This window comes from Bos indicus x Bos taurus, chromosome 24 (genome assembly GCF_003369695.1).
Source record: "Bos indicus x Bos taurus breed Angus x Brahman F1 hybrid chromosome 24, Bos_hybrid_MaternalHap_v2.0, whole genome shotgun sequence".
NCBI lineage: Eukaryota > Metazoa > Chordata > Mammalia > Artiodactyla > Bovidae > Bos > Bos indicus x Bos taurus.
In genome coordinates this window covers 58,510,280-58,798,637 of record NC_040099.1, presented here as the reverse complement: position 1 = coordinate 58,798,637, position 288,358 = coordinate 58,510,280, and the positions used below count along the sequence as shown (strand labels likewise).

At 47.0% G+C, this 288,358-nt stretch overlaps 1 protein-coding gene across 1 annotated transcript; it reads left to right on the top strand.

The window, feature by feature from the left end:
• Positions 1–45,608: 45,608 nt before the first annotated feature.
• Positions 45,609–273,451, top strand: CCBE1 (collagen and calcium binding EGF domains 1). Its single transcript, XM_027525909.1, has 11 exons — positions 45,609–45,755; positions 46,195–46,275; positions 234,431–234,483; positions 244,535–244,669; positions 247,027–247,179; positions 258,223–258,329; positions 266,574–266,694; positions 271,199–271,338; positions 271,419–271,454; positions 272,186–272,221; positions 273,122–273,451. The coding sequence occupies exons 1-11, from the start codon at positions 45,625–45,627 to the stop codon at positions 273,353–273,355; spliced, it is 1,227 nt and encodes a 408-aa protein (XP_027381710.1). The 5' UTR covers positions 45,609–45,624; the 3' UTR covers positions 273,356–273,451.
• Positions 273,452–288,358: the final 14,907 nt, after the last annotated feature.

Sequence of the window (288,358 nt, the reverse complement as noted above, 5' to 3'; positions counted from 1 at the left end):
CACTACTGGCCCTGGCACTCTCTCCACCTCTGGCGGGAGATACCACTTACTGACACCATGTGGTGTTGCACTTGCTGGTACCACCTCCTCATACCATCTAACCCTGGATCGTTGCCTGTCTTGCTCCCTCACTTCATTCAGGTACATTTAGCCACAAACTGAGTGGTAATCTCAGATTCCAATCCACAGCCTCCTTTCATTGTTTGGAGCCTCCCTTCCTGCCAGACTTCTGAAAGCCTGCCTCTTCCTGTCTCCTAACCCTAGGATGTATCAATACATGTGTATACAATACTGATTCCTAATTGCTCTTGGAAAGGAACCTGGGGTCTCTTCAGTGTCAATTTTGTAGGTGAAGCTTGTATTTAGAGCACTATTCATTTAGGTGAGGGTGACATCTAGTGGGCCAGTGATGACAATCTTTGAGCTAAAAGGTCTTGATTAACCCCAGAGATCCTGGGAGGAGCATACCAAAAGGTATAAATATAAACATGAAACTAGTGTACTCTGTCACCAAGTGGTGGTAATGATTCACTATTTGTGAATGAAGTGTTTTCACCTTCATGCTTTCCAGCTGCTTAATTGTCCCAATATCATTCATTCAGTAATGTACTTTTCCCCCAGTGATTTAAAACAACACTTTTACTATATACCAACTTCCTTTGTGTTTTTGAGTAACAGTATATTTTTGTTATCTGTCCATGTTGATATATAGAGATGGGAAGATTTAAAAAGATGTTTTGTTTTCTCTCTCTAAGATGTGGTGACTCTGGCCCCACTTTCCACTCCTACTACTATTTTTTTTTTTTTTAATAAAACCCCCTCTTGACGTGTGCCTTGTTTTCACTTTCTCTTATTCCATTTCCCCCTGAGCCCCATCAGTCAGGCCTTTGCACCCAACAGGTCACCAGAACTGTCCTAGTCAAGGTCACCAATGATGTGGGTTCTGGTTTGTCCAGGATTGTCCAGGTTCTTACCTGTTGACCTGGCTTCAGATCAGATCAGATCAGATCAGTCGCTCAGTCGTGTCCGACTCTTTGCGACCGCATGACCTGGCTTAGTGATTATGAATTGGGTTCCTTTTCACTCTCAAAAGTGTTCTGGTTTGAGTGATAAATTATCATCTTCCTACTGGTGACAACTAATACAGTCCACTCTGCCCTGACTCACCCTTGGTTAACACTTTCCCTCATGGCCTGTGTTATCTGTGCTTTCTCTGTCTTTCCTAAGGGCAGGAAGAGTCTCTCATGAGGCCACAGCTCAGTGATTAATTTCATAAACTTTCCCGAAGCAATACTTTTATCTCATCTACTGTCCCTATTGCAGTTTTGTCTGTTGACCTAATAATTTCCCATATAGCATTCCTGTCTTCCCAGTCACACCCCTGTAACCATCACCCATATGTCAAGTATAGCGTCCGGCCTGAGGCCAGGCACTGAATTAACTTGTTGTAACCTAGAATTTACTTGTCTAACCTAGAATTATTTCTTTGTCTTTTACAGCATTGACACTTTCAGTCTTCCTACTGACTTAGGAAGTCTTCCTTCCCTACTTTTTTATCCTAGAACATTCTGCCTCTCCTGTGGCTCACAGTCACCCTTTGATCACAGAGCTCACTGCCTCGGCGGGGGCTGAAGAGAAACTGATGGCCACCCTCCCTCCTTAGTCTTCCCAGAGAACCGGGGTCCAGGGTCCCTGCAGGAATCCAGGCAGCAAGGCGAGGGACAGAGAAGGCTGGGCGCTCCTGATGCGCTGACTGTGAGGCCCTACTCTTTCCCTGCCCATGTCGCCTTGCTTTGTTCTAGAAAGCCTTGGCATAGCCCCGGGCTGACCCCGAGTCTTGGCCAGACAGATAGATGCGGTGGGTTCCGGGGATCAGAGGGGAGCCTCCTCAAAACCATGGCGTCAGAAAAGCCGTCATGGCGTCAGAAAAGCCGTCATGGCGTCAGAAAAGCCGTCATGGCGTCAGAAAAGCCGTCATGGCGTCAGAAAAGCCGTCATGGCGTCAGAAAAGCCGTCATGGCGTCAGAAAAGCCGTCATGGCGTCAGAAAAGCCGTCATGGTGCCTCGCTCCATCAGCCGTCCCTTCCTCCCTCCCTCCGGCCCTTCCCCAGCCGCCCAGACTCCTCCGGTCACCGTCTTCCTCCGCATCACCTAAAGTCATTCCGGGGGCCTCTGGGAACACAGGGACCGACCACCTGTTGAGAAACATGGCTCTTAGGAGCTGCCGGCTCCTCTCTCATCAAGGCCTCCCTAGACTGCTGTTTCCCAAGTCACTCAGGAACCTTGGAGCAAATGGCACAATGCTGTTTCCTCAACTTCAGTCTCACACCAGGGCCCCCAGATATCCGTGCCCCATTCAGATAAGAGAAACACCGCCTCCCTCCCCAACTGGGCTTCCCAGGGAGCCCAGGGAGCCCACGTCAGTCGCTGGTAAGTCCCTCCCTGATAAGTTCCATACTGCTGTACTTGGCCTCATGGAAGAAACATTGGCAAGGGTCTCCATCTGTGAACTGCTCCCATTGTGGCTCCCACTCGGCTTGGCTTGTTTGGAGCAAGGCTTATGGGGTCTGCTTGAGCTTCTGCCTATCCGACTGTCCCCAGGAGACCCCATCTGTACTCCTGAGCTATCCCCACAACCTGTATTTGCCTCCCATTGACTCTCTTCTGGCTTGACCCCTGCCTTCCTAGATAAACGCTTGCTGATTACCCACTCACCACAGCCCACAAGACCTCCGGACCCCGGACCAACCCACCCACTTGTTTTTCATTTTGCGGGGCTGCACCCACGCAGCTGGTGGGAGTTTAGTCCTCCTACCAGAAGTCGTTCCCAGGGCATTTGACAGTGAGTGCGGAGTCCTAACCACTGGACTGCCAGGGAATTCCTGCACTTCTTTTCTCAATATTAATTGAGAAGAGATGGACACAGCTAAAACCCCTTCAGCTCAGCAGGGAGAGGCCTCTGTCTTGCCCTGACGAGTGCCCGTTGGAGCCCTGACTCAGCAGAAGGTTGAGAACCGGGAAAGACTGAACGAAGATGTTTCCTGGAAACATCCTCTCTTTGTCAAAACCCTAAGGCTCTGCCGAGACCAGGAAACCTTTGTCTTCTGCGAGAGCACATGCTTTGGCCATGGCTTTGTTCTGCGGAACACTAAAACTAAGCTAAGGAAAACACCAGGCTTCCCGTCCCACGGGGTCCCTCCATCACGAGCAAACGATTTGCTGCTCACCAGATGAAACATGGACTTTCTCTTTTGAAGGTTTGAGAAAAATCAAAGGAAGAGAAAAATTAGTGGCTCAGAGAGCTTGGACAACAAACTGAACAAAGACCTTCACTTTCCAAAAGCATGTTTAAACATTTTATCTTAAAAAAAAAAAAAAAAAAATCTTCCCAAAATTTATAAATAGCGCCCAGCTATCAGATCCTGCTTTAACCTGGGAGAAGTACTTCCAGCCTTGTGACTGAGTTTGTGTGCCTGTGGTCAAATGGATTTGGAGGGGAAACTTTTTTTTTTTTGTCATCTGGCTTATTGTTGTTCCTTTCCAAGGCCACACTATTTGTCTAGGCCATGGGATTACTCAATCAATCAAATATTTATTGAGTAACTAGACAACCATTGGAAAACTTGGACCATATTGTGTTTCCTACTATCTACTTTCAAGTCTTAAAGCAATTGAGATTGCCAGTGTGGGTCTTTTGGAGCTTAGAAAAGAGTCACTTGGTCAAAAAAGGAGGGACACATATACACAGAAGGAAATACACTCCTGTGACATTTGGCAAATAAAATATCCACACATTCAGTTGCCCTATTCCTGTATCTGTTTATGAATGTTTCTCTCCGTTTTAGCTGTTTTCTCTGTGCTATGTTAACCGTGCCAATGACATCCACTTGAAACTGGGTATTAAATTTTGGTCTCCTTAATTTACCACAGGAGCAGGTCCCTAGAGACTATTCAGTCAGTTCAGTCACTCAGTCGTATCCGACTCTTTGTGATCCCATGGACTGTAGCATGCCAGGCTTCCCTGTCCATTACCAGCTCCTGGAACTTGCTCAAACTCTTGTCCATCGAGTTGGTGATGCCATCCAACCGTCTCATCCTCTGTTGTCCCCTTCTCCTCCCGCCTTCAATCTTTCCCAGCATCAGGGTCTTTTCCAGTGAGTCAGTTCTTTGCATCACATGACCAAAGTATTGGAGCTTCAGCTTTGTCATCAGCCCTTCCAATGAATATTCAGGACTAATTTCCTTTAGGATTGACTGGTTTGATCTCCTTGCAGTTCGAGGGACTCAAGAGTTTTCTCCAACACCACAGTTCAAAAGCATCAATTCTTCGGCACTCAGCTTTCTTTATGGTCCAACTCTCACATCTATATATAAATAATAATATATGTGTGTTGGGAGAAGAGGATATACACACATATCTCTACTAGATGGGTGTGGAGAGAGTCACTCAGGCTATTTACCAATCTTTCTGGGGACATGCAGAGATTTCACTTCTCTGCCCACTTGAAGTTAGGGTTAGCCATCAGAGTGGCCAATGAAACACAAAAATTGGTCCATAGAAGTGGGCTGCTACTATAGCAAAATCTAAAACAAATGATGTAAGGGCCAGGAGGTGGGTGGCAAGGGCACTGGGCCTGCAGTGAACTGGAATGTAGATTTCACTCCTGTTTGGTTTTTTTTTTTAATTAAAAAAATTTAAATATAATTTTAAAGATTACTCTCCATTTACAGTTATTACAAAATGTTGACTGGGTTCTCCACGCTGTACACTATATCCCGGAGCCTATCATATGCCCAGTAATCACCTCCTTACGGGATACCATAGATGCCTCATGCTCTCAGTCTGGTAACATCTTTTTCTTACCTTCTTGACACTTGTACTATACCAATATTCAACAATATATTCAATTTTGTTTAAAACTCACCTAAGATAGTATACAATATTTTTAACATATGAGAGAAGACTTGTTTTTTTAATAGGAAAAAGAGAGCTGTGCTGAAGTATTTGGTGTGAATTAAATTACTGCTATTGAACACTGCATCACCTCCTGGAATGGGTTATGCAGTTACTGTTGCTTGATAACAACCAGTTACACACTTATCTAGGGAAAAAGTCTTTTTCAGACTCTTTAGGGATGAGTAACGTGGTCCACAGTATGTGTGTGGATTTTACAAAAGATAAGAAAACATTCTTCAAATCAGTGCTGGACTCCTCTTCTGTGAAGTCCAAGGACATAATATTTATTTTAATTCTGTGAGAGTTAATCAGTGTGAAGTGAAGATAAATGAGTCAAAAGCAAAGTTGTTGCTTTCTGATGATCTAATTTGCTTTGGGAATAGGACTTACACGTTGTAGAGAAATGGAGAATGAACAGATTCCCTTCTGATACCAGATGTGCAAGGCAAACTTGGCAAGCATTGAACTGCAACTGGGTAGGGACGGGATTCCTCAACAAAGGCCTGAAACGGTGCGACCTCACCGTCTTCTCTTTTGTTAATATTGTCTCTTCAACTTGGAACGTTCTCTTTTTCTCCAACCGCCAAAAATCCCTCTTGTTTCTCCAGGTCCAGTTAAAATGCTAATCCTTCCTGAAACATTTGATAGAGGCAATAATGAAACTAGATTACATTTTTAGTTAGAAGTACTTGTTACAAAATATTTAGGTTCCCTTTTGCCAGACACTGGGTTAATTAATGCTTTGGGTGATTATCTCACTTACTGCTTATTGTATGCTTATGTTTTGAAACTATTCTCTGAATTAGTCATTCATTGGCTTAGAATTCTGTAATTACAGAAATGCTCCATCTTGTCTTTGCAGCATTTATACCTGGGTTTGATTCCCAACTCAAAAACTTACTAGACTAACCGTGTGATCTTGAACAAGTTCTTTAACTTTTCTAACCCTCCATGTTAAGGATTAAAAGCACTGAAATGTTACGAGCATAGCTGTGGTCCTGGGGTGGTCCCTCATTTACAAGCCAGGACACCCTTTGCCTCCCTCTTGTGCTAAAGCCCGTGTCATCTTGGGTCTTGGCTTACTCTTTTATTTTGGTAGAATACATCATCCAGATGCTCTTCGAGAAAGTAAACATGAGCCAGAAGGCTGAGTTTGTGAGGCCTCACGTGTCTGCAGTTTTATTTGACTGCTTCTTTGAGGTGCCTGGAGCCTCTTCTTCCTGACCTCTTCCAGGTTCATTTGTATTAATCAGCTTGTTTCTAGGTTTTCCCCTCTGCCAGATTAGGTCCTAATGGTCTTTGGTTTCCCAAGTCAGTTCCTATTTAGTTCTAGCACAGTTGCCTGGGCTTTCCCGCCTTCTGAGATTGTGTAGTCTTCTCTTCACAGTCCCTTTGCTTTTGTGAGGTTATGCTTCTTTTAAATCCATCTATTGTAAAGCAGTTCTGTTGGGGTTTTAGCAGGAACACAGATGCCCACAAGCATTCAGTCCACCACGTTTGATCTGAAGTGGGAGCTTGTTATTTTAGTATGAGGCTTTAGAAGGACAATTAGAGCTCGAGGAGGTTATACTTCTTTTACAGAAAAGTTGGAATATAGAAAGAGAAATTGGGGAGGGGAATCAGGACTTCTCATTCGGTACAAATTGATGTTGAAGTGCCTCAAGGACATTGAAATAGCGATTTCTTGGAGACTTTTGGATAGAAGAACCTGGAGCTTAGGAGATAAGTCTGGGTTAGATAAGGATATTTGTAAGCTATCAGTAGGGAGGAGACAGAGGGCAAAGTGTGAAGAGAGCAAAGAATGGAGGGCAGAGAATCAGTAAAATAGCAGATAAAAGAGAGCATTTTGTAAAGAATAGATAATTACCCAGGATTTTGTTTTGCTACTTTCCAGTTTCTGGGATTAAAAACATATATTTTAAAGCAGAGTTTCAAACTCTCCTCATTTTTCAAATAGACTTTTTTTTTTGGGAGCAATTTTGGGTTCACAGCAAAATTGAGCAAAAAAGTACAGAGAGTTCTTCCCATAATCCCCTGCCCCCACACCACACCCAACTTCGCCATGTCAACGTCCCCTCCTGGAGAGCAACGTTGATTAGAACCAACGAACTTCACTGGCTCATCAGTATCATTCATTTCCAACCAAAGTCCCATTGTTGGTTTTATTTAGTGTTCACTCTTGGTGTTGTACATTCTAGATACACACTATGGGTCTTGACAAATATATAATGATGTGGACCTGCCATTATACTGTCAAACAGAATAGCTTCACTGCCCTGAAATTCCTCTGGGTTCCATTCTTTATAGGGAGTTATGCAACTTACCCTGAACTCCGGCACTGCTTTCTGAGTCTTAGCCTCCATGAGACCGGAACAGTGAGATAAGGAGGATAAAAAAAGGCCAAAAGAGACGGAGGGTTGCTCCCCAAACTGTGCATTATCTTAAAAGGCCTGAATGATTTATAGCCCTTCACTAAGAGCTGTTTTCCTCCTTAAACACCCACAGACTGCAGACAGGCCAGAACCAGCCACCCCGCCATAGAAATGGGTCTTCCTAGCTCGTGGTCCAGTAAAGGCTGACGGGAAGCCAAACGCACTTGACTACATTAGCGCATCAGTTACCAGGAAAGACACACATACGTGTACTACCTTCGAATGTAGTCTGTGAAACATCCTTCAAATGTAGTCTGTGAAACGTCCTTCGAGGGAAGAAATAAAAGCTAATCACTTAAAGGGGAAGGATTTGCTTTTAACTGTCACAACAATGTTTCCACAAACCATTGCCATGGCATGGCCCCTTTGAAAGGAATAAGAATACAACTCTCAGCTGATCACGGGCATTTTCCTGTGTGCTGTGTGAAGTAACTGCAGTCGTGTCTGACTCTGAGATCCTGTGGACTGTAGCCCACAAGGTTCCTCTGTCCATGGGATTCTCCAGGCAAGAATACTGGAGTGGGTTGCTGTGCTCTCCTCTAGGGGATCTCTCTGACCCAGGGATCTAACTCACATTTCTTATGTCTCCCGCCTTGGTAGGCAGGTTCTTTACCACTACCGCCACCTGGGAAGCCCTAGATTGGGTTGAAACAACCCTCAAGAAAGAGTTTTGCATCTGCTCAGGTGTGCATGCAGGTATTTGGTTAAGAGCTCAGTGTTCTGTGCCATGAAACAAGACAGAGACACGCTTGGCCTGAAAACATTTAAGGGCAAGTGTTAAGGATCATTCACGGAGATGATGAAGAGATCGCGGTGGGGCCTTGTAGACTGATTTTGAGTGAAATTACACCTAATGTATCTTTTGGTTCTGCTAGAACAATGGTTCGGAGAAGGCAATGGCACCCCATTCCAGTACTGCTGCCTGGAAAATCCCATGGACGGAGGAGCCTGGTAGGCTGCAGTCCATGGGGTCGCTAAGAGTCAGACACGACTGAGCGACTTCACTTTCACTTTTCACTTTCATGCACTGGAGAAGGAAATGGCAACCCACTCCAGTGTTCTTGCCTGGAGAATCCCAGGGATGGGGGAGCCTGGTGGGCTGCCGTCTATGGGGTCGCACAGAGTCGGACATGACTGACGCGACTTAGCAGCAGCAGCAGCAGCAGGACAATGGTTTGCCATCTTGGCTGCTCATTAGAGTCACCTGGGGAACGTCTACCATGCGTGATTCCCAGGTGTCATGGGTGAAGTTCTGTTTTAATTGGAACGACTGGGGCTGGTCATCTGTCTATCTGCCTATCCAGGCATCTGTCTGTCTATTCCCCCAAAGAGAGGTTCCTCTTGGGGAATCTACATGCTCACTGCGTTGAGACCTCGTGTATGAGTTAGCTTTGCCTGTGCCCCCAAGAGCTTAAGGAAACCCATTCAGATGTCAGTCTTCCCTGGTCACAGGCACCCAGTAAGTAATAGGCCCACAGTAACACAATTTCTGTTGAATGAGTTTGTAGAGCCAAGGTGGTGATGGCCAGGCACTCTCGCCCCACAGCCGCTTGCTGTCACCCTGCGTTTTGTGAATACATGGTCATCTAACAGCGACGATCATTTAAGCACTGCGTGTGTGTGATGTCCTGCAAGAAGCGCCGCCGGGAAAGCTCTTGCAGTCGAGCTGCGCAGAGCTGAGCTGCATCATCGTCGCTGCCGTGTCAGCCGTTAGAGAGTGCACCATGCCTGCAGCCTTACTGCTGTGCCAGTCAAGGGAGAGTAAGCATGCTTGCAGTTCCTGTGGCTCCTCTCATCTTCTTCCCTCTTCCGCGCTGTGCCTCACCTACCCTGGGTGCAGTAAACAGCAAGGCAGAGTGTAAAGTGGGCATCCGCACATCACAGATAAGGGACCGACACTGAGGGTGGCAAGGGCCCTCGCTCAGGGTCACGAAGCCAGAACAGAACCAGCTCTAGAATCAAGTTCTCCTCCAGGGATCAGACTTCATTTTTTTGCTTCTTTGTCATGCTGCGTTCTAGTCCACAAATCGGCTCACCTGGCGTGTTTCAAAAAGCCCTAGTGTGTTAGCCCTGAGAGGGGGCTCTGCCTGGTTTCCTGACTGTGTCTTCGGGGTTCGTTTCATGCAGAGGTGACAAGTAGGGGACAGAGGTGGAGGGAAGGGGGAGAATGGAGCAGGATTGCAAGTCCTGTCCCTGTTGCCCTCAGAGCAACTCATAGTATATTTTGGTCTTCCAAAGAAAAAAAAAATTTGTGAAGGCAAGTGTCCAATACTAAGAAACAGAAAAGTAATATTAAAAGTAACGATTGAGTCCAATTAATCCTCTAGTGTTACATCAGAGAAAAGAAAGCCAAGAAGTTAAGACGTTTCCAAGCCTCAAGAGATGATGGCCCAGTCATAGCCGCTCACTCTGTATCCATATTTTCAGGGTTATAACCATGAACCATGAAATGATCGAAACCTCCAGAATGACATCAAGTAATGATGATACTGACATTATTGCTGATTTTATTAAAAAACACAGTATTTGAGTGTGAAGCCTCACTGTTGTCTGAGTGCATGTGTGCTCAATCGATTCAGCCCTGTCCGACTCTCTGTGACCCCATGAACTGTACCCCACGAGGCTTCTCTATCCATGTGATTTTCCCAGCAAGAATACTGGAGCAGATAGCCATTTCCTTCTCCAGGGGAATCTCCAGGGATCGAAACTGGGACTCCTGCATTTCAGGCGGATTCTTTATGGTTGAGCCTCATTGCTGTCTAGATGGATCTTTTTGGTAATGTGAATAAACAACTCTATTAGAGGCAAGTCCATTAGAGTTAACCAGGGCATTGTATCAGCAGCCGCAAAGGTCACGTGATTTCTCTCCTGTTTCAGCGACAGGTGTGAAATAGTAACCGACGTCCACACATCACCCGCTTTGTGTTTCTGGTTAAACACTTCCTGGTCCCCGTGGTGTACTTTTTCAATCTTCTTGTTTTAACTTTTCATTTTGAAATAATTACAAAATCGTGGGAAGTTGCAAAGATAGTACAGAGTGGTCCCAAATTCCTTTCACCCAGTTTCTTCAGGTGGTTGCAGTGTATATCACTATAGAACAACATCAAAATCAGAAAAACCAACCTTGTTACAGTATGCAGTGAGTGGTATTCGCTCTCTCTTCTGTTACTTTGATAATCTTTTGGGGTGATTTTTTATTGTGGTAAAATATAAACTAACAAAAATTACCTATGATGAATTCTACAATTCAGTGGCGTTAAGTACATTCACAGTGTTGCAAAACCATCACTACTATCCATTTCCCATACTTTTTCATCATCCCAAGTGCAAGCTCTGTACCCACGAAAGAATAACTCCTATATCTCCCTCTCTGTTGACCCTGGTAACCATTATTCTACTTTTTGACTCAAGAAATTTGCCTGGTATAGGTCTTTTAATGTGTTCTTGATTCAATTTACGGTTTTGCCTGAATGTCCCTCTTTCTGTAGTTTGACCATTTTGGTGCTTTCCCAGCCCCTGAGAGCATCACAGACACAGAGACTGGGGAAAGGGAGATGTTGGTCAAAGGTACAAACTTCCAGTTATAAATCTGAAAAACATCCTGAGAACCTACTGTGCAGCATGGTGACTATAATTAGCAATAAGTAATGAACAGAGGATGAGGTGGTTGGATGGCATCACTGACTCAATAGACATGAATTTGAGTAAGCTCTGGGAGTTGGTGATGGACAGGGAAGCCTGGCATGCTGCAGTCCATGGGGTTGCAAAGAGTCAGACACGACTGAGCAATGGAACGGAACTGAATTCAATGAACGTTAAATTGTATACTTGGAATTGCTAAGATAACAGATTTTAAATGTTCTTACCACCACGCAACATAATGGTAATTTTGTGAGGTGATGGTTATGTTAATCTTATTGTGATAATCATTTCACAACAGAAATGTGTATCAAGTCACCACATTCACATCTGAAAGTTATACGATGTTATACGTCAATTATATTTCAATAAATCTAGGGAAAGAAAAGAGAAGTTGAAGACCCAAACCAAGCAACTGACTTTTGTTTCCTCTCCCTTGAAAGACACAGACTCCTTCCTTCTCATTCCGGAAGCCCGATTACACTGATCGATGGTAGACCTTTCTACAGCAGGCAAAAGGAAGAAATGTCACATTCCCTTTTTATAGACTTGGAATCAAATGTAAGGCTGCTTAGCTTTACAGAGGAAGTGACTGTTATCCTAGCCAGCCCTGGTAATGGTTTAAAGATGAGGCATTACATTAAACACAAACAAACAGTATACAATAAAGGAGAGTTTATTTAATTGACTCTGTTATCTTTATCAGGGATCATTAGTACCTTGACTGTTTAGTAGATTTCATAAAATAATTTGGGCTTTTCTTTATTCTTTGCTTAAGGCAATATTCTTTTTAGCCTTTTTATGACCCCTAACGAGGATAGTAAGTTACAACATGAGACTAGATTTTCCAAAACATGTTCCAATAGATGTTGCAGGGGGAAAAAAGAAATTTTCTGTGGCCAAATGCATTTGGGAAACATTGGATTAAACTGATTTAAACAGGTTTCTTTGCTACACTGTTTCTCAAACATTTAATATCCTGAGTGTAGTGTAAATCTTCAGGGCATGTAGCCTGTAATGTAGCCTGTAATTTTTACAGGCTACATTACAGGGCATGTAGCCTGTAATTTTTCTGTAGAATTCCTTTCTGAGGGGCCAGCTTATAAGCAAGGTGTCACAGAACACACTTTAAGAAAATCAAAATTAGGCTAAGAAGAAAAGAAGCAACAAAGGCATATAATGTAATTTGTTGAGCATCAGTGGGCATGAGTAAGTTGACGAGTGTAACGTATTTAAATCGGGTATATTAAAGAATGTGTTGGTTTTCAAAATACAGTAGATTATGGCATACTGCAGCAGAGAGTTGGCAGTTCTGCCTGTGATTAGTAATGAAGTAAAGAATGAACCTTTGCATTTGTCGTACAGATGCATAACCATTGTGAGTTTTCTTAAGAGTATAGTAAAGCTGCATTGTTACATAGAACTTGTGAAAAGATTTAAGACAGAAGAAATTGTCTTGGACCGCAATAAAAGGACTCGAGGAACAATGTCATCAATAACTGAGGTAAAAATTTTTGTATTGAGAGTAACTGTTTAAAAAAAAAAAGAAGAATTGTGCTGTCATCCTACAAAAACCAGTCTACAAACACACAGACACACACATCCTCCATGTAGGAATTGTCCATGGCTGTTTTGCACTATTCTGTTAAAGTTGGATCATGGCTACAAAGATCATACGGCCCCCAAGGCCTAAAGTGTTTACCGTTTGACCTTTTACAGAAAAGCCTGTTAACCCCTGATATAAACAAACAATTGATAGAAAGAAATGTTAATACATTCCTGGGTTGAATTGGCATCCTATTGCCCCTGAAGAAGACGTGTGGAAGATAAGTAGGTGTGATGGGTTATTTGCAACAGCACAGGATGGGCTCCTTTCTGTAGAACAGTTGAGCCGCAGATGCTGCTTTAATGATGTGGAGTCTGCGCGGCTCCTCTGGGTGGAGCTGGAGAGCGTCTCCCTTCGTTAGCAGCTGCTGTGCTGCTACATTTCCTCGGCCCATCCTCTGTGTTGGTGGGCCCTTAGATTGTTCCCATGCCTTGACCGTTGTGAATACTGCTGCAGTTTTCACAGGAGTGAAGATATCTCTTTCATATCCTGTTTTCATTTCCTTTGTTAATAAACCAACCTTCTTGGGCACCTGAGATAGTGCTCAGTTGCTCCGCCATGTCTGACTCTTTGTGACCCTATGGGCTGTAGCCCACCAGGCTCCTCTGTCCATGGGATTTCCCAGGCAAGAATAATGTAGTGGGTTGGCATTTCCTTCTCCAGGAGATCATCCCGACTCAGGGATGGAACCTGCATCTCTTGCGTCTCCTGTGTTGGCAGGCAGATTTCTTTACCGCTGAGCCACCTGGGAAGCCCCATCTGTGATAGCAGTTACCTCCCGAATCAAGCAAAACCCTCTCTCGGGTTGGGTCTCCTAGACTCAGAGTCACAAGTCTATCAGATTTCCAGTCACTGGAGTGGCTCGGTCACCCTAACTCAAGTCTTTCTGGAGTTGAAACACACGGTTACTTGACTTTCTGGGTCACTTATAAGTGCCAGGTGGAATGCATTTCTTAAAGTGAATTCATAGTTATTTTGCTTTGAGCAATTTGGGACCATTGAGATAATTTGGAATTCTAACACTTAGAATCCCTTTCTAGAAATTTTATGTGTTTGTATACTCCAGAAAGAATGATTTCCTTATCATATCTCTTGGAGCTAACAATGAAACATTTGAATGGGTCATAGTTGAAGATTTAAATAAATGTGAACGTCTTTCCGATTCCAGCCTCCGTTGCTTCCTTATGGCAATGCAGCTGCTGCTTAGTCGCTCAGTTGTGTCCGACTCTGTGTCCCTGTGGACTGTACCCGGCTGGGCTCCTCTGACCGTGGAATTTTCCAGGCAAGAATACTGGATCGGGTTGCCATTACCTATTCCAGGGGATCTTCCCGACCCAGGGATTGAACCCTCATCTCTTGCGTCTCCTGCATTAGTAGGCAGATTCTTTACCACTACTGCCACCTGGGAAGCCCTTCTGATGGCAATAGCTGGTATCTGATCAGGCCATTCTGGAGGGATCTGAGTCACAGACAAGCTGCCTCACAGACAGATGACTAACAAACACACCAGGCGTTGGTTCCCACAAAGATGGGGCTGGGGAGGCGGTTAGCAGAGTTGAGAGGGTGGAGCGGAGGGAGGAAGTGCGTTCAGAGCCGGAGCAGGGGACTTGAAGATTACTGCCTCGGGTTGACTAACCAGCTGACATTTCCAGGAAGTCTTTAGGCTCAGTCCCTTTGCTACCATTTTACCGGACCTGGAAACCAGCAGGATCCCAGGCTGTCCCTACTTCAGTGTTAAAACGGGTCTCTGGGCAGACAGTGGCCAGGATGATGACGGGGATGGAAATCCGTATGTATCTGAGGAAAGAGGCACAGGCAACCTGGATAAACAGGCTTATTTCTTTTCCCCAAACGACACTTTGGAGGCAAGACAATTGTCTTTATTCCAAGAACCCTTATGTGGAAAAGATAATAAGTTCTAACACTTGGGCCAAGGGGTATAAATGACAGGATTCATATCAAGGAAAACTTTTCTGATAGAGGTATTTTTTTAAATGGTATGCTCTGCTTGTGTGATGGTGAATTTCCTTTTACTAGGTAAAGCTTAATAGGGGATAAATGCCCACTTACAAGTGCATTTGGACTTCAAAGGGGAGAAGCCACTGGAACACAATAAGGTTAGAAACTTTAATTCTCTACAGCTCTCCTGACTATTTTATTTTCAAAAAATGAACTGACATACAAGAGAAAAGCTTGAAAAGACTTAGATTTGTGGATGTCAGGGATGTCACAGACACAATGATGACAACGGAGTAGCAGGAGAGCCTTTCAACCCCCACGTTCCTGTACAGCACAGCCAAAGGCGAGTGGCTAGAAGTGCACTCAGTGCAGTGGCAGGAGGAGAGTGAAAGCTTTTAACACCAGAAGGAAATGGTTTCAACTCTTTATTGCTCTTCTACCCAACTGTATCTGATGGATTGTTTGGAGAAAAAAAAATGGATTAAGATGGGATTAGGAAAAGGTTCGATCCCTGAGTTGGGAAGATCCCTGGGGGAGAGCATGGCAACCCACTCCAGTGTTCTTGCCTGGAGAAGCCCCATGGACAGAGGGGCCCAATGGGCTGTAGTCCATACGGTTGCAAAGAGTTGGACACGACTGAAGTGACTTAGCACACGTAGAGAGGGGACCCGTGGCTCTCGTCTTTGTCTTCTTGCCCCGTGGTGAGCAGTCCTGGGACTCACCGATATGTCCCAGGGAGGGTGACAGCAAATGGTGTCTGCATGACGGGGCAGAAAGCTGCAGACCCCCCATGTCCAAGCAACTCACACGGAGAGTTTCCTGCTCAGTGTCAATGAAACGGCGACCAAGACGGCATCCTACAGAAAGCTCAGTGCATGCGGTTCTTGGACTACATTACCTCTTGATACAGCCATGCACATGTGAGTTTTCAAGTAAATGTCACACATTTTACACACAGAGTATAGAATATTGGCACACACTTTTGTGCTGGAAGCATTTTTATTTTATTTATTTATTTCAAGTTTCTTTATTGACAGCACCAAGCCTTAGCTCCCCCACCAAGGGTTTAACTCAGGCCCCCTACAATCGAGAGTTCAGTCTTAGCCTCCGGACCACCAGGGAACTTCTTGGAAGCATTTTGTTTTTAAACCAGATTTATTCAGCCTTAAGTAATCTATGTGTCACCAACCTCATCCTGCAAACAGTTCCCATTTACCAAGAATGATGAGTACACCGATTGACTCAACTGGGGGCATTCTTGAGGAAACTGACATCTCACTTATAGTAAGTCTAATTTTTATTCTAACTTCACAGTTCCGACTGTCCCTCCTCAATGGTCCACAGGGTACGTGCACTTACCCTGGAAGACTGTATCTTTCTTGGCGAGGCACCCAGGGTTGGTGGTGGCCTCCATTAACTCTTCAATGGGTTTTTAATCCTCATGATGACTAAGAGTGTGCCCTAGCATCCTGTCTGACCACTTAACTCTTACATATGATTTCTGAGGACTCCTTAGAGGCAACAGCTTTGAAGAGAGTCTCTGAGGAAAGGGGCCTCAGAGACTTATTACAAACTCTGTTCTGCTCAGAAAAGAATGACCACCAGCTGCAGAAATTCAAGGAAAAGCCTCTGGATCGAACCAGAGATGAAAAAAAGAGCTGATAATAAGGCAAAGGGTTACGTAGGCTTCATTAGTATTTTCCAAATGAGGAAATATGTGGGTAGGAAGTGGTTTAAGGCTGTTCAAGAAGCCAAATTATGAAAAACCAGAGTGAGGAAATAGGGAACAGTCATTTAAAAGGTAGTAAATCATGAAAAGAGAATTCCAGCCCCTCTCCTCTGTGACCACATGGAATCCTCCCCCCGCAAGTGGATAGAAATACTACATTATCCTACAGAGGGTCTGAGGGAAGGGGAAGCAGATGAGGAAAGAAAAGGCACTGTGAAGGGCTTTCCAGGGATGTGGAGACATTCTTTATCATCTACTCGTGTTGGGGGGCTTCCCAGGGGGAGCGAGTGGTAAAGAGCCCGCCTGCCAATGCAGGAGACCTAAGAGACTCGGGTTTGACCCCTGGGTTGGGAAGATCCCCTGGAGGAGGGCATGGCAACCCACTCCAGTATTCTTGCATGGAGAATCCCAAGGACAGAGGAGCCTGGTGAGTCAGTCCATGGGGTCACAAAGAGTCAGTCATGAAGCGACTTAGCACCATGCCTGTGAGAGGGGGAAGGATTACGTGAGACATGGGGGTATAGATCTGACATCAGCCCCCAAACAGTGTGCCTGTGCCATGGGTCAGCCTGGAAGCCTTTAGCTCCCATTTGGTCTCCCAATGGAAACAGCTCCCAGAGGCCACCTAAGGAGGACGCTCTGGAAACTGCCCTAAGCCACAGGCCACCACTCCAGTTCCCCCCTGGAGGAGCAGCTCGCCCTGTAACTCCCCCCTTCCCCAGGAAGAAAAGAAATGCCAGCTCTCCAAGCTGAAGTTAGGACACGGTGAGTAATAAAGAGATGGGCTGCGAATGAGTGAAATCTCGTAGAAATTTTCTCTGTCTCAAGACTTCTCCTGTGAGCTGGAGAAGCAATCCTGTGATGTCAGGACCACCAACACCCAGCATCTGACACTCCAGAAGTGACGCAAAGGGCTAGGCGGGGGCGTGGAAACCAAGGGTTCAGCCAGAACACCCCAAAGTGAGAAGACTCCCCGGATGCCCTGGGCCATGCTGAGGAGCCGGTGGGAAGCCGGGGCAGCTTCCATCCCAGATATCCTGGCACTTATCTTGGTGAATCCAGGGCGAGTCACTGGTTATTCAGAGTGCTCGCTCCAAGCTGCTGAGGGAGGCAGTGCAGAAACACACAGCTGTGACAAATGGCCTCTCAAGACGGTAAGTGTTAGGGAAGAAGGATGACATGGAGCTCTGTGAGTTTTCAGGGTGGGAGGCAAGCAGTGGCAGACTCGTGAGCATCTGTCCTTCCGCAGCAGCCTAAGTGGGTGCTTCAGTGGCCTCCGGCTTTGGCCTTGTCCCAAAGGCCTATGGTAGAGATACAAGCCCAGTCAGCCTCTGTTATGGAAGCCAAGCCTGTGTGCTCGCTGAAGAACCAGTCACGCAAGGGCTGCTGTTAGCGGAGGGAGGCAGCCTTCCAGCAAAGACAATGACTAATTGAAGGGGAAGGGATTCAGCCAAGCGAGCACATTCTGTTTACTGATTCTTAAATGGGTCACCTACCATTTCTTTCTATGAATCTATTCATGTTTTCGGGACCATAGCACCAATTTAGCGATGGAAAACGCGGTTGTAATTTATTACCTAACTCTGCCTAAGTTCCATGGCTAGGATGAGGGAAAAGAAAATGCAGGTCTTTGGGGGTAAATTTATGATCTAATTTGGAACTGATGATCAAGTTTGGAACATCAGATGGACAACTAGATGAAGGAGACTAGGGGGGATGTGCCAGTGTCAGAGGCTGATGTAGTAAGATGGGTTAGGGAGCCTGCCATGAGGAGAAGGGCTGGGGTTAGACACGCAAGGTCGGGCTGTATTTGGGGTCTGGGGATCTGTCAAGGGCAAAGGCAGAGAATCTTTGGTGTGGAGCATAGAATGACCCACCTAACAAGAACAGGAGATCGGGTGGTGAGGAGCGATTAGAAAGAGGTGGGGAGTACAGCAGTAAGGGCATGGTGGCGGAGTCAGACCTGAATCCCTGCCCGGCTTCCTTGCAGCTGTGTGACCTTGAAGAAGCCAGTTAACCTCGGCATCTCAGTGTCCTTTGTAAGATGGAGCTGTGTGCTTCATCAGGCTGTGAGGATCAAAAGAGACAACACCACAGCCGGACTTGGAAGCTTGCAACAAACACTAGCTTTTTTAAAATTTGACTAGAGTTCCGTTACACTATTGTGCTAGTTTCTGCTGCACAACAAAGGGAAGCAGCTCTGGGTCTACACATATCCCCTCCCTCCCGGCCTCCCTCCCGCTACCCCCCAGTCCCTCCAGGCATCACAGAGCACCGGGCTGAGCTCCCTGCGCCACACAACTGCTTCCTACGAGCTCTCTATTATACACACGGTCAAACACCAGCTCTTCTGTGTTTTTAGTCTCCTCTTTAGGGACTATCTGTCTTATCCGTCATTGTTTTCTAACGCTGCCAGTGCATGGTTTTGAGTAAGCAAACGAGTGAACGAACAGAAGTCATGAAAGAGCAAAGTAACCCAAGTGAGCATACCCATAAGGTCATCATGAAGAGTACCAAATTTCTTCAACCTCGTTGCCACCTTTATTTAGACAGAATTTCCTCCTTAGGAGTACTTCCACCTTGGGTCATGGGAAAAGCAAACACACGAAACACCAAGAACCTGATGCCTTGTTGATGGCATTACAGGTAAGAAGAGGATTATCCAAAGGAATTATGTATGGTAACATTATCATGTTCAAATAAATCCAATTATTTATTTGTAAAAGTTCAACGAGTGTTAGGTTTCTCTGTAACAAAATGACAAACATCTCTGTCCGTTGTATAAAACCCTGGCTACTTGTTCAGGTCACAGTAGTGAGAACTCTGGTACAATTTGAAGAACAGTATTTTTTCAACACAAATGATGCTGTATCCAATTACAGTTAGTCACAATAGCCAGAAAAATCAGATATTCAATTCAGTAGGTTAGTTTATTGTAACATAAATTAATTGGAACTTGAAATCTGAGCCTGGGCCTGTAACCTGGAGTGTCATCTATGGTGTCTGATTGAAAGAAATAAACAGAGTTGGCTGGAAGGCCAAGAGAAGGAAGGTTAACATCGGGCTGGCCAAAAAGTTTGCTCAGGTGCTTCAGTGCCAGCTCGCAGATAAACCCAAACGAACTTTTTGGCCAGCCCAGTCATATTACTGTCGCACCCACGGAGGGCTTCCCCCGTGTGGTCACTGCATCGTCCTCGCGGTTCCAGGGGTCGGAGGCCCAGCCTGTAGCTCCGTCTCCCACGAGCCCTCAGTGTCAGCCTCGCGTCTCATTCGCCTCTCCCCCTCTGCTTTCGTGTCTCGTGGCACCTTTTACGAGAGGTCCCTTCTAGTTCTCCTTGCTGGTGTTGCTCAGACAATTGCTCAGCTCAATCCCCTTCTTTATTTGGCCTGCACACACATAGCGGAAGTCTCTTTAACCCAAGTGAATCTTTAAAATACGTCCCGACCCCGTGTTAAGAGAACTGAAATCACAGTAACATGGCCCATTCTTGCAGTTTTACCTAATCTCGTCACTGATTACAGAGTTATGCGGCGTGAGTCTCTGAACTTACCATGATGTCAGCTTCCATCTCATCCACTGCTGTTCCGTAAGCCCAAAAGCTTTCAATAGATAATAATTGGAGTTGGAATTGGAAAAACTTTTGGCCAATGTGTAGCAGGTTTTCCAGAGAAGTATTTTTTCACTGATACTGTGGAAACCTAAACAAACTTCTCCCTTAGGATCATAGTAAGTCTGGAAATATCAGTCAGCACCCTAAACACAGTCCAAGATTTTATGTTTTCTGTTTTTTTTTCTTTTTTACAAACTGTCGGTTTTTATTCTTATTGGGCAACAAGCAGTTTCATTGTTTATTGGAACAAACAGGGCAAGTACCAATTCTTTCTTCCAAATGCTGGGTCTTTCCATTCGTTTAAACAATAACAACAAGTATATTTCTGGTATGCCCATAGCAGGAAAGAATGTAGAGCTGCAGAGCACGCCTTAGAAAGGATTTGCAATGCCTCCCTTGGGTCATTTTCCCGTGATCAGACTATTTGCATTTTGTTCTCTTTTGAAATCTTTGCAAACGCAAATTGGATACAAACTCTAATTCTCTTGTGGTAGAACTGGAAGATACTTTTAAAAAAATGAATTAGGAATTGACATTCCTTGACTGCATCTTCATTTTAAAGCAAAGGAGCGGAGCTTAGTGTCTCTGAGCAAAGAGCTTACAGTGAGCCTGGATCCCCTGCCGGGGAGCATGAGGCTTGGCTGGGGTGGGGCACTGTGAGTAGGGGCTGCTTTGAGGGCAGAGGGCTGCAGCAGAGAGCCAGCTGCTGACACTCGGGATGGGGTGAGCCCTGCCGGGGCCATAACGTAGGTCTTTTTCTCATCTGATTGAAGGGCACATCTTATCCCCTTCTGTCGAGAGAACCATGTTTTAAAGGCTCCACTGAGGCTCCCTTGCTCTTAGCTCTGTGATTACAGAGGAAGGAATTTTTGTTTTCATCTATTTTTTAATTTTCCCTTTCTCTCTTTTCCTTTCTCCCAGGAGGCTCTCTTTCCAGCATAACCTAGAACCAATAAGGAATGTCTGTGAGTAGAAATATGTTTTTTCCCAGTATTTTTCCGTGTGGTGGGAATTCTTCCTTTAGCCTGATCACAGATTTTCACATCCAGTATATTCGATTGATGGGTTGCTGGTTTTAGAATTTGGTCCTGATCACTCATCACAGTTCCCCAGGGTTCCTTTCTCAGTTTATTTAGTGACTTAGGGACATTACTATGTGAAGTCCTCTTCTTCTCTATCTTAAAAGCCCAGTCTTCTTGTGGCATGATTTTCTTAAATTTGTTGTTTCCAGTGACAAACCCATGAATCCTTTTCTCCCTACTCCCTTATTGATCGAAACCAAGCTCCTGATCGGCCTCCAGGGAGAACAGGAGGATTCACAGGAGGATTCACTCCACTGGCTCTCAGCATGGTTTGTTGTCTTGTGTGAAAAAATCTTTGTGGACAGATTTCCTGAAGCTGCTGCTAAGTGCTGCTAAGTCACCTCAGTCGTGTCTGACTCTGTGCGACCCCATAGACGGCAGCCAACCAGGCTCCCCTGTCCCTGGGATTCTCCAGGCAAGAACACTGGAGTGGGTTGCCATTTCCTTCTCCAATGCATGAAAGTGAAAAGTGAAAGTGAAGTCGCTCAGTCATGTCCGACTCCTAGTGACCCCATGGACTGCAGCCCACCAGGCTCCTCCATCCATGGGATTTTCCAGGCAAGAGTACTGGAGTAGAGTGCCATTGCCTTCTCCACTTGAAGCATGAGTCAAGTCTTATTATAAGAAACTCCCCAACACAGCCCAATTCCTTTGTTGTGAGACACGAACCATTATAGAGCTTAAAGAATGTTGTAGCAGAAAGGGGTCACAGACCCTGTTGAGTCCAACCTTCTCGTTCTGCAGACAAGGAAACTGAGATTTAGTCAGTTTTAATGAATGAGCCCAAAGGGAAATTGCATGGAGAGTTTGAAGATCTGGTACCCAATGTTAAAAGTTCCTAGTGTTAAAGGAGAGTTCAATCCCATCTGAGTTCCCCTGAAAAGAGTATAATCGTGAATATGAGCTCTGTTTTGATCTTAATTTTAACCACATGTCCCAGAGTCAGGTTCAGCACTTTAACTGGCTCTTGCCCACATTCCTGCTGAAGCATATAAACTGCCAGGAAATTAAATTTTGCTTCATCTTTTGTCTGATAGAAATGGAATCTTTGAGTAAGGTGGTGTTCGAAATTCCTCATTTATAGTTAGAATTCCACTCTTCCCTGTTCATTTTTATGAAGTGTTAAGTTGGTCATGGTGCCAGTGCCATAGCCTAAAGTACAATGCCTGGGGTACTGCGGGTCCCATCAAGCTGCCTGCCAGTGTGTGCAGTGGGGAAATTTTAGCCTGACTTTGGAGAAGGTGCAGATGGCTTCAGAAAATCTACCTGTCAGGCCATTAACACGTCTTCGGTTTTCCTCCCACTCATCAGTAACAGCATGCTTATGATGACCATAAGAATCAGAAGTTCCAGAGCTTTGGATTGTTTTTAAGACCTTGTTTTATTTTTATCACTGTCTGAATTATTACTACCTTAGTTAAAAATGGCTAGTGGTTTCTGCCATTTGACTTAGCCAAACTGAATCCTAATTTTCTTTAAAACTGCTGCTGCTGCTGCTAAGTCGCTTTAGTCATGTCTGACTCTGTGCGACCCCATAGATGGCAGCCCACCAGGCTCCCCCATCCCTGGGATTCTCCAGGCAAGAACACTAGAGCGGGTTGCCATTTCCTTCTCCAATGCATGAAAATGAAAAGTGAAAGTGAAGTCACTCAGTGGTGTCCGACCCTTAGCAACCCCACTGACTGCAGCCTACCAGGCTCCTCCATCCATGGGATTTTCCAGGCAGGAGTACTGGAGTGGGGTGCCATCACCTTCTCCCTTCTTTAAAACAGTGGTTCTCAATTAAGGGTGACTTTCCCACCCCTTCGGGACATTCAGGAAGCTCTGGGATGTTTATGGCCGTCCCACCGGGGGGTGTGGGGGGCGGTGTGCATGCTACTGCCATTCAGTGGGTAGACCCCAGGGATGTTGCTGAACATCTCACAATGCGCTGGACGACACCCCGAAACAAAGAGTTATCTGGCTCAGAAAGCCAACAGTGCACAGACATAGAGAACAGATGTGCGGTTGTCAAGTGGGAGGAGACAGAGGGCGGGGCAGACTGGAGTTTGGGGTTAGCAGATGCAAACTATTACACACACAATGGCTAAAGAACAAGGCGCTGCTCGACAGCACAGGGAGCTGTGTTCACCGGCCTAGGACTAGCCGTATGGAGAAGAGTATATATACATATTGATATATATGTATATGTGTGTGTATAACTGGATCGCTTTGCTATACAGCAGGATAACAGCATTCTAAATCAACTATACTTCAATGAAAAAAAAACTGTTTTGGCCTGACCCTTTTTATAAAAACAATATTGATGTACTTATTTTGGACTGTGCTGGGTCCTCATTGCTGCACGCAGGCTCTCTCCACTCGAGGTGAGCGGGGCTTCTCGCTGCGGGGGCTCCTCCCGTCGTGGAGCTCGGGGGCCCCGGGGGGTTCGGGGGCTTCAGTAGTCGCAGCACGTGGGCCCCAGAGCTCGGGCTCCGTAGTCGTGGTGACCAGCTTAGCTGCCCCGTAGCCTCTGGATCTTCCTGGACCAGGGATTGAACCTGTGTCCCCTGCACTGGCAGGTGGATTTAAATCCCACCCCCACCTATTTTCTTTTAAAAAGCAAATAGTGTCAAGGTTGAGAAAACTTTCTCCAAAAAGAAGAATAATTCCAATCTGCCTACCAAAGACAAGTGCAGTATGATTAACAGTCTTGGAATTTTTAAGTTGGTAAATAAACATTAAGGATTATAACTCCAAATACCATTCTTCAATGGAAACCAGAATATGTCAGAGTGAAAAATGTATATTTAATGGGTTTAACTAAAAACGAGAGAAGACAACTAAACGTGAACACAGTGGTATATCATCACTTCAGTCGCTCAGTCGTGTCCAGCTCTTTGCGACCCCGTGCACTGCAGCATGCCAGGCCTCCCTGTCTATCACCAACTCCCGGAGCAGGTATATTATTGCATTCAGGAATTTTACTATATATACGTACACATGTACATATAGACATACATTAGAAACCTTTATACATACACACAAAATCTACCTTAACAAGATTCAGGGCCATTCCTATTTTTAAACTACAATAAAAGGGACTTGTATCATACTGGGTCAATACTTTGTCAGTCCTCATACTGAGGCATTGTTCATTCAAGTCAATATCATATGTTCATCCATGAGATTTCTGGTATTTTTGTCCATGAGGTTTTATCAGTTAGTCTTTGCTGCATACAGCATTCCAAAATTCAGAGGCATTTGCTTTCATACTCTTGAGTCTATGGGCTTCTGTGGTGATTCAGATTATAAAGAATCTGTCTGCAATGCAGAAGACCTGAATTCAATTCCTGGGTCAGGAAGATCCCCTGGAGGAGGGCGTGGCAACCCACTCCAGTATTCTTGTCTGGAGAATTCCATGGACAGAGGAGCCTGGCGGACTACAGTCCATGGGGTCACAAAGAGTCGGACACGACTGAGTGACTAACACTCTCACTTGAGTCTCAGGTTGATAGACTTGCTGATTTAAGTTTGGCCCAGCCGGGTGGTTCTTCCTGGGCGGTGGGTCTTGCTTAACTTAGCTGTGCTTCGGACTTGGATTTGCTCCACGTGTGTTCTTTTACTTGGGCTGAAGGAGCAGCAGCTCCTCTGCGGAGCATCTTCTCACAATGATGACAGATGAGCAAGATAGAGAGCAGACATGTGATGCCCCTTAGGATCGGGGCTCGAAACTGGCTCGAAACTATAATTTCTGCCTGCAACCCACTGGCCAAAGCGAGTCACAAGGCTTGGGCTGGTGACAGTGGGGTGGAAGTATATTCTCTGTCCTCAGTGGGAGGAACTGCAAAGTCCAGAGATAAACAGTAGGGAAGTTGGGAACCACAATTTAATCTACAACAGGCGTTATGGTAGCTCCCTATGACACCGTCTCAGTGGTTCAGTAGTTTCATGGGTCATTTTAAAGTAGCTCTGACACCTTGTGGACACCCATTCTGGCTAGATCATCAATAAACATATAATTTTTGTTTAATTTTTTTCATTGTGAATTTATTTGAGAATATATGAAAAGTACAAAAGATGAGAATAAAGAAAAAATCATCCACAATATTATAATCCACAGAAAATAATGTTTTGGTGCATTTTTTAGCATAAAATTGCATTGGGATAAGAGAAGTAATTTTTGCCTATGTTGAGAATTTGGAAAGTAGTAAAAAGAATAAAAATCACTTGAAATCCCACCCCACAATTGTCTCTGGTAACACTTTTCTATGCACAGAATTCACATAATTGGTATCAAGCTGTATCTGAATTTCTCATCCTGACTTTTTTCACCAAAATATATGTTAAGTATTTCCCATGTCATTAAATATGTTTTGCAGACAGAACGTTGATAGCAGTCAAATATTCCAGCACATAGCAATTCTCTACCCAATCACTTATTTAAACTATTTTTTCTTCATCTGTCAATACTCTTAAGATGGTGTTTTCCGCACTAGTTATAATGCACATCTTTGAAAAACAGATGCAAAAGGAGTGTATCCCTGATATTGGTCAAATTCTGGTTTTACACAACTTTCACCAGCTGACACAGTGATTGAAACAACTCAGCTATTTCTAGCAAGGCTAATGGCAGGAGCCAAACTTCACGTGCACCAACAACACTCAAAATGATTCCTTGGAAGTTCATTCCTGGCTTGTTTATTATCCTGGACTAATATTAACATATGCTTCCTGCTGGCACTGTCTGGTGAGTTTCTTCTAACGACGGATGGTAGGATATATGTTTCATCTGGTGATTGTGTACCTGGCAAAGAGGTGTATTAAGGCTTTAAATTGCAGAAGGAGTTCTGAGGAGCCATGTTGACCACTTCAGTTCAGTTCAGTCGCTCAGTCGTGTCCGACTCTTTGCGACCCCATGAACTGCATCATGCCAGGCCTCCCCGTCCATCACCAACTCCCAGAGTCCACCCAAACCCATGTCCATTGAGTTGGTGATGCCATCTAACCATTTCATCTTCTGTCATTCCCTTCTCCTCCTGCTCTCAATCTTTCCCAGCATCAGGGTCTTTTCAAATGAGTCAGCTCTTCGCATCAGGTGGCCAGAGTATTGGAGTTTCAGCTTCAACATCAGTCCTTCCAGTGAATATTCAGGACTGATCTCCTTTAAAATGGACTGGCTGGATCTCCTTGTAGTCCAAGGGACTCTCAAGAGTCTTCTCCAACACCACAGTTCAAAAGCATCAATTCTTCGGCTCTCAGCTTTCTTAGGGTGTGGCAATACTAGCATATGGATGAGGCTTGAAGTATTAGCCAATATAAATGCTTTAAGGATTAAGTTCCAAATGTTTAACCTAACTATCCCTTTATATAGGGCTTTCCCGATGGCTTAGTGGGTAAAGAACATGCCTGCGATGCAGGAAATACAGGATACTCAAGTTTGATCCCTGGGTGGGGAGGATCCACTTTGTAGTATATAAAGGGATCAATTTGTGGTATATAAAGATTGACATCAAATATTGTTGATATCAAAAAGGTTGACATCAAATACTACAAGTTGACATAAAATGTTGTTAAAGGAGACATACAGACTAGGTGTCTTCAATTTCTAGGGCTGCCTGAAGAAAGTACTACCAACTAGGTGTCTTAAAACGACAGAAATTTATTGTGTCGTAGTTCTGGGGGCTGGAAATCCAAAATCAAATTGTTGGCAGGGCCATGTTCCCTGTGAAACCAGAAGCAGAGGATCCTTGCCTCTCTGGCTTCTGGCGTTTCCCAGCAATCTTTGGCATTCCTTGGCTTGTAGATGAATCGCTACGGTTACCGCCTCCGTCACATGTCACACAGCCGTCGTTTCTTGTATGTCTTAGGGCTTCCCTGGTGGCTCAGATGGTAAAGAATCTTCCTGCAATGCGGGAGACCTAAGTTCGATCCCTGGGTTGGGAAGATCCCCTGGAGGAGGGAAAGGCTACGCACTCCAGTACTCTTGCCTGGAGAATTCCTTGGACAGAGAAGCCTGGCAGGCTACTGGGGGTGGGGGTGGGGGTCACAAAGAGTCAGACAACTGAGACACCAACACTTTCATTTCACTTTTATCCTCCTTATAAGGACAGCAGTCATACTGGTTTAAGGGCCCATGTTACTCTGGTATGACTACATCTTAATTAATTACATCTGCAATGACCCTGTTTCCAAGGAAGGTCACATCTGAGGTGCTGGGGTTAGTATTTCAATATTTTTTTTTCACTGTACCACGTGGCATGTGGGATCTTAGTTCTGTGACCACAGATGGAACTCACGAGTCTTAACGCCTGGACCGCCAGGGAAGTCCCCTCAGCGTATTTTTTTGAGGATACAATTCAACCCATACCACCAGGGAATGGAAAATTAAACCCTGAGTAATTGAAATACCCCACGTGAGTATTTGTTCCCATTGCTTAGCTGGGAACAGTGAATACATAATAAAAACATCTTTCTGCACTTGTGGGATGGCATTAATGAATAGAGTAACGGGAACTTCCCCTTTGATCACGTCCCAACATATATTCTGTTTAGATTCCAGACTTTAAAGAGTACCACGTGAGCATTCTCGAGGCACAGCATGTCTACGTACAGCTCTCATAACTTTAGCAAGGACACCTCCTGAGTTAACTACTGTTTTCTGGGAATTTCCCAGATTTCTCTGGATTTCAACACGAGTGATATGACCCAGGAACAGTACTGTATGATACAGGACGATATGGCTGGAAAGGACAAATTTTTCTAATTCCACACATGGTCCGCATCTTGGCTAATCGAGTGCATCTCAGTTGCAGAGGAGCCAAAGTAGAAGATAGTTCCCAGAATGTGCCTTGATTAGAAAAGTCTGCCCAGTGTATTCCAGCTGGAAGCCAACTGGCAATGACTTGCCTCACTAAGGAGAGCAGTGCAATGTGGTTTCCTTCATATTTGCTCTCCTCATCACTCTTGATAAGTCATCATTGGCCACTAGGCTCTTTCAGAAAGCACTTATGTAAACCCCAGAGCTCACTGATTTATTGGTTGTCATGTAATAAATCAGTTACACACAGACGTTGTCTGTAACCAACATGCTTTCTTCAACCAACTGCGCTTATAAAGTATCCGTAGCGGTATGAAGAGCTTGTAGCACGTAGAACAAGCCCACTGGTGGGATGACTGATGGAATGCTCCTAGAGCAACGTCAGCCAAGACGCTTAAACAGGTTGAGATCGTTTATCTTTACATTAGGACCGATGAGGATAGCAGAATGACATTGTGTATCGGCAGCATTTAAAGCACTATCTAAATGTCACTCATTGCCCCTGTCCTTGGCGTAGGCACATCGTTTTACGGGAGGGAAATCTGAGACAGATTACTAAGTGCTTTCTTCTGATCCTGAGGGTCAGATGAAACGAGAATGTTTGTTTATGACTTTTACAGTCACTATGGGCATACTCACAGGATCGTGTGCACAGTATGTTTGTTGCGTCCAGCACTCTGTCTTGCGTGGGACTTTTATGCATTGGCTTCCCTGGTGGCTCAGACATTAAAGAATCTGCCTGCAGTGCAGGAGTCCCAGGTTTGATCCCTGGGTTGGGAAGATCTCCTGGAGAAGGGAATGGCAACCCACTCCAGTGTTCTTGCCTGAAGAAACCCGAGGACAGAGGGGCCCAGAGAGCCTCTGTCCATGGGGTCGCAGAGTCGGAAACAACTGAGCAACTAACACTTTCACTTTTAACCTCACATTACACTTTGTAATGAGCATTGCCATCGTTTCTATTTTAAAGATAAGGAAGCTGAGGACTAGAAAGGTTAAGTAACTTGACTCTGATCCCAGTTCATAAGGTACAATGTGGCTAGGAACCCAGGGGGTGCTTCCAAAACCTGTCCTCTTCCTAAGTTTGGTTTATTCTGATTCTTTTAAGTAACATCCTTAAGTTGTCTCCTCTGCCTCTTTTGAAGACATCCTGCGGCTGTGTTTCCAGCTGATGCCTATTCCAGAATATATCATTGATTCAAGAGGTAGCTCAGAGGGTGAAGAATCTGCCTGCAGTGCAGGAGACCCAGGTTCGATCCCTGAGTTGAGAAGATTCCCTGGAGGAGGGCATGGCAACCCAGTCCAGTATTCTTGCCTGGAGAATCTCATGGACAGGGGAGCCAGGTGGGCTACAGTCCATAGTGTCATAAAGGGTCAGACATGACTGAGCAACCAATGCTTTCACTTTCCACTTTAGTCCCAGGAGCAGTAAAGTCAGGGATCCAAGATGGAACAAACAGGACCACATCTGGTCAGACCCTCAACCTTGTCATCGTCTTGGGCAGACTGCCCCTGATGTCCCCGCTCAAGGCCCAGACAAGTCTGAGTCAGGGGCGGTGGGTTCTCAGCCCCAGGAGGCCAAGACTCTTCTAAATTGGACGCAGGTTGGAGGTGTCAAGAGTTCCAAGTGCCTCCCTCGCATTCTTTCCAACTCGCATGAGCTGTTATTCTTCCCATGGAAAGCTCCACTGGATGCTTTTGTGTGAGAAGGAGGATTATGTGAGATTATAAATAACACTCCCCCACCCCCACCCCCAGGAGCATATTCCAGGAAAACATTTTGGGAGCCTAGAGGAAGATGAGTAAGTAGGAACAACCTTGGCCAGCTGCGAGTGTGTCCAGAACACGCCTCCTGAGTTTAGAGCATGGTGACCTCACCCCGCAGCCGTGTTAGCTGCGAGGACCACCGCCTCTCCCCCTGACTTGCTCCTAAAGGACACTTCCCCCCAAAACAAAACAAACCCAAACAAAATACAACCAAACAGCTGCCTCCCGTGACTGAATTATATGAGGTGTCAGAAAACCATTAGGATGGCGTTCCCCGATGGGGAACGGAAGGGATGGGGAAGCATGGCTTCCTAACTCCGCTCGCCCTTGCATTTTTTTCTTTACAAGGGTTTTTGCTAATGTTTCATGGGGGGAAATGACAAAGCCGTTTCCACTCTGTCTCCCTGGTTTGTTGGCCCTGGAGGACAGGGGAAGTCGCTGTTCCCTTTTGAGACTCGTAAAACGTTTGTTGCTTTCATCCTGAGACGTGAGGCCCCCGCCCCCCGCATGCCTGCACAGGGAGGACTCCACGCAAGGCCACAGGGTCCCGTCCTGCCCCAGCCCTCCGACGGCTCATCATCGCCTCTGGCAGACCTCCCTGTGGTTACAGTAACCTCTCAGCAGGGGCCAGGCCACCTCCAACAATCACAACATCTCTTTAAACAAGAACTTCCGACCTCCTCTCCCCCTCTGCCTCCCAGCCCCACGGGGCCCATCGGGAAGGCTTCTGATGGAACGTTCCTTCTGTTTCCTTGCCCAGGCGGTGACCGTGTGGGGCAGTGGCTAGGCAGAGAAGAACTTCAGGGGGAACTGGGATCTGATTTCCCAGTTTCTTCAATTGACTCATCTACTGGGCTGTGCCAGGGCTTTGCGGCAGCACGCAGGACCTTTCAGTTGTGACATTCGAACGCGTACTAGCAGCGTGTGGGGTCCAGTTCCCTGACCAGGAAGGGAACCCAGGCCCCCTGCCTTGGGATCGAGGAGCCTCAGCCCCTGGACAGCACCCAGGGAGGCCCAGAACCATCATCTAAAGGGTCTAGAAGCCCACATCATCCGCTAACAGAGGCCTGGGCTCCAGCCCTTGGCCCACCGCGCTCAGCCCTGCTGGGGTGGGGCCAGCTTTCCGTCTCCAGCCCAGTTCTCTCTCTGGGGCTCTGCTGAGGCCTTTGTCTTAGGCTCCAACACATTCAGTCGTTCCTTTGCTGTTGTGCTTCTGCTCAGGAAAGCCAGAGACGGCTGGAAATCCTCAGAAGCTAGGTTGACAGAAAAGAGGTGTTGGTCGCTCAATCATGTCCGACTCTTTGTGACTCCATGGATAGTACCCTGCCAGGCTCCTCTGTCCATGGGATTCTCCAGACAAGAATACTGGAGTGGGTTGCCATGCCCTCCACCAGGGGATCTTCCCGACCCAGGGATCGAACCTCTGTCTCTTGCGTCTCCCTTATGGGCAGGCGGGTTCTTCACCTCTAGCGCCTCCTGATAGAAAAGAACTGGAAAGTCAAATGACGGTGGGCCCTGCTGATCTACCCAGTAGCCTCCAGCCCAGCGGAGGAGGCAGCGAACGTGGTCGGGGTGGGCAGGCTGAGCTGGACACTGGACACCAGCTCTCAGGTTTTGAACCCAGAGCCCTGATCTTCCTCACTACTATGGTGCTGATGATAAAACTTTGCAAACGGCGCCATAGCGACATGTGAAATGAAGACACTCAAATCCCTTCCTTCATACGGCAGAATTCTTTAATAAATAGGAGAAGTTCATTCTATGTGAAGAATGCAATGATAAATCTTTTCTTATTCAACAACCGTTAGGAACATATCATGTATGAGGCTGTGATTTACAAGTTTCCTTGTCTTCAATCCCGACACTTGGGCTCGAGGCTCTAGCCAAATCCTAAGTGGCCCTGAGTTCTTTTCCTGCAAATAATGCAGTAAAACGTCCTCCTTTTGTTTGCACGTCCATTTGTTCCTATCCCTGCCTCCCCGGGGTGCCTGAGGTTTCTCTGATTGTGCTAACCATTTGCTTGCTAAGGTCCCCGTTGACTCGTTATGAATTTGCAGGTGGCTGCCGGGAATTACGCACGATCTGTGGCCGCAGAGCCCAGCAGAACTTTTGGCTCACGCGGGGACCGCTCTTGGAAACGTGCTTCCATAAATCACCCACTTGTCCAACTAATCATACATGACAAGAACTTATCGCAGGACAGCATGGAATGAAGTTTACATTCACTTCCTCTTTCTTTAAGGGAACCGCAGACCTTGTCTTCAGGCAAAGCCCAAGCTCTCTGGCCGGGTGACTCAGGCCATTAAGGGAGACCAGCCCCGTCAGTGAACCGATGGTAACAGACTCAAATGAGCTTTCTGTAGGGAGGGTGGCCTGGGTAGTGACTCCCTGTGCAAAACAATCTTTTTAGATAAGAGCCGAGCCAATCCCTCGTGGCTAAGTGTGTGGTCCCCCAGACCAGACAGCCTGCGTCAGATTCCAGGCCCCATGGCGTACTAGCCAGGGACCTTGGTTGCACGATCAGCCTGTCCACGCCTCGGTTTTCCTCATCTATAAAATGGGGATAATCATGTTTACCTGGCAGGCTTGCTGGGGGACTGGATGACATCACCTCAAAAAATCACTTAGAACAGTGCTTGGGACAGAAGGAATAGCTGATAAAGGATGGTCAGGACTGTTATTGAAACAGGATGGGGTGCAAGCTTCACCTTGAGAGGGACGCCCGGAAGCCGTGTTCTCACCAGGAGCACATGAATTGCACAGAGTCGTGAAGACTGTGCATATAATCCCTAGTCTGGCACCGGCACTCCAGCCTGGCAACGGACAGTGATGTCACACAAACAGGATTATGGCCCTTTCAGGGACATCCCCACCCCACCCCAGCCCCAGCCAAGGGGAAGAAGCCTGTCTCGTGGGAAAATATAAGGTGACGCTTCTCAGGGAAGGGGCTTTGAATTGCTTTAGTCTCAGTTTAATCTCAAGGGGAAAAAAAAAAAAAAAACCTCTTCCTTGACACCCAAGTTTTCTATACCAAAGTCCCGCTCGCCCAGGAATGATAGCATTTTGAAGGCTTATGCTCAAACTGTTTTCCTTCAATCCCCCAAACTTCTGCTCTGTTTTCTTAACCTTGACCTTAGATTTCAGGGAATTCAGGGCAGAAGAAAAATAAAGCCAGCCTCAAAAATCGCTACCACAGGCTGCAAATTTCCTCATGTTGTGGAGGCCACCTATTGTTGAGCTGCAGCCCCTTTCCAACTTTTCAGAAATGTCCTGATTTCCAGAGATGAGGCCTAAAACCTTCTGAAGGGTAAAGAGCTTCCTAGTCAAGGACACAGCTCAGTCTGCTCCAGTTCATTCACTGTGTGAAGAACAGTTTGGCCTGAAGAGAAAGACACCAGTTTTTGCAGAAAGGGGCTGTCAGGTGGAAGCAGTTGAAACCACCTGCCTCCTGGCCCTTCCCTTTGAGACAGAACTGGATGTGGATTCTGTTTCTGCAATAAATGAGAAATAAGTAAATACAGAGGCACGGCACTGTCAGCCCACACTATGGGAGCTCCTGAAAGAGTCACGGGTGTTTTGTACGCTGGGGTCAAACGTCCGAGTCTGCGGTTAACAGTGGAGACTGGGCTTTGGTGCTGGGGGTAGGGAGAGGGCGCTATGTGGCTTCCCTGCCTTTCTGTGGCGATTCCACTGAGCTATTAATACGTTGGGGTCCACGAGGCTGGACCCCAGCCGCTTCACGGATCGCCCGTCTGTAAAGGAGGGATCTTAGGTTTGAGGATCGCTGGCAACAAGCTGGAAATCAGCGGCCTCTGAGTCCTCAGTCCTGGCTTTGCTGCGCTCTCTCCGAGAGGGCTGCCTAGCAGTCCTGTCTCTTCCGGCTGTCTTGGGTCTTCGCTGTGTCATGTAGCCTTCTCGAGTGTGGTGCGCCAGATTCTTTGCGCCCTGGCATGTGGGATCTTAGTTTCCTGACCAGGGGTCGAACCCCCGCCCCCTCCACTGGAGGCAGATTCTTCACGAGTGGACCACCAGGGAAGTCCCACCAGGCCCACCGTTCCTTCACCAGTGTTGGTTCCAGCAAGCGTTTAATCAACACGCTCTACGCTGGAGTCTTAGGAGAGAGTGAAGCCCTAGCAATCCTGCTCCCAGGTCCTGCAGAAGAAACGAAGCTCTGCTGACACTGTGGTTTCAGTGCAATGAGACCGGCGTGGGGCTTCTGATGCCTAGGACTACAGGATAATACCTTTCTGTGGTTTTAAGCCACTAAGCTGGGATCACTTCTCATCACACCCACAGGAAACTCCTATGAGCTTCTCTCTCTCTGCCCTGGTCGCCCCTTGCCTCCGAGTGCAGCGCCCACCTGAGCTGTGGTCGGCCGTCTTGCTCCCCTCCCGGGCGGAGCTGGAGCCCCCTGGGAACAGTGGTGGTCATCTTTGTTTTAGTTGCCCACACACCCAGCGCTGTAATTGTACGTATCGCCTTGGTGGCTTAGTCACCACGTCGTGTCCTTTGTGATCGCCTGGACTGCAGCCCGCCAGGCTCCTCCGTCCATGGGATTCTCCAGGCAAGAAGACTAGAGTGGGTTGCCATTTCCTTCTCCAGGGGATCTTCCTGACCCAGGGATCGAACCTGGGTCTCCTGCATTGCAGGCAGATTCTTTACTGACTGAGCCACCAAGGAAGCCCCTGTCAAACAGCAAATACAGAAAAAAAAAAAAAAAAGAATAATTTTTTTTTCACGCAAGAAGGTAGGGAAGGTATTTCTCCCTTCTCTTACAGCAGAGCAGGAGAAGAGCAGCTACAATCAGGCCACGCCACGCCAATATAAGCACCACATAAACATCACTTTAGGAAAGAAAGGCCCAGAACAGCATCTGCGGCCACAGCAGGTGAGCTGAGGGAGGCAGGCAGGGAGGGGGGAGTCAGAGAGGCCGGCTGATACATTCGAGAGACTCGAAACCAGAACCTTCAGGGCTGCAGGGTTTGGGAAAACTGGGAAGATAAACAGATTTCTAAGAAAAATATTTTTACAGTTCGTCTCGTCACCGCAGGACAGCTCAGAGATAAGGCAACTGCCGCACTAAGATAGGAACACGAGGAGGAGACAGGGCGTCTAAGCGGCGAGGCCTGACCACATCTAAGGCATAAAGGAGACGCAGCCAAGGGGACGGCTGCGGCCTCAGGGAAGAAGCGATGAGCGGGCGGGAGCTGGACTCAGGGCAGGCTGGGGGCAGGAGAGGGGCAGCACCTGGGCTTAGAGTCAGGACATAAACAGCATGAGAGTGGGAGGCGGGTGCAGGCCTGTTTAGGGCAGGATTTCCCAGCCTTGACACCGCTGACATCTTGAGCCAGATAATTCTTTGCTGTGTGGTGGGAGGAGGGGGCTGCCCTGTGCATTGTAGGACCTGGAGCAGCATCCTGGTGTCTGCCAGAGCACCTGGGTCTCCCGCTGAGACACCTAAAGTGTCCCCTAAAACATCAGATTTCTGCTCACTGACAAAACTGACCCCCACTCCCACCCCAGTTGAGAAACAATGACTTTGTGGAAGAAATAGGACTGGGGAGGGAAGATATTTTAAACGTGTATACTTGGGGGAGGACACACTTGAAGCAAGAGAAAAGGGACTTCCCTGGTGCTTCAGTGGTTCATCGGACGGTACATTCGCCTTCCAACGTAGAGCGTGTGGGTTTGATCTCTAGTTGGGAGCTAAGATTCCACACACCTCATGGCCAAAAACCCAAAATGTAGAATAGAAGCAATATTGTAACGAACTCAATAAAAAGACTTTAGCATGGTCCACATAAAAAAATCTTAAAAAAAAAAAAAAAAAAAAACCCACGGATGACCAGAGGAGCAGAAGGAGAATAACAGAGAAAATCAAGCAGGGGACAGAAAGAGAAGGCTGGTGGGTGAGAGGATGGAATCTGACCAAGAGAGGAATTGCAGTAACATGATTGATGGAAGAGAAAACTGAAGTAGAAGGCAGAAAGCAGAGACAGAGAGAAAAGGACCCCAAGGAGACTAGGGACGACCGGCCGAGGAGGAAGAACGCAGCCAGAGAGGCAGTCGGCTTCAAAGCAGGTTTCGAGGGACTTTAACGGTGGGTTACTGATGTGCGGGGTCAGGCCCATGAGTCTCGTATCAGGATGAGAGGACTCGAGAGCCAGACACACGGCCGGCTGCATACACCTAACTTTCAGGCTCATTATAATTATCCTGCAGATAAATGCTGGAGCTGAAAGATGCTCTGAAAGCTCTGAACTCCCTTCCTGATGAACTGTCAGGGCGGTCATCAGCGATCACACCAAAGGAACGACAGTAGACATTCACTCAGGCCCAAACATCAGCCATCAGGCAGAAGGAAGACAAACAATTGCCCTGCTAACCCCAGACCCAAAGGGATGCATGTGGATTCCATGAACTGAAACCAAAGCAGCTCATTTTATCTGACATTCCTTCAGGATTCCGCGTTGTTGGTAAAGATTAGGGTGGAAGAATGCAAGCCTGTGCTAATCTCAAATATCTACAAGCCAACAACCTCTGAGGACTGTGTGTGTGTGGAGGGGGTGGTGGGGAGGGTAAGGGGTGGGGAGAGGGAGAGAGGCTGAAAGATCCAAAATTCTCCCAACGTTCATGAGCAAACCTTGGTCGCCACTGTTTACCTTCCACTATTCTTTCTGAATCTCAAAGAGTCAGTTTCCAGGTGGAAGGTGTTCCCATGGGACTGTGCCAGACTCGGAGGTCTGCAAGACATCTTGGCTAGGTATTTCTCTGTGGTGACTACAAAAATAAGCTTCCCCCAGCCCCTGCATGTTTTCCTGATAGCTGAGTGCCATGAGAGTTCTAGGTTTGATAAAGATCTTTCTCATGTCCAGGGCTAGAATGGGAAGGATGGTTTGCAAACAAGCCAGAGCTCTAAGGGTTTTGAAACCGGATCTCAGTCTTCTCAGGTCAGCATTCCCATCCCCATGTGAATCAGCGGACTATCCGGCTCCACAGGGATGGGTAGGTCTGGTGGATAAAGCCCAGGACTCCGGGGGTCAGCTGGCTGGCACAGCTGTGGAGGAAGGATCGTGCCGGAACACAAGCCATGCTAGTCGCAGGGTCACCGATCATCACAGTGGACTTCGGGCCTTCTGTGGCTTTAATGCCATCCCTGAGCAAACATCCCAGATGCACTCTGTCTCTTAGGAGAAAACTGCCCAGATCCTTGCTTTTCCAAAGGGCAGTTTGGTGTAGTGTTAAGAGCATGGACCCTGGGGCTAAAAATGCCCCAATTCAAACCTAGCTCATTGCTCATAACTCGGTCCTTTAGGCCAGCGAATTAAAATCTCTCTCTCAGGGACTTTCCTGGGGGTCCAGTGGCTAAGCTGCCGTGCCCCCAGTGCAGGGGGGCCTGGGTTCGATTCCTGGCCAGGGAAGTGGATCCCACATGCTGCAATTAGAGATCCCACGTGCCACAACCAAGACCCAGAATCAGTTCAGTTCAGTTCAGTCACTCAGTCGTGTCCGACTCTTTGCAACCCCATGAATCACAGCATGCCAGGCCTCCCTGTCCATCACCAACTCCCAGAGTTCACCCAGACTCACGTCCATCGAGTCAGTGATGCCATCCAGCCATCTCATCCTCTGTCGTCCCCTTCTCCTCCTGCCCCCAATCCCTCCCAGCATCAGAGTCTTTTCCAATAAGTCGACTCTTCGCATGAGGTGGCCAAAGTACTGGAGTTTCAGCTTTAGCATCATTCCTTCCAAAGAAGACCCAGCATAGCCAGATAAATAAATAAATATTAACCAAAAAAGTATCTCAGCTTCTCACCTGTAAAAAGCAGATGATAATAGAATCAGTGACAGACGATCACAATAAGGATTAGATGAGATGATACTTGCAGACTTTATCTCTTTATTCCTTTTTTTTTCTGGCCATACTGTGCAGCATGCAAGCATCTTAGTTCCCCACCAGGGGTCAAACCTGTGGCCCCTGCAATGGAAGCCTGGAGTCCTAACCACTGGATAATACTTGTAAAGTGCTTTTAAAAAATATCTGGAGGTACCAAGTGCTCAGTAAGTATTTGTCGTTACTCTTTGTGCCAAATTATTGGAAAATGATCATTGTCCATTAAAAGCTTGCAGGAATGTGTCTTCCTTGGTATTATATCATGAAGAGGCCTCCATCTTGGTTAATAGATGTATCCCATGTTCTGTTAGAATCTAACAACCTCTAACAGGAATGCTAAGATTTTAGGCACCATATGGACCGCCTCATTTTCTTTAAACAAAACTGCCCACCCAGAAGACTGCTGTCTCCTTAGGCAGGGGCCCTTTACTTTGTTGCAAATGCTCCCAGCCTGACCCAGTTAGAAAAGCTCTGCAGAAAACGAAGCAGTTACACCGACGCACAGAGCTGAGGAGACTCTTCACACCACTCTAGAACCGACCACAGCTGGGCTTCAACTAGCCATTTCCTGGCACACATTTACACCACGATTTGCCTTAATATATGTAAACATCAGACAGGCGCAATATTCAGAAACACAAGTATTTTCTAAGGGGAAGTATGTACATTCTAATTTCTAGCAACTGTTAATGGGCTTGACTTACCCAGGGCCTGACTCACCTCCTAAGGTTTACTTAAAGCCCAACGGTAATGACAGCAGCATGAATCCTCCTGCTCAGTTTAGTCTGTGCTATGAAAGGATGTCTCTCCTGTTAGCCATCCATCTTTTCTTTTATGGAAAGTAAGTTAAATGTGACCGGGCGGATGACCCATCATAGATGCCCTCAAATTTTCAAAGATAATTAAAGGAATGTTTGCTTTATTATCTCCAGTGCAGCAGGCATGTTATAGATCTCATTTACTCTTTTCAATGATCTTCTGACTTCGAGTTTGTTTCTAATTATTTATGGATAAACTGAATCCCAGAAAATTGTTCAGGATCATGAAGGTTCAGATCTAGGTAAATCTGATTTTTAAGTCTAGTTTCTTCCTCCTTCCAGTGCTATTTCTCTACGTGTATTTTGCGGGGGGAGTGTTGCTGCAAGGCATGAAGGATTTTAGTTCTCTGACCAGGAATCGAACCGGTGCCCCTGCAGTGGAAGCAGAGTTTTAACCACTGGTGAGCACGTCAGTCGTGTCTAACTCTTTGTGATCCCATGACTGTAGCCTGCCAGCCTCCTCTGTCCGTGAGATTTCCCAGGCAAGAATACTGGAGTGAGTTGGCATTTCCTTATCCAGGGGATCTTCCCGAACCAGGGTTTGAACCTGAGGCTCTTGCATCTCCTGGATTGATAGGCAGATTCTTAACCACTGAGCCATCTGGGAAGCCTTAACCACTGGACTGTCAAGGAATTTCCTCTAAGTCCATTCTTTAAAAGAAGGGAGGTAAAGTCAACCTCATACCTGGAGGAAAAAAAATATTTTTAATTATAGTAACTACCATGCTTTGCTAGCATGGGTAATGCAGTTATATTTACTCCAACATAAAAGATAACCTTGGCTCAAATCAGAAAACTTCTATTAAAGCCAACATGGTTATTATCTGTCAAATTGAATTGATATCATATTACTGAGCTATCTTCCAGTTCTTAATACTAAACAAGTACGCTTACTCCTACAGTGGTGCAGGATATAAAGAGAATATAAAGAGAGTTAGCACTATGAAAATAAAGCAGAGAAGTCTGCAGGGATGGTTGCTACTCCAAGGAGTCGGTTCACAAATCCCGGGTCTGTTCTAATGCCGTGTTCTCCAGCAGAGACCTCGTAGCGAGGGGCTCTGGCTGTTCCTCTAACGCTGGACCCTTCCTCCTTCTTCATGCCTGTGGGACCACAAGAGATGGGGTCCTCCTGGCTGCGCGTCCCGCCTTCCCCGTTTTTCCCACCAGGAGTTGCAGAATCGAACGGAGCTAGAACATTCTTCTCCTCCTAGAAACCCCAGGTGTGATCCTGCAGCTGTGACTGGCCAAGGAGATGGCCAACTCCTATAGTCTAGACAAACTTCTTTGGAAGAAATCCCAGGCAGAGACTCAGAGGGAGGGAGGGAGAGTGAGTGAGTGAGTGAGTGAGTGTGTGTGTGTGTGTGTGTGTATGTATCAGAACTTTCATGAACATGACACCCAAATCACACAAACAATTTTTCTGGATCTTTTTGAGACATTCGACCAAGTAACAAGAAGTTTCTCTCCCTTTAAAAAGATATTGCCCATTTTTCTTTTAGCCACCTATAGGCATATAAGGCTACCCAATCTTTTAACATTACCTTTATTTCAGAGTTTGGCAAAAATTGTGCGATTCTCCCACGGACGTAGGAATCAGATGTTTCTTCCTGTCTTAGGAGGAAATTCCAGAGACCCACGGCTTATAATAATACTTTCAGAATTTGGACAAGTTAAAACGAAGGCAGACTAGGTACAAAGATGGTGTACACACCCCAAAACCAGGGCTTGAAAGCCCTTTGACTCTGTGAACATGTTTGAGGCTTCTTGCCTCGAGCATGTCCTCACAATGGCTCAGAGCCCAGGGTGCTTTAATACTCCTCAGGGGGTAACCCAATTTCCCTAAGCGGACCTGGCTGTACGTCAGTCAAAACGGAAATGGAAGGAGGGGTCCCGGGGCAGCCTGTCTATTCTAGGGGTACAGTTATACGTGTGTCACTCACAGTTCTGAATGCACGCTACCCAGTGCTTGCTGGGTCTTGCTTCTCTGAAAATACCTTTAGAGGACTATTGCTATGTTCCAGGGAGACCAACAGGAAAAGTCTGTGAATCTTTGTTTAGGCCATTTATAGGTTTTTCCGTGATGGCTACCTGGAATCTTGTAACTGATCAAGTAATTATCCTGGATTGAAATTTGAGACTCTAGAGAACTGATGTGTGAATTGCTCTATTTTTTTTAATATTTGTTTACTTTTGGCTGCATTGGGTCTTAGTTTTGGCACGTGGGCTTCTCTTGGTTGTGGTCTCCATAGACGGCGGCATGCTCTCTCTAGTTGAGGCTTGCAGGCTCTCAGATCCCCAACCAGGGGTGGAACCTGTGTCTCCGGCATCGCGAGGAGGATTATTAAGCGCTGGATCATCACTGAAGTCCTGCTTTAAACACAGCGTAGAAATTACACAATCCTGCAAACGAATGTCCTTCAGCTCCAATTTATTTCGCGCCCTGATCGTCCCCTTTGCCCCAATTGCTTTATCTACTCTGCTCCACACCATTCGTTGTTGCTTAGTCAGTAAGTTATGTCCGACTCTTTTGCAGCTCCATGGACTGTAGTCCGCCAGGCTCCTCTGTCCATGGGGTTTCCCAGGCAAGAATACTGGAGTGGGTTACCACGCCCATTTGATAGCTAGATTAAATGCAGAAGATCTTAAAAGTTCTCATCACAAGAAAAAAAAAATGGTACCTTTGTGTGATGATGGATGTTAACCAGACTTTTTGCGGTTATCATTTTGCTATAAATAACATACTGAATCATACTGTATACCTGAAACTAACGTATTATACATCCATCTGCCTCAGTTGAAAAAATAAAAGTTAAAAATGTTTTAAAATGAGTGGAAGAAGCCATGGTTCTTATCTCAAAGGGTACCCTGTGACCAGTGGCCTAGTTTTTTTCCTTTCTTGCTTCACGTTGCTTGTGTACGCTGGCCCCTGTATTTTCCAGCCAGTCAGCCCTCCCCTGGACAATGCTCAGAAGCCCTTAACAATAGCTGGTCCCCCCGGGAGTGGAACTTACAGCACAGCCTCGCATCCCTAGGACACGGTAAATTGTATAACTATCCATTCTCTGCTGTGTTTCAGGGAAGCTGACAGGTCTATATGGAAAACATTACGGAGAGCGGTATGCTGAAAAGTTAACAGTTGTGCAGAGCCTCCCTCCAGGAGCACCGAGGGCCGCATCATTAATCTTTATAACACTCCCATGAGAGAGGCAGGAGGTGCGTCCTCTCAGCCCATGTTTCATAAGTGAGGGAGTGGGGCACATCAGTTGGGGAGATGAGTTAGGGTATCAGGAGAGAAAAGCCCAAGCCTCTGGAGGTCCCTGCCACACTCAGCTGCAGTCTGACGTCTCCCATGCAGGCTGCAGCCTGAGCTAACGCAGGTTTTGTCTTTAACAGGCGTGTTTAACTTTCCAGGGGACCAGAATGCGTCCAGGACATCCACATCGCTTTCCACTCTGCTGTGCTTTCCAGCCCAGCCCCCCAAGAAATGTCTTGTGCAGTCCGTAGCTGCCAGTGGGTTTAAATACCGGGTCTCGAGGCAGAGGTTTTCAAAAGGTCTCTGCCCCAGCTTTGCTCTTCCAGACACGCCCTCTGGCCAGCCAGCCTCAGGGTGTCCTCCCCAGGCAAACCTGGCCCGTGTGCCGGACCCCAGCACGTCTTTGGAAACCTCGTTCGCATCCGGGCTCGTTGGCGGGGCTGAAAATAAAGAGGCCTTAAAGTCAGCTCCTTGACTCCCAGATCGACTCCTCCCAAATCAACAGATTTGATTTTGCTTTTATCATCTACAGCTTGAATTACTGTCTCGGGAAAGCTTCCTGTCCCCATATATGGCTTATTAACTATTTAATGAGATAACCGATGACGTGTAGAACATCCACAATTACAACAGTAGAAAAGCAAAATGAGTAACTTCAGTTCAGTTCAGTTCAGTCACTCAGTCATGTCCAACTCTTTGCGACCCCATGAATCACAGCATGCCAGGCCTCCCTGTCCATCACCAACTCCCGGAGTTCACCCAGACTCCCATCCATCGAGTCAGTGATGCCATCCAGCCATCTCATCCTCTGTCGTCCCCTTCTCCTCCTGCCCCCAATCCCTCCCAGCATCAGAGTCTTTTCCAACGAGTCAGCTCTTCTTCGCATGAGGTGGCCAAAGTACTGGAGTTTCAGCTTCAGCATCATTCCCTCCAAAGAAATCCCAGGGCTGATCTCCTTCAGAATGGACTGGTTGGATCTCCTTACAGTCCAAGGGACTCTCAAGAGTCTTCCCCAACACCACAGTTCAAAAGCATCAATTCTTCAGCACTCAGCTTTCTTCACAGTCCAACTCTCACATCCACACATGACCACAGGAAAAACCATAGCCTTGACTAGACAGACCTTTGTTGGCAAAGTAATATCTCTGCTTTTGAATATGCTATCTAGGTTGGTCATAACTTTCCTTCCAAGGAGTAAGCGTCTTTTAATTTCATGGCTGCAGTCACCATCTGCGGTGATTTTGGAGCCCCCCAAAATAAAGTCTGACACTGTTTCCACTGTTTCCCCATCTATTTCCCATGAAGTGATGGGACCGGATGCCATGATCTTAGTTCCCAAAGAAAGGCAATGCCAAAGAATGCTCAAACTACCGCACAATTGCACTCATCTCACACGCTAGTAAAGTAATGCTCAAAATTCTCCAAGCCAGGCTTCAGCAATACGTGAACCGTGAACTTCCTGATGTTCAAGCTGGTTTTAGAAAAGGCAGAGGAACCAGAGATCAAATTGCCAACATCTGCTGGATCATGGAAAAAGCAAGAGAGTTCCAGAAAAACATCTATTTCTGCTTTATTGACTATGCCAAAGCCTTTGACTGTGTGGATCACAATAAACTGTGGAAAATTCTTCAAGAGATGGCAATACCAGACCACCTGATCTGCCTCTTGAGAAATTTGTATTCAGGTCAGGAAGCAACAGTTAGAACTGGACATGGAACAACAGGCTGGTTCCAAATAGGAAAAGGAGTTCGTCAAGGCTGTATATTGTCACCCTGCTTATTTAACTTATATGCAGAGTACATCATGAGAAACGCTGGGCTGGAAGAAACACAAGCTGGAATCAAGATTGCCACGAGAAATCTCAATAACCTCAGATATGCAGATGACACCACCTTATGGCAGAAAGTGAAGAGGAACTCAAAAGCCTCTTGATGAAAGTGAAAGTGGAGAGTGAAAAAGTTGGCCTAAAGCTCAACATTCAGAAAATGAGTAAAGAGGAGAAAAAAGACAGCCGGATGTAAAAATAGAGTAACAGGTAAGAAAATAAAAATAGACCCCCCTAAGAATGGCCTCTAAAGTGACACAAATTTTACAGCCTCTAAGATGGGTTTCTTTTTCACGTGCTTAGAGGGGTATCTCTTTAGGAACTCAAATAGCTATTGTGAAATAAACTCCTATTTATCTAAAAGCAGAAAGTTAAAAAGTTGAAACTGAAAATCCTGTGTAATACAATCATTTAGGTTCAAAATGATAACAGTTAATGTCTACTGAGCACTCGATATATATACACCAGCCACTGTAAAAATGTGTCATATGCATTACCTTATTCATTACTCTTAAACACTTATAGGAAGTTTTCTCCATTTCACAGATGAGAAAGCTAAGTTTCAGAAAGGTCACTTGCCCAAATCATTGACCTTGGAAGCCAGGCATCCTGGGTTTGAATCCAGTTTTTTTCTTTCTTTCTGACTTTTGATGGTCACTGTCAGGTTTTACAAGTTTCTGAAGTGTCTCCTGACCATGTGAAAATTCACTTCTTTTGTTTGATTTCAAATCAAGTCTGATTTGTACTCTGCCATGCCTGTGTAAGTTTCGCAGGAAAAAAAAAAAAACCCACCTTGCTGAAGTCGAACTCCTAGTTTCAAGGGATATGGTATCAAATAAAGTCATAAATGTGAAAAGCCTTTGGAAAATATAAAAACATTCTACAGAACAACGAGGGTACCACTGCTTTAAAAAATGTCAGACACATAGGGTGATTCTCAGTGGCCCAGAATGTTTTGAATCAAAACGCCTGCTCACCTAACCCATGAGAACCCTAGTAACCTGTGATCAAGCTGTCTTTTCTCCTCCTCAGGAAAGCTGCAGAAACCACGGGTTTGTTAGAGGCTGGGCATTACAACCTGGTTTCTAGGCCGCCACGACTGCGGCTGGCTCAGCGGGGCACGTTTATGTCAGGAGTTACTCTTTAACAGGCAGGCACGGAAACGCCGAATGGGCAACCAAGTGTGAAGATGCAGAGGCCTACGAGCTACACGTGGGCACACCAGCGGAGCCCGTTAGCGGCCCGCAGCCCGGGGGTCTCAGGAGACCTCTTAACAGCCTTGAGTTAACCAGCCCGCCCTTCAGTGTCTCACCTCATCTTCCAGGAGTTTCCAGCTCTCGCCTGTGTGCATGGTGTGAAACAGCATTAAAGCAAGAGGGCTTTTTAAATTAATTTAATTGGAGGCTAATCACTTTACATTGTTGCGGTGGTTTTGCCGTACATCGACATGAACCAGCCACGGTGTACATGTGTCCCCCATCCTGAGCCCCCTCCCACCACACCCCATCCCCCTGGGTTGTCCCAGAGCACCGGCTTTGAGTGCCCTGCTTTATGCATCGAACTTGGGCTGGTCATCTGTTTCACAGTCCTCGGAAAGGGCTGACCAGAGCTCATTACTTGTCTGACCGGAGGGCTAAGGGACTGGAAACAGACACGCTCTAGTTTCAGGTCTGGGGCCGCCTTCACCTCCTGAGTCCTCCCTTCTAAGAAGGAGATGGGGCGGGGTGGGGTGGGGTGGGGTGGGGGGCGGGCAGTGTAGACGCTCGAGGGGCGGGAGGCAAAACACGGGCCTGACCCGCTCCTTGGAAGCCAGCCCACCACGGGAAGGAGGCGTGTTAAGCCCTCTGCCCACCGCCTCCTCCCCCGCCCCGGCTCTGCGACCCTGGGGTAAAATGCCAGCGGCCGCCCGCGCTCCGCACGCCGCGCGCGGCGCCCAGCGGAGGAAGGGGCCGGCGGGGAGGGCGCCGCCCAGAGCCGAGCGGAGCGCATCCGTCTGTCCGGCGTGAGCCTCGGAAGCGACACTGCCCGGACCCCGCGGGCCCCGCGTCCCAGCCCCGCGGCCCGGCTGGAGCCCCTGCGCCCCAGCCCCGAGCCCGACCTCCCAGCCGTCCGGAGCTCCGCAGCGCGCAGGTGGCTCCGACTCCCCCGGCCTCGGGCGCCCCCCGCCGGGGACAGGCAGGCGGCGGCGCGCGCGGAGGAGCCGGGCGCAGGGCTGGAGAGGCGGCCAGCGCCGCCAAGAAGACGCGAGCGTCCCCGATGGTGCCGCCGCCTCCGAACCGGGCAGGGGCGGCGAGGGACCGGCTGGGCAGGAGCCTGGGTCTGCTGCTGCTACTCCTGGCGCTGGGACACGCGTGGAGCTACCGCGAGGAGCCGGGGGACGGCGACAGGTTCGTGCTGCGGGTCCCTGCTGCGTGCGCTCCCGGCTCTCGGGGCGCAGGCGGTACCCTCTCCCCATCCCATCCTGCCGGTGCTCCGCGCGCTCTCGGTTTCCCCCGGCGCTCACCCCTCCTGGGTGAAGGAAAGCTTCGTAAACTCCGGGGTAGGCGGCTCCTCCGCGCGCACACCCCGGGCTCCGGTGGGGCTCGGGGCTCGGTGACACCGCGCGCCGCCCTTCTGCCGCCGTCAGTGTCCCGCTTCTGCACCTCTTCTTTTTCTTGCGGGCCGGGTTCGCTGCGTGGGACCCTCGCCGGGCCCGGACTTCGGGGTCCTCCCCGCGTCCGCGCTCGGGGACCGGAGCCGCCTCGGCGCGCGGGACGCGGATGCCCGGCGCGTATTGCCGGCCGCTCTCGCGCGGAGCGGCCAACCAAGTTCCCCTAACTTTTTCAGAGAAGTCTGCTCGGAAAACAACATCGCCACGACCAAGTATCCGTGTCTGAAGCCTTCGGGGGAGCTCACCACGTGCTTCAGGTAAGCCCCGGGGCTCGGCTGACCCGGCTGGCGCGCGCCCGGGCTGGTCGGGGAGGCGGCGCCCGCAGGAGGGGCCTGGAGGCGCGCTCGGTCACCGCGCGGCCACCGGTGGGGTGCTCCGTCCTCTCTGGTGCAAACTTTTTTTTTCTTGTGTGTGTGGTTTCTGAGCCAGAGCAACCACGGGCAACTGAGTGTCCGCACCTGGAGTTTCTGCTCTCAGAAGCCGAGGGCGGTGGTTTTCCGCTCCCCTGCATGCTGGCGTGGTGGTTGGAGAAAAGGTTGCCAGTTTCATGAAGAAAGGGGATGGGACTGTGGGGTAAGCGGTGCCGCATAGCGAGGCATAGCCAAGATGAGTGGTTGCGCTTGTGTTTTGTTTTGAACATATAAAGTCAACAAGGAAATCCTTAGTCCTTGGCTCTCTGTTGACCTTCTGCCGGGACAGAGTGTAACTTTATCACGGCCTCTGGGCGGGCGGTGGATAAGGTTGTTCCGTACAAGCCAAAAGCGTCAAGATCGTTGAGTCACGGAAGAGGATCCTCTTCCTGAAAATTCGGTCCGCAGATCACCTGGGTGCTTGTTAAAAGCAAATGTGATGAGAGCCAGGGCGTCTGATAGGAAAACTGCCCCAGGCCGTTGTGAGGTAAATCAGTGTTCCCTGCGTACCGCTCTCTGAACGTGAGGGGCGGTTCGTTGTCACCATAGGTGACCACGGGCACTGTCCCTGTGCCTTTACCAGGAGGAGGCACGCACCCATAAAGACTTGTGAGTTGCCTGCGTTTTAAAGGCATAGTGTTCGAGGTCCAGGGATCACACACTCCCAGCAGACTCCATCTCCGGGAATCCTGCACTGTCTAGGTGCCAGAATCAATCCTGGGCAGTACAGGATAACAAGGTAATCCTCAAAAGTGAACTTGAAAGAGACAGACGTCGCCCTAATGATGTGGTAGCAGATGACTCCTCATGGTCTCAGCTGCAAAAAGCTGCATATGCTTTAAGGCCCAGGTGTGGGTGGTGTCAGGGCTGGTCAGTTTAGAGGTACAAAAGCACCACCGGCCACATCACAGACCACACTTTAGAAATCTGTTGGCAACAGCTTGACAGTGATCACTTCAGGGAGGCAACAGTCCTGTGAATCCCTGGGAAGGGATTCTCTGAGCCATGGGCGGTAAACACTGAACAGAAATGAGTTAGTAGGGAGGACTGGAGTGTGGTTCAGTTGGCAGGTAAAGTCTTGGAGAAGTTAACAGGGTAAGCGAGGTCTGCCCAGCCAGGGACCTGAGCTGTTGGCGGCGGCTTCAGGATTCTGCCTGGCTCCAGCCCTGTGTTTCATCCACACTGTTTCTTAGGATGCATTTCCTCCCTATCACCACAGCATAAAACCTTGATTTAACATGGACCGTGTCCCTGAGATGGTTTGCTCATTATTTGGTCCCTGAAAGTCAGACTGCCCATAAGTCAATGACAGTTACAGAATGCATGTCCAATTTTCAGAAACCATGAGTGCCTGATTAGCCTTCTAAGCTGATTTCATTCGTTACGCTGTTACTATCACTTCCACACTGCTCCCCTCGCCAAACTTTGAAAAACAGTGCAGTGTTTTTTCCTACACTGAGACTCTTACAGCAGACATGAGCAGTGTCTTGATGTGTTTTCATTAATGGCTACTCAAACGGCTTATAAGAGCTAACAAAAAGGATATCTTCCTAGGAGAAAAGAGCTTGGAGGGATGGGAGGATGTTTTCAGCTGGAGAAAAAGGTCCCTGTGAATATTGTCTCTCTGGTTTTCCTCTCAGAGTTCTAAGTGTACTTCACTGACTTCACACAACTTCCATCGTTCAGTAACTCCCTGGAGACAGTCAGTGGAAGCTGCTGTCCCTGTTTTGAACCCCGAGGACGGAGGGATGCTGTGTACTGATTGGTTTGTGAATCCTGTCGTCTTGGCCCTGGAGACCCTTGCTCCTCCCGGTGTGGTCTGGAAATTGGCACAGGCGTCATCTGGGAGCTCGTATTGTCTTGGGGCCCTGCCCAGCCCTCCTGCTCCAGAACTTGCATGTTAATGAGATGTGCATTAAGGCTTGAGGGGCTGCCATGGACACTAGTGTCTCAATGGGAGTCACGGTGCAGTCCCATTTGGACAGGTCCTCAGGAGCCCAGAGGCCTCCACAGTTGAGTGGGTAGTTGGTCCTTCTACCACAATGACATAAAACCAGAGAAAGAGCCAGCCTTCCAGGAAGCTGGACTCATTAACTGTTGGATGACCCTTAATTAAGCTGAGGGAAGCGTGTCTGACTGCATAGAACCCCAGTTTTAACAGAAGTCTCTTGTGAAAGGATTTTTGCACAAGAGAATGAGTCCCAGAAGTCACTCCTAAATTGTAGAAAGTGATTATTTTTTAAACACTGACTTTTGAAAAATCATTGGCATGGAGGATGAGTTTAATATTAAATAAGTAAACGAATTTGGTAGATGTGAGTTATAAATCTGATCTACCATTATTCCTGAAAGTATATGGAGACTTAAGTATCATAATATGGGAAAGAGAATGATGGGAAGGGAATGTTTGTCCCGGACCCTACCACTACCTGTGAACAGCTGTTTTCCATGGTTTTACCTAAGCGGCATCTTTCCACTTTAACCTTATATTAGATGACAGCTGGAGGATTTACTGTATGTTCAGCACAGTCCTATGCACTTTATGTACATATAGCTCTGATGCTCAAAGCCACTCTGTAGCATGTGGGTGTCTGTTGTACAGAGGGAACTGAAGCTCTGGGCTTTAGTCCACTTGCCCAGAGTCGCAAAGTTAACACACGTGAGAGCCCAGGTTTGTCTGACTTCAAAGCCTGGGCCCTTTCATCATCCTGGAGGTGTCTACAGAGGAGCCTGAAATTCCAGATCTGGGATCTAAGTAAGGGAGACTATAAATTTAAATAGATACAAACTCAAGCAGTTGGTAATGCCAGCATCCACTGTGACCACGGTGGTTTTCTGAGTTACCATTGCCCTTGATCTGTCTCAAACAATTGACTTTATATTATCATTATACACAGAATTGGTTCATGCATGGAGAGCTTTCCTTCCTTGTAGGATTTCTTTCATCTTAATCACAGTTTCTGTCTCTAGAGACTCTACCCCATTGTGCTTTGAGCCAAGTCCCTGAAGTTGATGAAATTCTGAATGAATGCCTTTGGCAGCTTAAAGGACACATTCACTCAGTGTTATAGTCTGACATACGGCAGAGCATATCTTTTACCAGCAGTTAAGATTTCACAGTTCGTGTGACTTATCTAGGCTCTAAATTTATTCTACCCAAGCACATAAAGTTATCATGGTATTTACCCCCTTGTGGCTATTAGTTTTTTCCTGCTCCCAAACCATGTAATTTTTAAACAAAATGTTTGGGTTTACTTTTTGTTATTTAATTGCTAAGTCATGTCTGACTCTTCACTCCATAGCCCTTCAGGCTCTCTGTCCACAGGATTTACCAGGCAAGAATACCGGAGTGGGTTGCCTTCACCTTCTCTAGGGGATCTTCCTGGAACAGGGCTCAAACCTGGGTCTCCTGCATTGGCAGGTGGATTATTTTTACAGCTGAACCATTGGGTCTCATCAGTAAAATGACATGTTAAAGGCTTTTTTAAAACCAGAAAATACATTTGAGTGTGGGAAACATTAAGACATCAACCTGAGTCTGTATCCAATAAGCATGCTAGTTAACACTTTGGATACATGAGCCGATTAAGGATTTGAGCATCTAATATGTGCTTAAAATAGTCCTAGAAAACACATAAGCAGTCTCTGCTCAAGTTTTCCAGAATTGATTTTTCGACCAAGGGTTCTAACTGTAACCAATATACAGCATATGTGACTGAGTTCAAAGTTGCGTAGTTTAGATTATCAGTGATGGGGGAAGAGATTAGAAGCAGCTAGGAATGGCTTTATGGACTTGGTTGTTTTTAAGTGATTTTTTTTAAACAGAAGGGTTTCTGTTTAAGTTGCATTAGCTCTGATCCTCAGCTTTGTGGCTCACAGACCTCCAGTGGGGGCCCTCAGCTCTATTAGTCCCGTCAGTGGTGTCTCATTAGGGTCACGTTCCCGTGGGAAATAATGACACTGGGATGCAAAAACTCCCACTTCAAGATAATGCAGTAGCATTGCCAAATCCTGTTAGATTATGGAAGTTAACGTGACATTTCTGCAAATGTGTTTACTTGGAAATTGGAGAGCAAGAAGGTCGCTTAATTAGAGCAGCAGTACCAGACAGAGAGCCCAGGACTCTAGCTAAGTCTCCATTGGAGGCAAGGCTGGAGAATATCCTCTCTGCCAAGTCCCTGAGTTCCTACATAGGGCTTTGATTGTGTCAAACATGCATAGGATAAAAACCCTATGCCCCGGTTTGAATTCAGGCTCTACCGCTTGTTCTATAACCTTGAACATTCCTCAGTCTCTGTTTTCGTGTTCTCCTTGGAATACGTGAGGACCGTGTTAGTACTGGAGTGACAGGGTTACAGGGAAGATGAACTGGTGCACGCAGGAAGCCCTCGATGGACACCGCCCCTCGGGCTCACTGCTTGTGTCTCCCCTCATCCTGCGTCCTGAGCGCATGTACTTTGTGCTCCATGGACATCTGCTGAGTTTTGAACTTGACAGTCGAAATTTTTGAAAAAGCAAATTCAGACCGTAGCCAGGAACCCTGAGAGTGTTTATACAGCAGTCACACGTCAGCTGTTTTTAGATGCTTTTCCAAATGTAGGCTAGCCCAGAAATCTAGCGCCTTGGGAAAATTATAAAAAGGGTGTCTTTTGCTTCCTCCCTCCTACCTGACTGCACGATGTCCTCAATTCGTGTAACTATAAAAGCAGGCGGCAGGCGTAGCTACCCCCGTTTTAGAGGCGCGTAGAGGGTTGCTGTCTGTCCAGGGTCATGAAGGGACTTACTGGCAGAGACTGGCAGTCAGGTCCTCAGCCCATTTCTGGTCTCTGCCTTCTGCCTCCCATCCTGTGGCCAGCATAGCTCAGGACCGGCTCCGAGGGTGGCCCTGAGTAACTGTTGGAAAGAGCATTGTATCTTTCTGATGACCATCCGTATTCTTACCATGAGGAGGAGGCGGTCCCAGTGTCTCGGAGGACAGAGCAGGGGACAGCTGGGCGTGGCTTCGTGCCAAGCTGCCCAAATCGCGGATGTGTTGGAGGGAGCCTCTTGTTCCCGCTGGATGGTTAGCTTGTGAAGCCCCTGAATCATCTGTCCTCTCATCCACGACTGTGGCCTCAGATGCTAGTCCTCTGCCTGGACGGAGTCCACGCGCATTGTCTGCATGCGCACGAGTGGACGAATGTTAATGTTACCAGTAAGCAAAGAAATGTGATCTGTCTTTTAGGTCTTCCCAGAACTTCTGTTGCTATCAGAGTATGTCTCCTTTTCTAGCTTTTTTTTTTTTTTTCCTTCTAGAAACCAGATTACTTGCCCCTCTGAGATGCTGCTGTTGTTTGCATGAGTTCCCACCTTGACCTGCTTCACTTGAGTTGCAGATGTGTTATGGGAGCTGACTCGGGCAGGCCTAGCTCACTCCGTGAGCTTGTTACTTTAAATAATAGCTGAAGAGGACGTGCGCAGTTCCACTTGGTATGATGCCCCGTGGACGCTGGCTTGGAAGCGGTGCTGGGTCACAGCTTTAAAGGGGATCTCCCTCCCTCCCACACCCTGTTATTTAGCTTGAGCAGGTGTCCGGGGCAGGGAGGAGGCATGGTGGGGGATGTTGGCCCAGGCAAGGTTCTCTCACTTTTCACTCATTCTGTATGGATCAAGACAAAACGATAGGAAACAATGGACCAGTGAACTGACCACGAAAGGCCTTGCAGTCACCGGTGTCCTTTGGGACCAGGTCCAGGTGCTACTCATTGTCCCCAGAGTTGTCGATGCCTGACTTTCTACATTCACTTCACTTCCTCTTGTCTAAGTGAAGCTGGGAGGTGGGTGCACCTGGAAAAAGCAAGTACTCTTTCTTCTAGAGCACCCTGTCTTCTCGGGTGGTACTTTGCCTTTCAGTCAGCGGTTTAAGTGTCAGCCATGCAGCTTCTGCAAATTTCACTACCCTCCTGCGTGATGGGACCTGCGCCACTTTGGAGCATTAGAGGAGCTGCGGATTCAGGCCACAGCGGAGTAGCTGAAGAACCAAGGTCTCTGCAGTCTGTTTGCTTTTGTTTGTTTGTTTATTGCTTTTTATTTGGAGGATGAAAGATAATCAGCTGTACCACCTGCAGCTTCTCTCCTGCCAAGCCAGGTTCTTTTCCTTAAAGTCATTTACCAGTTTCAAAGTTTTACCAACAATTTCGTTCACTTATTCAGAGGTTACTATGTGCCAAGCACTTCAAATATGTATGTGGTATATAAACAGGAGTTGTTTTTACTCTGAAAAAAAAAAATATGTGAATAAGGCAGGAAAAAATACCCCAAAATCTCTGCCCTCATGGAATGCATGGATTTTCATTCCATTTATTTTTCAGTAAAGGGATTTCGAGCCAAAGATGTCCTTGGGGACGTTTATAAGATGATTATCTTTGGCACACAACCGATGTCACATTTGGGGAGCTAAAAGCTTAATTTCCTGTGGCCCAGCTGTATCCTTTCAGCAAGAGAAGCCCCGCAGCTCCAGGCCAGGGACCCGAGAAGCTGGGGATAGTAGTAACTAATGCGTTTTTTTTTCCTGCTAGCAGGACGCTAGCACGTGCCACAAGCCCCTTGCTTCTAAGAATTGCTGGAATGTAAAGCATTACGAAGAGAAAGTGAATTCTCTGGCCGTGTCCTGCGAGGCAGCATAGAACTGACCACCTAGGAACAGATAGCTCGTAGGGACCCAGTTCACCTCAGCAGGGTCGCCCCACGCTTCCTGGCAGTGACTTTAAGCAGAGTGTCACGAGAAGGCAAACCCCTCCTGCTTCCCTGACTCTCCAAATAATACAGCCCAGGTCTGTGTTCATAAATGTTTCTAAACCTTCTGGACAGTCTGTTTTCAGCCTATAGAGGACAGAGCCATGTTACGTCTACATATTTAATTTCAAGCAAAGGACAGGCTTCCCTGGTGGCTCATGGTAAAGAATCCACCTGCAATGCAGGAGTCGCAGGTTCGATCCCTGGGTGGGGAAGATCCCCTGGAGAAGGAGATGGCAACCCACCCGAGTATTCTTGCCTGGAGAATCCAATGGACAGAGGAGCCTGGCAGGCTGCAGTTCACGGGGTTGAAGAGAGTTGGACACGACTTAGCGACTGAACCACACCACCAAGCAGAGGACATCTTTCCAGCTTCAGGGTGTGATCCGTGTGAGTCAAAAGCAGGCGTCAAGAGTCTGGAAGGGCGGATATGCTGCCTCCTTGTTCGGGGTGCTAGAATGTGAACTAGGTCATCTTTCTGTGCCCTTTGTGATTTCAGAGACTTGAACCACATCCATTCTAGGCTTATCAGTTCTCCGCCTTTACACCACGTGCCCACTACTCTGGGAGTTTCCCTGGCATTCGCCCCTGCTGGAGTGAGGCCCTCATTCATAGTCTTCTGGGAATGGCAGGGGCATCTGCTAGCCCAGTGGCTGCTTCTGCTGCTGCTGCACAGAACTGGCGGGAAGCCGGAGGGCCCTCGGCACTGGGATCTGGCTCTGGAAATTTGGTATAAAGCAGGGATTGGTCTTTATGCAACCCACGATCTAAGAATATTTTTTACCTTTTTTTAAAGAATAAATTCTGGCCGTGCTGGATCCTCACTGCCGCGAGGGCTTCCTCTAGTTGCGGTGAGCGGGGCTCCTCTCTGGTTGAGATGGGCGGGCTTCCCCCGCGGCGGCTTCTCTGGTTGCCGAGTGCGGGCTCTGGGCACGTGGGCTCAGCAGTGGCCGTGCGGACTCGGTAGTTGCCGGGCAGCAGCTTAGTGTCATCCTGGCAGGGAGTCTTCCCGGACCAGGGTTTGAACCCATGTCCCCTGCGTTGGCAGGCGGAGGATTCTTAACCAGTGGACCACTCAGGAAATCCCTTATGTTTTTGAAAGGGTTAAAGTAAGCAACAGACCTTACTTAGCCACCAATCTCAGTTATTTACCATCTGGCCCTTCTCCAGGAAAAGTCTGCCAACTTCTGAAGAGCCATCTTAACGTGAAGATGGGAGTGGGCTTTTCCATTCGAATGTGACCTCGTCCACGGGTCTGAGTCCTCAAGAAGGTCATATTGGGGACGTTGAGTCAGCTTCATCTTTGGGGCCTGCACTTTTGTGTGGCTGTATTTTATTGTATCTGGTCTCTGGCCCGAGCGGTTTCGATTGTGACTTGGTTTCCTGATCTTGAGGAATCATAGCTGTTGTTGAGCTGGAACTTTATTTCCAGTCATCTTCCCTTAAATGATTCTCCGAGTGAATGTGACTTGTCAGAAGCTGGTTTTACTGCAAGTAGTTAAGCTAACTTACTGCTGCTTGTCTACGTGTTCCCAAGCCTGGCCTTCCTCTGCCAACTGAGTAATCCCAGGGTTGCCTTGGCGGATGGCCCACCATTCCTAATTCCATACTTTGCTGATTCCCAACTTGCATATTCATCATCACATGCTTTGACTCAGACCCAGCTCTCCATAAACTTGTGAGCTTTGAATTTCTACTGTGGAAAATTGCACATTCAAAAATCAAATGATAGTGTGTATATTTGGGTGAGGGACACACATCTAGAGGAACCTGGAGGAGGAGTCATTTTCACCGATGAGTACCCTCAGTCACAGTTGAAACATCCCACTTTTCCTTTTATGGCTGAAAAGTATCATGGCATGGCTCAGTTGCACTGTGCACATTGGTAATTAAACTGTTGAACTTAAACTCTGAACTGCCTTTTAATAGTGCCACGCCTTTGATTCCATAAAGATCACGGAGACGCCTAGAGTGTGATGCCTTTGGACGCTGAGTGTGGGGGAAGAAGGAAAGAACTATTGAAAGGGAACATTCTGAGGAGAGGGGAGCAGGCCGCATGGTGTTTTGGAGAAAGGGAAGGAGGAAGATGTTGGCATGCGCCACCTGATGTGTTAGGAAAGTAAAAAGTGCTGTGGGCGGAGGAAAGGAGAGAGATCCAGGCACAAATGCTTGATAAGGGGAGCATCCTGTGGAGACCACGCCAGGTGAGAAAAAGCTGTTTCTAAGACGCCGCACGCAGTGGTGCAGAGGGCTCAGGGCACTTTCCAGTGTGATAAAAACAGTGTGTCCTGATTGTGCTGGTGGTTACACAGCTGCATACGTTTGTCAGAACTCCTCAAATTTGCACTTAAAATAGATGAATCTAATCTGATATAATTATGCCTCAATAAGGGCTTCCCAGCTGGCTCAGTGGTGATGAGTCCACCTGCCAATGCAGGAGACCTGGTTCCATCCCTGGGTTGGGAAGATCCCCTGGAGGAAGGCATGGCAACCCACTCCAGTATTCTTGCCTGGAGAATCCCATGGACAGAGGAGCCTGACGGACTACCAGTTCATGGGGTCGCAAAAAGAGTTGGACACGACTTGGTGACTAAACAACAATTTCTCAAAACGAATTTTTATGTGTTTACTTGAAAGGTTAGTTTCCATGACATTGGGTTTTTCCTATACACCAAATAGCTAAATAAGTTATATTTTTTAGTCACTGAAAAAGTTTCGGTCAAAGTCATGTGGGAGCCTGTGACCTTGGTAACCAGCCGTTTTAACTGACTCAGCTGAACAGAGGTTAAATGAAAGGCAAGCTAAGTTTGTGAGGGTCGACAGATTGACGAATGCAGTTTCCATAGCGTCCTGCTTGTGTTCAGCAAGATTCGTTCTGAGGCTGGAGCCTGTCTAAGAGGCGGCGTGGGGACCAGGCCACGACTTTCCTTCCAGCTGTCCCTTTTCTCTGCTTCCACTTGGCATCACTTGCGGTAACGTGTCCATGTTTCACTTTGGAATTTCCCTCTAGTGAAATGGCTCACAGCTTTTGTGGTGAAAAATTGCAAGGCAGAGAGGAGGTTGGCTTCCTGGGAGGCCAGAAAGACCACAAGACTGCTCATTGGAGGCAAGGTCATTGCAAAAAAAAAAAAAAAAGGCACTGGAATTTACTTCTGGAAGATTCTGAAAGGTTAGAGGAATCTATCGGAGAAGGCGATGACACCCCACTCCAGTACTCTTGCCTGGAAAACCCCATGGATGGAGGAGCCTGGTGGGCTGCAGTCCATGGGGTCGCTAAGAGTCGGACATAACTGAGTGACTTCACTTTCACTTTTCACTTTCATCCATTGGAGAAGGAAATGGCAGCCCACTCCACTGTTCTTGCCTGGAGAATCCCAGGGATGGCGGAGCCTGGTGGACTGCCCTCTACGGGGTCTCACAGAGTCGGACACGACTGAAGTGACTTAGCAGCAGCAACAGAGGAATCTAGAATGCAACATCCATGAGGTTTTATCTCTGAGAAAGTTTGGCTGAAAGATTTTAATTCTGTAAAAAGCAATGTTAATATTCTGTCAGTTTTCTGGAAAATCACTCTTGCCCATCGGCTGGGAGGACATAGGGAGAGAGAAGTATGGAGCTGTGTATAAAATCTACGTGGGGGTCACTTAATCAGGCGACCTTTTCTATCTGCCTGGAATCCAGCTGAGAGGAGGGGAGAGGAAGCAGAGGGTGGGTCTGGGGGAGATTTGGATAGAAAACCAGAGATCAGAGAAACGACAGCCTGTTTCTCACCAAAGGCTCACTGTCAGAAACTAGCTTGTTGTCCTGTGAACCCTCTCTCAAGTCCCAGGGCAGGTGCGTGGCAGAGCCGGGGTTCTAAACCAGACAGTCTGACTCCACTGGACACTTCTGGAAGGCCTGACAGTTACGGTTACCTTGCCTTCTGCCAGCCTCGATTTAAGAGGCACGTAGACCAGGGAAGAGGAAGCTAGAGGTAAGAAAGTCAGTCCTGCTGGTGACACCGTAAGTCGGACGCATCGTCAAAAGTAGACGCGTGAACCAGCACCCGTCTCCCCTCTCCCCTGACCGTGTTAGTTTGCCAGGAACGTCTAGGCAAACTGCCATAGACGGGGAGGCTTCCACAAGAGGTTCTCTTGCAGCTCTGGAGGTGGGAGGGCTGGGATGGGTCTGGTGGCAGGGCTGATCCCTCCCAAGCCCTCTCCCTGGCTTGCAGATGGCTCTCCGGTGTGTTCACACGGCTCCCTCTGATCTTGTCTGTCCTGGTCTTTGTCTTATAGGGACACTAGGTCCCACTGCATCACGGCCCGTTCTCACGTCTCATTTTAACTCAGTGGCCTGTTTAAAGCTGAAGCTCTGGTCTCTAAACAGTCATGTTCTCTGGTACTGGAGTTAGGACTCCAAGGTCTAAGTTTGGAAGGACACAGTTCAGCCCTTCACATCCCAGGGCCAGGTAATGAAGGGGATGCTTTCATGCACACTGATTTCCATGGGCATGACTGTCCACCATGGTGGTCCTGAGTTATCCAGTGAAGTTAAAGTGCCTTCAGCGATGCCATTCAGGAAGGAAAAGGACTAAGCTGTAACACCGTTAGAGGTGACCTCTCTCGTGGTACCTCTTTCTCTAGCCAAATGTTGGAGGCTCTGATCTGTTCTAACTCCCCGCATCGAGACATCATTATTATAATGGTGAGGCCCTACCCCAAGGCCTACTGAATCCAAATCTGTCTTTTAACAGGTCCCTTGGTGTTTCCTGGACTTTCTGGGCGGCACAATGGTAAAGAACCTACCTGCTAAGGCAAAAGACGCCAGAGCCTCCAGTTTGATCCCTGGGTTGGGAAGATCTCCTGGAGGAGGAGGGCGTGGCAACCCACTGCAGTATGCTTGCCTGGGGAATCCGTGGACAGAGGAGCCTGGGGGGCTACAGTCCCTGGCGTCGAAATAGAGTTGGACGGGACTTGGCGACTAAACAGCCATCACAGGTGTTTCTGACGCACGTTAGACTGAGAAGTGCGTCCTGAGGGTCACCGTGCTGCTCCAGGGCCCCCTTCCTCTCACTGTCTGTCCTTTGCTTCCTACATGCAAAGCGCTGCCTGTGGCTGAACAGCCTAGACTGCACGTGGAAATCACCTCATGAGCTTAAAAAGTAATCCCGCTGTCCAGATAGCACCCTAGACCAGTTGCTTCAAACTCCAGAGATGGGTGTCAGGCACTGGGAATTTTTTTAAAATTTACTTTTAGTTGAAGGATAATTGCTTTACAATGTCCTGTTGGTTTCTGCCATACATGAATCAGCCCTAGGTGTACATGTGTCCCCTCCCTCTGGGCCCGCCACCCCATCCCACCCCCTGGGTTCTCACAGGGCCCGGTCTGAGCTCCCTGAGTCATTCAGCAGACTCCTACTGACTGACTGTTCCACGTATGGCGGGTACCTGTTTCCAGGCCGCGCTCTCCATTCGTCCCGTCCTCTCCTCCCCCCTCCCCTCCCGTGTCGGTAAGTCTGTTCTCCGTGCCTGCGTCTCCACTGCTGCCCTGCGAATCGGTTCATCGTACCATCTTTCTAGAGTCCATATATGGCTCCAGACGTTTCTGAAGCTCTTCGTATGAGTCCATCGTGCAGCCAAGGTTGAAAACCTGGGGCGACAGAGAGCCAAAGGGCACGGGCTGCCTGGCTCTCTGCCCCGGGAGAAGCGGCCCCGCCCCCCCTTCTGTGGCCTCTGGGCCCGATCCTTTCGTCCTGCACGGTCACGGCAGGCCCGTGTCCCTCAGCGGGGACGTTTGCCCCTAAAGCTGGTGTCGGTGCCTGGCACCCCCTGTCTCTTCTGCACGTCTCGCTTTCACCTCCTGCCGTTGCCTGTCTCCTCTGAGTCGGTGGTTTCCAGGGGCGTTCAGGCAAGCGATGACGTGGCTGGGGTGGATCAAGAAGGGTGGCCCGTTCCTTGTAAGCTTGGTGTTTCGTAAGCTGATCAGCCCTAAATCCAGGAATTCCATCGTTCCTCATTTCCTCTCGCGGCCTCTCAGCTTGGTGTCTGCACCTACTTAGTAACCTTTGTCGCATTTTGTTAAAAAAAAAAAATTTTTTTGTGGCTCTATATGAACCTTCTCCCAAGATACGAACATAGCTCTTCATATTATACATGAACACTTCTCACTATTGAGCTGTGCTTTTCTTTCCTTGTAAGAAACGCTGTTTTTTTCCACGTCGTGTGATAGGGAGTCTGTGTGCTGGCAGGTTCTTTTCCCGTTCCCTTTTTGTGTTGCTCTTCAACTCCTCAGGCCTCCCCCCCGAAAACTGAAGGCGCTTCTCAACCGCCAGCTGACACAAGCTTTTTATAGCTTTGCATTAACTCTAGCAAAACAAAACTATGAGCTTTGCGGTTTGGTTGTGTAGTTATCACCTAAGCCCTGTTTTTACCTTATGGCCTTAAACCAGGCAGTCCCCAAACAGGTCCACGTGGAATGCAGCGTTACATACAGTTACATCTTTTTTGGGTAGCATGGCAATCCTGCTGTTAAATCATAGAAATAGAAGTTACTATACATTAAGAAAGGAAAGGTAATTGCATATCCTGGGTAGATGTGCTCTTGAGGTTCCTAATAATGGATTTCTTTGAATTGGAGGCTGGCGAGACATAAAGCGTTCATAAATGACCTGAGTCCTTAACCACTGTCCCGAGTCTGACAGTGTGATGAGTGTGGCACTCTGTTAGAAAGGATACGATCGGGGTGGAGACGGAAAACCTTAGGAGGAAGTGTGAAAGGAGCCTAACAATTTATGAGCCACTCCTGCCGTCCCCGCTGTCTTCAGGTCCTTTCCCAGAGACCCCTGGGTTTGGGAAACACATTTCCAGGTGTTCGCACGCATGAACGTCACCATCTGTGAAGGGCATCTTGAGGTCTGGGACAATGGATGTTCAAGGCTGGATGCTCTGGTCTGATGGCCCTGGCAGTCCGGCTGCCCTCCTGCTGACCACACCCTGCTGCCCTGGGGCAGGGGAAGATTGAGGTCTCGGCACACCTGGAGCCCTTTCTGGACCGTGGGGGTGTGTGTGTATCTGTCTGTCTGTGTGTACGTATGTATATGGGGATGCTCCAGTGTAGACCACTCCCCTTACAGCTCTTGGCCATCAACCTCTGTTTGTTCCTCCGAATCCTGCCTCTCCAGTGAATCCTTCCTTGGCTTTTTAAAAATTTTATGTATTTTTTAATTGAGGGATGATTGCTTTACAGAATTTTGTTGTTTTCTGACAAGCTCAGCAGGACTCAGCCGTAGGTGTACATGTGTCCCTCCCTCTGGAACCTCCCTCCCCATCCCACCGCTCTAGGTTGGTCCGGAGCCCCTGTTTGAGCCTTGGCTGTCTTTAACAGCAGTTTCTGCTGTCTGTCCTTTAAAACAGTGACTTGCATCATCTGAGGACATTTATTCACCCCTTAGCTTACGCACAGCTTGACTCTGGATCGTCCTGACACACTCGGTTATGTGCTCATGTGGGTACCATCGATGTGGTGGAAGTCTTCGTTTGGTGCAGCCCAGGGTGCTGTGGGGACCACATTAAACTCCTTGTACCTGAAGAGATGAAGGTTTCATCCATGCTCCTTAGGACTTTCCACCTGAGGGGCTTGACTCCCAGGGGAAATTGACATCATGATGATGAGCGGAATACACCTTTTTAAGACTTGTGTAAAGGAAGAATAGTTACCACAAAGGGGCACAAGAAAGAGGTAATTGTCTTTTTCTTTTAACTTTACCTTTTGATATGATAGCAATACTTGCTCTTGACGTGTTTTACATCATGAATGACTTGGAACGGGAGATCCTGAATAATCTTGCCACTTCAGGGACTGGAGTGTGTTTTCCTGGTCTTTTCTGTGCCTTTACTAACGAACATACTCATAGTTGTTACTCATAGAAATGGGTTGGTTCTGCGATTGCTTTTTTCAAGTAACAATAGGTAAAGAACACTTATCATAACATGGGATGGTGATTCATTTTTACAGCGTGATGTTCCATTGTATGGATGCATCACAATTCATCTCTGCACTGGAGAGCTCTTTATAAAGCAGTTAGCAGAAGCTGAGGGTTTCGGTGGGTTCATTTAAGATGCAGATGTCAAATATATCACGTTTTACCTAAACTAATCAGCAGAGAAGAATCTAGAGTCAGCAGATAGAGTTTTGGTCTGGAACCTGCAGGATGTAGCCTCTAGTGAATGGCCCTGGCACTGTCATCCTGGGGCGTGTGGCCGGGGGTCCCCGTAACCCCCTGACTCTGGTCCTTACTGTGGGAGGGTGGGGCTCTGATCTGGTTCCTTCCAGGTCTGGGGTCTGTGACTGATTACTCCCTGCCCCGCAGGGAGCAGAGCGAACAGAAGCCAGCTTCGTTTACAGAGCAGGGGGTTTGCTTGACACGAGGAAGGCCATCGTGAAGTGTAGCTACTGTGGGGCAGTCTGGATTCTTATCTCTCACCAGCCTGAGAAGCAGGATAGCCATCTATGAGCTGTCGGTTCTAAAACGCCTTGGGTAGTTTTTCTTACTCTCTGTATGTGTGTGCGCTCAGTCGTGTCCGACTCTTTGTGACCCCATGGACTATAGCCCACCAGGCTCCTCTGTCCATGGCATTTCCCAGGCCAGAATCCTGGAGTGCGTTGCTATTTCCTTCTCCAGGGGATCTTCCGGATCCAAGGATCAAACTCGCATCTCTTGGTATCACCTGCATTGGCAGGTAGATTCTTGACCACTGGCGCCACCTGAGAAGCTCTAGTTATTTATTTAAAGAGAAAAGAAATATTTTTTTACTTGCCAAGCATATACTGTTGAAAGCGCCCTTCTCTTTGCTGCAAGCACATGCTGCGTGAGCCGGGGGGACCGTCACAGTGTTAAGTTCTCCCTAGCCCCGTCCTGTTTGCTTTTGTTTTTCTTCCAGGTGTGCTGTCCCGCAGAAAAGGGAATGAGGCTGAAGATCAGTTTCTTCTCTTAAGGAAGAGCCATGCTCCCGTGATGAACCTCCCCTCTTCTAGAGAGGAGAAATTGTTTGACTCGGGGAGAAGGAAGTGGCAACCCACTCCAGTATTCTTGCCTGGAGAATCCCATGGACAGAGGAGCCTGGAGGGCTACAGTCCGTGGGGTTGCAGAGAGTCAGACACGACTGAGCGGCTAAACAGCAGCAGGGGAGACGTAATAAAGATGGGAAGGGAGGGTGACATCAGATGAGAAAGCTTTCTCATAACATCTCCTTTGCGTCTTTTAACCCACTGTCCTGGGCTTCCAGTTATACAAGCATTCTATTACAAGCGTGTTTCAGCACGTGGATGTCCTCTGAGTGTGTTTCCTTCAGGGCTCTTGTGAAGACTGCATGTGCTCACTGGCCTGCTGCCCCTGACTTGCCGGGACAGTCGGCTTGCTGCCCTGGTTCTGGCTCCGTATTTGGCTCTTTCTGGCCAAGGGGGGAAGAGCGATGATGCAGCCAGGCCGTAGGTACATAATGTAGATGAAGGGCTTGTTTTGGGTTTGTGTGTTTCAACTAGATTCATGCTCATGAAAGGATGAGGCTTCTCAGGAATTACTCAGGTAATTATCAGATTTTTAATACTCTCTTCCATGTTTAGGTGGTCTAGTTTAACAAAATGCTATCACACTTGAGTTTTGGGCTAAATCAACAGGCTCCTCAGGCTTCCCTGGTGGCTCAGATGGTAAAGAATCTGCCTGGAATGCGGGAGACCTGGGTTCAATCCCTGGGTTGGGAAGATCCCCTGGAGGGGAGGGCACGGCAACCCACTCCAGTATTCTTGCCTGGAGGATCCCATGGACAGAGGAGCCTGGTGGGCTGCAGTCCATGGGGTCGCAAGGAGGCAGACATGACTGAGCAGCTAAGCACAGCACAAAGAGGCTCCTCGTTAACTTGAAGCTTGATTGTTTCTGTTCACTTACCCTAGCTTGCCTTGTCCACATACTTTTGCAAGAGTTTTCACTGGGGCGAGGTTGTAATTTGGATGGAAATAAATCTCCATGGCAGCCTTTGCTTTTCAGTGTGCTTACTTGCATTGTAATCTTAAAGAAAAAATGTACAAACTTCTCTTCTTTGGAAGATGAAAATCTGACCATATTTTCCTTCCGTGTGTTTTTTTTAATTAGGAAAACTTCAAATAATGCTGCAGGGGAATCAATTTCCATATGCTCACCCATCATTAAGATTTTGCATTATTTGCTGTATCTCTTATTTTCTAACGTATGTGAAAGCAAACCCCAGACATGTCATTTTACCACAATATATTTTAGTGTTCATCCCTAAGAAATGTAACGTATTTTCGTACTGCCAAAATGTCATCACACCAAAACATTTTTAAACATCTCCCCCTTCCCCAAATAAAATTTGGGTTTTGTGGAGTTATTTCTCTTGCACTAAGTCGTATGGGTGAGCGGGTACTTCTGTCGCCGCTAGTGAGTGCTCTTGCTTTTGAACAGGTGTGTGTGGCTCTGAGCGTTTCTGGAATGGAAACACCACGAGGGCACCAGATCAGCACGTTGTCGTGCCCTTTGTAACAGGGAGGAGCTCTGTACGAGGCCACGGCCCAGTAAAAAGACTATTTTCACAAGTGAAAATAGTACTTCACCTTAAAGGTAGTTCCATATGTTTGAGCCCCAGGATACCATCATATGAATGAGGTATGTTCTTAGCAGATGAAAACATAGGTTCAACGGGAAAGCTAACATTTCTTTTTATGTTTATCTGTATTTATATTTCACTTATATTTCATATTTCACATGAAGTGTTTAATAAACAGGCCTTTAAAAATTTCTTCTTTTTTTTTTTTTTTTTGCACAATTTTTAAAGGTCACTTTTCATTTCGTTACTACAAAATGTTGTCTGTATTCCCCATGTTATATAATAACATCTGCAAGCCTGCCCTACATGGAAACAATAGTTGTACCTCCCCACTGAGTGCACACACACACACAATGACTAGTTTCTTCTCTATTTCTGTTAGTTACCCTTTTTTGAACCAGTCTTTCTGGTAGCAAAACTATTCATTGACACTCAATACATTCACTTCACTAATAGCAAAATCAGAAAAGCAACTTAGATTTTCTGAAATGAAGGGAAGCCATAATTGTCCTTCTGTCTTTATATTCTGATGTCATCTGTTTATGTGCCCTTTCAGTGTTTTACATATTTAAAATCAGTGGTATAATTTACCCTGCGTAGTTCACGTCTTACATACATGTTAGCTTCAAACGTTTAAATTACACCACAGCTGGTAAGACAAACAGCCGACCCTCAACCCCTCCCAGACCTTCCCTTCCTGTCCCATGGCAATTATTCCAATTTTTCAACCTTATTCTTCTGAATTTTGTGTCCATGGCCCTAAATAACTTACAGCGTAATTTATTTTCAGTGTTCGGTCCTGTCTCTCGACTTCCTTCTCGGGAAGAAGAGAGTTTGGCTGTCCACCACCATGCACACGCTTATTCCCCTTCGCTCGTCCCAGAGTAGTTCTGGATTGACTGGTTTCCACTGTCTTCACTGTGGCTGCAGAGCTGCTTCGGTGTCAGCCCTGCTGGGCGATGCGAGTCCTTTTTCCTACTGTGTCTTGCCCTCCTTGTAAGTCATTTTTGCCCCATCTTCCGCCTTTTTTTTAAGAACAGAGAAATGAATCCACTGCCCAAGCTACCCTCGTTTGTATGAAGTTCCTCTCAATATATTCAGACTTGACTTTACTGTCATCTCAACCGTCTTGAAGAAATTCCTCCCAGGACCTTGAGGCCTGCCATGATCCGGACTGGTTTCTAAGTCCTTTGAGGCCTAGGATTTCTCTTATTGTCTGTGAGCCAGGGAAATCTGTCTGGTGTTGGATTCCAGGTTTTTTGGAGCCCATTTTTCCCCTTTCTGATTTTACTTCTTCTGGTGGAGTGCATAGGCTTCCCTGGTGGCTCAAGGCGGTGAAGAATCCACCTGCCAATGTGGGTGACCAGGGTTTGATCCCTGGGTCGGGAAGATCCCCTGGAGAAGGGAGTGGCAACCCACTCCAGTATTCTCTCCTGGAGAATCCCATGGACAGAGGAGCCTTGGAGGGCTACAGCCCATGGGGTCGCAAAGAGTCGGACAAGACAGAGTGACTGACACTTTTTTCATAGTCTAGTATTTCCCTGAGAAAGGGTCTTGGGAGGGGTATTTGTTGTTTGAAGTTTAGCAGTTCACACATCCCGCTCTCTAGATCTCTGCTGGTTGCTTTCACCACATTTCAAGGGTCGCGCGTCCAGACTGAGCTTTGACTCTGCTTCACTCCCAGCACGCAGCCTGCGGCCTTCGCTTGTGGTGCTAACGCCTCGTGAGTTGCTCGAGAGAGAGATGCGGAAGCAGCTGCAGAGCATCCTTTTCTGCGTGTCCTGTGCGCCAGCCTTTCATCACGTATCTGCCGTCTGGGCTCTGACTCCCCTGCCACCGTTACCTTTGGCCTGACCACTGCAGCGTCTCTTTTCTTCCCATCCTGTCTCTTACAGTCGGTTCCTGTGCAGCAGAAAGTGAGATCCCGAACCTTATAACAGATGGTGTCCAACCCAGGATTTTTTTTAAATTAATTTATTTTTTGCTGAAGGATAGTTGCTTTACAGAATTTTGCTGTTTTCTGTCAAACCTCAGCATGAATCAGCCATAGGTATACATACATCCCCTCCCTTTTGAGCCTCCCTCCCATCTCACTTCCCATCCCACCCCTGGAGGTTGATACAGAGCCCCTGTTTGAGTTTCCTGAGCCATACAGCAAATTCCTGTTGGCTGTCTATTTTACACACGGTAATTTAAGTGTCCATGTTACTCTTTCCATACATCTTACCCTCTCCTCCCCTCTCAACCCGGGTTTAAAACCCTTCAGGGCTTTCTCATTAGCCGTGAGACAGACTCTCTACTCCTAACCCTAGCCTGTAAGATCCTGATTGATCTGTCCACACTAGGATGTGTTCCTTCCTCAGTTCGGCTCAATCTCCCCGTGTCTTTAAATGCTTATCTCCAGTTGTTGCTCATTCTGTTCCCTCTGCCTGGATTAAAGGTCTTCCCCTGCTTAAGAAAAAACAAACAAATAAACTACTAATCCCAGCTCCCCGTCCTTCAGAACTGAGTCCACCTCCTTTGTGAGATGTTCCCCAAACCCTTTACTTACAAGTACCTCCCTCTGTCTCTGTGGTTCTGCAGTGCAGGTCCTTGTTTCTTTCTAACACTTTAAACCACGCGTAGCTTGTTTTCTGCCTCTTCCTGACGACAGGAGGAACGGGGCCGTTGTGTGTATTTTTTGTGTGCCAGTGCCTAGCACAGAGTTTGCTCTGTCTTCCCTGCCAGGCACGATCTGTGATGTGGAACGTGCGTATGCGTGGTTGCTGTCTGGTAAGGTCGCCCTCTGAAACAGAGCCATGTGTATTAGCCATGCACTTAAATTTATCCTTGGATCTAGTCCAGGCATATAAGGCAGTTTATAATGCATACAATATGAAGGGAGCATAAATTAAAAGGACAACAAGGGCTGGAAGCGTAAGAAATGGAGCCAGCACCGGGGGCGAGAATGCGCACCGTGAGGACGCTGATTTGCTGCGGATGGGCCACCGGGCTCTGAGCCCTCTAGCAGCCAGTGAGAAAAGATGGTTTACACAAGTCCGCACCGTGAAAGCCGAGCATTGCAGGGAAGAACTTCAACTGTCCTTTATGTTTAGACTAAAGAGAAGTTTCATCCAGGGGTCACTATAAAAAGAATAGATAACATGAAAATCGTCCCTGTAATGGACATGGTAAGTTTCATAGGGGTGGGGGTGGGTTTCCCAGGTGGCTCAGTGGTAACGACTTCACCTGCAGTGCAGGAGATGCAAGAGACACGGGTCCGAACCCTGGGTCGGGAAGATCCCCTGGAGGAGGAAACGGCAACCCACTCCAGTATTTTTGCCTGGGAAATCCCACGGACAGAGGAGTCTGGCGGGCTACAGTCCAAGTTGGTTGCAAAGAGTGGAATATGCCTTAGCAACCAAACAGCAAGTTTCACAGGAATAGTTCTTAGTGTGGCCCTCCAATATGGGCCGCTGCTGTCCTGCCAAATGCAGCTGGTTTAGGGCCCATGCCTGGGGCCCCTGTGAGGCTGTCCTGGCTCTGTGTGCCGAATGGAACAGCCACATGTGCTGTGTGGTGATTGCTCGTGCTGCTTTGGTTTATGATGCTGCTGTTGCAGGAGATGACCTAGTGTTGGGCTGGAGTGGGAGGGCGGATACCCTTTTTTTTTGTTTGTTTTTATTTATGGCAGTCCACTCCAGGACTATTGCCTGGAAAATCCCATGGACAGAGGAGCCTGGTAGGCTACAGTCCATGGGGTCGCAAAGAGTCAGACACGACTGAGCGACTTCACTTTCACTTTCTTTGTCCTAACTAAATGCTGCTGGCCATTACCACTGCATTTTCTTTGCACTTGCTCCTGTTGAAACACCTTCAGAGATCCCCTTCTGTCCTTCTAGACTCTTCTGGAATCTTCTATCCCATCAACAGGTCTATTTACATACTTCCTCCAGCAGCATCTTCTAGCTTCAACAGTGCTCGTCTCACAGACTGCGTTTTGAGGGTGTCCTAAACCTTCTTTTATCTTTATCTTTGATAACTGTCTCTTCACTCTGGATGGATTTGGCTTTCTCCTCCATCTTCTGAATGCTGTGGGGCTTGTCTTTAAGGGCTTAAACATGTTCACAGTCAGTGGGATTCTAAAGAGTGGAGATGAAAAGGCGGAGGAAGTTATTTTCCTTAGTTTTGTAACGTCGGTCTTTGGTTGTGGGAGCTGTCCACTTAGCATGAGTCTGTGCAGAGCAAACCTGTACTGTAAGGAACAGAAACCTTCGTGAGTTTCATAACCTGTGTGTGTGTGTGTGCACGTGCGTGCGTGTGCACACAAACATGTCTGTGTGGGTGGCAGGTGATGTGGCTATAGATTTTAGTTAAGACTGCTTGATTCCCCCCACCCCCATAAAGAGCCCAAAGTAGTCATTGAACTTACCAATCATAGAATGAGCAGAATTAAATTTTATTTAGCACCATGGGTAGTATAGAAAGCAGAAATTTCTTCTGTAGGATCAGCTTTAAACCAGATACAGTGCAGCAGATTAGAGAGCTCCACTGATGTCACGAGCAATCACTGTCTTAAGAAAGCTTTCTTCCCGGGAACTAGAACTGCTCATGGCAACAGTGTTGTTGGGATGCTTGGCTTGGGCAGCTGAGTTGGTTTGGGCTTTGGCAGAGACGTCTTTCCTTCAGTGGTCTTCAAGGATCTAAGTTACGGCTGATCTTAACTTTGGATGCTTTATTAACCCTCCTGTTTCCATTTGATGCTTTATGAGAATTCATTGGTGATAAAGATGTCTTTAAGAAAGTACAAATGATCATCTTGAAGATATAAAAGGAAAGGCCTTTTGAGCAGAACCTGGATATGATAAAATGCTGGGTTTGCTCAGGGATGTTTAGGTTTTACAGCTGCAGGCCATTGTTATTTATCAAATTCCTATAGAAAATAACTTTTATTGTATTCCTGAAACTTGAGATCCTAAATCCATTTCCCCCCCGGGAGCAGTTATTTTTTTAATACAGTTGTTGATTATACCAGATTTCTTAGAAATGCAAATATTGTGAAATGGCAGAAGAGATTGTATTAAGTTTTTCTGGATAGTGCCAAATACGCACTTAGAAACATAAATTTTGGTTGTGTTCAGAAATATGGACTTCGCTTGTAATAGTAATTGTAAGTATATGTATTGAGCACTCACTGTGTCCCAAGCGCTGTGTTAAGCGGTATGATTTTCTTTACCCCTCTGGGGTATCTTACAAGTAACTTCAGTTGACCTTTGAACAATGTGTGGTTAGAGGCACTGGCCCTCCATAGTCAAAAATCCAGGATAACTTACAGTAGGGGCCTTCTGCACCCCTACCTATATTTACTACTGAAAAAATATCCACATATAAGTGGACACGTGTAGTTCAAACCCATGTTGTTCAGGGGTCAACTGTTTATATTCCTCATTTGACAGATGAAATAAATTAAGGCTTACCCTTGTCAAGCAACTTCCTCAGCATCGTATGGCTTGTTCAGTGGGGGAGCCATGGCATCGTGTGTCCAGTTTTGCTAGTCTATTCTTTATTCATTCCTCAATCAGAACTTTTCTTTCTTCTAGTCATCTCTTGCTGCTTTGGGCTTCTTGTGGGCTTCTTTACCCCTGAGCCACCAGGGAAACCCCTCATTGTGTCTGCAGCTCTCCTCAAAGCAGCATCCTGCCAACCTTCTCCTTATTATCGGTGGGGCCAAAATTTCCCTGGCTCATTGAACCTGCTTTCCGGGAGTGAATGTTGGTCTTCCTTGCCTTCCGTCCATCCTTTCCTCTGTCGAAGCCAACCCTTAATAAGAGCCTCGGAACGTGCCTCTTTTCTTCCCCTTCAGCACTTGTGTTCAGGCCTGTATCCCCTCATCCCTCCCTGAACAGTGTTCAGCGCAGTCACCCTTCTTGCCCTATCTCCTCCTCCTCCATGCCTCTTCCTGCAGCTGCTAGTCTTTAGAAATACTACTAGTGAAACCATGTTCTTGTCACTTACCTCCTCTTCCTCCCAGTCCTTATTGCTGGGTGCTTGAACTGCTTTCTTAGTGTTCAGGACCTGTCAGCTGCTTGCCTTCCCCAACTCAGTCACGTTTAAGTGAGAGTTCTCCCCTGGTGGCATTCAGCTACTCTCTGCAGAGCTCTGCTCTAAGCCAAATTGTGGCAAAGCTTTGAGTGTCAGCCTTGGGCTTAGATTTTATCTTGAAAGGTTCTGAAGTGCTTGGTTCAAAGGAGTGATGAGATGGAACATTGCTTGGGAAGACTGAGGTAGGGTGGCGGGATGCCTGGCAGTAAATAGAATGTTTGTCTCAGGAACAGACGGGCTCATCTGCTTTGAAGTACTGGCCCCAGGCGGTGTTTACACAGTTGGATTGTATAGACTGTAAGCCATCCCGTAGCTGTGAACATACATGCGTGATTTTAGGCAAGTCTGAATTATGAAAGAGGCTGATAACATCTCCAGCCTCGTATATCTTCCCTTAGAGTCAGCCTTTCCATCCTAAGCCCATGTTTCATCATCTCAGATGTGGGTTGATATTTCACTTATTTTTTGCTCCACTTGAAAGAATATTATCATTTATAAACTGATTTAAAATTGCAGTGGATGGAATACTTTTATCTCCCCCAGATTCATATTTTGAGACCTAATCTGCAGTGTGATGATATTTGGAGGTTTTGCCTTTTGGGAGGCGATGAGGTTGGGAGGGTGGAGCCCTCATGAATGGGATTCCAGCTTCTATAAAAGAGGCCAGAGAGCCCTTTGTGCCATGTGAGGCTGCAGCAAGAAAGACAGCTGTCCGTGAACAGGAAGATCTTTCACCGGACACCGAATCTGCTGTCACCCTGATTGTGGACTTTCCAGTCTCCAGAACTTTGAGAAATAAGTGTGTGTTGTTCAAGCCACTCAGTCTATGGTATTGTGGAGTCTATGGTATTGTGGAGTCTATGGTATTGAACTCTGCTGCTGCTGCTAAGTCACTTCAGTTGTGTCCGACTCTGTGCGACCCCACGGACTGCAGCCTACCAGGATCCTCCATCCATGGGATTTTCCGGGCAACAGTACTGGAGTGGGGTGCCGTTGCCTTCTCCCATGGTATTGAACTCTAAAGGAGTTCAAATAGACTAAGAAAAAGTTTTTTTTATGAAAGTGTTCATTTCTTTAACTGTGGGAAAAAATCAACAGGAATGAATTGTAACCATAATCAAAAACATAACACTTCAGGTCTTCCCTTTAAAAAAAAAAAAGGCATACCCTTCTCTTAGCCGTGTCCTGTTGCCTGGAACGCAGACGTGGTGTAGGAACTAAAATAGAAGCACACGTTGGAGATGGGACAGCAAGAAGCATCAGCTCATCAATGCCTCAGCCTGGGCTGTCCATGCGCATCACACAAGCAAGAGGAGGAGACATGTGCCTGTGAAGCCAGTTGTCTGACCCTGTAGCAGCCAGCTAGACGTGCAGGCTGATGCAGCATCTGTAAAGGCGATGATCACGGCTCCCTTTTGTTGAGCACCCATTCCGCGCTGCACGCTGTGGGCTCATTTTAGTGACCCCTCAAGGCGGGTACATCTTTCAGCTAAGGAAGCAAGCTGGATGTGGTTAATAAGCTTGACCGTGGTCCCACACCCCAGAGGTGCCCCTGAAGCCTGGGTTCCATCCGGGTCTGCCTGACGGACTTGAATTTTTATCTAGTCTTAGAAATTTAAGTGACTGTGTAGGTAATGGCCAGTCTTCTGGGAAAGGTTGTTTTTCATCCCAGTTGTTGGGGGCAGGTTTACTCTCTGTCCCCCCAGCCCCTGCTGTCCACCCTTTTCCATCCTGCTTTGTTCCTGTGTTCCAGAGCCTGACTCTTATTTAATCACACACCTTCTGGCTTTCTGTAGGGTTTAGCCAATGACTGCCCTGGCAGCAGGGCAGAGGCTGGGAAGAGAGAGCCTGTTTCTTGCCCGCTCTCTCCTTCCGCTCCTGTGGACTCGGCTGTTGGCTGAGTACATCCGTGAAAGCCCACAGTCCCGCCTACAGCTTTAGCCTCCATCTCTCTGGATTCCTGCCACTGCCTTCTTCTCTTTGCCGTCAAGCCAGTGGGGGTGACAGTTTCCTCCTGCTGTTACCCGCTCCGCGCTTCGCATCCTGGGTTGGTCTCCCTGAACCCCATGCGTGTCTTTGTAAATAACTCCATCACAGAACTTCCCTCGGACCCCAGAGGACCGCATCGATAGTTTCTAATTTCTATAGTCAGCGCGCACAGGAAGTAGAAAAGTGAGCCTTGTAGATCTGTCGTAGCTTTTATGATACCAGCAAACCTGGCCCGCGTTTGGGCAGTTTCCACACGCCCTGCCGGCTTCTCCTGAGTGACCCCTTTCTGGCTGCTGAGTGCTCCCTGCTTCAGCAAAGCTAGGGGAGCTTCCCCAGCAGGCCTTTAAAATGCTGATGCTTTTTCTCTCTGAAGAGATTGTAATCAGGAAACGCTAACCCTTAGCCCCTGCCCCCAAAGGACAGTCTCTCAGAGGGCAGTCCTCATCGTCGCTCCCACTCCTGTGAAATCACCAGTAGCTTTATTTACCACAGTGTTTGCACGTTACGTATCCTTCACATGTCGGTGACCTTGATGGATTAACTTCAGCCCCCAGTGTTTCTGCTCAGTTAAAGCCATGCTCCACAGCTGACAGTAATAGCCACACAGCAAATGGATGTTCAGTGACCCATTTGCTCTGTCCTGGTTAGCAAGGTGCTTTTTCAGTGAGAGGCACTTAACTAGGAAGAAGCTGGCCCAGAGGGTAGACATGAACTCACTTCATTTATATGAAATGTATGTGTAATGTGGCTGCTCTTGAGTGTACTGCTTCTTGACATCCAGAGATTAGCTTTTATTTTCACCTTCAGAAGAAAATCGTGTATTTTCCTGTTGCCTACATAGTGAAGTGATACCCAGATATTTCCACAAGATTGAGGCGTTTGCTATTGGATCTATAGGATATGAGAATTTCCACATAAATTAGTGCTTAAAGCAATATAGTACAACTTTAATTTTTGAATGTTCATATTAGATTGCTTTATCTGATAAGCTTAACAGCTATCCAGAACTTACTTGGAAGGGGATAAAAATGCCCGTGGATTCCTCTCTCTCCTGTAATTGCCCGGCTTGTTAGTTGTGTTCTGCCTCTCCCACAGAGGGTCTCACCACCATCCCCCCAGTAATCATGGGGTCCATGTCAGCACATTTTACCCTCCTTTTTTGGGTCCCTAACACCGTGCGTGGTGCCAGTCATGTGGGAACTGCTCAGTAAATCTTTAAAGTCATTCATTCATCTTCTAAACCTAAGCACCTTTAACTTGGAGCCATTCTCTAGGCTCATTCTGTTGTGTACTTTTTACTGTATGTGACTTGATTTAATCACACCCCAGTAGGAAATGGCAATCCACTCCAGTATTCTTGCCTGGAGAATCCCAGGGACAGAGGAGCCTGGTGGGCTGCCATCTATGGGGTCACACGGAGTCGGACATGACTGAAGCGACTTAGCAGCAGCAGCTTGCCTTTGGGCTCTTGCATTCTGCCTGCCAGCTCTTCCTCCCCTCACCTGGCCAACTCCAAGCTGTGCTTTGGTACTGAACTCAACTGTTACCCTCCTCTTGAACCTGCTATTGCATTATGACCCTTTCCCACCCCGCTCCCCATACATTCCCAGGTCTTTTACATCATGCAGTTACCACATTTTGTAACTTACGTATTTGGGGGACTAATTACCTCCACCCCACTAGACTGTTATACAGTGAGGAAGGAACCTGTCCATTCTGGCCACTTTCCTGCCATAGTGGTAGCATTGAGGAAGCTCTCAGTATTTAGGGAATGAATAGAGTTGACTCTCATTGTTTGCCAACCACATATTTGCAACTTTACCTGCTCAGTAGCATTCATCTGCAACCTAAAATCAGTACGTGTGGGACTTCTGTGGTCATTTAGACGCCTGCAGAATAGTGAAAAGTTTGAGTGTCCTGATGTGTGTTTCCAGCTGAGGTTGAACAGGTAATGCTGTTCCTCTCCCTGCACCACTCATACTTTAAGCAAGAGTCCTTTTATAGTGATGTATGTAGGGTCAAATGTTTAAGTTTTGTGGGTTTTTTTGTGTGTGATTTTACTGTTTAAAATACCCCTAAACATCATGAAGAAGTGCTATCTAGTATCCCTAAGCATAAAAAGGCTGGGATGTGCCTTTCAGAGACAATATGTGCATTAGATAAACTTCGTTCAGGCATGAGTTATAGTGCTGTTGGTTGTGACATCAGTGTTAGTAAACGGATATTTATTAAATGTCTTCAAACAGAAACACACATAAGCAAGGTCATGTGTTGGTCAGTTGATAAACATGCTGTCACCAGAAGTTTGCAGGAACCTCAGCCTCCTCTAGGAGCCATGGTTCAGTGTTTGTGAATTTCATGTTTGTTGCAATTACAGTTGTGACAGCTATAGAAAAACATAATTATTGTGAATAATGAGGATCAGTTGTACAGGATTCATTTCTTGAACTGTGGAGACTAAAGCTCCAGGAACTTCAGTGTCTCGTACCAAGGCAGACAGCTAGTGAGCACAAGACTTGAAGCTTTCATTCATTCAACAAATATTTATTGAGCCCCTACTCTGAGTCAGACCCTGTGTACATTTGACGCTCATATCCTTAACCCTCAAACCAAATGGATGTGAATGCGAGTCCTGACTTCTTCAGTAAATTATTGTAAACAAGGTCAGTCACAATGGACATGAGTTTGAGCAAACTCCGGGAGTCGGTGCTGGACAGGGAAGCCTGTGTGCTGCAGTCCATGGGGTCGCAAAGAGTTGGACACGATTTAGCAACTGAACAACAGCAATAAGCTCCATCACACACATCACCCACTCCTTTAGAGCTAAACCAAAAATATTTACTTGGTGGGTTTTTTTTTTTTTTTTTTTGGTCTCCAGTCTGTAGGTCCGTAGAGACACTGGTTAGATGGCTGAGATGTTTTCTTAAGTTGCAAAATTTTCCAGCTGAATTCCACAATGGGAGTATGTTAGCAGTATATTGTTGGAATATCTCCAGGGAAAATAGCTTTGGTCGGGGGGGAAATACATATTAAAAAAAATTATCAGTACATGATCATCAAGTAGTCATAGGAGGAAATTGTTTACAAAGATGTATTTATTTATACGTTTCCCTTCAGTCCCAGAGTCTGCCAGGTACTGGGATGTCAAGGCAAAAAAAGGGCATTTGTAAATCTGTGGTTGACTGCCATTTTGGCCATGGAATTACGGAGTTATTCCAATGAGAGAATAGTTTCAGCTGAGTACTTCCGTGAATCTAATTTTTTTTAGCCTCTCAGGAGTAATTTGGGAATTACTTTATACCTTTGCAAAACAAATTGGGCTGGGTTTTCATTTATTGTAGAGACAGAACCACGTCTTTGACTTAGGTGGACATGGCTTTTATAAACTCCCCACAACGGACGGGGTAAAGAACACACAGACATGTCAAAGTTGAACTTGAGTAGTATTTATATAGTGCGGTTCAAATAGTTTATATTCACCAAATGCTTAATTGCAGCCTCAAAAAGGCTTTGTCCTCTGCATAAACATACCCAGAATATCACAAGGGGAATATTCCGAAAAGAGCAACTGAAGTTGATGTTTAGGAATCAGCGCAGTTGCTGAGAATGAAATATTAAACTATTTTCCTTAGTACACAAGACTGTGTAAAATGTAAGGACCCGGGCTCTCTGTAAGAAGTCAGTTTCTCTTTCAAGGACACTTGCATTTCTTTACTCATCTTAAACAATTCCATGGGAATGTTTGTTGGTTCTGTGGACAGAAGCCATTCTGAGTAGTTCCATGGATCCTGCCATATTTCGCATCACGTCTGTGACCCCTGAAACTGGGCTAACCAGGCAGAGGAGGAAGAGGGGCTCTGGGACATGGCTCCCCAACTAAGTAACCCTGGCTCTCACCCCTTCCCAAACTGGTACCAAAACAAGTGGAAAAATCTGGCCAAGCCCCCTCCCTCCTTTCCCATGTAGCCCTCAGAGCAGCCTTTCGTAGCTCCTTCCTTCTCTGGGGACTCTGTTCTCTGAGCTCCTTGACAGTGGCCTTGGCTTAGCTACTCTTGGAGCTCCCACACCTGGACCGGAGTTCCCTAATGCACGGGACCCTGGTGTACGCTTTTTTCTTCTGTGAGAAAGGAATAGAGCCGTGTTTGTTTTGTGAAAACCCAGCAGTAGCTGAGGTGGTTGAAAGGACACATGCTTTAGACTTGGGAGCTGTGATCGAGGGCAGATCTGCCCCTAGGCAGTCACAAGGCGGTGGGGCCCTCTCCTTGACCTGCAGAGGCCCAGTTGCCCCATCAGTGAAATGACTCTTTGAGGGTGAAATGAGCTACTGCATGTGTTAAGTCCATGGTCAGTTACTACTGAGTTTTGTGCTTTTGTGAGAAGGTTCATGTTTCCAGGAAGGACTGCGGCTAGGAGGCAAGATGCTTCTGTTGGAACTGAGATAAGGCGTCCCTTCCTCTAGGCTGATACACAGCGGAGTGCAGGCTGGATTTCAGCCCCCAGTGGCTCTCGCAATGGGATGCCCATGTTCAGGGCAAAGCTGGACAGCCGTGTAGAAGTCCTGAGTCCTGGAGAGGCTACTGAAGTAGATGTCTGGAGACTTGTGCATGGGATCCAATAAACTCGGGCATTGTGTATCATCTGGCTTATGGACACTTCTAAAGAGAGAAGAGGAAAATGCTCTGGTGGAGGTGCTAGGGGTAAAGGGACTCCGTGTCACAGACACAGAACTGGGAGGGACCCCTGAGCTCTGTTATGTCTGTGCCTCCATCTCGCTGCTGCTGTTCAGTCGCTCAGTCATGTCCGACTCTTTGCGACCCCATGGACTGCAGCCCACCAGGCTCCTCTGTCCATGGGATTTCAGCAAAGAATACTGAAGTGGGTTGTCATGCCCTTCTCCAGAGGATCTTCCCAACTCCAGGATCAAACCTGCGTCTCCTGCATTGGCCGGAGGATTCTTAACCGCTGAGCCACCAGCGAAGCCCCGTCTCATTGTGCAGACGAGCTGATTGTGGTCCAGGAAGCGCTGGTCCGCACAGCTCCCTGCTGACAGTGGGGAAAGCTTCTACCTTCCCACACTCCCAACAGGCTCTCTATTTGCTCTGTATGCGTCAGGACAGTGCGGCCGAGCCCAGCCATGTTTCTTGGGCCCCTGGCTCTTTAGAAACCCTGATGATGTGGTCAGGCACATCCAGACCCTGGTTAACCTTTCTGGCTACACTCTGGATGAGACTCGATGGGTTTTTGTTCCATGTCATGTTTTTCCTCTCATTTTGGCATGCAGTGAATATTAATTGCTAAAAGAGCAGCCAAATCACTTATAAACTCCTTTTCTTTTTTTAATTTTATTTTTGGCTGCTGGGGTCTTCATTGCTGTGCACGGGCCTTCTTAGCTGCGGAGAGCAGGGTTGCTCGCCCCTGCGGTGCCCGGCTTCTCCCTGCAGGGGCTTCTGCTGCTGTGCAGCACCAACTCGAGGGCACTCGGGCTTCTGTAGTTGTGGTACCTGGGCTTGGCTGCCCTGCTGCGTGTGGAATCTTTCCGGACCAGGGATCGAACCCATGTTCCCTGCACTGGCAGGCAGATTCTTAAGCCCTGGACCACCAGGGAAGTCCCTGTGAACGCTTAATAGAAATGCTGAGAGTAAGTTTCTGCCTGTTCACCTCCCCACTTTTTGGTGCCTGGGAGAAAGTCAAAAGCAGACCTTTTATGACTGACTTGGTCAGTCCAAAGCCGTGTAAGCAGTCTGTTGGATTTAATGGTGTCTGCACTGGCTTCTCTTATTCAAGATTGGCTCCTGTTTAAAAAGAAAAAAAGATCATGTCTGTTCTTTTAATTCAGCATATCAACAAGCATTTATGGAATGTGTGGGCAGCTCCATTTCTTCATAAAGTTTCTGTAACACAGTCCTCAATATTTACACGGAATTTCTCTCCAAGGAGATGAGAATACTTACGGTCATTATTTCTCAACCCTGACAGCTCTGAGATGTGTGCGGAAGGCGCGCACAGGAACGTGTGACAAGAACGGGCCTGAGTTGCTTTCCGTTTCCAGTTTTAAACATTATTGCTCGGGGGCTGTCAGAACTGTAATGGTGCTGATGGAAATATAAACTGCTCGGGCCTTTCTGATTATATAGCCCTGAGCACCCCATTTCATGGAACACACTCACTCACAATAAAGGGTCAATGAGATCCAGTAACGTTTATTGAGCACTTATTACTATGTGCCAGGTGCCCCTGTATGCGCTCTGTGTGTCTTAGTTCACTGAATCCCACAGTAGCCGCAGGAGGTAAGCAGCATTGCTGTCTGTATTTTACAGATGAGTGAACCTTGGCACGGAAGTTAGGTGCCCTGGCCAAGGTCGCACAGCTCACACGCTTGGCTCAGCAGGAAAGAGTCCGCCTGCAGCGCAGGAGACGCAGGTGCAGTCCTTAGGGCTGGGAAGGTTCCCTGGAGAAGGAAATGGCCACCCACTCCAGTATTCTTGCCTGCAAAATGCCATGGACAGAGGAACCTGGCGGGCTACAGTCCATGGGGTCGCGAAGAGTTGCGTACAGCTTAGCGATGTTTGAAACAATGTTTGAAAATTGGGGTCTGCCTTCATGGCCCACAGCTGGCTTCTCTTCTGATATCCTGCTTCCGAGAGCAGGACATTGTAATGTGCCCTCCTTACAGCCAAGTTGTGTGGGGCTTTAAGTATCTATTATTTCTTCATCAGACTGTTTTTTTTTTTTTTTTTGTGGGACTCTTCCTGGTGGTCTTGGAGAAAGTAATGGCAACCCACTCCAGTGTTGTTGCTTGGAGAATTCCATGGACAGAGGAGCCTGGTGGGCTACAGTCCAGGAGGTCACAAAAAGTTGGACACGACTGAGCTGGTGGTTAAGACTCTGTGCTTCCACTGTAGGGGGCACAGGTCTATCCCCGGGTCAGGGAGTTAGGATCCTGTATGCTGCACAGCCAAAAAGAAATTTCTAATCATACAAGAGACTGTGTTCTTAAGCCTAAATATTGGTGGTGTCAACAATCTTGGTACTCAGGTAACCCCAAGAATCAATGAAAAAAGTCCTGGTTAAGGAGGATTCTGAGAGTTGGGTGCGCTTTGGGAATGTAGACGGCGGCTGGCTGTGTCGTGAGTGCCCTGCCCGATCAGATAGGAGGCACGTGGAGAGGACATTTGTCTTGGGGTTTCTAGTCTCCCCTCTCCCATCCCCCTTTTCAGAGCTGCTCAGTTCAGCCACCTTCTTGGGGTTCCCTGGTTCTCCAGCATCCCTCACTGTAGATCGGCCTCAAAGCTTCAACTCTCGCCCTTCTGTTCACATACGACCCAGCTGAGGTCTTGTCCTCTGGGTGCTTGGCTGGGTAGCTTGGCTAAATCTGAATTGCTTTCTGCTGCAACACAGGTATGTGACTGTAGATTTGGAAAGAACTGCGTTTCTATCCCAGACTGCTAGAAATCATGGGACCACGGAAATGCAAAGCCCAAGGTGGACTCTCAGGCTATGGGGGACAAGGAATAGGAATATTCTGCGAACGCGGGCCTGCCCTTCCATCATCCCAGACAATGATCTATGAAGCCGGTAAATTGTGTGAGACCTTAGGTTCATTTTCCCAGTTGTAATAGTTTCTTTCTTGCCTTTTTGGATCTCTGGGCTTAGTTTTTCGCAGATTACAGTGGTGGCCTCTGGGTGCTTCAGCAACCAGACGTAGATACTTTTGGCCCTCCCTTCCCTCTAACCAAAAGTTACCATTACTTGAGTAGAAAGTAATACTAACCAGAGAAGTTTCTGTAGTAGAGGAGGAAGCCTGTGAAATTGGTATTTGGTATGTAAGAATCTTTGTTCTTAAGGCAAATAATAAGCCTTGTGTTTACAACTGCATCACTTAAAAAAAAAAAAAATGCTGACCTCTTAAAATATATTAGTTAACCAAACAGTGGCCCTCTAGATACACATGTGAATGATTAGGCCCAGATGCTATTCCTGACCATCAGGAACTAAAAACTAATGACCTGGAATTCATGTCCTCAGAGTGGGGGTCCTTAAAGATTCTTCTCTTGTGAAGACCAATTTAAAGCAGTGGCTCTCTGGAAGGTAAATAACTTCCACCCTCCTTCCCTGTATTGCAAACTGGCAATTAGTGAACATGCAATAAGTCTTAGTGTTCAAGTAGTTAGTTGCTCTCCTAAGATTCAATATAACTTAAAATGCTCCTTCAAATGTTCTGCAGTCATATGTGCCACAACCAGGAATGCTTTGTAGGTTTTCAGATTTTTTCTCTACTGTTTAAAAATAGTACGAAATAATCGGCTTTCTTTTTTCATTAGGTATGAGAATTTCTATTCACTGTTGTGTCCCATCCCCCAAACCTACCCCCACCCTCTTGAACCCTCTTCTTTCTGATTCACTTGAAATGGACCTGCATGTTGAAAATCTAATTACAGTGTGCAAGCTCCGTTCCTTGGGAGCGGTCCTCGGTCTTTTGGAAAGAGTCCAGAGTAGAGAGTGTATTTTAGGGCACCTCATCGTCCCTGCCCTGCCCTCCCACCGCCCCCACACATTCTGTAATTGTGGCTGACACATTCAAAGCAGAGTCAACATTAAAGCTAAACGGCCAGACTGGAATGCTTACAGGTTTGTGAAAACATGCCAGGCTTGTTATCAGGCTTCCTAAGAAAAGTGAGTGTGGTCGTCCTTCTTGCTTTCTGAGTGCTGTGTTTATTTCAGATGGGGCTTTGACGTCTGATGGATGAGTGGCAGTCCTTAGGAGCCAGGTGCGGGGTTCTCATGTGGAGACGGGCAGGTTTTGGCCACCAGCTGTGACCTGTTGGCTCTCTGAAGCTCCACCAGCCTCTTGGGGGATGTTTTGGCCCAGAAGAATCCTTTTTCTCGGGGTTGGCAGAAGGCGCATGCGCAGAGCCCGACGGCTCCGTGATCAAGTTTGATTGTCACGCCCCCGCCCCGCCCCATTTTCTTCCCTGTTGTTCGCAGCAGGTTTCCTGCTACTGAGGCACAACTGAGTAGTTGCAACAGACTGGTCCATAAAGCCGAGAAAATTTTACTATCTGGTCCTTTCCTGGAAAATGGCCAAGAGATACCGTGTCCAGTTTGTTTTTTAACACGTCTTTGAATCCTGCCTCATCATGGCCCTCGCCCTTCTGCTCAGTGGCTTGGCCTTCATCCACTTGATTTTCATCGTGTCGCTCCCGAAAGGTGGCCAGTCTCAGGGAGCTGTGCTTGGGGACGGGGCCTCCCGACCCATGTTTGCAGACTTTGTCCTGGGATTTCTGTGTTGAATGATCTCATCAGTATTGGTCACAAGAGAAAAAAAGAAAGGGGACTCGCTCAGTTGTGTCCGTGGTCACGTGGACTGTGGCCCGCCAGGCTCCTCAGTCCATGGGATTCTCCAGGCAAGAGTACTGCAGTGGGTTTCCATTTCCTTCTCCAGGGGATCTTTCCAACCCAGGGACTGACCCTGGGTCTTGTGCACTGTAGGTAGATTCTTTACCATCTGAGCCGACCAGGGAAGCCCCAAAATAACAAGGTGGTCATCAAGTGTAATCCACTTCTGATATGACTTTCTATTTCCTGCTCCTCACTGGGCTCAATGTTAAATTGGATTGTAATTAATATTTGATTTTGACTTATAATAAAAGATTATAAGTGGAAACGGTACTATACCTACTCACCAGTTTTGTTTTTTCCCCTCTCTTTATTGTCAGCCTGGGATTTCTTACTCTGTTGGGAACACAGAGCAGCTGCATGTTGAGAGTGAATCTGGGGGCTTATTGGGTGACCTTGAGGAATTATTTTTAACATCTCTGAGCTTTAGGTTCCTTATCTATAAAGTAGAACTAATGGTACTAATCTCATAAAATTATTGCAAGACTAAAGCTGGTAGAATGAGTGAAAAGCATGTAAAGTTCTGTGTTTAGCATGCTGTGAAGTCTCCAGATAGAGGCCTCTAAGCCATGTGATTTTTCTTATTACTTCATTAATTAAAAAATTTCTTTTGGAGTATGGTTGATTTACAGTATTTTAGTTTCTACTGTACAGTTATATATACACATACCAACTCTTTTTAGATTCTGTTCCCATAGAGGTCTTTACAGAGAATTGCACAGAGCTCCACGTGCAATTCAGTAGGTTCTGCAGTCCAGTCACTCAGTCGTGTCCAACTCTTTGTGACCCCATGAATCACAGCACACCAGGCCTCCCTGTCCATCACCAACTCCCAGAGTTCACTCAAACTCACATCCATCGAGTCGGTGAAGCCATCCAGCCATCTCATCCTCTGTCCCCTTTTCCTCCTGCCCCAATCCCTCCCAGCATCAGAGTCTTTTCCAATGAGTCAAGTCTTCACATGAGGTGGCCAAAGTACTGGAGTTTCAGCTTTAGCATCAGTTCTTCCCAGGGAGAACACCCAGGGCTGATCTCCTTCAGAATGGACTGGTTGGATCTCCTTGCAGTCCAAGGGACTCTCAAGAGTCTTCTCCAACACCACAGTTCAAAAGCATCAATTCTTTGGCACTCAGCTTTCTTCACAGTCCAACTCTCACATCCATACATGACCACTGGAAAAACCATAGCCTTGACTAGACGGACTTTTGTTGGTAAAGTAATGTCTCTACTTTTCAATATGCTATCTAGGTTTGTCATAACTTGTCTTCCAAGGAGTAAGCGTCTTTTAATTTCATGGCTGCAGTCACCATCTGCAGTGATTTTGGAGCCCCCAAAACTAGTTATCTATTCTAAATATAGTAGTGAGTGTGTGATTTGTTAAACGATTTTCTACTTAAAATGGGCTTCCCTGGTGAGTCAGAGAGTAAAGAAACCACCTGAAGTGTAGGAGACCCAGGTTCAATTCACAGGTCAGGAAGATCCCCTGGAGAAGGGAATGGCAACCCACTCCAGTATTCTTGCCTGAAGACTCCCATGGACAGAGGAGCCTGGAGGGCTTCAGTCGCTGAGGTTGCAAAGAGTCGGATACAACTGACTAATACTTTCGCTTTTACTTTCCTACTGAAAGTGATGAGCCCTCAAATACACTGATTTTATTAAGCAGGTGGACTTAAAAAAAAATGACCAGGTTAACTTTGCCCTTAATTGGGTGTGAAGAGTTTTGAGATCTTGCACCATCTTTGAAGGAGTGACCCTCAGCTGAGTTCAGGGTGTCTATCAGAGGTGTAGTCTGGTCTCCCCAGGCCCCTGGGGAGCAGGAGGGATGTTTGCCAGCTCTGTGTGGCTGGGACAAGAAGAGCATGAATCTTTGAGAGAGCTGGAGGAGATGGTGTGACGTTGGACAGGTCGTTTCATCCAGGCTGATGCTGCATCTGTGTGATCTTTTTTTTTTTTTTTGGAACATGGCAAGAGGGGGTTCCGGAAAGTGAAATGGTTAGAACAGTCTGATTCTGCTGCCTTTGCAAAATTTTATATAAAAGCACAGTGGGGTGGACATCAGACTTCACTAGAACTGGAATTCCCTTTTTCCCAGCGGGAGAAATGTTTTTCTTAGTTCTGAGTCCAGTTGGGATGACAGTGGAAGCTTCTCTTCCTCTTTACACTATTGTCACCGAATATTATTCTTGTAGACTCAGGCTCAATCAAGGGCTATAGCATGGATTTCACATTTTAGAGAAAGTCAAGCGGGAGTCGGTGTGTCGTGTTACCTTTACTGACCATAGAAACCAAGGGCGTAGAAAGAGCCCAATTGTCCCAGTATCTGCTGGGCTCAGTCTTGACCTCTGCCTACAGGAGAGGAGTCATGGCTGATGATGAAAGGCAGAGAGATTCAGCGGGGGCCCTTGTACCTAACATCCCATCTGTGATGGAAGTGCTCAGTCAGTCCAACTCTTTGTGACCCTATGGACAGCCCACCAGGCTGCCCTGTCCGTGGGGTTCTCCAGGCAAGAATACCAGAGGGGGTTGCCATTTCCTACTCCAGGGGATCTTGACGCAGGGATCGGACCTGCGTCTCTTGTGTCTCCTGCATTGACAAGTGGGTTCTTTACCACCGTTGCTCAGTCACTCAGTCGTGTCCAACTCTTTGCGACCCCACGGACCGCAGCACGCCAGGCCTCCCTGTCCTTCACCATCTCCTGGAGTTTATTCAAACTTGTGTCCATTGAGTCAGTGATGCCATCCAACCATCTCATCCTCTGTCGTCCCCTTCTCCACTAGCGCCACCTGGAAAGCCCTCAGTGATGGAAGAGAGCTGAATTTTCCTGTCTTTGATTCCAAGTCTGAAGCTCCTGGGAAAGGTGTTTTATATAAATGACGACACCCCTCTTCACCTTGTGTCCCCACAGCTGAAACTTACACGCTGTGGTCACTGGTCCTCAAGGCGCAAGGTGATGTCACTAGGCTACAACCTATGAACTGTGCATTGACTAAACCCTCTTCTGGACGTCTTGGTTTGAAAAATGCCGTCCTTGGAGACTGGATTAATCTGCAGTTCTGTCGATTGCTTTCCATCTCAGAAAAGATCCTTCCTACGGGTATACTGACCCCAGGAAACACATTCTTTGATTCTTAGAAAAAAAATTCAGCAGTACAGAGAGATCTTGACTTAGTTCTGTGGATGACTGTCAGCCTAATCACTTAACAAACCTGATAAAGTCAGTCTAAAGGGAAGAACCAGCGTTTGGCAGGCACTCTTGGCAGAGCCTGTCCTGGAAAGATGGTGGCGGTTTTTCCCTTAGCGATGGCTGGTTTTGTTTCTAGCAAGGCAGGCTGTGTCCTTCCTTCGGGGACCGGTGGCAGCTCCCAGGGCCTGCCCCTCTTCCCTTAGGTCTGCTTCATTGTCTAGAGGAAAGCCATCTAAGCTGCCTGAATATTTGCCCGGGAACACACTGGAGCTCGTGGGATCCCGGGGCTTTTTCCTTCTGTATCCTGGGCTCCGCTGCTTCTGTTCACGCCTTTGGTGAAAGGGAAGCAGGTGAGACACCCTCACCATCTGAAGGGAGGTTAGGAAATGCCACCCAATATGCAGATTCATTAGCTGGCCATGACCTGGAAGCAATCCGTCCTTAATAAACTCTTGGAACATTCACTTTGACCCCTTCATGCTATAGTTTTTCAAGCTACACTCGAGCTTCTTTCTCAGGTTCTGTGGCTGCTCCTCGTGCACAAAAGAGAATCTGCTTCCTTCTCATTCATTTGTTACCTGCTGTTGCTTGACCACCCACGCCTCCCGCACCATGGTTAACCCTGTTGCCAGTTTGAGTCACCTTCCCAGGTATGGTTTGGCTGCAGAAAATGGGTGTATGTTTTCAGGTGAGACTGCAAGGCACTCAGAGTGGAGGAACTAATAATAAAGATGCTCAGCAGCTAAAAGGGGGAAAGAGGCTGTAAGATCAAGCAGAGAGTGGTTACAGGGAGAGGTGTGGGCCTGGCATGTCTGGGGAGCTTTCCTGGGATGTTAGAATGCATGAACATCCAGATGCCAGCTGGGATAAATCCTTCAGAGCAAGGTGCACTTAGAGTAAGCCTGTGCTGAAGTGTGCTCTGAAACCATCGTCTCTCACACTGAAAGGATTAGGTGCCTTTTTTGCTTGCTTGTTTTGACCATTTCAGCCACTTTTATTTTGTAATTAATTTTAAATTGAAGTATAGTTGATTTACAATATTTCTGCTCTGCAGCAAAGTGATTCGGTTAGACATGTATAACATTCTTTTTTTAGTCTTTTTCCATTACGGTTTATCATAGTATACTGAATATAGATCTCTGAGCTGTACACTAGGACCTTGTTTATTCATTCCATATAGATTAATAATAGCTTACATCTAGTGGCCCCAGCCTCTGCTCCAGGCTTCCCCTCAGCCCTCCGCCTTGACAGCCATAGGTCTGTCTTTGGCATGTCTGAGGCTTCCTGAACTCAATCACGTTAGGAGATTTCCCAGGGAGTGATAACAGCTGATGGGAACAGAGGTTGCATGTCATTCGCATGCAGGCCCCTGGGGACGCAGGGGCCACTTGGAAGAGGGTTGCAGCAGAAGTAAAGCGGCTTCTGCTCTGTGGGCAGCTAGGCTTGGTCCCTCCGCATCCAGTTAGTGTGTTATCCAGGCCGAGGTGGATCAGGGGAAGCAGCCTCTACTGTTCTGTCTGTGTTCTTTTTTTAAAAAACAGGTCTCCTTACATCATGTTGTTGTTCTGCGGGCAGAAGCCGTGCTGAGTAGTCCATGGATCCTGCCATATTTCACATCACCTCTGTGGCCCTCAAGCTGACTTACCGCGCAGGGGAGGAATAAGGGGCTCCCTGGCTGGGCAACCCCAGCTCTCACCCCCTCCCACACTGGCACCAAAACGGGTGGGCAAAGCCAGGCAGGCCCCCTCCCCCCTTCCCAGGTGCCCCTCCAAGCAGCCCTTTCCTGGTTCCTTCCTTCTGCTGGGGACTCTGGGCTCCTCAACAGTGGCCTCAGCTCTTGGAGCTCCCACACCTGGACTGGAGCTGCCTGCCCCAGCCCCCCTTGCATGGCCCTTCCCCACAGGCCACATGGAAGGATGTTTGCCCCATTAAAATCCCACAGTAGCTGAGCTGGGAGCTGGTTGAAAGAGCACGTGCTTTAGACTCGGCAAGCTGTGGACCGAATGCAGGTCTGCTGCTAGGCAGTCACGGGGGCAGCGGGGCCCTTTCATTGACCTCTCAGAGGCCCAGTTTCCCCACCTGTGACGTGACTCCTCAGAGGGCGAAATAAGCTCATGCATGTAACATGCCTGTCACGTGTTAGTCAAGCGCTGTTTTGGGAGGAAGCATTGGAAATAGGTGGTCAAGAGTTACAGACTGGAGTCTGAAGACAAGTAAGTGCTATGGATGTCAGGGACAGTGTGGTGACTGTAAGTTAGCCCTGCTCTGTGATACATCAGAAGTTGGTTAAGAGAGTGGATCGTACATTCTCATCCCAAGGAGAAATTTTTACTGAAGCTGTATGAGATGATGGATGTTAGGTAGGCCTGTTGTGATCTTTGCACAACGCATCAATCAAGCCATCGCGCTGAATGCCTTAAACTTTTACAGTGACGTATGCCAGTGATTTCTCAGTAAGCTGGTTTAAAGTGCTCTAGTAGGAGGAGCCACCCTTTTGCATAAAGCCTTGAACTTAAAAAGGACTTTTTCAGTTTGATGAATGAAGAGAGCTGGGTGTGGATTTGTCTCGCTTTTCAGTGTGGAATGTTGACCGCCCCTTGGGCTGCTGGACACATGGAGGGGATTTTCTGGGCTTATAGGGTTGGCTGAGGAAGTCCCAGTAGGGGATCAGGAGGCTGAGCCCAGAGGCAGGACCACCAGGGTCAAGGGGGGCCCCACACTGCTCTCCTGGCAGCCATTCTCCTCTGGAAGGTAAGGGCAGGGAGAGAAGTTTCTTGTATTTTAGTAACTAAACCGTAATCATGTGTTCTGAGTCACAGCCTGCTTCCGGCCCAAGCTTAGAAATACTCACCGGTTGTGGGGCATCGTGGGTTTTCACAGTCCTGTCTGTGTTCCTCCCGTCTGGCCTTTATTTTCCTTTGCTCCGTCCACTCGTACTTGTCAGTCAGTGTTGATGTAGTCATTTGCTTAGACCTGGGTTCGATCCCTGGATTGGGAAGATGCCCTGGAGAAGGGAACGGCTACCCTCTCCAGTGTTCTGGCCTGGAGGATCCCATGGACTGTATAGTCCAGGGGGTCGCAGAGAGCTGGACACAACCGAGCGACTTTCACATAGACGTAGATGCTCTGAGACGGTCTGGAGGTGCCAGTGTGCGCAAAAGTCTAAACTGTGTCTCAGCCTTTGGGAATAAGCCAGTAAATTCTTTAATTTTCATTCATTATTTCTCTCCCTCTGTCCCTGTCTGTCTCTCTCTCTCACACACACACACACACAGAATGCACACTTTAAAGAAAGTTTTACTTACTCAGAACTCCTTAAGGTTTTAAATGCCTTGTTTTCTTTTTTATTCAGAATCAAATTTATGTTCAGTTTGTTTCATGAAAACAATGGAAACGTGCACCAAGGAACAGAACAGTGGAAATTCTGTTCTTCCTTCCTAAGCACACAGTCGAAAAGTTGCATGTTTTAATCAACTGGAGGTCATCATTCACAGGTGGAGGGACAGGTCTGTAACACGAGTGCAGTCGGTTTTTTTGTTTTTTTTTTTTGGACTCTGGACTCAATTATGCAAAGTGGCCAGAACCTTCTAAAGAGAAGAAATGAGCAGACACGGGAATATGCTGCCAATTCAGTTGTTAGGAGTAAGCTGACAGAGTAAGCTGGGTCATGACAAAATCTGATTGCAAAAGAACGGGCTCATGGTAGAAAATGGAAAAATACAGAAACCTACAAAAGTATGAAAACGAGTCAACCACAAGCTGCATTGTCAATGTTTTAATGATTAGCCTTCCAGTCTTAATGTACATGTGTGAGTGTACATTTCTCATTATTCTCATATGTACATGTTTTGAATCATATTTTTCCATGTGTGCATACGTGCTCAGTTGTATCCGACTCTGTGTGACCCCATGGATTGTAGCCCGCCAGGTTCCTCTCTGTCTATGAGATTCTCCAGGCAATAATACTGGAGTGGGTTGCCATTTCTTCCTCCAGAGGATCTTCCTGACTCAGGGATCAAACTCGCATCTCCTGTGTCTCTTGCTTATCAGGTGGGTTCTTTACCACTGAGCCACCTGGGAAGCCTATTGAATTGTACCCCAAGTTAATCAAGTTACTGTAGAAGTGTAGGGGCTTCCCTGGTAGCTCAGACGGTAAAGCATCTGCGTTGCAATGCTGGAGACTCGGGTTCGATTCCTGGGTCGGGAAAATCCCCTGGAGAAGGAAATGGCAACCCACTCTAGGATTCTTGCCTGGAGAATCTCATGGACAGAGGAGCCTGGTTAGGCTACAGTCCAGGGGGTCACAAAGAGTCAGACACGACTGAGCGACCTCACTATAGGGTGACTGTTCTCACATCATTAATTATAGAATCATTAAAATAATATGGAATAATTATATTGGGGGATGACTTAATAGGCTTCATTGCAAACATTTCAAGGCTGTAATTTTTTGTTACTGAATACGTGGTGGATATTTTTAAGTAGAAATGAAACCAAATGTAAATAGGGATTAAAGAATAGAGTCTGGGAAACTGTTACCAGGGTGTTTTTGTTTTTTTCTTTCTTTTGAAGAGTCTAGCCTCAGCATCAGCTTGTTGTTCTAGCCACTATTTCTATTATTGATAAAATCAACTCAGCAAATTTCTGTAGTATTTATGTTCCCATCCATAGACCACAGGACGATCAGAGTCTGTCACATTGTTTGGTTTTTTTTTGAAGACTGGTGGTCCTAGTGTGTGTTTGGGGGTTAACGTGGGCTCAGTGACTTTCTAGAGAAATGCTGCGGGGCTCTGCTTGTCGTCTTGGGTTCTCCGTGTTCTTGTGGGCCTGGTGGTTCCCTTCACAGCTTGGCTGATGGTTAAAGCAGACGGTTCAGCACCTCATCAGGAAGCAGTTTTGCAATCATTGCTACACAAGACCCATCAAAAACCTCTGCTGAGGACTTTGAGAAGGGGTGGTTATGTCTTTAGGGCAGCTGTTCTTAAACACATTAGGTCATAGAGCCATTTACGGGTGGATACGCTGCCACATATCATGCAGGTCTGTGGTAATTTCCCAGGGGTGCAGTCCCCCAGAGCCCGAGCTCACTGTCTTGCCTCAGATGCTCTAAGCTCTCTCCCTGCATTACACCCCCACCCCCATCAGCATCCTCTGAGCACTGGCCACTGCTCCTGGGTGACGGGCTTAGCACGTTCTCACCCACCCGCTGGGCTGGGACCATCTCTTCGGGCAGGTGGTCCTCCGGGGCAAGGTCCTTCTCAGGATGTCCCAGTCCTGAGCCTTTCCCTCCGTTCAGATCTCTCCCTCAGGAAACTCACACTTCCTTGGCCCCAGTAAATTCTAAGAATGGTCATCCATCTCGGTAGCCTTTTAGGCTTTTATGTTGCAATTCCATCACAAGTTACTGTGCCTTACAGACCCCAGTGAATATAGGTTGTACCTTAAGTTGTTCCCTGGAAGCCCTCTCCCTTGGTTTGAGGGAAGAGGAGGGAAGGTGTTCTCCACTTGTTCTCCAGAGAAAGATTCTCTACCTCTCTTACACTACTGTCCTTTAAAATGTTTTATTTATTTTTGGCTGTGCTGGGTCTTTGTTGCTGCGAGGGCTTTTTCTACAGCATTCAGGCTTCTCACTGTGGAGCACGGGCTTCTAGGGTACACAGGGACCTTCCCCTGAAGGACCACCTGCCTGAAGAGATGCTCCCAGCCCAGCAGGTGGGTGAGAGCATGCTAAGCCCATCACCCAGGAGCAGTGGCTTCAGTGGTTGTGGTGCGCAGGCTGAGTTGCTCTGCAGCACGTGGGATCCTCCTGGACCAGGGGTGGAATCTGTGACTCTTGTGTTGACAGGCAAAGTCTTTACCACTGAGCCACCAGGGAAGCTCCCTTCCCTGCTCTCTTGTGATGCCCTTAATTTAGATGGTGGGCAAAGCCCAGTGGAAAAGATTTCAAAACCACTTAGGTCTTGGATTATGGTGTCTACAGCTTCCTTTAAATAAGGGATGGGGGAGTCTTTGCCCAGATTATTTTGTCTAGTTTATGGACAATCTTGAGACAGAGTGTTTGATTCTAACATCTTAAGCTAAACTGCTCTTTCCGTGGCTCAGTGTAGGGGGACCTTAGTGGGATGGGGTCTAGGAGCAGGGGATGGCTTTGGACTGGAAAGAAGCACTGTAGCTATGCTGAGGGCTTCTGAGGGGTGACTCCGGAAGGAGATGAGGAGCTGTGAACCTCGCTTTGCTTGTCACTCGCTGAGAGGCTGGAGGACTTGGTCTAACATCAGCATGGTGTTTTCCGTAACCGTAAACCACGTGTGTCAAATAGTCAGATGTAAAATCCTGGTTCTCAGAAGTCCTTTGTGGATCTGTGACGTTCCAAGGATTTCTAAGCCAACAAACTGACAATGGAGACAAAAGTAGTGTTTTGATAGAATTTCATTTTTTTCCTACTATAGTCGATTTACCCTCTTGTATTAATCTTTGGTATACAGCATAGAGATTCAGGATTTTTACAGATTATACTCCATTAAAAGTTCTTACAAGATAATGGCTATGGTAACCTGTGCTATATAACATATTCCTGTTGATTATCATTATTTTTTGTATCTATAGAAAAAAACAGACGAGAGCGAGAATTGGAAATAATACCTGTTTTTTTATTGATACCTTGTGGGAGAAGCAGGAAAAGCCTCTTCTCTAGGCTTTAATCCATGTGTAAATGATATTCTGACTTAGTGACTGGCAGTGAGGAGTGGGTGGAAAGTCTCTTCCACCCTACCCCGCCCCCAGCTTGGAGTCAATGCAGGGAGGAGTAAGAGGTGCTAGGCACACATCTGTCCAAACCCTTCCCCACACATTGTACCAACTAGAGACTCCCTTTTATTTAGTAAGTTCATTGTAATGCAAATGGTCCTTGAAAGGATTAACCACATGGTCATTTGATCACATAATCAAATTGTTCTTTTCCTGGTGGGGTGGTTCTGAAAGAAATAGCATGACTGGGAAAAGTAGTGATTTGGGAATATTACATTCTTCGCTTGAGGACAGACTGAAATGGCTCCCTAGGATGATCGGATCTGGGAGACGTCCTTTCTAGAGCCAGAGTATAGGAACATCAGACTTCATGCACGCAGTCGATAGACTCCTTAGGTGATCTGGATCGGTGTCTCAGTTATGTTCAACAGAAGACGAATCCCGTGAAATGTTTCATGGTGGGAGGGGAAGGGTCTGTGGTCAAATCTGTTTGCAAAGCATTCCTTGTATCCCTCACTTGGGCATTTGGTATATTTGTTGTTTGGTCACTAAATCTTTTCCAATTTTTTGCGACTCCGTGGACTGTAGTACACCAGGCTTCCCTGTCCTTCACTATCTCCCAGAGCTTGCTCAAACCCATGTCCATCGAGTCAGTGATGCCATCCAACCATCTCATCCTCTGTCGTCCCCTTCTTCTCCTGCCTTCAATCTTTCCCACCATCAGAGTTTTTTTTCAATGAGTTGGCTGTTTGCATCAGGTGGCCTAAGTATTAGCATATTAAGGGTTCTGAGAAGACTTGCTATTTGGAAACTTGTTTAGCTGGATTAAAGAAGTGGTTCCCTAAGTTACATGACTAAGGAACACCCACTGGGAATACTGAGTGTCCCCTTCTTGGTAATGTTCTAAGTTTCCAGAGCAACTGCTATGGCTCAAGATGCTTTTCAGGCTCTGGTTAAATTGCCTTGAAACCAACAAAAAATTTGCTCCAGTTGACCTCTGGTGTTTTGTTTTCTTTACCTCAAAGGTGAGTTTTAAATTAGAATCACATATTTAAGATCTGATGCAAAGATAAACAGATGACAACATGAAATGATTGAATATGTAAAATGCTCACCAGTATTATTTGTGCACACACATGCACACAGGCTTTGAATGCATTCCTTAAAGAATCAGGGCTTTGTTAATAACTCCATGAAAATAAATGACTCCATGAAAATTAAAAATCTAAATCTCCTGTTTTTAATAGAAGTTAGTTTAGTAGAATTTACTCCAGTTACTTTATAACATCCAACCAGTCCATCCTAAAGGAGATCAGTCCTGAATTTTCACTGGAAGCACTGATGCTGAAGCTGAAACTCCAATACTTTGGCCACTTGATGCAAAGAACTGACTTATTGGAAAAGGCCCTTATGCTGGGAAAGATTGAAGGTGGGAGGAGAAGGGGACGACAGAGGATGAGATGGTTGGATGGCATCACAGACTCAATGGACATGAGTTTGAGTAAACTCCGGGAGTTGGTGATGGACAGGGAGGCCTGATGTGCTGTGGTTCATGGGGTCGCAAGGAGTCGGACATGACTGAGCAACTGAACTGATGCTTTAAATTAACACACCTCAGTCAAAAGCCATGGAGAAGGAAGTGGCAACCCACTCCAGTGTTCTTGCCTGGAGAATCCCAGGGACGGAGGAGCCTGGTGGGCTGCCGTCTATGGGGTCGCACAGAGTCAGACAGGACTGAAGCGACTTAGCAGCAGCAGTAGCAGCAGTCAAAAGCCATAGCTGGTCCCTGGTTTGAATGTAACTGACTTTTCTGAGAGGTATATTGGAGTTTAATAGCAAATGAAAGACATCTGGGAGGAGACAAAAGAAAGCAATTGATGATAAATTATCTGACTGCCCAGGTGTCACCCAAACATCTATTCATGAACTCATTAATTTTGAACAGGATAGTCTTTTTCCTAAATGTAAGCGTTCCCCTGTAACTGACTTTATTCCTTCCACATGGTGTTTTACAGAATCATTTTCCCCTGTGTAGTTGACTCACTATCCCTGCAGCGTCATCTCCCATTGTATGAGGACATGAGGGTTGACTCTAATGTTGATACTGGTGGTTTGTCCCGAGGTTCTGCTTTCACAGTTCTGACGCCATGGACAGTCTTGGGAGCGTCTTCCAGTGTACCTGGTAAGTTTTTCTCGAGGCTGTCTCCGAGAATGGACCCGCAGAGCCTTGGGGAAGGGCTGTTGAGCTTGGCTAGAGAGCGCTTGTTTTCTTCAGCAGCGGTGGATGAGCATTCTCATTGATTGACACACAGAGGCTTTGTCTGACTTTGACGTTTTTACCATATGGGCGTGAAGGGTGCTTCTGGTTTTATCCTAGGGCGGTTTAATTGGCATTTCTGCTTCCTACTGCGCTCGGGCGCCTCTCCGTGAGTTGTCAGATCTCCTGTGTTTCTCAGTGAAGCGCCCTTGACCCAGTTTGCTAGCTTTTCCCTCACTAACTGATTCCTCATGAATTTATTATTATTATTATTACTGCTTTGTCCATTTATGTGCTGCAGAAACTTTGGATGAGAAGATACTTGTAACTTTAATATAACTGAATTTATCTTTTAATATGTACTTTTAGTTTTAATATACACCTGTATTGCCTCTTAAGGTTTTACAGCTTTTTCTTCTCAAACCTACCTGGAATTGATTTCACGTACCGTGTAAGATGGGCTTCCCCGGTGGCGCTAGTGGTAAAGAACCGGCCTGCCAATGCAGGAGACGTAAGAGATGCTGCTTCCATCCCTGGGCCAGGAAAGTCCCCTGGCAGAGGACGTGGAACCCACTCCAGTATTCGTGCCTGAAGGGTCCCATGGACAGAGAAGCCTGGCGGGCTGCAGTCCATGGGGTTGCAAAGAGTCAGACACGCCGGAAGCGACTTAGTACACGCACACAGTTGTAAGATGTGAATCCAACTCGTTTTTTCCCCGAATGGAGAATCGGTTGTGCAAGCCTCCCTTAGAATACTCCATCTAACCTTCCATGCCATCAGTTATAAATCAGTTTTCCACAGGTACATGTATCTGAGTTTTGATATGTACATGAATTGTACATGTATCAATTTTTGTTCCATTTGCTAAGTCGCTTCAGTCATGTCTGACTCTGTGCGACCCCATAGACGACAGCCCACCAGGCTCCCCCGTCCCTGAGATTCTCCAGGCAAGAATACTGGAGTGGGTTGCCATTTCCTTCTCCGATGCATGAAAGTGAAAAGTGAAAGTGAAGTCGCTCAGTCGTGTCCGACTCTTAGTGACCCCATGTACTGCAGCCTACCAGGCTCCTCATCCATGGGATTTTCCAGGCAAGAGTACTGGAGTGGGGTGCCATTGCCTTCCCTTTACCTGTCATTTTATTCACCAATATTGAACTATTTTGATTACTGTAGATTTATGTATCTTGATATTTAGTATAAAATTATCCCTATCTTGTTTCTCAGAAATACTTTGGCTCTTCTTGACTATCTGCATTTCCTTTAAATTTCTTTTTTAGAACCAGCTTAAGTTTCACCAGAAATAATTACATGTAAAAATCAAAAATTTTAAAATTATTCCCCAAGAGTCTTCATACCCGTGAACATAGCATATTTACTCTTTTATAAGTTCCTTAATGGAAGTGAGAAATAGATTTAAGGGCCTAGATCTGATAGAGTGCCTGGAAGTGAGAAATAGATTTAAGGGCCTAGATCTGATAGATAGAGTGCCTGATAAACTATGGAATGAGGTTCGTGACATTGTACAGGAGACAGGGATCAAGACGATCCCCATGGAAAAGAAATGCAAAAAAGCAAAATGGCTGCCTGGGGAGGCCTTACAAATAGCTGTGAAAAGAAGAGAAGCGAAAAGCAAAGAAGAAAAGGAAAGATTTAAGCATCTGAATGCAGAGTTCCAAAGAATAGCAAGGAGAGATAAGAAAGTCTTCCTCAGTGATCAATGCAAAGAAATAGAGGAAAACAACAGGATGGGAAAGACTAGAGATCTCTTCAAGAAAATCAGAGATACCAAAGGAACATTTCATGCAAAGATGGGCTCGATAAAGGACAGAAATGGTATGGACCTAACAGAAGCAGAAGATATTAAGAAGAGGTGGCAAGAATACACAGAAGAACTGTACAAAAAAGATCTTCATAACCCAGATAATCACGATGATGTGATCACTGACCTAGAGCCAGACATCCTGGAATGTGAAGTTAAGTGGGCCTTAGGAAGCATCACTATGAACAAAGCTAGTGGAGGTGATGCAATTCCAGTTGAGCTATTTCAGATCCTGAAAGATGATGCTGTGAAAGTGCTGCACTCAATATGCCAGCAAATTTGGAAAACTCAGCAGTGGCCCCAGGACTGGAAAAGGTCAGTTTTCATTCCATTCCCAAGGAAAGGCAATGCTTAGACTCCACACTGTCTAGGGCCCTCGAGCCACAGCCTGTGAGGCCCTGGACAGCAGCTACAGACGCTTGTACGCCCAGAGCCTGCACTCCGAGAGAGGAGCCCCCACAGTAAGAAGCTGGTGCACCGCGACGAAAAATAGTGCCCCCCACCTCGCTGCAACTAGAGAAAGCCTGCGAGCAGCAATGAAAACCCAGCACAGCCAAAGTAGGCAAATTAATAGTTTTTAAAAAATTACTCTAGTACAAGAGTGCCAGGATACCTGGAAGTTGATCCCTTATCCTGGTTTAGATGTTTTAGAATGCTTTAGACATTTCACCGGAAGGTATGTTCTTTGCAAGGAACGTGTGTGTTCTCTGTCAGTTGAAGTGTACTTCTATTTCTTCTTTGCTAAGAGTGTGTTTGGAAATTATGAATTGATGTCAAATTTCATCATCTTCATCTTTTTGAGATTTTCTTTCTCCTATAATTTACAGTTGTGAGATAATCGACTTTCTTGTTTTGCTTAAAATCCCTATATTCCTGGGTTAAACCCATCCTGTTCATGGTGCCTTATGTTTGTGGTTCATTGCTGGATTCAGTTGGTTAATATCTATTCATTATGCTCATGGGTAAGATTTCCCTTTAATTTTCGTTTCTCTCAGTGTCCTTGGTTGGTTTCATTATCCAGGTTATGTTAACCTTACAATGTTAGCTGGAAATTGTTGCATCTTTCCCTGTTATCTGAAAGAGTTTGTATAGATTAGAATTACCTGTTCCTTGCACGTTCAGTAGAAGTTGCCTGGAAAACCATCTGGACCTTGTTTTTATTTTCTGAAGCATTTTAAATTGGAGTTAATTTATGGAATGGTTATAGAAATATTCATGTATTCTGTTTTGTCTTGAATCACTTTTATTAAGTTGTATTTGTTTAGGAATTTATCTGTTTCCATGAGTTTGTCATTTTAAAAATTTATAGGCATGAGCTTTAGGATTGCTACTTTGGTGTTATGTCTTCTTTCACTGTTAATCTAACATTTTATTCTATTATTTTTAAAATCACTGCTGCATCTGAATTTATGCACTGTTTTTCATTTCCAGTGTTTATCTTCTTGATTTGTTTGCTCATTGATCTCTCCAGAGTTTGCCTACTTTCTTTCTAAAAACTTGGCTTAAATCTTTTCTCTTTGATTTCTTTGTATTATTTTCATTTTTTCTTCCTTTTACTTCTCTGACTTAATATCCAAAGTTTAATTTATTTTCTTGTCCTGCTGGTTCTTGTTTTTCTTTTTCACTTTCTTTTGGATTGACTGAGATTAACCACTTCTCTCAGCAATTGATAAATCGAATTATCTTTTTCCTCTTCCTTCTATTCTGTGTTTTGTTTTAGTGAAACATCTGCTAATTTTAATTTTGAGGGATTAAAAAAACCATGCAGTCATCGAACATAAAAATGTTAGATTAATAGTGAAAGAAGACATAACACCAAAGTAGCAATCCTAAACACGAGCAGTTATGATTAATTCATATTGTTCATGTAAGACACACTTGATTTGTAGCTGCATGTGTAAGTTCCAGATATACTGCTGGGATTTAACTTTGAGTTTTATTTACATACCTCCATTCTTGATCATTTGAGAGCATTACACATAATCAATAGTTCAGCATTTATTGAAAGTTTTTTCGAAAGTTTCTGCACTGTAGAGTTTTACCCTGAGAAATACGCACAAAAACATTTGATCCTTAGGAGACTTCACACCAAGGATTATTGATATTTATCTGCACAGTTAAGACACTAGGTACAAAATCGGTACCTTCACTTCCTCTCGAGGAACCTGAAGATCACCACTTCCCGATGGAACCCGCCTTTCTCACCCCCGACAGGACGAGCTGGACGTGGCTGATGACTTTGCTGCCTGTGCTCGTTTATGTGTGGCCCCCGGTACCCAGGATGGCTGCTCACTGTTCCTTCTTGTACCTCTGGTCTTTTATGTGGGATGATAAAGGTGCATCTTTTGGGAATTCATTTAGTGAGGGTCTGTTTGTGGTAGATATTACTTTCTTTCTCTGTAATGGTGATATTTAACTGTACATTTGAAAGAGGCCTCTTATTTCTTGGACTATCAAGTGCTCTTATTTTCAGTGTGATAAACCTCACTCTGCCTGGGCTCCTTTTGTGTCTGTGATTTTTAACTGTGAACTCGGTGCTTGAATCTTCATCTGTGGGACCTTCTCAAGGTCTGGGATCAAGTTGTTTTCCTTCAGAGAAAACGTGTCATCCTATCTCCAAATACCTAGGCCTGAGACCACTTAATAAGAAATGTATTGTGTGCTTTTCATGGAAACCTGATTGAGGTCTCTGATTTTAAAAAATGTTTTTTAACTTTTTATTTTGTATTGTATAACAGATTAATAATGCTGTGATAGTTGGAGGTGAACAGCAAAGGGACTCAACCATACATGTACATGTTCTGATTAAATTTACAACGTGTTTTCATTCTTTCCATATAGTACCAAGATCAAAATGAATCTGCTTATCCTAAGTGGTTAGCGTCTATTTTGTCTGGTTTTAATATTGCTTTTTTTCATCATCTTTCACTCTGCCTTCCTTTTCTATCTCTTCATATTTTAAATATATCTTTTCGAAGCAGCACAGGTTAAGAGTTTAGTTTTTACAATATAATCTGATTATTTTAAAAAGATCCGTTGGGACTTCAGCTATGATAGATCATTTCTACCTTGTCGTTTGTGGTTCTTTTCTTTTCTGTGCTGCTTCCTTTTTATTTTCATGTTTTCCTTCGAGTTTTTCAATTAAACATATTATCTCTCTCTTTTTTGGGAAGTTGAACGTTGCACTTATCATTTAGTGAGTTACTCTCAAATTTTTAATATGTGCATTGACTTTCAAGTCTGTTGTTAGACAATACCTTTTTCTCCTTCTGAATAATAAAGAATTATATTACTTTGACCATACCTTCTATAAGTTTTGATCAATATTTTAGATATTTAATTGCTGATTTTTTTAGATTTCACCACGTTCATCCATCTCTTTGCTTACTTTTCCTTACTGCATCTCAGACCTCCCTTTGGAGATAATTGTTGTTTGTGATGAAATACATCCATTGGCATTTTCTTTGGTGATGTGCTTTGGGTTTGCTGAAAATCCTATTTTGCTTTGTTTCTTGAGTGGCGGTATAACTATACCCACGGTTCCAGATTGATAGTTATCTCCTCACAGTGCTTTGAAGTTCTTTCGCTGGCATCTGGCTCCAGTTACAGCTGTTACAGCCTGATGTCAAGTTGTCACTGCTTTGAAGTAGTCTGTCTTTTCTGTCTGCCTCTGCTTTCTGTGTTTTTATTTTGTATCTAGCTCCCTGCCTCTCTTCTTCCTTCCTTCCTTTGCTAATTAGAATGGATTGTGCTTCTACAGTCTGAGCATTCTGTCTTTCATCAATTCTAGGAAATCCTTCTCTCTCCAAACGCTGACTGTCTTTCTGTTCTTTCTTTGGATCCTAATTACACATGTGTTGGGCCTTCTCATTCTCATAGCCCTCCTGTCACTTAAGCCCTCTCTTAAATTGGCTTTATCATTTGAAGGGTCATATTGCTATCTTTGGGTTTTCTAAATCTGTATTTTTATTTCTCTTTTGGCTTTGGGTTTTTTTCCTTTTCTGACTCTAGCTCAGGGAGTTTTGTTTCCTTAGTGTTTTGTAATTTTTTGTTGCGAACTCATAGGTAGCTGCCATGATCTGCATGCCTGTGTACATAGTCCCTAAGTTGTGTCTGACTCTTTGTGACCCCATGGACTGTGGTCCACCAAGCTCCTCTGTCCATGGAGATTCTCCAGGCAAGAATACTGGAGTGGGTAGCTGTTCCTTCTCCAGGGGATCTTCCCAACCCAGGGATCGAACCCACATGTCCTGTGGCTCCTGCACTGCATCTGGATTCTTTACTGCTGAGCCACAGGGGAAGACTGCACAGGCATCCTAGAAGGCCTGGCTTTTTTGAAGTCTTGCTCCTCCAGTGAGACTTGGGTTGGCCTCTGCCCTAATACCCTGAAATACCTTTGTATAGGGACCACTTCAGTTAATTTTCAGCTTGAGGGATCCTGGGTCATGCGGGTAGGATAAATGCAAACCCTGAAACTGTGTGAACACAGATCTGTGGTTACAGATTCACGGGGGAGGCCTTTTCTTTTCTACCTGAGCTGAGGCCCAAACAAACGCATCTCCTTGTTGCTCCCCTGCTGGTCAGCAGTTCTCCCCGGCACATCCTTTCACCGAGTGGAACTGTTGAGAGTCATTACCAAGGTGCAGTGTGACAGCTGATCCTTGAACATCAGAGTGTGTGTGTGTGTTTATGATGCACTTACACTTACAGTCAGCCCTCCAGATCCACGGTTCCTCTGCATCTAGGGATTCAATGAGCCATGGACTATGATTTTTGTAAATTACTATAATAAGAGGGTAGGTGTTGCAAGAAGGCATCAGAAGGCAGACACACTGAAACCATAATCACAGAAAATTAGGCAATCTAATCACACGGACCACAGCCTTGTCTAACTCAATGAAACTAAGCCATGCCATGTGGGGCCACCCAAGACGGGTGGGTCATGGTGGAGAGATCTGACAGAATGTGGTCCACTGGAGAAGGGAATGGCAAACCACTTCAGTATTCTTGCCTTGAGAACCCCATGAACAGTATAAAAAGGCAAAATGATAGGATACTGAAAGAGGAACTCCCCAGGTCAGTAGGTACCCAATATGCTACCGGAGATCAGTGGAGAAATAACTCCAGAAAGAATGAAGGGATGGAGCCAAAGCAAAAACAATATGAGATGGCTGGATGGCATCACCGACTCGATGGACGTGAGTCTGGGTGAACTCTGGGAGTTGGTGATGGACAGGGAGGCCTGGCGTGCTGCGATTCTTGGGGTCGCAAAGAGTCAGACACGACTGAGCGACTGAACTGATAATATTTATTATTGAAAACCATTTGCATATAAGTGGACCTACACAGTCCAAACTCCTGTTGTTCATGGGTCAACTCTCTTTGACTTCCGTTTGAATTTTAGCCTATAAAGTTCCAGGTTTTTCTTCCGTGTTAGGTTCACATCACAGTATATTCAGGCTGTTGAGACCCAAATTACCAGGAAGTCCTTCATTTCTTGGTTGTGTGTTGACTACAATGCCTGCAATTTCGTAGGCACATCTTCCAGGCCTGTTTTATTTCCCACATTGACTGTGTCTCCCTTAAGGTCGGGGATACTCACCCACAGCTTGATTAATGTTTTCCAATCGCTCAAGTCAAGATATGACCCCGAGTTTTAGTGTTTGTGCAACTGAAAAATTTATCATTTCTGTGTGGGCCCCATGTCAAGTGGAAGGAATGTTGATACCATAAAATAAATTAATATTCTGCTATAAAATTTATGCTAAAGTATTCTTTGCTTAAAAAAAATTCTGAGTTACATAAGAGTGTGTGTAATACAGGAAGAAGTGGCTTGCCTTTGGGTAGGTTGGCTGCCCCGCATCCTCCTGGCTGCTTAACCCAAACAATTCAGACAGTGCTCTCCATGTTCCGCCTCAAGGGCTCTTGCTGGCTGAGTGTCCTTCAATAACTCTATGGTGGATCCAGAGGAGCCTGGAAACCCAGTTTAATGAAATGTGCAGACGATGCTAAGGGAGAGAAGTGTTTCATTCTCAGTGGGGACAGGAGCTCAATAGCGGGAGGAATAACTAATGCTATAAGCAATAAATAACGGAACAAGAGAATACGCCTGTGCTTGAACTAGAGAAAATTAATGTACCTTTGGAAAAACGATCTGCGGTGATTCTCCGAGGGACGATCTCAGAGGGAAAATTGGATCCAGAGAAGAAATGTGAGAGCAGAGGGTGGGAAGTTACACTGCAGTTATTTCCAGCTAATCGGTCATTAGCCCAGTGACAGGGCGCTGAGGAAGTTTTAGCCATTTTAACAACAACAAAAAATTTGTTGTTATTCTTGCATAACAACATAAATACTTGCTGCAGAGTGCCTTACCGCTTTGAACCCGCTGACATCCATCACCGGGGGTTATTTGTCATTTACTGGGGTTTACAAGGCATTGTCCCTGTGAGCTCCCCAAGCATGAATTAGAGGTGCGCTTAGGGAAGAAGGAAGCTGTTTTCAATCATCCTGTTACTGATTAAGTCATTCGAGCACAGAATGCTTAAGGCCAATTTCAAAAATAAAATGGCCTAAACCTCGAGAGTGGGCGTCCGACTGTGGCCTCACGGCCCTTTTCTTTGGTTCATGCTGTTCCCTTCTTGGTAAAAATCACTCCCAGTCGTGAAGGCGCAGCCTGGAACCTCTGCCCGCCGGGGCCCTTCCCTGACTCCCAGCCCTGAATTATGTCTCTTGTGACCTTGAGGTGCCCCTGCAGTCTTTGGGGGCCTTTTTGGCTCACAGTGAGGTGCTTGGATTGGCTCTTCTAACACGGTCTTTGGAGAGTCTGCTGTTCCTCTATCCTGTGGCACAAAATTCAGTGCGTGATGATTCCTTCTCTTTTACTGGACCTTAAAGAGATTTTCGGGTTTCCCAGGTGGCTCAGTGGTAAAGAATTTGCTTGCCAGTGCAGGAGATGTGGGTTTGATTCCTGGGTCGGGAAGATCCCCTGGAGGAGGAAATGGCAACCCACTCCAGTATTCTTGCCTGGGAAATCCCATGGACAGAGAAGCCTGGAAGGCTACAGTCCACGGATCAGAAAGAGCTGGACACCACTTAGCAACTAGACGGCAACAATAACAAAGAGATTTTTAAGTTCTTATGAATGTCCATGTTCAATTCTGTTTGAATCCAAAGGACAAAAAATGGCAATCCAGGGCTGACACAGAGGAAGGTACTAAGTAAGTGGTGACGGGGACTTCCCTGGTGGCCTAGCGGGTCACCTTGCAGTGCGGGGGATGTGGGTATGATCCCTGGTCAGGGAATTAAGATGCCTCGTGAAAGTCAGTCTTGTCCGACTCTTTTTGACGCCTTGGACTGTAGCCTCCCAGGCTCCTCTGTCCATGGAATTCTCCAGGCCAGAATACTGGAGTGGGTTGCCATTCCCTTCTCCAGGGGATCTTCCCAACCCAGGGACTGAATCCTGGTCTCCTGCGCTGCAGGAAGATTCTTTACTGTCTGAGCCACCAGGGAACCCCAAGAATACTGGAGTGGGTTGCCTTTCCCTTCTCCAGGGAATCTTCCCAACCCAGGGATCAAACCCAGGTCTCCCGCATTGCAGGCAGATTCTTTACTGTCTGAGCCCCCAGGGAAATCAAGAGGCCTCTCCCATAAGGCTGCTAAGCTGATGTACCACAACTAAGACCCAGACCCTATGCAGCCGAATAAATAAGTATATTTTTTTTAAGTAGTGAGCTGACCCAGATTTTTGCTGTCACACGTTTCCTGTTATCCCCTCCCTCTAAGATTCCAGTGAAAACCACCAATACTTTATTTTAAGGGTCTCGCCTGTCTCCATTGGAGCCTCCCAGATGGCTCAAGTGGTAAACCCGCCTGCCAATGCAGGAGACACAAGTTTGATCCCTGGGTGGGGAAGATCCCCTGGAGGAGGAAATGGCAGTCGGCTCCGGTATTCTTGCCTGGAGAATCCCGTGGACAGAGGAGCCTGGTGGGCTGCAGTCCATGGGGCCACAAGGAGTCAGACAGCAGGACTGAGCTCAGCACCGGCTGTTTCCATGGGAAACCCCAGGTTTCTGCCTCTCTGGTGCGGGGGCGCCACCTAGTGGGGAAGGATGGCAACTGTAGGCTGTCGCTGTGCCTCACCGTTTCTCCAGGTTCTTTAGTTTAGGAAGCCAAGAAGGAGGCACTTTGGGGGTGAGCTGCAGCAGTGGGACCAGAGCCACGACGCTCCGACACAAGGTGCAGTAGCCTGAAGTCTGCACGGTGTGGTATGAGGGCAGCCGATCTAGACGCTGCTGCTCAGAGGTCCTTCTTCCAGTGGCCTTTCGTGAATTCCGGGTGGCCGGGTCTTGTGCCTATCCCAGCTGCATGAACGGCAAAGGGGAAGCAGATCGTTGCCCACGGGGCCAAAAGGGAAGAGGACGGATGCTGGATTCGCAGATAGCAGATGTCCGTGACCTCGGTCCTAGCACCCATGAGCCCGTTACAGGCAGCACGTTTGCGTTGACAGCTGCCAGCGTGTGGGCATCGCTGGATATCCAGTACGTGCTTCACAATTCCTGGCTAATGAGGAATAGATGGGCAGGGAGGCACTGTGAGCACCACAAGGCCACAGGGTCCCCGGGGAAAGGGTAGAAAGTCAAGGCCATGTTGTGTGGGTAAATTCAGAAACAGCCATATGTTGGCTTCAAAACTTAGCCTCAAATTCTTCAAAATTCTTTTAGCTAAGAAGTGATGTATCCATCAGCGGTGTGTAGCGGAATCCATGCTAGGAGACTTCCAAGGCAAGGTGACATCAGACCCAGCCTTGTTCGCTGGGATCACCGGATCCTGGATCCTGCGTCCATCACGTAACTTCCTAACGAGCCACCTGGCTGGAGAGGCCACGTGTAGGTGCTCTGGTCAAAGGCCTCAGCTGAGCCCTGCCTTTGAGTGGTCCAGGCTTGGGTACCAAACGTGAGAGTGAGACTGGCCCGTGGCACAGCCCACCCCCGGGCTGAGTGAACCGCAGATGCTGGTGCTGCGTGCAGAAGAGCCGCCCAGCTGAGCCCTGCCTGAGCTCCTGACGCAGCCAAGTGTCAGGTGATAAAACGGCCGTTGCTTGAAGCCCCCACGTGTTGGGATGGCCCATTACCCGTGATGCAGAACGGGCACACACTGCCGTCTCTTCAGCCTGAACGAGGACGTCAGGACCGGACACGCTTCACGTTACGCTGACTGCGATCTCAGCCAACCTGTGCTATAAAAAGAGCTGTTTATGAAGAAAGATTAAATGACCTTTTCCCCCCCAAAAGACTTTTAAATAATACGTTTGAATAACTACATGTCTTCCTCCAGTCAGCAGCTCACTGGCAGGCTGCCCCCTCTTGTTTCAGGGAGCTCCGTGCAGCGGGACCGAGAGGCAGAGGCGTGCGTCTCACTGGCTGTCACAGCTTTGAGCACGTGGCCCCTGGGGACCCGTGGACTTCTGTTTCCCCGTGCACATGAATCTTGGCAGACACGTGCAGTGAATTCCACTGGCGCTCTTGCAAAATAGGAAGGAGGCTTCCTTTCTGGAATTTTGGTTTATTTTTTTTTCTTTCCCTCTCCCCCCTTTCTTCCCCCTGAAGACGTATAGCCTGTCCTTTGTCCCAGAGCCTTATTGATGCCTGGGCAGGGGGAGGGCCAGGGTGAAGTTTGGGAAGGCCAGGGACTTGACTCGCATGCATCTTCCTTGGGCCTGAGCCCTGCTGCCCGCGCTATGGGCTTTCCTGGCCTCCCCGCTCTCTCCACCCGTGGGCACCTCCCCCACCCCTGCCAAGCTGCTCTGACCCACCAGGCACGTGTGCTGTATGTGTGCCTGAGAACCCAGTTTCATTAGGAAGGACTCTCAGTTCAGGGTCCACTCCAGGACACAGCACTGGTAACCTGCTCAGTTAACAGACCAGGTGACTTCTTTGTCAGAAGCTATGGCAAATACATGGGGAAACAGTGTCAGACTTTATTTTGGGGGGCTCAAAAATCACTGCAGATGGTGATTGCAGCCATGAAGTTAAAAGATGCTTACTCCTTGGAAGGAAAGTTATGACCAACATAGACAGCATATTCAGAGAAGGCAATGGCACCCCACTCCAGTACTCTTGCCTGGAAAATCCCATGGATGGAGGAGCCTGGTAGGCTGCAGTCCATGGGGTCGCTAAGAGTCGGACACGACTGAGTGACTTCACTTTCACTTTTCACTTTCATGCATTGGAGAAGGAAATGGCAACCCGCTCCAGTGTTCTTGCCTGGAGAATCCCAGGGACGGAGGAGCCTGATGGGCTGCTGTTTATGGGGTTGCACGGAGTCGGACACAACTGAAGCGACTTAGCAGCAGCAGCAGCAGCAGACAGCATATTAAAAAGCAGAGACATTACTTTATCCACAAAGGTCCGTCTAGTCAAGGCTGTGGTTTTTCCAGTAGTCGTGTATGGATGTGAGAGTTGGACTATAAAGAAAGCTGAGCACCAAAGAATTGATGCTTTTGAACTGTGGTGTTGGAGAAGACTCTTGAGAGTCCCTTGGACTGCAAGGAGATCCAACCAGTCCATCCTAAAGGAGATCAGTCCTGAGTGTTCATTGGAAGGAGTGATGTTGAAGCTGAAACTCCAATACTCTGGCCACCTGATGTGAAGAGTTGACTCATTGGAAAAGACTCTGATGCTGGGACGGATTGGGGGCAGGAGGAGAAGGCGATGACAGAGGATGAGATGGCTGGATGGCATAACTGACTCGATGGATGTGAGTTTGGGTGGACTCCGGGAGTTGGTGATGGACAGGGAGGCCTGGCGTACTGCGGTTCATGGGGTCGCAAAGAGTTGGAAACACCTGGGCAACTGAACTGAACTGAAGGGGCCAGGACAGCCCTCCTCCCTCCTCAGTCAGTCAACCCACAGCCAGGAAGCCCAGACCCTGCACCAGAGAGCATTCTAGATTCTGGGAAGGTATTCATGAACAAAATGCACAAAAATTCCGTATTTGTGGGGTGGCCTCTCTCAAGGAAGAGGGAGAATAAACAATAAGCACATGAAGCGTGTTCGAAAGCTGGAAGTAAGAGAACGGATTCGAACAGGATCAGGGATGGCTGGGGAGGGATTGCGGGAGAGTGCGGTCAGGGGCGGTCTCATCCAGAAAATGGCATTCGAGCAAACGCCAGAAAGAGATTAGATGAACCAGTAACGTGATGTCTGGGGGGAAGGGCATTCGGGGAGGAAGAGACCCTTGGTGGAACGGCCTTAAGCTGGTAGCAGGAAGGAGCCGGGAGTCCCTGTTTGTGACTAGGTAGGAACAGATGAGCTTGGAGGGCCACGTGAGCCATTGCAAGGGGCCGCAGACTCTGTGAGATGGGGAATGTTTTGAACAGAAGTGATAGGAACTGATTTGTGTCTTGGGAGGATCTGGCTGCTGACTTAAGAATCAACTGTGCGGGACCAGGGTGTCCTCGGGAGACCCTGTAGGAGGCTGTTACAAGAAATGTGGTTGAGAGTGGGGGGTGAAGAGAACCCACAGAGGTAGCGATGGGAGAGGTGAGTAGGAGTGGGATTTCGAGTGCGTTCTGAAGGTAGAACTGAGAGGGTTTGCTCCTGGGTTGGGATTGGAGTGGAAGCAGAGGCAGGGATGCGGGCCTGTAACTAGGAGGCTGGGGCAGCTGAGAAGGGTCTGGCGGAGATGAGCTGTTCAACTTGGGCAGTTTTGTTTGTTTTTGATACTGTGCGGCATGCGGGATCTTACTTCCCTGACCAGGGATCGAACCTGTGCCCCCGAAGTGGAAATGTGAATTCTTAACCACTGGACCACAAGGCAAGTCCCCTGGGCTGTGTGGCACTGGGGAGGGAGGGCTGCTGGAGTCCAGAGAGAGATGTGAGTGGGCACTTGGACATGCCAGGCTGGCTGTCAGGGCGAAGACCAGGCTTTAACAAAGACACGCTTCCCGAAAGGTTGCCTGGTTTCGGGTTAGATTAAGGCTCATATGTAGCTGCCACAATCTGCATGCATGCTAAGTCACTAAGTTCTATCTGACTGTTTGTGACCCCGTGGACTGAAGTCCACCAGACTCCTCTGTCCATGGGATTTCCCAGGCAGGAATCCTGGAGCGGGTTGCCATTTCCTCCTTCAGGGGGTCTTCCCGACGCAGGGATCAAACCCACATCTCCTGCATTGGCAGGCGGGTTCTTTACCCCTGAGCTGCCTGGGAAGCCGAGTCACTGGATTAGCACCCACCCTAATCTAATGTGACCTCATCCTAACTTGAATGTATCTGCACAGACCCTATTTACAAATAAATTCACTCCTCCACGTGCCAGAGGTGTGAAGCCTTGAACATAGCTTATGGGGAACTCGGCTCTACTCACTACGGTACTCAAGGAAGAAAACAGAAGCCTGGGCTGTAAAATGCAACATAAGCTAAGGCAGTGCTGCGTTATCAAAATAAACAGCTGATTTAGTAATTGGCTTCATACTTCTTTTGTAAAACTCTGGACTACTGCAAACAAGCTTTAACCACCCTTCCCCGACTCCTAACATTTCACATCGGGATTTGTCACATCCAAGTGTACTCGGAGTAGGGCTGGTGCATTTTGTGGTGTGTGTCATTGCAGCAAACTTCCCAGAATCACCGTGAAAAGGACGGACTGAAATGGGATCTTTATCCAGCACACCCATGAACTGCCAAAGGACGAAACCAGCTTCGTGCTTCTCTAAAGGGAGAGGAATCAGAAGAAAAGTGATGAGAGTGATCTCTAGCTGGGAGTGGGATTTATGTGAATTTCTAAGACCACGGACCAAGTTGGGAAGCCTGGAGAGAGGCAGAAGAGGGCAGGTTTAGGACCGCCCAGTGCAAACCGCAGCCCTCAGCGCCCCCAGGCCTTAAGTTTCCTGTCTGTAGAATGGGCACACTGACAGTACTGATCTCGCAGGGGTCTTCTGAGGATGTGGTGAGTTGATCGTGTGGAGGTGGCGCGGTGCAGTGGTGAGAGCCTGGATTCTGGGGTGAGACGGCCCAGGGACCCATCCTTCCCCACCACTATGCCCGCAGGGACCTTGGATGAGGTCCTCAGCTTTCTCGTTTGTCTCTCTGTAAAATAAGAGTAATACCTACCTCATTGTTGCTGTGATATTTAAAGGAGTAAATATGTGAACATCCTTAGCACAGTGCCTGACACAATAAATGCTCTTCATTTCCCACATTAGGTGCTTGAGTGCCAGGATCACAGTAGAAGCTCAGTGAGTAAATGGTCGCTGTTCCTGTCATGGCTCTTGTGTTCTTCTCCCCATCCTGTCCTCAGAAGGAGCGTCTGAGCCCTCTGTGAGTCAGCTAGGCCCTGAAAACAATGCTTTCCTAGGGGCATTCTACACTGTGAAAAGCTTGAACTTTCTAAACAGATGCACTGAAAAGTGACTAACTTATCCCAGAACATACTGTGGGATTCTTTCAAGAAGCCACTTAAACCACTTGAGGATGGAACTTTATTTACTCTCTCAATAGGCTTTTTTTTTTTTTTTTTTTCAGGAACTTATTGCATAAAGTGGAGTAGATAATGATTTAGGGAAACATCCTGTTCCTTTGTCCATCGCACGTTTGTCCGAGGCAGTATCCACTTCTGTGCTTTGGTACTTCCACTCAAAATGTTTAGCTCTCATATTTTCTTATTAACTTCACCTAAGTGATCATGACTGATTTAAGAACTCCAGAATGTCAGCATTGAGTGTTGCCTGAGAAATTCCTAAATCACACCCACTGCTGGTTCTGCACTTCAGAATGTTGCCTCAGATGGTGAGAAGGTGGCTGTCTTTCTAGAACTTCCTCAGTCTCCTTTGCACGCAAGGAGGCTGCGTGTCTCCAAAGCTCCCTGTAGACATTAGTGCCTGGCTATGCTTTGATGCTCTTATGTGGGTCTGACCTTCTACTTAAAGCAGGGCATCTCAGATTCCATTTGTGACATTAGTCTCCAACCTGGGGTGGGGGTGGGGGTGAGATTAAAAACCCTGGATGCCTTGGCCTCCTGGAGACAGCTGTGTGTGATATGTTAAACCCTGCAATTGATGCAGAACCATGGTTGAGAACCATCAGTTATCATGAGGTACTGTTGCTGCTGAGTTCAAATTTGTACTGCTCACCACACAACAGGCCAGTAAATCAAAACACAAGTTGTTGGGACAAGGAATAGAGACTTTGAAAAGTCAACAGACCCAGAAGATGGTGGACTATTGTCCCAAAGAACCATCTTAACCTGAGTTAGAATTCATGCTTCTTTTATACTAAAGGGGGTGGTGGTGGTGTGATTGAGTGATGCAGGCTTCTTGGTGTCAGAAGCCTTTGTTCTTGCAACTGTCCACATAGGTCAGTTCACGGTGTTCCTGTAAATCTCCAACAAGACATGCTGTTCTCTGCAACCTTTTATCTCCATATGAATGGGAAAATGTTATACCTTTAAAGGTCAGAGCCTTGAGAATGGGCCTTCCTGTACGTTTTAGACAGTAGGCAACAATTCTTGTAGCAAAAGCGACAGAAAACAAAGTTGAAGAAACAGATCCAATAGGGAGTCAGATCTGTTCTTCCCTTTTACAGTTTCCTTTATCCATGAGCATGTTGCCTTCTTAAGATCGGTGAATAACACAAGTTAAGTAATAAGAGCCTTGGGCTTCTCTGTTGACTTGGTAAAGAATCCTCCTACAATGCAGGAAACCTGGGTTCAATCCCTGGGTTGGGAAGATCCCCTGGAGAAGAAGATGGCAACTCACTCCAGTAGTCTTGCCTGGAAAATCCCATGGACAGAGGAGCCTGGCCAGCTGCAGTTCATGGGATTGCAAAGAGTCAGACATGATTAAGCTGCTAAGCACAATCAGAGCCCAGTGATTAATTAACTAATAAGAGCCTGAGGAATGACTGAGGGCTGGGGAAGCAACCTGGCCAATAGGGGCTGGTGGCAAGTCTAACTCAGAGCTTGTCTGAGGCTCCTTTCTTTTTTTCTTTTGCCGTGTCTAAAAGCCTCTCAGGCTTGCAACAGCTGTGGCTCTGTGCTTGTACTGAGAGGAAGCTGAGACCCTCTTGGTCTTTGGTCAGCCTGTTCCGTGACCACTGCCTCTAACAGTTCTGAAAAACTCAATTGTGCCTTCTGTTTAAGCAGCAGGAAGCCTAACTCTGTTTTTTGTTCTTAGTCCCTGGAGTATACTGAGGTTTAAAAGTTATGTTTGCTAGATGTTGGCATGCCAACAATCACAAATTTTTAAAAACGGAGGAAGCAGTTGAAATCGCCTGCGTGTTTCAGGAATGATGCATCCCTCCTCCACTGCTTCTTCCTCCCACCCTCGCGAGTCCCCTCATTTCAACTCGAGATGCTCTTGTGTCTGCAGCTGGGTCCCAAATGTTCTGTCATGGCCTTGGAATGGTTCTGTCACAGGCCAACGGGAATTTGAGGCTGAGATGTTACTGGCCAATGAAAAGGAAATATCAATAATGTCCTCTGCCAGCCTGGCAGTGGGGAGTAAGGGCAGCTAGCGCTTCGAAGAACTTCTCGACCAGAAGCTCTGAGAAGCAAGCAGGCAGCTGCACAGCTTAAATTGCTTTTCTTGTGACCTCGGTTGTGCCGTGGCCAGACCACCCTCCTTTTTATGCAGAAAGGTGATTGTGTGACTCTGTTCAGTTCATCTCACACACACACATGCACACCCCTCCATCGTTTGGAACGAGTTATTCCTAGTGGCCTTGCGGTTTGGGTCTTTATGCGCTGGGGAACATGTTTAATAAAAACCACACGATTCATTCTGACAGCCTTGGACCGTCTCCCCCAGAGTGAGGGGCCGCTCGTGACTGGCTTTCTTCTGTTCTCAGCCTGTGCTTTTGATTGCTCAACCAGGCATTCCTTTGAATTCATGTGTGTCCTTAAAAACAAAACAGCCGTGCTTCGGTATCGCAGACTCTTCCCTTCTCTGTGGTCGCTGGTGGATGTCTTTATCCTTCTGAGTGGAGAGAAGGCTGAATCCGAGATTAGTAAAGAAAAAGTGCCCCCTCCCGGCTCAGGAGTGCTGCTCGAGCCCCTAGCAGGCACGGAGTGAGACGGGAGAGGGTCAAGCCCACGGCCGCTCGTGTTGCATGTGGGTGGATGCGTTCCGAGGGTGTGGTCCTTCAGAGTCAGGACCCAGGAGGACCCCTGTCCTCAAGCCGACTGTGCTCAGGAAGAGGCAGGGTGCCTCCCGGCTGGTGGGGACAGGAAGCAGCTGGGCTTGAGTTCTCGCTCCTCTGTCTCTACGTTCTGTGTCTTGGACGTGTGCCTTGACCAGGCACCATGTCTCTTCCCTTTTGTGTCGTGGGAGACAGTGATGGTTCCCAGCTGACTGAAGAGTAGACCGCATTTTCGCAGGACTCAGCGTGGGCACTCACAAATGGCAGCAGCTAAGCGGCGTGGACTCGGTAATCAGCGCAGTCAGTGGGCCCTTGGCATCCTGTCGTTTACGCTGACTTTGAATCCCGAACAGTGTCAGGTGTCTCTGTCGTGCTTCTGTCAGATCTGGCCCTGCAGAACTTTCGACTTGTACCAACACCCTAAACCAATCTGGAAGAGCTGCTGCTCGTGAAAATCCTTAAGAGAATGTATCACAGACTGTGCAGGTCGCTTCAGTAGGTGAGGTCCCACAAAGTGCTGAGCAGGATTGTTGACATCTGCGTCTGTGTGGAATGGCCACTTTGAGGTCAGATGATCGTTTGGGCAGGACTGTGTCCGTTGATTCATCCATGCAGGACTTAAGACGGGTGGCCTTGTGGTGGCCCCGTCATTGAAGGTTCTCCTGAGCACTTAGGTAATGGCGGGAAGCACCCTTGGGGAGTGTCGTGAAAGAGAACAGCAAGGGGACATCGGAACTGGCAGCAAGGTGGGCACCTGCTGACGAGGGTCTGAAGGCAGGCTCTGACTCATTCAGGGGCAGGGCTGGGGTGTGAAAGGGCCCCTGCAGACGGGTTTCTCGGCGTAGAGGTTGTGCGAGTGTCTCATAGGCTGGAGTCTCCTGTAGATGAAGTGTGAGCGTGAGTCCATGGCCCTACTCTAACCATGGTGACATCTGAGCACTGCAGGGTCCCCATGTGGAGTCAAGCTCCTGCGTCTGATATTAAGTCAGTGAATAAAGAGCTGGTGGCCGTGTTTCTCCCCACCCCCAACACAGGCTCTCCCATTCTCTCATCTGGGGGCTGCGGCCGCGCAGATGACAGGAGGGAGATAGGCTCTGGAGTCAGGAGATCTGAGTCCAGCTGGCACAGGGTCCAGCAGTTTTCCCACCTCTCAGCTTCTTTTTGCTCACCTGTAACATTGGAACGGTCCCGTATCTTTTTGGAGGACTGGTTTGGGATTTGGTTACAACCTAGGTAATGGGCTTCCCTGGTGGCTCAGACAGTAAAGCATCTGCCTGCAATGCAGGAGACCCGGGTTCGATTCCTGGGTCGGGAAGATCCCCTGGAGAAGGAAATGGCAATCCACTCCAGCACTTTTGCCTGGAAAATCCCATGGATGGAGGAGCCTGATAGGCTGCAGTCCACGGGGTCGCAAAGAGTCGGACACGACTGAGCTTCACTTTCACTTGCAGTAATGGGAGGCGTGCGGTAGTTGCTTAAAATTGTAGCACTTGTTATTTAGGGTTATTTCTCGATGTATCTGAACATAAGAGATGTGGGTTCAATCCCTGGTCAGGAAGATCCCCTGGAGGAGGGCCTGGCAACCCACTCCAGTATCCTTGTCTGGAGAATCTCACGGATAGAGGAGCCTGGCGGGATACCGTCCATAGGACCACAAAGAGTTGAACACGACTGAAGCGACTTAGCACGCTCGCTCGCACACATCCATGCATCTGAGCCCTCCGTATTCAAGGGCGGGAGGCTCAGCAGTGCCCATCCGTGAGCAGTGGGAGCCCTGGCGCCAGTGTTCCAGCATAGGTGGCCAGGCACTCAGAAGACTTGTCCGTCCAGGTTCCCGTCCAACAAGAATGAGGGGCTGATTCAACGCGTCCTGACGGACTGTCCATCTTTGCACCTTCAGACCAAGCGTAGACTCCAGACCTTTCCCTCTTAAATCTGCTTGATCTGAGCGTGTGTGGGCTTTGTTTTGGGCTGTTTCCCAGCAGTCCCTGGATTCCCAGGCCTTGGTGTGTTGTTCCAGAGTCCCGGAAGCCTTTCCAGGATAGCCCTGGCCTTCTGGATCGTTCTGACCGTCTTATTGCACCTTCCCAGCTTCTGGGTAGCGCTGCACTGGACCGCATCACTGCCTTCAAATACCTGCTCTGCCCACAGTGGTCGCCCCTCCCCGCCCCATGCATGGAAGTTCACTTGCCCTGACGGGCCTGCCCAGTGCAGGAACGTTATTCTGGAAACCCTTTCCACTGGCAACCAAGCTGAGATCCTGCCAAATACAATAGGAGGACTTGTGCTGACTCAGGTAAAAACAAACAAACAAACAAATTTGAAAGTCACAAGGGGCTCGGCTTTTTCTCCCTACACTGCCAGGGGGAGACATACGGAGCCCTGCAGGTGGTCCCTTCCAGCTCAGAACATGCTCAGGAAGCCTGAGCAGAAGTGGATTTTTCCTCATCCAGGGAATTCTCCCTGGGAGAAAGAAGGAAGCAGCACTGAGGCCCGAGGTGACACAGAGACGTGCAGGCCAGTGAGGAGGCCGGGCGCTGGGTTCTCATGCTGCGAGGAGGCCCGTTGTGGGGTCTCATGCTGTGAGGAGGCCCGTTGTGGGGTCTCACGCTGTGAGGGGGACCTGCGCGGGGTCTCATGCTGCGGGGAGGCCCGGCGCGGGGTCTCATGCTGCAGGGAGGCCCGGCGTGGGGTCTCATGCTGCGAGGGGGACCTGCGCGGGGTCTCATGCTGCAGGGGGGCGTGTGCGCGTCTGTCTGCTGCCCCGGTGCGTCCTCCTCCACGGGTCCCCCTGCGCCCGTCTCCCTGCTCTCCCAGCTCGGCTCACGCGGATGAAGGCTGGAAGCTGTAGAAACGAGATATGGGACAGAGTCCGCACCCTCTCTGGTCTACCTCTCTGCCGTCTGCTTCCCACCTGTGACTGACTGGTGTTCAAAGGATCTGGTCTCTCTTCTTCATCAATGATGTGTAGACCCCTAGGAGTTTGGGGGCACTGTTGCGGTGGTCCCATGGTTAAGACCCACCCTTCACGGACTGCGGGTTTGACCCCTGGTCAGGAACTAAGATCCCACATGCCATGCAACCAAAAACAAAAAAGCTGAAGTTAGGTATGAGTGTAGCTGAAATAGTTTGACTCCTTCCCTTCATCAAAATAAGGGGAGGTTTTATTTTTATATCTGTGGGTTTAAAAACATATATAAAATGTGTTTGGAGCAGTAAAGCAGCGAGATTATGATGGGAAACTTCAACTGAGAATTTTGAGATGTGGCCAGTCTGATCAAATAATAATAAATGTAAAGAGGAACTCATTTAAGTGTGTGTTGTATCCACCCAAATGTTCAATGGGATAAATCATAAAAAGAACTATAACATCTGAGACTTTATAATCAAGCAGATACTACAAACAAATGAGAAGGAAGAATTAATACATAGTTTTAGAACAACAGGCTTAGAATTTGGAAAAAACTTAGTATGATTGCTCATTTGATAACCTAACTAGACATTTAGGAAAAAGTAAAATATTTTGAAGTTTCATTTTAGGATCCAGACAAATAGTAAATGCATAATGCATGAAGGTATCATGATTTCCAATGTGATTACTTAAATCATTTATGCTTTTAATGTAAACAGGTACTTGGGGAGTAATACATGTTAAGATTTTTCAGTTTTCTCTTAAGATTTTCTGTTTTCTCTTAATATATGTATTAGAGTATTTCTAAGTGCTAAAAATATGAAATCCTTGTAATTTGTAATTATGTGAGTGCTAAGTCTTGTCCAACTCCTTGCCCCCAAGGACCATAGCCTACCAGACTCCTCTGTCCATGGGATTCTCCAGGCAAGAATCCTGGAGTGGGTTGCCGTGTAATTATGAATGTTCAGCAATCTTCATAAAACATTGAAATCAAGTAACTGTTTTACCCAGGACTTGAGGCAGCACATGTTCATTCTATTTCTCCATCAACCTCTCCATGAAGTATTGAATAAAACAGTTATGTAAAGTTTCTTGGTCTCAAATCAAGTATTACAGTATCAGTTATAAAAATCCAGGTAGTTTACAAGCACATCATAAATCTGAGCGCTTTCTTTCATTCTAAGTAGAGACAGATACCTTTTAACTGCTCTCAAGATTTAGTTCCAAAGGAAAACTTTTCTTAGGAAGATACCTTGGATATAGATTTCTGAAGGTCATAAAGACTTCATGGAATAAGAGTTGGCTTTTCCAAATTTTACATCTTTATATGTACACTGAGGGCTTCCCTGGTGGCTCAGACAGTAAAGAATCCACCTGTAATTCAGGAGACCTGGGTTCAATCCCTGGGTCAGGAAGATCCCCTGGAGAAGGGAATGGCTACCCACTCCAGTCTTCTTGCCTAGAGTAGGTGTCTATTCTCTTTTCCATCACAAAACTAATATAAAAATTAGATATGGGAAAAGTTTAAATCTTATGTGTGTGTGTGCTAAGTCACTTCAGTCATGTCTGACTCTCTGACCAAATGGACTGTACCCCTCCAGGCTCCTCTGTCCATAGGGATTCTCCAGGCAAGAATACTGGAGTGGGTTACCAATACACAAGTACCATTAGTTCAAACTGGCTGTCTATCTTATATTTCTCAGATTTTCACTTAACTCTTAAAGATAGACTCCATCTATCACAGACCTTACGTCTACTGATACGCGACTTGGTTTGAGGTGAGTGGTATGATCCATCAGTTCATTTATCCGGGGTCTGATTAATCCTGCACAACGTGCTGTCTTGCTTAGATCAGGCACTGTGCCTTGTTCTTTTCAGTGAGGGTGGGGGTAATAGATCAAACAGGAGCTTTTTGAGACGAGGAGACCCCAAGGTCAGCACAGCTCAGGTCCGACCTTAGTAATTCCCAAGGCAGAGAAGTATGGTCTTGAAACATGTCTCTGTTAACATGATGCCTTACGGGCTTAAAAATGAAAAGCCTGCTGGTACGATTCTCCAGGGGGAAGTGTGGGTCTGAGAGCCATCCAAGGCGATGGGGGCATTGCTTCCAGCCCATTGGGAAAAGTCTGAAAAGTACCCGAGGGGTGTTAGCCCCCTGTTTTCACCCCACGTCTTGTCCTGTGACCTGCTCTTGCCTAGATAGGCAGTCACCCCCCTGATGGAAAATCGCATTTCTTTCCATTTTAAATAAAATCCCTATTCTCCTGGTTCTTGTTTCTTTTCTTGGCAGCTGACCTTTGGGCTGAGGAGCATCCTTTTGGGTGAGGCCTTGACCGTAATCTAGACTTGTGGTAACACAGACCGTAATCTAGACTCTCTTTAAAGTTGGTTTCCCTGAACAAAGAATCTCAGACCCAAATCTGTATGCATTTCGAAATCCCCTTAGACTTTCAAAAAGTGAGTGCCGAAAGTGTTCAGGGAAAGATGGGAAACACAAAAGAAACATCTGGTTCCTGTTTCTTAGGAGATTGCAGAGTAATTTTTTCAACTCCTCCCCACCCCCCCCAGCACCCCCGCCCTGCCCCATCACATGTAGCCACAATCTAATGATTACAGCTAGATAATCTAGTGATTATGTTGAGCATCATTTCTGCTGTCATTGTATTAAATTCCTATGGTGCAGTGGTTCTCAACTTAGCCGTTCAGTAGAATCCCTGTGAAGCTTTTAGAATCCCTGATGCTTGGGTTTTGCTCCCAAAGATCCTGATATAACTGGTCAGGGGAGAAGCCTGGACTACTGGATTTGCACGGCTAAGGTTGAGAATCAGTGGCTCCCGTTACCCTGGGAAGCAGAGAAAACAGCTTTATTCTCACTTAGCATAAGTGATGAACCGTCTTACCCAACGTTACCCAATTAGTCAGTGGCAGCGTTATGATGAAAAACAAAGCTTTCCGTCCGAGTGGACTTTGAAGTTACATTTGGCAGTCTGTCCATCACACCACGGGCGTCGTGTGGGCCTCCTTGGTTGGTGCATTGAGAATCAGTTTCTGGGAAACCTCATGTGCTTGGTTTGACCCTGGAATCGCCCGTCTTCCTCGTCTCTCGCCCGTGCGCTGAGCTTCTGGTGCGGGTGGGAGACAGGAGGTGATGGGGCCCTTGGAGGAGCCAGGACTGAAGGGATGGACTTGACACCAAGTCTCTGAGGACTCCCCCAGGGGGCGGGCTCCAGCCAGGACGCGCTGCCCCCCTGAGCCGAGGGTGTGCATTCCTTCTCTGGGGAGCCGGCATCCCAGAGGAGCAGGGAAGGGGCGGCTCCTTCGTCCGTTATGTTCTTAATACGTACATTTGAAGTGGATCCAGCCTTCCGAATGTTTGAGGTAGCGCCTCGTAACCTGGCATTCCTTACGCAGTCTGTGGTAACCACATTTGGGGTCCCCCATCCGTCTTTTCACCGTCATTTTGGCATTCCTTACGCAGTCTGTGGTAACCACATTTGGGGTCCCCCATCCGTCTTTTCACCGTCATTTTGGCATTCCTTACGCAGTCTGTGGTAACCACATTTGGGGTCCCCCATCCGTCTTTTCACCGTCACTTTGCAGGGCCTCCTCTGGCTCACCTTTCATGTTTTCCTGTCCCTTGTTGGCCAGCCGTTCTTTTAAAGCAAGCATTCCCCATATCTGCCATCTTTTGATCCCTCTCCTTACCTCTCTCCGCCTAATATCACACCTCCCAGCACAGACGCCCAAACACAGCCTGGTTTGGCAAGGCTGCCCACACCCCACAGTTCTGGAGGGTCCTCGTACCCCGGTGGGGTCAGGAGCAGGGCGCTGGGTGCCTGCTAGCTGCGAGGAAGCCAGGCCGCCCATTCGTGTGCTCTGGACCTCGTTACGTAGCAGGGCCTGGTTGCCCTCCTTCTGTGACTCCGTCAGAATTTCTCTTGACCTCACTATGGCCATAGTAGTAGATTTTTTAAAAAAAAGAAAATAACCTTTTCTATTTTTCTTTCTTTAATTTTTATTGGAATATGCTTGGTTTGCAGTGTTGTATTGGTTTCCAGTAAAAAAAAAAAAAAAAAAACTCTTTTCTGTCCTAATAATAGTCCCTTTGGAAAGCATACTTTTTCTTCTAAAGGAGCTTGACTTGTCTGCTTTCCCCTTTCTTGTTTTTCTCTTCTTCCAATATTGAGTGCCTGCTGTGTGCAGTGATCTAGCTGTGTCCGTGAATGAAGCGGTCTCACGGGTCCTGCCTTCTCAGGCGCTGTCGGTGTGGAGCAAGGGAGGACATTTATTTAGCACCTACTTTGTGCCAAGAATAACCTCATACTTTACGGAGCAAGGCGGCAAGGCAAATAAATAATATGCCAAGTACTGTGTTGATAAAAAGAGTAAAACAGTTCCTGGCCCTCCGTTCACAGCCTATTTAGGAAATAAATAGAGAATTAACTATGGCTTTGTACAGTCGAGACGGAGAAGGCGATGGCAGCCCACTCCAGTATTCTTGCCTGGAAAATCCCATGGGCAGGGGAGCCTGGAAGGCTTCAGTCCATGGGGTCGCTGAGGGTCGGACACAACTGAGTGACTTCACTTTCACTTTTCACTTTCATGCACTGGAGAAGGAAATGGCAACCCACTCCAGTGTTCTTGCCTGGAGAGTCCCAGGGACGGGGGAGCCTGGTGGGCTGCCGTCTATGGGGTCTCACAGAGTCGGACACGACTGAAGCGACTTAGCAGCAGCAGCAGTAGTACAGTCAGGATGTATAACGTGCAGAGGAACCACACGTGATCACCTGTTCCTTCCCCTATTAGATCAGGAAAGGGCCGACCCGTGCAGAGGGCGTTGGGAATGACTTTGGCCTCTGAGCAGACAGGGAAGGCAGCTCTATTCAGGAGGAACTGGGCGGGCCAGAGAGCAGAACACGGGTGATGAGCATGGTATTGGGGTATGGCCAGGAGGGAGGGCATCCGCCAGGGAACAAAGCCGGCAGTAAAGCTTTGAAGAGCTTTATGAACCCATAGGGATGGCCCTGTAGATAAGAGGAAGCTATTCCAGGTTTCACAGAACAGTGTGTTCCAGAGCTCACCTCGGCGGAGCAAGGGACACGTACGGGGCAGACTGGCTAGGATTCCGAGCTCTGGGTGTCTTCCGTTCAAGCCGTGGTGACAGCTCTGGTCTCTGTCATAGGACCGTAGAGTGGAGAAGAGTAAGGAAACTGGACCCGTCGTCGTCCAGCGTTTGTGCCTGGACGTGCCAAGCGTGAGGCAGGCAAGGAGTCAGAGGAGACCAGGTTCCTGGCTTGGCTGTCTGGAGGCGCCATCAACGGAGAATGGGGACACACCAGGGCTTGTCACACCAGGAGGAGGTTGTCAGGGGCTTAATGGCTTCTGATGGGGACGTGGTTCTTTCTCGCATCTTAACGTTTGTCCCGAGGTCAATCCTGAGATGTAAGTAGGTGGGATAGTCTCATACCATTTAACACCAAATGAATGAAAGTTAGGACACTGAATCACCAGCTGGAGCTGTGAGCACGGGGTCAGTGAAGCCTGGAGGCAGATGGGTTAAACTCCAGCTCGGTTCCAAGGTTACAATCCCAGTATTCAGACTCGTCAGGATTGAGAAGTTGGTAACCTGTACTTAAGTCTTAGGGCTTCTCAGGTGACACAGTGGTAAAGAACCCGCCTGCCAATGCTGGAGACACCAGAGGCTTGGGTTTGATCCCTACTTAAGTCTTAGGGATGGGGACTGAGACTGTTTTTTTTTCCTGGATTGTATGGATATAACAAGTTTAAAACAGGGTGTTGAAAAATTTGCCTTGGCTGTCTTTGTTCTGTATCTGTTCAATGTGCAAATGCAGCCAGCTCAGAAAAAATCCCCTAAAATTAGTTTAGGAAGGCAACTTGGCAGTTATCTGGGAAAGCTTGATTGTTTCTTTAGTGGATTAAGTGTGTTTTAAATTTAAGTGAAAACTGAGTTAAGAAAAATGATAAAGTAAATTAAGCACTTATATTTATGATTAAAGACCAATCTGTGTACATCTGTTTAAATATTAGTGATATTTAGAATTAATAAAAATGTTCTCTATGAAAGAAAACATCCTTTTGCATAAACTTAAAATAGGTGATTGAGGGACTTCCCTGGAGATCCAGGGGTTGAGAACCTGTGCTTTCAATGCAGGGGACATGGGTTCAATCCCTGGTCAAGGAATTAGGATCTTACCTACTACATGTTACAGCAAAAAAAAAAAAAGATAACTGAGTAAGAGGTTTGGACTTCTGTTTAAGTATAGGAACGTGAGAGACATTAATTTTACTACTTAATCATAGTAAAATAAACCGAAGATGATTCAAAGAAAGAGAAAAATAGCCCATGCTCTCCAAACAAGCTACAGATTTAATGCAATCCCTGTCTAAGTACCCATGACATTTTTCACAGAGCTAGAACAAATAATCTTGAAATTTTATGTAGAACCATAAAAGACCCAGAATTGTCAAAGCAGTTCTGAGAAAAGAGAACAAAACTGAAGGCATAACCCTCCCAGACCTCCGACAATACTGCAAAGCTGCAGTAACCAAAACATGTGATATCAGCACAAAATGGACATACGATCAGTGGGATGAGATGCAGAGCCCAGGTGTGAAGCCACACACCTCAGTGTGGTGTCAATGTACCTTTGAGAAAGCAAGAATATATGAAGGAGAAAAGACAGTCTCTTCAACAAGTAGTGCTGGGAAAGCTGGACAGCCAGCAGCATGCAAATCACGTTAAAACACATCTTCACACCACACAAAAATTCAGAATGACTTAAAGACTTGCATGTAGGATGACACCATAAAACTCCTAGAAGACAACACAGGTAAAACATTCTCTGACATAAATCATAGCGATATTTTCTTAAGTCTCCCAAGGCAATAGAAATAAAAGCAAAAATAAACAAATGGGACCTGATCAAACCTTGGAATCTTTTACTCAGAAAAAGAAACCATAAACCAAGTGAAAAGGCAGCCTACAGACTGGGAGGAAACATTTGCAAACAATGTAACCGACAAGGGGTAATTTCTAAAATACACAAACAGCTCATGTAACTCAGTAACAAAAAAACCCAAACAATTCAATCAAGAAACGGGCAGAAGACCTAAGTAGACCCAGAGACATGAAAATGGCCAACAGGCTCATGAAAAGAGGCTTAACCCTGCTGATTATTAAAGAAATGCAAATCAAAACTACAGTGAGGCACCACCCCACACTGGTCAGACGGCCATCGTTGAAAAGTCCCCAAATAACAGTTTTGGAGACAGTGAGGAGAAAAGAGAACCTCCTACAGTTCCTATGCGAATGTAAGCTGGTATAGCCACTATGCAAAACGGTATGGAAGTTCCTCAGAAAATTGCAAATAGAGTTGCCACACGACCCAGCAGTCCCACTCCTGGGCATGTGTTTGGAGACAACTCGAATTCCAAAAGATCTGCACCCCAGTGGTCACAGCAGCACCATTTATAGTAGCCAAGACATGGAAGCAACCTGCGTTCCCACTGACAGATGGACTGGACACAGAAAACGTGGTACGTACCTACAGACGATGGAGTATTACTCAGCCATAAAGAGAAGGAGATAATGCCATTTGCAGCAGCCCGGGCGGCCCTCGAAGTTATATTACTAAGTGAAATGAGGCAGAAAGAGAAAGACAGATTCTGTATGGGATCACTTACGTGTGGAATCTAAAACAGGATACAAATGAACTTATTTACAAAACAGAAACAGGTTCAGACATAGCAAACAAACTCAAGGTTACCAAAGGAAAATGAGGTTGAGGGGGAATAAACTGAAGCCTTTGGGATTAGCAGATGAAAACTACTATATATAAATAAGGATCTACTGTGCAGCACAGGGAATTGCACTCCATCTCCTGTAATGAACCATAATAGGGCTTGAGTCAGTCATACTGTGCATAACTGAGTCACTTTGCTGCACACCAGAAATGAAGAACACTGAGAATCGGCTATACTTCAGCTTTTTAAAAACCCAATCATAGTGCTATTTTAAAACTAAAATTCTGGGACTTCCCTGGGGGTCCAGTGGCTAAGACTCCACGCTCCCAATGCATGGGGCCCAGGCTCAAACCCTGGTCAGGGAACTGGATCCCACATACTCTAAAAAGAATGGATCATTGAAAATGTCCAAATGCAGTTTAAAAATTGAGTGTAATTGGAAGTCCCCCTGAAAAATAATTGCAGAAATGTGTTCATATAGGTTTGTATGTTGAGCTTCCTTAAGGCATTTGGATTTATAAATTTTAATACGTTGAGTGTTTTTCAAACGAATGAAAACTCAAAAGTAACTTGAATGAGTTTCTGTACCACTCTCAAGAGGACAAAACACCCACAGACATAAAATATAATTTACGGTTTGCATTCTGACTCTGCTCACATGGTGATGAATAATCCTTGGGCCTTGCCGGCCACTGTGTGGCTGAGTAGTTACCCTCATGCGTGTGTACACACACACATGTGTGTACACACACACATGCAGCGCGCGCACACACACACACGCCTCCTGGCTCCCCTGTAGTCCTGCCCCCTGAAGTGCAGGTCTTTGCCCTTCCCCACTCCATCCCCCACTTCAAGCCCTGGATCACGGAACTTCCTTAAGATCTGTCTTCTCTCAACTCGGTTAGAGTTTCAAGTCCGTACCTTGCAGTTTAGCCGTTTATATGTTTTCTGATCACGGTCTCTCATTCTTTTTGTATGTAGGTCTTAATTCCTGCTCTGGTTAGGAAGATCATCTCTCTATTTCTCACATCTTCATTCCAGCCAGTCATCTCCCAGATGTGCTTAAAGAAAAGACTGAGAAAAGGCAAAGCTGGCCCTGTGTAAGAGTCGTCTGTCAGGCGGTTCCACGGCACAGCACGAACTTAGCTTCAGAACACCGTGGGTCCCGACTCGGCTTCGTTCTTTCTTAGTTGTGTGCACTTGGCAGGTATATTTAGGCTGTCCAAGTATTGGTTCACTCAGCTTTCTAGCCCAGTGCCTGGCACATTAATAAGGCCCCATAAATGCTCGTTGTTTTGGCAAGCCAGCTGCCCGGAAAGCTTCCACCTTCCAGGGAAGAAGGGAAGTGGCACCAACTTCAGCTGAGGACGCTCCTCTCATCCGAGCAGCCCACAGGGAGGATGGGGCAGCTGGGGAGGCACCTGGGCCCTCTGTGACAGCCCCGGGGTTCTGCTGTCCCGGAGACAGTCGGGGGTTGGGGTCCTCTGTGGAGCATGTCCTTCTGAGCTGCCATTGCCTCGCTGGCTAGAGAGAGGGTTAGGCCGTGTGGAAAGGTGATACTCTGTCAAAAGATGGAGATCTTATTTGACACTTGGGATTTGTCCCACTCACTCTTAACCCCTGCAGAGGGGAGTGAGGATTGTTGATAAGAAACCATCCTTCTAGCCTGCCCTGTAGGCTTGCTGCTTCCGCTCTGAATTCCACGACCTCTTAGCAGGGGTGTGTGCTGACTCCAGAGCGGGAATGGTCTTGTCCCCGCAGTCTCGCATCCACGCAGGGCTCTGGAGTGCGCAGACCAAATACATTTCAGCCAGCAAACCAGGCAGACCTCATCCTGCTCCTGAGACCTTGTAGACGTCTGTTTCGTCAGTGGTGATAAACCTCAGTCAGTGGATACATCAACCTGAACTTGGTATTTAAGCCTCAGTCTCGGTGTTGAAACCTTTAGTTCAGGGTTAGAAATAATGCCCTTTTTTCTGCATTCAGTAAGCGGAGAAATGCTTTTTGACAAACCCTCTGCCTTGCCCACGTGTTTGTACATGCTCAGTTGTTCAATTGTGTCCAACCCTTTGCGACCCCATGGACTGTATAGCCCACCAGGCCCCTCTGTCCATGGAATTTTCCAGGCAAGAATTCTGGAGTGAGTTGCCATTTCCTCCCCCAGGGGGTCTTCCCGACCCAGGAATCAAACTTGCATCGCATTGGAGGGCAGTTTCCTTACCACTGCACCACCTGGGAAGCCCTCTTGCCAAGCATAGGCTTCTCCCGCAAGAGTCTTCAATTGTGGTCTTTCTGTTTCCTGAAAAATCTGAGTTTCTGTGTTTCCTTTATGAGCTGTGCTCAGAGGGTTGGAAAGAAAGGCTACACGTGAACAGGGGTCCTTTCCTTTCGTTACTGCCCTCTAATCCTGCTGACACGCTTGCCGGCCCTCAGCCGGAAGCAGGTGTAGACCACACACTACCTGGTGAGACCTAAGAAATGACAAAGGACGCGCACTCATGCCCTGTGACGTCCGAACCCGGCTCAAGGCCCCGTTGTTCTCCCGATGGGAGAACCCCGCGCCAGCTGGGAGGCCTGCCGGGTACATTGACCTCCCAGTCCTTAGGAAAAAGCGCGGTACTACGGACGGCTTATGTCTCCATTTTCTTAGTGCGAAGGCATGAGGCTTACACAGTGAAAGCAGTTCGGAGAGCCGCGTGAGCCTGCTGCAAAGGGCGTTGGCTTGCAGGGGCCCTCGTAAAATTAATTTTTCATAGGGGGCCTTGGGGCTGTGCTCGCCAGCCTCCTGTTGGCAGCGCGTGGATCCCAGAGCTTTGGTAGGGAAGGGAGGGGCTGTGTGCGAGGGGCGCTCCACCTGCTGGCCGCTTGGGGGATGCACCTGTTGCCTCCGGTCTCTGTCTGGGGCTCGGCTCAGATCAGGTGTCCACCTGGAGGGGTTGGGGTGCCAAATCGTTGTCCGGGGGCGCTTTGGAGCCCTCTCGGGAAATGGCTACAGATGCCCGTGTTTCTTCCCCATTTCAAAGACAGGTCAGACAGGCCGTTATGTTCGGAGCATCACGCTAACGTCCTCTGAAAAGGAACGCTCCAACGGTCCCTCAAAGCACCTTTACACCAGCTCTGTGGGATTCCAGAGCCTTCTGTTGTTCTGTTTCATCAAATGCTGCTCAAGGGTAAGATTTCCTTTGGCTGGAGTCTAGCCAGGCTTTCTGTTCTGGCGGCTAACGTTGGTCTGTAATGTGATGACAGGGTGGCTTTGGGGGAGGAACGGGTAGGGAGAGGGGGAACTTGGAACAACATGAGATGGGCTTTGTGTCAAATGTCTTACCTTGGGAATTACTTGTAAACAAGTTGTTCACTGGTACTTAATATGTCTGAAAAATATAAGCACACAGTAAGTGTCACTGACTCCAACGCCCTTTATCAGGCGTTTCAGTGCAGTTCACACTCCTTGGTCATTCTTTCTGACTCCAGCCCCCTTCACACTCCTTGGTCATTCTTCCTGACTCCAGCCCCCTCTGTGCCAGCCGGATTAAGCCACTATTTTAAACCTAGTGTTTATCGTTTCAACATACTTCTGTTCACTTTTGTTGCTTTTACATGTGTATCCCCTGAGTGATATGGTCTTCATGTTTTTAAGCCTCGCATAAATGAAATGTTTTCCTTATTCTTATATGAGTTTTCCCTTGCTCAGTATCAGGTGTTTGTGTGTTTTCCTGTGGACCCAGGTAGGCTTGGGCAATCCATCTTCACTTTTCTGTGAAATCCCATTGCATGGATGTACCAAATTCCAGAGTATTGATCGGTGCAGAAATGCTGTCTTGGTAGTGAATGGAGTCTTTTTCTTGTCCAGTCATGTTGAAATAACTGTCTCCCATAACTGGATTGTTTTCTGCTGTGAGTAGGTTTTCTAGTGTAGCTTTTCATTTGGGAAACTTATGCTTTGGTAATGTTTGTTATTAGAAGAGGAATAAACCCTCACAGAGGGGCTTCCCTAGTGGCACAGCAGTAAAGAATCTGCCTGCCGACGCAGGAGACGCAGGAGACGCAGGTTTGATTTCTGGATCGGGCAGATCCCCTGGAGGAGGAAGTGGCAACCCACTCCGGTATTCTTCCCTGGAAAATCCCATGGACAGAGCAGCCTGGTGGGCTACAGTCCAAAGCATGGCAAAGAGTCAGATGTGACTGAGCCCAGACCCTCTCAGAAAATACCATTTTGCAAGTTGATTCAAATAATGAAATCTGAAGACTGGGTTGCAGGAGGGTAAAGGGGATATGAGGTAAAGATACTTTTAGAGTGAAGTAGGCCAGAAAAGTATGAAGTGCTTGGCTCAACAGTGGCCATCAGGATTGAGAGAAGTGTAAAGATGCAAGAAAGGGTGAGGATCGAACCTCTAGGACTTGGTGGACCAGATGTGGAGGAAACACCGGTTTCTGTCTGGCTCTGGTCCCATTGTTCATTATAGACCAGTCTCTAGCATATGAAATTCTTAGGAGGGAACCAGTTTAATGGTGATGAATGTGGATTAAGGTTTAGGCTGGTTGAATTTGAGATGCCTGTGATGTCCGGTAAGCAAGTGCATATGTGAGGCTGGGGTACAGTGGAGAGATGCGTGCTGGAAGTAGAATTCTGAGGGTCATTGGCACGTGAATGTCGGATGAAACCATGGAAGTAGACGTGACTCCAAAAAAGAGCGTGTGCAGTGAGAGGGGAAATGGCTGGAGACAAAACCCATCAGAACGCCGAGGAGCAGAGCGTGTGCAGTGTGAAGGGTTGACGCCTAAAAAAGAGGGAGATGAGTGCTGTCCTGAAAATAGGGAGACTGGTTTCAGGAAGGAGGAATTGATCACCAGACCGGAAGTGACCAAAGTCAGCTTAGGCGAGACTCAAGTCCACTGGATCTGGCATCGAAGAGGACCTTTGATGCCATCAAAGGGCTATTTGACCCCATCAAAGTGGGAGCCTTCAGGAGAGCCAGGTCAGGGGAAGGGTGGGGTAGAGGCTGGAGTATGAGTCAACGTAGGCTGGATAATGAGAGAAAGGGAGCAACCGAGGCAGACTCCAGTTTCAAGAGGCTAGGTTGGGCCTGAGCAAAACAGATGGCAGCAGGAGGGTAACAGGAGGGTCAAGGGAAGTTTCGTTTTGAATCTAAGAGAAGCACAAACATGTTTATGTGCCAAAGGGGGAAAGATCAGTGTCAGAGGAAAACTTGATGATGAACAAGAGAGGAAGTAATCACATTGGTCCATGGGAAGGAATGGAATCCAAAACAAAAGTGGAAGGATCATCTTTGGGGAAGAGAAGCTGTCTCTTTCCCCTGAGGAAGACGAGAAGAAGGAAGACGCGTGTGAAGGTTTAGATAAACTGCAGGGAAGCCAGGAGGCTGAGGCTGGAGCTGCCACTGGGCCTCTGCAGGCACCGCTCGTCTGTCTGATTGTCTTACGAGTCATTCAGCATCACTTTCTCGAGAGCAGCACTGTCCGATGGAGTAGCCATGGGCCACTTGTGGCTCTTTACATTTAATTAAAATTATATACACTGAAGCGATTATGTTCCTAAATGCTCCCTGGTGGTTCAGATGGTAAAGAATCTGCCTGCAATGCAGAAGACCCGGCTTCAGTCCCCGAGTCAAGAAGGTCCCCTGGAGAAGGGAATGTCTTCCCACTGTAGTATTCTTGCCTGGAGAATTCCATGGACAAAGGAGCCAGGTAAGCTACAGTCCGTGGGGTTGCAAACAGTCGGACACAGCTCAGTGACTAACACTTTCACTTTTCGAGAGTTTCTGTTCCTAAATGCTCTAACCATGTTTCAAGGGTGCAGTAGCCGCGTAGCGTCCACGTATTGGACACCAGAGCTGTGGCATATGTCCACCGTCATAGCGAGTGGTTAGCCCTCCCTGTGGTAGAGACCTCCCTGAAAACTGCCCCGCTAAAACCGCAGCCTTCCATTTGAATCAGACATTCATCTTCCTCTCTAAGGATACTTGATGCCATTCACCTCAAGTGTCAACAATTTTAAAAAGTACATAAACCTTACATGCCAGTAGCCAGATCAGACAGAGTCTGGTTCACAGGAAATGCTGAATAAATGGTCATTCAAAACGCAAATGAATGAACAAACTGAAAAGTGAATGAATGAATGAATGGGTGCATTGGCCTGAGTCTTTGGGCATTAAGGTGGTGAAGCTTGGGGTTCTGTATGGATGAAATAAGTGTACATCCATCCACAGTAAACACCTTATTTTTATTATATAAGGTGTTTGTGTTATTTGCTCAGTCGTGTCCAACTCTCTGTGACCCCACGGACTGTAGCCCGCCAGGCTCCTCTGCCCATGGAATTCTCCAGGCAAGAATACAGGAGTGGGTTACCATTCCCTCTCCAGGGGATCTTCCCAACCCAGGGATCGAACCCAGGTCACCCGTATTGCAGGCAGATTCTTTACCATCTGAGCTACCAGGGAAGCCCATTATATAATGTAAACACCTTATAATAATAAATTATATTAATAGAATTTGAAATGTTCACAGTTCAATTCCATTTTTCCCTTAGAAATCTTTACTTTTCTTGAGTAGTTGACAGATTTTTAGCTTCAGACAAAGAACCTTCCCCAGATCATTCCATTGCTGATATAAAATTAAAATTAGGCCTTATTCTTAAACTTTCCCTGGAACATACCTCTTAAGAAGGCAGTGGAGGCCGATGGGACCTCCTTTCCTTAGAAATGCCTTGGTAGGCCTTGGTAGGAACAACACGAAGGTATTTTGTCTCCCGTCTTGCACCTTGGCCTGTTTGCTAAATAGTTTATTTAACAAGCCAGGAGTAGGGCCCTGGGGTCTGGAACAGAAAGTTCACTATAGTGTTGACCTATAAGAAGTTTTAAAAATCATTCTCGGGAAAAAGCTTTGTGAATAGCACAACAATAATACCAGCTAACACTTATTCAGTACTTGTGAGTCAAATACTGAGTAGCTTGTTAGACATTTCTTTTTAGTTTTTAGTATCAGCACCTCAGACACATGCCTTTACTATCCCCATTTTGTATGCAGTTAGCCAACAACCTGTGGCTTGAAGAGATGGATGACAGTATTTGTGTCCCATAGTGAGTGGTTGGAGTTTGAGCAAAGGTAGATGCTGAAGCCTGTGTTTAACCACAGTGCTGCGTGAGCTCCCAGGCTTCCAGCTCTGGGGTGAAATCTGATGCTCTCAAGGGCAGCTGAAGGGCGCAGCAGGAGGGCAGGGAAAGAAACACGAGGAGGTGAAGGCTGACCTTCAGCCGTCTTCCTTTTCGCTTCGGTTGGTCTGTAGTATGGGACCAGTCTTGCCTCACTTGCATTTTCACAAGCAGCCCCCAAGCAGTGGTGCCCCATAGTTCGCTGTATTTCTCAGCTATTGGACGTTTGGAACGGTTCTGCAAACTGAACAGTATTGGAAATGGTGGTAGGTCTCCACTGCAGTGCAGCCACATCTGTGCCGTAGTCCATCTTTGAGTTGGTTGAAAGATGATCAGGCATTGAGTGTGAAGGAGGATCTTCGTGTCGTACACGAGCTCGTGAGCCATGGTCCGCAGCACTGGTGTATGGTTATGTAAGTATCAGCCCAAACTATGTCAGATTAAAGGACTAAACCCTCTCACTCTACGTTTCCAGGTGCACTGGACAGGATTTGTGGGTTGACTTTTGTCTAAGAGTAAATACTGTTCTTTCCCTTCATCAGTCTGATGCGATGAGTGTGTTTACGGGTTTTCATTAAGAATGTGGGTGTTCACTGTAAAAGGCTTTTCTAAGCAGCTGGTAAAATGTAGAGCAAGAGAACTAGCATTGTGTTTATAAACATAAGGTGAACCCATTTTGGTTAAGGAAACTTAGGCTCAAAAGTCAGATTTCTCAGATAAAAAGCTTTAACCGGGTTTTCTTTGCATTATGAAACAGCCAGAGTGACATAAAGGTCCAAGATAAAATATAGCCTCCAGGGATTATTCTTGATGTGTTTCTTGACACCCGTCCAAGGTTTATGTCACCCCGTGGTCCATGGAGATGCTTGATTTACAGCTGTCTACCGGCTCCAAGACAGGGCCCGAAGGCAGTAGGGGTTTATATATGGGTGTTATCTTCCAAGATGAAAGTCGTGTTGACTGCTGTATCCAAAGACGATTTGTAATGGGATGTCATAACAGCCTTGTTAGGTTTGTAGATAATTAGAACAAAGTCTCCTTTATAAACAAAAACAGGAAAAAGGTGCGTAGGAAGTCAGCATTTCACGGGTGCAGTTTGTGCTTGGCTGTGTGATTGCTTTCTTCATCACAGATGCCTTTCTGCTTTCCCTGAAAGGTCACTGTATCCTTTTCTCTTGCATCTGAGGAATTTCCTTCTGAGCAACTGACACTCCAGGTTTGGGGAGTTCTGATGCTTTTAAGCTCAGTTGTGAGCCTACAGGAGACCCTCGGGCGTGAACGGCCCTCCGAGAGCTCTGCAAAGCATTTTCCTGAAGCGGTTGCTGAACAGTTAAGGATTAAGCTATATTACGAAGAAAACTCTGCTTGTCCAACTTTTAAGTTTGGGGTAAATTGGATTTTATCCCAAAGCACAGTAGGAGCTGAAATCAGCCCAGTGGCTTGGGAGGGTAACTTGCCTCGGGCAGGAAGCTAGAGCTGGGAAACTCAAGCTTTCTGGTTCCTGGCCTCAGCCGATCTCCAACCCCTCCAGAGACCTGGCCTAGGAGGTTTTCCAGGGAGCAGGTCACTTCCACCGTCACCTTTTCCCATGGAAGCTGCCAGGAGGAGGGCAGGCCGTCCCAAAGCTGCTTTGCTGGGCTGGGGTCCCGTTCGCTCCGGGGCAGTCGAGGCTTCCTTGGGCGTTTCATCTCTGATCACAACCCAGATGCGTTTTAACTCTCTGCTTGGGGTGTCCTGCTTTCTCATCCAGCTAGGAACGTGTTATGGGGCTAAGTGAGAGGCAGAGGGCGGGTCCATGAGAGCAGAGGTGGGGAGGGTCTGCGTGGAGGTGGAAGGGGCTCCCTGCCACCATCGTTAGGTGCCTGGTTTCCCAGCGAGGTCTTCGCCTGTGAAAGAAGATTGGGAACTTGCCCATCACAGTCAGCGCATGAGATGCTCGGGACCCGATGGGCCAGCACAGGGCATGGTTTCCTCTTTCATACGCCCACTGCCAGCACCCACCTAGACCACTCTTTGGTCCTTCAGAGGTCAGTTTGGGCTGTGATTCCTCCACACAAAGCCCTCCCCATCTTTGCCGGGCAGCAAGGCGCTCCCCTCTGTCTGTGCCGGGGCCCTGTTCCTGCCCTGGGCCCCCCTCACTCCTTTTGCCTGCCTCCCACCCCTGCCTCTGGTCACCCCAGGTCTCTTCTCTGTAACTACAAGATTAGGCTTTTCTTATTTTGTTGCTGCTGTTGTTTTAAGCTTGCACATATCCACACAGAGGCTTGATTGTCCTTAAAACAGTTTAGCTCTTACCTGTAGCATGTTCCAGAAGACATTCTATCAAAAAGAACGAGGCTCCTCATGCTGCCAGACCCCACCTCCCCTTTCTCTATTTCTACTCACTTTGCCGCCCGCGGGACAGGCCCCCCAGCCCCTGCACCATAGGAGAGGTGTCCCCAGTGGGTACTCAGCAATAGCTGCCCGCAAGTGAGTGATAAGTTTTGAAAGACTTGGATATGTCCTCAAAATACATTTAATGCTAAGCTGGCAAAAATAGGCAACTCGTGGTTGAATTTTGAAGGACCAGGAGTCCTGGTCAAGTGCATATCAAGGCTATCATGGTGAACAGTAGTTCAAGTTGACCGTGGATGCAAATACTTATTGAAGCAATCATATACAGTGGAAGTTTTTCCTTCACTAACTCTCCCATATCTATCAGCATGAAATCACCATTTAATCGACATTGCTTAGTTGCCATTTTTCTGCTGGAAAAGTAGATGAGGAATTAACTCCTAAATACAGGTGATTGTAAGCAGGTGCTTAGGAGGCGTGTTAGTTTAGATCAAAGGAGTAGTAAAATTGCTGATTTTTATGTCTGTTCTAGTAAAGCGGTCTGCAGAGGAAAGGGTCGGCTTGAGACCGTCTTTAGCTTTTTAGTGGATAAGTTTCTATTTTGCATCTCTTTCACCCCTAAGTGTACAAAGAGGGTGAACGTCCTCTGTACGCCTGGGACCGCGGCTCCGTCCAGTAACGGAGCTTTTGGTTTTGTAGGTCCCTGGACGCCTCACACCTTCCTGGAGTGAAGAGGGGCCCTACTTAGACAGGATTTCCAATTCCTTCTGCCTCTTCCCTCCCAAGGATCCTGCCTCATCGGCCTGCCCGAGATGGGATAAAGTACCGAGAGAAACGTGAGAGACCTTTTCCTACTCAGACTTTTCAACAGGTAACAGATACATTATCAGCTGTCATGGGTATGGAGTGTCAGGCTTTCTGCTTCATCTCTTAATAATCCTACAAAGAGACATAAGAGACATGAGTTCGATCTTTGGGTTGGGAAGATCCCTGGAGTAGGAAATGGCAACCCACTCCAGTATTCTTACCTGGGAAATCCTAGGGACAGAGGAGCCTGGCGGGCTACAGTCCACGGGGTCGCAAAGAGTCGGACACGACTGAGCCCACACACAGCCCTACACGGTGCATCCTTTTTAGATGTAGAAACTGAGGCCTGGAGAGGATGAAAACCTCTCAGCCCGGGGAAGCTGGACAGAACTTTTGAGGTCCCTCCAGGCTGCAGGCGCTACCTTAGATCCCCTTTCTGATGTTTGAACTGTGTTTTCTCTCTCTTATCTGATGATGTGTTTGCTCAGTCTCCAGTATTTTCACAAGGATGAGAGGTTGTCTTTCTCATAAAATAAAATTAGTATGTTTCTTTATAAAAGATAAGAGAATTTTCCAGGATGGAAGGAAAAAAAACAACCGCTTTGTAGTAGGAGCTGGATGTTAATTTCATTTTGTGTTCTTGTTGAATTTCACAACAACATTGGAACATAGAATTACTTAGTAGATGATTCTCTAATTACTTTAAGATGAGCAAAACCTTATTTTGAAGCTGGGAGCTATGCTCCCTGGAGAAAGCCAAAGACTACATTTAAGTCAGATGTTTTACAGAGAGGTGAGCCATCATTATCTGTATCATTATCAAATTCTGCCTCTTCACAGGAGTAGAGGAGAAAGATTGTTTTAGAAATGAAAAGAACTTTATCAAAACCTTTCAGCCAAGCACCTGAAAGACCCAGTTGACATGTGATTGATGCAGCCTCGCAACAGAATTTCTCCCATTCCTTCAACTTCTGACAGCAGTTTCAAGCCCCAGGGACTAAATTCTATGCTTTGATACTTGAGGCTGCAGGAGCCATGACCATTCTTCCCCCAGTGGTCATTCCAGAACCTTCTGAGTGAGTGGTTAGCATTGATTATGGTACCCACACACCCTGGATTTTTGTTTAGGATAATCTTAAACTCAATATTTTGTTTTACTAGTCTTTGGTGTGTAATGATAGCTAACAAATTGAGTGTTCTGTGTTCCTGGGAGCACGTGAGTGCAATTTAAGCATTTTCTCCTTGAGTTTTCATGACGACTTTATCACTTCATGTATGGTTCCAGACAGTGAGACACGGAGGTTTAGCAAGGTGTCCGAGGGATGGGAGGCTGTGGATGAATTTGAGGCCAGGTTGTAACCTCAAGGCTAACTTCAACCCTGGGCTCTTTGGTTTTGTCAGACCCCATGCTCTCATTTGGGCTTGGAGACTGGCCATCTTGCATCCTTCCCCTCTGTGGTCTTGGGGTCCCACTTCTACTGGGCAAGATAAGTTATGCCCCCCGATTCTTGGGCACTTTGACCTCTCTGTGTCCTGTGGGATTGCCCCCTTGCTCAGCGCCTGGCTCCTTCCTGGGGGATCCCCTCCCCCATTCTGTTCTTACTTTCCTGAGTCCTACTCTTGCTTCAAGGTTTCCCGTTAAGTCTTTCCTGGTTCTTTCAGCTTATTATGATCCTATTTCTCCCCCCTTGGAACATGGCGTTTTCCCTTCACACAGCGACTTGTTACACACCCTGTCTTTGTTGTAGGTATTTTCTTTTGTCACAGTGTGGTAGTTTCTAGCAAGGGCTCTGGTTGTTGGTCAGTTGTTAGGTTGTGCCTGACTCTTTGTGACCCCATGGACTGCAGCACAACAGGCTTCTCTGTCTTTCACGGTCTCCCAGTTCAGTTCAGTTCAGTCGCTCAGTCATGTCTGACTCTTTGCGACCCCGTGAACCGCAGCATGCCAAGCCTCTCTGTCCATCACCAACTCCTGGAGTCTACCCAAACCCATGTCCATTGAGTCAGTGATGCCATCCAACCATCTCATTCTCTGTCGTCCCCTTCTCCTCCTGCCCTCAGTCTTTCCCAGCATCAGGGTCTTTTCAAATGAGTCAGCTCTTTGCATCAGGTGGCCAAAGTGTTAGAGTTTCAGCTTCAACATCAGACCTTCCAATGAACATTCAGAACTGATCTCCTTTAGGATGGACTGGTTGGATCTCCTTGCAGTCCAAGGAACTCTCAAGAGTCTTTTCCAACACCACAGTTCAAAAGCATCAATTCTTCAGCACTCAGCTTTCTTTATAGTCCAACTCTCACATCCATACATGACCACTGGAAAAACCATAGCCTTGACTAGATGGACCTTTGTTGGCAAAGTAATGTCTCTGCTTTTGAATATGCTGTCTAGGTTGGTCATAACTTTCCTTCCAAGGAGTAAGCGTCTTTTAATTTCATAGCTGCAGTCACCATCTGCAGTGATTTTGGAGCCCAGAAAAATAAAGCCAGCCACTGTTTCCACTGTTTCCCCATCTACTTGCCATGAAATGATGGGACTGGATGCCATGATCTTAGTTTTCTGAATGTTGAGCTTTAAGCCAACTGTTTCACTCTCCTCTTTCACATTCATCAAGAGGCTCTTTAATTCTTCACTTTCCATCATAAGGGTGCTCAAATTCAGGTCCATTGAGTCAGTGATGTTATCTAACCAGCTCATCCTCTGCTGCCCCCTTCTCCTCCTCTCTCAATCTTTCCCAGCATCAGGGTCTTTTCCAATGAGTCAACTCTTAGCATCAGGTGGCCAAAATGTTGGAGCTTCAGCATCAGTCCTTCTAGTGGATATTCAGGGTTGATTTCCTTTCAGATTGACTGGTTTGATCTCCTTGCAGTCCAGGGAATTCTCAGGAGTCTTTAACACCACTATTCGAAAGCATCAGTTCTTCGGCACTCAGCCCTCTTTATAGTCCACCTCTCACATCTGCACATGAGTACAGGAAAAACCAAGGTCTTTGCAGATGGAAAATGTGTTTGTTCATCTATCCATCTGGTGGTTTTATGCTGAATTTGTAGCATAAGCACTTGGGTACAAATGAAATGTAAGGGAAGAAGGCCAGGGCTTTGAATCTTTAGTGCAATGCTGGTAAATCTTAATGGAAGATGGAAGAAATCACTCGAAGATGATAATGCTTGTAACCTCAGAGTCTTTCTCTTGACATGGTTATCAAGAGGCAAAAGCAGAACAGAAACAGATGAAAGAAAGTCATGAAAAAATTTAGCTCGTTTTTTTCTCTCTAGCCTCTCCTGTCACCCTGAAGGATCCTGCTGCCAAGAGCTCGTGCTATCCTTAGGTCTTCACTAGCTTTATGGGACCTGTCATATGATTCAAGGAAAGCGTGCGTGAATCATGGTGGACCCCTTTTCTTTCTCTCATTCCAGTCTTGTCTGATGTCTAAAATATCCACAAATTTGAAACATTTTTAACTTTCCTATTTAAGCAAGCTGATCAGATGTTGAATTTGCTAATCATTTAAAGATGTACAGAGTGGAAAAGGTCCTTTTGGAAAAATGTGGTCAACAAAGCCCCCTCCGTGTCCCAAGGTCTGTCTCTCAAAAGCGGTGGCTCCAGAGCTTTCTCTCTGCATCTGCCCTGCCCCCTCCCCGTACCCCACCCCCACCCCCAGCCTCAGTCCAGCCCTCAGTCGCGACCCCCAGCCCTGGCTGTGGCCAGCTCCTCATCCACGGAGAGTCTCCCCTCCCAGCAGCTTGCTCCCTTTTCTTACAGAAGTGTAGACCTCCCCGGCTTCTCCAGTTGGCATCCTCACCCCTCACCCCCAAGGCTCAGAGTTGGTATCCCTTAAGTGACTTCAAGCTTGCTGAGGGGTGGCAGGGAGGAGGGTGTAAATAGTAATGGTCCTTTACCATCTTTGACTAAAGCCATTTCCCACAGGAGGGAAAAGAGGGCCCCAGGTTCTGCTTTAAATAGGAGCCTGTTTAATTAGCTCTGTCTGTTTTCTTTTAATTACATTCATTACCTATCATCTAATGGGAAAGCTTGTATTGAGGAAGCATATGTTTAGCCCAGAACACTATTCAAACATAAAAGAAATATTACCATTGACAGAAACATGGATGGACTTGCAGGGTGTTATACTTAGTAAATATAGGCACAAAGAGGAATACTGTCATCCCTTCCATTTAAGAAAAATTAGTATAATAAAACATAAACAGACGCACACATATAGTAAACAGTGGGAAGAGGTAGGGGATGAAGAGGTATAAATGACTAAGTATAAAATAAGTAAGCTATGAGAATATACTCTATAGCACCGGGAATTTAACCAATACTTCATAATAACTTTGGAGTATAACCTACAAAAATACTGAACTGCTGTGTTGGACACATGTGCTAAGTCATTTCAGCCGTGTCTTTCTCTTTGTGACCCCAAGGACTGTAGCCCGCTGGGCTCCTCTGTCCATGGGATTCTCCAGGCAAGAAGACTGGAGTGGGTTGCCATGCCCTCCTCCAGGGGGTCCTCCCAGTGCATCCCAAACCCGCATCTCATGTGTGTCCTGCATTGGCGGGCGGGGTCGTTACTACTAGCGCTACCCGGGAAGCCCCTTGATGTTGTACATTTGAAGCTAATATCATGTAAATAAACTAGACTCTGATTTTAAAAGCCATGATTTCAGTTCTTTTAGATAAATACCTATCTGTTGGACATCTTTTTTTTTTTTTTACCTTTTAACACTCAGATTTTCTAGAACCTGGAGGGACTTAGAGAAATAGAAGGAAGGACGACATTGGGATACTATTTAAACGGCTGTTTTATGCTTAAGGAGGAGGGTAGGGGATGACAGTTGCCTTTGTTTGGGCCCCAGTGTGGCAGGAACCTTAACGGGAGAGAGAATTTCCTTTTCACGAGGTTGCCTTGGCTTGTTGGTTGGTCTCTGCTGAAGCAAACATTTCCTGTACCTTTATCTAGATTTGCAGGAGGTGGAGAACAGAGGGAAATAATCTAAATCCAGAACGCTGCCTGGGTTTATCGGGGACTATGGTTCTAGAATGTGCCAGGTGAGAATGAGTGATACTGCTGTTGAAATCAAAAGTCCCCTTTCCCTGCAGGTGCCCACTAAGTCACATGGCTCTTGTTTCTAGACCTGAGGCTACCACCATTGGTGATCGGTTATTAATAACAGCCCATGTACCAGACTTAATCAGTTACAGGTTGTACAACTGATAGAAGTTGAATGAAGTGAACAACCCTGATTAATGCCTCCACCCTCCCATCCCACCAAATGTTGTAAGTATTCAAATGTCAGCACAAATCAAGAATCTTGGGAATACTCAAGCCAGCGCTGCCTGCAGCCAGGATTATAATGATTATAAATATGTTCGGCGAGTTCAGAACATTTTAGGCCTTGTCTTATGTAATAGCATTAGGGTTTGTTTTTTTTAAAACCTTTTGGGGGTATTTTTCTTAGGAAAGTAAGGTTTTTACATTTTACTTTCATTTTATGTGCCGTTGAGGGATGATGGCAATGTAGATAATCTAAAACAGCTGGTAGAACAAGCGCAGAACTGATAGTCTGGTGCTGGAACACGTTACAGAAGTTATTGTTGGCAACACTTAGAGCCTCCTCTTCATGTTTTTCTTAAGCTAATTTGAAAATTAGGATGTGTCCTCTAATCAGGCAGCTTCTAAAGGGAGGAGGGTGGTATGGAATTGCACTGAGTGTCAGAAAAGCGCTCGCTGAAGATTTAAGTGTGCCCGCAGATAAGCATCACTTGAGCAACCGAGATGGCCGGCAACTGAGTCTGTTCTCAAAGCTTTTTATTTTAAAATGAGATACAGATCTAGAAGACAACTCAGAACAACTGTGCAGAAGACCTCCAGCCTCCACACAAGTCAAGAACAATCTTTGCCAGCCATCTAGAAGTCCCCCATGTTACCATGAACACATAAACCTTTCATCCTTCTGAGAGCAGCTGCTCTCCTCGCACTTCCTTACGTCGTCTTCATAGTTTTATCATCTGCATGTGTGTCCCTGAATCTAGGGGGCTGCCCGTTTTTTAATTCAGGCTAATCTTTTAAATCCTTAGGTTTCTCTCTGTCCCTTTGCCTTACAGTTTGGGGATCTTGGGCCCTTTGGTCTGTAGAGTTTCCCACACTCTGCATTTTGCTAATTGTACTGATTTGCTTATTCTAACCGAGACACTTTTTTTTAATGAGAGTAATTTTTATTTATTTTTAATCAAAGTATAATTGCTTTATAATGAAGTGTTTCTGCTGTACATCAGAGTGAATCAACTATATGCATATACCCCCTGCCTCTTGAGCCACCTCCCACCTCCCCAGTCCTACCGCTTGCTCACTGCAGAGCGCTGAGCTGAGCTCCTTATGCTATAGAGCAGGTTCCCACTAGCTCTCTATTTTACACATGGTAGTGTATATCTATGAACATGTTAGTCACTCAGGTGTGTCTGACTCTTTGCGACCCCATGGACTGTAGCCCGCCAGGCTCCTCTGTCCATGGGATTCTCCAGGGAAGAATACTGGAGCAGGTTGCCATTCCCTTCTCCAGGGGATCTTCCTAACCCAGGAAGATCTCCTTTATTGCAGGCAAACTCTTTACTGTCTAAGCCACCCGGGAAGCCCCCATAGATATATCGTATATATAATATCAGCCTTTTATTTATATGTTGTTGAAAACATCTCTCCAGGTTTGTCATTTGCCTTTTGATGTTACTTCTGATTTTTTTCACTGTGCAAAGGCTTCTATTTTTATGAGGTCAAATTCATGAATTTAAGGTTGCGTGTGGAATTTGCTTATAATCACAAGGTTGCTTTTTGCACTCATGCTATAGAGGAATTCCCCCATGTTTTCATTTAGCACTTCTGTGGTTTCAGTTTTTGCATTTATGTCTCAGACCTACTTGGCTTATTCTTGTTTATGGCATGAGGTCTGGATCTGATTTTTTTTTTGCAAATAACTATCCAGTTGTCCAATTCCGATTTATTATTAAAAAGTGCATCCTTTATCTCAGTGATCTGATACCACGTGTAATAGACTAAACTTTGACTACATTTGGTTCTGTTTCTAGATTTTCTCTTCTGTTTCATTGATCTGTCTGTCCTTTTGGTATACAAGTATTTTAACTCTGAAAAGCCTGTTTTGTACGTTTAATGTCTCCCAGCGCTGTGTTCCTCATCCCCTGCTTGGTATACAAGTATTTTAATTCTGAAAAGCCTGTTTTGTATGTTTAATATCTCCCAGCGCTGTGTTCCTCATCCCCTGCGCCAACTTCGCATCATTAGTGTATGTTTAATATCTCCCAGCGCTGTGCTCCTCACCCCCTGCGCCAGCCTTGCATCATCAGTGTTTTCTTAGCTCTTCTTGCACGTTTGTTCTCCTTGTGCACTTGTCTAATTCTATAGAAAGAAAGCTATTGGAGTTGGTAATTATGTTGGAATTCATAAGTTCATTTAAAGAGAACTGAGATCTCTATGATGTTAAGTTATACTAATCCAATAAAAATAGATATCTATTCTAGTTTGGTTTTTTTTTTTGTCTTTCAAGCAGGTTTTTTTAAATAGTCTGCACATACATTTTGCAAATTTAAGTGTATCCCTAAGTAACTTATCTTGTATGTTGCTATTCATACTGACTAACTTGTTTTACCATGGAGATATTTTTGCATTACTTTGCTTAGTTTTTCTAGGTATCCTATGTACATGGAGATAGTTTCCCTTTCCAATTTTATGCCTCTAATTGGTTTGCCCAAGCTGGCTAATTACAATGTTAATGTTAAATGGTAGCATCAATGTTTTGTTTCTGACCATAGTGGAAATGTCTCTAATAAAATTCTTCATTGAGAAAGGTAGATAACGGGGAATTCTCTGACAGTCTAGCAGTTAGGACTCTGCACTTTCACTGCCGAGGGCCCAGGTTCAAACCCTGGTCAGGGAACTAAGATCCCACAAGCCGCATGGCATAGCCAAGAGATGAAAAAGTAAATAAGATGCTAACTTTAGGACTGAAGTGTGTGTATGTCGTTCCCTATATTCTTGAGCATGCAAGTGTATGTTTCAGTCAAAACTGGATACTGAATTGGCAGACATTTTTTTTTGGTGTTATGGAAATATGGTTCTTTCTAGATCAGTTAACACCTTATACTTATTGATGCACTTCCCACTCTTGAACCTAACGTACATTTCTGGAGTCCATCCCAGTTGGGATTTCCTAAATACAATTGGCCATGGTGAATTTTACTGAGATACTAGAGTCTATTTGCTATCTCCTTTTTGAAATTTATATCAATATTAATTGTGATGTTGGTTGTAATACTTTTGGGGGGCTATCAGCAGTAGGCTATTTAATATTGGATCTATCTCATTTTGGGGCTTCCCTGGAGGCTCAGCTGGTAAAGAATCTGCCTGCAATGTGGGAGACCTGGGTCCAGTCCCTCGGTTGGGAAGATCCCCTGGAGAAGGCAACGGCTACCCACTCCAGGATTCTGGCCTGGGGAATTCCATGGACTGTATAGTCCATGGGGTCGCAAGGAGTCAGACCCTACTGAGTGACTTTCACTTTTTTCATCTCCTCTTTAATGCTTTGGTAGAATACCTCAGCAAAACCAGTTTGTGGGGGGTAACTTTCTGCTTTTATGTGAAGATGGCTTGTGTGAGCTTTCTCTCCCTAACGTGCTCTGTGTTGATGAACTGTACTTTCCCAGGAAGTAAGGCGTTTCAGACAGGTCTGCGAGTTGACAATATGAGGGACTGGCTGCGTACAGTCTGTAGGGCTGAGATTGAGCTTTCATGGAGGAGACCCCAGCCCCGTCTCCAAGAGCCCCCTCAGGGTGAGACCCAGACATTGCTGCAGATGGCATGGCTGGGGCTCAGCGGCTGGTGGAGAAGCTGCTGCAATCCTGTGCCAGTGGAACCTGCCAGAACAGTGCTGGGGACGCCCCCCGCCTGGAAAGCCACTGCAGGTTCGTGCAGGGAGGAAGTGGTGGTTTCCTACCCTGAACTCTGCCTGCAGCCTCTCTGGGGCACAGCCCAGGTGGCCCTTCAGGGCGCAGCGGCTGACGGGGAGGCTGGTGCGGTGGGGGGAGGAGCTGACGGGCTGGGCACTGCCGGGCCCTGGGCGACTTGGGCGCTGGAGCCGGGCTGCAGATTGCTGCAGGAGCGGAGGCGCATGCCTGGGGCGCCCACGCCATGCCCGCTGCTGGAGCTCCCACACACGCTGTACCCTGTCGGGCACGCAGGAACCAAGCAGAGGGATTCTTCCTGCTGACTCGTAGAAGAGTTGCTGAGGGCAGTCCCGACCCAGCGCCCGTGTATGAGCGCGTCTGGCCGCCCCACAGCCATCAGGGGCTGACCCTGTGGCTCCGCAGGGGCCCCCTTCCTCCGCCCTGGCTTCGGAAGTGCGTGGAGCTGCGCGGAAGCACCGGACTCCTGAAGCCCGGAGACTGTCTTTCCTCGGACTCTGCTGAGGCCTCCAAACAGATCTTCGAGGTCTTTTTACACAAAGTGAAAGCTGCCCGCGCAGTCACGTCTGACTCTGCGACCCTGTGGACCACAGCCTGCCAGGTTTCTCCGTCCATGGCATTCTCCAGGCCAGAAGACTGGAGTGGGGAGCCTTTCCCTTCTCCAGGGGATCTTCCCGACCCAGGGATCAAACCCAGGTCTCCTGCATGGCAGGCGGATTCTTTGCCATCTGAGCTACCAGGGAAGTCTACAAAGAACATTTAAATGCCAGCATTTTCTTATCAAGTATTTGGGTCGTTGCAATGGAGTGTGGGTGCTACTCACCTCTAAGGACAGAGGCCAGGGATGGTGCTACATGCCCTACAAGGTTCAAGACCACCTCCCTTCCTGCTCCTCAGCAAAGAAGTAATCAGCCCCAAATGCCAGTAGTCCTGGGGTTGAGACTGCCCTAGTGATAGGTGTATTTGGAAAAACCAGAAAACCCCCTCTTCAATCCCTCGTTTCCTTAAGTCACCTAAAAAAAGCCACCATGGGGACGTCTGTAAGCCAGAGGAAGACAGGATTAGCCTCTGTTATCCTGTAAGTCTGGGCGTTTCCAATCTGAGGTCTTCTGGCTCCCCTTGCACGTGACTTACTCCTGGCTTTAGGCTTTGGGACTTTTCGAGAAAGTTGAGGGGACACAAGTGGGAACGCCTTGAACATTTCCCACCAGAACTAGAAACTCTGTCGGGTAAGTTGGTATTCTCTTGTCACCTTATATTCTGCTTTTCGGCCCTGCAGTGTTAAGCAAGATGAAAAGCTGTCGCTTTAGCTTCAGCTGCGTTGGCAACTGTTGCTCAAATGCAGGGAAATAAGCAAAAGGAACCAAAGGAAGAGCGCAGTGCTCTGGCGCCAGTTCTCACCCCCCGCTGGCAGCTGCGAATGGAAACGTGCAGAGCAGATGGAAACCGCCGTCAGGCCCGGAGCCTGGCCAGCACATGGCAGGCCCTTGAGTGCCCGGCTGGCCACGGTAGGGCATAGAACTGGAGGCGAGTAGGATAGTCCAAGGGGAGGAGGACAGGCTGACTCGGGGGGCCCCCACCCTCATCCTGGCCCAGCCAGCAGCTAATGTCTTACAAGTCATTAGGTTCCTGGCCTTGACGGCCTAATATCACAGGTGAGAATGTTGAACTAAATTATTTCCAGTGTTTTCTAATCCTAAGACTGTCAATAATCATCAATGGCTTCACCCTCTTATGAATTCTATTCAAATCAGATGTGATTGGCTCTCTTTCAGTTATGGGAAATAGAGGCGCTTCAGAATGATTTTCTTAGGCTGTTCTCCTGTCTTCAGATGCCCAGAGGTGCCTTTCTCTTTTGTGTGTGTGCGCGTGCACTCAGCATCACTAGTTATTCTAGTAAAGTGAAGGCGGATACTAGTAGCTCAGTACATGCAAGGCGTGTCCTCTTCCAATAGCGAGAGCTGGGTCAGTGTGTCCTGTAAAATAGGAATCCCTGGACAGGGCAGAGAACGCCGCTCTTCGGGGATAGTCCCAGCTGGACCTCACTGAGGCTACCGGAGCCCCGAACATTTCCTTCGGTTGCCCTGCGCCAGGCGAGTGGGTAGTGCCGCGCATGATGCAGGCGGTGATGAAGGTCCTCTGGAATTCATTGTTCTGGGAGGGGCGTCACTCGGTTGTCATGTGGACAGATGTATTATGAAGGGTGATTCAATGAAAGGTGTCCTCACTTGTGACCGCAGGACTGGTAGTTTTCAGCTTCTACTGCATGTAAAGCGAGGAGCTTTTAAAGCACCCAGGAGACGCAGGTGCTTTAAAAGCATGGACGTTAGCATCTTGGAGAAGCGGATCCAGGGACCCACTTTTTTTAAGGATCCTCACGAGATTCCCACGTGCAGCTGAAGTTGGGGAAGCTGTTCTTGGGGGATGTTGATGAGGTTCATGATCCAGGTCCTGTTCGTGCCTTTATGGAACTGTCAAATGTCACTGATTTCACCTCTGTGCTAGAATTCCTCTTGCTTTCCTAGCTAATTTTAACAAACCGAGAAGCTAATAAGTGCATTTGCCAAACATGCAGTTATAGCAGTTGTCAACAGAGATGAATCGCCTGTCAAACTTTTGTCAAGGGGATTCTTGTGTTTTGAGAGATGTCGAATAAGAAATTATATAACATTCCATCTGTGAGAACCTAGTGATTAGATGTCAGTGAGGCTGAAATTAATCTCTGTCTTTAAGCTGGCAACATGGCAAGCATCTGTATCTGTACTGTGACCTTCTTCGTGTTTTTAATAATAGAGGCAAGTATCCTCTAAATTATCTCAGCCCTGTGGGATTGTGCTTCAGTTGGATCACATCATTGACTTTTTTTCTCTCTACATCTATTCAAAATTAATTCATTAGAATAATACTACAACTCCTGTCTTTGTGAGTTTTCCCAGTTAGATACATGGAGTATGTGGGTCACAGGCTTGTTATGTAGTCTATATAACCTACTCATGTTTTCATGGATAGAATTGATTCTTAAAAATCCACAAATCTTACTAATGCTTCCATCTGCATGGCAAGCAAATTGGAGTATAGTTTCATCAAATATGATCTACGATGTTTGGGGAAGACTTTGTGATATTAGCTTTAGAACTGGCAGAATAGCAGAAGTGCCGTCAATCATGGGCAGCTTACGTTGGCCGTCGTGTTTTTCCAGGGAGCTTTCCTTTTACCAAATTAATCTTCAGACCCCTATTGTACTGCCAGACTTGGCTTTGGCCGAAGAGAGGACTGGCTTCATCTCTGTTACCTAGAGACAAAGCAGCATCCCAGATAGATGTGCCAGCCCTGGGGCCCCATCACCTCTCCTCCCGCTTCAGAGCTCACTGCTGTGTCTCAATGCTTGTGCCTTTCTCTCTCAAACTCTGCCACCCCTTCCCCATCTGCGTCTGAATTCAGGATATTCAAACGCTAGTCACAGACACTTCTGCTTCCCACAAGCCCAGCTGTGCCCAGGGACCCTTCAGAGGAAGGAACAAGGGTGTTGGGTTTCCTTTATGCCAGCCAGCCGGCCTTTATTCAGATGTACTACGGGATTTCTCCGAGTCCCGTACAGAGAGCCACATCCGCGACAGGAGTCGAGTTCAAAGGATAAAAGCGATTCCGGAGGAGTCAGAACAAAAGCCCCTCTTCGGGTTGGCAGCGTCCACTTGCAGACTTGTTGGCATCCTTGCTCTGAAAGTGGACAGACAGATCCCTGGGGAAATGGCAGTCTGGATAAGATGCAGGAACTCCTAACAAATGGGTGCGTTTTGCCTCCTCCATCCTTTTGAAAGGATCGTTCATTTGTTTGGCTCAGAGGCAGAAGCCTTGACGAGGCGCCCGTGGTTGGGGAGGGGGGCGGGTGGGGGGTGAGCGGATGGGGAACAATTTCAGGGGGGTGGAAGCCACGTCCTGGCTCCACACACAGCTCCTCACTGCAGGGGAGATGGCGAAAGTGATACAATCCCGCATTGAATCAGAACCAAATACAGGGAGTGAGAAGTAGCTTTTAGTCTTACGCCTCTGTCTCCTTACAGCTTTGGTGTTTTTTCTGCCTTAGCCATAAATGTCAAGGTTTCTGACAAGCCTCAGACTTCTACCCCGTTTAATGTTGACATTTCTAATGAAGCCACTCACCAAAAAGCATATTTGCTGACTCGCTTTACACTTGACATTCAGGGAAAAATGACTGTGGAGCCCATGTAGGGGAGGAAAAAGTAAAAACTATTTGAAAAACAACGATCTGAATGGTACAGCCATTTGGGAAAATTGTTTGACATTTTCTTACAAAGTTAAACATACACTCATCATATGCCCAGCAAGTCCACTCCTGAGTATTTAGCCAAGTGAAATGAAAACCTATGTCCACACAAAAATGTGTATGCAAGTATTTATAGTAGCTTATGTCGGTAATCTCCAACAACCAGAAACAGGCCAAAGATCTTTCATCTGGGGGGATGCACAGGGCTAAGGTGCATCCATACGGTGGAAATACTGCTCAGCAAACAGCAGGAAGGAGCCACTGTTACCCGGAAGAACCTGACTGGATCTCAGGTGCATTATGCTAAGTGGCGGAAGTCAGATGCATAAAGGCTACAACCTCCTATGTGATTTCCTTTCTGTGTTATTCTTGCAGAGGAAGAATTAAAGGAACAGAAAAAAAAAATCAAAGACAATGCCCTGGGACTGATGGGAAGGTGTCAGTTAAAGGGGCAGGGAGGGGAGGATTTGTGGGTCACAGAACTGTTCTGTCTTGATGGTGATGGTAGTTACTGACTCTATGCTTATCAGATCTTGGAGAACTGAACACTGAATAAGGTGGGTCTTACCGGATGTAATTTATGTGCTAATAAATAGGAAAAAAAAGATGGGTGGGGAGACAACATCACCCATGGGAGTGGGTATTGCCCACCTGCAGCACTGTGGCTGCCGAAGCCGGCTGGGTCCAGTGTCCTGGATCCTCTCCCACCACCTTGACTTAGGACTCTATGAATGACTCCCACGGCACGGGTTAATGGGGCCTGAGGGCGCACGGGTGGAATAACCACAGTGCTGCTGGCTTCGGTTTGACATGAGCAATGGGACTCTCCAAGGGCCATCTGGCCTCCATTCCCCTTTCCTTTCAAGTTCTGTTGTCTTTTGTCTGGTCGTGTTACTCTAGTTTGTATTAGATATTCATTCCTGGTATCAAGATCTGGATTAGAGTTTGTTGGATATGCTCAGTCTCCAAGGCCACTTTTGTAAAGACGTGTCATCACTATCCCGGAGGTTTGTTGTCCTGAGTGGATTCAAGTGATCCTGAGTGGATTCCGCGAGATCCAGGCTGTTGGCTCTCTGGATGATCTAGGAAGGGGCGTGATCTATCTAGACCCTGTCCTGCTTGAACCCCGAGCCCTGTGATGTGTGCCGTCTGCCCCTCTGTGGTGTTTGGCATGAATTTTGTGCCCTGCAGGTAGGAGTGTGGATTAGCTTGCTAGGGCTGCTGCTACAAAGGAACACAAACTGGGCGGCTTGTGGAAAAGCTTACTGTTTCTTAAGTTCTCAAAGCTAGAAGCCTGAGATCCAGGTGTCAGGGGGCTAATGGAGGAGAAAATGGCCCATCCCCTCTCCCCACCTTTGACCTTCCCTTGGCTTCTGCAGCATCACCCCGATCTCTGCCTTCCTCTTCATGTGATGTTCTCCTCGTGGGATGTCTATCCAGACTGCCCCCTCTTATAAGGACCCCAGTGTGTTGGGTTAGGGGTCCACTCTAGTATGACCTTCCTGTCCCAGGGGTCGAACCCGGCGTCTCTTACGTCTCCTGCATTGGCGGGTGGGCTCTCTACCACGAGCACCACAAGGAGTCTTAGTGTGACCTCGTCTCAACTAGTAGAGTCCCATTCTGAGATCGGGGCTTCAACAGAGGATTCTGGGTGGGGAACACACTTCAGCCTATAAGAGTGTATCAATTACTGCTTTTTGACCGGAGGAAGAGTCAGCCACCTGGAGGTATAGACTGAAAGGTCTCTCCGCACTTCCAGTTGGGCAAACGCATGGATGCCACAGGAGCCATGGTACTAAAGTTAAACGTCGTGCCAGGCTGCAGTGCAGTCGATTTCATGAATACAACATCAAAGCAGACTGTTGGTTTAACCTTCTCCAAAACTAGAACACGGAAGTGTGAAGTACGTTTCTTGGAATCCATGTGGAACCGAACTGAAACACTGAGCGAGAAAGTTGGTGAATCTGTGAGTGGCGTTGACCCAATTTTTAACAGGCTTTTTTAGGCAGTAGAATTCCTCCTGGGAAAGCATTAGTTCTTCAGTCACATCTGACTCTTTGTGACTCTGCCAGGCTCCTGTGTCTGTGGAATTCTCCAGGCAAGAGTACTGGAGTGGGTAGCCATTCCCTTCTCCAGGGGATCTTTCTTACCCAGGAATTGAACCAGTATCTCCTGCATTGCAGGCAGCTTTTCTTGCCATCTGAGCCACCAGAGAAGCCCTAGAATTCCTATTACCATGTTTTAAAGCTCGAGCTCATTTTCTCTAATGCACAGCATTAGCAGTTTGGTGTCTTGTCAATGATTTATTAAGGAAATATTTTATAGTAAGACTCTGAGCTTCAATTTTAGGTCATTAGTTTATTTCAAATAAGGTTCTAGAAGTGTGAAAGCATAGAGAATCTGACCACATCACCATACTATAAATTATGTGAGAGTATCACCCCTGAAGTCAGTCTCAAAATCATTGTGGTCTAATTCGATTCCCAGCAAATGCCCACCGATGTTGCTGTAATCTCATCACGTGGGTGACACTGGCGTGAACCAGCAGTGACTCAGCTCCGAGGTCATTCAAGAGTTACTGGTACCTGTGTGGTCTTTTAACTCCAGCTGCTGTTCTAGTTGGCTTAGTAGAGAGAGAGAGTGTCCCACCATGAAGAGGGGAGCTGTGAAGAGGCAAAAGAGCATTAGAATGGTATCTGATTGGACAATTTTGACCATTCATTTAGTAAAAATATATATCTAACGTTCATTGCATAAAGATTAAAAAATTCAGACAGTCCCTGTCCTCAAGATGTTCACAGTGAACTAAATAACAAAAATAGATTAATTGCATCCTATAATAAATAATGGAAATGTAAACAAAGTTCTGTAGAATTTCAGATTTTTATGGCAGTTACTCCAATTTGGAGGAACCATAATACATCAATAACTTCATTCTCTACCTGGGAAGTTGTGGCACTTAGATTTACAGTAACTCTAGGAAGTGTCTCAACTTTTTTTTTCTCTGACAAATTATGTCAACTAAACAGAACGAGAGAGTACTATAAATGTTACAGAGAATACAGGTCAAAGGATAGGGTTTGGGGGCTATATTAGAGTCCCCCAGATAAACAGAATCAATAGGATACATATCTAGAGGGAGAGAGACTTATTGTAGAACATTGACCCATGCAGCTGTGGAAGCTGGAAGGTCTGAAACCTGCGGGACAGGCCAGGAGGCAGGAGGTTTAACAAGAGTTGATGTCGCAGTGCTGAGTGTGAAGGCTGGAATAAGCAGGGGTTCTGGGTTTCAGTCTGGAGCAGAACTCCTCCTCCTGGAGGAAACCCCTCTCTTTGCTCTCAAGGTCTTCATGACTGGGTGAGGCCTGCCCACACTGTTGTTGTTGTTGTTCAGTCGCTCAGTCGTGTCGACTCTGTGGCTCCTTGGACCGCAGCACGCCAGGCCTCCCTGTCCTTCACTATGTTAGAGTTTGCTCAGGCTCATGTCTGTTGAGTCGGTGATGCCATCCAGCCATCTCATTCTCTATCACCCCCTTCTCCTGCCCTCAATCTTTCCCACATTTATGAAGGGTAATCTGCTTTGTTCAGAGTCTGTCGAGTTAAATGTTCATCACATTAAAAAATGACTTTATAGCAACATCTTGACTAGTGTTTGACCGAGCAACTGGTCCCCATAGTCTGGCCAAGTTGAAACACTAACCATCTCAGGGACGCGTGAACCTTTAGAGTCTTAAGTGTCTCAAAACTTTGCCTCACGAATGAAGCACAGATGTTCAGAGCTCAGAGTTCATTCTCTTTAAACTATCCTGGGTTTCAGCTTCCTGCCATTTCAAGGCTGGGTCACCCTGCTTGTCTACATTGGGTGAAGTTTGGAAGTGAATGAAGTTAATCCAACCAACCTTGCCTAAACAATATAAATTATCTTGACTGATTTACATATTTTCACACTTTTCATAAAGCAGACTTTTTCCCCCCCAAAAATCAGTGTGATATCATGATAGAGGATGTTTGGGGGGGTACTGTTATATAGTCATTTTTTTTCCTTGAGGTAATTCACTTGGAAACATTGTCAAAACAATCTGCGGCCAAGTCTGCATGCCATTGCACGTGGGTTTAATTACGTTACCCCCCAAAACCCAAAGGCACATATGATATTAGTCTAACATCTCAGAGAATTGATCTGTAGTAACAGGAAATCCAGGACCTCTTTTATTTAGTCTCCCTATAACAACAATTGGTTCCAGCTTCACCAGGGCGAGGGGGAAGAAAGCATAAGATTGGTGACAGCTACATAATATTGCCTCGGCTTAAACTCAATAGCAAAGCTGATCTGATGCCCTAAGACACTGTTTATAAAAGCACACATTCCCTCACTGTCACGGGCTTGCTTCGTGGTCTCTTTCTTTTCATGCTCGTTGACTGTGAAAGTGCTGATGAATGCCACAGTGATGCCACATAATCTGCTCTGGTCATTTAGTTTTCCCCCAGATACCACCTCTGCCAAGAGAACCGCTGCAGAGGCCCAGCTGGTGCCATTCTTAGGTCGTTCTGGAAAGATGGAGGGGTATCGCCGGTGTCTTCAGTGGCTGAAGTCTAGACTAGACTAGGCTCTTCAGGAGTCTCAAGACAGTGAGCTCTGGGGCTTCTCTGGTGGTCCAGTGGTTGAGAATCTGCCCTGCAATGCAGGGGACGTGGGTTTCAATCCCCGGTCGGGGAACCAAGATCCTACATGTCACAGAGCAACTAAGCCCGCATAAGGCAACTAGAGAGTCTGTGCTACAAAGAAAGATCCCACATGAGGCAAGAAAGTCCTGACACAGCCAAATAAATGAATGGATATCTAAAAAATAAATGTAGTGAGCTCTGACCAGGGTCCAGACAACATTTACAGCCGGGCCTCTCTCCCAGATTTTGATTAAGTAAGTCTCAAGGTGGGACCTGAGGATTTTCATTTCTAACAAAATCCCAGGCCAGGACCATTTGAGCATCACTCTTCGGTGTATATCAGAGAGAAAATATTAGGTTGAATCAACCTTGGTATAAAGACGCTGGTGTTCCTACTGACTGTCCATTTCACCTATTCATTTACTTTAGTATTTAATAGAACTACTATATGGGTAGGTATATTAAAAAAAAAATCACTGCCAAAGAATTATGACCTATATTTTTTAAGAAGAGCAAAAAGAAATGTGTAAGGAAAAGTCATGTGATGGTGCAAAGAATACAGAACTTTGTGCCAAACGCTTCAGCTTTGTCTGATGCACTTCAGCAAGCCGACCTCTGAAAGGAAGTAAGTTAGTCTTGGCCTGGCTCCACTGTGGACCAAGAAGAGGAAAAAGCACATTTCACTTTGGGGGGTTGGCTGTGACCCTAAGCAGAAGCGGTGGGGTGATTTTCTGGCTCAGGCTCATATATTTCAACTCAGCAGTCAGCTTACTTCTCTGATGGAGCATGAAATTGAAGCAAGATGGCCCCCCAGCTGCAGGACCAGCTTGGTGGGATCTGGGCCCAGGGCAGTGCTTAAGGACCACGTGAACGCCAGAGGCTCTGATGTCCCGATTTTCCTGCTGGTTGGTGGGTGGCGGAGAGGGCCTTCGGCTCTCTGGGAGCCCTGGGCTGGGGTCCGCTCTGGTACCTTTACCTAGCTCCGGTGCTATCCTTTGTTCTCTCTGGAAGCTGCACACCCAGAGCACTTTGCACATTGCACTGATGAGCTGCCCCAGCCCCTGGGAGGTCCCGGCGCCCCACACCTCCCTGAGGGCAGCTTCCTTTTCATTTTCTGGGAGGTCACTGCCCTGGACCCCTCTCCCCTGGCTGTGGTCTTGGGGACCCTCCCCTGGACTCTCGCTCACAGCCATTTGGGGTGTAAGTCAAATCCGAAAGAATATATGCAAAGGCCTGCAGAGGCCAGGGATGGTACAGCCGGGCCCGTCATTGTGCTCCCTGATCAGACCCCGGCTCTTGACTGTTTTCAGTTCTGGCTCAGAGGCCTGACTTTCAAAGCCCCTCCCCAGCAAACACACAGTCTCTTTCCAAGGGTGGCTCTGCTTAACCTCACTGGCTGTTCAGTCCTTCCCGTACGAGGGCTCGTGTCCGCCTCCAGTCACACTGTCCCTCCGCTTGTGAGCGGCACCGGGCAGTTGGCAGCACACTTGTGTGTGCGTGCTGAGTCACTTTAGTCGCTTCCGACTCTGCAGCTCTATAGACTGCAGTCCACCAGGCTCCTGTCTATTGGCAGGCCTGTCCTATACCACTAGTACCACCTGGAAGCTCCAGTAGCACACAGCTTCCCCAGTAATTCCTCTCTCAGACTCTCCCAGGACGCTCCCTCCCCTCAGCCAGACTAGAGAAGTTACTGCACTCTACCTTTCGGTATCTCTTCATATTTTGAAACCCCAGACTTCAGAGAAAAGACCTTGATGAAGATGAAGTGATGTGAAAGTGTTAGTCGCTCAGTTGTGTCTGACCGTTTGAGACCCCATGGCACCAGGCTCCTCTGTCCATGGGATTTTCCAGGCAAGAATACTGGAGTGGGTTGCCATTTCCTCCTCCAGGGGATCTTCCTGACCAGGGATCAAACCCTGGTCTCCTGCACTGCAGGCAGATTCTTTTACCATCTGAGTCACCAGGGAAGCCCCTGATGGGGATGATTAAGGTTAAATGAGGTCATAAGAGTGGAGCCCTGATCCACTGAGATTAGTGTCCTTAAAAGCAGAGACAAGTAGCTTTCTCTCTCCACGAGTTCACTCTCTCACTCACAAGCTCTGAGAGAAGGCCATGTGAGGACAGAGGAGGAGGCCGTCTGCAGCTCAGAGCTCCCAGCAGACACGAGCGCCTGCTGACGCCTTGATCCTGGACTTTGTACTAAGAGAAAACAACTCTGTTGTTTAAGCCGGGCAGCCTGTCTGAGCTGAGACAAGAGGGTTCAGGTTTGAAAAGTGCTGGAAGGACCCCGGCAGGGGCCCCTTTTTTGCCCCAGAGGAATTTTCCTCACTGTGGTTCTTTGTGTGAGTTCAGGTTTCAAAAGTTAGAAAAATAATAGCCATAACAGCAATTTTAAAAAGCCCTTCTGAATGAGTGGGCAAATTTAAAGTTCAAAACAAGTTAAAAATTCAGTGGTGCAGTTTAACATTAGGAAAGGGCTGTGTGTGGGCTCAGTCGTGTCTGACTCTTTGCAACCCCATGGACTGTAGCCCACCAGGCCCCTCTGTCCATGGGATTCTCCAGGCAAGAATGATGGAGTGGGTAGCCATGCCCTCCTCCAGGGGATCTTCCCAACCCAGGTATTGAACTCGCATCTCTTGCATCTCCTGCATTGGCAGGCTGGTTCATCACCTCTGTCCTGTGGGAAAGCCCTGCCTTGGATCAGATCTGATCTGGTGCCTGAAATCTGAGTCCATTGATAAAACCTGGAGTGAACCAGGTCTGCTTATTATTGCACATTATTGATATTGAATTTTATTCCCGACAGAAGCAGAATGGTGTTTGGTTGTTGTTGAGCAAAATAACATAGTGGCTATGGACTCAGACGATTCTAGGCAGAGCATTAGGCCAACATCAGCCCTAAACAAGGACACAGTGAAGGGACCTCCGTTACCAGCAGGGAGTTGATTGCCTCCCCAGGAGAATCAATACTTTATCACTGAATCTGCATGGTAGAAGCTGGGGATGCACATTAGGGTGACGTCAGGGATAGAATGGGCTTCCTTGGTGGCTCAGTGGTCTTATCCGCCTGCCGATGCAGGAGACGCGGGTTCAATCCCTGGGTCAGGAAGATCCCCTGGAAAAGGAAATAGCAACGCAGTCCAGTATTCTTGCCTGGGAAATCCCGTGAACCGAAGAGCCTGACCAGCTACAGTTCATGGGATTGCAAGAGTCGCACAGGCCTTAGCAAGTAAACAACAAGGATCAAATAGGATCTCAATCCCTTGGGCCTCCACCACTTCCTCCTGAGTGTGTTTCCCTATTAGCTAATTGAAGAGTTAGGGTCCTCCACCATTCGTGCAAGCAAGAAATATTTCATGAAATAAGATAGTGAAAGAAAGAGTAGTACTTTTCCATAACGCCAGGTGGAGACCCCTTGGAAATGACCAATGCCTCTCGCCCCTTCACTTTACAGATGGAAAGGAAACAATCTGCTAAATGATTTGTGATGATGAATGCGGTGGCCTTAGGAAGCTTGTCTTAAGACTAAGTGGGTTTTTTTCTTTTTATTTTAATTGCTCGTTTCACCCTGACTTTCATCTGTATTCTTAATGTCTTGTGAGGCTTTATAGATTTTTTTGGTAGCTAGACATTTCAGGAAGCAGCCAATAATTTTTCTTGGTGGGGGGAAAGGCAGAGGGAGTGATATTTTTACAGAAGCAAGTGTTAGCCTGCCACTCTGTCCGTGATGATGTTTCTTATAAGGAAATTGAGGGATTTTATTAATACGTTCAGATAAGATTAGCAGCATCCGCAAACAGGATCCTTGGTGATGTACAGCAGAGCAGAGAGCTCGGTTCCTGTCTCGGGACAGTTAAGTGCTTTTTTCCTGTGTACTCTGATATCGGGACTTCTTCCAAACACGTGTGAAGAGGCTGTACTAAGGGATTTAAGTGGATATACCTGTATGTGGTTAAAGCTGTTAAGTGACAGAACTTGTGTCCTCTTAGATGACTTTTTGATATCTTTGCTCAAATTTCCTAACTTTCACAGCATTTCTAAAGAAGAGTGCGATTAAGTTACTAGTAAATGATCCTACAAGAAACCAATCCTGAATATTCATTGGAAGGACTGATGCTGAAGTTGCAATACTTTGGCCACCTGATGCAAAGAGCAGATTCACTAGAAAAGACCCTGATGCTGGGAGGGATTGGGGGCAGGAGGAGAAGGGGACGACAGAGGATGAGATGGCTGGATGGCATCACTGACTCGATGGACGTGAGTTTGAACAAGTTCTGGAACTTAGTGAAGGACAGGGAAGCCTGACATGCTGCAGTTCGTGGGGCTGAAAAGAGACACAACTTAGAACAACAGGAAGATGATGCACATGAGCCGTAAGCAAGCCTGTTCAGTGTTAAAGCGGCCTCGCCGCCCCCCCTGCAGCTCGTACGGTAACGAGTCTGCCTGCAGTGCTGGAGACCAAGGTTTGCTCCCTGGGTCAGGAAGATCCCCTGGAGAAGGGAGTGACAACCCACTCCAGTATTCTCGCCTGGAGAATCCCACGGACAGAGGAGTCTGATAGGCTACAGTCCGTGGGGTTGCAAAGAGTCGGACATGACTGAGCGACTAAGGCTACACCACTCCACCTGGCGATTTCTTCTCTAAATGGTCACAAGAGGCAAGTGGCCATTAAAAAAAAAAAACAACTGGAGGTCAGAGGTTGTAACTCGGAGGTCCTAGCTGATGATGACTGGGGACAAGAGTCCTGAGTATCTGCCTGAAAAGCTCTGCCTTAGACTGTTTTACTCATTAGGTGGATGTTGTATTTGGCGTTTCTTGGGGGAGAAGAAAATTTGAAACCTTGATGGTGTATTTGAGATTTTAACAGGCTCTTTATTTGTGCTGTTCTAAAAAAAAAAAAAAAATGTTGACAAGCCATCTTCCCATCTCTTTTTATCCCTTATGTTTCTTTCAGTTGATGGATTTGTTTGCATACCTCTGCGTATTACCCAGCTTTCTGGAACTCTCCACGTCAGCCAGTGTGGGTTCTTCAGAGAAGAACCTCAATTCCTCCACTTACTCAAACCCACTCTTAGTCCCCGTCTCTGCTGCAGGCTCCCCAGACGATGCCGTTTCTTCTCTAAGCCCTGAGGTTTTACTGCTGATTCAGAGGTTTTGACGATAACTTTGTACCTTTTGGGGAATTGGCACATGTCTTCTAAATTTTAAACGCCTTTGTGAAGATCTGGGTTCTCTAGTCTTTCACATTCTTAGCATGAGAATTCCTCACACCTGGAGGCATTCAACAGGACTCTGGCTGGATTGAAGCCCAGGGAAGCTAGCTCCTGAGCATCCCTTAGCCTTGGCTTGCTTCCTCCAGCAGGGGCCTCACTCTGTGGATCTGGGGCCTCTCGAGGCGCAGTGCCCTTGGCAGTCCATCCTTCAATCTCTCTGTATCCCCGGCCAGCATGGGCAGCTCCATGGCAGAGGGAGGAAGCAGTACCCATCTGCTGCCCTTTGTCCAGCGCCAGCCGAGACCAGGCAGAGCAGGGCAGCTGCTGCGCCTCCCCTTGCAGACCCTGCCCGCCTTGGCCCGTGTGCCCGCACGCACGTGGAGCTGGCCATTCTGAGAAACATAGTCCCATCATGGCTGAGCCAGTGCAGCCTGATTGCAACAGGGTCTGCAGATACGTGAAGATCCCCATAAACAATGCAACCAGCTCTCTTCTTTGTTTTGACTTAAGCTCTTAACAAAATGCACTTAAGCTTGAAAGGACCTCTTTCCTTGGATACTCCCACTTCAGTGAAACAAACAAAAAAACCCCAAAACCCCAGTGTGGGTTGGAAAAGTTACAAGCTATTATGATGTTTTCATTCTCCAAATAATTACTCATTTCAGAGCTGATCAGAGCATTCTAAAAACGGCTGGCTCTCCACGCAGAAGCGTAATTAAATTCTGACACACAAGGTCATTGCCCGGCACTCTGCTCGCTCCCTGCCACAGGGTCTTTGACTCCAGCTGCCTTTCCTGTTGCATAAAGCCCTCTGTCCTCCGCAGCTGGGTCATATTCAGTAAGTCCTTACAGCGCATCTGAAGAAGGTCAGTCCCAGAGCTCGCATTAGTCATCTCCAGGAAAGGAGGATGGGAGGCGGGTGTTACTGCAGCTCACTTTCTCCTGTCCCGCGGACCCGAGGCCTCTTTATGCTCCGGGCCCCGTCATGTCCGCCACTTTAACTGTTCCTAGAAGACAGAGCACAGCTGGCTGAGCACCCCGGGGACTTGTCCACAGCTGGGATTTGACTCCGTTGAGATTCCAGGAGTGCTCTGAGGACAAGACGCCTCGTCTGTATTTTGCGAGTTTGCCAGGGGGAGCCCAGGTCAAGAGCAGTTGAGATGTCTTTCAAGGCAGGAGCCAGACAGGAGGTCGGGTGTCAGAGGAAGGAGGAGCAGAGGCCCTGGGGCGGGTGTGACTGACCTGGGAGCTTGCAGAGCTAAGATCTGGAGACTGTGGTCCTGGGCAAACCCTGGAAGTGAGATTCTGAATGCCCTGAGATGCTCCGAAAGCGCTTTCATTACTGAGGCTGCAGGCAGCAAAGCTTCCCCTCTGGCATTGCTTGTGATACCCCTGAGCTCCTGAGCTGTGGTTTTCCTGCCAAGACTGTACGTCATTTACAACAGATGGAGTTGGTCTGTTTCTTCAGGATGTCCAAGCTGAGACCATACACTGACTTCCCTTCACACAGTATAAGAAATGACTCCAGGTCAACGGCATTCACACGTGATACAGCAGCATCTTTTTTTTTTTTTTTTCATCTTTTGCACCTTCTGAATGGATCTGAAGATTTTTTTTTTTTTTTCATCTTTTGCACCTTCTGAATGGATCTGAAGATTTCTACCGCAAATTAGCGCTGTAGCTGTCTTTCTAAAGCAGGTACATGACCGGCTTCAGTGGCTGTCTGTTTTAATCTTTCTGAAATTGAAAAATGGTACCGAAGAGAGCTGGCACAAGAACCAGATTCTTCAACTATGACATTGGGCCTGGGCTTCTGGAGCAGGAACTGCATATCATGTTTGAGACAACGAGGGGTGAGGGTGTGGGTCGCGGGGTCCCCGTGCAGCTGTGAGTGGCTGTAACACACCTGCTGAAGCTTGCCACCGAGTTTAGCTCCCTGTCCCGAGAGAAGGCGCCGAGGAGCCGTGTGTCCTTTTAAACTTGCAGTCTTTTACCTTTCAGTATAGGCCCATGAACGTTTTTGAAAGTTTTGAAAGTTTTACCTTTCAAAACTCTTATTGAAGAGTTTTAAAACTATGCCATTTCAAGAAAAAAAACGTTTCAAATTCTGAAGTGCTTTATCACAAAATTTCTCTTTATACCAGGCTTGCCTGGTGGCTCAGCTGGTAAAGCATCCGCCTGCAATGTGGGAGACCTGGGTTCGATCCCTGGGTTGGGAAGATCCCCTGGAGAAGGGAAAGGCTACTCACTCCAGTATTCTGGCCTGGAGAGTTCCATGGACTGTATAGTCCAAGGGGTCGCAAAGAGTCAGACACGACTGAGCGACTTTCACTTTCTTTCACTTTCTCATTATAAGAGTGGAATGGGTAAAACGTGCCATTTATTCCTTAAAATATGAAAAACACACATGCCTGTTTATGAAGTTGGCTGGGTGAGAATAAAATGAGTGTCTGAGCCAGAGGAATCAAAGAAATCACATCCTCCAACCGTCGTCTTATATGAATGCCTGTAAACCAGCACTGGGATTAATGAAGGCCCGTGCTGCTTACTGGCAGAGATCTAGAGTTGGACACTCTCGAGCTGTCATTCCCGCCTCCTTTCCATTATACCTCCAAGCCACTTGCTTTATTCTCTCCAGACATTGGGGCAGTCAGCTAAAGACAGGCGGTCCCTACTCTTTCTTGAAGTCATTTCCACGTAGCAGTTAGCCTGAACCCCCAGGAAACTTCCTCTACAGGACTGTCCTCCCTGTGTGGATGAGTCCGATCGCCCCCGGTGGACTGCGGGACACCGTCTTTTCTCCTTGTCACATAGAAGCTGATGTAAGCGGGAGAGAAGAGATCCTAGAGGTGGACATCTGGCAGGTCTAAGTGTGCTGAGCCCTCAAGAGCTGGCCGTTTCAGCCTGTCATTCTGCACAGAGCTCACCTCTTATCAGAAGTCCTGTGGTCTTCTTGGCCTCTTGGAACAGTGACACAAAAGCAAGTGGGAATGGTATAAACAGTGTCAATAACAAATAGCTATTTTGGTTGCTCAAAGGACCTTCGATACACAGTAAGGACAAGAAATGCTTTGTCTGACTCTTTGCAACCCCATGGATTGTTTTCAGCCAATCATTTTAAAAAAGTGTGTAATAGACAGTAGGTAACATACTCAATACGTAACATCCACACACAATAGTGATGAACTGACCGCAAAGGATGACCCAGCTCCCTCCCTCCTTTACTGCAGGTCAAGCTTCTGATCTGGAGACTACTCTCTCATCTCATTGAGCATTGATCACTAGCCAGAATTCTACCCTAGATGCTAGTGGTCCCCAGCAGTGGCTTCTCCAACATCCGGAAGGACATAGAAAGCTTCTCCATCGTGGGCCAGCTTTACGATACCACAGACGTTTTATTTACACTTCTGGAGTTTGTTCCGCAGGCCTCCAAGTCACTGCAGTGCTGACAGGGCCTGCGATGTTGGAGACACAGCTTAGTGTTTTGCGGCGGACCACGGTTACAGAAAACAGCAGGGGCATTTCAGCCTCCCTTGTCGGGGTTTGGGGCTCAGTAGCAGAAGACAGCCTACAAGGCAGTATTTACTCACCTAGAAAGTATGCTTTTCCCAAGTAAAAGTGGTACTTGGGGCTGGTCTGGGTTTTGCCCCAAACTTTCTCCCCTTTTGCCCCATCCCTGGAGCAGGAAGGGTTTTTAATGGCTTGAGTTTATGATGCTGCAGACAAGGCACCTTCGGCATCTTTCAGCAGCTCTGACTCCACGCCCACTTCTCAGGCGGGGCTGTCACGGCCTCGTGTGCCTGGCTGGTGCTGTGGTTGTGTGTTGCGGTCTCTCTAGTTGAGTGTGACTGTAAGAGTGTCTCAGGACCTCAGTTTCCTCATCTGTCAAATGAAAGGGTCCCCTGTATCTCTGAAGTCCGTGATGGTAATGACGTGTGCCTGTGCTCAAAGGCGGTTGAGTGGCATCAGCTGAGCTGAGGTGTACCTTTGACTCTTCTCAAAGTGAATGGCTGCGATTCAATAAACAGAAACTCTCCCTCAGTTTAACTGTTTGACTCCAGATGAGTAGAACAGGGACCATTAAAAAATTACCTCATTGACTTGGCCAGGGTGTTGCTGTCTTTTATTGATCCCAGGATTAGGATGTTCACCCCTCTGAGGATATGCTGGCTGCAGCCTACGTCTAGGGGATATCTCCTGGCACATGGAGACGATCGCCCCCAAAGGCTGTGGGTGTGGATGTGTGGTTAGTGGAGCCCATTTTTTCCATCTCCACCGTATCTCCCCAGGGTTACTGTTCTACCTTTGTGTGGCTAGACATGGGACAGGCATATGCAGAGAAAGACCAGCTTCACTTCACCAAGGAAACGGTGCCCTCAGCCAAGGCTGAGCATTCATTTCAAGGACACAGATAAACAGTGTTTCTTTCCCCCCGGATGATTGATTACATGATTCTTTTATTAAAAAGGCAAGTGGAAATACTCCGTCCAAAACGCAGGCTGCCGCTTAGCATGTGCTGTGATAGGAAATGTGTGGGTGTGTGCTCGGTCGCTCAGTCGTGCCTGACTCTTTGTGACCCCATGGATTGTAGCCCGCCAGGCTCCTCTGTCCATGGGATTCTCCAGGAAAGAATACTGGAGTGGGTTGCCATTTCCTACTCCAGGGGATCTTCCCAACCCAGGGATCGAACCCACATCTCTTGCGTCTCCTGCATGGGCAGGCAGATTCTTTACCACTGGTGCCACTTGGGAAGCCCATGACATGAAATGAATTTGATAAGGTATTTTCCTCTCTGATTTACTCAACTTCCCAGAGCAATCTTTGCAAACCTGATAGAAAAAACAACATTGTAACTATTGCCAACTCTGACTTACTCTTCTTTAAAATCATTAAGTGAACAAACAAATACTTGGGGTAGCTGAAGCATAAGGAGCTGGCAGATTGCTCCCAGACATCACTGGCATCAGGATGCAGGTGAACAGGGGGAATGTCTCTGTTAAGACATATGATCTTGCCAAAAACCAGATAAAGAAGAGAAAAATTCTTTCTCGACCCTCTAGATGTAGTCTGTGAACTGATGCTCTGATGAAGCATTCTACACGTGTTACCCCAGCGATCACAGTGAACACGAAGGCAGAAATACTCTGGGGACAGCATGGTCACAGGGTTTTGCAACTCTTCCCATCAACAGCTGGAGTCCATTTCCCCGCCCTCGTGGCGTCCTCTGGCCAATAGAATGTGACACCCATGCTGATGTGCCTCGACCACAGGAGGCCCGGCAACTTCTGCCTTCTCCCGCTTGGAATATTCCTGCCTCTGAGAAGGAAGCTCAGGCTAGACAACTCAATGACGAGAAGCCCGTGGAGAGAGGGACCCAGATGACAGCCAGCACCCTGGCACCAACCATGTGAATGAGTCCATCTTACACCCTCCAGCCCCAGAACAGCCGCCCGGATGGCTGGAGCCACGAGTGAGCCAAGGCAAGAGTTTCCCGGCTCAAACGGAGAATGATGATCCAGCAAGGAACGGTGGCTTTCAGCCACTGAGTTTTGGGGAGGTTTGTTACGGAGCAGCAGATAACTGATGCGTAGTCCACAATCCAGATGAAGAAACCCAGGGTCGGGAAGGTTCAGTTACTTGCCCAAGGTTGTAGAGGCAATAAGTGGCAGAATCATGATTTGAACTGATCTTTATGACTCCAGATTTTCCTTGGCTTGGCTAAAAGCCAACTCCCACTTCAGTTGAAAAAGTCCTGAATTGCTGGAAAGGTAAAGGGTTTTTTTTTTTTTTTTAAGGACTAGTCTCTTATAAACAGATGATAAGGACTGATTTTAGAACATAATTTTGTAGAAACCAATGCAACATTGTAAAAAATTTTTTTTAATTTAAATAAATAGAAAAAAATAAGTTTCTGGCACACAAAAACAAAAAGCATAATTTTGTTTTTAGTATGTTTCTCTTCATTAGGAAGTGTTTCCCAAAACACTTGCAGAACCTGTTCTTTGGGAGCAGGATTCTTGAGCTTACAGATTTATCAGCTGCTAATTTTCTAAGCTCATGGGGCTTGGGCAAGCATAACTCATCTGAGGTCAAGACTGTAATTATAAGGACTTCCTAGTCCAGCTCACTCAAGTGAAGGAAAATATTCACCAGGGAAGTGAGCCTGCTGTAGGAGTTGGTATTCTGAAGTTTGAAGTGCAGTCATCCCTTGGTGTGTTGAGAGGATTGGTTCTAAAATCTAAGGATGCTCAAGTCCCACTGTGGACTCTCTGTGTCTGCAGCTCTCCAGCCTCAGATTCAACCAGTCAGCGCTCTTGTAATACTGGGCTGGTTGTTTAGTTGTGTCCAGCTCTTTGCAACCCCCTGGACTGTAGCCTGTCAGGCTCCTCTGTCCGTGGGATTCCCAGGCAAGAATACCAGAGTGGGTTGTCATTTCCTTCGCCAGAAGATCTTCCCAACCCAGGGATGGAACCTGTGTATCCTGGATTGCAGGTGGATTCTTTACCACTGAGCCATGAGGGAAGCTGATAGTGAAATATTTGTTGAAAAAAATCTGCATGTAAGTGGACCCACACAGTTCAAACCCAAGTGTACAGGGGTTGGCTGTATTTTGGGTGAGGGCCCTTTGGAAGAGCTAGACCATCAATTATGGCTCAGGAAACTTTTCCCATGAAGGACCAGGTGGTATTTTAGGCTTTTCGGGCCACATGGTCTCTGTTAAAACTACTCAGTTCTGCCCTTGTAGCTTGAAATCAGGGAGAAGGCAATGGCAACCCACTCCAGTACTCTTGACTGGCAAATCCCATGGACAGGGGAGCCTGGTGGGCTGCAGTCCATGGGGTCGCTAGGAGTTGGATACAACTGAGCGACTTTACTTTCACTTTTCACTTTCATGCATTGGAGAAGGAAATGGCAACCCACTCCAGTGTTCTTGCTTGGAGAATCCCAGGGACGGGGGAGCCTGATGGGGTTGCACAGAGTCGGACACGACTGAAGCGACTTAGCAGCAGCAGCAGCAGCTTGAAATCAGCCATAGGCAGTTAGTAACCAAGCTGTATTCCAATAAAACTTTATTTACAGGAACAAATGTGGGCCAGATATTGCCTGTGGGTCATAGCTTGCCAGCCCCTAAATTAGAGGAAGCCTGCCCACTAAGAGGCCATCTGTGGCTGGCTTGAGCGTTGAATCGCTCCCATAGCTCCCAGGTAGCTGCTGTGTAGACAAGCTAAAGCTAGGAGTCAGTACAGCCTATAGGATCAGATGGTGAGCGATGCTTTCTCAGGATGCATGGAAGCACCCCTTGCAGTAGCACCGTCACTCCAGTGGACTCCCGAGAAAGCCAGGTGGCAGGCATTTGGGCATGGCAGCCAGCCATCTGACACAGGGAAAGGGAAGCTTCCTCAGCTGTGTCCTGCAGCAAAGTTCTTTAAGTCTCAGCGTGCTTATCTGTATAATGGGAATAGTGAGAAGCAGACTCTGCAAAATGGCAGGCTCTTTATGCCATGCTGGCACGGTCTCCACCCTGTGCTCGTGGAGAGGAATCAAGTTCAGTGCCATTGTCTCCCAGTGCTGTTGTGGTTCAGTTGCTCAGTCATGTCTGACTCTTTGCGACCCCACGGACTGCAGCATACCAGGCTTCCCTGTCCTTCACTCTCTCCCGGAGTTTGCTCAAGCTCATGTCCGCTGAGTCAGTGATGCCATCCAACCATCTCATCCTCAGTCACCCCCTCTCCCCCTGCCTTCAAACTCTGCCAGCATCAGGCTCTTTTCCAGTGAGTCAGCTCTTCACATCAGATGGCCAGTGTAGTGGGGCTTCAGCTTCAGCGTCAGTCCTTCCAGTGAATATTCAGGGTTGACTTCCTTTAGGATGGACTGGTTTGATCTCCTTGCTGTCCAAGGGATGCCCGCTGTGGGGAGCAGCTCTGGACCACTAACGTGGTTGTTGCCGCAGCTTGACTGACTGGCCCTTCATCACTGCAGCGCTGCTGACCACTGACCTTGCTGTCCATCTACTTGTCTGAGTTTTGGCATCTCCCGCATGGCATTCATTCAGCAGTGGGACAACTGGGGGCTCAGTGCCTGTTGTTGCCAAGGGCTTAAGCAGCTGACTGAAGGGTTATCTGTCCCTGGGGCCAGGCACAGCTGCTGCTGCTGCTAAGTCACTTCAGTTGTGTTCGACTCTGTGGGACCCCATAGACGGCAGCCCACCAGGCTCCTCCGTCCCTAGGATTCTCCAGGCAAGAACACTGGAGTGGGTTGCCATTTCCTTCTCCAATGCATGAAAGTGAAAAGTGAAGATGAAGTCATTCAGTCATGTCCGACTCTTAGCGACCCCATGAACTGCAGCCTACCAGGCTCTTCCGTCCATGGGATTTCCCAGACAAGAGTACTGGCGTGGGGTGCCATTGCCTTCTCTGGAGATCTTATACGACATGCTCTTAATTCGGTGTACTTTCCGGGACTCTTCTCTCCCTTCATGGAGCGCCCATTAGTATTGTTTGCTCCTTCTAGTTGCAGCGTGTTTTATTTAATTCAGTAATTTTGCCGGAATGTGTTTGGAGATGGCAGAATAAGAATTAAAAGAGCTTGTTAGTTCAACCATGATGGTGCATGTGGATTTTATTTTCACCAATGTTAGATTCTAGAATACTGCCATATTTAAATCAGATGTTGACATTTTGAAGTATGGATTATCTTTTATTTTAAAAGGACATGTAAAACAGTCTGAGCTATATTTCCAAGTGAAATGAAGAGCCTCGCAGTGCACAGCATCTTCCTTTTAGTTTTACTCTTAGTTTTAAGGGCTTTCTGCAAATAGTTTGTTGGTCCATGATTTCATTTTCTGATTTGCCCTACCTGGGATTTATCAGGAGAGCTTCCTGGATTTTTCCTTCTTTTATCTTTATTCCTTGTGATATCTCAAAGGAATCCTGGTGATTACCTAGCCATCCCCTACGGTCTCTACCCTCCTTTTTTATAGCCTGGAAAATCAAAGCTGCTTTCCTAGGTTTTCTGTTAGATGTTGTTGTGGACTGAATGTTCGGGTCCTCCTCAAAATTCACGTGTTGCAATCCTAGCCTTCAATGTGATGGGATTTGGAGGTGGGGCCTTTGGATGGTTATTAGATGTGAAGATAGAGCCCTCATGAATGGGATCACTGTCTTTATAAGAAGAAAGGGATAGGGTTACTTTCACCACCTGATGAGAAGAACTGACTCATTGGAAAAGAACCTGCTGCTGGGAAAGATTGAAGGCAGGAGGAGAAGAGGATGAGATGATGGGATGGTATCACTGACTCAATGGATGTGAGTCTGAGCAAGCTCTGGGAGTGATGGCCAGGGAGCCCTGGCATGCTGCAGTCCATGGGGTTGCAAAAAGTTGGACACGACTGAGCAACTGAACTGAAAAAGAAAGAGGTGGTTTTCTTTCCCCCGCTTCCCCTCTGCTCTTCTCTATGTGATGCACAGGTAGAAGGTGACCATCTGTCTCAAGCCAGGAGGTGGGCTGTCACCAAACTCTGGATCTGCCGGGACCTTGATCTTGGACTTCCCAGCCTCTAGAACCATTGAGAAATCTTTACTGTTGAAGACATCCAGTCTGTGGTACCTTGTTATAGCAGCTTGAACTAAGACATACGTGATTCACTCTATTTCGAGAATGGAAGCCAGAGAGATCCGGAAGTGTCCACATGATTGTAGTTTCTTATCAGTGCAAATGTTCCCACTTGCTCTCATAACAACGACATTGTTCCTCCCAAAGAAAGAGCAATGAGCTGAGAGTAAAGAGGAGGCTTAACATCTCAGCCCGGATGGAGCACTAACCACCCATGTGGTCTGGCCCCTAGCTGCCTTATTCATAAGATGAGGGGACCACCTTGGATGAACTCGAGTCTTCTCCAGCACTCCCAAACATTTGGTCATCAGATAGTTGGCATCATGTGATGAAACAGCTGTTAAGACATGTTCAATTTAGTGTAAAGCACTTAAATCTCTTAATGGCTGTCTCTTTATCCATGGGGCGAATAAATTATATGTTAAAGTAAAAGTTCAAAATCTTGGCCAAGATGCCCAATGTTCACCTTTCAGTCAGGTTATCTTTCCAGGCATGAGCAGGGCCATCTCAGATTTCTACACGCAGAACAGCAGCAGCAGCCCAACCCGGGTCCAGGCCTGCTAGAGACCCCAGCACACTGCTTCTGCTGGGCATGTGGGTCTCGGTTGAGGGTGTGTGTCACAGCCGTGTGTGCACTCTGGACATTGGAAAGGTCACTGTGGGCCAAGGTCAAGGGCACATCCAGTGCTAAATGAAGGCGTTTGGATTTAATTAGTGGAGAATTGCCTAATGAGATCTAGTTTATGAAGATTAACTTGGGAGTAAAATGATAACCCAAGATTCTATTGATTTAGACAATATATTGACTTAAAATTTCTGTACATGTAAAACCTGGAAGATTAACAAATTTGACTAATCTTTTACCATATAGAAGATTAACACATTTAAAGTCCTGACTGGGAAAAATGTATACAGCATATATAAGGGGGCAAAAGATGAACATTCCTTAACTATAACAAGTTTCTACAACTCAGTAAGAAATACAAAATTGGATCAAGGATTTTGTTATCTATTGCTATTGAACAAACTGCCCAGAATATACTGGCCTCAATGAACAGTTGAGTATTATAAGGTCATGAATCTGTAGTCTGGGACTCAAATGAGTTGTTTTTCCCAAGTGGTGTCCACTGGAACGGGAACGTTCCAGGTGGCTTCTCGTTGATGTGCCTGAGGCCTCAGCTGGTCTGACTGGAACAGCCAAGCATCTCAGTCTCTCTGAGGTCTTTCTTACAAGGAAGCTAGACCTTTACCTGGTGGCTTAGGGTTCTAAGAGCGAGCCTTCCAAATGGAACAGCCCCACTGTGTAAGCGCTCATCAGGCCTCTGTTTACATCAGGGTTGCTATACACTATTGGTCAGAGCGAGTCACATGGCCAAATCCAGCCAGTGCAGGAGGTGGTAACAGAAGAGCATGAACAAGGGGCATGATCCGCCGTAGGCCCCCCGTGCAACAGTGCACGATGGATAGGGCAGGCAAGTCACCGAAGGAATAGGAGTGATGGATAAACATGAAAAATGCACATTTCTCTAGAGGTCAGGTAAAAGCAATAAAAATGATGACACTGCTTTCATTTGGAAATGGAATATGCAGTATCTAGTTATTAATAACATAGAGTGTTGACAAGCTTGTGGGAGAATCTCATACATTTCCCTGGGAGTGTATATTAGTGTGGTCTTTTTAAAAGGTTTTTTGGCAGCTCTGCTCAAAATATAAAATGTGCGTGACTCAGCAAATTCCACTTCTTCAGATAAAAATACTCCTACAGGTACCCCAGAATGCACTACAAAGGGATGTTTATGTATCGTTATTTGTAGTGGCAATAAAACTAGAACACTAAAGCCCACCAGTAAGAAAATGGGCAAATTATGATAAATCTGTACAGTAAATATTGAACAGCCATATTAAGACTTAATTAAATCAGTGGTAGAGAATCTGCCTGCCAGTGCAGGAGATGTGGAATCAGTCCCTGGGTCAGGAAGATCCCCTGGAGAAGGAAATGGCAACCCACTCAAGTATTCCTGCCTGGGAAATCCCACAGAGAGAGGAGCTGGCAGGCTACAGTCTGTGGGGTTGAAAAAGTCAGATAGGACTTAGCGACTAAACAACAAAATCTGAATGTACTAATGTGGAGTGATATAACCGTCATGTGTCATCATTTTCATGAAAGCAAAAATGTGGGCTGAGTGCACGTTCTAGAATGAGAAGTAGACTTGGGTTGGGTGTGTTTTTACTTTGTTTTAAATGAGCTTTTGAATATTTGTAATTTTTTATCATGACTATGTGTTGCTTTTATCATGGGAGAAAAAAGGGGAAAAATGGAGACCGCTTTAAAATATGTGTGTGTAAATGTTGTATGTGCAGATCACACACATGTGTAGATGTATGCTCAGAGAGAAGGGAGGTTTCCTTGGGTCCTGAAGACCTTCCACCTGCGGAACCTCTCCTGACCCCCTGCTCTCCCTTCAGTGCCTCCAGGCTTATTCTCTGTTGTTCTGGAAAATTAAAGGTCTATGAGTCACTTGGAATTCATGTAATAAAAAAAAAAAAGGAATTCATGTAATAAAAGGCATATTTTTATGATTTAATTTGGAGCTTTTAGAGTTGCATATTGATTCTATTAACATAAAACTTTGCAAAGATCTCTTTTTTCCGTGTCTGAAATTCATATTAGGAATGAAGACTTTGAGACAGTGTGACTCACTAGGGTGCCCGTTGTTCAGTTAGACTTGCAATGTGGGGTAACCTACCCAGTGACCTCTGGCCTAACGTGGAGTGAGTACAAGTCAAAGCATGACTTCTCCTTAGAAGGTGTAATGGGAAAATGGACCCTTAATAGCCAAACTCACTCCGAAGTCATTAACATCTTTAAAAAAAATTATTTCTTAGGCTTTTCTGGGTCTTAGGTGCAGCATGTGGGATCTAGTTCCCCGACCAGGGATTGAACCTGGGCCCCCTGTCGTGGGCGCTTGGAGTCTTAGTCACTGGGCCACGGGGAAAGTCCCTATTAACACCTTGTTTGTGCTCTGAGGCTTCTTAAGCCACATCAGTGGAAAAAGACAGGATCTGGAAGAAAGAAATTTTTTGTTTTCTAGTCCAGAGCTTCTGCAAGGTCAGGTGTGCTCGAGATGCGGGAGTGCCATTTAATTTGAAAAGATACTTTGCAAGATGGTATCAGATCTTGCCATGTTTCTGAGGAAGAAGCAATGGTGTGGAAATAGAGACCAAAAGTTTATATTTCATAGTGGAGGGGTTAATCTCATTAAAATTTCTTTATTAGTAAAAAGCAACTTGAAGCAAAATGGATTTCACAGACAACATATGCTTAGAACTATTACATCTTGCCTCATGGTTATGGAGAAGGGATCAAGTAAGCTTTAAGGATGACCAAAAGTAGCACAGAGAAAGTTTGGTTTCTTAACATTAGGAAAAGTTTTTATTGTGTGACCGATAACATGTATTAAAGTGACGGAATTCCTGTTGTGCCTTTAAATCAGCTGTTCGTGTGTTATCTTTATTCTCCTGGATGTTTTACACGTTGGGCTTCCCTGAAAGCTCAGTTGGTAAAGAATCTGCCTGCAATGCAGGAGACCCTGGTTCGCTTCCTGGGTCAGGAAGATCCCCTGGAGAAGGGACAGGCTCCCCACCCCAGTATTCTTGGGCTCCCCTTGTGGCTCAGCTGAAGAATCTGCCTGCAATGCAGGAGACTGGGTTGGGAAGATCCGCTGGAGAAGGGACAGGCTACCCACTCCAGTGTTCTGGCCTGGAGTATAGTCCATGTATTATCTTCATTCTCCTGGATATTTTATACATTGTTTTAATCTTTGTGCTTTATAAACAGTAAAATTTAAATAATACTCAATGTTTTATTTTCCAAATAAAGCACTTTTATATACTAAAAGCAAAGATATCCTTCTTCTAGAATACCTGTGTTACAACTTTCTTATTTTGTGAGAAATTGCTGCTCATATAATATGGACCGAAACTGTGAGAATTTGTCGTTTCAGAGCCTCATATACTGGTTTCATAGATACAATCTTTGTAATCCTCAGTCTTAAAAAAAACCCTCAGCAGCCATAATGTTATCCTGTTTAAATAAGTTGTCTAACTTACCTGAAAAACATATATGCATGATGAAACCCTTTCCTTCTTACAACCTAAAATATTAGCTATAGAAAAATTTATTTTGAGTTTTCTTCTGGATGAAAGGAAAGAAAAATAAAGCTACCTACTATTGCATCTTTCATTTAAAACTCTTCCCTACGTGATGTTTAATGAGAGTTTGCATAAGCCTGGCACAGACTTCTAGATTCTTTCCCAGGATTTGTCCAGGTGGGATCTGGGGTAGGGGGTGTAACTCATGGAGGATCCTAGTATCCCACCCCCCAGTCAAGGACAGGGCCCTGGACTCTGCATTTTAAACTATTCCCAGGTCACCCCTAGTGTCTAAGGAAGTATGAAACATTTAGGGTTGAACTGGGGGGAAATCTGGGACTTCTTGAAGGAAGCCAAAATTCTGAGGAGAATTCTAGTTAATACTTCCTGGCTTGTTCCTTAGAAAATTTTAAAGAGGTTTTCAAGAAGAAGGAAGTGATCGCTTCTGGGTGGCCTGGGTTTGGCGGGATCTTGCAGGAACTGGTCTTTGTCCCTGGTGGGGTTTGAGAGGTCCGCAGGAATGGGGAAGCCAGCTGTGGCCGAGAGAAGAGGGATGTTTGCAGGTCACGCTTGGAGGGGGTCAGTCCTCTGGAGGAGCCCTGGGGGTGCCCGGAGGAGAGGGAGCCGGAACTTCTGCTGAGGGTGGGGAGGCACCGTTTCCAAGTGCTGCAGCCTGGTCTGCCGTGGACTGTCTTGACCAGACACGTTTTAGCAGGGCTGCTGGTTGCCCAGCAATGTGGCAGAAAGTCACGGAAATGGTGTTTGCCTTTTCTAGTGTGTTCCATTTTCCAGATGGGCGCAAAGCACAGGAACATGAAGATGACTTTCTTATCAGTCCCACTAAAGGGACAGAGCTGTTCTCCTGATCCGTTGTGGTCAATTATTATTAAAAAAAAAATAATAATTGTTTTTATTATTTATTTTCATCCTTTTTCGCATTCTTTTCCCATATAGGTTATTAAACAGAATACTGAGAAGAGCTCCCGGTGCTGTACAGTAGGGCCTTGCTGGGGATCTGTTTCGTATGCAGGGCCGTGTGTCTGTCTGCCCTGAACTCCTTAGTTCTGCCCCCTCCCCACGTTTCCCCTTTGGTGTCCATTAAGTTTGTTTTCAAAATCGGTGAGTCTGTTTCTGTTTTGTAAGTAAGTTTGTTTCTATCATTTTAAAATTAGATCTCGCGCGTAAGTGATATCGTGTGATATGTTTCTCAGACTTAGTATGGCCATGCTGGCCCATCCGTGTTGTTGCAAATGGCAGTTTCGTTCTTTTTTTATGGCCGAGTCATATCCCATTGTGTATACGTACCACATTCTTCTTCATCTGTATGATAATAAACATCACAATATATGTATAATTTTTAAAACCTGTGGTCTTCAGTTTGTGTAATACTTCTCTCTGGTGCTTTAGGTTTGCGCTGAGAATGGAGTTTTCTGCCTTTGTATGAGGACTAATCATGTATCATGTCAAGTGGCAATGTTTCTATGGCAACTTGTCTGTGGAAATTCTGGAATCTCATGTTTGCAAAGGTGGTTACAGCTCCTGCTGACCAAATAGCCCTTAAATTCTTTAAAGTTTCAAGATTGGCACATATAGTACATTATGCAGCAATACTGCATTGCTGAATACAGTGCATTCATATGTATAGGAAGGTCTTTAATGAACGACTCTAACTGGAGGTAAGATTTCTTAGTTAATCAGCTGTCTGCCCGCTGGCATCCTGGCTCTAATGCTGACGTCGGTGAAAGCAGCTGAGAGGAGTCTGGTGTCTTCTCTGTCCCAGCCCATCACCCGTTTCAACACTGGGAGGGCTTCATCCTGTATCTTCCTTCTGTGAGCTCTTTTCCTTCCACATGTCCCCCGGTGGCCCTCACTCCTGCTGATCTCTGGGCGGCTTGTTATCAATGACCCTGAACGTGGACACCTGGAGCTAAATCCCTTCCTTGAGGAAGCCTGGGTGACAGCATTTTACGGAACTCTTGCCCCTTTCTGGGTACTGCATTGCTGCTGAAATACCCCCTTTTTCCCCCCTAGTTCTGTTGAGATATCACTGACATATATCATTGTATAAGATTAAAGTGTGTAATGTAATAATTCAATTATGTATGTATGAGTTAATGTACATTACATTTCTTTACAGATTCTTTCCTCTTGTAATGAGAACTTTTAAGGTCTACTCTCTCCACCACTTCCAAATAGACATTGAAGTTTGCTGACTCTGGTCACCATGCTGTGGATTACATCCCCATGACATTGAAATTTGGTAACTCTGGTCACCATGCTGTGGATTACATCCCCATGACTTATAACTGGCCGTCTCTACTTTTTGACCACTTCACCCAGTTCCCTCACACCTCATCCCCTGCCTCTGGCAGCCACCAATCTGATCTGTTTCTACAAACTTGGGTTTTTTAGATTTCACATGTGAGATCATACAGTGTTCGTCTCTCACCTTCTGAAGCTGGTTTTTAGAATCCAGTATGTTTTGTCTTTCTCGATCTGGCTTCACTTAGCACAATGCCCACAGGATCCTTCCATGTGGTTGCAAATGGAAAGAGCTCCTAGTTTTTGATGCCTGAATGATATTTGCAGCAACCTTATCTTAACTCATCCCTTACAGCTGCTGTATCATAGAGCAACCCACACTTAGGGTCGAGTAACACCTTAATCTCTTTGTCAAGCTGGCTATTATTAAGCCCATTATAACCTTCTGAATGGAGAAGGGAATGGCAACCCATTCCAGTACTCTTGCCTGGAAAATTCCATGGATGGGGGAGCCTGGTAGGCTACAGTCCATGGGGTCACAAAGAGTCGGACACGACTGAGTGATTCACTTTCTTTCTTTCTATAGTTCCTTTTGGAGAAGGAAGTGGCAACCCACTCCAGTGTTCTTGCCTGGAGAATCCCATGGATAGAGGGGCCTGGTGGGCTACAGTCTATGGGGTTGCAAAGAGTCAGACATGACTAAGAAACTAGCACTTTAACCTTCTGAAACTGGTTTTCAGAATCCAGTATACTTGTTGCTTTGTTAAATTGTGCTTATTTTTATAGTCTGTTGATCTTTGGGGGGTCCCACCTCAGCTCATGCACAGTTATCACCAGAACACAGTGTTAAATCCCAGTTTTCTCACTTGTCATCTGAATTCTGTTCCCTCCCATATGAAATGAAGATGGTCATGATACCCACTCCACCAGATCATTTAGCAGGTGGTTCCTGAGCTGCAGAGCATATAAGATGGATATGAAAATATATTTTAGCAGTGAAATGCTTTGGAAAATCTTAAATTCTGTGAATTTGCTATCCACATCCCATTTTCAAGTCATCTGTACATTTAGGAAAACTTTCATCAAAATTCCTGTCTAAGTCGTTAATGAGTATGTGGAACAATCTCAGGCTGGAGAGGGATACTAACACGATTTAAAAGAAGCTGAAAGTCGTGATTATCTATCTATGTGGTTTTTAAAGCATATTTGACAATATAAACTTTGGGGCAATAAGAATTTTTCATTTTAGTTTCAAAAATGATAAATGGACATTTAGAGGTTTTAAGGAACCAGAAGATACAGTCAGATTCATCCAGCTGTTGGATGACCAGGATGTTCTGATTTTGTGATTAGTTGATAAGCTTTGTGTTTGCTATCTATTGCTGCATACCAAAATCCCCAAGCTTAGCAGCTTAAGACAATGCATGTTTATTAAATTTGTTTTTGTTGGTAAGTAATGCCAGCTGGGACCTTTTTTGAGTTTCTTACAGCCTATAATCAAATGTTGGCGAGACTGTGGTCTTTCACATTTCAACTGAGTGAGAGTTTGCTTTCTCAGTCACGTGGCTGTTTGTCTCTCTTTATGTGAAGCATTGATTTTTTTCCCCCAAGTTGTCATGTGTAGCACCCCAAGTCTACTAGTTCCCGTATTTCAGCACACTTGCCCTTTTGAAAATATTAGTATTATAAGCCATGTAAGAAGATATATGTCTGTATATGTATCCTATATGTTATAAGATAGACAAGAAAAAATGTGTGATTTATAGAGAGAAGGCAGGAGTGGGAGCTTTGAGATGTCTGCTGATGTATTTGTTTTTATTCCATTGGAAAGTATCTCAATAGATACAGACATATTTATGATTATGTTTAATGGAACTAAGTTCTGTGGAATAATGGTTTCACTGGAGACCTTTAGGAATGGAAATTAAGAGAAAACACCTGTGCGTGTAGATTTTGAAAACTGAAGGTGGACATGTCTTTGAAGTTCTTTGAAGTTTGGGAAGTATCTGAAATTAAGTGTGGACTTTTACAAATGAGCTCATCTGTTTCATGGCTTTTACACTAGTCTTATAAGATATTGTAATGTGCAGGTAGTACCCTTGACATCTTTAGTATAAGAGACTGTAAATCTTGAGATGCATTATCTATTGGACACGTTGAATGACAAGCAAGATGTTCAGTATCACCCTGTCTTGCCAATGGAGCTTATTTATAGCTGTACTCGTTTAGAAACACTTACCACACTTACCATGTTCCAAGAATTTGTCAAGGTATTTAAAATAACTCATTTAGTACCCATAATACCCTCATGAACTAAGCCCTCTTAGCATCTCTGTTTTACAGATGTGAGCAGTGAGGTAGAGGAGATTAACTGATTTGCCCAATGGCACACAGCTAGGAGGAGAAGGCAGTGGCACCCCACTCCAGTACTTTTGCCTGGAAAATCCCACGGACGGAGGAGCCTGGTAGGCTGCAGTTCATGGGGTCACTAGAGTCAGACACGACTGAGCAACTTCACTTTCACTTTTCACTTTCATGCATTGGAGAAGGAAATGGCAACCCACTCCAGTGTTCTTGCCTGGAGAATCCCAGGGACGGGGGAGCCTGGTGGGCTGCCATCTCTGGGGTTGCACAGAGTCAGACACGACTGAAGTGACTTAGCAGCAGCAGCAGCAGCAGCATAGCTAGGAAGGGGTAGAGAGCTGTGAGTCAGATTCTTTGAGGTGCCTCATGTAGTTCAACTTCAAGTTTGATGGATGAGATGAAAAATGGATTAAAAATAGAAGGATTAGCTAAGTTCCTTTTGAGTAAACCTACTGAGCACTGTATTCTTCATTTGCTTGCTAAATGAAGAAGCATGGCAGCTGCATTCTCAGTATATGTCATCTTGGTTTAGCTAGCGTTGTATCACCATGGTTTAGCTGGCACTATATCACCGATTTGTATTGCATAAATGTGATCACTAAGAGTCTGAGCTTGAAGTTTAGGGGCAAGAAGAGTAAGTGGCAGCCTTGATAATGGACCAGAGCTCGTAGTATCAGATGGATGAGATTAAACGGGAAAAACCCAGCCCAGAAGGTAGTTCTTTTAAAGTTTTAGCTCCTGAGGTCAGAAGTCTCCAAGACACACCCAGGAGCTGTGCTCTAAGAATTGTTTTGCTTTTCCAGTTTACAAGTTAGCACAAGGAAAAGTGTCCTTTTATTTCCTTGATTTACTGTCAAGAAAATGGGGCTGCCCGTCAGATACAGTTTTGCTCCGTGAGTTTGTCTCCATTATTCTTATTTGTTTCGGTACCAAGTTGTGGCTCCCTACTTTGTTATTCTTACCTCCACTTTTCTCAAAACTTGATGTTTCCTCAGTTGAAGGCAACCTTCACTTCCTTTGTACTCAGAATTCTTCAATACCAGATGAGACAGCCAAGGCTCATGGAGCTTAGTTTGACCAAGGTCTCACTACTAAGTAAGGGCTAGAGTTGATATTCTTAATCTCTTGAGATTCAAAACCCATTTAAAAAAATATTTTAAATCTTTGCAAGTGTTCTAGAATATCATCAAAACACTTTGTATTTACCTGAAAAAAAAAATTGCAAACACAGTTGAAGGTCTCTGTGTATCCTTTTCCCCCAGAAAAAACACAGTTGTCTCACATCTGAATTGTATTATATCTCAGAAATGTTCTTTTACTGATATTTGTGTCTATTCCTTATCATAAATACTATAATTTTTCAAGTATTTAAGGGTTGACATTAATGGTGTCATGAATGTACCTATACTTTCACAGCTTACTTTTAATATCTTACATTATCAAGATGTGATGTTTTTCTGTGTGAGTGAGCAACAGTTTTTACTGTCTCTTGTTGATGGATGTTTGGATTATTTCCCAAGCTTTTAGCTGTTAAGAACAGTCCTGAAACAACTGTTGTCTCTCTCGTGTGTGTGCCCTTGAATTCATATATTTGAATTTCTCAGTGTTCAAGTCCTCAGTGTTCTCAGGATTGGAGCTGCTGGGGTAATATCCATGTTTTCAGGCATGGTGATGGTGGTTTACTCACTCAGTCGTATCCAACTCTCGTGACCCCATGAGAGCTGGCCAGGCCCCTCTGTCCGTGGGATTTCCCAGGCAAGAATGCTGGAGTGGGCTGCCATTTCCTTCTCCAGTTTCTTTGCATGCTGCTCTCAAATTGTTATGCTAATTTTCATTTACAGTAGTAGCGTAGGAGAGTTTCTGTTGCTCTCTCTGCTCATCAACACTTTGTTATATCAGGCCTTTAGGTTGCTGCCAGTCTGATAGGTCTAGTAAAATGAATCTGAGTTTCTCTAATTACTTCAGAGGAAGAAGTTATTTTTTATGAAAGAGAGCTCATGTTTATTGAGCATCCTCTTCTTGTGAGACTTCAGCACAGTCTCCACTCATCAACTTGGACATTCTCAACATTTCTTAAGTTTCCAGCGCCAAGATTCAATCAAGCTGCTGATTTCATTTACTACTGAAGGTAAAACTAAAGCATTCTGAATTTCATGCTGTAAATCAAAGAGTAGTACAGTTTTTTCTATAGTCTTGCTATTACATGGATTTTAGAAATCATATGGAGAACTTGTAGAAATTGTGCTATGGAGAAAGTATGACAAAACACTTCATTTACCTCTCAAAATTGGGAATAATCTTTTAGTTGGGAATAATAATGGATAAAAGGGGAGTTTCTATCTTCTAAACCTTAGCAATTACTGAAGGCTTTTCTGCTTCTCACCAGTGAGTGCTTATTTGTTACGTTTACAATTAACTTGGTGACTTGCGAGAAGATGTGCAGACTGAACTACAGCTCTGGATTCTGCACCCGAAGTTCTACTGGGAGGCATTTCCAAGGGGCTTCTGGGAGGTTTCTGGAACTGAACTGAATCTGAGTAGAGCCTCATTGTTTAGAGCAGTGGTTCTCAGGTGTAGATGAACATCAGAACACCTGGAAAGGGAAAGTGAAAGTCGCTCAGTCGTGTCCGACACTTTGCGACCCCATGGACTATGCAGTGCATGGAATTCTCCAGGCCAGAGCACTGGAGTGGGCAGCTGTGCCCTTCTCCACCTGGAGGGCTTGTTAAAACACAGATCGCCTGGCCCCATCTCCAGAGATCGTGGTTCAGTGGGCCTGGGGTGAAAGCCATAAGATTTACTTTTTTAGTAAGGTTCTGGTTGATGCTAATGAGAGGGACCACTCTTAGACCACTTGGGAGAAATCTGCCTCCAGTAGAGGAGGCACTGGGCCAGGAGGGGGCTCTCAGATCCAGTCCAATCCAGATGGAGTGCCGTTACGTAACATTACTGCGCGAAGGTATGGCTGGAAGATGTATGAATAATTTCTCCTTTCTTCTATGTGCTTTTTGGCATATCTCACTTATTTTAAGGCAAGCATGCGTTTTTAAATGTTAAGGACAAGACTAAAAGTAAGACTAAGTGAAGCCTCAGGGCCTCACAGATTAAGAACCATCTGCTATTTATTGAATCCCTGTTTTGAATTTTAATTTTTAAAATTCTGGCAAGCCATGATAGCAGTGTTACAGGTATGTTATTTTTAGGTCAGTAGACTTTTCAGAGTGTGTGGCCGGGCACGCTGTGCCTAAGGTGGCTATAATCGTGTGCTTATTCGTCATGAGCCAGCATTTATAATCTCCACGTGCCAGGCTATGAACGGTGAAACAGTTTTAAAGAGGCACGAGGGGGCTGTGACAGTCTGCAGAGTTTTTCAGCTACTGAGGATCTCTCAATGAAACCAGGATCGGCCAAGGTTCATGGAAGTCCAGAGCCTGTGACAGCAGGAACGTCTGGTGACTGCCTTTACGAAGTGCAGTTATGCCGGGGGAAGTGGAAAAAGCTCCCTTCGCTGTGTGTGTACACATGGACACACACATGTGCAACCCATGTATAGGGACCTCTTGAGTAACTAGGACATTATAACCAATGTGATCTAACCTTTCTGTGATGGAAAAGCAAAATACTTCTGTTTTAAAAAAAAATAATTGTGAGTAGACACAGGGTATGTAGGATGAGTTTTAGAGCGCTGGTAAAGACCTGTGTTTTAACCTGGCTGCTATTTTTTACAGGTCTTTCTGGACAAGCAGTCTTTGCACTTAATATGTAACTTTTGTGTTGGTTTCTGTATATATTTTATGTTTCACAATACAGTGCTTCGAATGTGACTAAAATGAGAACCAAATTAGATTGTTTTCCTTCCACATTGCTTACATTTCTTTGGGAGGGTTATGCATACTCAGTAAGGTTAGTATATTTATACATGTGCATGTGTGAATATAAAAGTTGAAACGTATGGACTAAAAGCAATATGATAATGCTACTCTCCTTGTAGTCTGATTTTACAAATAACTGGGCTTGTATGGGAGCGTTTATTTAAAATTTCCTACAAAGTTTGCTTTGGTTTAAGTTTCCGTTTTTCTTTTTCATTTCAAAACACAGATCTAGATTCATAATCTGAAGTAATGGGAGATCGTATGCATGTCCGTCTGATGTCACTCGCATTTCCTTTTAACTTAACAATTCTATGAGTCATTTTCTTTTAAACCTAACTGTGCTGAGAATAAAACGTAATTTCTTGTTGGAATCTGCTTTCTGTTTTCTTGTCTTTAAAGATTTTGTTTGAACATATATTGAACATGATGGAATGAAAACCAAGAATAGCTTAGGGAAAAAATTTAAAAAGCACCAGGCTCAGGGTTTCAAAATATTATGAAAAGGAAATAATCCAATGCAATGCTTCCCTTTTATGTTGACCTCCTGTCTCTGGCTCTCCACTTTGCGCCCACACTGAAGTGTTCTGAAGCCCATAGACTGTGGGGACTTGCCCGACAGGAGGTTGCAATTACCAGGCAGAGGCAGCAGTCCTGTGAGCCACTGATGCGATTTGGTGAAAATGAACAAGGCCTAGATATGCTCGAGAGTAATTTTTTATTTTGTATACTTGTTCTCGCAGGAAGAAGGTTTAATCTGATATCTCTGCATTCGGAGTCCTGAAAGTAGCTTCACAGGGGAGAAAGAAAGTGAACTTTGGAGTTAGATAGATACCCTCCCCTCCTATTCCAGCCTACGTTATAATTAATCCCAGTTAACTCCCCAGCTTCTCTGAACGGCTCAGGCTGTAGGGTGGCTCTCATCACGGCCCGGAGTTTTGAGGAGGGCGTGAGCCAATGTGTGAGAAGAGGCAGGGTGGGTCACAGACGTGGAGTAAACCTTAGTTCCTGTCTCTTCCTGCCCCATCTGGTCAGCACAGCAGCAGAGGTTTCGCACGCTCTTGGTCAAGGTCCACGTTGCTTGGCTGTCATCATTAAAGGAATGAATTTAATATGCCTCAAACCGTGTTTCTTCCATCCTTTCTTTTTCTGGCTGCATCTCCAGGCTTTCAGAATCTTAGTTCCCTGACCAGGGATCAAACCTGGGCCCTCAGCAGTGAAAGTGGAGTTCTAACCACTGAGCCCCCGGGGAATTCCCCAAACCGTGTTTCTTGGCATACGTCCTGCTTTCCAGACATTGCCCACATAAAAAGACAGCGCCCTGAGAATATTAAAGGAGGAGCTGTATAGATGGTCATGTGTGTATTTATTCTGTGTCCAGTAGATGAAGGTGACACAGAAATAGGTTTTTAAAGCACACTCAGCTGACTCGGCCCATGCTCCTACTGGGGGCTAAGGCAGAAGTGGCACTGGGTCCCTTTCAGAGGAAACACTGAGCTGCTTGCTCAGTAACTGATGGGTCTGCTTTTCCTTCTTTCGGGTGCCCTTCCCCCACCCCCGATCCTTAGAGCCCACAGCTCGCTCATTCTCAGCGTTCCCAGCATTGGGCACCATGCCTGGTAGTTGGATGAATGAAACACTTGTATTTGAGTGAGCAAATGACCTATCTAGGTTTGTCCCAACATACACGTGTATGTTCCTAGGACACTTTTTAAGCTTTATTTTTATTTCTTTTTACCGTCCTTTTTGATTATTTCAAGTATAGAAGTGTGTGCATGTCAATCCCAACATCCCAGTTATCCTTCCTTCCCACCCTTCCCCTGGGAACCATAGTTCATTCCCTAAGTCTGTGTACAGAGATATACATAACATTTCTGTTATGTAGATAAGTTCAACTGTTATCATTTTTTAAATGATCTTTTAAAAATTATTCCTCATATAAGTGCTATCATATGGTATTTGTCTTTCCCTGTCTGACTTAACTTCACTTAGTATGATAATCTCCAAGTTCATGTTGCTGCAAATGGCATTCTTTCTTTCTTTCTAATGGCTGTGTAATGTTCCATTGTATATATGCACCATTACCATTGTATATGTCTTTACCCATCCATCTGCGCGTGGACATTTCGGTTGCTTCTGTGACCTGCCTGTCGTAACAGTGCTGCACTGAACACTGGGATCCGTGTGTCTTTTCCAACTAGAGTTTTCTTCGTGTGTGCGTCCACGAGTGGGATTGCTGGGCCTTGTGATGGCTCTGTCGTTAGGTTTTTGAAGGAAATCTCCGTACTGTTTCCAGCAGTGGCTGAGCCGCCCTTGCTGGCTTCTTCAGCTTCTTCTCATTCGTCCACTGAAGGGTTTGTTCTTTGCTTGTCAGTTTGTCAGGACACGAGGACCCATCAGTCATCCTCAGGCTTTGCATCTGCTTCAGACGGCCGGCACATCCGGGTTGTTAGATGTTAGAACTGCGGGTGACAAAGTGCCATCTGACTGCACGTTGCCTCCTGAAGAATCTGGGGGAAGGGACCAGAGTGAGCTGTCTCGAGTCAGGAGGGTAAACTGACCGAACTGGGGCTGGAGCTCAGATAGCCTGACTTAAATTCCGGAAGATTCTCTTTTGGGTTCTGTCTCTCTTTAGTGAACTTACTTTTATATATTTCCAGGACCACAGGTAGGACAACATGGAATTTTAATGATGAAAAAATGAGTGTTTGTGTCAACAACTATAGCACTGCTACTACTACTACACGCACACACACACACAGATATACACACACAGATACACACACACACACCCCCCACATCAGATTTCCTAACTGCCGTACCTGATGCCCTCCCCCCACTTGCTCCCATTCTCCTCTGCAGCTGGGTCCCCATCACTTTTCCATACTCACCTTCTGCTCTCGCCAAGGCCCGAAGAAATGCACTGTCTTAAATTTATCCCTTTGCTCTCATCCCCTCCCCCCTCTTTTCTTTTCTGAAATGTCATAGGGGTGACTGGTAAATTATTTAAGACCTGATTCTACTCCCAAGTCTTCTGGGAAATCCTCCTTGGCTCTCACCCTGTCCCGCCCCTCTTATATTATAGTCTCAGGAAGCCTGCAACATTCAAGTCTCTACTACTCACTTGGGCTAGCCAGTTACTAACTTGAGTGGTTTCTTTTTTAAAAGGAAAATTATCTCTGTTTATTTACTTGGCTGCACTGGGTCTTAGCTGAGCTGCATAGAATCTTCAGTCTTTAGTTATGGCGTGTGGAATCTGTTTCCCTGACCAGGGGTCCGACCTGGGCCCCCTGCATTGGGAGCCCGGAGTCGTAGCCCCTGGAGCACTGGGGAAGCCCCTTGAATGGCTCCTTTTTATCTCATGCTTATGCGTCTCAGTCCCTGCATGAGTTGGAGGCATCGCTTTCTTGTCTTACACACAGTCCTGTACACACACAGTAGGTACTTAATAACTGTTTTGTTCCTGGAGACAAAATATTTTTTTGCTCCTCTTATTTTTCTTGCATTCTCTCTAATACAAGATCTGATTTGCTGGCTCATGAGACTCTTGGACAAAAGAGGGGGAAAGATCACATGTGGCTGAAAGTAAATGTGGTTTTTATTTTTATCTTGAATGTATCTCTTCTTGTCTTCCACTCCGGCGGGGGCAGTGATGAGACAGTATTTCCAGGGTCCGAGTCATTTCTTTTTTAGCGTTGGGAGTTCTTTTTGTTCAGTAATTGTGTGGCCAGCTCACTAATTTGAGGGATGTCAAACCATTTAGCTCACCCTGGGATCCTTTATTCTGCTGGAAGAACATTGAGTACTCGGATGTATTTAACAAGACGGTCTTCTCTAGAGGAAGTTCTCCGTGGGATTTTGGTATTTTACTTTAACAATTTTGAACCCGTTAATTCATAACCCTTACTTAGAATGGAAGAGTTTGCTCGTTGTGATAAAGCATCCGATTAAAATATTGTGTTTAAGAAAAATATTACAGGTAACTCAAGAAATAATTAGATCCAGTACTGGCTGCATCCTAACTTGGAAAGCTGGGTCTGGAATAACAAGAGGAGCAAAGCCTAGTGCTACCGATGAGCGAGGGATTGGAGAAGAAACGATCTCAGAGCAACGGCAAAGCGGGGCTTCAGGGAGACTGTTCCGCGTGTGTGTTCATCACTGTTCATCCTCTGTTCCTCCGTTTTGTGCCGTAAGCCATCGTTTAAGCCAGGTTTTCCAGAGAATTCCAGGAGCCATGTCACTTCTATGAATGCCAGCGGATGAAAAAGACAGGAAAGAAATGGAAAATTATCATCAAAAAATGGGATGTCCACCTTTCTATTCAAGACGAACTCTGACCTTGACCCCATTCCCTCCTGCTTCCTCAAAGACTTTGCTAAATTGGTCATCTTCACTCAGCTATTTTCTGACTATTGTTTAGTCACTAACTCATGTTGGACTCTTTTGCGACCCCACCGACTGTAGCCAACCAGGCTCCTCTGTCCATGGAATTCTCCAGGCAAGAATACTGGGGTGGGTAACCTTTTCCTTCTCCAGGGGATCTTCCCAACCCAGGGATCCAACTCATGTCTCCTGCATTGCAGGTGGATCCTTTACCATCTGAGCCACCTGGGAAGCCCACTTTCTGACTACTACTCACCTAAAGAATACTCCATAGCTTCTGCTTGCTCTCAACGATCTCTGTCCCCACTTAGCATCTAAATTTCTTAAGAGAGTCATCCAGCTTACCGTCTCCATGGTTTCATGTTCACTGTTCCCCGCTAATGCCATAGTGGTAAGGTTTTTGCCTCAGTGCTCTTCTGAAATTATTCTTCTCGAGGTCTGCAGGAGATCATCTTATCGCGTGCAGTGTCCACTTTTCAACGCTGATGTGATGAGGCCCTTGCTTCCCATCAAGCTCTCTCCCCTCGCGGCTGCCCTGAACGTCCTCTCTCCGGTTCCCATCTCTTTGACTCTTTCCCCATAGCACACTCACTGATGTTTCTCCAGGCTTCCATCCTCAACTCACTGCCCGTCTCTCTCTCTGCCCCCCTGGCAGGGGCAGGTCTCTTACTATTGCACTGTTTGCTTTCCCTCTGTGGCTGATGACTCCCAAATTTTCCCTCCACTCAGACTCACTGATGGCTGAACTCATCTCCTTGATGTGTCCGGAGAACTTCAGCTTCCGGATTTTGCCCCCAAGCGCCACTTGCTCATCTTTCATTTCCCGTGTTAGCAGCACCGCCCACCCACACTTGCTAAGTCGCTTCAGTCGTGTCTGACTCTCTGCGAACCTATGGACGATAGTCTCCCGGGGTCCTCTGTCCATGGGATTCTCCAGGCAAGAATACAGGAGTGGGTTGCCACTTCTTTCTCCACGGGATCTTCCCAACCCAGGGATTGAATCCGTGTCTCTTATGTCACCTGCATTGGCATTGACAGTTAGGTTCTTTACCACTAGAGCCACCTGGGAAGCTAGAAACATGAAAGTTACCCTTGATTCTTTGTCATCCGATCCGTCAGTGTGTCTCTGGGTTAAGTTTCTAAGTAATTACTTCTTGAATGCTCCCTCTGATGATGTTTATCCCTCATCTTTTCTCTCTGGACCTCGATAGCGGCCTCTCCTCCTACCTGATCCCTCTGACTTCAGTTTTGTCCCCCTAAGATTCTCCTGTTTTCTTTCCAGAAAGTTCTATCTGTTGGTATCCAGCTAGACTGACCACGTCTACCAGTTTGACAGCCATAGTCCTTGGAGTGTAAACCTATTGATCCCCTGGTTATTTTTTTCTGCTAAGGGAGGATTACAGCAGAGGAGCTCCTCTCTGGCTTGGAAACCTCAGCCCAGACCTAGTCAGTTTGGACACAGCAGGAACCTGAAACCTCTGAAACCAAATGATGGACTTGAACTAATTGAATCTTCTTAGTTCAGTAACCAAGTGATGGGGACATAGACATTTTGGGGTTCAGAGTCTTTTGGTTGCTTTGGGTTCTTTTTGTTGGGGAGGGAGGTATTTTTGGTAATAGAGATGATTTTAAGGAGGGTTTAATAGCCTACCACCAACTTAGTGCATAGCCGTCCAAATGTGAAGGAGAAAAATTGACTTTTGGTTCCTTAACTCAAAAAATAGTCCAGATGGAGACTGACTCTAAGGACCCTGCTGCTGTTTAAGACCTGAAAGGCACATTCTTAGTCCAGGGGCTGGGTTTGCTTTGGTCTCTCTGCCCGTATGGCTAACACACAAAAGCAGATGCTAAAGCTGGCCTTGGATCTTCCTCCTAACAGATTTCCGTCTGTAAATGACTCACCTAGATAAGGGGAAGGGCCGAGTCCTGAAGCGGGCATTTAGTAGACATGAGCCAACAGCGCAAGGCCCTCCAGGGGACGCGGCCCAGGGAGGCACACAGTGCTCTGTGGGGGACACACTCCAGGCCTGGCCAGGCTTCGGGGACTTAGCCTTGGGCCGCCCTCTCCTGGACTTCCCGGATAGCTCAGATGAGAAAGAATCTGCCCACAATGTGGGAGACCTGTGTTCAGTCCCTGGGTGGGGAAGATCCCCTGGAGGAAGGCATGGCAACACTCAAGTATTCTTGCCTAGAGGATCCCATGGACAGAGGAGCCTGGTGGGCTACAGTCCATGGGATTGCAAAGAGTTGGACACAACTGAGCAACTTTCACTTTCACTTCTAAGACCCCCCAGCTGGTATATAACAAACCCAGAATGTCCGTCTTCCAGACCTGGGCACTTTATTGGTACACACACTGCCTTGTTACTGAAGTACCTCCCACCACGGTCTCTGCCCGAGCAGTGTCTCTAAGCTGGGAATGAAATGTGTCTTAATTCCAGCTACTGTTCCTGCACCAAGATGAACACGTGCATGTGTGCTAAGCTGCATCCGACTGTTTGCAACCCTATGGACTGTAGCCTGCCAGGCTCCTCTGTCCATGGGATTTCCCAGGCAAGGAGTGGGTTGCCATGCCCTCCTCTAGGGGATTTTCCTGATCCAGGGGTCAAACCCATGTCTCTTAGGTCTCCTGCATTGGCAGGTGGGTCCTTTACCACTAGCGCCACCTGGGAAACAAGATGAACACATATGTCTTCAACTGGCAGACAAGGTTTTAAACTCAGTGGACAGGGATGCCTGGTATGCTGCAGTTCATGGGGTCGCAAAGAGTCAGACACGACTGAGCGACTGAACTGAACTGAACTCAATGCCAATGGTGGTGAAGGAGGGTGGACGTGTTTACCTCTTGGTGACAGGCGTGTTGGAACTTCCTGGTCAGTGATTTGCTAATTAGGAGGCTTTCAGTCTTGTTTCGAAGAAGACAATGGCACCCCACTCCAGTACTCTTGCCTGGAAAATCCCATGGACGGAGGGCCTGGTGGGCTGTAGTCCATGGGGTCGCTAAGAGTCGGACACGACTGAGCGACTTCACTTTCACTTTTCACTTTCATGCATTGGAGAAGGAACTGGCAACCCACTCCAGTGTTCTTGCCTGGAGAATCCCAGGGACGGGGGAGCCTGGTGGGCTGCCATCTATGGGGTCGCACAGAGTCAGACACGACTGAAGCGACTTAGCAGCAGCAGCAGTCTTGTTTAGGAACATATAATAAGGAAATAACCAGGATTCATGTAAAAGATGTCTATTAAAGGATTGTATGTCTTAGCATAGAACCTCAGATGATACAAGTACACACCAAAAGGAGAAAAGTTAAACGTGGTCTAATCCTCTGATAGAATAATGTAGCTAAAGTCATGTGTTCACACAATGTTTAATTACAAAAGATACAAAACTTTCAAATTAAAGCCAAGAATAAAATACTGTGAAGAGTTCAGTCCTAAGTTTGTAGGATATGTGTGTATGCATCCTACAATATAACGTAAACAGTATTTATAAGAAGTGGGATTATGAAACATTTGTCATTTACTCATGGTTTGCATTTTCCAAATTTATATAACCACCGGATAATTGTTTTAGTATCAAGGAAAAGTAAGCATGACTTTAAATTTTTTTTTCTCAAAAAGATCTTCCTGAAGTCCAATGAATTTGCCCTTTTAAAAGTAAAACTCCTCCAAATGCCTCCCTCTGCGAAGCCTACAGGTTTCCAGCAGCACTTGCTCCACGTTAAAAGACAAAATAAAACAAAACCTGGTCAGGTGGTACAACGGCTTGGTTTGTGAGAAGCCAATGGTGGTATTTGATCTCTTCTTACATCAGCTGAGCCTGGAGTGAAGCGAGCACAGGGGGAGGAAACCTTGAAAGGCCGCAGTTCCCGGACACGGGGTGGAAAATAGGAATAGGAGGAGCCTGGAGTCCACTGCTAGTTACCAGGGCCATGCGCTGTTCCCAAAATCCTCTGGAAATTCCCTCTTGACCCCTCAGATTTTTGGGAAATGCTTCTCAAAAAAAAAAAAAAAATGCTTTCTTTTTCCCCTGGGAAGGACGCCTCCCACCAGGCTCGTCTGTGGCCCCTGTACCTCATGCACACTTCCATGTTGTCACCACAGCCAGGAACAGGGAACTCTATATTGTGCTGAAATCATGAACTGGGATCCAAAATCCAAAGCATGTCAGAAATTGGGGGTTTTTTAGGTGTGTAATGCTTTTTAGAATTTGGCTCTTAATTTTCAACTCAGCAAACATTCTTGTTTGCTTAAAATGGTCATGTCAGCTCTTATGGAGCAATATTCGAATGTGAGTATAGTGCATGGAATTAGAGGATGTTGGCAGAGAAGGTGACAGATTCCACTTTGGGGCTATAAACTCTGCACTCTGGTGAGGGATGGAGACAGATGGATTGAGGACCGGGAGATGTTCAGCATCAGGGGAATATCGCGGAAAAACTGCTCTGTGGTCCTTTTGTGACTGAAAACCAGCAACAGTCCATTACTTTTTAAAAAGCGCTATTTCAACAAAGCACCCAGCTGTGTACACTGGTGATTGTGAGAGACTTTGCGGCAAGTTGGGTTACCTGACATTTGTGTTGATTCTGTCAGGGTCTTAAGGCTTTAAATGAACAGTTTTCAGAGAAGAAAGGGGTGGTGAACACAGTGCTCATTTTGACAATGAGCCAAATTCAGTCCAACTCAAAATCTGTGTAGAAATCGCTGCCATAGGGCAGTGTCTGCCAGAACCGCATTGCTGCTGCTGCTGCTAAGTCGCTTCAGTCATGTCCAACTCTATGAGACCCCATAGACAGCAGCCCACCAGGCTCCCCCATCCCTGGGATTCTCCAGGCAAGAGTACTGGAGTGGGGTGCCATTGCCTTCTCCGTCTGGTATTCCTACTCATGCCCAATTTTTATAAATCAGTGTCTTTTAAGATTGGTATGGTTACCTTAAAGCTGAATAAATATCATCAGCAAGAAAAATAATTGGTGTCAGAAACCAAATTACGTATATTAATTACCAACTTCAGTTCAGTTCAGTCGCTCAGTCGTGTCCAACTCTTTGCAACCCCATGAATTGCAGCACGCCAGGCCTCCCTGTTCATCACCAACTCCCAGAGTTCACTCAGACTCATGTCCATCGAGTCAGGGATGCCATCCAGCCATCTCATCCTCTGTCGTCCCCTTCTCCTCCTGCCCCCAACCCCTCCCAGCATCAGAATCTTTTCCAATGAGTCAACTCTTTCCATGAAGTGGCCAAAGTACTGGAGTTTCAGCTTTAGCATCATTCCTTCCAAAGAACACCCAGGGCTGATCTCCTTCAGAATGGACTGGTTGGACCTCCTGGCAGTCCAAGGGACTCTCAAGAGTCTTCTCCAACACCACAGTTCAAAAGCATCAATTCTTCACAGTCCAACTCTCACATCCATACATGACCACTGGAAAAACCATAGCCTTGACTAGACGGACCTTTGTTGGCAAAGTAATGTCTCTGCTTTCAATATGCTATCTAGGTTGGTCATAACTTTCCTTCCAAGGAGTAAGCGTCTTTTAATTTCATGGCTGCAGTCACCATCTGCAGTGATTTTGGAGCCCCCAAAAATAAAGTCTGACACTGTTGTCCTATCTATTTCCCATAAAGTGATGGGACCAGATGCCATGATCTTCGTTTTCTGAATGTTGAGTTTTAAGCCAACTTTTTCACTCTCCACTTTCACTTTCATCAAGAGGCTTTTTAGTTTCTCTTCACTTTCTGCCATAAGGGTGGTGTCATCTGCATATCTGAGGTTATTGATATTTCTCCTGGCAATCTTGATTCCCTTGTGCTTCTTCCAGTCCAGCGTTTCTCATGATGTACTCTGCATATAAGTTAAATAAGCAGGGTGACAATAGACAGCCTTGATGAACTCCTTTTCCTATTTGGAACCAGTCAGTTGTTCCATGTCCAGTTCTAACTGTTGCTTCCTGACCTGCATACAGATTTCTCAAGAGGCAGGTCAGGTGGTCTGGTATTCCCATCTCTTTCAGAATTTCCCAGTTTGTTGTGATGCACATAGTCAAAGGCCTTGGCATAGTCAAGAAAGCAGAAATTGATGTTTTTCTGGAACTCTCTTGCTTTTTCGATGATCCAGCGGATGTTGGCAATTCGGCCTCTGGTTCCTCTGCCTTTTCTAAAACCAGCTTGAACAACTGGAAGTTCACAGTTCACATATTGATAAAGCCTGGCTTGGAGAATTTTGAGCATTACTTTACTAGTGTGTGAGATGAGTGCAATTGTGCGGTAGTTTGAACATTCTTTGGCATTGCCTGTCTTTGGGATTGGAATAAAAACTGACCTTTTCCAGTAAATTACCAACTTACCAAACATTTAATAGAGTACAGAGCACAAGAAAATACTCAAACTTTAACTGATTGCTTTATAGGCACCACACAAACATGTACTCTCCATACAGGAAACAGGAATTCAAATATTCTGAATCTTAGGGTCAACCTTGTTTCTTTCTGTGGGATTTTAGCTCTGTGTGTGTGTGTGTACGTGTGTGTGTGTGTTACACATGTGTGTGTAAAATTGCAACATGTTGCCCCTCCCTGTGTGGATTTTTTTTTTTTTTTTGACAAATTCTCTGAAAAGTCCAGGAATTCCCTGGCAGTCCAGTGGTCAGGACTCCGCACTTCCCCTAGAGGTGGTATGGGTTGTATCCCTGGTCAGGGAACTAAAATCCACACACCAGGGGAAAATAAATTTCCTTGGAGAAAATTTGACACGTGTTCTCACTCAGAAACTGACTTTGAGTCATTGTCAAACCAAACAGGTATACATAGCCTGTGCTGAATTCCACTTCATCCAAAACTCCTCCTTTTGATGGGCCAAAGCTTATATTAATATTTGACGCCTTAATTTCACTAACAGCATGAATTAGTCCTATATAACAGGCGAGTTTCCCTTGGAAGAGGTGAGATCTTCCCCGAGAGGCTGCTGCTTCTAGATATTTAGTAAAAGTCATTCATTTTAGGTAAAAGTTGACCAAACTCAGGTATTACTTTTAAATTAAAGCATGGGATGATACACTGTTTTTCTGATTTTAAAAAGTTTGCTATGATTTGAAAACCTTCAAAATATCCCAGAACTTGGACCAAGTAATTGAGTTTAAGGAAATCTTAAAGATGAGGCCGAAGGTTATGCAAACAGAACGTAGTGAAATTGGATCTAAAAATAGCAAAGCCTGTGCAGCCGTCATAAACGAAAGACTATGAGAGTCAGTGCATATGCTGTGAATGCGGTGAAGGACGCGGCCTCCATGGTAGTGTATGAGCTCAACTGTTTAAAAACATCGAATGCATGCAAGAGAGTAAATGGATAACTGCCAGAAGCTTCGTATCCTGGGTTGTGGATTTATGGGTGACTCTTTTCAACCAGTGTAGTATGAGAAAGCTTGTTTTTTTCAGACACACACTCACTGTGGCTATTATCACTTGAATAAAATGCCTTTCACACTTGCAGTTCTGTGTGTGTGGGATTTGATAGCACACTTCCACGCTGGGCTCTAAACTCTGAGGATAGGCTCACATCTTTTCTGCCAGCACCTCCCACAATGCTTGTCACAGAGTAGACGGTCCGTAAATCGTTCTTTGAATGGACAGATTGGAAAATATACAAATATATGTGTATGTATCACTTTGAACTTGCATTTTAACGAGCCTTCAAACTCTGTGTTAGGTTCTTGATAAGTTCCAAAACCTTCAGAGTGCTGACTCCATAAACTAAAAGTAATCCCGTCTCACTCACAAACCCTGCCTGCTCCTAAGTGGTGGTGGTATGTCACTGTCATCACAGCATCCTCTGCGATAAAACCAGATCTAGTTATAAAGAGGGCTTCCCTGGTGGCTCAGACGGTAAAGAATCTGCCTGTAATGCAGGAAATCCAGGTTTGATCCCTGGATCAAAGAACTGAGTCTGTTTACTTTTGTTCCCTCCCTTCCCTACCACACCATTCTAACAGTCCTACAACTGAAAGCGAACTGTTTGATTTCACACCGAGGCTCTGGAGCCATCCGTTTTCTCGCTCATGTGGAATAGCTCGCAGAGACGGTCTTGCATCCAGAGGACTCATTATCATACTTAGTGGAAGACCAGCCTGCAACCTCAGGGTATCTCTCTCTTTCTTTTCCTCCTCCATCTTTTATTCTTCTTAGTGAGTTCCCTTCCAAGTAAGTATGAGGACCTCGGAGCTGGTGTTGCTCTGTGATGAGCCCCTTGGTGGGGGCTGTAGCACTGGCCAGGGTCCGCGACCCCAGGGAAGCCTCTCTCAGCACCGGGGCAGAGCAGCCTGCCGGAGCCAAGTTTGTGTGCTCGCTGCGGTCTGGCTCTGACAGGTGTCGTCTAACATAGGAGGTGTTCTTGTTAATGGGTTTAGTTTGGGTTCCCCCACGAGCTGTTCCAGGTGATGCAGTGGTAAAGAATCCATGTGCCAGTGCAGGAGGTGCGAGAGATGTGAGTTCAATCCCTGGGTTGGAAAGATCCCCTGGAGTAGGAAATGGCAACCCACTCTAGTATTCTTGCCTCGAAAATTCCATGGACAGAGGATCCTGGCTGGCTGTAGTCCATGGGATCACAGAGTTGGGCACGACTGAGCACTCAGAAGCTGGCCGTGCGACCAGGTTTTTAATCATGTGTGGTATTTCTGGGAGATGATCCCAAGGAACACTCGGGAGGAAATGAGACAGGGTAAGGAAGGTGGCTAATAGCGGGTGTGCTTGAAGCAAGTTACCACTCTGCAGGCCGGGAGCTCACCCTGCCAGGAACTGTGGCAATAGTTTACAGTTTAGAGCCAGGCCAGGAGCTGCCAGCTTGGTTGAGGGCTGCTCCCAGGGAAGTGTTAATTTCCTGGCACTTCCGCACTGTGGGTGGCCGGGCCAGCAGGCCGGCAGGCTTTCACAGCCAGAGAAGGCCCTCGGTAAAGTGATGCAGATGCTGACTGCTGCAGGTTGGCATCGAAAACTTGAGGTGGAAGCACAGCAGTCTCTGTGCTTCCCAGGTGGCATTAGTGGTAAAGAACCCGCCTGCCAGTGCAGGAGATGCCAGAGACGTGGGTTCAATCCCGGAGTGGGGAAGATGCCCTGGAGGAGGAAATGGCAACCCACTCCAGTATTCCTGCCTGGAAAAATTTCTTGGATAGAGGAGCCTGGAGGGCTAGAGTCCATGGGGTTGCAGAGAGTCAGACACGACTGAGTGACTGAACACACATTTCCAGGGGTATGTGCTTCAGCCCTTCCCCCTGTAGCTGGGCGGCCACACCCTCCGTGTGCCCCCAGCGTTCCTTTGTTTCTGTGCTGTCTGAGGGGAGGTGACCTCCTCCTGGTCCACACATGATCAGCAAATAGGCAAGTTTTAACATACAGGCCTTGAATGAGAGACACAGATATAGAGAACAGACTTATGGACATAGGCAGGGTGGGGAGGAAGGAGAGGGTGAGAGGAACAGAGAGAGAAGCATGGAAACGCACGTTACCATGTGTGAAATAGACAGCCAAGGGAATTTGCTGTGTGACTCGGGAAGCTCAAACCGGAGCTCTGTAACAACCCAGAGGGGTAGGGTGGGGAGGGAGGTGGGGGGAGGCTCCAGAGGCGGGGACACAGGTCAACCTATGGCTGATTCATGTTGATGTTTGGCAGAAGTGAAACCAATGTTGTAAAGCAGTTATCCTTCGATTAAAGATTTTTTTTTTTCAAGTGAGCATGAGGGCCAAACAGGGAAGACCCATGAGCAAACATGTGATGGAGAATTGTTTATAGTTGTTTTGTGAATGGTTTTTGTTTTTTTTTTTTTTTAATCGGAATACTGTGCCTGCTACTGGGTGGGAACCACAGAAGCAGCTGAATGCACAGAGGGGCCGAGGGACTCCTGGTGGGACTCCGCGCGCCGCTCTCAGATCCCAGCCTGTCGGCAGCTCGGAGCGCAGTTCGTTTTCCTACCCTGAATTTGCGGGACTCGGCTAGCTGGGCACTGAGGCACCGTTATCGTGCCTGCCCCCTCCAGATTTTGACCTGCTGATAATTCGTGGATTCCTTGTCTTCCTCCCGGCTGGTGTGACATTTGAACTGCTGCTGCTAAGTCGCTTCAGTCGTGTCTGACTCTGTGCGACCCCATAGGCAGCAGCCCACCAGGCTCCCCCGTCCCTGGGATTCTCCAGGCAAGAACACTGGAGTGGGTTGCCATTTCCTTCTCCAGTGACGTGTGAACATATTCTCTCAAATACGAAAGCACGCAAAGGAAGGAACTTCAGAAGATTCCCACCAGAGACCTGGTGATGGTTCTGCAGAAAGAATCTTTTTAAAGGTATCTCTATATTTTGAAATCTAATTCTCCAAGAAGGTAACTTACTCATGTCAAGGAAGGAATAGACATTAAAAACTCTTTAAGTTCTTAACACAGATGTGTGTGTGTCTATATACATATGTAAGCACATATTTGTGTACATGTGTGTATATATAAATACACATATTCACATATTTGTGTTTCTGTGTATATAAACAAACAGATACACTCATTTGTGTATGCATGTATACATGCATATTTGCAAGTGAGAGAGATGAGCAGTGACTGAAACATTAAGTCGCTTGCTCAGTCGTGTCCAGCTCTTTGCGACCCTGTGGACTGTAGCCCTCCAGGTTCCTCCATCCATGGGATTCTCCAGGCAAGAATACTGGAGGGGGTTGCCATTTCCTTCTCCAGGGGAGCTTCCTGACCCAGGGATCAAACCCAGGTCTCCTGCATTGCAGGCAGACGCTTTAACCTCTGAGACTAAATGGGTTGGATGTTGTTGTTTTATTGATTAGTGACTCCCATCCAGCCAAGGTCTGAGAAAGCCCCTGAGGGGAAGCCTGAAGAATTGGTTGTCGTTCATTTCTTGTTTTAGAGCTGCCATGAGTGTGTCTTCTGGGCTTCCCAGATGCCTCAGTGATAAAGAATCTGCCTGCCCATGCAGAAGGTGCTGGTTTGATCCTTGGGTCAGGAATATCCCCTGGAGGAGGAAATGGCAACTCATTCCAGTGTTGCCTGGAAAGTCCCATGGACAGAGGAGCCTGGCTGGTCACAGTCCATGGGGTCACAAAGAGTGACTGGACACGCATGAGTGTATCTTCAGAAAAATGTCAAATCACCACCGGGGTCCCAGCACTCCTTTGATCCTCCTGTTTTACGGCCAGACCCACAGAACATCATCTCCTTTCTCACAAGGCTGACCACACGTCAGGCAACAAGGGTGCAAGTGTCCTCCACCCCAACTTCCCAGAGAAGTGCCCTGCTGGGTTCAGAACCACGGACAGTGTCGTGGGCGGTGCTGGTTCCCTGCCAACCAACAGTCTTGAATGTGCTGAGTGGTCCTGCATCCATTTTAATCTTTGAAATGCCCTCATCTCTTTGATCACGTGTGTTATGTGGTCAAGAGAGTGTTTATTATCTTTTCAAAACTCTGTGGCTATGGCTCTAACCCCATGCTAGTTAAATGGCTCATGGTGAGGTAGAAAAACTAAGCGCCCAGAGAGCTCATTTCTTTGCTTGATTGCTGTTAGGAGCATCTGTTTGTAAGTGCAGCTTATAAAGGACTTTAGGAAGAGAGAACAGAACTTATCAGATGGTCTCGCTTAATCAGTGCACACACACTTATCTTAAAATGAGGATTCCACATGACCCGGGGCTTTGGGGTCTGATGATACTTGATGGATCAAAAATAAGATAATGGTGCACATACAGCATAAGCAGTAAGCTTTAGTTTAGGGTTATGTAGGGCTATGTAGTGCCTCCATGGCACAATATCCTTTATAAGTGAACAAGTGACTTTTACCTGAAAGTGAAAGTGTTATGCACTCAGTTGTATCTGATTCTTAGCAACCCCATGGACTATAGCCCACCAGGCTCCTCTGTCTATGGAATTCTCCAGGCAGGAATACTGGAGTGGATAGCCATTCCCTTCTCCAGGGGATCTTCCTGACCCAGGAATCAAATCTAGGTCTCCTTCTTTGCAGGCAGATTCTTTAACATCTGAGCCACCAGGAAGCCACTGAGGCAAAGTCAAAATAGCTAGTCATTATGAACACACGTTCAGTTCAGTTCAGTTGCTCAGTCGTGTCCGACTCTTTGTGGCCCCATAGACTGCAGCACACCAGGCCTCCCTGTCCATCACCAACTCCCACAGTTTACTCAAACTCATATCCGTTGAGTTGGTGATGCCATCCAACCATCTCATCCTCTGTTGTCCCCTTCTCCTCCCACCCTCAATCTTTCCCAGCATCGGGGTCTTTTCTAATGAGTCAGTTATTTGCATCAGGTGGCCAAAGTATTGGGGCATCAGTCCTTCCAATGAATATTCAGGATTGATTTCCTTTGGGATGGACTGCTTGGCTCTCCTTGCAGTCCAAGGGACTCTCAAGAGTCTTCTCCAACACCACAGTTCAAAAGCATCAATTCTTCAGTGCTCAGCCTTCTTTATAGTCCAGCTCTCACATCCATACATGACCACTGGAAAAACCATAGCCTTGACTAGAAGAACACACATTAAAAACAGGGGAAAATTCCTCCTGCCCTAACAAAAGGAACCTTGCCCCCGAGGGAGCCAAACTGAATATTCCAAGAATGCCATATGTCCAAGATTCCTCGACATTAGTCAACAACAGTGTGAAAAGAACAGCTTGTTTAAGGGAACCGACGAGTTAATCCACAGTGATACAGTTCACTCAGATGCCCTGTTCTGTCAGCATCCTCTGCTCAAAAGGGCTTTAGCCATCTCACCTATTCCCCTTCTTGCAGAAATGAAGAAAGAGAAGCTTAAATGTTGCATGACTAGTATAATGTGAGATCTCCATCTCCAGTGACTTGTCCTATCTGCCATGAGGAAAATGAGAAATTCTTGGTTTAGACGTTTCTGTTCATGAGGTTCAAATTTTAGGTATCGGTAAAAATACCAGGCAAAAATGTGGTATTCACATGATCTGGCTGGAAGTAGGAAGTTTAATCAGTATTTGGTTTATTTCAAGGTGACCTCATATATGAGATATTGTTAGGAAAGATGGTTTTCTAAAGGAAACACTTGGGAAGTGGTTGAGTTCGGACAAAGACTCTATCCCGGCACACAGTGGCGTGGGTAGCCATCACGGACGTTCCCGTACTTTCTTAGCATTTGCTATGATGTTCTGGCAGCCACTTGGCATGTTATCATCCACTTTTACCGATTGCACTGTGACCCTGCCCATGGGGACTGAGGCTGGACTCTGAAGCAAGCATCTGGAGTCTAAGGGACCAGGTCACAGCGTGGAAGCCAATTAAACAGAAATTTGGTTAGCCCAGCCAGAAAGGTCTCTGGCAAGGAGCCATATCATCTCCCAAGAGGAGAAACAGACCCTGAAGCTGAGTCATCACAGGAGGATAAACAAAGATAAACCCTGGCGACCCCCTCCGCAACTTTCCTTTTCAGCACAGATCGTTTTAGCCGCTATCAGTGGAATGTTAATGACTCGCAGGCGCCCACGAGGTACCGTTGCAACAACAAACATTGACCGCTGCGATCGGCCGCTTGACATGCATGCTGGCCCTTCTCATTTTCACTGGCTCTTTCTTACTCCTCAGTCTTAATGAAGAGTTGGAGATATTTGCATTCCTAACCAGAAAGAGAAATTAGAGGGAAATCTTTGTCCTTGGTCCCTTTCTTCAATAACATGGCTTCTTTGTATGAGCACAGTTGTGCTCTGCAAAGTTAATTAGGAGATAAAAACACGCATGTTAAAAAAAAAAAAAAAACACGAATGTGTCTTTAGCACCACGGTAAGGCAAGTGCCATACTTCCATGTGACTTGCATTATCCCCCCAACCTCCCCTCAAAGCTTATAAAGTCAATCTTCCTGTTGTGCCCATTTTGCAGGTGAGAAAACTGAGGCTCAGAGCGATTAGCTTGTCCAAGACACAGCAGAGACAGGATTTGAATTTGGGCAGCCTGATACCTCAGCCACTTTCCTTCTGCCTCCCTCCGGAGTGATTTTACAAGGACTAGAGAGAAAGCAACCTAGAGCTAGCTCAGTTTTTAAGGTGACGGTGGTTTTCCCAAAGCATCATTTTTCTTACTAGTAATTTCTATCAAAGGTGAATTAATTTTCAAAAATTACTTTGGCCTTCTAACCTGAAATTGTGTCCTAGATAGGCTTGCAGGAGGGTCTGTATTGATGATGCAGACAGACTGTTCAGAGATAGAACTAGAACCCCATGAGTTGCTGATCTTAGAAATTTGGAGCAGAGTGGCTTAGGAAAGATCTAAGGAGAATCGTAATCACCTGATTTTGGAGATGAGACCATTTATGGGAAATTGTAGTTCAAGGCCCTTCTTGGGAGAAGCAGCCACTCTTGTTTGCAGAGAAAGTGTTTAGCACCATCCCTGGCGTGCAGTCAGTGCTTAATAAGTAGTTACTATTTTAATTGTGGGCTTCCCTGGTGGCTCAGATGGTAAAAGAATCTGCCCGAAATCTGGGAGACTTGGGTTTGATCCCTGGGTCAGGAAGATCCCCTGAAGAAGGGAATGGCAGGTGGCACAGTAGTAAAAGGAACCAGCCTGCCAGTGCAGGAGATGTAAGAGATGCGGGTTCGATCCTGGGTTGGGAAGATTCCCCTGGAGAAGGAAATGGCAACCTACTCCAGTATCCTTGCCTAGAGAATCCCATGGAGAGAGGAGCCTGACGAGCTACAGTCCAGGGGGTCACAAAGAGCTGGACATGACTGAGCACAGATTTTAATACTGAGCTCTATTGTAGTGATTCTTGAACAGTTGGTCTTTAAATAAAACATAGCTGTTATTTTTGTAACTAAAACACGAGTGCAGAAAACTTCAGAACCTGTTTCGTGACTCATCCTGTCCAGCAGGCGGGCTGGGAGGACTGACCGTGCTCTGCTGGGGGCTTCGTTCTAGTTCCTCTTTACCTTCCCACCCTTTTCTCTTGCCCTCTCACTTTCATCCTTGTTCATAGATCACTTTACTTTGTACCATCTTTGGAGAAAGCTACAGTGCACGTGAATTTAAAAGGTAGATACCAGAACTTCCTGTTTCTCAACTTTGCAAACATAAAAGTAAAACCATATGGATGAGAACCTGGTCTCTGATTATTATAATTTCAGGTTCCTCTATAAGGACAGTTGAGTTCGAATCAGGAGGGTCAGAAATTGGAATGAGATTTATCAAGGGCCACTGAAAAATCTAAGGAACTGTGGCCAAAATGGCCTAAAGTGTATCTGCTAAAATGGATGACTTTCCCCTTGTGTTTTGATGATTGAAACCAAAAGGCTTTCTGTGTCCTGGTCAAGAGTGCTCCGGGGTAAGGATTAAGTGTGTGTGTGCTTTAAAGTCAGCAGATGCCACTTAGATTAAGGCTGCAGCCCTTTTATTTTATTTTTTTAAGAAAAGGGGGAAAAAAGAAGAAAACATGCCTGAATTTCCCCAGGGAAGTCTGTATTCCATAGCAAACAAAAACCCTGCCAGAAGCTACCCTTACACGCACAAGGCTTCAGTCTCAGGGTCTGAGCCAGCTGCAAATGTCGTTCGTGCTTTTCCAAGTCGGACAAGCCCAGAGGTTGTGGTCTTGGCTGCACCAAGGGCTGAGCTCTGGGAAAACAAAGCGCCAGATCAAAGCAGAGGGACCGGCCCCCTCAGCCACTCACTGGGAGGGCCGTGTGTTGATGGAGGAGCCAAGTCAGGGGAGCTCCCAAGAGTCCAGGCAAGGTAATCAGCACTTATTAAGTGCCACTGTGTACCGCACTACTTCACAGAAGACTGATGGGGCTGTAAAATATTCAGAAGTGGTCTCCTCCCTTGCAGAGCTTACTGAGCTTGCGAATTTGGGAGAGACAAGCAGGATGGTATGAATGAAAGTTCCTTAAAAAGAATAACGAAGCAATGACCCCCCTGCCAGGTGGTGGTCGTACTGCTGTTTTTGTTAGGATTACTAGGGTGACAGCAGCCACGAAATTAAAAGACAGACGCTTGCTCCTTGGAAGAAAAGCTGTGACAAAACTACACAGTGTATTAAAAAGCGGAACCATCACTTTGCCAACAAAGGTTCGTATAGTCAAAGCTATGGTTTTTCCAGTAGTCATGTACGGATGTGAGAGTTGGACCATGAAGAAGACTTAACACCGAAGAATTGATGCTTTTGAACTGTGGTGCTGGAGAGGACTCTTCTTGAGAGTTGCTTGGACAGCAAGGAGATCAAACCAGGAAATCAACGCTGAATATTCCTTGGAAGGACTGAAGCTGAAGCTCCAATACTTGGGCCGCCTGATAGGAAGAACTGACTCATTGGAAAAGACCCTGATGCTGGGAAAGATTGAAGGCAGGAGGAGAAGGGGATGACAGAGGATGAGATGGTTGGATGGCATCACCGACTCAATGCACATGAGTTTGAGCAAACTCCTGGAGATGGTGAAGGACAGGGAAGCCTGGTGTGCTGCAGTCCATGGTGTCTCAAAAGAGTCGGACACAACTGAGCAACTGAAGAACAACAAACTGCAAGCTGCTGCTGTCTGATGGAGGGCAGCTGGGCCGCTCAAGCCCTCATCCCCTCAGCAGCCAGCCCCTGGTGGCCTGGGCACAGCGCACAGCATGCCCCAGAGCAGGAAGGGGCCTGCCCTCCACCTGCTTCCTAGGAAACGGTATGGACCTCAGAAGACGCAGTCAGACCCGAGTCTGAGTTTCTGGTCTGAGTCTGTTTTCTTATCTTTCCTTCAGCGCTCAGTTGGAGATGAAGCTCCATCACCTAAACATCACACGGCCCCTCCTCTCGTCCTAGGTGAGCGTCCGCCAGTTTGCGGGGCAGCCAGGGTCATCTGTGTCCCCTCCAGGACCTCGGGCTTTCTTCCGCCCCCGCAGCCCGGGAGCCTCACGCTCATCCCCGTGGGAGCTCCATGCTCGTCCCTCTGGAGCCCCACGCTCGTCCCCCCGCAGCCCCGGGAGCTCCATGCTCGTCCCCCAGGAGCCCCATGCTCGTCCCCCCACAGCCCCGGGAGCCCCTCGCTCGTCCCCCCGGGAGCCCCACACTCGTCCCCCCAGGAGCCCCACGCTCGTCCCCCCGGGAGCCCCACGCTCACCTCCCCAGGAGCCCCACGCTCGTCCCCCCGGGAGCCCCACGCTCGTCCCCCCGCAGCCCCATGCTCGTCCCCCCAGGAGCCCCACCCTCGTCCCCTCGGGAGCCCCACGCTCATCTCCCCAGGAGCCCCATGCTCGTCCCTCCGCAGCCCCACGCTCATCCCCCCAGGAGCCCCACGCTTGTCCCCTCGAGAGCCCCATGCTCATCTCCCCAGGAGCCCCATGCTCGTCCCTCCGCAGCCCCACGCTCATCCCCCCAGGAGCCCCACGCTTGTCCCCTCGGGAGCCCCATGCTCATCTCCCCAGGAGCCCCATGCTCGTCCCTCTGCAGCCCCATGCTCGTCCCCCCTGAGCCCCACGCTCGTCTCCCCCGGAGCCCGCCCCTGCCGTGTCCTTGGCGGAGCCTCGAGCCGCCTGCTTGTCCTGCCAGCGCCACACCTGCCCGGCGACGGGAAGTCGTGGCTTCAGTTAGGGCCGCCGGGCCGTCTCCGAATGAGCTCAGCGGGAGCAAAGACGCAGCCTTTCCTGGGGAGTCCGACGGGAAGGTCTCCGCTCCCCTCCTGACCGACCTGCCCCCGCTCAGACTCTCCCTCATACCCGCCTCTTTCGGTCCCGCAGACCGAGCACCCTCACCCCGGGCTTCAAGGAAACTACTCCTTCTCTGACGACAGAAGTCTCATCTTTGTTAAATCTCCGAGTCTTCCGTCACAGAGGGCCCTGGGACAGCCGTGTGGGGCCCCAGCCGTCTGGGGGGGAGGGGCCCAGTGGGCAGCGAAGCTCCGCCCCTCACCTTCCCCCGCCCCGCGGGATGGGGTGCGCCTGCTCCCCGACACACCTCTCAGTGGCACTGACTTTTTGCCCCTTCATTGGCAGCCCAGCTGAACCTCGCCCAGCAGAAGGCACGCAGTTCCTATGAGCTGAACTGTGGGAAGGCCCCGGGACAGGGGGTCTCCATGGAGGGCTGCAGAGCCCGCGGGGCGGCCACAACCCCACAAAGATGCCCGGCTGCTCACGGCTGCCCGTTCTGAGGGCAGAGTTCCCAGCTCCTCCATCGCAGCCCTTCTGGTTGCTGGAAGCCAAAATCTACCTCCAGTGGAAACGGGGTTACTTGTGAGGCTATCGTGTTGTTGAGTCGCTCGGTCGTGTCTGACTCTGCGACCCCATGCACTGAGCACGCCAGGCTTCCCGGTCCTTCACCGACTCCTGGGGCTTACTCAGACTCGTGTCTATCAAGTCAGTGATGCCGTTCAACCATCTCCTCTTCTTTTATGCCCTTCTCCCGCCCTCAATCTTGGCCAGCATCAGGGTCTTTTCCAATGAGTCAGCTCTTCACATGAGGTGGCCAAAGTATTGGAGTTTCAGCTTCAGCATCAGTCCTTCCAATGAACACCCAGGACTGATCTCCTTTAGGATGGACTGGTTGGATCTCCTTGCAGTCCAACGGGCTCTCAAGAGTCTTCTCCAACACCACAGTTCAAAAGCATCAATTCTTCGGTGCTCAGCTTTTTTTACAGTCCAACTCTCACATCAATACATGACCACTGGAGAAGCCATAGCCTTGACTACATGGATCTTTGTTGACAAAGTGATGTCTCTGCTTTTTCATACGGAGGGATCACCAAACCCAAGAACAGACAGTGAAGTATGCCTGTGCCTCATGTGGTCAAGAGTTGGAAAGTCAAAGCCTAAAGCTACTTTTTTCTGAGTCAGTGAGTGCCTGTTCACTCTTGTGAACACACACACACACACACACACACACACACACACACACACATGGCTTCCCAGCTTTCAAGGCAATTGATGATCATTGGTGCCCTGTTTCCCACAGCTAACTGACGCCATCAAGCTCTGTCTGTCAAAACTCTGGAGCAGATGTGATTGGCTTAGCCTGGCATATGGGTGGGCCCCTTTAAGGCTAGTGCCTACTGATGGTGGGAGGGACGTGTTTTGAACTATGGAGAGTCATTCAGGAGCTGTGAGAGGTCAAATTCTCTATACTAGAATACAATAATATTTAATATTTGGTTCATGATTAAGATTCCTATTTTTCTGTGTATTTTCGACGTATCTGAAATCGGCGTGTGTCTTTCGTTCACTACGCCCAGGCATATTTGGTTCATGATTAAGATTCCTATTTTTCTGTGTATTTTCGAAGTATCTGAAATCGGCGTGTGTCTTTCGTTCACTACGCCCAGGCAGCAGTTACAGCGTATTTGTCACTAGCTGGTGGTGATGTTAGTTGCTCAGCCATGTCCAGCTTTTTGCAGTCCTGTGGACTGTAGCCCACCAGGCTCCTGTGTCCTTGGAATTCTCTAGGCAAGAATACTGGAGTGGGTTGCCATTCCCTTCTCCAGGGGATCTTCCCAACCCAGGGATTGAACCCAGGTCTCCCACGTCGCAGGCAGATTCTTTACCATCTGCGCCATCAGGGAAGCCTCTTGCCAGTACCTACAGGCGCATAAATGGCAAACAAGCCTCAAAATGGACATCAAGAGTTTCAGCTACTTCGAGAAAAGTCTTGAAAACACACTAAAGCATTATTCACAGTTGACTTTAAACTCCTAAGAACCAAAAGTTGGTGGGGTGGTGGTGAATCCAATGTCTTAGGGAATTATTCCCAGAGCAGAAGTTTCAAGAGCAGGCTCTAGATATTCAGAGAGTCAGCTGCGGGGCTGGTACTAATTATTCCTAACTTTTATGGTGTGTTCTTTAAAATGCTGCCTCACCAGTGCTCCGAAAGGCTCAGTGTCTTTAGGTTAGAAGTTGGACACCTTCAACCAAAATGCTTTTTAAAATGGACAATTTGTTGTAAAGTGCAGAAATTGACTCTCAGAAGAGTGATTTCCAAGAGACAGATTCCATATGTGAAGACATTTTAGGAACACTTTAACCAATCACTTGTTTTCTGTTATGTGTATCCACGTATCACTATATGACAGTCTGTCTAATTAGGATTAAAAGAGGTATTTTTGTAAATGGAAAAGGATTTCAGTGATAAAGCATTGAGTCAGAGTTCAACTGACAACTTAAAAATTATTACATGAAATAATGGCGCATCTTACAGTTGACAGTGTATCAGAGTCCATGAAATATAATAGTGTCATCCCCTGGTGGCTCAGACGGTAAAGAATCTGCCTGCAATGCGGGAGACCCAGGTTCAATCCCTGGGTTGGGACAATCCTCTGGAGAAGGAAATGATTACCCACTCTAGTGTTCTCGCATGAAGAGTTTCACAGACAGAGGAGCCTGGCGGGCTACAGTCCATGGAGTTGCAAAGAGTCGGACATGACTGAAGTGACTCCGCATGTGTTGCAGGCATCAACAGCAGAGGCTGCAGAATTTGAAACAGCAGACACGTCGGGGTGAGGTCTGGTTTGAGGGGGAGGAATGATGGGCGCTTGTCTAGATTTGCACAGTAAGCATGTGTGTCTATAAATTGTTTGTGATGGGTCTGTAGATAGAGCAACATTCCTTTTAAGAATTAACTCATACTCTACGTAAGAATGCCGGGACTTCAGCCATTCATGTGTCAGAGGAAGAACACAAGGCGTGATGGGCGTGGTTATGAGATGAGAGGGGCAGAGACAGGCCCCTGGAGCTGGGCACCAGGGAGGACTCCCATTTGGAGGGGAACCCAGGGACTTGACCCCACAGGACCCGATAGGCCCTCGCAGGGAGCTTGAATGTTGTGTTTTTTCATTTATTTATTCGGCTGCGCCAGGTCTTATTTGCAGCACATGGGCTCTTCTGTCTTCACTGTGGCATGCAGGATCTTTTATTCGTGGCGTGGGGGATCTAGTTCCCTGACCAGGGATCGAACTCGGGGCCTCCTGCATTGGGAGCCTGAAGTCTTAGCCACTGGACCACCAGGGAAGTCCCTTGATCGTTTCTTTGTGTACAGTGGGATGTCACTGGGGGGATCTGAGCAGAGGAGCCATTGACACTTTTTAAAAGGTTATCTTACTAGGAAAACAGTCTCATATGTGGAGTAGGAAAAGAAAGCAGAGAGATCGGAGGTTGATAAGAGTTGGGACCTAAAGACAAGGGGAAGGTTAAAAGAGAGATGAAGAAATATAATTAAATCCTAATAAATAGATCACCATATTGCCTCTGTCAGAACTCATGCACATAGCCAGGCAGGGCAAATGGCCCCCGCCTTGGCTGTTATTCCCCTGGCAGGGAGACTCGGTGGTCATCGCTTTGAGAGACAAGAGCCACTGCTCCCTAAGTTCCCCTGTTGTTCACCGTCAGATAAGAGGGTGCTTCCAGGCTGGCCTTCCGGTGTTGGAAGCCTGTGGGCTCGTGGTGACCATCACAGCCTGAACCCGCAGCATCCCTGTGGCCTGACATCTGGGTTCACGTGTTTTTCTTGTTGACTTCCAGTTCTCTTGGCACTGAAATTTAAGCAGTCTCTCTTCCCCAGCCTTCCCCCAGGACAGTCGCCATTCCATCACTTTTTGTTTGTTTGTTTTTTATGATGACTCAGATTCGCTTTATGAGATACTTCCTTTTTTCTGTTTCCAAATAGTACCTCAAAGAGTTTGGCCAAGCTGGGGAGAGGCTGGTTGATTTCTGTCTATCAATTGTCAAAAGTTATGCCCTTGATGGTTGACATATGGAGGAAGCTTGTCATTAGGTTGAAGATGCGAACCTTCCAACTAAGATGCTTTTGTTATGCATCATAATTTTGCTTCCTCAGAATTGTTATCCTAAAGATAAGTTTGTAACTAATTCCAAAGCCAGGTTTAACCAGGAAACATACTGTGCCATAAGATAGCAAGTAATTTTTAAAATATTAGTCATGAACTTTATAGTAAGAAAACAAAACACACAAAACTTGCTTTGGAAGCTGCCTTAACTACACTACAAGCAAACCACGACAAAGTTCAGCTAATGAAGTTTTCATATTCATGTCCTCAACCACAAACAGGAATGGAATGCAATTTGCAGCTAACAAACCGTTCCATCGCTTTGCAAACACGTTGGGTCACTGGAACAATTATTCCGTTTCTCACCAAGCTCATTAAATAATGACATTCCATAAATCAGCCCTATCTAAAATACTTTCAGAACAAATAAACCATCTGGATTTCAGGAAGGTCATTAGAAAGCACACGTGAAATAATTGTTTCCTGATTCCCTCCTGTATGATTCTGGACTGTTTCCATAAGGCTCTGAAGTTCCTCTTTGGTGTGGTGTGTTCTGCAAGCTTAAGAAACGTGCTCCATTCCAAGTGTATCCAAAACTCGCATGCTTTTAGCGTGTGTCCATGAGGGATTCTGGTTAAGGACCAAATTCTTTGTTGTTTTTCCTTGTCTTCCCCCTTGCATTAATTACATTCAGAATAAAAATGTTAGCATTTTCTTAGTATGTATCATGCATCAGTGAATGCACATCAGAATAGAATTGCCAGAATTTTCCTTTATGTATTAAACAGTAGCCAATAATGTATAGAAAGTACCATGAAAGGTTTTTTTTTTACTATCTAGTAAAACACGCATATAATTTTTTATTCATGTTTGCATCTTTACATTGATAACCTTTCAGTTAGCCTTTGATTTTGACTGTTAAGCAGTGCCCAGGAAGGAGCTATCAATGTTGATAAATATGGAAAATATGTGACAGTCGCCACCCACTGTGGTCAGCTTCTCAGAGAGTCTGTTTTATTGAGGATACAGGACAGCCTGGGATCCACAGAGGCACTGACTCCCACCTTTGGTTGTTTGGAATAATCGTGACCTAGAAGCTTGCTTCTGCTGGTTCCCGGATCCAGCGTGACTGAACGGAAACGCTGGTGCTTAGACAAGACAGGGAGATGGGACTGGGGACCTCAGGAGGGGACCCGGCAGCCAGGGAGCGTATCTAGCTGCATCTGGTGAAAACTGATGTCACCTATTGGCCTTTCGTATACATTATGTGACTTGGTCGTTCATTATTTATGCTATTAAGAACCTAACTTTATGCCTGCCCTGTGCTGTTTTACATAAGTTAACAATTGTTGCCTTCGTAATAACACTGAGGCAAGCTTCAGATTGCCTTTTCAAAAATGAGAAAACCGAAGCTTGGGGAGGAGAGCAAGTCAGTAATTCTCAAGGTCACACAGATAGCCTGTGGAGGGGCTGAAATTTTAACTCTGGCCTGACTCCAAAGCTCAAATGCTTAATCTGTGCTATACTGTCTTCCTTAGTCCAGAGAAATGCAAACTGCCATAACACATAGCTTGTACGCTCATCTGAAAAATAAGGATATAGGGAAAGATGTAAAGGGCTGTGACGAGGCATGTATTTACTGATGATGGCATAGAAAATGTGGCTGTGTGCACTGTGAGATTGTTGAGAAATGCTTTCAGTTGCACTGGGTTTGCGGCAGATCCTGACGTACAAAGTGTGGGTAACTGGGCTCGTGGGTAGTAAAGGGGCTGGGCCTGAGCACAGAGTTGGGGCAGGACCCCAGAGGCAGCAGCCTGGCCTCGCCAAGGTTCTCCTTGACCAATGATGGGAGATGAGGCTGGAAAAGGAGAATGAAGTTGGAATGTGAGGATTGTCAGAAGCCAGGGAGAGGGTTATGGATCCACCAGGGGAGGACAGAAAGGATCACTGGAGGATTCGGGCTTAGCATGCGAAGGGCAACAGTATTGCCATGGCCATGGTGAGACTGAAGACCTGGGAAGCTGGAGTTGAGAACATCAGCTCAGAGCTTCTTTGCCATTATCTGGGTGAAGGTGGATGTGACTCAGATGCCAGTGAGGGAGCTGTAGAAACGGAGACGGGGTGACTGGGAGCCCAGTGTCCATATGAAAACCTACAGGACCTTGATGTCTGGGGAAGGGGAATGAACAGGAGAGTGAAAGCCAGGACAGTTTACAGAAGTGAGGTGGGAGATTTCAGAGACGGTGCTGGTTTTGGAAAGAAGATGGCATGCTTGACCTTTTCAGACATTCCTGAGAAATCTTGTGAAGTTTTCCCAGGGTCTTTGGAAACTGACTCAAGCTGGAGGGAGACGTTGGTGGATGTCAGGGTCGTAAGTTACATTGAAGGTCATGAGGAAGGCTGAGTGTGGAGCTGAAAGAAAAGCACGAAGCGGCCAGACAGATCTTGAGTTATAGTTCAGTTCAGTCGCTCAGTCGTGTCCGACTCTTTACAACCCCATGAATTGCAGCACACCAGGCCTCCCTGTCCATCACCAACTCCCAGAGTTCACTCAGACTCATGTCCATCGAGTCAGGGATGCCATCCAGCCATCTCATCCTCTGTCGTCCCCTTCTCCTCCTGCCCCCAACCCCTCCCAGCATCAGAATCTTTTCCAATGAGTCAACTCTTTCCATGAAGTGGCCAAAGTACTGGAGTTTCAGCTTTAGCATCATTCCTTCCAAAGAACACCCAGGGCTGATCTCCTTCAGAATGGACTGGTTGGACCTCCTGGCAGTCCAAGGGACTCTCAAGAGTCTTCTCCAACACCACAGTTCAAAAGCATCAATTCTTCACAGTCCAACTCTCACATCCATACATGACCACTGGAAAAACCATAGCCTTGACTAGACAGACCTTTGTTGGCAAAGTAACGTCTCTGCTTTTGAATATGCTATCTAGGTTGGTCATAACTTTCCTTCCAAGGAGTAAGCGTCTTTTAATTTCATGGCTGCAGTCACCATCTGCAGTGATTTTGGAGCCCCCAAAAATAAAGTCTGACACTGTTTCCACTGTTTCCCCATCTATTTCCCATGAAGTGATGGGACCGGATGCCATGATCTTTGTTTTCTGAATGTTGAGCTTTAAGCCAACTTTTTCACTCTCCTCTTTCACTTTCACCAAGAGGCTTTTCAGTTCCTCTTCACTTTCTGCCATAAGGGTGGTGTCATCTGCATATCTAAGGTGATTGATATTTCCCCTGGCAATCTTGATTCCAGCTTGTGTTTCTTCCAGTCCAGTGTTTCTCATGATGTACTCTGCATATAAGTTAAATAAACAGGGTGACAATATACAGCCTTGATGAATGCCTTTTCCTATTTGGAACCAGTCAGTTGTTCCATGTCCAGTTCTAACTGTTGCTTCCTGACCTGCATATAGGTTTCTCAAGAGGCAGGTCAGGTGGTCTGATATTCCCATCTCTTTCAGAATTTTCCACAGTTTATTGTGATCCACACAGTCAAAGGCTTTGGCATAGTCAATAAAGCAGAAATAGATGTTTTTCTGGAACTCTCTTGCTTTTTCCATGATCCAGTGGATGTTGACAATTTGATCTCTGGTTCCTCTGCCTTCTCTAAAACCAGCTTGAACATCTGGAAGCTCATGGTTCACGTATTGTTGAAGCCTGGCTTGGAGAATTTTGAGCATTACTTCCTTGGCTAAAGAGGTTTGAAGGAGAGGAAGACCCAGTACAGGAGTTTTATTGTTGTTTAGTTGCTTAGTCGTGTCCGACTCGTTTCGACCCCATGGGCTTAGCCCTCCAGGCTCCTCTGTCTGTGGGATTTCCCAGGCAAGCATACTGGAGTGGGTAGCCATTTCCTTCTCCAGGGGATCTTCCAGACCCAGGGTCGAACCCGAGTCTCCTCGATTGGCAGGAGGATTCTTCACCACTGAGCCACCTTGAAGCCACAGGAGAGAGACTGGAGTCTTTTTCTGGGGAAAGTAACAGTCACTTTACAGGAAGGAAGGATTTGGGTTGACCGTTTCCAGCTTTGTCATCCCGTGAGTGATCACCGTGAGATTTCAGCTCGCACTGGCCGCTTTCACCTGCCTTTTCAGGATGGGCTCTCCGTCTTTGAGCTCCTGCTGTCTGCACGGGGAGCTGGTCTGTGTGGACCGTGTCAGCAGGGCCCCCACATCCGCTGGGGGTGACCAGGTGGGGGTGACCAGCGGGGACCCCCAGGTGCAGATTCGAGGGAGGAAGAAGAGCCCCAGGCTGGGGCATGCGTTTATCTGTCTCCCGCCTGCACGGTTGCCTCTGGTTGGCTCCGCCCTTGGCTGCAGGCCTCTGCTCCTCTTCACCTGATCTGCTCCATGGTTTCTCCCTTGGGGCTCAGTCACTCTCCCCACTTTCAACCTTTCAGGGGATGAGGGGATGTGTTAGTTTCCGGGGGCTGCCATAACGCTAACTGGTTTAAAGCAACAGATTTATTCTCTTCCAGTTCAGAAGTCTGAAATCAGGGTTGGTTCCTCCTGCAAGTCCTGAAGGAGAATATCCCATGCTTTCTCGTAGCTTCTAACAGTCCTTGGTACTCCTTGCTTTAAAAGCACATCACTCCAATCTCTGCCTCCATCTTGAATGCTTGTCTTCTCTGAGTCTCTTACGTAAACTTTTCTGCTTTTCTCTCTCTTACATGATGGTCCTATTGGATTGAGGTCCTGACCTAGTCTAGTATGAATTCATTTTGGTCCTTTGCAGATTCCGAAATGACATCACATGCTAGACAGACACAAGTTTTCAAGATAGGGGAGATGGTACCTAATCCACCTCAGGCAGTAGCACCTCCTCTGTGGTCAAGTTCAGGTGAGCAAAACATGCTGGCCGTGGGCCCTTGCACCCTGCCCACACATTTGTCCTTTAGCTCCTTCGTGAACAATCCCTCCTTCAGTTCATTCACTCAGTGTGTCCGACTCTTCTCGACCCCATGAATCGCAGCACGCCAGGCCTCCCTCTCCATCACCAACTCCCAGAGTTCACTCAAACCCATGTCCATCAAGTCGGTGATGCCATCCAGCCATCTCATCCTCTGTCATCCCCTTCTCCTCCTGCCCCCAATCCCTCCCAGCATCAGAGTCTTTTCCAATGAGTCAACTCTTCGCATGAGGGGACCAAAGCACTGGAGTTTCAGCTTTAGCATCATCTCTTCCAAAGAAATCCCAGGGCTGATCTTCTTCAGAATGGACTGGTTGGATCTCCTTGCAGTCCAGGGGACTCTCAAGAGTCTTCTCCAACACCACAATTCAAAAGCATCAATTCTTCGGTGCTCAGCCTTCTTCACAGTCCAACTCTCACATCCATACATGACCACAGGAAAAACCATAGCCTTGACTAGCTGGACCTTTGTTGGCAAGTCCTGTCTCTGCTTGGATCACCCTGATTCCAGCGTGACTTCTGTTTCCAGTTGGGACCCAGTGACCGTCTCCTTGGTAAATTTCTTACGTCTTGTAAAAACCTGTATCAGAAATAACTCCTCATAGCTCCCCCTTTGGGCTCAATGGCCAGGAAATTAGCCCTAAAACATAGTGTTCAACCATAGAAACTCTGGAGCCTAAATTCTGCTGCATCTATCTTTTGTCTTGAATGACTGCTATTTTGTTCTCATTTTAACATGTCTTTATAAATCATTTGACAAGATAAGAAGTTGTGTAATTTAGGAAGAAGAATGCTGGTTCTCTCAGTCTCTTTGCCCTGCCAAATTGCTTACAATTTAAAGCTCATCTGCAGAGGAATAAAATTTGAGCATCTATTTTTCACATTTTGGGAGATACATATTTGTCTAATCTAAAGCATTATGTCAGGACATATGTATACCTATGGCTGATTCATGTTGAAGTATGGCAGAAACCAATACAATATTGTAAAGCAATTATCTTTCAATTAAAAATAAATAAATTTTTTAAAGACACAGCCTTTTAGGAAAAGATTAATAAAGCATTTATGTTTTGCATGCACACTGGTGGATCATGCTTTATTGAACATCGAAAGGAATGTTAAGTAGATTTTCCTGTGTGTGTCATTCGGAGTTTGTGTGTAATTGTGAGAAGCCAGCTTTATCATGGTGAGCGTTTCGACGCATAGTTAGCACAGCCTGTGCCGTGGGTCCTGGTGAGGTAACTCCTGCCCTGCTGGGCCAGCTCTGGCTTGCATGCTTAGTTTGAATGTGTCATCACACGCTCCTTTGGAAAATGTAGAGGACGTAACATCCAAATCACAGTTTTCAACTCTTAACAGTTTGAATGTGGCCCAAAGGTCTGTCCTTCAGCATCTCACCTTCCACCCATCTAGGGCGCTTTCAACTACGATTAAGAGAGCTGACATTTTTCATAAGCTTTTAGACCTGGAAGGATGCATCGAAGCTGTGTAACCCACTTAGCTTAGCTCCCTCATTTTGTGATGAGAAATTGAAGGTCCAGGGAGGGCGAGTCGGCCACCTAGAGCCCTGTGGTGCCTTCCTGATACAGTAGGGATGGCGCTCCCACGGCAGAGTCCACGCCACCATGAACAGGGTCGCAGTGGCACAGCGAGCAAGTGCTGTGAAAGCTTGACTGGGGTGAGGAGGGTGTCACTTCCTGTTTGGCTTGAAGAGCCAGTGCGGCATCAAAGAGGAGGAAATGGAGATAAATCTTGACGTGTGGACAGAGGTTAGCTAAGATTCAGCTCACGTGGGGAATGCAGGAAGACAGTCCATTCTAGCAAGTTTCCATTTGAGTATATTTCCTCGGAGCCTGCCTAGCCCTGAAACACAAGATGTAAAGTGCAACTGTCTAATACATCTAACACACACCCAAAGCAGTATGCTGGTCAATTTAATTCAGGCACCAGCTCTTTATGTGAACAAGGAATTAAACCAGAATCCTCAGTCAGAAAAACTCTACTTGGGCTAAGAAAGGAAAAGGTTAGACATTCTAGGATCAGACACCACTGCTAATAGTGAACTTTTAGTGATGAAAATACTTCTGAGTGGAAGAAAGCTAGACTAAAATGGCAAGGAAACATGTTTTAAGCTAGAATTTAATTTTTTAAAAACAACTTTCTTGTAGTTATTTCAGAGATAAGTAAAAATCTGTGAAACTCGAGGAATTGTCAACAATGATTGTACTGAGACTGCACGCATGTATAATGAGTCATCAAAACTCAGTGATTTTTGCTAATTTTTTTCTGATCTTGAGATTCTGTTCTTTCAATCAGTGAGTCAGCTGAGCAACATACATTAGCACTGCTTTCTGCCACATCTGGGGAGAATCACAAGAATGAACAAAATAAGCTTCTTTCTAGGAGCTCATGGTCTCGGTGGAAAGACAAACGTGTAAGGAAGTGAGAGAGGAAGGAGGAGACAGGATGTTTTAGGGAAGGGAGCTTCTGAGATGGACATTTGATGAGACCAGGTCACGGTGGGGAAGATCGAAAAGGTAAGGTGTGTGGCCACCTGTGCTTTGCGAAGGACTGAACTGGACTTGGAGACGGTGGGAGCCAAGAGACAGTATTACATAGGTTCAGTTCAGTTCAGCCGCTCAGTTGGATCCAACTCTTTGCGACCCCATGGACTGCAACACTCCAGGCCTCCCTGTCCATCACCAACTCCTGCAGTTTACTCAGACTCATGTCCATTGAGTCAGTGATGCCATCTAACCATCTCATCCTCTGTTTTCCCCTTCTCCTCCCACCTTCAATCTTTCCCAGCATCAGGGTCTTTTCCAGTGAGTCAGTTCTTTGTATCAGGTGGCCAAAGTATTGGAGATTCAGCATATTACTTAGGATAATAGGTGTATGTTTCAATATTTGCACTTGATGGACTTAGGGGTGGATTGGAGGCAGGAAGATGAATTTAAAAGGCTATAAAGATGATAAGGCTAAGAGATTTTAAGGTCTGAACTAAGGTAGTCTGGATCAAGTATAAAGAGAGGTGGGTCCCCAAAACATTTTTAAGTGTCTGTCCTGGGACTAGGAAGGTTGTGTAACAGTAGGATTAGGAACTCTGGCTTTTGAGTTGGGCAGATCTGGGTACAGATTCCAGCCCTGTCACTTATGGGTCGCGTGACCCAGTAAATTACTTAATCTCTCTGGACCCTTGTATGATCATGATAATGCCTCCTACAATAGTACAGAGCATTCAGCTCATAATATGTACTCCTACGATAGCTGCTGTTGCTGTTGCTGCTCTTAAGACCCAGATGCCCTGATGTCTGGTGGATTTATCAGTACCAAATCACCTTCCCAGCAGCTGACACCGACGGTAAGTGAAGCGTACTTGATTTCCATAGGAGTCATTCCCTTTGCTCACTGATGGTTGTCAGCTGTACCCGTGGCATGGCACAGCTGGCTGGGCCATCTGCCCACCACAGGCTGGTCCTTACAGGGAAGAGGCACAGACCCATCCCCACGGAGAGCACTTGTCTTGCTGACAGCAAGACAGAAGCCTGTCCTCCCTTCCAAGAGGGTGGCTTTTTCTCTGCTTATATTTGCAGATTGCTGTTAGTTCTGTGTTCCTTTTTGAGTGGGTTTATTGTTCACTGGTGACATAGAACATTATGCATCCTTTGATGGAGGAGACAGTGCAAGATTGGAAGGGATTCAGCAGTCCGCCTCACTCACTAGTGAATTATGACTGTTTGATTTCAGCAGCCTAGCAACAGGATCACCACCAGCCACAAAGCCCGGCGTCCCTGTGGCTCATTTCTGCAATGGAATTTATGGCCTCCTATTTTTTTTTTTTTCTTTTCTTTTTTTTCCCAAGGAAATTGGATCCACAAAACCAAGGTCATGTAAGCTTGGGAATTCCAAGGGCCCAGAGTTGCGCTCTAGTTCATCAGGCAAGTGTTCAGAACTGCCCTCTGGCTCACCTTTGTTTAGATAAATAATTGAAAGTGTGCCATTTACAAGGCTCGGGCCTCAGAGACACACAAAGGAATCTAGCTGAAGGCTCCTTAATTGAAAGCAGGAGATAACCAACAACACAGCCTGTTCCTCCCTTGGGATGTTAACATCGGGAGAAATTATTTTCTTTGGAATCTGTATTCTCCGGTTGCCCAAATCAGGACAATACACACACACATGACTCTCACCTCGCAAAAAAAAAGGCAAAAATTGTCCCGTATCCTGCCCAGGGTGTGTTGAATTTTCAGGTGAGGATGCAGTACAATCAATGAGTGCCATCGACATGCAAGGCCTGGACTCAGTGTTCAGGGCCTTGCCCCAAGGAGCTCCCATCTGGGTGGAAACAGAGGACACGTTCAGGTTTCAAGGCCTTAGATCCCTGGTTCTCAATCCTGGCTGATGTTTCAAAATGCTGATTCCCTGACTCCAGCCCCAGAGATGTGATTATTTAGAGACTGAGCCTGGGCATGAGCACTTTTTCATCTTTTTGTTTTGTTTGGTTTTTCAGAAACAGTTCTCTAGGGGCTTCTAGCATGTAGCCAGGACTGAGAGCCACTGTTGTGTTGGTTTGGTTTGGTCTTTTTGATAGTGGGAATGTGGGTTTTCAGAGGACCTGGAACTCCCTTCACGGTGGGTGTAAATTTAGAGAAGGCTTCTCAGAGGAGGAGGAGAAAGTTGAGTTGGCACGGGTAAGATGATCAGGGGTCAAGCAGGGGAGGGCTTGTCAACTTCAGTTCGGCAAGGAAAGATTTCAGGGGTTTCCTGCATGCTCAGCGGGTTTTCTAGAAACTCAGAAACCCAGCTCTCCCTCCATGTTGCTAACCACCCACCATCCCAGCCTCTGTCTTTCAAGGATAAATTGGCTCTGTCTACTTTTGTCCCTGGTCATGGCAAACACCCTCTCCCAACAACACAAGAGAAGACTCCACACATGGACATCACCAAATGGTCAACACTGAAATCAGATTGATTATATTCTGTGCAGCCAAAGATGGAGAAGCTCTATACAGTCAGCAAAAACAAGACCAGGAGCTGACTGTGGCTCGGACCATGAACTCCTTATTGCCAAATTCAGACTTAAATTGAAGAAAGTAGGGAAAACCACTAGACCATTCAGGTATGACCTAAATCAAATCCCTTATGATTATACAGTGGAAGTGAGAAATAGATTTAAGGGCCTAGATCTGATAGATAGAGTGCCTGATGAACTATGGAATGAGGTTCGTGACATTGTACAGGAGACAGGGATCAAGACCATCCCCATGGAAAAGAAATGCAAAAAAGCAAAATGGCTGTCTGGGGAGGCCTTACAAATAGCTGTGAAAAGAAGAGAAGTGAAAAGCAAAGGAGAAAAGGAAAGATATAAGCATCTGAAGGCAGAGTTCCAAAGAATAGCAAGGAGAGATAAAAAAGCCTTCCTCAGCGATCCATGCAAAGAAATAGAGGAAAACAACAGAATGGGAAAGACTAGAGATCTCTTCAAGAAAATCAGAGATACCAAGGAAACATTTCATGCGAAGATGGGCTCGATAAAGGACAGAAATGGTATGGACCTAACAGAAGCAGAAGATATTAAGAAGAGATGGCAAGAAAACACAGAAGAACTGTACAAAAAAGATCTTCATGACCCAGATAATCACGATGGTGTGATCACTGACCTAGAGCCAGACATCCTGGAATGTGAAGTCAAGTGGGCCTTAGAAAGCATCACTACAAACAAAGCTAGTGGAGGTGATGCAATTCCAGTTGAGCTATTTCAGATCCTGAAAGATGATGCCGTGAAAGTGCTGCACTCAATATGCCAGCAAATTTGGAAAACTCAGCAGTGGCCACAGGACTGGAAAAGGTCAGTTTTCATTCCAATCCCAAAGAAAGGCAATGCCAAAGAATGCTCAAACTACTGCACAATTGCACTCATCTCACACGCTAGTAAAGTAATGCTCAAAATTCTCCAAGCCAGGCTTCAGCAATATGTGAACTGTGAACTTCCAGATGTTCAAGCTGGTTTTAGAAAAGGCAGAGGAACCTGAGATCAAATTGCCAACATCTGCTGGATCATGGAAAAAGCAAGAGAGTTCCAGAAAAACATCTATTTCTGCTTTATTGACTATGCCAAAGCCTTTGACTGTGTGGATCACAATAAACTGTGGAAAATTCTGAAAGAGATGGGAATACCAGACCACCTGATCTGCCTCTTGAGAAATTTGTATGCAGGTCAGGAAGCAACAGTTAGAACTGGACATGGAACAACAGACTCGTTCCAAATAGGAAAAGGAGTTCATCAAGGCTGTATATTGTCACCCTGTTTATTTAACTTATATGCAGAGTACATCATGAGAAACGCTGGACTGGAAGAAACACAAGCTGGAATCAAGATTGCCGGGGGAAATATCAATCACCTCAGATATGCAGATGACACCACCCTTGTGGCAATGTGAAGAGGAACTAAAAAGCCTCTTGATGAAAGTGAAAGTGGAGAGTGAAAAAGTTGGCTTAAAGCTCAACATTCAGAAAACAAAGATCATGGCATCCGGTCCCATCACTTCATGGGAAATAGATGGGGAAACAGTGGAAACAGTGTCAGACTTTATTTTTGGGGCTCCATAATCACTACAGATGGTGACTGCAGCCATGAAATTAAAAGACGCTTACTCCTTGGAAGGAAAGTTATGACCAACCTAGATAGCATATTCAAAAGCAGAGACATTACTTTGCCAAAAAAGGTTCGTCTAGTCAAGGCTATGGTTTTTCCTGTGGTCATGTATGGATGTGAGAGTTGGACTGTGAAGAAGGCTGAGCGCCGAAGAATTGATGCTTTTGAGCTGTGGTGTTGGAGAAAACTCTTGAGAGTCCCTTGGACTGCAAGGAGATCCAACCAGTCCATTCTGAAGGAGATCAGCCCTGGGATTTCTTTGGAAGGAATGATGCTAAAGCTGAAACTCCAGTGCTTTGGCCCCCTCATGCGAAGAGTTGACTCATTGGAAAAGACTCTGATGCTGGGAGGGATTGGGAGCAAGAGGAGAAGGGGATGACAGAGGATGAGATGGCTGGATGGCATCACTGACGCGATGGACATGAGTCTGAGTGAACTCCGGGAGTTGGTGATGGACAGGGAGGCCTGGCGTGCTGCATGCAATCCATGGGGTCACAAAAAGTCAGACACGACTGAGCAACTGAATTGAACTTTTGCCCCAGTGCAGTAACCATGGGTCCAGAGCTACCCCAGAGCTGGCAGGTGGGAGGAGAGTGCTGGCCCAGGGAAGGAGGGCAGCCCCAGCACAGAGTCCCCATTGTGGAGGCAGGTTCGGGCTGAGGGGCCCTGGCACTCCTGGGCTCAGAACTCAGCTCTACTGATGGCGACGAGAGTACATCCACATCTGGATTTTTTTTTTTTTTTTGGTATCCAGATCTTTTTCGTGAGCAGCTGTTCTGAGCCAGGCACTATGCCTCCTGCTTTGGGGACTGAAGTGCTGGCTCCCGCCCTTCTTCGCAGGATGACCTTGGCCGGATTCTTAAGCCCTGGCGGTCGGTTTCTTCTGTGAAAGGGGTGATCAGGGACTGTCTTATGGCTGTTCCTGAGGGTTTGGTGAACGTCCACAGGAGGTGGCAGTTTCTTGGCCATGACTCACCCCAGGGGAGGTCACAGCAGCACACTTCCCTCCCCCTGCCTTGTCTCTGCCATCTTGGGGAGGGGCCCCTGGCTGCGGGCCATGGCTTGTTGGCCTCTGCCGAGAGCAACGGGGCCAGGCCATGTGTCAGCTCTGCTCTCGCTGTTTCCACCGCCACCGCCTCCCAGGATTTATCAGACGGTGGGCCCAGGCAGAGACCCCTTTTAGGATGGGATGAGGTCTCAGAAGGGTGTTGTTGGCAGTCTGTGGGTGGAGCCAGCTGTGGTCCCCGGTCTTCCACCTGCAGGGACACTCCGCCCAGGAGACCATGGCCCACTGGAGTCAGGGTCTCTTTCCACAGAAGGAAGGCAGCCAACCAGAGGGGCATCCCTGCCCTGGGACCTGCCTGACCTTCTCCAGAAGGTCCCCGCCGCTGTCAGGAGGTACAGAAAGGTGGGAGGGTGTTGCAGTGGCCTCTCTCAGGGTGAGGGCTCCCAGGATCTGTGGGAAAGCGTTGTGCTGGGGGTCTAGCTTGTTAGCACAGAGCCCATCAGTATGATCGTGGAGGAAGGCGGCACCGAGTGGACATCCGTGGACCTGGGGGCAGGGTTTGGAGAGGACAGTGTTCCTCCATTCTCCAGGGAGCTCTCTCTGTTGGAAAGCTAGGCCCTACCTTGTAGAACTGGGGTGCCTAGAACTGGATCCTAATTCCATAATTTCCACCTCCTGGTAGCCTTCTGCACGGCTGTCTGTAGTTTCCAGAGCGTCAGGAGGATGCTGGACCAGGAAGGGAGTGCCCAGGGCAGCTGTGGTGGCTCCTCGGGGAGGCCTTCTGGTCTACCCCACACTCCCAGCATGCATAAACACACTTCAGTCCCCAGTGAGATCAGCAAATCTCCCCAGTGTTGAAGCGGTACCTCAGGTCTGGTGTGGAAAAGAGGTGCCTCCCTGGTATCATTTATTAAACATCAGAAAGCACTGCGCCCCGCCCGCGCCCCCCCCCCCCCGCCCCGCCCCGTCACAAAAGCATCCCTCTCAGCCCAGTATTTGGGATTCTTTGTCATTGTGCCTGACATTCCTGAAGAGTTACTCCTCTGAGTTGAACGCCATCCCTTTTTACAGTCAAAGCCCTAAAGGAATAGGATCTTCTCTGGGTGCTGAGTTCTCCTCACGGACTTTTGCCTGCCTCTGCCCTAGCATTACACGAAAAGAATCCTCTGTCACTCGACTTTCTGGCAGGGTGTGGGCTGTACGAGAACACAGTACTAAAGCTGCTGTGGCACGTTTTCAAACCCACGTACATCCCTTAATCACAGAGCACTACTGGCTCTTCATCTTAAATGCCATCCGTGGGATGGGGAAGAAAAACAGCACTCTCCAGCTTCTTCTGAGAGCCCCTTGCCTGAGGTTACATCAGGAGAGCTGCTTAGAAAGCATTTCAAAGAGCTGGAGGAGGGTGGTCTGTCAGTAATACGACAGCAAGAAGCAGTCAGCTGCGTGAAACTTCGATGTATCTGCGTATTAATCTTATCTCTTCTCGCTAATGGAGCCCACAGAAGGATTTCTTTTGGTGGAGGAAGGAGCCAGACCCAGGGAAAGGCGAACAGAAGACAGAAAGCCTGGGGCATCGCCTGTGAATTACACGCTCACGTGCCCAGAGACACTCGAACATCCCTGTTACTTAAAGAGAGCTCTCATTTGAAAAACACACTCACTCCTCTTTGCTCTGCCTGGTACAGCTAATTTCTCATTGTTTAAGCTACCTCTCAACCTACAACTCCTTCTCAAGTTTACCAGTAAATAACTCACTAATGCCCAGAACACCTGGAGGTTCCACTGTTACCGACAGAATCCAGTTCTCATGTGTGATCAGGGCTCTGTCTATGGGTCAATGTACACATTCATGTCTGCCGCTGTTCGGGGTGACATCTGTCTGTGAAACAGAAATGTGTTCTTTTGATAAAACACACAGCCGTGGTGGAAACCTCCCTGGAATTAACCCCCAAATCAAAAGCCCCCTTTTTTTTCCTTTTTAAAAAAATACTTATTTTCAATTGGAGGATAGTTGCTTCACAATATTGTGTTGAGTTTCTGCCATACATCAGCAAGAATAAGCCGTAGGTATACATATGTCCCCTCCCTCTTGAACCTGCGTGTGTGCATGCTAAGTCGCTTCAGTCATGTCTGACTCTTTGCAGCCCATGGACTATAGCCTGCCAGGCTCCTCTGTCCATGGGATTCTCCAGGCAGGAATACTGGAGTGGATTGCCATGCCCTCCTCCAGGGGATCTTCCCGACCCAGGGATCAAACCCACGTCTCTTACGTCTCCTGCGTTGGCAGGCGGGCTCTTTACCACTAGCGCCACCTGGGAAGCCCTATCTTGAACCTTCCTCTTATCAAAAACCTTTTATACTATGACTTGCAAAAATTAGATCTTTGCTGTGTTGCTGGGACAACTGGGAAAGAAGAAGATCTTGATCACAAAGAACAGAAATGCCACTTGAATCTGGAAATCAAAGGCATTGTGCTTGGGGTACCTGGCCTTAGGATAAAGGAGGTGTCAGAAAACGGGCTGGACCTGAGGTGGCTTCCCCCTCGTCTCCCTCCTGAGGTCTCTGCTGCTCTCAGGGGTCTGGCTGGCACCCAGTTTCCTCTGCTTACTCGCGTTTCAGCTCACGGGGGTCTCTCCATCTCTCTCTCTACAGCCAGAGGCTCAGCTGTGTGGCCATGGCTAACCAGCCTGGTCACCGGGGTTTGTTGGTGGAGAGCCCTGAACCAGAGCGTGTGACCGTCCAGCTTGCTGTTGTGTTCTTGGAGGGGTGACTGTGTTACCAACCATGGCTCTTGGCCTTCCCCATCAACAGAAACGGACTAGAGGCCAGACAAGACACTCAGGCAAGGCTCTGCGGGGCCACTGCTGCATTGGGGAGAGCAGGAACAAGCAACAGGTTCCCTTGCTTGCTCACACGCCAGGGGTGGGGGTGAGTTTGTTCCTTATATGGGGTGAAGGGAGGGGTGTGTCCAGAGCTCTGGCCGGCAGGGTGGCCTAGGTGGTTTGCTCACCCCTTAGGTGGTGATGTGGGCAGAAAGATGTCTGCTTTCACTCCCGACTTCCCGTTTTCCCTCCGGGCTCCTCAAAAGTGGCCACTGGGTTTCTTCGTCTCTCTGTATCTTCTGGTCCAGAGCTGCCCTACTGCACGTGCGCACAGTGATTTTCAGCCCCAGACAGTCTCTGTATTTTCAGCCCCAGACAGTCTCTGTGTTTTCAGCCCCAGACAGTCTCTGTATTTTCAGCCCCAGACAGTCTCTGTGTTTTCAGCCCCAGACAGTCTCTGTATTTTCAGCCCCAGATAGTCTCTGTGTTTTGAAGCTCGGTAAGAGGTGAGCCCGGGTGCAAGCATTGCAGCAGAGGGTCCCAGGCCCCAGCCTGGCTCGGCTGGATTGACCGCCCACGGTTCGGGCCCCTTCCCAGGCTTCTCCACCTAGAGGGGCAAGAGCACTGCCTCTTGGTGCAAAGTAGGACCAGCCATCCAGGCCACCTGTCCAGAAGCCAGTGCAGATGAAGTGGTTTTCCCTAAGAAGGGGCTGGACAGCCAGGCAGTGCCTGTCAGCTCTGGCCTGAGGGTGTGTGTGTATTAGTTGCTCAGTCATGTCCATCTCTTTGCAACCCCATAGACTGTAACCCCCCAGACTCTTCTGTCCATGGAATTCCTCAGGCAAGAATACTGGAGTGGGTTGCCATTCCCTTCTCCATGGGATCTTCCTGACTCTGGGATTGAACCCGGTTCTCCCACATTGCAGGCAGATACTTTACTGTCTGAGCCACCAGGCTTGAGGGTATTGCATAATTCAGGAGTCTCGCTACTAAGGCACAGCCTTCTACTACCGTGTGACAAAGATCTCTCGGTGCTTCATCCCTAAGGCCAAGAAAACCAACACCTCTGGGTGCCCTGCCTCTGCCCTGAGTGGCCTTCCATTCCCATCCCTGCTGGGATACAGCTTAATCATCCTGTTAGATTCCAATCCCAGTCCATGAAAAATTCCCAGACCACACCGGGCTGGACCTGTCCTGTCCTGTGATAATCTGGGATGGACTTGAGTGCTTTTTGACATCCTGAGCATTTTATTATTTTCAGAGGTAATGTTGTCGTTGAACATTTCTTATGTTCCATGTCTTTGCACAAATGATTGTGGAAGCTCTTTTTATCTTAGGATTCCTTCTACTTCAAGGACGTGCATCTGTGACTTCCCTGGGTCATATTCAATTATTTGTTGATTCAGTGTAAACTAACATACTGTTTAATCTTCCAGTCTTTCCAGAGCTTCACAGTGTTTCATCATAACTTATATTCATTTACTATATACTTTAACCTCCAATGTTGAAGGAACACAGAAGAGTAACAACAATAATAACCACCACTGCTGTTACTATTTCTATTGCTGTCATTATCCATGTCCCTTTATTAGCCATTTCCTATATAACAGGTCATATACCAAGTACTTTGTCCATCTCAGTTAATATTAAAAATAACCCTGCTGCTGCTGCTGCTAAGTCGCTTCAGTCGTGTCCGACTCCATGCGACCCCATAGACGGCAGCCCACCAGGCTCCCCCATCCCTGGGATTCTCCAGGCAGGAACACTGGAGTGGGTTGCCATTTCCTTCTCCAATGCATGAAAGTGAAAAGTGAAAGGGAAGTTGCTCAGTCGTGTCCGACTCTTAGCGACCCCATGGACTGCAGCCTACCAGGCTCCTCCGCCCATGGGATTTTCCAGGCAAGAGTACTGGAGTGGGGTGCCATTGCCTTTAAGGAAGTATATACTGATACTGCATTTTTCAGAAGAAACTGAAGTATAAGTTTGTATATAAACTTGTATCAATTCGTGAAAGAGGAATTGGTAGAATCAGGTTTCAAACTCGGTTCTGCCTGACTTCAGAATAGTTGTCCATAACTGTGATACCATTCAGTGTCTCATGTTTTTCTGTTTCCTAATAGTTTGGATTCATTTAGGCCTCTGACACGCCAAGGCCAATACTTCCACTCAGGATCCAAAATTAATGTCCTGGGACAGTTTAGTCTGGACCGGGGGCCAAGTGGCCGAGCGTCTCCTGGATTCTGGTTCCAGCAGCACCACCGAGCTGTCTTAGACAACTTGCCCAGCCTATCTGAGTCTCCCAACTCTCCATCACAAGCAGCAGAAGCAGCGGAGCATGTGTCATTTACTCCGGAAAAGGTGAAGAACTTCGGCCCCCGGAGGCAATTGATTTGTCATTATTTCATGCAAGAGACATTACTGGGGTCAAACACTTCTCAGTCTCTTCTCATTGCTCCTGGTGGTATTTTAGTTGCTAAGTCGTGTCTGACTCTTGTGACCCCATGGACTGTAGCCTGCCAGGCTCCTCTGTCCATGGGATTTTCCAGGCAAGAAGACTGGAATTTCTCCTCCAAGTCCCTAATTTCTTCTCCACCTCTTAATACAGAAAGGGAGGAGGGAAGGAAGCATGAGAGCACACAGGAGGCCAGGAAAGATTTTTTTTTTTTTTTAAAGAAAAGGGAAGATAAAACCATTACCCGTAACTTGTAAATAGCTTCTTGGATAGTTTTTTCCCCAAGGAAAGGGTTCTGGCCAAGTTCAGTTCAGCCAAAGTGTGTGGACCATCTGATCTTTCAGTCAGTGGACTAAGTGCTCAGGGCAAATAAGACTTGATTTCTGCCCTGGAGGAGTTCATGGACAGTCAAAGGAGGCAGACTGTGTTGTGTATGAAGATAGAGACATACACATCCTCCCGTGATTCCCAAAACAGTCTCTACAGAGTGACTTGTCTTGTAGAATCCCAAATGATACCTTGTTGTCATGGATCGTACTTGTTTTTCTGAGGCACAGCCTCTTAAAACTTGCACACACACACAAAGGAAAGTATAATAAATGGCAGGCTCCCTAATAGACTCGACACAGGGATGTGGGCGGGCAGCCTCTCCTTTCTGGTTACATGAAGCTTTAGGCATCAAGGAGCTTAAGTGTTTTAAAAATGGGTACACCCTTTAGAGGAGAAATGGATACGTGTATTTGTATGGCTGATCGAAACTATCACAGCATTGTTAATCGGCTATGTTCCAATATAAAATAAAAAGTAAAAAACAACAAAAAAAAGTTCTAAACAGTGTGAAAAGGCAAGAAAAAAGATAAAAGGCAAAATAAATAAAAAGGTTTCCTTCTCCAGAGGATGTTCCCGACCCAGGAATCGAACCCAGTCTCCTGCATTGCAGGCAGATTGTTTACCAGTTGAGCTAAGAGGGAAGTCCTGTACCTCGCACCAGGAATATCCATCACTGCACCTTAGATATCCTTATCAAGTTGAGACATGTGTTGGCCCACACATGTTAAACTCCTGAGAACCACCACTTGAGAATTTGTCTAGAGGTTCTTACTGGGCTCTAGGTCCTAAGAGAGCCACATTGCTTCCCTGAGGCTCCTGGACCGTCCTGTAAAACCAACCACTCGTGCCATGTCTGAGAGGCCACCGGAAGTTCTCATTATTTTCCCATGTGTTTGCAAAACATTTCAAGATGCCAGCTCACTCACACCAATGTCCGGAATGATTGGGGACTGATTTCTTAAAACAAGTTCTCCTAATTCATGGTGGTTTTCTTTTTCCTGTGGGGATTGAGGGTATGCAATCTTTTGACCCATATTTTTCTCTGATGAAGAAGTGCTCAGAAATGGACTATTTCATACTGTCATTCATAGTTTTGCCTAAAATGGATTATTCCTTAGAGACAGGATTTTTTTTTTAATCATCCTCAATGGAGTATAAGTTACATTTGGTAAAAAGACTGCAGTTTTCAGTGGACATTTCAGTGAGTTTTGACAGAGTAGACACCCACATGACCACAGTGAAGATCCAGGCATTGTCAGCACCCTGAGAGCTAGGGAGGACGTTAAAGATCACCCCAGCCCAACGCCCTTTATTTCCTGGAGTGGGGGACAGAGACCCGGAGCCAGGGCAGAGGTTTACTCGAGCTCGTCTGTCTACTTTGTCAGCTTCCCCGGCATCATTTCTCTGACTAGTCCTTCTCTTCTCCTCTCTGGCTTGCTTACTCAGCCCAGTTCTTCCAGGAGACCTCCCCAGATCAGGTCCTTGTCATCGACTTGTCTTTATCCAATGCTGTGTTTCACCTGCCCCTGTAAAGGCTGTCACCAGCACACTTCCTCTCTCGCCTCGTCCTTGAGCTGTTAGACCTCACATTCTGGGCAGTTATGTCTAAACTGAATGTCATTAATACCTTCTAGTCTTCCCAAAATTCATGCTATTATAATCTTCTGTATCTAGTTCCTTTCTGATTTAAACTACTTTAGTTAATGATGATCTCATTTTCCAGGCAGCTACACTACAGTCAGTCTCTAGTCTCGGACATCCCGGTTTTTCTTATTCCCCCACATCCAGTGTGTTAGGAAATCCTATAGATTTCTATCTCCGACATTTCTTTAAAATCTGTTCTCATTTTTCATTTCCCATTTCCCTGTTTTAAACCCTCTTAATCTTTTGCCTCAACTATTTCAGTAGCCTTTTTAACTACTTTGTCACAATCTCTCTTTTTTTAATTTATAAATTTTTATGTATTTATTCTGTGGCAGCACTGGATCTTCACTGCTGCATGTGGGCCTTCTCTAGTTGCAGTGAGGGGGGAACTAATAGATAATCTATGGCGATTGCTTGGCTTGGTGTATCATAAGCACTCAACTGTTAGTTGAATGAAATCAAGCTTAGTGCTTCCAGTTCTGAACTCAACTGAAATTTCTGGTGGGACATTGGATCATTGTTTATGTAGTTTGGTATCTTAAACAAATACAGGAGCCCTGCTCTCACCTGTAAATGATCTGGAGGCATCAATCCCGCTTTTGCTGTTGTGAGTTTCTCCCTCCAGGGTCTTAGACCTGAAGTAATGTCAGTTGTATTTTGTTTTCCATAAGGGTTTATATGTCTAAGGTATGGAATATATCATATCATGATTAATTAACCTAAGAAAGGATCTCATATCAGGTCCCTTCTGTCTTTCAAAGTCATTACAAGTAAGATCTCTAAGACTTCCTCATTTAATTCCTGAATGACTGACCCCAGGCAGAAATCTGAATCAGCAAATTGTGTTTACATGTTCCTGCACTGAGCTCTGTCTGGAAATGCCTCATTTTCATGGTGAAGTGCAGGAAAGGGGGCTGAGCACCCAGGAAACTCTGCCCACTGTGTGGAAACTAGGATCGTAGCCCTGTCAAAGCAGAGAGTTCTTTAGCTTTGGGTAATTTGCAAGGAAGGTTCAGACATTTGCATTTCATAAGGCTCAAGGGCTCTATGCACAGTTGTTACTGGAGCAGAATGAATGGCTGCATCTTCTCCAGGCACCGCTTAGCTGACTAACCTTGCATTTTAGTAGCCTTTCTTCCATGGCTTTATTTCCTTCAGTTATTTTACTTTCAGGGAGGGAGAGGTGTCCTATGCTCCTATAGTGAAACAAAAAATAATAGCTTAAACAAGATGGAAGTGTGTTGCTCTTGCACAAAACTGTTCAGTCATCCTTAGCTCATGGTGGCTGGATGGCACCGTGCACTCACCTCCTTGTATATTGATCCTCTCATTGCTGAGGCGTGCATTTCATTGCCCAAGATGGCGCACCCCCACTGGCCACGCTCCCACGTATGAGAAGGCAAAAGGAGAGGGTGTGTGCCCCTTCCACCTAAGGGTGACACCTGAAAGCTGGGCACAGCATGGCTGCTCATATCCCATTGGCCAGGCTTATTCACAAGGCCGTGCCTGAGGGACAAGAAGGTGCGAAATGCCTCCTTCATTCTGGGGGACGAGAAGGTGGGAAATTCCTCCTTCATTCTGGGGGACAAGAAGGTGGGAAATGCCTCCTTCATTCTGGGGGATGAGAAAGTGGGAAATGTCTCCTTCATTCTGGGGGATGAGAAGGTGGGAAATGCCTCCTTCATTCTGGTGGACAAGAAGGTGGGAAATGCCTCCTTCATTCTGGGGGACGAGAAGGTGGGAAATGCCTCCTTCATTCTGGTGGACAAGAAGGTGGGAAATGCCTCCTTCATTCTGGGGGACGAGAAGGTGGGAAATGCCTCCTTCATTCTGGGGGATGAGAAAGTGGGAAATGCCTCCTTCATTCTGGGGGATGAGAAGGTGGGAAATGTCTCCTTCATTCTGGGGGATGAGAAGGTGGGAAATGCCTCCTTCATTCTGGGGGATGAGAAGGTGGGAAATGCCTCCTTCATTCTGGGGGATGAGAAGGTGGGAAATGTCTCCTTTATTCTGGGTGGTTATGTGCCTAGCTATAATTTGGGCTTTTGTAACAACAGGGGGGAAAAAGAGAAAATAGATAAGGAGGAACAGCTAGCTGTATCTGCCTCAGTAATGACTTTCTGAAAATGCAGGGGTTGTGGGTAATACAGTGCTTTTACTAGGGGAGAAAAATAAAGGCAATATTTAGAAACAAGCTTATGGGTTATTTGCCTTTGAGCTCTGGCTCCATCCAGGTTGCTGTTTATTCCACACTGACAGTGAGAAGTTAATTTTTCTCTTCATTTGAAAATATAACGTGTTGTTGTTGCTATGAAAAGTAACGCCTGATAATTGTGGACAACTTAGAAAATACAAGCAAGCAAAATGAAGGCAAGGAAGATGCCTGCAGGTTTGCAGTTGAGGTGTCAGAGAGGTGAGAATTGAGATCCTCAGGCCGAAGTCACCCTTTGAAGAAACAGAGGAGTGTGCTTCTGTTTTGTTACAGTCATTCAGGAATAAGGTCAATATTTTATAATAACTTTAAATGGTATATAATCTATAAAAATATTGAATCACTGTGTTCTGCATCTGAAACTAATGTGACATGGTAAAACAACTGTACTCCAATAAATAAGTTATTATTAAGCAAAGTGAGAGCAGTGAGGGAACAAAGTCTGAACTGCAGGGAAACCCCGGAGTGGGAGGAGAAGGCAGAGGAGCGGTCAGGAAACCTCAGGAGAGCCATGGTAACAGATGACTTGAGTTGCTCCATTTATCATGAATGTTTCAGTGCCTGAAGATAGGATTTTCTTGATGAATGCCACCATAGAATATTACTAATAATCATGTAGGTGTTTCTAGAATGCTTAGAGAGTTAAGAATAGAGTAAAGATGAAATCAATGACTAGGGCTTTGGGTCCTACAGTGTCGCTGCATACAATGAGCCATGTTGCTGTCAGGAATTATTTCCATTTTGCATGCTTTGTCCATGGACAGTGATCCACACAGTAGGACAGTTTACAGCCTTCAGTGCCTCTGAAAATTGGCAACCATAGGAAAAAGTGTGAGCAGAGATGCAGTGGTTTAAACACATCCTACAAATCCAAAGAATCAGTCCATTAAAATCCTCTCTGAGGCAAGCCTATTAAACCAGTTATTTGAGGTGGAAAAAATAAGAGTGAACATCTTATTAAATAATACACTAAATTCCTGAAGCAATTTCTTAATAATTACTGTATATTGATTCCAGGCGACTTGATCAAAAGCAGTTGGGTTGAAACCTAATTGTTTCAGTTTGTCCAAAATATAACTGCTCAGTTTCTGGGGTAAGCAAGTCCTGCCAGGTGCCTATCTGCTCAAACATGCTCCTGAACGTGACTCCTTACCCATCTTTCAAAACCGCAAGTCTCTCAAAATTCTGTGATATTATTCTGTTTGCCTGGGAGGAACACTTTCTGGTTAAAAGGCTCAAATCAAGCATGTCTAGTTGGGAGGTGAGTCATTTTATGGACTCTGTTCTCAAGTCATCTGGTGTGAAAGGAATTCTGCTAGCTCCCACAAAGTTGTACAAAGCTCAATAAAAGTTTCCACAAATGAAGAAGGTTAAAAGGAAGACAGGAATGCTTCCTCACCCCAAGGTTTACTAAAAAATCCAGGATGACTTTCAGATGTTCAATTCAGTTCAGTCAGTTGTGTCTGACTCTTTTTGACCCCATGGACTGCAGCATGCCAGGCTTCCCTGTCCATCACCAACTCCTGGAGCCTGCTCAAACTCATGTCCATCAGGTCGGTGATGCCATCCCACCATCTCATCCTCTGTAATCCCCTTCTCCTCCCGCCTTCAATCTTTCCCAGCATCAGAGTCTTTTCCAGTGAGTCAGTTCTTCCCATCAGGTGGCCAAAGTACTGGAGCTTCAGCATCAGTCCTTCCAATGAATATTCAGGACTGATTTCCTTTAGGATTGACTGGTTTGATCTCCTTGCAGACCAAGGGACTCTCAAGAGTCTTCTCCAACACCACAGTTCAAAAGCATCAATTCTTTGGTGCTCAGCTTTCTTTATAGTCCAACTCTCGTATCTGTACGTGACTACTGGAAAAACCATAGCTTTGACTAGTTGGACCTTTGTTGGCAAAGTAATGTCTCTGCTTTTTAATATGCTGTCTAGGTTGCTCATAGCTTTTCTTCCAAGGAGCAAGTGTCTTTTAATTTCAAGGCTGCAGTCACCATCTGCAGTGATTTTGGAGCCCAAGAAAATAAAGTCTGTCACTGTTTCCATTGTTTTAGATGCTCAGGCCTTTAATACTATCCCAAGGGATTCATGTTCTGTGTTCTTCCTGGCAGAAGTTTCTCGTGAACTCCCTGCTCAGGCATACCACAGTTCGGTTGGGCTGGTAAGAATACATGATGCACATTGGCTCTGCACTGTCTCTGTCTCATCTGTCTTCACTTAGGACTGACTAGTTGAAGACGTGAGGAGGCCACCATCCATCTGCCTTTAGACAACATCACCAAGAGAGCTTCATTGTCTTGGAATGAAATAATAAATTGAAAGTCATCATTTTTTAAAATTTGTTATTGATTTACAATGTTGTATTAGTTTCAAGTGTACAGCGAAGTGATTCAGTTATACATATATCTGTTCTTTTACAAATTCTTTCCCCTAAATTATTACAGAATGTTGAGCAGGTTTCACCGTGCTGTGCAGCAGGTCCTTACTGGTTATCTGTTTTAAATACGGTAGTGTGTGTCAGTCAGTCCCAGACCCTCACTGTAGCCCTCTTCCCATCCCACCTTTCTCCTTTGGTAACCATAAGTTTGTTGTCTATGTCTGTGGGTCTGTTTCTGTTTTGTAAATAAGTTCATTTGTATAATTTTTTTTAGATTCCACACATAAGCAATATCATATGACATTTGTCTTTGATTTACTTCATTCGGTATAACGATCTCCAGGTCCATGCATGTTGTTGCAAATGGCATTATTTCATCCTTTTTTAGTGGCCGAGTAACATTCCATTGTATTTATGTACCATATCTTCTTTGTTCATCTGTCACCAGAGATTTAAGTTGCCTCCATGCCTTGGCTATTGTAAACAGTGCTGCAGTGAGCATTGGACTGCATGTATCCTAAAGGGCTCTTTGAAAAGCATTTGAGACCTGTGTGTGCCTGGGCAAGGTCATCTACCCAGGAGTGGGTTAGATGCTGCTTGGTTCTCTGATTTTGTGTCCTAGTCTTGAACTTCTTGGATATAGTTTTCCAAAAGAAGATACCTTCTCCCTCTTGCCCAGTAGGCAAGGGTATCAGGCTAACTTCTTGTGTTTGGGGTAGGAACAGGAAGTCTAACTTCTTACCAGACTTGCAGGCCATCTTGCTGTCTTCTGGCCTCCGCTTTCCCCAGTAACTGGGATCTCCAGTTTTGATGGCTTATCGCAGCCATCAAAGGTTTTGAGGTTCTGCAGCCTGGGTTGGCTGCCTCTCCATGATCACCTCCTCTGGAGACACTTAGGTTTCATGTTACTTCACTCTGCAAAATTACTTCCCATCCTTCCATCCAAGGGCCGTGTTTATGTTCAGTTGACCCTTGAACAACATGAGTCTGAGCTATACAGATCCACTCAATACACAGATTTTTTTTTCAGTAAGTATATAGTCGACACTCCGTATCTATGGGTGGATATGGAGTGCCAGCTGTATTCATTGTACTCTGCTGTTTTATGTAAGGGACTAGAGCCTCTGGGGACGTTGGTATGTGAAGGCTCCTGGAACCAATCCCCTGCAGTTACCAAGCAACGACTAGATTCTGTTCTGAAGTTAGACAGTTCTCCTAAATCCATGGGACATGCGTTTGCATTTTATTTCTTGTTCTCAGGGTTATTTGGGGCTAACTTGTAAAAGAAGATGACCAAAATGTTACTTTTCTATCATTTTGAAATTGGAAGTTTCTCTCCCTCCCTTCCCTTCCCCTTCTCTCTTGGTTTTGGAAGCAATAGCATCTGCCATTGATTAAGAAGTGGAAGAAAGTGATGAGTTAAAAGAGGAAGGCATCTGGGAAGAGCTGCCTTTGCTGTTTTCCTGCGGTGTTCATAAAGCTGTGACTTAGAACACTTTTATGACCCTAAACCAGGCCTTGTGCTAGGCACCTTTCTTATCTGTAATCCTTGCATTAATTCCATAAAGCAGATTTTATTGTTCTTGTTTTATCTGTGAAGAATCTGAAGCTCAGAAATGAGCTTAAGAAATGAGCTTAAGAGTTTAAGAAATGAGCCCTAAGGTCACACCCCTTGCTCTTTCAAGGTCAGAACCAGAATTGTAAACCAGGCTTGCTTGACTCCAAAGCTATGTCTCCATCCAGCTCAGCACTAATACTCTAAAAAGTACAGTTCTTTTATGTTTTAAAAATCCTGATATATCTGGTCTAAGCCCTTTTGCAAAGAAAACCCCTAGTAAATCTTGGAAAGATTTACTGTTTCACTGGAGCAAGTATTGAAATACACCTTACCTACTAGCCCTGTAATTCTGCAGGCAGTGGCTTTTAAAAAATTTCTTTTCTAGACTCTGGTAACACACAGCAGACAGCTGGATGATGAGATCTCTGTTATCTTCATTTTCCTGATTTAGTTTTTCCTTCCAAAAGCTTTCACACACACTTGGTTGGTGGAATATATTTCTGACTGCACTATTTTTATTTATGAATTTTTTATGTGTGTTAATACTCAGGGGTACCCAGGGGAAGCCTCCACAGACTTTCCTGATTACCAGATGTTGCCCTTTCTATGTAACAACCATCTAATCACCAATTCTCTTGCCAAGAAATGAGAAAAGCATTTTTGCATTTGGAAAACCACACTAGGACACGTGAAGCGTATTAAGAAGGACTGTTTCCCCTGACTCCACATGCACTTTTCCTGTCTGGGTTTGTTTTTCTAAAAGATAAAAACCACACAGCCATGTATGCAGTACAGTTAGATCTGAGAAGTGTCTGCGCTTGCACAAGGAGGTTTCAGTTTGGCCAGCGTAACTTCATCATTACCTGAGTTGTATTGTAAGTAATCTCTGAAATGGTATAACATGTGTGGCCAGTGTTTATCTTGTTATGCTTTGGACTCTTTCATTGTTTAAGTGGTGATTCATGATTTATGGCTGTTTAACATGCAAAATAATGCTGTATTCCCAGGAGCTCTGGGAAAACAGGCGGGTTCAGTGGAGTCTCAGAGCGCTTTCCCTCGAGCAGGAAGAGGGTGTTAGTTAGGCAGTTAAGAAAAAGCAGCCAAGGGGAACTTAGCTCTTCATTGAGCAGGTATTTAAATGAAGTAGTCCATCCTGAAGCTCAGATTTTCTGACAGAGCTCCGTAGCCTTTGGAAAGCATATCAAATCCGTATGTTATTTAATTTCACAAAAAAGCAAATGACAGGTGACCTTGGGCTCCACTGTGTGGATGGTCCCAAGCCCTTGAAGTGCTCAGAAAGGTTAGAGGGCCCCAGTTTAATGTCTTGGATGTAGAAGAAGAGATTATAAGGATTTCATTCATTTGTATGAAGTTTAAAATGCTATAGAACATCTCAGAGGCAATACCTTAGATGTGCCATTTAAGTAGAAACAGACAGACAGAACCGTATCTTTAAATGTGATGTTATACTTGACGTATCAAAAACACATGCTTTGCCCCTGTATCTGACTTTCTCATGAATCACTCAAGTTTCGAATCATCTGGTACACTGCTCTTCCTCTGATGGCTTTCTTTAGGGCAGCCTCAAGGAGTACAGTCAGTAATAACCGTGAGATTTTCTGTTAAACTAGTGTTCTTTTTGGTTGTTAGGATCTTGGACTTTTTAAACCATGGAAAACTAGGTAGTTTAGTTCATAGATTGTAAAGGTAGGTCTTAATACCTCTGTTACAAATAAAATAATCATGAATTGATATCCCATGGACTTCTCTTGTCAAGTAAAGTTATAATTCCATTGGAGATATTAGGAAATTATGTCTAATGAGAAGACTCTAGACATTGCCACAGATCATCTGTATCAGTAAATGACATACACATATGTATTTCTTTTTAACATAAAATATGTTGATGAGAGATTCAAAATAATCTTTATTGAGTGGACCAGTACAGGCAGGCAGATGTACCATTTGTTGGGAGATGGGGTTGGGCTCAGCTGTCTCACTCAAGTCTGCTTTGGGAGTATCCCAGATGTCACTGCTTTTATAACGGAAGCCCACTTCTTTTGCTTTTGAAATAGGATTATCTGCGGAATCTGGGCTGCACGTGAGATGTTGCGAGGAGGAATGAGGTGATATTGTGACCCAGTTAGGCATCAGAATGTTCTCTTAGTAGGTGTGATGTTTATAAATTGTATAAAATAGTTAATAAAAATCTTGTAAACTTTTAAAGCTTGGAGAAGAGATTGCCTAAGCTTCTCCTATGGGTGGTCATTCCCCTAGCAGACCAGTTCACAAAAATGGATCTTACCAGTAAGATTACACTGACTTGTAAAAGTGGAAAATAATGCTGTTATTTTTTACTAAGATGGGATGGAAAAAAATACATTTGAGTCTGTCACATTCTTCTAAAGAGACACAGGGCCTTGTCTAACCTGGTTGAAGGTTTTGACCATTTGATGAAAATGAGAACTTGCTTTGGAATCTAGGTAATGCCTAATTTTCCAAATCAGTGGTCTGCACCCCTGGTTCATACATACAGATGGCATGTCAGCACAGGTGCCATGATGAGTTGCGGGTGATCCAACTCCCAGCTGGTGAAGCGTCTGTAATGTTTTCCCTTTCTGTTCCACCTGGAAGGCATGCTATGCTATGCTAAGTCGCTTCAGTCGTGTCCGACTCTGTGTGACCCCATAGACAACAGCCCACCAGGCTCCCCATCCCTGGGATTCTCCAGGCAAGAACCCTGGAGTGGGTTGCCATTTCCTTCTCCAATGCATGAAAGTGAAAAGTCAAAGTGAAGTTGCTCAGTCGTGTCCAACTCTTAGCGACCCCATGGACTGCAGCCTACCAGGCTCCTCCATCCATGGGATTTTCCAGGCAAGAGTACTGGAGTGGGGTGCCATTGCCTTCTCCACTGGAAGGCATATCCAGATGCAAATGAGGGAGAATGACATTGTGATAAGAATAACCTTGAATCTGATTTATGGCTACAAAGAGTTTTTTCATGGTAGTTTAACCATTATAGTCAACTCAAAATATCTCGGTGCGTTCTTGAGATTGGCGGACTCATAGGACTCTCAATGATTCTTGGACTCTGAATTAACATACGTTGAGTTGGAAGTGGTAAAGGGGAGCATACTTAGAAAGCAGCTGGGAGAGAAGGGAAGGGAAAAGATGGAGGCTGGAGACATGGAGAGCTGAGATTTCCTACTTTTTCATTCATTGCAAGTATATTTTCCTTTATGTCATTGATCATAGTTGCATGTTTGTGTCTAATAATTCCACCCTCTGGGTTGTCTTAAAACTGGCACCATTGATTGTCTTTTTCCTTGAGAATGGGTCACATTTATACATGTTATGTTATTGAGACCCTGCATCCTGATATGCTAGTCCAAAGAGTATTGATATTTTTCTTTTAGCAGTTAACTAGAATAAGTGACCACTATTTGGCCTGTAGAAGCGGCAGCTCAAGTATTCCTTCAGCCCCTTCTGTCTTCAGCTGAGGTGTTCTGGGTCTGCTTCTCACGCACATGGATGGAAGAGTTACCAGAGACTTGGATAGCGTTCATACACAGAATTCAGGGCTCTCCTTTCCGGGATCCCTTCTCAAATTCTCATGACTCTGGATGCCAAGTCTTTGTCCTCTGTTTGATCAGGCCAAAAAATACTGCAAGTTCTGTGTTTTTCCCCTCAGACTTTTAGCTTCCACGTGGCATCTGTGATCTGCATACAGGATAAAGCCCTGAAAAGCAGGGAAATTACCCTCTGTCAGTTCCTTGTTGGAAATCTCAGCTCACCTCCTAAATCTGGCTGCTTTTATTTACTCTCCAGAATCATCAGCTAGTTGTTGGCTTCTGATTGCTCCACAGTTGTCAGTTGTTGTCTGCAGAGGAGGTTGGTCTGTTAGGAGGTCACAGTTCCATACCGGAGATGTGATCTCACCACTGGAGATTGCATTTTGAACTGACAGCACCACTTCTAGGGCAGAGATGTAATCTCAGATGTTTATATTAGTAAATGCCTGTCAGCTGCTGTTAAAATTCAGATAATTGGGAATTCTTTGGATACCTTATGTGGTCCACGTCTTTAAAAAGGGGAGGGTTGCACTCAAATAACAGAATGCTTGGGCTCCAGTCCCAGGCTCGATAGTAACTAGCTGCCTAACTATAATAATTATCAATCATTGTGTTATGATTATTCTACTATTATAACCAGCTAATTATTAGCAAGTCATGTGAACCCTTGTCCTGTAGGATGATGTCCTATAACACACTAATCATCTAATATAAATTTCTTGAAGTCTCAGAGTTAATTCACTTCATAGGATGCAAAGGATTAATGCCATATATTAGGTGGGGAAGAGGTGTGGTCATATGGTACTGATAAAATTGTTTCCTTTTATCTCAGACTCCGTCTACTCTGATTTTCCTTTATGCCTCAGTTCATCCTAGGCACAAGTTATTTCATTCAAAACCACTAACTGAAAAGAATATTTTTAATCTAACAGATCACATTTAGAATGTGTTTTTGTTTCTCTCTTAGGAAGAAGTGCTGCAAGGGGTATAAGTTTGTCCTTGGACAGTGCATCCCAGAAGGTATGTGCTAAAAGTCATTGCGTCTTCTCACCTGGTTTATGACTATCACCAGAGGTCTATGAAGTTCAGATGTACTGCACATGACGTATGTGTTATCTGTGCATGCATGTGTAATTTCTCTCTGTTTTTTGGCTTTAAATTCTTCTAATGCCAATTTGATTGTACATGGCAGGCTCTAGCTAAAGCATTACCCAGAATATACACACATACTGAGTAATTCTTATATTTCAGGTTTTGTGTTGTAGAGACTAATTCCCTACATGGCATTTCATGCACAGTTAGAACACACCCATTCTTCCCAACCTCTCTACCTGCTTTCCAGCAGCTAGACTTGAAGCCCCTTCACATAATCATCAGCAAACCCTGCTCAGCCCAGCACTGGAGAGACACAGTGATGTCAGATGGGCCCCAAGCCCTTAAGATGCACACCCTCATGCTGGGTTGTGGATGGCGTGGAAACAGAGATGCCTGGGGTTTAGTCATGCTTCCACATTGCCATATCCATCTGGGCAGCTGTAACAAAAATACCTCAGACTGTGCAGAGACTGGGAAGTCCAAGACAAGGCACTGCAAAAGCCCAGTGTCTGGTGAACCCCCTAGTTCATATACAGCCATCTTCTTGGTGTGTCTTCACATGGTGGAAGGGCCAAGGGAATGCTCTCGAGTCTTTCTTCTAAGGGCACTAATCCCACTTATGAGGGTGTCACCCTTCTGATATAATAATCTCCCAAAGGCCTGTACCTCCTAATATACCTTGACATCATGGAATTAGGATTTCAACATGAATTTCAAGAGGACACAAACATTCAGTCCATAATACACATCCTGCTAGCCATGACCTTGGGCATATGACTTTCTAAAACTTAAGTTTTTGCAGAAAATGCTAATTCTTGACTTGTGGTGGTTTTAAGAGTATTACCACATGTAAACTATTTGGAACAGAGGCTGACTCGGTGCTTGATAAATTGTGGTTGCTGCTATCACTGATAACTGCAATATGCATAATAGAGACATATATATTGCAGGGGGGGAGGTGCACATAGCCCCAAAGACCAGGATGGTCACAGGTGGTCTCAAGAAGGAGAGGAGATTGGAGTTAGGTTATGAGGAAGGCAGGACTTGGACAAGTAGGAGAAAGAATTGCAAAGGATTCCAGACAGAACGCTGACATGGAAAACACTAAGAACTGTGGGGAGAGCCTGTGATTAGTTTGCCAGCACTGGGCTGGGCTGGGGACAGGTGACTAGGTGATGTGAAATGGTTTGCTTCATTGTTGGCCAAGAATCCAGGTCGCTTTAGAGGACTTGGAGCCCAGCCAAGCTAATTACATTGCATTATCTCATAGGGAGCAATTTTTTTATCAGTTAGAGTTCAATGAATCCTTCTTGTTTATTGCCCTGTTTTGCAGAAGAGTTCATTAAACCATAGCTGCTGACTCTGAGAAAGCTGCTTTGGGAAGGTTTGTTAGGAAATTTCTTCATGTATTTTGGTTTATGTAGGTCTCTCCAAGACAGAAATTCTCACTGCCAGCTAGTTTTGTCAGAGCTTGGTGGGGGAAAAAAACCACAAAAGTCAAAATAATTGGGTTCTTTTATAAGCAGCTTCTCTCTGTCACCAGCTGAGTCCTTTATATTTCAATTTGGTAGATACGGAAAGAAAATTAAGTCTTGGCCCATCAGTTTGAGATCTCAGTTAGAGACCTTGCCCAACCTGATGAAAAACACATTACATGGATACCACACGCTTCGAGTTTCTTTAAAGAATAGGTGTTGTGGTTTCTAACATCTAAGCCTAAAACCAGTCTCCCTCACTCTACAGTAAGACATTATCAGCACCCAGGATTAATTTAATTTAGAACTGAGTATTTCCAGGAAAAGTTGTCCGAGTGCTGAAAGTTGCTTTGCCACAACTAGCTCTCTGTTCCATCGCTTTTCACTGGAACATTTTTTAAAGTTGATTTGTTTTCCTCTGTGGGAATAAGTCAGTGTGTGTTTGTTTGTGTTTATCACTAAAGAAATCTTTAATCATAAAGTTTTCTGTTTCCAAAGAATGCGAAGTGTAGGATTTCAGAAGAGATGGTGTATTAGTCACGATTCTCCAAAGAAACAGAGAGATTTATTTTAAGGAATTGGCTCATGAGATTATAGAGGCATGCAAGTCCAAAATCTGCAGACTAGACCAGCAGGCTGGAGGTCTAGGGAAGAGTTACAGTTTGAGTCTGAAGGCCAGCTGCTGGCAGAAGTCCCTCTCTATCAATGGAGGGCCATCGTTTTTTTAATTTAGGCCTTCAGTTGATTGGATGAGACCCACCCACAGTAGGGGCAATCTGCTTTACTCAACATCTACTGATTTAAATGTTAATCTCATTAAAAAAAAAAAAAAAAAAACTCCACAGAAACTTATAGAAAAATGACCAGATATTTCAGCACTGTGGCCTAGCCAGATTAACACTTAAAATTAGCCATCACAGATAGTAAAAGGAGACTAGAATTTCTAAACAAATATTCTAGGGAGGAGAAGCTGCAATTTTAAAAGTGCCGTTGCCTCACATTTGTTTAAGTTTCAGCAGCTGTGTCTGTGGGCCAAATGTGGCCCACCACTTGTGTTTGTAAATAAAGCTTTATTAAAACACAGACATACCCATGTACTTAAATATTGTCTATGGCTACCTTTGCCCTACAACAGCAGAGTTGAGTAGCTGCAACAAAGGCCTGCCTGCAAAACCAAAAGTATTATCTGGCCCCTTTACAGAAAAAGTTTGCCAACCCCTGCTATAAGTGTTTTCTACATCGGCCAGATGATAGGCTAATCAAACTTGTTCTGGTTCAACAATTACTAATTGAGCACAAACTGTAGGAAGAAAATAGTGCTGGTTACTCCAGGGAAGACAGTCCCTGTCAGATATCCAGACAGTCAATCATAATAGTAGTAAAAGAAGCTAAAGAACAGGTAAAGCTTTTACTTACTGCATCGCCCAATTTAATCTTCCTTAAAGCAGCATGAAGCTGGTCTTAACGTTATCCCTGTTTTGCAGGTAAGGAAGCTGAGGCTTAAAGACCTCAGGATCACAGAGAGGGTGGCAGGTGGGGAGGGTTGGCTCCAGACCTTGTGCTTCTCCTCACCCTGCAGTGTGCCTCCTAAAATAGAGCCCTGCACACAGCGGGCCCCCAGCAGATATGGCAGAGCAGATCCAGTCTTGTGTGATCGGTTATACAGACACTAGACTCTGTGGAGGACTTCAAGAAGTCTTCTTAAAGAAGTGACATTTGAACTCGATAGGGTAGGCACAGTAATGAAATGCTGAGAGTAAGAGCAGAGGGTTGATTGGACATTATAGAGGCTGAAAACAGAACACACAAAAGTGTCAGGGTAAGAAGATGAAAGTGAAAGAGGAGAGTGAAAAAGTGGTGTGATAACTCAACATTCAGAAAACTAAGATCATGGCATCCGGTCCCATCACTTCATGGCAAATAGATGGGGAAACAATGGAAACAGTGACAGGCTTTATTTTTCTGGGCTCCAAAATCACTGCAGATGGTGACTGCAGCCATGGAATTAAAAGATGCTTACTCCTTGAGAGGAAAGTTATGACCAACCTAGACATCATATTAAAAAGCAGAGACATTACTTTGCCAACAAAGGTCCGGCTAGTCAAGGCCATGGTTTTTCCAGTGGTCATGTACAGATGTGAGAGTTGGACTATAAAGAAAGCTGAGCACCAAAGAATTGATGCTTTTGAACTGTGGTGTTGGAGAAGACTCTTGAGAGTCCTATGGACTGCAAGGAGATCCAACTAGTCAATCCTAAAGGAAATCAGTCCTGAATATTCACTGGAAGGACTGATGCCAAAGCCAAAGCTCCAGTACTTTGGCCACCTGTTGGGAAGAACTGACTCACTGGAAAAGACCCTGATGCTGGGAAAGATTGAGGGCAGGAGAAGAAGGGGACAACAGAGGATGAGATGGTTGGATGGCATCACTGACTCAATGGACATAAGTTTGAGTAAACTCTGGGACTTGGTGATGGACAGGGAAGCTGGGCATGCTGCAGTCCATGGGGTCACAAAGAGTTGGACACAACTGAGCGACTGAACTGAAGAAGCCATGGGTGTGATAAGGGATAATGAGGAAGAGAATATATTCCTTATTGAAGCATAAGGAATTCATTGATGAGTCTTAAGGTTGAAAGTGTTGGTCTCGGGGATAGAATACCAGACTTCAAATGCAAGAGTGAGCCATTTATATGTAATGTTAGTGAGCATAGTTTACAGGCTTTTTGAGCTAGGTGCTGACACACACAGAGCTATGCTTTCAGAATAGTACAGGCCTGGTGCTGTTACACAGAATGGATTTAAGGGGGAAGAGTCTTGAGGATTTACAAGGGAGGCTCTGAAGATCGGAGAAGGGTAACAAGAGAAACAGAACCAGTGAAAATAGAGAAATTGTAGCAATAAAGCTACATGGCAGAAAGCTGGTAGTCGCTGGAAAATCAGCATTAAAAAGGGAAAGTTGAATAAATTCACTAATCTTGCCACCTCCAGAAATCCTGCAAAATAGGTCAGGGGAAAGGTGTATCGTGGAGACCAGGGGGTTCACAAAAGACACATGAACCCAGAAATACAAAGGAAGAGGAGAGAACAGCAACACAGTTTTGGAACCTGGAGAGCAAAGAGGCTGTAGCGCAGGCCAAGCTGAATCCTTAACCAGCATCTAGGCAAACCAAGGAACAACCCAACCGACACCGAAACAAATAGCAGTCAGAGAAGCTAAAAGTTTCCTGAAACAGAGGTCCCAGAAAGTGGAAAATTATGTCAGAGCAGGAAAATTGACTGAAAATCTGTTTAAGAAGAACTCAGACTCCCAGAACTTGTCTTCCATTCCACTGAGATGAAATATTGCCCCTTCCAAGACCAGCAAAAGACCAGAGATGCTGATAATTTTGAGAGGGTACCCAGAAGGTCCTGGGACTGCAGGGTACCAGTCAGAGATGGAGGCAGGGCTCTGATGCTGAAAATGGAAGGGTTTATTTAGTAAAGGATTGCTTACACGTTAAATGTTGAAACCCTCAGCCTTCTTCTCCCCATGAGTTCCAAGATCAGGATTTACTTATCAGGTAAGGACTTGGAAATGTCTCTCTGGACATTCTGAAAAACGCAGGGGAAAGTCCTAAAGAAACTAACATTGAAATGTACCAGCCAAATCATTTAAATGAAGCCCAATGTTTACAAAATCTGCTGCATGCACAAAGCTTCTGCTTGGCCAATTTTGTAGTCTTCTATTTAGCTAGTTTTGTAGCTTCACTTCCATTTAGCTATAACTTTTTTGTTTTTTCAGTTATTCTATTTAACCATGAATCAGTTACAGCAGATGTCCAAACAGGATCACCACTCATTGGAGGGAAATGTACAATAAGAAACATACAGTGGCGGGGGTTGGGGGGAGTCTTAGAGAAAACACCATGCAGAAAGAAGAAGACTTCAAAGTAACTACAGTTTATATGTCATTGAGATACAAAAAGGGTATAGCGTCCGTGGCACTAGAACATGGTGTTATTAAAAAGGAACATTGAAAGAAGAAATAGAGAATTCTCAGAGATTAAAAACCTGATAAAACGAGAACGGGTGAGGGTTTGGGAGATGAGATAGAGCCTGAAGAAAAAACAGATCGAGGGAACACAAAATAGTAAAAGACAAACTGTGAGGATATTAGAGGACCAGTTCAGGGCATCCAACATCCAAATGATTGAGTTCCACGTAGAACAGAGGAAGAAGGGAGAAATCATTAAAGAGTAAATCAAGAAAAATTTCTCTAGAATTGAAGGACAGGAATTTCTAGATTGAAGAACACCTGCCAAAAATTGAAGCCGTTCCACATAAAGACATCATTGTGAGATATGAACACCCCGGAGCAAAAAGAAAATACTAACTAAAGGAGAAAAAAATGAGATTAATTCAAAAGATCAAGAATTAGAATCTCACAGGATATAACAGCCTGTCTGAAAGCTAGATGACAATGGAGCGTTTCCTTCAAAATTCTGAGGTAGTTTTCCAAGCCTAGAATTGTATACAGACTAGCTATAAGGGTTGAAAAAAAGGCATTTTTAGGCACACATGATTTCAAAACATCATGAAAAACACTGGGCTGGAGGAAGCATAAGCTGGAATCAAGATTGCCAGGAGAAATATCAATAACCTCAGATATGCAGATGACACCACCCTTATGGCAGAAAGGGAAGAAGAACTAAAGAGCCTCTTGGTGAAAGTGAAAGAGGAGAGTGAAAAAGTTGGCTTAAAGCTCAACATTCAGAAAACTAAGATCATGGCATCCGGTCCCGTCACTTCATGGCAAATAGATGGGGAAACAGTGGTTGACTTTATTTTTGTGGGCTCCAAAATCACTGCAGATGGTGACTGCAGCCATGAAATTAAAAGATGCTTACTCCTTGGAAGGAAAGTTATGACCAACCTAGACAGCATATTAAAAAGCAGAGACATTGCCAACAAAGGTCCATCTAGTCAAGGCCATGGTTTTTCCAGTGGTCATGTATGCATGTGAGAGTTGGACTATAAAGAAAGCTGAGCACCAAAGAATTGATGCTTTTGAACTGTGGTGTTGGAGAAGACTCTTGAGAGTCCCTTGGACTGCAAGGAGATCCAACCAGTCCATCGTAAAAGAAATCAGTCCTGAATATTCATTGGAAGGACTGATGCTGAAGCCGAAGCTCCTTTGGCCACCTGTTGGGAAGAACTGACTCACTGGAAAAGACCCTGATGCTGGGAAAGATTGAGGGCAGGAGAAGAAGGGGATGACAGAGGATGAGATGGTTGGATGGCATCACCAACTCGATGGACATGGGTTTGGGTGGACTCTGGGAGTTGGTGATGGACAGGAAGGCCTGGCGTGCTGCGGTTCATGGGGTCGCAAAGCATCAGACATGACTGAGTGACTGAACTGAACTGAACTGATTTCAAAACTTAAGACCCTCCTCAGTCTGTCTCCCTCACACCCAGCTCACTCCCCAGCCCTGTTCTCAATACTTAATAATGTATACACATATTTTAGATTCTTTTCTATTATAGATTATTACAGGATTCTGCATATAGCTCCCTTTGCTACACAGTGCCTCCTGCGTGTTTACTTTGTATGTGGTCATGGGTGCTGTTAACCCCACACTCCTGATTTACCCCTCCTCCTCTTTCCTCTTTGATAACCACAAGCTTGTTTTCTATGCCTGGAAGTCTGTTTCCATTTTGTAAATTTGTCTTAATTTTTAGATTCCACACATAAGTGATATGTCTTTCTCTGTCTGACTTCACTTAGTAAGATGTTCTCTGGGTCCATCCATGTTCCGGCAAGTGGAATTATTCCATTCACTTTTGTGGCTGAGTAATATTCCATTGCATGTACGTACCACATCTTCTTTCCCCGTCCCTCTGTTGATGGGCGCTTAGGGTGCTTCCGTGTCCTGGCTGTTGTAAACAGCGCTGTGAGCATTGAGGTGCCCGTTGCTGTTCAGTCGTGTGTCCGACTGTGACCCCATGAACTGCAGGCTTCCCTGTCCTGCGCCATTTCCAGGAGTTAGCTCAAACTCATGTCTGCTGAGTCAGTGATGCCATCCAACCATCTCATCCTCTGTCATCCCCTTCTCCTCCTGCCTTCAATCTTTCCCAGAATCAGGGTCTTTTTCAGTGAGTCAGCTCTTCGCATCTGGTGGCCAAGGTATTGGAGTTTCAGCTTTGGCATCAGTCCTTCCAATGGATATTCAGAGCTGATTTCCTTAAGGATGGACTGGTTGGATCTCCTTGAAGTCCAAGGGAGTCTCAAGAGTCTTCTCCAACACCACAGTTCAAAAGCATCAATTCTTCAGCACTCGGCTTTCTTTATAGTCCAACTCTCACATGCATACATGACCACTGGAAAAACCATAGCCTTGACTAGATGGACCTTTGTTGGCAAAGTAATGTCTCTGCTTTTTAATACACTTGTAGTACTACATAACTATTCTAATATCAGGAAAAACAAAAGGGCCTTCCAGAAAAGATAGGGAATTAGAGTATTCTTCCAAACTCAGCCAAAAATAGTTTTATATTGTTATTATGTTGCCAACACTGAAGACTTATCAAACAAAAATGTCATGGAGTGGACAAGGGCAGGATGGAGGTGGTAGGAAGTGTGGAGGTGGTTGGGGAACCAGTGATAAAGCTGAACGCATCTCATCCAAGGCTAGAAATGCACAGAGAGTACTTAGCACACAGAGGAGGAGGAGGCACTCAGAGACACAGAGGGAAATCGTGAAAGAATCAGCCAGGCGAGGCGGAAGTGGCGCCTCAGCAGAGCTGGAATGCGGGAAGAGATCTGGGCTGCTGTTTGTCAAAATCGGTTTTATTTGAGCATAATAGTCAATGCAGGATCCCTGACTTCCGTCTACTCCACCGGCTGCTTGACTGGCTACAGCTGGGCAGCCCACCGCCAATCCCGGCTGAGCCATTGTTCTTAAGCAAAAAGAGCACAGAACATGGGCCACCTCGAGGTGATGCTTTGTTGAAGAAAACGCGTTTGATCAGGGACACACACAGGCAAAGCAACCCTGGAAGCACGTCTGTGGAGAGGAGCAATGAGCAAGGGCCACCTTCCACGCCGTCTGGAGTTTGCCGTGATTCTGGTCTCACTGACCCCGCCTGCATCGGGGCCTGACAGCCCCCCGACTCCAGCTCCCAATGTGGCCAAGCACAGCCAGGCTCCCTCCATGTCCGGGGCTGGTGTGTCTGTCAGCACCTGGGGAAGATAGTGCACTGATTAATGAGATGCTGGGTCTAGTCTGAAATAAATGCAGTCTAAGCTCCAGACTTAGAGCCAAGTCCCTTCAGAGGCTCATTAAACGTCACTTTGTTTGTAAGGACTGAGAAAGATGGAGACGCCTTGATTCTTGATGAAATAGAGCATCCGCCCCAGTTTGCATGGTGTTAGGGCTGGAAGGACATCCCCAGCCATTCGACCTTACCCAGCCGCCTCCCAGCATGCAGAGGCACCACTCCCCGGCCCACTGCCGCCTCCAGGCCACCCAGATGTCAGCCTCCTCATACTCCTCCTGGGAGCCTGCCTGACTTTCAGCACCTCCACCCCTCACTTGGTGATGCCGACGCCCATCATCAGGGCTGGCTGTTGTTCAGTGTTCAGCTGGAAGGAATCCCCCTCTCTACAGCAGCTGGTGGAAAAGAGGAAACAGGCCCCAGGTAATTCAGCAGAACCTGGCCGTCTAAGGCATCTTTGTTCTCTGGATGAGTGACAGAGACCAACTTCTGCAGCAGAAACGAACACAACGTGGTACAGAACTGTTCACCAATTGAAAAAAAAATGGTCAGCTACTGAATTGCACACTCAGAGGATGTGTACAATTCAGAGGATGAATTTTGTGCTACGTGAATTATATTTTAAGAAAGCTGTTCAATTAGAAAAGAAAAAGGGGAAGGCAACAAAAGAGAAATAAAACAACTCTTGACCATAGTGGAAATTCTCAGATCAATTTTTAGCAAGAATAAACTTGAAAAAAAGTTTTTAAATAAACATGAAACTTTAATATCTATATATTGACCTTTTTAAAGTTATATGTGTCCAAGTACCCAAAGGAAAATCTCCTTTTACCCCAGGACCTGTGTATTTAGATTTGAAGATCTTTGAGCTAGAGGAATGTGAGGTTACTTTTATGTAGTAAGCACATTCTACATAGATTGTGCCAATCACTAAGCTATTACAGTTTGTAATGATGCTCTTATAGAAAAAAATAATAACGGCGAGGTGATGCAGGGGAAAATCGCAAGTGATATTTTCCTTGAACCTTTGAGATGCTGAACTCTTGGTTACCCATTGCAGCGCTGCTGGAAGGTTCCTTGTAACCTGAAGAATTCATTCCCTCTGCATGTAGCAGGTCACATCACTGTTCACCCTGAGCTGAGAGTTTGCTGGAAAGTCTGTTCCCAGCCATGGCTGGGTGGCCCCTGCCTCCGCCTAGCAAGTGACTGTGGTTGATGTGAGCTCACACTCTTCTCTTTCAGATTATGATGTGTGTGCCGAGGCTCCCTGTGAACAGCAGTGCACAGACAACTTTGGCCGAGTGCTGTGTACATGTTACCCAGGATACCGCTATGACCGGGAGAGGCACCGGAGACGGGAGAAGCCGTACTGCCTGGGTGCGTGTTACTTCGCAGCTCCGAGGACGTGCCTTTTTCTGGTGATCCTACTGGACATTCTTCGTCAGTGGGGACCCCAGGGGCCACTTTGATCCCTCCTGTTACATCCTGGTACTTGTTGGATGGAGTTAGGGGGGTACTTACATCCTGCTGCTTGTTGGATGGAGTTGGCGGGGTACTTACATCCTGGTGCTTGTTGGATGGAGTTGGGGGGGTACTTACATCCTGCTGCTTGTTGGATGGAGTTGGGGGGGTACTTACATCCTGGTACGTGTTGGATGGAGTTGCGGTGGTACTGTTCTAGGGGTCACTGTCTCTACCATGATTATGAAAACTGAGGGATCCTTGAGGGATGGGGTACCACTCAGATCCTCACTGGCAGTGAGATGTAAGAACACAAGAAGGAGAATATTATCAAATGAAAACTAGAATAAGGTTAACAAAAGAATATTAGTGAGCAGAAATGGGAAAATGCAGAATGAGTGAAACAAGAAGCAGCCTCTCTCAGAGGACAACCGGCAAGAGAGACTGGGGAAGAGGAGGGGTCCGTACGGCAGGCAGGCTGGAGGTGGGCCGGGGGGAGCTGAAGCCTGCCCGGGCCCACTGGACAAAGCCAGCACATCCGTCCCCACCGGCTCGCTCCTGCCACCCTCTCTCACTGGCCTTCCCAGCCCTGTTCTCCTTGGGTGTCTGAGGCGGGTTCATGGTCCTCCGTCCCTGGAGCTGCTTGTATCTTAGTGTGGTCCTTCCATGGCTAAACTGTCTCAGAAACACCCGGGCTTATTGCTTTAAAAAAAAAAAAAAAAGTTTCCTAGTCTCCCCTCAGCTCCCGAGAGTAGATGCAGAAATCTGCAAATGCACAGTGAAGTTTGCGTTTCAGCTCGAAGATGCACGGGGGACACAGAAGGGAGATCGGAGTGGAAAATCTAAAGCAGCCCCTTCTCTGCCCCAGTTGGGGAGGGGGGCTCTGGAGAGCCTCATTTTAAGAAATGTTCCAGATAGTAGGTCTCCTGGCCTCTTCCCTGCAGCACTGGGATGGCACCTCCCACTGACCAGGAATGGAGTGGAAACCACCCAGCAAAGAAAGGGGGACCCGTGGGCTCTCCTCTGGAGGGCGAGGTACCCCCGTCAGTCAGCATCTGAGGTCCCAGGTGTCATGTCTGATTCCAGTTGCGGTGGCTCCAGTACCCAGTTCTTTTCACCTGGGGCCAGCAGCACTGGCCTGCGGCTAAGAGTTCCACCTCTTTCTCTCCCCTGGCAACCTTGTCCTCCCTGCTGCGGACAGTAGAGGCAGCCTCGTCCTTGGGCTCAGGGCACATGGACAGAGGCAGTCACCCTAGTAACTGCAGAGGAGGCGTTGGCTGTGACATCTCAGTCCTCAGGTGACACAGCATGAACTGCCATGTGGGGAGCACCCAGGCAACCACGTGCCCCTCGTGGGCACACAGGGTCTGCCAGAGGTGGGTCCCGGGCAGCTGGTCCACGGCGTGGCTGGGTCGCTGCTGGCATTCTGGAGCACGGGGCGGGGCCTTCTCCTCTGGACGCGTGTGCACAGTCTGGGGCTCTGCGTCCTGGCCCCCGCCCGGTGTCCACAGACAATGAGCAGGAGATGGGGTCTGGGCCTCCCTCTCTCCTCCTGCGGGGAGACGGTATGGTTTCCACCAGTTCAGTAGGGGAGCAGGTCTGAGACCTACACGGTTCATGTGGACTCTCGCCAGCTCCTTGTTTGATGGTGTCATGGCTCATTTCTGCCTCATAGGAGGGGTCTGTTTGGGTCATCGATGGGGCCGAACTTTTCTGGGAAAACTCTGTCCATTAGACCCACTGTGACTATTTTCCTTTATGAGAAGCAGTTCTAACTGGGTAGGAGCCAGTGACCTTAGGTCACCACCACGCTGTTAGGAGCCTGTGGTCAGAAATGGATCGTAAAAACCCTCTGCACACTACGGTCTTGGTAGGAAGTGATTTCTATGAAAGTGGTTTTCCAAAACATGTTGCCATCCGTTACCTCATTTCCTCTTCCAAGGAGCCCTGCAGAGTGTTTAGGGCAGACTTCACTGCCGAGTCCTCCAGTGAGACCTTCAGAGTGTAGTGCTGCCTGCCCCGAGGCACGTGACCTGGTAGCGCCATAGCCCCACACAGGAAGCCCATCAACCATCCGTTTGTTACCATGGTGACCTTGCCGGAAGTGCTCTTGTCTGGTTGGCCTGCGTCTCTAGCTTCCCGCATTCTCCCGTGCTCTGGCGACAGAGGTCTGGCAGAGTGGCCTTTGCCGACATTAGCAGAGGGGCCAGGCCTCTTGTGTCAGAAGTGGTCTCTTTGAGACTGAGCGTTCTCTGCATTTGGTTCAAACCCAGATATCGATGAATGCGCCACGAGCAACGAGACGCTGTGCGCGCACATCTGCGTCAACACCGTGGGCAGCTACCGCTGTGAGTGCCGGGAGGGCTACGTCCAAGAGGAAGACGGCAGGACGTGCACCAAGGAAGACAAGTACCCCAATGACACTGGTGAGTAGGCGAGAGGGGCACCCCGTAGTGGTGGGCGGGCGTGGACGGAGGATGGATGGATAGGTGGATGGGTGGACGGGTGGATGGATGGACGGAAGGATGGATGATGGGTGGACGGACGGACGGGTGGGTGGATGGACGGAAGAGTGGATGATGGACGGACGGACGGACGGGTGGGTGGATGGATGGATGGACAGGTGGATGGGTGGACAGGTGGATGGGTGGACAGGTGGGTGGGTGGGTGGGTGGATGGATGGATGGATGGGTGCATGGAGGAATGGATGATGGATGGACGGACGGACGGGTGGATGGATGGATGGACAGGTGGATGGATGGATGGGTGGATGGAGGGATGGATGATGGATGGACGGACGGACGGGTGGATGGATGGATGGATGGACGGACGGACGGACGGACGGGTGGATGGATGGATGGACGGATGGATGGGTGGATGGGTGGGTGGGTGGATGGATGGATGGAAGGATGGATGGATGGACGGACGGACAGACGGGTGGGTGGATGGGTGGATGGACGGACGGACAGACGGGTGGGTGGATGGATGGATGGACGGAGGGATGGATGGATGGATGGACAAATGGACGGATGGACGGACGGGTGGATGGATGGATGGACGGATGGACGGATGGATGGACAGGTGGATGGATGGATGGATGGATGGACGGATGGACGGACGGGTGGGTGGATGGATGGATGGACAGATGGATGGATGGACAGGTGGATGGGTGGGTGGGGGGGTAGATGGATGGATGGACAGATGGATGGATGGACAGATGGATGGATGGAGGGATGGATGGATAGATGGATGGATAGGTGGGTGGGTGGATGGGCAGGCAGGCACTTGGGAACCCACAAGTTTCCTCCGGAAGCTACAGACAGGACATGGCATGTGTGTGAATAGCAGGTGGGATCTGGGTGAGAGAAAGAACAGAAGGGCACACCCCTGGGGACCCAGTGAACCGCGGTGCCTGTTGGCCACAAGGCTCACGAGCTGCTCGTGAACCGGGAGAAGCTCAGCACCCAGCACAGAGGGGGCGTGCTCATGGACATATGGGCAGGACTCAGGGACCAGCTAAGACCAAACCAGGAGGGACAGCGATGAGGCCAGATGCACTGGGTTCCCCCAAGGAAAACGAACGGGCTGAATAAAAACACGAAACGCTTCTGGGTGAGGCAGCAGTCCACCTCGGTGCCGCCGAAAGCAGAGCCTGGGGCCCCATGCCTGCGCGTGAGCCGTTACTTGGTTCACGATCAGGTGAAAAACAGAAATGGAGAGCATGGAGAACCGTTTTCTAGTTGTTCATTTTTATTGCCTTTAGTATGCCCAGTGGAGGCCTTTTAGGCGCTGACCTTTCTTCAGAGAGTTTGAGCAACTCATTTGTATTCTTTTGACTGGATTCAGCTGAGACGTCTGATGGCTTAGGGATGTGATCCACCTGAGTGTCGGTCACTGCCTTCTGTAAGCGGTGGGGGAGGCCTTTCAGGACCGTATCCAACCCCGGTAGGCCCCGAAGCTGCTGGCATCTCCCTGAGCTCAGGGCCCAGCTTCGCCCCCTCAGGAGGGGAGAGAGGCAGGAACACTTCTCTCTTTGGAGAGATCAGCTGGACCTGGGCAGTCTCCAGACGGGGAGGGGGCTCCTAGGGCAAATGATCTGATCCAAGAACTGCAGGGAGAGGAAGGGACCGGGGCTGCTGGGAGCTCAGCAGGTAGTGCTTCTCCCATGTAACCTGATATTCTAAAAAGGGTGGACACTGTGGCCATCAGCCAGGGACAGCCAACAGCTGGGGACCAGCTGCGGGGCACAGAAAAACTACAAAGCCAACCCTGAGAGCAGCTGGGGTGAGTCATGAACAAGCCGCCGTCTATCAGGAATAACGTGAAATGTCTGCATGCAGTCAGCGCAGGGGTGGGCAATGGGGATGGTTGGACTCGATCAGAGGGCTCAGTGTGACGCTTTCTAAAGCCTGAAACACGGGGGGCCAAGGTGCCCAGAGGTGCGGAAAAGCAGGGGCTCACAGTCTTTTGAGCATCAGGGTTGAGAAAAGATTTTTGCCCCCACAAAGAATCTGCCTGCAATGCGGAAGACCTGGGTTCAGTCCCTGGGTTTGGAAGATCCCCTGGAGAAGGGAAAGGCTACCCACTCCAGTATTCTGGCCTGGAGAATCCCATGGACTCTATAGTCCATGGAGTCGCAAAGAGTCGGACACAACTGAGCAACTTTCACTTTACTTTACTTCCAGTGAATACTCAGGGTTGATTTCCTTTGGGGCTTCCCTGGTGGCTCAGATGGTAAAGCGTCTGCCTGCAATGCTGCAGACCCAGGTTCGATCCCTGAGTCAGGAAGATCCCCTGGAGAAGGAAATAGCAACCCACTCTAATATTCTTGCCTGGAGAATCCCATGGACAGAGGAGCCTGGTAGGCTACCGTCCATGGGGTCACAAAGAGTCGGACACGACTGAGCAACTTTACATACTTACTTACTTTTTTAAAATTAGCACTTGGAATTAAAATCCTTTTTGTCCCATGGTGGAGAAGGTTTGGGGGAGGAGAATCGTCCACTTACCTCTTAGGTTATGTTCCTCATTGAAAGGAAGGATCTCACTGGAAAAAGAAAAAGTGAAACACGAGGTACACCTTGCCACTGGTGTTGTGTGTAGGCTGACCCGAGACTCAGCAAGAGGAAAGACGCTTTCTAAATGTTCGTCTTGGAAATGGATTTATAGCTGTGCTCCGAGCCAGGGAGCCCATGGGCTTGGGCTGTTGTTGTTCAGTCGCTAAGTCATGTCCCACTCTTTGCGACCCCATGGACTGCAGCACGCCAGGCCTCCATGTCCATCATCAACTCCCAGAGCCTGCTCAAACGCATGTCCATTGAGTCGATGATGCCATCCAACCATCTCATCCTCTCTCACCCCTTCTCCTCCCGCCTTCAATCTTTGCCAGCATCAGGGTCTTTTCCAGTGAGTTGGCTCTTTGCATCCAGTGGCCAAAGTATTGGAGCTTCAGTCCTTCCAGAGAGTATTCAGGGTTGAGGGGTCCTCAACCGGGTAACCCTGTTGTGTCTTTGTGTCCCATTTCTATTCAAATGAAGTCCTGTTTACCTGGGTGTAAGGGCAGCATTGAGCAACCCAGTCTAGAGAGAACCAGCAGAGCGGGCAGCGACAACCGCTGAGTGGGGTTAGAGGCTAAGGATCTCCAAACAGCAGGACCTGAGCCATCTGTGAGCACTGCCCAGCTGGGGGTGGGGGATGGGGTGGGGTAGCATGGTCTGCCCAGAGACCCGACCTTACCTAGCAGAGACTAGAGGCGTCGGATGGAATTTCCGGAGCCTAGGCAAGATTTTAGACTCTGAATCGACTTGTTCTTTGGTCTCGGGTGGCCTCCGCCTCTTGCACTAATTCTTAGCTTCCTTGTCCTCATCCCTCTAAAGCTACCCTGTCCAGGGATGGGTCTGAGCCAGAGGTGGTGACAGGCTGGACTGTGATGGGAGGCCCTCACCTCCAGCCTTGCTTGTGGGCAAGGTGGACTCTGAGAGGGGCTCAGCCCAAGGGCCAGGGGATGGGAAGGTCTCACTGCAGCTTTGAAATTAAGTCTCTTGTGCTGAATTGGTCCTGTGACCACACTCCTGTTTCCTTTCCTGAAAGATGTATTGCACTTTTTAAAAAATATGCAAACATACACGAAGTTTCGGTACAAGAGATCAAGAATTTAAGTGATGACCAGTCAGACTTCTAAAGCTGAGAATTCAATTAAAAAAAAAAATCGGGGAGGTCTTAAGTACTGATTGGTTTTGCACCTTCTCTACTGTTACTTTCATTTAAAGACTATTTTACCAACCATTTATTGCACCATTTTTCCACATTGTCTTCCATAGGGCTTTGTGGTCCTGGGAGATATCAATAAGCCTTTCTTTGTTTGAAAGGTTCTGTGTTCAGATGTTCAAGGAGAATGTATTTACTGCTTGCTTCTGCAGGATTCATGATATGAGTGTATTAAATGCCCAGATCTTGCCATTCAAGGAGTTCCCTGTAGCTCAGACAGTAAAGAATCCGCCTGCAATGCAGGAGACCCGGGTTCAGTCCCTGTGTTGGGAAAATCCCATGGAGGGAGAGCATGGCAACCCACTCCAGTATTCTTGCCTGGAGAATCCCATGGACAGAGGAACCTGGTGGGCTATATCCACAGTGTCACAAAGAGTCGGACATGACTGAGCGACTCACACACACGTGTGCCATTAAAAAATGTTAATTTTGATTAAACCTGTACTCCCCGAAATTATTTTCTGAAGACACACTCATAAGCATCTCACAAATGGCAGTGTCCTGAAAGATAGTTTGGAAAATTCTAACGTATTAGCATCAAAGAGCTGAGCCCTGGGGCCCAAAGTTGACAGGTCATCTGGTCGACTTTCAGGCAAGGATGCTGTCACCGCCAGGTGAAGCAGCCACAGTCCGAGGGTGGGCGGCGGGGAGCTGTGGGCTGCAGATCACGGGACCTCTCCTGGGTGAGAGCAGGCTGACGCTCGTCCGTCCCGCCCTGCAGAGAGGCAGTCATTCCTGCTCAGCGGACTGGGCCCGTCCGTTTCGTCAGGAAGAGCGGGCTCGTGGTGGAACAGCCCAGCTCCCTGCACAGCTGAGCCTGGGCTTTGAATGCTCTCTGTCCTCCCTCCTCTGCTTCCTCCAAGCATCACAGCTACAAAGGGCTGGACCGTTCCAGTTTTTAAAACTACCTGTGGTATCCCACTGCCTGCCCCCGGCAGCCGCATGCTGGAAGGATCTCTCCATATTTCATTTTCAGTGACTCGTCTCTACTGAATTCACCACATAGTCACAGAGGACTCATGGTTGGTTTTCATGTTTTACTGAGAAAAACGTTCTAATGCAGGTAACCAAGGACATCAAGGGTAGGAGCTGAGGGGAGTAATTCGTCCCCATGATTAAAATTATGGGAAAGGACGGGCACATTCTATGCCCTGAACGTTAGAATCATTACTTACACACTGGGCCCCTGAGGAGGTGGGAGCTTTGATGATTCAGGCAACAAGAAGTGAGTGTTCTGGATTCACCTCTTCAGCAGCTGTGATGCAGCGGCAAGTTCCCCTTGGCTTGGGAGTCAGGAGAGCTGGGAGTCAGAGCATCGGTAGTGTCTACCAGCTGGATGTCACTGCACAGGCAGCTCTCCCGACCTCAGTTTCCTCCTCTGTAGACACAAGGGGGTTGGGCTAGGTGAGCGCTGAAGACCCTTTTACCATCACAAATCTTTTTCACAATTTGATGTGATTTAGACAAAGATCCATATACTCAAAGCTATGGTTTTTCCAGTAGTCATGTACTGATGTGAGAGTTGGACTCAAAGAAGGCTGAGCACCACAGAATTGATGCTTTCAAACTGTGATGCTAGACAAGACTCTTGAGAGTCCCTTGGACTGCACGGAGATCCAACCAGTCCATCCTAAAGGATATCAGTCCTGAATATTCATTGGAAGGACTGATGCTGAAGCTGAAGCTCCACTACCCTGGCCACCTGATGTGAACAGCTGATTTGTTGGAAAAGACCCTGATGCTGGGAAGGATTGAGGGCAAGAGGAAAAGGGGACAACAGAGGATGAGACGGTTGGATGGCATCACTGACCCAATGGACATGAGTTCAAGCAAACTCCGGGAGCTAGTGAAGGACAGGGAAGCCTGGCATGGTGCAGTCCATGGGGATGAAAAGAGTTGGATACAACTGAGCGACTCAACAACAAAGTGTCAGTGGAAATAACTTAAGCCCTGCCAGCCCCATGAGTCCCTGAGCGGCTTTTGTTTCTTTGTGCTTTTATCTAAGTGAGTTCGAAAGGCATGCCTGGCCTCAGCACCTTCTAAACCCAGAAGTTTGTCCTATAGTGTCTAAAAGATGAAGAATTATCATCCAGATATTTAGGGGTAAGGAAAGTTAGGAGCCAGACCAGCCCCGCATGTGGGACGCCAGAGGCTGCTGCGCAGTTTCATCCGTTTGGGACTAATTCTTAAGCCCATATTTCATCACAGTCATTTTTCTTTTGAAGAAGAGATAATGATGGAGTGTAAACACGTGTGATCTAAATCCCTCTTCCAAAATCCACCCCCCTCCCCCCGCTTTTTCTTTAAACTTTGCGTTGTCTGCCATCTGTAATGTTAGAAGAGTTTTAAATCGACCACAGCCTCAGGTCATTCTTCAGGAAGTGCGTAGACAGCAGAAGGGCTGGCCTTCGAATGGCCTCTGCTCACGGCAGGGTGGTCGTGTGCCCACAAGCGTCAGGACACCAGCATCTGGCCAGTAGGCAGGAAGAGCACACTCCGCCAGTTTGATCTTTGTCTCTTTTCAAATATGCGTCTGGAGCCAGTGACGTCACCGCCAGGACATCTGTGGTCCCGATGCAGAGACAAGGACGTGCTGGCTCCATCGTAATTAGCTTGCTGGTCTCTCTTTTTCAACTTCTGTTTTGTTTTTGTTTTTTTTTCCTGATAAAGTGACCTTGACCCCCAACATCACTTATTACAGGGACAGCCAGGTGTTTCATATAACTTTCAGGCTCCACTAATCCATAGATCAGCCATTCTCAACCTGAGGAGCTTTCAAAGGCTGATACTGTTCCCTTTCTGTGACCCCCTTATGGGTGGGGTGCAATATGGTCTTCAGGAATTTTAAACAGCTCCCCACCACCACCCTAGATGGTTGCAATGTGCCACCAGAATTGACTACCCACCAGGCACAAATCTTCAGTCAACTTTTAAAACCATATGTGTTTGGTGACTCTGCCTGTATGAAACATGTTGAGACCATCCTTTAGTTTTTCCAAGTTTGTTAAATATTACTAATATGGTATCTCAGGAATTCTGTTTATAATGCTTGCGATGTACAGCTCCCCTCAACTTCAGTAAAAATTAGAGCTACACGCCCCCCTGTGGCTTGTCGATGATACTGCACCTTTGAAATCTGAAGGCGTTGGAACAGGGTAAGGGATGGCTCTCTTAATGTGGTCGTGGTCACACGCATGACCCCATCATTAATGGAGAGTCAGAGATGTCTACCCACATTTCTAAAAGAATTACTAATGTACCCTGCGTGGGATTTTCTTAGCTCCGCATCTTACTGTATCCTGCATTAGAATAGGATACATGAGCTCCGATTCAGGATAGATTGCATGTTCTGCATCTGCACACACCATTATCTTCAGACCCTCTGGAAGCTCCTTCCAAAGGATGATGCAAAGAGCCTTCCCTTGATCTGTAATTTTGCAGGATTAATAAACGACGATAGCCAACCATGACAAGGATACTAACATTTCTTGGGTGCTTGCCGTTTACCAGGCACTGCTCTGGTGTCTTACAGGAGTCGTCTCAGTGCCTCGTGGCACCCACAGGTGACGGCTGTTTTACCGATCCAGGAAGGGATGGTCGCAGAAGCTGTGACTTAGAGTCAGCGGCAGGATTCGAGCCCTGATAAGCCTCCACTCCTTACTCTGCTCCTCTGTGACTGTGGGAGCTTCCAGAGGCTTTGGGACAAAGTTGCCCTTGTTCTCTGAGTTTTGATAACTCCAAAGAGGGACAGGGAACAGGCCAGGGATTTCCAGGTGAGCCGTCGTTCGGCAGAGCTGTTTCCCTGCAGCGGTGATGCTGAACTCACAGGTGCTTCAGAGTCACTTGGAGACTTGGATGGAAAGTCTCCACCACCAGGCCACACTCCCAGGATCCGGGCTCCCTCGGAACCCATATGCTGCTGCTGTCGCTGGCCTAGTGGTCACACGTGAGCCCACCTGGCAGGCTGCCCTCGGTGTCCTGGGCAGAACCCCCAGGAGCGCCCACCACAGACCCTGTAAGTGCTTGCCCTCTGCACACATCTTCCTGGGAAACCTAACCCAGATGGCAGCCCTTCTGTGCATCTTACTTTCCTCATCTGTAAAGGAGGTTGAACTAAAGATGCATCAATTCTAACATTCCACGATCTGAATGAAATAGCGTCCAGAGCCTGGTAAAGAGGTTTATTATTGAGAAAATATCAAGTGGCCTTAATCACACCAATACTCGATAAGTTTAGCTGAGTGTATAAAAACAGAAATGGACAGATGGGCTTTTAACCCTTGTTTGTGATGGGCCGGTTCTGCCAGCAGGGCTGGTTCCTTAAAAGGAAGGTTGATCTCAAATTGTTGAACAGGTATCCTCATTTATTTTACACTGTCGGCACCTCATATGGGGCTTGGTAAATAGCAGATTTTCCATAACTGATGAGAGAGAGATGGATGGATGGATGGATGCACAGATAAACGGATGAGAGGTAAGTGAGCGGGGAGATGGGATGGATGAGACTGATAGATGTGTTATCGGATGGGACAGCATATACTGACCAGTAGATGGGTTGAAAGGGATGAATGCTCACTTGGGAGACCTGGATGTCCTCCAGCTGCCCTAAACCTAACAAACCTGGGCTTCCTGTGCACAAGTCCACCATCCTTTGGCATCGGCACAACCAAAGGTGGGTAAGGCTTCAGTCCTTTACCACCAAGCGTCTTCTTGCATGAAAATTCCATCCCATCCTTATTATGCTGGAGATGGATCTAAACTAGTTCTCCTCCACGTTCAAGCTATGTGTGTTCAAGCTCCATAGGCAAGTGGACTTGTAAATGGTACAGTAAAAGGCAACAAAGAGTCTAAAGGGAAGTGCCTGATTTGGGCTCAGAGTCAGGAAATCTCAGTTCTAAACCCAAATCAGTTAATGACTTGCTGGATAACTTTCCTGACATCACCAAACCTTAGTTTTCCCTCATTCTGTTGTTCGTGTTAATCCCAGAATCCTTGCCAGTTTTATCAGGCAAAGGGAATTCAGAAGAGCTTGGTGGGCCTGAAGCCTCTGCCAGACACCCTCTCCTGTCTACTGGAACCCAGCCTTGTGCCAAGGATTTAATAGGCGTCACCCCAGTTCATCCTCACAATAGGCCTGGGTCATAGGAATTCCAGTATCATGGTTGAAGAAATTTGGGCTCATAGTGGTGAGATCACTTCCTTGAGGTCCCCGAGCTAGTGACGGCACTGGGGTGTGCAACCCTATGCTGACTGAGGAGGTCGTGCCCTTAACCGGCATTTCACCAGCTCCACTTCACCTCCTCCAGGTGAAGACTTTTTCACAGCTCGTCGTGACACAGCTGTGACGTGAATGGAACCAGTCTCCCGCGGGTATCAACTGAGTGGGGGCGGGGGAAGCTCCTGGTGGGACGGAATGAGCCTAGAAGACGGGGATGAGCAAGCAGCCTGGTTATATCGCACACACAAAGGATTTAGAAAGAGGCTGCCTTGGTAAAGAACCCACCTGCAATGCAGGAGACCCCAGGTTCAATCCCTGGGTTGGGAAGATCCGCTGGAGAAGGGATAGGCTACCCACTGCAGTATTCTTGGGCTTCCCTTGGTGGCTCAGCTGGTAAAGAATCCGCCTGCAGTGCGGGAGACCTGGATTCGACATCCCTGGGTTAGGAAGATCCCCTGGAGAAGGCAAAGGCTGCCCACTCCAGTATTCTGGCCTGGAGAATTCCGTGGACTGTATGGGGTCGCAAAGAGACACTACTGCGCGACTTTCACTCTGTTGCCTTTATCCCAGAGGTTCAAGTGCTTCACCCAGTCAATGCTGAGACAGAGCTTCAGGCTGTGTATTCAGGCATCATGGTGTTGCTTACGGCCACTCAGCAAGACTGAGAGCCGCTTCCCCCGCCTCTGCCTGCTGGCTTAAGAAGTGGGTTCCCAGCGTGTGTCCTCTAAGCCTCAGGCCTCCCACGCAGCACGGGGGGTGCATTTGGCCAATGAGCTCTGAACATGCTCTACCTTCCACCCTGCGCTGCTGCTGTGGGTCTGAGAACTCAGCTGCCAAGTTGCCCTCAGGCATCCTCCCCTCCCAGAGAGTGTCTCCCAGACGAGCTGTCTCGGTTGTGGAGGCTAAGTGTCTGGGATCACGGTGTCTGTGGGGTTGCACCCTTATGAGGGCTCTGATGGAGAATGTTCCAGGTCTCTCTTCCAGCTACTGGTGGGTTTCCAGAAGTTTTTTTCCCAGAAGGAAAGGGCTTTATTTTTATATCTTACCATAGCTTTACAAGCAAGTTTTGTTTTTTCTTTGGTTGGAGTATAGTTTGGGTTTCCTAGGTGGCACTAGAATAAGGAACTCTCTTGCCAACGCAGGAGATGTAAGAGACGCGAGTTCGATCCCTGATTTGGGAAGATCCCCTGGAGGAGGGCATGGCTACCCACTCCAGTATTCTTGCCTGGAGAATCCTCATGGACAGCAAAGCCTGGTGGGCTACAGTCCACAAGATTGCAAAGAGTCAGAGACGACTGAGTGACCAAGCCACACAGCATGAAGGCTGTGTAGATACTGGGTCGTGTCGCTGTTTGGCATTTCCTTAGAGAAACGTGATTTTTCAGAAAGCACGGCACTCCCGTGCTCTGTGGGACAGCACTGGGACCTGCCCGGGGCCTGTCTCGTTTGGCCCTGGATTGGCATGCCCAGGGCGCCTGGCACTTCTTCCACTGATGTTCCTTCTCAGAGTCCAGCCCTGGTCTGGGGCGCCGCCTAGCCTGGCTGCGCTCTCTTTGAACAGCTGGATCATCAGAAGTGATCCAGTCCAGCTTTGTGAGCACTGCCCTGAGTCCTGTCGCCTGGGCTTGGGGGATGATTTATGGCTTGTGAGTATCAGCCCTTAGAGGGACTGTAAGTCGTGTTGGGTTGCTAGAGCCTGCCTCGTGGTGAAAGGGCCACGGCTCACTTTTTCGCACGTGGAAGAGGAAGGTGCTAGGGTGACTAAGTGGAAACAGCTGAACCTAGAGTGTGAGGGGGTCCCCTCTGCTGACCCCGTGACCCAGGCATGCCGTCGGCGACCCAAGAGCTATAAAATCACCCGCCTCCATCCCTTGCGGATTTTGGCATCAGCCGGCCCACCTGGGACCACCCTGCCTGATGTGGTCTCCTGGGGGCTGGATGCCCGCAGCCTTGCAGGCAGACTCGAGTCCGTCTCTCCCCTCAGGGCGCGACGACGAGAAGGCGGAGAACGCGGTCCGAGCCGCCACCTGCTGTGCCACGTGCAAGGAGTTGCACCAGGTGAAGCAGACGGTGCTGCAGCTGAAGCAGAAGGTGCGTGGGGGCGCGTTAGAAACCATCGCGTGAGATAAAGGGAAGTGGGGGACGTCTGGAAGCAAGAAGGCAGTGTCCACCCATGGCTTGGTTGGATATTCCCTGAGATTGGTGCCAACTGGGTTTGTACTGGAACGCTTTGCCCAGCCACCCTCAGAGTTCAGTATAGTTCAACAGAACAACGAAGGCAGGGCGGTGGTGGTGGTGGTTCAGTCGCTCAGTTGTGTCCGACTCTTTGCAAACCCACAGACTGCAGCACACCAGGCCTCTCTGTCCTTCACTGCCTGCTGGAGTTTGCTCAAACTCATGTCCGTTGAGTCAGTGATGCCATCCAACCATCTCATCCTCTCTCATCCCCTTCTCCTCCTGCCTTCGATCTTTACCAGCATCAGGGTCTTTTCCAATGAGTCAGCCCTTTTGCATCATGTGGCCAAAGTTTTGGAGCTTCAGCATCAGTCCTTCCAGTGAATATTCAGAGTTAATTTCCTTTAGGATTGACTGGTTTGATCTCCTTGCTGTCCAAGGGACTCTCAGGCATCTTTTCTAATATCACACTTTGAAAGCAATGACTAGTAAAATAGCCTGCTAGGTTAAGGGGCACAGGAGAATCAGAGAGAACGAACTATGATTCGTGCAGCTTTTTGTGAAATGAACATCCCGACGCGTGGCCCTTTCATGATTCTAAATAGGATACAGTACAGTCATCGTTTGCCTGTGTTTTATCAAAGCAAACATCTTTATAAACTTCCACAGCTGGTGATGAATTTCTGTAGCAGCTTTATTTTTCACGTTTAAAAGTTACAGCCTGTACGTTGGGCTCCACGCAGCGGGGAGAGCAGTGCCTTGGGAACATTGTGTCGCCAAGCTGGAGGACTGACTCCCTTTGTCTGAGGCTCCCACACATGCCTGATGGACCAGATTTCTAGTAACATCATTGTGCTGAGAGGAATGCCCCTGGGGGGATTTAGAACCCTGAAATCCTGTCGAAGGCCCCAGTCGATGGTGTTTATTATACCTGAGGTCAGTGAATTCACCAGTCTGTCAGCAGCTCAGAAATTGCTCTTCTGCTGGTAAAACATAAACTTGCTAGTTTATTTAATTGCTTCTCCTGAAGGCTCTTAGTACATCAAAGAGGTGTGTGTGATCTGTTTAACTTTGGCATCTAGTTATTGTAAAGGACGAAAGGGTACGATTAGACAGTATTGCTTTTCTGTGTTCAACAAACATGCAGGCACGTGAGATCCATAGCTTCCCGTGAAACAGGCAGGTCAGTCAGCTGAGAAGATCAGTGGCTTTGCCGGCTTGTGGCACACTGGTGGTGAAGATCTCCCAGCTTTAACAGACGCATGTACGTGTGTGATGTTCCAGTTCCCAAATAGCTTGTAATCTGATCGACCAGGCAGAAAACCTTGTAAGTGCATCAGTGTAAATTCAGAGTTCTAAATAATACTCCCCACAGAGATATCCTCAGGTTGAAACTTGGATTGGTATCAGTATTTACAGAGTTGAGTCTGAAAAAGAGTTCATGGACGAAGTTTGCGTTTCATAGGCCAGAGGATTTCGGGCCTGAGGGAGGCAGTTGATGAATGATGGATGTCTCAAGGCCCAATGCTTGTCTCCGTTTTCTTCTCTGGAGAATTAATAATGCAAAAGCTACAGAGAAGCTCTTTCTAGCCTGAGTGATTTTGAGAGTCACTGCTGCTAAGTCTCGCTAGTTCAGAGACTCAGTTGCTAATTCACCATCTGGCTTTCCCCTCACCTCCCTGCAGTGTTTTATGATCCATGAGAGAAGAAATGTTATAAAGAACTTGAAATGTTATGTTCCCCTAAGGCCCTTGTAGGTGAGCTGCTCACAGATCCAGCGACAATGCTTGGTAGCCCTGCAGTGACTCTCAGGCACGGGATTTGGCCTGGAATTGGTCTGCCTTATACCGAGTTCTCCTAAAGGCGGCTTGGTGGTGAAGACTCTGCCTGCCAACGCAGGAGAACCCGGGCTCGATCCCTGGGTTGGGATGATCCCCTGGAGGTGGAAATGGCAACCCACTCCAGTGTCCTTGCCTGGAGAATCCCATGGACAGAGGAGCCTGGTGGGCTATGGTCCATGGGGTCGCAGAGTCGGACTCGACTGAGCGACTGAGCACGCACATGCATGCCAGGTTCTCCTGCAAGCCCACTGTGGCAAGTGGGCTAAAGCTGACGTTAAAGGAACTTCACAAGGAACGCTCCTTTTTTACACTTTTTACCTATGTCCTTCGTTTTTGGCTGCGCTGGGTCTTCGTCGCTGTGCAGGGCTTTCTTTGGCCGCGGCGTGTGGGTCTCTCACTGCAGCGGCTTCTCTTGTTGTGGAGCACGGGCTCTAGGAAACGCGGGCTTCCGTAGTTACGGCACAGGCGCTTAGTTGCTCCGCCCCCTGTGGGATCTGCCCTGAGCAGGGATCGAACCCACGTCCCTTGCATTGGCGGGTGGATTTTTACCCACTGTACCACCGGGGGCCCTCCAGAGCAACGCATTGTTAAAGGTGCCTAGTAGAATGTGTTGTTCTGCAGTTGATGAAGCAGTTTCACAGCCAGGATCCCGTTTAATTCTCACCCTGATACCCATATTGTGAGAGAGCTGCAGTCGCTGCCCGGGAGGCAGAGCAGACCCTCATTCTAGGTCTCCTGACCCCTCCTCCTGCAATGCCGCAGGGCTTGTCGGTTGCGTGTCAGCCTCCGCTCACTGCTGCTGAAGCCAGCTGTTCTGTTGGAGACAGAGCCTAGGACAGCTGCCCACATACACTTCGGCTCAGAAGTAGGTTACCGGGTGTCCTGGACCGTGGCCAACCCCACCGCGTAAAACCGTGCGCAGATGTGTTGAACGACACCGTGAGGGTGCAGTCAGCGAAATCCTGACGTGGGAAGCTCTGCAGGGCTTACGCCCTGGGCCCCTGATGGGTAGAGGCTAAGGACAGGAAAGGTGGAGCAGCCCCCCGCAGGTTAAAGCAGCTAAAAAGATGTCTTGTTTTTTTTAAGTGAGCGAGACTAAACCAAAGCATCTAGGCCTGCACAGTTGGGCCATAAATTATTTTTTAAAGCATAGGAAGTGATTAAAACCAGGATAGTAGTTACTTTGGGGGGAAGGAGGGGTGATTGGGTCAGGGCCTGTGGACAAAGTTCTGATGTTGGACTTGGGTGTTCGTTAAAAGGGTGTTTGTGTTATAAGATTTCACTTAGATATAGAGTTGTGGGGATTTTGTTTTGCTTTGTTTGGGTACATTTTTTAAATTTACTTGTTTTTGGCCACACCAGCACACATGGGATCTTAGTTTCCCAACCAGAACTTGAACCTGTGCCCGCGGCGTTAGAAGCACAGAGTCCCAACTGCTGGACCACCAGGGAAGTCCCCAGATTCTGTGCTTTTATTTTCCAATTGAAAAAAAAATTTTTTTAATGGTGTAAAGATTCCATCATTTAACTTACAGGGAGGGGTCATGGTCCCATCAGAACACTGAAGAAAAATCTGAGCCAAGGGACCAGTTTTTCAATTTATTATGTTTTTTAATGATATGAAGAAATTATTATTTTTTCAGGTTTGACTTTTTAATTGAAATATAGTTGATTTACAATGTTATATTGGTTTCAAGTGTTCAACATCATCAATATTTTTATAGGTCATATTCCATTTTAAATTATTATGAAATATTGGCTATATCCCCTGTGCTGTACAATGTACTTTGTGGTTTATTTGTTTTATGCATAGTGGTTTCTACTTGTTAATCCCCTTCCCCTCTCCCCCGTGGCAACCGCCACTTTGTTCAGTGTATCTGGTAGTCCATTTTGTTATATTCATTCATTTGCTTTCTGCTTTGATGCCACCTGCAAGTAATCACAGAGCATCTGGCCTTCTCTAACACATTTTACTTAGAACAGTGCTCTCCTAGTGCATCCACGTTGCTGCAGATGGAAAGTTTTCATTCTTTTTTATGTATCCAAAGGAAACAAAGGCTTAGACGGTAAAAGCTCTGCCTGCAATGCAGGAGGCCGGGGTTCAATCCCTGGGTCGGGAGGATCCCCTGGAAAAGGGAATGGCTACCACTCCAGTATTCTTGCCTGAGAAATCCCATGGACAGAGGAGCCTCGTGGGCCACAGTCCATGGGGTTGCAAAGAGGCAGACATGACTGACCGACTAACACGTTCAAAGAAAAATGCTAATTCAAAAAGATACATGCCACCCAGTGTTCATAGCAGCATGATTTACAATAGCCAACGGAAGCAACCTAAGTGTCAGTCAACAGACGAATGGATAAGGAAGCTGTGGCGTGTATATACACACACACACATAGACACCGTGGAAGGAGCAAGTTTTTAACAAGACCCTCGTGTCCCTGTAGCAGAAGCAGATCTGAGTTGAGGCTGCATTGCTGCAGAGCAGTCAAGGGAAGCGTGAGAGAGTGGTGAACCCCTGCCGTGGCCTGTGACGGGCTGGGAGATGATGAACGATGAGAAGGCACAGAGTGAAAATTTGCCTTAAATAAGCTTCCTGTCTGAGCTGAGAAACCAAGCCCACCGCGGAGTCAGCCCACATGGCCGAGTAGGCTGGTGCCGGCAGCGGAAGCTTCAGAAGCGAGAGACCAACGAGGTTTCCCAAGCGTGCACAGCTTTGCAAGCTGGCGGCTGCTCCTTCACTCTAGCGCAGCCTTTCTTGCCAGCAGACTGTGGCTTCTCAACGTTCCTCTGCGACCTCAGTCTAGCTGCTCTGTACAATGGGTCTTCTCAGGAGGCCTGGGAAGACTAATCCGCTTGAAAGTGATGGCAGGCTGCTTTGCCGAGTATCATGAGTAACAGGAAGAGAGGCAGCTGGGTGTTGTAGTGAGGACCACAGATTCCAGAAGCAGATGCGCTTGGTTTAAGCCCTAGCCCCACTACTTTCTGGCTGTGTGACCCTGGGTAAGTGACTTAACCTCTCTGTGTCACAGTTCTAGAAAAAGAAGATAACAGTAATACGTACTACATAGGACTTCATAATCATCAAGTGAGTAAATATTTATAAAGGGCTTAGAATAGTCCCTGCCACCTAGAAAGAGCTCTGTAAATGTTCTCCAGAATATAAGAAACGTGAATTATAAGTGCTAATAAAGTGCTTTACAGGCCGCACCTCATTTGTCCCAATAGCCCTGTGAGGTAGGTGCTTTATTACAAAGGCTAGCATGAGATACTGATATCCATAATTCCACTGACTGATTGGAACCCATGAGAAATGCAGACTCTTCTTACAAACTTCTTCCCAAACATGTCTGTGTAGAACGTCAAGCCAGGATTTCCGGCCAACTGCCTCCCAGACCCAGCGAGTTTACTCTGTGCTCGTCCTGCGGACACTTAGCCAGGAGGTAATTACCCAGCAGGAGGCCAGCCAGGAAGCTGAGGTCGATGTTGACGGGGTCACCTCACGAACTTTACAAGGAAGCAAAGAAAGCTGGACAGGGCATGGAGTGGGCTGGGCTTGGTTATAACATTTTCATCCAAAGACTTGCTCGTCTGGTCCAAACCTCTAGTTTTATAGACATGAAGATGAGAACCTGGAAAGGCGAAGGGACCCACCCAGAGTCACACGGCTACCTACAAACAGCCAGGAGCAACCCCCGACCCCCACACCCCACCCCATGCAGCATCTGCACTGTGTCTGTGGTTGTAGGTGCTGGTGATTATTAGTCTGGGCGCTGAGCCAGGCACATTTAAGACTTCCGTCACTTTCCTCCTCCCAGCAGCCCGTCGTAGGTGGATATTATGACCTTGTTTTATAGATGAGAAAACCAGGCTCTGTAGCTTGCCAGGGTCCCACAGGCAGATCGAAGCAGTTTGTTGTCGTTCAGTCGTTTGCAACTCTTTGCAACCCCATGGACTGCAGCACGCCAGGCTCCCCTGTCCTCTGCTGTCTCCCAGAGCTTGCTCAACCCTGTTCACTGAGTCCGTGATGCTGTCTAACCATCTCATCTGCTGCTGCCCCTCCTCCTCCCGCCTTCAGTCTTTCCCAGCATCAGGGTCTTTTCCAGTGAGTCAGCTCGTCACATCAGGTGGCCAGAGTATTGGAGCTTCAGCATCAGTCCTTCCAGTGAATATTCAGAGTTGATTTCCTTTTCGATTGACTGGTTTGATCTCCTTGCAGTCCAAGGGACCCTCAAGAGTCTTCTCCAACACCACAGCTCAAAAGTATCGATTCTTTGGTACTCAGCTTTCTTTACAGTCCAACTTTCACATCCATACGTGACTATTGGAAAAAACCATAGCTTTGACTAGATGGACCTTTGTCGGCAAAGTGATGTCTCTGCTTTTTAGTACACTGTCTAGATTTAACATAGCTTTCCTTCCAGAGAGCAAACGTCTTTAGTGTGGCAGGACTGAGACTTAAGCATAGATCTGCCTGATGCTGAAGCCCGTACGTGAGATTCACGTTTCAGTTTTCCTCTTGGAAGCAGATAATAACACTGGACCAGCCTTCAGGGGCCAGTGTTGCCCCCTCTGTCCTCTAACTACAGTACTTTTCCTTATAAATTCCCTTCACTCGGGGGTTCTGACCCTCAGAAACACAATCTCCTTTGGATTTTACACCCCTGAGTCAGCTTTCTGAAAGGAAGAGACAAAAGCTGCCATTTACCAAACACTTAGTATGGCTTCCTTAGTGGCTCAGGCAGTAAAGAATCTGCCTACATTGCAAGAGACCCGGGTTCAATCCCCGGGTGGAGAAGATCCCCTGGAGGAGGAAATGGCAGTCCACTCCAGTATTCTTGCCTGGAGACTCCCGTGGACAGAGGAGCCTGGTGGGCTACCGTCTGTGGGGTCGCACAGAGAGTCAGACACGACTGAGCGACTGACACTTTCACTCCCACTTCTATGTTCCAGCTCCTCTCCTGGGCCCCTGATACACACTGGTGTAATCCTCCCAGTTCTAATGGCGGGCATTTTCTGTCAGGAAATGGACGTTCAAAGCATTTAGTTCTTAGCAAAGGTCTCACTGATTCCTGGCCTTGAGGAATGCAAAAATCATTCGTGTCTGAGGTTTCTCTGGCTTCTCATAGAATGAGCCCCTGAAATCTGAGAGAGAGGGAGAGAGCAGGAGATCCAACCAGTCCATCCTAAAGGAGATCAGTCCTGAATATTCACTGGAAGGACTGACGTTGAAGCTGAAGCTCCAATACTTTGGCCACCTGATGTGAAGAACTGACTCATTTGAAAAGACCCTGATGCTGGGAAAGATTGAAGGCAGGAGGAGAAGGGAACGACAGAGGATGAGATGGTTGGATGACATCACCGACTCAATGGACATAAGTTTGAAAAAACTCTGGGAGTTGGAGATGGACAGGGAAGCCTGGTGTGCTGCGGTCCATGGGGTTGCAAAGAGTTGGACACGACTGAGCGACTGAACTGAACTGAACTGAAAGGGCTCGGGTGGGGGGAGGCAGCAAGTCTTTTAAGACGTTGTCTCAGAAGGTTCACACTGTCGATTATGTCTTTTCCTGTTCATTAGGTACCTAAATACAGTGGGTGAAAATTTAGCCTCCACCTTGTAAAGGGCTTCCCTGGTGGCTCAGACAGTAAAAATCTGCCTGCAATGCAGAAGACCCGCATTCAATCCCTGGGTCAGGAAGATCCCCTGGAGAAGGGAAGGGCAAGTACTCTTGCCTGGAGAATCCCATGGATGGAGGAGCCTTGCGGGCCACAGTCCATGGGGTCGCAAAGAGTTGGACACTTTTAAAGGGAAGAGTGCCCGACCTTTGTGGACATATTGTAGAGTTTCCGGACCACCTGAGGACGCAGGTGACCTGTGAGCCATGTTTTCCTGGCTCCCAAGGCTGAGATCTTTCAGAGCCGAGACCATGTGTTGGTCACCGTGGTCGCCTTAGAACCGAGCACGGTACCTGGCATGTAGTAGTTTCTCAAATATTTGATACATAAAGAGCTTAACGGAAAGCCTGAGGCAGATCGACTGTGTTAATTATGGCATTCATGAGTCTAATGATATTCAGGCAGACTGCAGCCGATCCAGGGTCGCCCACTAAGTAGCTGAGCACTCTCAGGCAAGTTGTGTTGACTGGAAGGCCTCTGGGTTTAGAAGGAGGGTCTCTCCAGCCCTTCTGGCTCTGACGGGTTTGGATAAGGGGAAAGAAGCCAGGGCAGGCTGTGAAGCCTCTGCCGCACACCGCCTGCAGTGGGGCTGCCTGCAGTGGGCCCGGCACCGTCTCCTGACCCAGCTCCCTCTTCTCTTTGCAGGTTGCCCTGCTCCCCAACAGCGCTGCCGACCTGGGCAAGTACATCACTGGTCACAAGGCACTGGCCTCAAACGCCTACCTTCCAGGTCCTCCTGGCCTGCCTGGGGGCCAGGGCCCCCCTGGTGAGTATGAACGTGAATGTGAGCGTCAGGCAGCCACGTCCGACTCTTTGCAAGTCCATGGGTAGTCCATGGGATTCTCCAGGCAAGAATACGGGAGTGGGGAGCCTTTCCCTTCTCCAGAAGGTCTTCCCAACCCAGGAATCGAAGCCAGGTCTCCCGCATCGCAGGCGGATTCTTTACCAGCTGAGCAGTGAAGAGGAGCATGAAAGGGCTGTAGGTTCACCAGCCAGAGCCTGCCAGGAGCTCACCTTTAGTGGGATGGGACGGAGTTCTTTAGCTTCCATGGGTGGGAGCAGAAGCCAGGGTCCAGGGAACGCCCACGCCAGTGTGCAAGAAATGGACAAACAAATGACCCACAGTCATCAGGGGAAAAGTCATCGTCCTGGACTGGACCGGGGTCATAAAGGTCATTGTTAGGTTACAGGGAAACAAATGAAAACTCTTTAACACTAGCATGTGTGAACGTCGGATGGTGTGCTGAACCCCTCTGGGCTCATCAGCTGCTCTCACGATTCATGGCCAGCCTCGTCCCACTGTTTTCCAGTCCTCTCTCCTCCTCCTCCTATTATTGGTCAACACACTTACATTGATATTTATTTTTATATCTGTCTATACATTTCAGTTCATTAAGTCACCCTCACTGAGATACAATTGTATACGATAAAATGTACACACTCAAGTTACAGTTGGACGAGTTTTCACATATGCCTGCACTCTACACGTGCTCAGTCACTTCAGTCGTGTCCGACTCTGCAATCCTTTGAACTGTAGCTGTCCAGACTCCTCGGTCCATGGATTCTCCAGGCAAGAACACTGGAGTGCATTGCCATGCCCTCCTCCAGGGGATCTTCCCGACCCAGGGATCGACTCCGCGTCTCCTGTGTCATCTTTGTCTCAGGCTGCTTCTTTACTGCTGAGCCAGTGGGGAAGCCCTGCGTGCACCCTGTATCAAGCCCTTACTAAGCACCACCTTATATCTGGTCTACATCCAGATGTAGAAACTCTCCATCACCCCCAGAAAGTGCCCTTGTGCCCCTGGCAGTCTACATCCTCAGCTCCAGGTAACCACCAACCTGCTTTCTGTCGCTGCAGTTTTGTCTATTCTAGAACTTCACGAAAAGGAATCTATTATTTTGTCTGGCTTCTTCAGCATACCGTTTTGGAGATTCCCCCCTGCACTCTGAACAAAATCCCAAACATCCTGTCTTTACATCGGGAAATATGCAACAAGAACTCAAAACAGTGACGGGACGTTTTCTCTTTTATTATGAGTCTCTCCACAGATAGATCAGTATTTTTTTTTTCCATACTAGTGAAGGAAATATTATTAGGGTTAGCAAATGTTCTGAGACCTGGACATCTTATCCCCACTGCTCATCGTCTAGCAGTGAGCTGGGTGTTGTGACTCCTGACATTTTAATGGGGACAGCAAAGCACTCGGAATGAAAGCAAGTGGAGTGAGACAGTACCTGTCTCCCCCAACTAAAGAATTCAGGTGCTCCCAGCTGTGGAAGCTTAAAGAAGGGAGAGATCAGTGTAGCCTGCGGTGACCAGGGGACTTGGGGCTCAAGCTGGACATGGACAGACATGAAAGGTAGGACCAGTCCAAGCTGCAAGGACATCGGCAGGTTTTACGATGGAAGGTCAGCAACAACAAAGGCTCAAAACGCTTTCTAAACTATGTGTTTTCTTCTCCACTAACATCTTCATCTCCCGGTTTCCATCAAAACCCAGATTCCTGGGTCTCAGTCTGTAGAGAGACCAAGACCAAAAGCTGGTCCAAGACTTTGGTTTCTCCCCTCGTGCATTCCCTTGACTTCTTTTCTCCAGCAGACACCACACACAGGCAGCCTCTCGCTGCTTCTGAGTAAGCTTGGGTCCCTTCTTATGCATTGATTCTTAGCACAGTGTTCTCCATCCTTCTCTAAGAAAATGTTCTTGCTCTGCTTCCCTGGAGAAAATTCATCCTCAGGCCAGTCTGCATATCACTCCAATAAGGACATTCGAGGAACAGGGGAGCCATTGGCCTCTTTCTGAATGAATGACCTGCAGGCTTTCCATGCCAGTCTCGCCATCTGGTTTCCAGCGTAGTGTGAGCTGCCCAGGGGCCTTGCTGGGGCAAAGTCACCGAGGACGAGCTCCGGCAGTGCCCTTGCTTTCTCCTCCAGTCCTGTTTCCTGCCCCCTCCTGGCTTCTAGCATCGTGGTGTGTGATGCTCTCCACCGAGGTGTGTTAGGGCAGCTAGAGGGAGGTACTGGATTCTCTTCCCCTTAACTCCCATTCCAGTCCTGAAGGCTGGTGAGTCACAGCCTGGGGCAGCAAGCCAGGAGCTCTGCTAGGTAGGAGTCCTTTGGCTGCTCTCTGCCCCTCACTGTCAGATGGAAGGTGCTGACATTTGCTCATCAAAGCCCCGCAGTTTAAAGGCACTTGACACGCGATCTCTAAAGCTCGTTGCCTAAATGAAGGTAAGATATGATCTCCGGCCTGTCCTTATGTTTTAGAGGTAAAGTATTTTGTTATGAGAGGGAGCTGGTCCCCTTCCCAGGTAAACGCTTTCAAGGATGTACCTGGAACCAGCATTTAGAGGAGGGGGAGTGACACATACTTGGATGGAATAATTAAGCCTTTAATGTTGGCTTAACTATTTTGTGAGCTAGAAAAGACTTCCCCAAATATGATAAGTCTAAAGTCTTTGGGGTTTTTTTTGTTTTGTTTTCCAGTGCCTGAAAGTCATTCCATTCTATCACTGTGTTCTGCCAATTGTAGGAGCCATGTACCACCAAAAAGGAACTCCTGTGTGTGTTTGAAAGAGAGGAATCTGTATAGCATTAAGGAATACATCGCTGAGAAATAGGGACAGCACAGCAATCAGCCCAGCCTCTTCGTTAAAGTCATTTGACCTGAAACATCTACTGAACAGCCTTTCCTGTACCTGGGCTTCTCTGAGAGCGTGCTCACAATTAAAATACAACCATGCCCACATAAAGTTGACGGTCTAAAAAGGGTTAGAACACAGCATCCTTCCCTATGCTAAGGAATGAAGTTGAACCCTTGCTTTCTACCACATACAAAGTGGATTAAAAACCTAAATGTAAGACCTGAGACTGTAAAACTCCTAGGAGAAAACATAGGTGAGAACTTTCACGACATCGGCAATGATTTCGTGCTTATGATACCAGGAGCACAGACGACAAAAGCGAAACTAGAGCTGAAACTCTCTCGTCTGTTCGGGCAAACTGCCTTCCTCTAGCATCTTTAGCATGTGTTGTTATCGTTAAGTCCCTGTATGATAACCCTAACATCTGGTTGCCTCTGAGTCTGTTTCTGTTGATTGCTGAATTTCTTGAATGGGAGTTGTTTAATTTTGAGGAGAGTAGTTTTGTCTGGGTGTTGGTTTGAGTTTTTTATAATGTGCCTTAAAATTTTGATTTGAATGCCAGATACTGTTTGCAGAGGAACAGTGGAGACTGGGTACATAGTAACTGCTCCCAGGGACGGGTACACGGGCTGCTCGCCAGAAGAACCGGGTCAGTTTAATGAGTAACTGAGCCAGGTTTGGGTGTGTTGGCACTGACTCTACCTCTCGTGTTCCATGGTCTCCAAGTTTTCAGATTACTTTGATGGGAGGATTCTGTTACTTTGGTGGGGGGCGGGGGGCGGGCCGCGAGCACTGGGTATATATTTGTTTTACGGGCTTCCCTGGTGGCTCAGACGGTGAAGAATCTGCCTGCAATGCTGGAGACGCAGGTTCAATCCCTGGGGTGGGAAGATCCCCTGGAGAAAGAAATGGCAACCCACTCCAGTATTCTCGCCTGGGAAGTCCCATGGACTAAGGAGCCTTGCTGGCTACTCAAGATTTGGACACGACTTAGCGACTAAACAACAGCCAAACTGCTCTGTAAGGCAGATTCTTATTAGCCCTGCTTTACGGATGAGGAACGAAGGTTCACAGAGGTCAGGAAGCTTGTCCACGATTCAGAGGCAGGTCCCCCTGCTGTTGAAACCTGTACCCCAGCTGCTCCCCAGCTCCATTGACCACTGCCCTGCAGTGATGGGGGATGGTGAGAGCAGATGGTCTCAAGACTGGTGAAATTAAAGAGCTTAAAGGAGGTGAAAGATGTGGAAGAGGTGAAATGGTCACTGATTGGATGAGGAGCTTATGGAAATAGAGGTATTTATAGGAAGACTCCCAAGTTTCTGGCTTGAATGAGTGGGGATGGGAGTTCCATGAAAGGAGTGTGAAGTCTGAATCAATTCGCTGAACGCCTGAGACTAACACATTGTCAGTCAACAGTATTTCAATACAAGAAATGTTTTAGAATGGGGACGGACAGCAATTTTTGGTCATGATCAAAATGCCTATGGGACATGTCAGTGGAGAGGTCAGAAGGCAAAGGTCAGAGTGCAAAGAGAAACAGCTGCAAGGGGCGCCTGGACTGTCAGCCAGCCAGAGTCCTCGTCCTCCTCCTGGGCTGTGGACTAACGAGATGCTCTTTGATTGCAGGCTCACCAGGACCAAAGGGGAGCCCCGGCTTCCCAGGGATCCCAGGCCCCCCAGGGCAGCCTGGCCCGCGGGGCTCGATGGGACCCGTGGGACCATCTCCCGACCTGTCCCACATTAAGCAAGGCCGGAGGGGCCCTGTGGTCAGTATTTCACCAGCGCTTCCATCCGTGGTTGGGGAACGCGTGTGCCTTCTGCTAAATGAGGTCCCTTTGCCTTGTAGGGTCCGCCAGGCGCCCCAGGAAGAGATGGCTCTAAGGTGAGTCTTCCAAGTGGCCCTTACACGCCTCGGTTCCTCAGTCTCCACCTGCTTGCAGCATCACCTGCAGCTCAAGCACGATTCACTGACCCGCTTTGCATGTGGCCGAATTGAGACACAGATATACTTTTTGTCCCCAAAGCTGGGAGGAAAATCTAAAAAGCCATTTTCTTAAGATCTAGAACAACCATAATAAAAACAGCCGCAAAAACCACTTGGAGGAAAAAACAACCCCTATAAACATTAAGCCTCCTGGTTGTCATGGTAGCATGTTTTTCTATTTAGCCAGGCTTCTCTGTGGGGCTGTTTTACGTGTGTTCCTAATTTCTTTGCTGTGTTTAAGTCAAGAACAGGAGAAGTTCCAGCCTGTGCAAGTGGGTGGTTTCACTCTGGGGGGCTGCCTGCCCCACTGGCGTCATAAAAAAGTCAGTGTGAGTTACTTTATAAGCTTCTAAGCCATTCCACACGCTGCCTGGAAACACCAGCTTCCTTCCTTTAGGATCTGCTTGGAAAACACACAGCCCCTGGGGAAATGGAAATGCGAGGCACTTAACTCAAGCCTTTAGGTTCAGAGCAGCGGCCCCAAGAGTGCAGCGGGAAGCTGGCATTTGCTTCCTGTAGGAGATACTGGCTGCCTTGAGTGGGGAGATGGTAGTGGTGGGGTCTGAATGGAGGCGGGGGTGCTGGCACCCATGTGGCCCAGACGCTAACCCCGACCCTTCTGTTTTCAGGGGGAAAGAGGCGCACCAGGCCCCAGAGGGTCTCCAGTAAGTAGCCCCACCTGTCTTGCTTCCCCAGGGCGGCGCGCTCGGGGCTCCCTCTCGGGGGAGCCTTCCTAGTTGGTTTGTTAACAATAGCCGGCCCCTTGCAGCTGTGGCTCAGCCTGGCCACAGGTAGCTTCGTGGTTACAGGAAGAGTCACAAGAGCCTTTTGCACCTGGTTGGGTTTTAAAAATCCACTTCCTGGTTTTGTTTGTTTTTGTCATGGCTAATCTTTATTTGAGCTTCCCTGGTGGCTCATCGGTAAAGAATCCACCTGCCAATGCAGGAGACGTGGGTTTGATCCCTCGGTTTGGAAGACCCCCTGGAGAAAGGGAATGGCTCCTGTGTTCTTGCCTGGAGAATTCCATGGACAGCGGAACCTAGCGGGCTACAGTCCATGGGATCGCCAAAGACTTGGACATGACTTAGCGACTAAACAGCAATGATGACAATCTTTTATTTGGAATGTCTTCTCTTAAGATTCCAAACCCTAGCATGTCCTAAGTCTGTTTCCAGGTGTATCTTACAACATCCGAAGTGGCAGAGCTGAGGTTCAAATCCAAGAGAAGCCCAGCCTCTTAACCACTGCTCTGCGCCTCCTAGGGTTCTTTGGAAGGTAACCTAGGAGGGGTATTCTCAGATTTCGTCATTCTACCAGATTTGACGGAGTCTGAGAGCTAGGAGAGGTCCGTGTGCCACCACAGCGCATCTGGGAGGTGGAGGGGCACAGGGCGGCATCCGCCAGCTGTTGTTCATGGGCCTGATGTTTCCCCCGTTTGAGACACAGAGTTGGCGAGGTGGTCGCCAGCACATGGCAGGGCGGCCGGCCACGGCACCTCCGGGAGCCCTGGGTCAGCCATGGGGCGGGTCTCTGGTCGTCTGGTTTGACTCTTCTCTCCTGTGCAGGGACCCCCCGGTTCTTTCGATTTCCTGCTGATCGTGCTGGCGGAAATCCGTAATGACATCACCGAACTGCAGGAACAGGTGTTTGGGCGCCGGACTCACTCTTCGGCAGAGGAGTCCCCGTCACCGCAGGAACTTCCCAGCTATCCAGAGACCCTGGACATGGGCTCTGGAGATGACGCCCCCGGAAGAACTGAGACAAGAGCCTCCGGAGCCGCCAGAGACTTCTATCCTTAGCGCATCCCACATCGTCATGCCAAAGGAAGAGTGTTTTCCCCTGCAGTGAAATCCTCCAAAGAACAAAAACAAAACATCACTGGAGACCTAAAAAGAGATACGTTTTTATTTTCTTTACTCTTTCCCTTTCTTCTTCCTACTTCTCCTCTTCCAGACACTGTTTACAGAGTCTCCTGCTAGACATCCTAAAGACACCAGGAACGAAATGATTGACTTCAGTGCTTCCCCCAGAGAATCTACAGGGCAGCTTTTCTTTGAATTCCTTATTTTCCAGGGACTTATAATTTCTGAATTAGGTACTCACATTATCTTAAAATTTGGCAGACTATCAAAAAGGGGGAAAGAGTTTTAAGAAAATGTGAGTTTCAGTTCAGTTCACTCACTCAGTTGTGTCCAACTCTTTGTGACCTCTGGACTGCATCACGCCAGGCCTCCCTGTCCATCACCAACTCCCAGAGCTCACTCAAACTCATGTCCATTGATTTGGTGATGCCATCCAGCCATCTCATCCTCTGTCATCCCCTTCTCCTCCTGCCCTCAATCTTTTCAATCACAGTCTTTTCCAATGAGTCAGTTCTTCGCATCAGGTGGCCAAAGTATTGGCATTTCAGCTTCAGCATCAGTCCTTCTAATGAATATTCAGAACTGATTTCCTTTAGGATGGACTGGTTGGATCTCTTTGCAGTCCAAGTGACTCTCAAGAGTCTTCTCCAACAGCACAGTTCAATTCTTCGGTGCTCAGATTTATTTATAGTCCAACTCTCACATCCATACACGACTACTGGAAAAACCATAGCCTTGACTAGATGGACCTTTGTTGGCAAAGTGATGTCTCTGCTTTTGAATATGCTGTCTAGGTTGGTGATAACTTTTTTTCCAAGGAGCAAACATCTTTTATTTACATGGCTGCAGTCACCATCTACAGAGATTTTGGAGCTCAAAAAAATAAAGTCTTTCACTGTTTCCACTGTTTCCCCATCTATTTACCATGAAGTGATGGGACCAGATGCCATGATCTTAGTTTTCTAAATGTTGAGTTTTAAGCCAACTTTTGCACTCTTCTCTTTCACTTTCATCAAGAGGCTTTTTAGTTCCTCTTCACTTTCTGCCATAAATGTGGTGTCACCTGCATATCTGAGGTGATTGCTATTTCTCCCGGCAATCTTGATTCCAGCTTGTGCTTCTTCCAGTCCAGCATTTCTCTTGATGTACTCTGCATATAAGTTAAATAAGCAGGGTGACAATATACAGCCTTGACGTACTCCTTTCCCAAATTGGAACCAGTCTGTTGTTCTATGCCAGTTCTAACTGTTGCTTCTTGACCCACATACAGATTTCTCAGGAGGCATGTAAGGTGGTCTGGTATTCCCATCTCATTAAGAATTTTCCACAGTTTATTGTAATCCACACAGTCAAAGGCTTTGGCATAGTCAATAAAGCAGAAGTAGATGTTTTTCTGGAACTCTCTTGCTTTTTCGATGATCCAGCGGATGTTGGCAATTTGATCTCTGGTTCCTCTGCCTTTTCTAAAACCAGCTTGAACATCTGGAAGTTCACGGTTCACGTATTGCTGAAGCCTGGCTTGGAGAATTTTGAGCATTACTTTACTAGCGTGTGAGATGAGTGCAATTGTGCGGTAGTTTGAGCATTCTTTGGTTTGCCTTTCTTTGGGATTGGAATGAAAACTGACCTTTTCCAGTCCTGTGGCCACTGCTGAGTTTTCCAAATTTGCTGGCATGTTGAGTGCAGCACTTTCACAGCATCATCTTTCAGGATTTGAAATAGCTCAACTGGAGTTTCATGACCTCCACTAGCTTTGTTTGTGGTGACGTTTCCTAAGGCCCACTTGACTTCGCATTCCAGAATGTCTGGCTCTAGGTGAGTGATGACACCATCATGGTTATCTGGGTTGTAAAGATCTTTTTTGTATAGTTCTTCTGTGTATTCCTGCCATCTCTTCTTAATATCTTCTGCATCTGTTAGGTCCATACCATTTCTGTCCTTTATTGAGCCCATCTTTGCATGAAAAGTTCCCTTAGTATCTCTAATTTTCTTGAAGAGATCTCTAGTCTTTCCCATTCTATTGTTTTCCTCTATTTCTTTGCACGGATCACTGAGGAAGGCTTTCTTATCTCTCCTTGCTATTCTTTGGAACTCTGCATTCACATGCATATATCTTTCCTTTTCTCCTTTGCCCTTTAACTTCTTTTAGTAGCTATTTGTAAGGCCTTCTCAGACAACCATTTTGCCTTTTTGCATTTCTTTTTCTTGGGGATGGTCTTGATCACTGCCTCCTATACAGTGTCACGAACCTCTGTGCATAGTTCTTCAGGCACTCTATCAGATCTAATCCCTTGAGTCTATTTCTCACTTCCATTGTATAATCATAAGGGATTTGATTTAGGTCATACCTGAAGAGCTAGTGGTTTTCCCTACTTCAATTTAAGTTTGAATTTGGCAATAAGGAGTTCATGATCTGAGCCACAGTCAGCTCCAGGTGTTGTTTTTGCTGACTGTATAGAGCTTCTCCATCTTTGGCTGCAAAGAATATAATCAATCTGATTTCGGTGTTGACCATCTGGTGATGTCCATATGTAGAGTCTTCTCTTGTGTTGTTGGGAGAGAGTGTTTGCTATGACCAGTGAGTTCTCTTGGCAAAACGCTGTTAGCCTTTGCCCTGCTTCATTCTGTACTCCAAGGCCAAATTTGCCTGTTACTCCAGGTGTTTCTTGACTTCCTACTTTTGTATTCCAGTCCCCTATAATGAAAAGGACATCTTTTTTGGGTGTTAGTTCTAGAAGGACTGGTAGGTCTTTATAGAACCGTTCAACTTCAGCTTCTTCAGCATTACTGGTTGGGGCATAGATTTTGATTACTGTGATACTGAATGGTTTGCCTTGGAAATGAACAGAGATCATGCTGTCATTTTTGAGATTGCATTCAGGTACTGCATTTCAGACTCTTGTTGACTATGAGGGCTACTCCATTTCTTCTAAGGGATTCTTGCCCACAGTAGTAGATATAATGATCTCTGAGTTAAATTCACCCATTCCAGTCCCTTTTAGTTCACTGATTCCTAAAAATGTCTTTCCAACTCCTGTTTGACCACTTCTAACTTGCCTTGATTCATGGTCCTAACATTCAAGGTTCCTATGCATATGGCTCTTTACAGCATTGGACTTTACTTCCATCACCAGTCACATTCACAACTGCGTGTTGTATTTTCTTTGGCTCCATCCCTTCATTCTTTCTGGAGTTATTTCTCCACCAATCTCCAGTAGCATATTGGGCACCTACCGACCTGGGGTGTTCATCTTCAGAGTCCTATCTTTTTGCCTTTTCATCCTGTTCATCGGGTTCTCAAGGCAAGAATAGTGAAGTGGTTTGCCGTTCCCTCCTCCAGTGGACCACGTTTTGTCAGAACTCTCCACCATGACCCATCCGTCTTGGGTGACCCTACACGGCATGGCTCATAGATTCACTGAGTTAGACAGGGCTGTGGTGCATGAGATCAGATTGGCTGGTTTTCTGTGATTGTGGTTTTCAGTCTGTCTGCACTCTGATGGAGACGGATAAGAGGCTCATGGAAAAGTCCTGATGAGAGAGACTGACTGAGGGGGAAACTGGGTCTTGCTCTGATGGGTGGGGCCATGCTCAGTAAATCTTTAGTCCTATTTTCTGTTGAAGGGTGGGGCTGTGTTCCCTCCCTGTTATTTGACTGGGGCCAAACTAAGGTGGAGGTAATGAAGATCATGGCGACCTCCTTCTAAAGGTCCCATGCAGGCACCGCTACACTCAGTGCCCCTGACCCTGCAGCAGGCCACCGCCAACCCACGCCTCCGCCAGAGACTCCTGGACACTCCTGGGCAAGTCTGGGTCAGTCCCCTGTGGGGTCACTGCTCCTTTCTCCTGGGTCCTGGTGCACAAGGTTCTGTTGTGCCCTCCAAGGGTCTGTTTCCCAGTCCTGTGTAAGTTTCGGCAGCTCTATGGTGGGTTAATGATGACCTCCTCCAAGAGGGCTTGTGCCAGGCCCAGGTCTGCTGCACCCAGAGCCCCTGCCCCTGCAGGAGTCCACTGCCGACCCGGACCTCCGCAGGAGACGCTCGCACACAGCTCTGGCTCAGTCTCTGTGGGTCCCTGGGTCCTGGTGCCCTTGTTTGGGCGCTCTGAGCATCTCTGGCGGGAATGGGGTTTGATTCTAAACGCGAATTCACCCCTCCTACCATCTTGCTGGGGCTTCTCCTTTGCCCTTGGACATGGGGTATCTCCTCACAGTCACTCCAGAATTAGTTTATTTATTTAAAAAATATATAGATACATGTCCCAAAATAGACTGCTACACCTCCATATCAAAATTACCCGTTTTTAGTGAAAAGGGGGAAACGGCAATCTGTATTTGCCTCGGTGGGTAATTCTTTTTCCTTGTCAATCTGACAGATTTAAAATATTCTATCCTCCTACCCAATCTTGTTTACCCATGTTCCATCCCTGGGTCAGGAAGATCCCCTGGAGAAGAGAATGGCAACCCACTCCAGTATGCTTGCCTGGAGAATCCCATGGACAGAGGAACTTGGCAGGCTACAGTCCATGGGATTGCAAAGAGTTGCACATAACTGAGCAACTAATACTTTAGTAATTTTGATTAAAGACAGAAGAGGAGTGGAGATTAGAATAGATGGAGAAAACTCACAGTCCCATACAGACTGCCTGTAAGTGGCCACACAGTGACACTCAGATACGACTGTTGACGGCTTCCCAGGGGGTGCCAGTGGTGAAGAACCCGCCTGCCAGCGCAGGAGACGTAAGCGGCGCAGGTTCCATCCCTGGGTTGGGAAGACCCCCTGGAGATGGGCAAGGCGACCCACTCAGTATTCTCGCCTGGAAAATCCCATGGACAGAGGAGCCTGGTGGGCTACTGTCCTTGGGGTCACACAGAGTCAGACATGACTGAAGCAGTTTATCACCCACGCACGTGATTGTTAAGGGTTCATGCCACACTTATCTATAAGTATCCGATTCAAAGAAGAAAATTACTCTCGCTGTAGGAATAAATGCTGTTTTCAAGACAAAAAGTGAGTGAGTGCAGTGCCCTGGCTCTCATAAGAACAGTGAGCTGCTGGTTTGCCAGGACATTTAAAAGCTGTTAGGCTGGCCAAAAAGTTCCCGAATGTTGGAGCAATTTCTGGCCAACCCGGTATTTGGTTGAATGAGTGGGCTTGCTTAGTAAACCACAAGATTATTTGTTAAATAAAGGTACCTGACCCTTGGGGAGAGGTGCAGAGTTTCCTGGCTGTGACCAGATGCCCACCAGATGCCTTTAGGCTGTGATCCAGGTTGACTCAATGGACAGCAGAGCTCAGGCCTGGAAGGAGGTTGCTTGGCTTCAGTTGTTGGCAGGGGAGTGGGGTGATGGTGAGGGGTAAACAGGAGATCCTTGGGCAGGGGCACCTCTGCATCACAGAAGCAGGTAAACTGAGGGCTTCCCTGGTGGCTCAGCTGGTAAAGAATCCGCCTGCAATGCAGGAGACCCCAGTTCAATTCCTGGGTCAGGAAGTGCCCCTGGAGAAGGGATAGGCTACCCACTCCACTTTTCCTGGGTTTCCCTGGTGGCTCAGATGGTAAAGAATCTGCCTGCATGCAGGAGACCCAGGTTTGACCCCTGGGTTGGGAAGATCCCCTGGAGGAGGGCATGGCAACCCGCTGCAGCATTCTTGCCTGGAGAATCCCCATGGACAGAGGGGGCTGGCAGGCTACAGTCCATGGGGTCACAAAGAGTCAGACACAACTGAGCCACAGAGCCCAGGCATGAGAAGCGCTTGTCTGGGGCCAGCCAAGCTTGCCAGCATATTGAAAATAATATATAATTGAAAGATCTCTTGAATGGGGAGTGGAAAAACAATAGTCTTCCTCATTTGCCAAAAATTTCCTTCCCACCCTTCCCATTTTTCCTTAATTTTCCATAATTTAGTCCAAGTTCCAGTTCTTGTAGGTCTTCTTGATTTCCCTTTCCCAGCAAACACAGGAAGCAGTTGGAAACTATATTCCCAAACTTCCCCTGGAGTCGTGTTTGCTCTTACACCTCTGGGTCCTACAGGGACCCACATTCCAGAAAAAGGCTTTCTCTGGATCCCCAGGAGCAAGTGCTCAAGGGACCCCTAGGAGCATCTGTTCCTTTGGAATGTTGTTGGGGCAGCTCGTGGTCTTAACGGGCAGCTCACAGGTTCTTCATGTCTGCTTTGTCATTCGACACGCAGGATGGTGTTTCATGGACCCATTCAGGAGACCTCTGCCCGTATGTTAAGCATCACACAAGACCACTGTTACAGCTTCTCTTTGCTCATGTTCCCCTCTCTTACCTTGCAGTGTCCCCCTGAATTTCCTGGTGGTTTGTGTTTACTTCTCTTTCTCCATCTCCTTTAATGCCGCCATCATTTCACTCTCCTGGGAGAGCTTGTTTAAAGACAATCACAGTGGCTATTCTCTGGCCACCTCTCAGTCTTCCTTCAGAACAGCAGGAAGGGCTACGTGTGCACATCTGAAGTGACACCAGCCTTTTTCCCCTCGTCCCCATCCTGTTAGAAACAGGGCTCCATCAGCCAGCTGGTGGCCGAGTTTTTCACCAGCACTTGACTGCACTGTTTCTTTCCTGCACCAAGTCCCTGGCTGCTGTCCACCCCAACGCTACAGCTGAACGCAGACGCCTCCTCAGAGCTCCTTTCCTGGGATCCCTCCTGCCCCCTTCAGTCTCTCCGGAACCTAACCTTCACCGCAGGAGCCCTCACCCACCGGGGTTCCCAGAGATGAATCCAGCAGATGTTGGTTCCCATCTGGAATGTATTTAATATTTGCCTGCTTGTGGGATGCAGTATTTAAAGTGTGTGGATGGATGAATGCTAAAAAAAAAAAAAAAAAAATTATGCATAGGCTCTATGAGAAATGAGCTTCATCTTTGATTTTTTTAATGAAGAATTTTATTACCTTTTAAACAGTGAACTGTATGTAGAAATATCGGGGTTTTTCTTCTATATTATTGAGTAGTCGTAAAATGCAACTAAACTGTGTGTTTGGCCAGAAGCTAGGTGACGGGATGAATGGAAGCCGGTAATATCTGGGATTTATGAGACGATTCTGGATAGGATTTTCTAGCAAAATATACAGTAACCTGTATGTTATCATCTCAAGCTGCTGGATTGGACAACTTGTAAAATAATTATTTATCCTCATATTTCCAAAACTTGGACTACTACCATAGGATAAAATATATACTCTGTATACCCAAATTATATTTTTCAAAGATAAGATATAATAATGCATTGTTATTCCTAATATATCTTTTAGCTATGGATGGAAAACCCAAGCTTCACTGTCTAAACAGGACTTCTGCTTAGAACCTAATAGACTAGGCTTTCGGGGAGAAGGGGGCATAAAATTCGTTAGTCTGAGTGATCTGCTTCGTGTTTCATAGAGGGAAAGGTGTTTCCCAGAAATGTTGATTTCCGTGTTTTGCACTCTGATAACTAGAACTTAGAATAGGACTTTATAGATTGGCTCTGTTTCAGAAAGCAATGGACATAAAATTCTCCTTTCCAAAATAGGAGGGGATACATTTTAGTTAAAGAAAATCCTCCTCCCTTTCCAACTGCAAAGGGAGACATTACAAGCTTTACAATGCCAAAGCCTGGGGGCAGTGCTAAAGGAAGGCTGTCTTATCTCTCCTCCTCTATTTTCTGACACCTGCCATGGAATGAACACCAACTAAAGTCATTTCTAGTATAAACTCAGACAAGTGTGTTTCACAGCCAAGCAGGTAAAGAAAAAGTGCACGCTGGCGTTTGGTATGGGCAGGGGGCGTGTCCTCCCCCAGGTGCCAGGCGGAGGGCCCCCAACTGTGGCCCTCCTCCCCGTCTGGGGTTCGTGCAGCTGTCGGCTCCTGAAGCCTGCCCCCAGGCACGTGGGGGACGGTATCCTTGGTGACCAGGCATCTCCCTGGGTTGACAGAAGACCCCTCCTCATTTCCCCCCTCCCCCGACTCCAGCCTGTCACAGAGCAGCCTCAGTATGTAACCTTAACATCTTTCAGATAACCTTCCCTGAATAGGAAATTTATCCACAGGAATCCAGGCCAAACAACTAGTAGAATAGAGCCATCTAAAGTTTTTAATAATGAGTTCAGGGAAACAGATGAAAATTTTCCTGGCACAGTTAGCATGTATGTTTCGCAAGAAATCAAAAAATAATTTTCCATTTGAGAAAAAAAAATGACTGTAATTGTTAAAGCATAAAACTCTGGACTCCACATGCTCCTGCAACAAACACCGCCTTAGAGATATCCTAGAAAAGAAAGACCCGTTTACATATTCCCCAGGGACCTCACAGTCTTTATGTGAGATCCTTGAAGCAAGCACGCTGGGGAATTCCGCGTGTGTCGGGACTCCATTTTTATCTCCAGTGCCTAGCCACATACTTCAGCAGCTGTGTTCATTGTTTATAACAGGTCCATATGACAACTGAGCTAGTATTCAGTTATGGATGTGATACTATGAAGTGCTTTTGATAAGATGAAAAATGCCTAATAACAAAGTTATTTTTCTTACATGGTTGTGCTGTGTTTTGTCCTGACACCCAGTCCTAAAGAAGTCTGTATACAAGGTGATGGACAAAGAAGTTTCTCTTAGGAGCCAGAACCCGCATTCTGGGTAGGCTACCCGCTGGGGGGCTGGCTGTAGTCCCAGCATTTGAGTCTGAGCCAAGGTCTTAGGACCCAGCTTCCACTGAATCTGAGTCTCAGAGGCTCACCTCCCCAGTTGGGGTAATCCCCCGGGACCCCCATGGTGGGCTTTTCAACCCGGAACTCTCTGAAGACCTTTGGAGATGCTTTAGGAGAAACTTGTGAGGGCCCCCCACCCCCCACCCCCGCAACCCCGGCCCCTGCAACTCCCACTGCACCATGACCAAGTCAGCCTTCAATTGGTTTGGGATTAGAATTCCATGTAAAGTTTCCATTGGAGGGGAAAAAAGGCTGACTACCTAAAAAAGAGGTTAAAATAGAGTTTGGGGAAAAAGCCGCATGCATGGTAGCTGAAATTCCCTTGTGTGAAGATAAGAAAGGGATTCTCATCAGTTGGGCCACATGGGAGGTGGAGTCACATAATGAAAGGCTGTTTCTAAGCAACACGCAGCACTCTATCAGCGTGCCTTAAACGCCCCCCAAATTATGTTCATACATCTCACTTTTCTTTAGCAAATATTTATCAAATGCTTGTTGTCTGCCGCACACTGCCCTGTGCAACCAGACACGGGGGAGCAAAGAGTCATAATCCCCATCCTCCTAGAGATTTTTGGCAAAACAGACACAGATCCTTCCAGGCAAAATGAATTAATTACAGAAGTATGCAGTTACAAGCTGTGATAAGTGCTATGAATGAAAAGCGCTGGGTAAGAGCTCGTGCCCACGGGCCCGCCTCTCCGTCCCCGTGCACGCAGAGCGTCTCACACACACACCACTCAACAGCGTCCACGCCAGGGCCACACGAGACCGCCAGCCCTCGCAGAGAAAAGCTTCATGGACCCTCCGAATGGAACAGCAGCCAATGCAAATCTCCAAGACCCCTTCCCTATAGGATGTTTCCAGCCTTCCTGGTGGAACAATCAGCTTAGTGAACCGAAAGCTGGGTGATTGCCTGTGGATATTCCATGCGTGCGGGTTGGCTGGTAACCTCAGGTGCCCCCGTCCTGGTTCCCAGCAGAGTCCGCTTCATTTCCTCCCAGCCAGGCCACTACAGCTGTGAAAAGGCTGCCTGTGCTTTTGCACCGCCCCCCAGCTTGGGTGCGGATTCTCACCACCTGCCCACGTCTGGATAACGCGGTTACCCGCTGGGCTAAGTGGGAGCCTGCGCTCAGTTGCTGGGCGCTCCACACACAACAGTCGACTCGGCCAGGGCCGGGGGGGCAGTGGCTGGTGAGCGGCAAGGTTCTGGGGAACTAATAGAGACGCGTGTTTGTTTCCTGGGGCTGCTGGAACAAAGTCCCACGACCGGGGGACTAAACAACAGAAATATGTTTTCTTACAGTTCCGGGAGCTGGAAGTGCAGTGAGGGTCAGCGGGGCGGGAGGCTTCTGGAGGCCCTGCGGGAGAGGCTGTCACATGTGTCTCGCCAGTTCCTGGGGGTTGCGGCAGTCCCGGGCCCTGCGTGTGTCTGACGTCATGTGTCGTTCTGACGTCACGTGTCGTTCTACCTCCGTGTCTGTGTGTCCTGGGCCTTCACGGGGCATTCTGTGTCTCTATCTTCCCTTCTTTTAAAGACACTACTAATTGGATAAGGACCTGCCCTAATCCATGATGACCTCATCTCAGTTATACATGCAAAGACTCTATTTCCACATAAGGTCACATCGAGAGGTTCTAGGTGGACGTGAATTTTGAGGGGGACCCTATTCCACCCAGAACAAGAAGAAACTGTTCTCCCTACCCATTGCCCCCTGTCACCCTGCTTATTTCCTTTAACAGCTTTTTTTTTTTTTTTTCCAATCTGAAATTCTTCACTGGCTCCCTTCATGCAAAACAAAACAAGTTTACTGAGGGCCAAAGATAGAACAGGGATGGCACAAAGACCTGGTGTTACAGAGGCTGCCTTGTGGTCTAGGAAGACAGATATGTTTCAGGGTTCTGCAGGGAAACATAGCCAACAGGATGCATACATGTGGGTGGATGGGTAGGTAAATATAGATGTGTGTATTTATGTACACACACAGAGATTTAATGAATTGCCTCGTAGTGATTGTAGAAGCTGGCAAATCTTAAAACTGTAGGCTGGCATCATGGAGACCCAGGGAAGAGCAGATATTGCAGTTTGATTCCAAAGATAGATCCTGGCAGAATTCCTTCTTCAGGGTCAGTGTTTTTCTGTTAAGGTCTTTGAGTCAATGAGGCCCATCCACATTACAGAAGCTTTACACAAAATCTGATTTAAATGCTCATCTCATCTTTAAAAAGTGCCTTCCCAGAACCATCTAGAATTATGTTTGCTCACATATCTAGATGCTGGTACCAAATACTAGGCCTAGCCAAGTTGACACATGAAACAGGCCATCACAGTATGTATAAGGTATTAAAAAGAGCTATGGGGGGGGATTAAGTAGGGTAGAGGAGTATGTCAACCCACTCCAGTGTTCTTGCCTGGAGAATCCCAGGGACGGGGGAGCCTGGTGGGCTGCCATCTATGGGGTCGCACAGAGTCGGACACGACTGAAGCGACTTAGCAGCAGCAGCAGCAGCAGAGGAGTATAGCAGTGGAGGGTGGGAGTGTGTATCTTAGGTGGGGCCTTCTGGGAAGACCGTCCAACAAACGGGTTGTGAGCAGAGGCTTTCGTGGAGAAGAGAGCCACAGCGATGCCAGCCGGGAACCACCCGCGGAGATGCACCTTGAGGAGACCTATTCAGTGTGCTCAAACACAGGCGCGGGCTCAGTGTGGCCGGGACAGAGTAAACCCGTAGGAGATGCCCTGGGAGGCGGCTGGGGCACGGAGAGCCTCCGGGGCCTCTGTTAGGACTGCACGTTTCCTTCTGGCCCTGAGGAAAGTCTTGAAGGGGCAAGGGCGGAAGCAGGGAAACCCACTGGGACTGTTGAAGGAAGTTCCTTGTTTCCTGTCTCCCTCTGCGAGCAGTTGCTGCTTGTCTGGTGTCTGCTTCCTCGTTAGACTAGAGACTCGGGGGAAGGAACTTTCTGTTTTTCTCTGCTGTGTTTCCAGCATCTGCTCTCATGCTCAGGACACAGTAGGATTCTGATCAATGTTTTATAGTGAATTTGACAGAATTACGCATTTAGTCTTCCCCAAACCCTATAAGGCAGATACTTTTACCATCTCTAATGTAGTCATACACTCAGAGGTAAAATAACTTGCCCAAGGTCACACAGCTGAAACATTTGTAACGGGTATATTTCAAAGCACGTTAATTTACCATCATGTTCATCCTATAGGATACATACAATCAGCCCACATTCTCCCCGCACGTTGGACCAAACATGACTTCAGAGAACGGGCCTCCATGATACAGAAGGCCAAGGTCACCCACTTGCTTCCACCATGTAATTTCCTAATGTATATGGAATTGACTTTCCTGACCTTCTGATACAAGGTGACCAGCAAATGTACACAGACTACCAACATATATTCTCAAGGAAATGAAAGAATCACAAAACCCTTACAGTTACTATTACATGGTATTGGGTATGGCCTAAAGATAACTGGGAATCAAGACTCAAAGAGAAATACAATAGATTAAATAACACATTCTCTAATAGAAGGAAACATGTTATCCTTCAGGGAAGGCTTCTTTTTTTTCTAATAGGAATGTATCAAATGATTATTAGTCACTGACCAACATACAAAACCATTTCTTAGGAAGCCTCATGGAGAAAGTGAGCAGAAGAAAGCATGTTTTCACTCACCTGTCTCTGCAGGGGGTTAATTTCCTGAGCTTCGGGTGTGTGTCTGATGGCTGAACTTAAGGAAAGGATAAAGCCTTGAGTAAACAGCCAACAGATCATTAAGATCAGCAGCTTTCAAACATTTTTGACATTGACTCAGTGGAAAAACACACACATTCTACACACTAACCCAGCACTTGTAATAACTGAAACAGATTTCATAAGATTCACCCTTGGTGTTGGAGAAGACTCTTGAGAGTCCCCTGGACTGCAAGGAGATCCAGCCAGTCCATTCTAAAGGAGATCAGCCCTGGGTGTTCTTTGGAAGGAATGATGCTGAAGCTGAAATTCCAGTACTCTGGCCACCTCATGCAAAGAGTTGACTCATTGGAAAAGATTCTGATGCTGGGAGGGATTGGGGGCAGGAGGAGAAGCGGACGACAGAGGATGAGATGGCTGGATGGCGTCACGGACTCGATGGACGTGAGTCTGAGTGAACTCCGGGAGTTGGTGATGGACAGGGAGGCCTGGCGTGCTGCGATTCACGGGGTCACAAAGAGTCGGACACGACTGAGCGACTGAACTGAACTGACCCTCACTATGTAACGATGCAGTCATGTGTTCTCTGTATGACTGCATTTTTTAAAAGACAAAATCCTCACAAACACTAAACTGATTTTATGACTTAGAAGGAGTGGTAGCCCACAGTTAGAAAACCACGTGCTTAGGCCACCTGCTTCTCACACTTTATTGTGTCCCTGAATCAGAATCACAGAGCAGGGGCTGAGGGGGAGAGGGGGCTCTACGACAGTGAGGATTCTGGTTCCACAGCTGTGGGCAGGGTGCAGTCTTAGACTTGCGTTCTAACACGCTCCAGGCAAGGTCACCACCGCTGCTCTGTGGCCACACTGAGCAGGAGGGACCCATCTGTTGTGCAGGAGTGTTACTCTGGGCTGTAGATAGGATCAGGAGAGGATGCGATTAATTTAGGATTCTGACAGGAGTCAGGGATGCACATGTGGCTATTATATTCCAATTACGCAATCCCTTGTGCCTACTACTTGCTCAAGAAAATATGGTTTCCTTGGGAAATGGCACATCTGAAGACACCTTCAAATAAAACTTATCTCACCATTAGCATTCGATGAGGAATCAAGTTGAAAGCCAGCAAAAGGGGAAAGAAGTGTCTAGAGGGAGAATGGAGACCCCGCTGGGGACGTGGGAGGATGGCGAATGCCAGCTTTGTGCAGGTTGCTGATATTGGGGAGGCCTGGCTCCCAGAGACGGGACAGAGAGGAAGTCCCGGCAGCCGGTCGGCTCAGCCGGTGCCGCCTCCTGCCGCCCGCGGGGCACCGTTTTCACCAGCGTCCCCACCCCGGCGAGTCAGGGGCTCGGGATTCTTGGCCGTCTCTGGCGGGATGACAACTTGGGTTTTGAATTCTAATTTCTCCAGTCTCTCTTCTGTGGCTTCTTATCCCCTTCTGTCTCTGACCTGCCAGCCACACCGGGAGTAGAAGCTGGGTGGAGGAATGATTAAGCCAGAAGGAAAGTTGTATCTATGGAGTCCTGTTTTGTTGTATAAATAGTTTTTATGATATGTGAGAGTGGAACTGTTTCCAAAGTCAAGTTTTGTTGGGTTTTCTCTTTTTTTCTTTAGCTGTAACCCATGGGCGTCTGGGGCGCTTTCTGCTTTGCCCCCCCCCCTCCACCCACAAACACAGTAATATCCTGGATCAGCCCTGAGTTGGCTCGGAGATGGCCGTTGACCTTCCTCCCCCAGAATCCTAGAGATAACGCACAGCGTCTCGTTAGTCTGCCATCATGCCATGTGATTGAAAGCCTGTGTCATGCAGAATACTTCTCTTCTGTACCAACGGGATCATTCATTTACAATTCAGTTAAAAGTCTCAGCCAAGACCGTCTATACAGATTGTAGAGAGCCACGTACGGGTAATTTGCCTTTGGAAAAAAAAATCTGGAGAGGAGAAAGGTGCCACAAATTGAATTAGGCTCAGATAGTTCAGAAAGGAAGTAACAGCTGGAAAACATTTCCGAGATCCCTCGGAGGCACTTCCAAGGTCAGCCGCCAAATACGCATTTCGTTCCAGGCTCATTCTACGTGCTGTTGGCTGCTGCGGTCCTTGCCACCAGCCAGCTTGACACACACTGAGCGTATAAATATTCACACGGCGTGGGGTGAGAGCCTTTAAACTGACAGGATGTGATTTGGGTGTTCCAAATAAGCGAAAGCAGCCCCAGGGGACAGGCTCTCCCAGCTCACGGGGCATCCTTCTGCCGAGGATCAAATCCGCGCCTGGCACAGGGCAGCACCTTCTCAGAGCCAGCACCTTCTCACTCCATTCATTGCACCCGAGTCTTCCTCTGGGGCCTGATTACTGGATTTGAAGTTCCACTCGGTGGCCTGTCCGTGGTCAGATGGGACTGCAAGGCTGCAGCCACCAGCACCCACATGGGCACCCTTTCCTCGGGCAGGTCAGTCTCTCTCCCGCCTTTTGCTTGATTCCAGAGGTCCCCAGTGAGACCAGGGATCTGGTTACTGTTCTTACGGTAGAGTT

What these genes read in the sequence shown, in the direction of transcription:
- CCBE1 (XM_027525909.1), top strand. Translation starts at nt 45,625, where the DNA reads ATGGTGCCGCCGCCTCCGAACCGGGCAGGGGCGGCGAGGGACCGGCTG. An exon ending in GGAGAAGCCGTACTGCCTGG is followed by an intron (nt 244,670 to 247,026) that starts GTGCGTGTTACT and finishes GTTCAAACCCAG; the next exon opens with ATATCGATGAATGCGCCACG. An exon ending in CAGGAAGAGATGGCTCTAAG is followed by an intron (nt 271,455 to 272,185) that starts GTGAGTCTTCCA and finishes TTCTGTTTTCAG; the next exon opens with GGGGAAAGAGGCGCACCAGG.